A 285,153-nucleotide genomic window follows, 5' to 3' on the forward strand; every position below is an offset into this window, starting at 1 on the left:
TCACCTACTAATCCCCTATACCAATCATTGGCAAAGGAACTGAAATTACAGTGATTGACTCAAATGCATCAAGACATACTCCTGGGGCTAAGAGTAGCCCCTTCCCTGTGTGCATAGTTTGCCTGTGAATACCAACAAAATTTGGGACTTGCTGAAAGAAAGAAGGGTGAGAGGGAAAGGGAACAGGGCAGAATAGATTTGGAGAAGCAGCCACTTGTATCTGATGCACTGAACTTCTCTTCAGCTTGGTTTCTCCAACTACAAACTAGGCATGATGATACCTACTTCATCTATATGAAGAGATACTTTTAGAAATAAGATTTTGCAGGACACTCTCATGAAAATAGTCTAATTACAAAACAGTGAGGTTCCTAGAATAGTCAAATTCATGCAGACGGAAAGAATGGTAGTTTCCAGGGGCTTAATGGGGGAGAAACTGGGGAGTTAGCGTTCAACGGGTATAGAGTTTCAGTTGGAGAAGGTGAAAAAGTTCTGGAGGCGGATGGCGGTGACGGTCGCACAACAATGTGACTGTACTTAATGCCACGGAAAGGTGCACTTAACAAGGGTTAAAATGGTAAGTTCTATGTTGTGTATATTCTATCACACACAAAAAATTAACAAAATAGTGAGGTTATTTAAGACATAGAGCAAAGAAATTGTGCTAAACTTGAAAAATGTACAATATAAATTCATGGTTCTAATAACCATAATGTTGAACTTTTACCTATTTTGATTTGTGGGTGGTAATCATTTCCCAGCCTCAGCTATCACTTCTGTCCAGATCATGTGCCATTCTCTCCTCTTTCCTCATATTCATTGTTATTTTGACTGAGGCGCAGATCAAGAAATTCCGTCTCCGAAAAATGCCCTGCAAGGGAATCCCCTGCCCGGAATGGAATCAACTACGATACCCATTTACTTTCCCCTTGAAGGTTACCTTCCCCTTCCTTCCTTTGTCTTCTGGTCCTTTTCAATACAGCTGTCTCTCCCCACATCCTTGCCCAGAGGCTTTGGGACAAGAAGGCAGAGAGGAAGACTCGGAGCCAGAGAGAAGCCAGAGAGAAGCACAAGCACAAAGCATCGGGAGGTGTTGGCAGCTCTCGCAAACTCTATTTACTGACAACACATGTGTACTAATATTTACTCATTCCTCAGAGGTCTGCAAATGAGGCAAAGCTGCTGTGTAGAGAAATGGCAGCTAGGTATCCAACCCAAACACCCATTCATAGAGGACCAGGTCATTCCCGCTGCAGCTACCAAAGCCCCTGCCCCCAGGTCCAGAGCCCAGAGCTGAGCCATTCTATTACATAAACTTGAAAGCAGAGGTCTTCTATTCATATTTATTTGGGTTTTTTTTGTTTGTTTGTTTTTTTGGTTTTTGGCTGTGCCATGCAGCATGCGGGATCTTAGTTCCCCCTACCAGGGATCGAACCCATGCCCCCTGCAGTGGAAGCACAGGGTCCTAAGCATTGGACCACCAGGGAAGTCCCATCATCTACTCATATTTAACCTACTCACTCTGGACAGTTTTTTCTAAAACATATCATAGATTATAAAGACCTTCAACATGGAACACTCACCACTCCCTTAAATTCATGTCCCAGAGCTTAGTCACACCATCAGAAGGTGTCTCCTTACACGTAATCTTCTGCTGTAAATAAAATGGATTCTAGACAAATGGCCTCCATTGAGTTTTGAGTGATGTGTGCCCTCCAATGCAATTGAATGTTAGCAATCAGTTATAGGTATTTAGCTCCTGATACTAGGCAAGTGCCCCAGGGCTCCCTTCAGGAATGACTGTCTTTTGTTCAGTGATCCTGGTCAGTCACCTTGCAAAACACCCTGCTGGTTACAGGAAAGAGAATCCATTTCCATTCAGCCAGCATTGACTGAGTATGCACAGTGTGCCAGGCAACATAGGACTGAGGATACAGGGATAAATCATCAGCCCCTGCCCTTTGGGAATTCTCAGGTCTGAGGGGAGAAGCAGACATGAAAACAAACAATTACTGTACAATGTGATGTTTTATACCAGCTGCTCTGGGAGCACAGATGAAGGATAATTCGCTGTCTGGGGATTCTCTGGGAAGTCATGGAAGAGTTCACCAGTATCATTGACTGGGGTTTGGAAGAATGAGTACAAGCTTGCTGGAAAGATAAGGCAGGGAAAAGATTTCCAGGCAGAGGGAATAGCATATGCAAAGGCAGAGAGGTGAGGAAAGACAAGTCCTACTGTTTTGGAAACAACTGGCAAGGTAGCAGAGGCTCAGAAATGAGGCTGGTTGAGTAAGGCAGTGGGCAGCTTAATCCCAACCATGACCTCTCCTTGGCCCTGGGAGAGGGGGACAAAGACAGAGCTCTAGCTCTTTTGCTGGTGAATGAGCAATGTTATCTTCCTATATAAAGCTCATGTCCTTATAGATCCTGTTCTGTGGGTGTTCTAGGTATTTTGCAAGATTATAATCTAAGGGGAACTGTCTTCTCAAGGAACAAAGTTCTTTTATATATTTGAAAGGCCCTTGGGCAGGCCATGTGGAATCTTTGGGCTGCTGTGATGACCTCAAATGTGATTATTGCTGAGTGGAACTCTGAAGAGGATAAGCCAAGGCAGCACCCAGCCCTCCTTTGCACCCACTGAGCTTCCTCTCCATCCTTTCAGACCCTTCAGGTGCCCAGGCCGGTGCTCTTCATTCAGTAAACACATGATAATTTTCATCCTCTCCTTAATAAATTAATTAATTAATTTAGTGTTGGTTTGGCTGAGCTTTCTGGAAACTTCCAGAACGAATTCTTTCTTAAGAGCTTATTAAACATGAGCAAAATGAACTGAAATTTCTCAAGGAACTCTGAGAAATGCTGGTCTAACACACAAGTCTTCCAAATGAGCTTTAAACCTTTCAGCCTACTAAAATGTTTACTGGTCTGTAATATACTCCCAGCTCTTCTCAAAGCTCTGCCTCCGATGATGCGAGCCGTAGGCAACTTAAACTAGGACAGGGATACGTTTTCAATTTTTCATAAAGTATTTACTTTTCTAGAATCCAATTTCTTTTTAGGCCTGGTCTTTCATCTTTCTGGTGCTAGACTTAATTTGCAAAACTGCTCCCTTGTCTCACTCCAATCTGGCTGGCTGCCCTTCGCTAAATAAGTGAGTTTGGGATTTACAACAGGAAAACTCCGGGGGCCTAGGCACGGTCAGAGGAGAGAGCCTGCTTATCTTCCTGTGGGGCCCACAGTAGGCACCTGCCCAGGTGCTCAAGGCCCTGCTGCCCTCTTGTGGCAAGCACCGCCGCTTGGCAAACAAAGAAACTCCTCTTGTTTTCAGGTTCACTGGCTGACGAAATGTGCTCTGAAACATTGCTGTGCCCCCCTCCACCCCCCAGCGCCAGCATGTGGGATCTTAGTTCCCCCGACCAGGGATCGAACCCATGCCCCCTGCATTGGAAGCACAGAGTCTTAACCACTGGACCGCCAGGGAAGTCCCAGGACCCGTGTGATTTTAGAACTGGAAGGAACCTTGGCCGAACCCCCTTTTTTTGGTGGTGGTGGTGGTTGTTTTTTGGTGGAGAAGGAGCCTGAGGATAAGAGAGATATGGTCATTTAGCTAAGAACACACCCTGGTTAGAGAAGTGAGCAGGAATGGAACACCCACCCTCATGAGAAGACAGGAAAGCAAAAGGAAATGGCCAGTTGAAATTTAGGAAAACAGAGAATGCTAAAAAGTTGCAGACCAGCTGAGACAGCTGAGCCGGGCGGATCTGGTGGGCTTCCCTCCATCCGTCAGTGACCACTTCTCCCATTTTCTGCATCCCAAGGAAAGCCGCTTTGTAACTGCACACAGGTCTTGGATAAGGACCATCTCTCTGTCTTTTTTGAACACTTTCTTATGCCAAGGACACACCACTCCATTGTAGGAGATCAGGATTTTTGTCCAAGCTTCAACCTTTAGTTACTCATACCACACTCCCACTTTTGGGCCTCAGTTTTCTCCTCTGGAAAATGAGGGAGTTGGGTTGGATGTTTTCTAAAGTTTGCTTTAGCACTGATAGTTTATGATTGTCTGTTTGCCTCTTGGCACACAAATATCTGGCACACAAATATCTGGTTATTAAGACTCGGAGTAACTTGAGGGCAGAGTCTTTTCCTCTTAATATCCCCAAAGCCCAACCCTATACCACTGACATATTAGATGCTCAAAAAGATTTATTAACAATAATTAGCATATTCAGTGCTGACACTGCCAGACACATTACATATGATATTTAGATGTGGTTTTATATTGACGATCGCCACACCTGTGACGTTATAGAGCACACCATTAAGCACAAGTGAAACCATGCACCTCAGATTGGAACTTGAACCCACGTACAGGGACTCGAACCCGGCCAAAACCCTGACTGGGACTCAAACCCATGCGGCCAGGACTCCAACGCGGCCAAAACCCCCAGTCTTCCAACTGAGATCACAAGACTTAATGAAGCTCAGGTTCTTGATGTCTCACCCCAGAAAGAATTCAGTGAGAGACAAAGGTAAGAAGTGGACTTACTTAGAGAGAAACACACTCCACAGAGTGTGGGCCACCTCAGAAGGTAAGAAAGGCACCAGGGTATGGGTTTGTCAGTTTTTATCAGGGTGGGTAATTTCATAGGCTAATGAATGGGAGGAGTATTCCAGCTATTTCAGGAAGGGGCGGGGATTTCCAGGAATTGGGCCACCGCCCACTATTTTTTTTTTTTTTTTTTTTTTGCGGTACGCAGGCCTCTCACTGTTGTGGCCTCTCCCGTTGCAGAGCACAGGCTCCGGACGCGCAGGCTCAGCGGCCATGGCTCACGGGCCCAGCCGCTCCGCGGCATGTGGGATCTTCGCAAACCGGGGCACGAACCCGTGTCCCCTGCATTGGCAGGCCGACTCTCAACCACTGCGCCACCAGGGAAGCCCCCACCGCCCACTTTTTGATCCTTATGGTCAGCCTTGGAACTGTCATGGTGCCTATGGCTGTGTAATTTAGCTTGCTGATGTGTTACAGTGAGCATATACTGAGGCTCAAGGTCTAGTGGAAGTCAACTTGTCTGCCATCTTGGGCCCATTTGGTTCAAATCAGTTTATGTCATGTCCTCGGGCTATGTTGTTCTTTCAAAGGCTGTGTCCTGCCCGCTTCCCTCCCATTTCACAAGGACTCTGGGACAAGATTTTCTATGACTGACTCCTGGTTCCACACTTCCTACCTGTGCATCCTTTCTCTGTGTCTCAATTTCCTCATCTGTAAAACGGGAAGTAAATGGCAGTAAGCACTCAGTAAATGTTCTTATTAGGTAGACATTATTATCTTGATTTTATAGATGAGGAAATTAAAACTGAGAGAGATTAAATAACTTTTCCAAACCGGCATGGCCCAGTGAATGACAGATCTAAGATTAGAAGCAAGATCCAAAGCTCATGGACTCTTAAGCTCTATGCTACATTATTTCCCTACTGTTGAATGACTGACAAATGAATGAAGGAATAAATAAAATCCTTTATTGCTGAAAACAATGCTAATAGTTGGCATTCGACTCTTACATGGGGAGGATACTAATACTCCAGATTGGTCTCTTCCATACTACCTGGGACCAATTAAGAGAGAAGATGAAAACAATTCAAAACAAGAAACAGAGGTAAGTGCCCTCTTCAGCACAGAGGAGAATACAGGTTTCTTCTAAATCAGTGAGGACTTTGTGGCAGTACAAGGGCCAGGCACTGTGGGGATTAGATATTTCCCTGACCTTTCAAAGCTTGCAATCTAGTTGGGGAAACAAACATATGCAAAGTCTGAATTATAATGTCATAATTATTACATCCTAATACAGGGCGATACAGATTATTTATGTTAATTGATTTCAGAAAGGGAACACACAGCACAGGCTTGAGAATTCTGGGAAGACTTCCTGGAAGAGAAACTCAGGCCAAGTCTTGAAGCATGATTAACTTTCTTTGATGTTAGCTCTGATTCTTTTCTCTCCATCTCTGTAGATCTGGTTGGTTGGTCACCAAGGCCTATCGGTTCTTTCCAAATGACTCTCACACCAGTCCTGTACTTTCAAGTCCAGCAGCCATAATCCCAATTCAGTCCCTCATTATTTCCTGCCTGGAAGTACCCTAACAATCTATTAACTTGTCTCTTTGCTGTCAGCCTTTACCTTTTCAGTCCATGTCATCCACCTCTTTCGGATTAGCCTTCCTATTTATGATGTCACTCCTATGATTCATTCATTTCAACTTCCCTTCAACTAATATTTATTGAGCATCTACTGTGTTCCAGGCACCACTTTTCTATGTACTAAGATATTCAGTATCGAACAAGACAGGCAAGGAAGAACCCTGCCCACCATCCACCTGGGACTTCCATACTAGTTTTTAAAAACTCCAGCAGAGACCTGTGGCAAGGCCCACCCTACTTATCTCCCCCTCCCCCTAACCTCCTACCACTTTCCAGCAGGATCTTCAGCTGGGCTCATCCCCCCACCCCACCCCATGCCACATTTTTTCCCAACGCAAGCTTTCTTTATGTCCTTTCTCTTTGAACCTACCTGCCCAAATCCCTCAGGGCCTGGTTCTAGCTCCACATCCTCCCCACCCTTCTCTGTTTCCTCTTATATCACTGTCTGCCTCTCTCACATTCGCATTTCACATGTTCCATTATCTATTTCTATTCATTTCATTTCTATCGATTTCTATTCCATATGGTGGTATTTTTTTCCTCTACTCACCTGACAAGATTCTAACCTTCTGGAGGACTGCAACCCTGTTCTATATTTTTCCATCCTGGCCTCCCCTAGCACCTGGCACATTTTTGTACAAATAATAGTTTTTTCTCTTCCTTATCCTCCTCATCTTTTTTTTTTTCTCCTAACGATAACAACTAACATCTGTAAAGCAGTTTACAAAGTGTTTTCAGGTACATTACATTCCACAAGCTGCACTATACGCCTGTATCAATTATCAATAAATATTTGATGGATTAATAGGGCAAAAGAGGAAGGCATTCCAGGCGAAGGAAATAACACTAGCAAAGGTACAAAGAGAGGAATGATCCTGGCATGAACAGAAGGCAGTGTGGGAACACAACCCTGCTGGAGCGGGAAGAGTGAACACTGTAGAAAATTTGGAAAATGAAGGATAAAGGTAACAAAAACCAACAGAAAAATAAATCCTGCCTTAACACTAACATGGTTAGCAGTGAGGTGTGTTTATTTCTAGCCTTTTTTTTAGAAATATTTTTTTTCTTTTGCTAAAGCTGTAATAAGTGTCCATAAAATTTTGTGTCCTACTTTGTTTCACTTAACATTCTAAGCACAGTTCCCTGATGTGACATAGTCTTCATAAAGCCCATTTGTAGTGAATGCATCTGCATGTACCTATCCATTTCTCTTTTGTTGGACACATGTTTCCCATTTTACGCTATTATAAGAAGCACAGATCTCTTGTGCAAAGAAGACATGGAACAAAACTGGGTCTTTGGTGAAACCTCAAATTATTCTATGAAGGCTCACGTGAGCCTAAAGCATCTCTGGACTTTTTAGTCACCTGAGCCAGTCAGACTGATCTATTATTGCTTAAGCCAATTGGAGCTGCATTTTCTCTGATTTGCAACCCACATTATCCCACCTAACATAAGGGCTCCAATGGCAGGACTGAGCTTGTCTTGCTCACTGTCGTAAACCCACCTGAATCCTCAGTCCAAGGCACAGAGTAGGAGCCTAATAAACATGTGCAGGAAAAAGAATATGAACTCTTGTATGAACTATCCATTCTTTTTTTTTTTTTTGCAGTACGCAGGCCTCTCACTGTTGTGGCCTCTCCCGTTGCGGAGCACAGGCTCCGGACGCGCAGGCCCAGTGGCCATGGCCCACGGGCCCAGCCACTCCGTGGCATGCAGGATCCTCCCAGACCGGGGCACGAACCCACGTCCCCTGCATCGGCAGGCGCACTCCCAACCACTGCGCCACCAGGGAAGCCCTGAACTATCCATTCTTATCCTGACCAGTGATCTAGAAGGATCTTAGTACTTTTATCAATATAAGCTTATCAACAAAAATGTTGCCTCTTCATCATATTTGCCACTAGTAATTCCCCATTTTTTGGCCTTCTTTAGTTCTTCAATTTAGAAAGTTTACACTTTTATGAACTAAAATATTTTCCTTCATGACCTTTATTTTTATTTTTTATTGGGATATAATTGACATATACCTTCATGACCTTTAATACTAAAATTCTAAATGGATCTCCTCTCAGAGTTGATATTCATTTGTATTTTCTTCTAGTTTTTCTACAGTTAAATTGTAGTATTTAATTTCTTTCATTTACCTAGAATTTATTCAGGTGTACTGTTTAAGGTTAGAATTCTTTTTTCTTTTATTTTCTAAATTCTTTTTTTTTTTTTTTTTTTTGCTGTACCTGGGCCTCTCGCTGCTGTGGGCTCTCCCGCTGCGGAGCATAGGCTCCAGACGCGCAGGCTCAGCGGCCATGGCTCACGGGCCCAGCCACTCCGCGGCATGTGGGATCTTCCCGAACCGGGGCACGAACCCGTGTCCCCTGCATTGGCAGGCGGACTCTCAACCACTGAGCCACCAGGGAAGCCCTATTTTCTAAATTCTTAACCAACTGTTCAAACGCCTTTTCCCGCACTGAGTTGCAATGCTTCTTTTATCCTTTTTTTAATGCTTATATAAAATTGAGTCTATTTCTGCCTAGCTATGTAATATTTCACTATTCGCCAAGGCTAATAATCCTCCAATTAAGGGCTGTCTTCAAAATTTTCTTTGCCATCTCCCTTGTTTATTTTTCCAGATGAATTTTTAAAATAATTATATCTAATTCTAAAAGGACTCTTGGAATTTTCACTAAGTACACGAAGCCTAAAAATAAATTAAGGAAGAATTGACATCTTTACGATTTTAAACTTTGCCATCCAGGAAAGTTTTTCTTCATTAAGTTTCCCATATTTTTCAACAAAATGTGGTCATTTTCTTCACAAAGATTACTGACGTTTCAAATAAAGTTTATTTCTAGATATTTTGTATTTGTTATTTTAGATTGTTTTCTAACTGGGATATTACTGGCATATGTAGGGAAACTTGCTAACTTGTCAAGACAGTCCAACTGACACTCTAATTGTCCTTTTGTTTCTTAGCCATCTCCCTGCAGGTACCACCCACAAGTCTGAGTTCTGCCCTCTGGAGCTAGGTGGAGTGAAACTGCACCTCCTTCTACAGGACAGATTTTCATCTCTTGGAGACTGCTATCATGTTTCCATCAGCCTTCTTTTGTCCTGGCTAAATAACCCCGCTGATAGGATGAAAATGTATCTGGGAGTAATTCAAATGACAGTGGTGAGGTGGGTGGATTTGGGGCAGGTTAGGCTAGAGGTGGGGTACCAGTGAGGACTGGCTTCTGTGGTAATCCAGGCTTAAAGAGATGGGCTAAGATGAGGCTGCGAACATGGGGAGGGGCAAGTCTGGGAGATATCTCAAAAGAGGAAACATTAGGACATATTGACAAACTAGATATAAGGAATAAAGAAATGCAAAGAGTCAAAGATGGCTCTAAATCACTGAAGAAAGTGATTCTCTCTACTAAGAGGAAGTATGAGAATTGAAAAGGGAAGGTAGTTTCAAAGGAAGTCAATTTTGGTCCTCCTGACCCTGAGATTACAATATATCCAAGGAGACAGATCTACAGCCTAGTTGTGAGATAATAGAAAACATATGTATTGGTCTGTGTCCTGGGTTCCTGGCACAGGGTTCCTAACACCCTTGTCAATTCCTAAGTGATAAATGCACTAGGATCATCTTTTATTCTAATGAGGGGACTCCGGCCGGGCTCCTGGACGGGGGTTGGTCACCAGAAAGACCAAGCCATGATTAGAAGCTTGGAATTCTCAGCCCTGTCCCCCATTTACCCAGAGAGGAGAGAGGGACTAGAAATGAAGTTCACAATTAATCATGCCTGCATGAGGAAGACTCCATAAAATACCAACAGTATGGGGTTCGGAGAGCTTCCAGGTGGGTGAGCACATCGTTATACTGGGAAGGTGATGCACTCCAACTTCACCGAGACTGAACCTCCTGCACTCGGGACCTTCCCAGGCCTTGCCCTATGGATCTCTTCATCTGGCTGTTCATCTGCATCCTTTATTATATCCTTTAATAAGCTGGTAAAGGTAAGTAGGTGTTTCCCTGAGTTCTGTGAGCCTCTCTAGCAAATTAATCGAACCCAAGGAGGGGGTTGTGGGAACCTCTGGTTTGCAGGCAAGTCAGACAAAAGTCCAGCTAGGGACCTGCTACTTGCAGTTGGCATCTGAGGTTGGGGAGGGACAGTCTCTTGAGACTGAGCCCTTAACCTTATCTCCAGGTAGATGGTGTCAGAATTGAGTTAAATTGTAGGACACCCAGCTGGTGTTGCAGAGAATTGCCTGTTATAGGGGGAAAAACCCCCACATACTTGGTGACCAGAAGTGAAGTGTTCTGTGTATGCAGTAAAGGAGACATACAGGTGAAAAACTGAGTTTTTCCTAAACATCAGTGTTTTTCCAATTTTCCCCCACAATCATATGTTTTACATAGCAGGCCAGTTCAAACGCAAACACATAGAAATAGATATAAAACAGATATAAGTGTCCTCAAACTCCTGCAGACATATGCGAGTTTGGCCTAGAATACCCCCCTGAATTGACAGATTAAGTCAAGAGGACAAATGACTTCCTTCCCCTCAGCTTGTGAGATCCTGTGGTCTAAGACTTGGCGACCAATACCTGGTCAGGAAATTAATTAAGCTACCACCATCTACCCTCAATCCCATGTCCCAGAGGGCTCCAGAGGAAGAGAGATTCCAGAAGAAAGGCCACACACATTTTAGAGTTCAAAGTAGGTCTCACTGCCCACCCACAGAGCACACAGAGTTAGAAATTCCTCACCTTTTAAAAACACATCTCCTTTAGCCTCAGGCTAGATAAGGATTTTCCTTGGAGAAAGAGGGGCTAGAGAATATTTAGGTCTCCAACTTTGAGTTTCAAGGTCATGGGGCTTAGAACTGGGACAGGGAAGATAGGAAACACTTTCTCCTTGCGGAAGTGAGAGTCCTAAATCGAAGCATGGAAAAGAGGCCAAGGGCCCTAGGCTAACATCTGCTGTTGGGTCAGAGCCTGAACAAAACTCAGGCCCAAGCTCCGCAACGCTTGGCAATGAGGAATGAGGGAGCCCACGGGATTAGCAGAGGCCCAACAAAAAACAGCAACACACATTGAAGAGCTGATTAAAGACAAATTTGCTTTTCTACCCCAAGGGATATTACCCTCCTCAGTCAAATTAAGTTGCTTTAAGCCATGTCATGTCAAATCATCTTTACAGAGTACATCTTGGAACATTTCATAATACAAAATTTTTTTAAATAGAGTTGAAAATAAGCCAATCAATTTTTGGCTTTAGATACTTAGTTTTAAAAAAGAGGAAGTGAGAGAGTAGCACTGACATATATACACTACCAAATGTAAAATGGATGGCTAGCGGGAAGCTGCTGCATAGCACAGGGAGATCAGCTCGATGCTTTGTGAAAACCTAGAGGGTGGGATAGGGAGGGTGGGAGGGAGACACAAGAGGGAGGGGATAGGGAGATATATGTATACGTATAGCTGATTTGCTTTGTTGTACAGCAGAAACTAACACACCATTGTAAAGCAATTATATTCCAATAAAGATATTTTTTCAAAAAAGTAAAAAATAAAATAAAATTAAAAACTGAAAAAAAAAAAAAGAGGTCCAATGTACCATTTGGTTGAAATATCATGTCCCTGTCAGGATTTTTTCTACTCAGGGAGGGGACAAATGAAGAGGTGGGAGGACAGAGGCAAGGAGTGCTTCTGCAAGCTTTTCCCATGTTGGGGTGATGCTCCGGGTTTATAGCAGCCTGCTGATGATGGCTGCGTGTCCGGGCAGCTCTCAACACCCAGCTCAAATAAACAGGCCGTCATGGCAAAGGTCCCAGGGAGTCAGACTCAATCTTCCCTCTGCGACATATTCAAGGAGCACAGAGGAGTTGGCTTACAAATGACATAACTCAGGCAATAAACAGGCCACTGAAGTCAGGAGCAGCTTCTCACCACGCCCTTTCTCAGGCCCTGGGCTATTCTCCATCTCTAAGGGAAAAGTTGCCAGGATATAAACTACCTTTCCCTCAGCTACTTTTTCTTCCCATAGACCCTTCTTAGCCCCTGTTCCTTTCAGCAGTGGTACAACTAAACTCGGGGAAATATACACCAGGGGCACTTTTTGGTCCCAGGAATCTCTTAGAGCTCTAGTTTTTTTTTTTTTTTCCGGCCGTGCCACGTGGCTTGTGGGCTCTTAGTTCCCTGACCAGGGATCAAACCCGGGCCTGAGGCAGTGAAAGCGCAGAGTCCTAACCACTGGACCGCCAGGGAACTGCCATTAGAGCTCTAGTTCTAATCTCCAGAACGTTTCCAGACCACCTCATTATCTCCAGATGGAAGCTCTGCTCATCCAACCACATCCTTGAGACCCAGCCCAGAGCCTCCCTCTCCTGTGCGGTGGCTCACTCGCTCCTGTCTCCTTCCAGCCACGCAAGTCAGTCACCTTGGCACCTCAGGTAACCGCACCCTGCTTCCACCCTCTTAATATTCGGAGAACAAGCACAGTCTAGATACACCCAGGCCAAGCAAGACTTCCAGAGAAGGAAGAGAACCCAGGCTGTCAGAAGACAAACCCAGGTCTGGAATGGAAGGAGGTATCCAGTGCATCCTGAAGCCTGGATGTGAATTAGCTGAGAAGCAGACAGGGGAAGAAAAGTCACAAGAGAAAAATTTACATTCTTTTGATTGAAGGAGAAAGGGGACTAGAGAGGAAATGCAGCCAGGGATGACAGGGGTTCCATTTCTAGTTTCTTTGGTACAGGGAAGATTCGTGTAAATTTAGCTATGTCCCCGTTGGGCCCTGCAGTCAACTACATTTTTTGGCAGAAAGAAAAAGATGATCAGTGGATTAATTGAATGATGCCTAGAGATAGCCAAAAACTAAAGCCTCAAACAGCTGCAGTCAGCATTTCCAGAGTACTTTTCATTTCTGCGAAGCACATGGAGTTAGTCATCTCCCTCCAGTGCTGATTGGTAAACCTCTAAGTAATCATAGGACCTCTGTCTGTCAGCAGATCTTTTCCAACTGAGGAAGACACGCAGTGGCCAACCTTAGGGATCCCACAAGGCCACCACCCCAGACAGGGTCAGAGCTCAAGTTAGGGGCTACCTCCTGCAATGCGGACTCAGACTATGGAGCTGAGCTGTTTAACAGAGACAGGCTAACTCCTCTGAATGCCACAAAGTCCCCACATCATCGTGTTGGGGATGTCTCCGTACCTCCCAGATGTGGACAGCAGGGTGCCCACCTGCAAGAGGCACTAAAATTATGCTCTTTCATCCTCCCTGAAAAGTGAAAAGAAACCAGGCCAGGAGCTCAAAGAGACACATTAACATAATTTATTAAATTCACCCCACAAAGAACATGCCACAGGAAAGAATATCAGAACTGGAAGGGCTCATGGAGATTATCTGGTCCAGCCCCCTCGTTTCACAAATGGGAATGGCGAGAACACCAGAACACCAGAACACGATGGACAAAGCCAGCATGGGAGCTCAGACCTGATGCACAGAAACCACAGACTTAAGGCTTCTGGTTTTGAGCCAAGTAGAACTTAAAGACTTAATTTTTATTTTTCATTTTTCTGTGTCCTACGGTACCACATTCTGACGCTTATCTCCTCCTTAAGGCTGCAGGAAGAGCCCTAAAGAAACTCGATGAGTGGCAGGTTCACTCAGAGCCAGGGTAACAAACTGACTGTGGAGCAGAGGGGTGAAGAGGGGTTAAGGAAAGAATTCAATCCCTCCTGATTGCTCTCTTCCCCCAAACAACAGACACCCAGACCCAGATGCTTCAGGGCGAATATATCAATACTTGCCTTCCTGAGGTTTGGAGGAGGAAGGGAAAAGCAGCAGGAAAGAGAGAAAAAGACTATGACATCATTCTGAAATCGACAAGTCCACTGGGAACACTCTTTTCCCTCTGTCAGAGCAAATCCAAACACCGCAAGAGAAGGCTGCAGAACTCTGAACTCTTGGTATTTAATCAGTTGTAAGCAAAAACACCAATAACTTAGCAAAATAAATACCATGAGAGTTTCTTCGCTGAGACTGATGTAACCCAGTGAAAACAGTTTTTAGGCTCTGAGTCGAGAAGAATGAGGTGTATCTTGCTCCGCAACTTAGGGGGAAACCCTAAGAGATTCTGGGAGTCCTCACAACAGACAGAAGTCGCCCGTAACTGTCCGTGGTCTCACAGAACCTTTCTGCTATGAGCTACTCCCTGAAGGACATTCCCCCTCCCCAAAAGACAAGGCCGTCCAGTCAAAGTTGAGGTTCACAGGCCATGACAGGTAGCCCCATTGTCTGTCTGCAGGAGGCCCAGGTCAGCATGGGCTGAGGGTGGAGCAATTAGAAAAACAAACAGTTTGTTGCTAAGAACTGAGCTGTGTTTAAGGAAGGAACTTCATGCCCCGGGGCCACTCTCCAATCACTGCTGACATCTGTGCCTCCAGCCTCTAGGGCTGAGGTAGATCTTGTCACCTCTCCTGACCTGCGGAGGGCCTGGCTTCTGGGGCAGAATAACCGGCCTCGGCTACAAACTCCAGTCTACAACAGAAGGGAGGCTCTGCTACAGAGAAAAATAGTAACTATGGGAATAAGGCTACTGCCCTGGGTCCTGTAGGCAGGATATCGCCGGCCTCCAGAGGCTGCAGTGTCCAGAGGGGGAGCTCATCCCCCGTCCACCCAGCGTAGAGGACTGGCGTTCGGAACCATGAAGGGAGCAGTCGGGAAGTCAAAGTCAGGGCCGGCAGCCTCCAGGGGTGGTGGGCTGCTCCTCAGGCCAGAGGCACCAGCAACAGCAGCATCTTGTCTCCTTCAGCTCATGTTTCCATCACTCGGATGAGAGGCATGGGCTTTGGGCTGGGGGTCTTGGTGATCCTAACGCTGAAAAGAGAGTCGGGAACGCTGAGTGCCCTGTTGTTGCCCACCCTTCACAGAGCCACCCCTCCAGTTTGCCTCTGGATTCTATCCTGCAGGGCCCGCTGATCTCGGTTCTCATGCCTTGAAATAGTAATTGTCAGTGCTAAGAGGTTAGGGGACTGGTACTTTTGTCTGGTGGCAGGGGTGGGGAAAAGAGAAGGTGCAGCTGAACACCTTAGGGGTGGGTATGGCTGTGATTCTTGGTTTTTTTTTCAGTCTTGGACCTTTTTGTGAATCTCTTGGAAACAAAAGGCCCTCTCCCTGGAAATATGCCCTTACTATACATTCACAATTTTTGCATACGACTTTAGGGGCTTCAGGCGCCTCTAGCACTGTTCACGGGCCTCTTTGGGGTTCTGGTATCAGGCTCTACTCTAAGCTGGTTAGACAGTGGCTCAGGTGGAGAATGGGTCAGATTCGAGACTGAGAGAAGGAAGCTGGATTTAGAAGAGCCTCATCCTGGCCTTGGCACTAAAGGTCTCCTTCCCACGGCTCTGTCCCTCTTTCCTTCACTTCCTACCTGGGGCCCACTCCATTCATGCCCACTCACCTGCCCAGGTTCTCAGTCTTGGTCCGGTTCTGGGTGCTGAAGTTGCCATGGGTGATCTGTTTCTCTATCAGGTGTTCCATCCGGTCGTGCATCTCTAAATTCTGTAACACAAGTTATGAGATTAGAATTGGGCTTCCTCTGGTTTGCCCCGTGCCACATTTAACCAGCTCATTCTGGTCTCCACCTCTGTGCGCTGCTGTCACCCCAACCCCTACCGTGTGTGCCACCAGGATGCCCTCTCCCTCCAGTACTTACTTACTCCAGCCTCCTTCCCTGAAGGCGCGTTCTCTCAATAACTGTGCAGCACTGATCCTCTCCTGTAAATCCTCTCTATACATTTCCTGCATATAATTTCCTATAGTCTGCTGAGATATTTACTTATGTTTGTCCATATGCTTTTCTATAAAGTATTCTTAGGTATTTTTTAAATGTATTTTATCTATAAATCTAGACTGCAATCTCCCTGGAGATAAACAACCCTGTCTCCCATTTCTTTTTATCTCCCCCACTAGCTGGGACCCTCACACAATGGCTGCAAAGCAATCTCAGGTAGTCAGTCAATGGACAGGAGGGGCCCTGAGGTATGGTAGAAATCAGACCAAGAACTCATTAGCTAATCGAGCCCATCGCCTTAGCCAAGGAGAAGACTCCACCCGTAGAATGCGTCCTCCTTCAAAGCTCAGCTCCACTGTCAGCTCCTCTGCCAAGCCCATATAGTCAAAATGAAGGGCTGGCCTCCATGCTGCTATGTGGCACAGGGCTTGCACCATGAGGATATATCCTTTCAGAGTGGGGACAGGTCTTACCATTGTTTGCAACTCCCTGAAGAGTCTTAGAAAATGTTCACTCGGCGGAACTGAAGATCATCCAACCACCCCAGCTACTCACTTCCGAGCAGCAGCTAGACAGGATCGAGACCCCCTCCGGAATCTCCCCCTCCCTATGTCCAGTTTTTTCTTCAAGAGTCTGCTCCCTTCCCAGGGCTGCCCAGAACACACACCTCGGCTTCCAGGTAGGCGATCTTCTCCTTGAGCTCCTGGATGGCAGTGTCCTTTGACTGTATCACAGCTTTTGAATTCTGGAGCTGCAAAGTTATGGCAGACACTGAAGCTTGTTCTGAAATGACTCATTACATACTCATCGCACTTCGCCCTGCTGCCGGGGCGGGGGAGCCAGCAGAGACAAAGGGCAGAGTTTTGCACCTCTCACGTGGCTGGCTTAGCTTTTCTATAAAAGCCTTGTTTCAGTGAGTGTTAAACTCTTGATTACCCCAGGTGTGGGGGCAGGGGTTTGAGGGGAACACCACCCTGATAATCCAAAGTAATGGATGATTTCAAAACCCCTTCCATTTGACTTTGGGAAATACAAATTATGTATTGGTTCAAGAGATATTTACTGAGTGCTTACCCTATGACAGGCCCTGTTCTAGAGAATGGGCAACAGCAGTGAACAAGACAGAAAAATCCTAGCCCTCATGGAGCTGACATGCAGCAACTATGCCCTCCCAATTAGGGTATCTTAAATTCTCAAAACGATTCTACGAAATGGCATATTCTGAGTGTGCTACCCTAGCTCAGGCAAGGGAAGGCAGAAAATGTGCATGAGGGGCAAAGGCTGAAAATCTACACACAGATAAGTGAGTTTACTGGGACTTAATTACTCATTTACCAGCACTCTTCAACGTGTGGGCGAGAATAACCTCGTCCTTCTTCTCCCAGGGGAACGCACAAGGCAAATAACCAAACAAGTAGGGGAAAGATGGGAGAAAAGCAAATCCCAATCACCCTAACCTAGTAATCGGTTGCCATAAATGTTTTACGGGACACTTAATGAATATAAGCCAAGATACCCAAGCAAATAAATCAATAAAGGTGTAGACTTGACAGGAAAACAGGGCTAGACAATGTGGAAACTTCCAGAGGGGGTAACCCAGAGCAGGGTAAGATCTAACCCTGCTTACCTGCTCTATCATCTGCCGGACTTTCCGCTGCTGGCTCTTAAGCATGTCATCCAAGTGGTGGATCTTCTGCCGCAACCCAGCCACTTCCTTTTCCAGGTTAGCAGCTCTGGGGATTAAGACCGGAAGGCTGAGACAAGGGGAAAAGATGCTTTCTCCACCCAGTCACAGTAAGGGCCTTGGGCTCAGGGGCTTACGATCAGGCATGATTCCCTCTGCCTGATTCCCCAGTGGTCTGCTATAAGGAGGAGGTGGTGGGACACCTTAGAACAACACATCAGAAGCATCACTAGAGATCATCTAGTCCAAATAAGGGGACTGAGGCTCGGAAAGGTTAGAAAGGATAAGTCATTCCGGATAGTTCTACGGATAAAACTAGAGCCAATAGGTAGATGTTTCAAGGAAGGAGTTCTTGTATTAACACAGGAAAGACTTTTTCAGTATTAAAGTTGTCAGAAAGTGGACTGCCTCATGTGTAATGAACTCCTCCTTCCTGGAAAGATTCAAGTACAAGCTGGGATTATGATACCCTAGACCATCAAGCTTTGGCAGGGATTTTATATCAAGAGGGAGATAAGATTTGAGGACCCTTAAAGCCTCTTCACACAAGTCCATTTCTAAGTCTCCTGATTCCCAGCCACTGCTGCTTCCTTTGCCTCTTCTAAGCAAACTGGGCCAAGATCTCCAAAGGTCAGGCGGCTGGGGAGTCCAGGAGTTCAGAGCGCTGAAGAATTGCTGGTACCCATTACCCTCTGGGTCTGCCTGAGGAAACAGACAAGCGCCCACTGCTAGAAGATGGGCAGTGCTCGGCGTGGGGGACAGTGCAATCTGAGCCTCCAAACTCATCCTTCCTAAGCTTCAAACATTCTAAGTTGTCACCCTCAGCTCTCCAGTGCCCTATTACTCAGTCTCCTTTTATTTAAAAAATCAGCATTCATGATGCATAGCTGTCATTTGCCATCCCCAAGTCTCAGTTTTGGATTATCTGGTCTTTTGTGTTTCTCCTGCTCCTTCCACTCAGTCTCCTGCCCATGAGCACCTCCACCATTGAGGAGGGAGTGCTGAGTAATTTAAAGCAATTCTGGGGCTTCCCTGGTGGCGCAGTGGTTAAGAATCCACCTGCCAATGCAGGGGACACGGGTTCGAGCCCTGGTCCGGGACGATCCCACATGCCATGGAGCAACTAAGCCTGTGCACCACAACTACTGAGCCCGTGCACCACAACTACTGAGCTTGCACTCTAGAGCCCTTGAGCCACAACTACTGAGCCCCCGTGCCTCAACTAATGAAGCCCGTGCGCCTAGAGTCCATGCTCCGCAACAAGAGAAGCCACCACAATGAGAAGCCCGTGCGCCGCAATGAAGAGTAGCCCCCTCTCGCCGCAACTAGAGAAAGCCCGCGCACAGCAACGAAGACCCAATGCAGCCAAAAATAAATAAATAAATGTATATAAAAATTTTTTTAAAAAATCAAGCAATTCTGCTGTGAAGTCTGAAAGAAGGCTACAATAAGATGTCTGCATTTTTCATGTCAGGCAGGCCTAGATCAAGGATATCCCAAAGGAGAGAAAAGGACCCCCCAGAAGACTGAGGGGTCCAAGAAGGCAAGGATTGTGTCGGTTCATCTTGGAATTCCTTAGAAGGCCCTTCAGGTAATGTCTGTTGAACTTAGAAAGGTCCAACTTATACAATGAAGTCCAGACCAATATACTAATGTTAAATTTGACTTACCAGGACTTCCCTGGTGGCGCAGTGGTTAAGAATCCACGTGCCAATGCAGGGAACACAGGTTTGATTCCTGGTCCAGGAAGATCCCACATGCCGCGGAGCAACTGAGCCTGTGCACCACAACTACTGAGCCTGCGCTCTAGAGCCTGTGAGCTGCAACTACTGAGCCCGCCTGCCATAACTGGAGACCATGCTCCGCCACAAGAGAAGCCACCGCAATGAGAAGCCCACGCACTGCAATGACGAGTAGCCCCCGCTCGCCGCAACTAGAGAAAGCCCACGTGCAGCAATGAAGACCCAATGCAGCCAAAAATAAATAACTTTATTTTAAAAAATTTGATTTACCATCTGAGATCTTCTATATTACTTGCCAACAGCGTAAAAAATTTCTAAATTTGTGAAGGTCCAAGAATGGCTCAATCTTTGCCCTGTAGGTTTCATTGGTCTGGGGCCTCTGATCCCCTCTGATCAGAGGGAATTCGCAAAATCCTCTAAGCCTGGAGTAGAAAGGATCTCAGAGATCCCCTAGATGCCACTGCTGACAGGTGGGTCTCAGTTTCTGAGATGGTTCAGATGAAAGAAGTTCAGTAGCTCTCCACGAAGCTGCTCATTTTATTTTCATCAGCACGACTTGTGAGGAAAGTATTCAATTTTACCCTCAGATAGTTTACAGTTGGTTTTTGTCTGGGGGGGAGTAAGCTGTGGTGTAATAACACCTCTTCCACATCCAGTATGACAACCAAGGAATGATGTGCCACAACGGCAGACACTTTACCAGCTCCTGCTTGACCCTGGCTCTAAAACTGTAGAAGCCCTTTCTTCAGGTTATTACTCCCTGGAAAATGAGCTCCTTGGAGATGGGAGCCTCCCCAGCAGTGTCTCCCTGGGCAGGGCCCCACACTGAGCAGAGACATGGTGAGTCAGAGCTGGAAAATCTGACATCAGCACCAGCTTCCTCCCCAGGTCTGTGCCCTCCCTTCCCTGCACCCCAACCTCACAGTGAACCAGAGTCCTTACTTTTCTTGTTCTGCTTGGCAGTCAACCTTCTTGCTCCGAAGTTCCTCCAGAGCTGTCTCCCCTTCCCTGACCTTCACCAGTAAGGCCTGATGCTCCTGGATGGGCCAAAGGGAAGAAAACCTAAGATGAGGAGATGGCGACAGTTCCTGCGTTTGGGGTGAGATGGGCGCTAGGGCTGGCAGTCAGCCCCTGCTGGGCCTGGGACAGCTGCCAAAGAGCAGCAGCCCAAGCTGGTTTGATGGGGCACTCTCCCCTGTCCGGGATAACCCTTCCCACCCCAGCACATAGAAACTTCTCAGCCTCACCCAGCTGCCCAGAGGGAGAGTCCGGCCCTGCATTATCCAGGCCCCCCTGCCAACTATGGCTACCAGTCCCCAAGAAACCAGGCTGAGTGGCTCCTGAAGAACCATCTTCAAAGGCCAAAGGGCAGCTATACAAGAACCCGCCCGAAATGGAAATGGGTTCAACTCTAGTTGTCAAGGGCTAAGTTAGACAGAGAAAGACCTTCCCATTCCTTAAGGGCTGAAAGGTCCTCAAAGGTATTTGCCAAAGGAAGCTATGAAATGTGATTTTCTGGAGCTGCTCAGAGAAGGACAGTCCCTGCGACCACCTCAGTCAATCCCCAGGCGCCTTCCGGCCCAGGAGTCTGAGTGCTGAAGAGCAAGAGTCCAACAGTTACCATCTCCATTCCCAGAAAGCATCTCTGCAGCTCCCCGACTTCCGCCTCCTTCTGTTCCACTCTGTCCTCTGCTCTCTGAAGGGCCACCTGATTCTGTTCTGCTTCTCTCTGGTACCGATTGAGTGTGACCTGTGACACAGGATGGGGATGCGTTAAGCAGGCAGAGGGACAAACATGGATAAAAACCTTAGAAAAAAAAAACCCGGAGGGGGACTGCCCTGGTGGTCCAGTGGCTAAGACTCCGTGTCCTCAATGCAGGGGGCCCGGGTTCAATCCCTGGTCAGGGAACTAGATCCCACATGCTGCAACTAAGCGTTCATATACCGCAACTAAAGATCCCACACGCCACAGCTAAAAATCCCACACGCCGCAACTAAGACCCAGCACAGCCAAATAAATAAATAAATATTAAAAACAAAAAAAACAGGAATCTGGGTGCAGTGATGGGAGGAGGGAGGCAACCCTGATGAGCACACCGCTGTCTCCCACTCACTGTTCCAGGACCACTCAGGAGACTAGCAGATTAACTCCACTTGCAGGGTTAATTGTCACAGAGTTGATCAAGCTCTACTTTAGAGTGACACCTGGAACCCACAAGCACCGGTTTCCAGATGGATGACTTCGTCAACAATCCCCACCAGCCCTCCAGTGCCACCCAAGCGTAACCCAGTGTTTCAGCTTTCCTCCTCGTGCAAACACAAAAAATCCAGGGGAGGAGATCTCCATGTCCTTCCTTCTGTCTCCCACTCTTCCTCGTCCTCACTTCCAGCAATACCGGAAAGGCCAAAATGGCACCCGGAAGGGCTACTAGCACCAGGAAGCATTCGCTCTTTGTCAAGGATGATAAGCCAATTTGGAAAGGAGAGAAGCAGCACTTGTAGTGAAAAAGTAAGAACTTGCCTCCTTTCCTCCCACGTGCATTTTGCCAACTCCAGTCATCCTTCAGGTCTCAGCTTAGACATCCCTTCTTCTAGGGAGCTCTGAGCTTGGGTAAGGAGTCCTTCCCTGTGTGTCCACAGAAGACACAGCCCTTCCCTCTTATAGCACTGAGCAGATTTTGTCCGGTCACTTGTGTGCACCCCCCAGGAGACCATCAACTTCATGATGGCAGAGACCTTGGGCACTGTTACCTTTCCAGAGCTCAGCACAACACCGAGCACACAGCCACCGCTCCCTAACATCATGAATGGAACTGATGGTCATCTAGTCCAACCCTCTCCTTTCACAACTAAATATCAACTGACCTATTCAAGGTTACACAGCCAAAGAATGACAGAACCCGGTTACTTCGTCATCCGTTTCAATGCTTCCCAGATACCCCATATTGACTCCCCAGTCAGTTACTAAAAAAGAATCCAAGTAGCCTCCGGAAAGCCTAACCAGACCTGGTAAAACAGAACACCAGCAACCAGTCTGTCTGGCACCTCCCAAGTCAGAATCAAGGAGGAGAAAGCAAAGCACGGGATGATGTGTGATGGGATGTGTCCATGCTGCACACAGCTCTGTCCAGAGCAAACTCACGGCAAATCCCTCCTAACGGCCAGGAGCCAGTAGAACGGGAAACCATGAGGTTTTCCTCAGGGTAACTGACAACCTTGCCCTTCCTACCCCGCATATTCAGAAAAGGAGACCAGAAAGTCTAATTCACCAGGAGATACAGAGAAAAGCCTTCAAATGTCTCATATTAGCCTGGAACAGGCCAGCCCCATGGGCGGGAATGTAAAAATAAGGCCTCTCGGGCTTCCCTGGTGGCGCAGTGGTGGAGAGTCCGCCTGCCGATGCAGGGGACGCGGGTTCGTGCCCCGGTCCGGGAAGATCCCACATGCTGCGTAGTGGCTGGGCCCGTGAGCCATGGCCGCTGAGCCTGCGCATCCGGAGCCTGTGCTCTGCAACGGGAGGGGTCACAACGGTGAGAGGCCTGCATACCACAAAAAAAAAAATAAGGCCTCTCATTTCTGTACACAAACATTGCACCCAGGTTGATGTGTGCTCGGAGTACAGCATTAACGGGCCACAGATGATCCTCACACCCAGCTGTAGGATCACAAAGGAAAAAAACACACTCCTCTGCCACATCAGTCCCATAGCTCCAGCCAGCTCTGCCCTAAGGGAACCTCTTAATCATAAGAGGGTGTGGTGACCTACCCCAACAGTGGGAGAAACCCAAGGAGCATCTCCTATCGTAGGTGGGTGCTGCATGCCTTGGGGTTAAAGGGCAGCCCCCTGTAAGAAGCCATGGGCGTGTGGTTAACAGCTGTCAGGGGTCTTCTAGCCTTGGGCTTTTACTCAGGACACTTTTGCTCAAGCTTTGAAACCCAGGGCCAGCAGAGCCCCCCGTATGCTGCCAAAACCAACCAGTACTTCACAGTGTCTCTCAATGTAGAAATTTCTTTCTAAAATTCACAGTCTGGTCAGTGCTACAGCCTCGACCTCCCCTTCCTCCTGTTCTACTCCAATAAGGTAAGGAACAGCTGGTCATTGAACCAATTCATTGTCAACCTAATTATACAAATTGTGGAATCTGAAATAGATACAACAAACTCCTTTACTGCACAGCTACTCTGTTCTGAGACAAACTAATTTTAGTATTACCCTAAGCCCAAATTATTTAGGATAAGAAAACCCATGTGTTAAATGGATCACTAAGAAAAATATAGGATATTTTTTATTTCTAAAACCCTTTGAATAATAAATATACTTACATATATTACCTCACTCAATCCATACATCAAACCTGTGAGGTATATTTCATGACCCCTTTGTACAGAAGTTGAAACTGATGGTTAGGGAAGTTAAACTACTCACTCAGGTAAGACTTCGACTACTCTTGAGGCAGTTGATCACTCTCACTGCCCTTCGTCCTCACCCTCAATACACCTCTCAAAATTCCCTCTCTTAGGGAATTCCCTGGCGGTCCAGTGGTTAGGACTCCACGCCTCCACTGCCGGGGGCCCGGGTTCGATCCCTGGTCAGGGAACTAAGGTCCCGCAAGCCGCGTGGTGTGGCCTAAAAAAAAAATTCTCTCTCTTAGTCCATAAAACAGAAGAGTTCAGGCTGGGATTCCTCTTTCCACCAGACCCTGGCAAGCCTGGGCAGGGCAGAATCCTATGATTACATATTTCTGACCTAAAAAGTACTTTATGTGTGGGTGAACAATACCAGATAACAGAAGGTTACTCTCACACAGAGCAGCTAGGAAAACTGCTCTGTTTGCCCAGTGTACCTCATCTTATACCCAAAGAATTGTCTGGAAAGCATGGAAGACGTCACATACTTTTAAAAGTGGGGGGCTTTCTCTATATAGAGATTTTTGTATTTTTTTAATCTTCTACAATAACCTAGTATTACTTTTATAGCAATAATTGAGATACTCACTCAAGATCACAGAGCTCTGGGCAGGAGTAGGGATAAATTGGGAATTTGGGATTAACCGATACTACTACTATATATACTGTAGATAAACAGCAAGGACCTACTGTATAGCCCAGGGAACTATATTCAATACCTTGAAATAACCTATAATGGAAAAGAATCTGAAAAAGAATATATATATGTGTATATAACTGAATCACTTTGCTGTACAACTAAAAACATTGTAAATCAACTATACTTCAATTTCAAAAAAAAGATCACAGAGCTCTGTGTTGTAAAGCCAAGTCTTGATCTAAAGTCCCCTGACTCCATGGGCACAGTTCTTCCTAAGGCCACACCAATTCATCCACTCACCCTGTCCACACTTAAGAGGCACCCACCTGATGCCAAGTGTTGTCCCAGACACTGGGGATGCAGTGGTGAACTGGACAGCAACAGTCCTTGCCTGCATGGTGCCTAGAGCCCAGCAGTCCTTATAGAAAGGACTTCTGAAGTACCTGCTCTCCCAGACCAGCATCACCACTCTGCTCCAGTAGAGCAGAGACTCAAGAGCTAGGCTTAGACAACAAAAACTATAAATATCCAGGAAAGGGCAAAGCAGACAGGAAGTGCTCCAGGCCGCAGAGCCTAGCCTTTCCAGTTGATGGCACTCCAGCCAGGAAGACTTCATCTGCACCTGTATCCAGTGGCCCAACCCTTAGGGCACCTTCTCCCCAGATCCCAAATCTCACCTCAAAATCCACACGGTCTGACTGGTGCTGCCGCTCAGCCTCCTGCAGCTTGACAAGCAAGTCCTGCACGGTCCTCCTCAAGCTCTCGACATCTTCATCTATATAGGTGTCCACCTGCAGCCAGAGGAGGGAAGGGAAGGTGAAGTTACTATGTTTGTGACTTGGTAAGACGAGGTCCCCCCGACAACGCACACTTGTTTGGACCATCTTGCTCAGACCACCCTCACAAAAGAATTCACATCGCACAAGGGGAGAGTTAGTCAGTCATAGGCACTAAGGAGTTCTGAGTTATTCATATGAAAACACTCTCATACCTTAAAGAACTTAACTAGTTTCCAATCACCTGATTATTTTAGGACACACTGTAGTAATCTTTATACGTGTATCAACTGATTAATGAACAGGTATGTTTATGCCGTTCTCACGTGTCTGTCCTGCTTCCATCAGACTAGAGCTCTCTGAGAGCAGGGACCATGTTTCGCTTTGGACTACAGTTCCCCAAGGGCAGGGACTGTGCCACATTCATCATGAGGGGCATGTCCCAAAGGCACGTCTTTTGTGGTTCTCTGCACTTAGCACAAAGATCAGCAGATAAAGGGTTACTGACAGATGGGCAGCTTAAGGCAAAAGCACCCAATAAGTCCAGAAATCTGATTCGATGGAGGAAAAGGTGTCTCACTGAGGTTACTGTGAGCCTCTCCCCCAGGCACACCCAAACTGGCATGTATGCTCTCGCCTCCATCTCTGCTGCACTTCAGTTACCAGCTCCCTTGAGTCTGACAGAAAAGTCCCTCCCGGTCTTGCACAGCGGGGAAATAGCAGCACCTTCAAACCAGAGCACAGAGCTCAGCTGGGAGGAGCGGACAGGGTCCCTGGGTGGCTGTGTTATCACTGAGTCCTGTGGGCCTTGTTTCTCTATCTGGGAAGCAGGGAAAAGACTCCTTACCACGCCCTGCCTTACAGCCTGCCTCAAAACTAAGATAATATCCGGTAGGGCTTGGAGCCTGTGAGAAGAAAGGCTGAACAGATAGTGCCAGGTATTATTATAACTTGTTGCCAACAGCATATTTGCCAAATATGGTGATTCGGGGAAGGGAAACATCCAAACTGCACATCTAAAGTAAGTGGCTAGAATCACAACATTCCAAATCCAGCCGTCAGTAAGTTATCTGGTCAGTTCCCCTATGTCTGCGCCTATGCTGCTGGGCAGGTGAGAACGTTTGAAAAGGCTCCTCCTGGAGCACAACTGTTATGTGTTTATTTCAAATGGCATTCTCATAAGACTCTCTGATGACAAGGAAAAATTTAATGATACAGTATGAAGAGAAAAAAGGGAGTTATAAAACTTTACATGCAGGAGCTAGAGACAACAAACCAGATTTTGACACAGCAACATAGATAGAGCCTAAAAACATGGTGTTGGATAAAAAAAGGAAAAAACAGAAATACAGCACAAGTCCATTATGAAAATTAAAAACGGGCTTCCCTGGTGGTGGAGTGGTTAAGAATCCGCCTGCCAATGCAGGGGACACGGGTTCAATCCCTGGCCCGGGAAGATTCCACATGCCACGGAGCAACTAAGCCCGTGCGCCACAACTACTGAGCCTGCATGCCACAACTACTAAGCCCACGTGCCTAGAGCCCGTGCTCCACAACAAGAGAAGCCACCGCAATGAGAAGCCCGTGCACCGCAACGAAGAGTAGCCCCTGCTCATCGCAACTAGAGAAAGCCCGCACGCAGCAACGAAGACCAAACACAGCCAAAAATAAAAACAAATAAATTAATTAATTAAAAAATCATATTTAATAGGCATATTTAAATCATATATTGAATATGTTAGAGTGAGTACCTTTTGGTGGGGGAGACAAAAAAAAAAAAGTGAAAGCAGTGAGAGGTCTTTATGGGACCAATGATGATAATGAGCCCTGAACTGATGGGAAGGTCTGATTCAGCTCTGCACTTGAGAGCCAAACAAACCTAATCCAAAAATATACCTGCCCAAGCAAAGAAACAAATGCAACGAAATGCTATATACAGTCTAATCTCAATATCATAAATATATATTTGCACTGAAGGAAAAACAAAGGAAATTTCACCAAACTGGTTTTTCTCTGGGTAGAATACAATTGATATTTTTTTCTTCTTTCAACTTTTCTGTGGTTCTGAATTTCCCTAATTTTCTACAATATGTGTGTCTTAAATTATTATGTAATCACAAAATATATAATAACAAATGTCATTTAAAAAAAAGTACAGCCATGTTTATTTGTCAATTATACGTCAATAAAGTTGGGGCGGGGAAAGAAAGTACAGCTATGGAAGGAAATACTTTGTCGTTCAAGAGAATGAGATAGATTTACACATACAAATATGGAAAGAAGGCTATATATACTTTTCAGCTTAAAAAAATAAAAAAGCAAGCAAGAAATAATGTATTTATCACAACTGGAATTGTGAAAAGTATGTGCATATTATATACAGACATTTATCCATGTATGTATAGATGGTGCATGTGTATCTATTAGTGTATATACACAGATACATATGGCTTTTAAATATGGTTGTCTGTGTATAGAAAAACACTCTAGAACTTTAGACTAGAATATTAGAACTAATAGGCTAAATATTAGAATCACATGAAGAGCTTTTAAAAGTCCTGATGCGTAGGCCACACTTCAGACCAGTTAAATTACAGTCTCTAGGGATGGCACGCAGATATTGCGTCCTTTAAAGCTCCCAAGGCCATCCTAATGGGCAATGAAGGCTGAGAAGCACTGCTCTAAAAGGACCCACCCACGGGAATTCCCTGGCGGTCCAGTTAGGACTCTGCGCTTTCACTGCCAAGGGTGTGGGTTCGATCCCTGGTCAGGGAACTAAGACCCCACAAGCCACGTAGCAAGGCCAAAAAAATAAAAATTAAATAAATAAAAGGACCCACCCACTTCAATCTGTTAACCTTAAATACTTTCAAGGAGTGGGATTGGGGAAGGAAAATTTACACTTTATATATTTCTCCTTTGTTTGAATTTTTACAGCAAGTAAATATTACTCTCATATTTAGTGAGAGAGAGAAAGCAATAAACAAAAGGATCAGGAAGGATTATTTCCTGCCTCTTGGCCAAGCAGTAGTTACCACTATTTTCCCTGTTACCTACCTCGGGTGGGCTGCTATGTGGGGTCAGGGGACCTTGACTAAAGCCATTTGGCTTTTCTAGCACCACCTATTCAAAGAAAAATAAAATTGGTAGTGAAAACAATCCCAAGCAATCAACTTTGAAACATTCTTCTCCTTGTTTTTTTTTAATTGAAGTATAGTTGATTTACAATCTTGTGTTAGTTTCAGGTGTACAGCAAAGTGACTCAGTTATACATATATATATCTATTCTTTTTCATATTCTTTTCCCTTATAGATTATTAAAAAATATTGATTATAGTTCCCTGTGTTATACAGTAGGTCCTTGTTGGTTATCTATTTTATATATAGTATTGTGTATATTTTCATCCTAAACTCCTAATTTATCCCTCCTCCCTGCTTTCCCCTTTGGTAACCATAGTTTGTTTTCTATGTCTGTGGGTCTATTTCTGTTTTGTATATAAGTTCATTTGTATCGTTTTTTTTAGTATCATATATTTTTGAAACATTATTCTTCTAAGAGTTCAAATCTTAGATAGAAAGAAAGAGGAGAGAGAGAGAGAGAAGGGGGGAGGAAGAAGAAGAAGAAAAAGAAGGAAGGAAGGAAGGGAGAAAAGAAAAGAAAAAAAGACATCTAGTGCTCTGTGGGAAAATGGAGAAAAGAGGGAGTGGAGAAACATGTGCAGCCTTGAGGGGGAATACTCTATCTAGCCGTGTTGGGAGGAGGAAAGAAACCCCAGGCTAAAACCTTTCAGCAGACTGGAAAATGTGCAGGCACATTCCTCGCAGCCCAGGAAATACAAGCTGCTGTCTGCCATAAACAGTTTCCTTTGCCCCTCGGGGATCCTGACAAAGTCTGACACAACATAAATCAAAAGGGGAAGCGGCATTTGCTGCAGTTCTTTCCAACCCAAAGCCTAATTAGTCATCATACGACTGCCGTTTTGTGTAAACAAGGTGCCTGGACCTCCGGGCTCTGAACACATTAGGTTCTTCAGTCACTAGACAAAGCACCTCCCACCAGCCATATGTGAGCTCAGGCAGTGAAAGTCTTACCTCCAGCCAAAGCAAAATGAATTAAGGAGAATCCACCACACAAGCCTAGCACATGCCCAAGACGAAGGGTAATTTTGCTGGCACTAGCTGCTAGGTCACTCTTCCCCTTAGGAGAATGAGGGCAGGATCTACTGGAGAAGGACCACCGCAACCAAACCAAAAGCAAATGAAGGAGACACAGCTTGGAATCTAAGGGAAGATGAGGGTGAAGTCATGGAAGAGATAGTTCTGCTCTCCTGGGGACATTTCTATCCTCAAATTTTTGAAGAACTGAAAAACAGGATCCCAGGATCATCCACCCCAAGAGGGATTCTCCAACCAGTTTGGTCTAACAAACATTTACTGATGACCTTGTGCATCCCAGACCCTGGGCTGAGGTGTGGGGACACAGAGACGAGGGTCAGGGGGTGAACCCTCACCTGGAGGAGCTTCCTGTCCCAGGGTAGAGATAGCTATAGACACAGACAGTAATAATAGACAAGGACCAAGACTTCCAATTTACACCACAAGCATCACCAAATTAAGCAAGATCAGCTTATGAGAAGTTCGGATTTATAGGTTAATTGTCTCTTTATAAGACTTTGTACTACAAGAAGATTGATCACAGAATCCTTATATATAAGATGGCCTGCCATTAACTTAATAATTTTATTGATATAAATTCAATTTTTGCACATGTTTTAGGAACAGGTGTGCTTGTATGTAGGCTGATTAGTGTGAATACAAGTGTCCATCTGCCGGAGAGCCCTAACAATGTTGTGAGTGCTCAGAGAAGCCAGCATCACTTGTATTCTCGCCTTTCCTGGCAGCGGCATTAGATTCGGCACCCACTGGGTGACTGGTAAATGGTACAACCCCACCTCCTCAGTGGGGACCCAACCATGGACCATTTCCTATTACCTGTATCTCCTGTTGATGGAGAGAATCTCCTGGATTTCTGTCGAGCTTCCTACTTATATCCTCCCGGAGCTTCTGCAGGCAGTTCCTGGCCTGGGAGGAGAGGGCAAGAGGCTTTAGCTTTGGGAAAGAGAGCACACCAACTCACCCACCTTTGTGCCTATCCACAACCCATACTCCTATGAGTCAGGTACTGTTCTAAGTACCGGCTGGGAAAGGAGAGATTCTAGTCAAGTGGGGCTGCAACGCAGTCCCTCCTATACAAGCAACAAGATAATAAAAACCGTGCCCTGGTATATCTAACATTTTAGTTGTGGAGACACACAACCCAAAAGACAAATAAGTAAAACATGTAATATGTCATGGTGACAAGTGCCAAGAAGAAACATGAGCCAGAGTGAGGGTTAAGAAAAGTGGGGAGGGGACTTCCCCGGTGGTCCAGTGGTAAAGAATCCGCCTTCCAATGCAGGGGACACAGGTTTGATCCCTTGTTGGGGAACTAGGATCCCACACGCTGCAGGGCCCATGCGCCTCAACTGGAGAGCCTGCGTGGCACAAACTGCAGAGCCCACATGCTCTGGAGCCCACGCGCCACAACTAGAGAAGAGAAAACCTGCATGCCACAACTAGAGAGAAGCCCACGCGCCGCAACGAAAGATCCCGCGTGCCACAACGAGGGTCCCGTGTGTCGCAACTAAGACCCTACATAGCCAAAAAAATAAACAAAAGATAAATAAATAAATATGTTAAAAAAAAAAAGAAAAGTAAGGAAGCAAGGCTGGCAACTTTAGGTAGGATGACTGGGGGGACAGTGCTAGGTGCATGGTGCTTAATAAGTATTTGTTGATTAATGGATTGGTTGATGAATGGAAGGGTCAGAAATGATATTTACACATGAGGGGGCATGGTGCTTTGGAGATACGAAGGGAGCAGAAGGGAGAAAATCAGAACCTACAAAAGAAGGGAGCCAAATAAATGTGAGGTTCAGAGAAATGACCTAGGTCATTTCCACGAAGGGAAGGGGTGCCCACCTCCTGGATATACTGGACCTCACTCTTCAGCTGGTTAATATTCTTCTCATGGATCATCTTGTCTCCTGACTTCCCCTTCAAGTACACCTGAAATAAGGAAAACAACACTAATTAAGAGACCTCCAATGGAAGCAACCTAAATGTCCATTGACAGATGAATGGATAAAGAAGATGTGGTGTATATATATACACATACACACACACACACACACACACACACACACAAAATACAATATTGCTCAGCCATAAGAATGAAATAATGTCATTTGCAGCAACATGGATGGACCTAGAGATTATCTTACTAAGTGAAGTAAGCCAGACAAAGAAAGACAAATATCATATGATACTGCTTATATGTGGAATTTAGAAAAATAAAATGATACAAATGAATTTATATACAAAACAGAAATAGACCCATAGAAAACAAAATTATGGTTAGCAAAGGGGAAGTGGGGGGGAGGGATAAATCAGGAGGTTGGGATTAACATATATATACTACTATATAAAACAGAAGCCTTCCCTGGTGGCTCAGTGGTTAGGAATTCTCCTGCCAATGCAGGGGACATGAGTTCGACCCCTGGTCGGGAAAGATCCCACATGCCACGGAGCAACTAAGCCTGTGTGCCACAACTGCTGAGCCTGCGCTCTAGAGCCCGCGAGCCACGACTGCTGAGCCCATGTGCAGCAACTACTGAGGCCTGAGTGCCTAGAGCCCGTGCTCCACAACAAGAGAAGCCACTGCAGTGAGAAGCCTGCACACCGGAACGAGGAGTAGCCCCTGCTCACCGCAGCTACAGAAAAGCTGGCACACAGCAACAAAGACCTAACACAGACAAAATACATAAATAAATAACCAACAAGGACCTACTGTATAGCACAGGGAACTATACTCAATACTTTGTAATAACCTATAAGGAGAAAGAATGTGAATCACTTTGCTGTACACCTGAAAGTAACACAACATTGTAAATCAACTCTACTTCAATAAAAAGAAAACTCCAGTTAAATTAACTCCACACAGGCAGCCTCATCCACTGCTGGTGGAAGGGTAAATTGTCACCACCTTTCTGGGTGGCAATTTGGTAATTCCGATCAGAAGACTTAAAACTATATTTAGTCTTTGGGGGCTTCCCTGGTGGCGCAGTGGTAAAGAATCCTCCTGCCAATGCAGGGGACGTGGGTTCGATCCCTGGTCTGGGAAGATCCCGCGTGCCATGGAGCAACTAAGCCCGTGCACCACAACTACTGAGCCTGTACTCTAGAGCTCGTGAGCCACACTACTGAGCCTCTGTGCCATAACTACTGAAGCCCACGTGCCTAGAGACCGTGCTCCGCAACAAGAGAAGCCACCGCAATGAGAAGCCCGCACATGGCAATGAAGAGTAGCCCCTGCTTACCGCAACTAGAGAAAGCCCATGCAGCAACTGAGACCCAACTCAGCCAAAAATAAATATAAATAAAAATTTTAAAATAAACTATATTTACTCTTTAACCTATCAAATCTATTTCTGGAAATTCATCCTAATGAAATAAATTTAGCTAAACTAGCATAAATACTCCCGTACATATATGCAAATTCATGGAAAGGGGGTTGTAAAAGGGGATTTACACATTTTTCTCTGTATACCATGCTTGAATCTTTAACAATTGAGAAAGTAGTTCTTTATCACTTGTATTTTAAAGCACATTCACAAATTAGTAACATATATGCTCGACAAAATATTGTTTATGGCTGCAAAACATGGAAATAGACAAAATGTCCAACAATGGAGGATTAAAGAAATTATGGTATGTGTATACTAGAACACTAAGCACCCATTTATGGATACAAAGATGTTATAAACTACCATTAAAGGTGGGGCAAGCAGGGGACTGCCCTGGTGGTGCAGTGGTTAAAACTCCACGCTCCCAGTGTAGGGAGCCTGTGTTCGACCCCTGGTCAGGGAACTAGATCCCACAGGCATGTCACAACTAAGAGTTTGCATGCCACAACTAAGGAGCCAGTGAGCCACTACTAAGGAGCCTGCCTGCCACAGCTAAGACCTGGTGCAACCAAATAAATAAATAAATATTTAAAAAAAAAAGAAGAAGAAGAAAGAAAACGTAAAAACAGAAGAAAAACCCACAGAATGGGAAAAAATTAAAGATTTTTTTCGAAATCATATATCTGATAAGGGTCTATTATCCAGAATATATGAAAGAACCCTTAAATCTTAACAATTAAAACACAATTGAATTTTTAAATGAGCAAAGGATTTGCATAAATATTTCTCCAAAGGAGATAGATATACAAATGGGCAATAAGCATAAGAAAAGATGTCATCAGGGAAATGCAAATTAAAACCACAAGATATCACTTCACATCCACTAGGATGGATATAATCAAAAAGATGAACAATAACAAGTGTTAATGAGGATGTACAGAAACTGGAACCCTCATACATCACTGATGGGAATATAAAATGGAGCAGATGCTTTGGGAAAAAGTCTGGTAGTTTCTCAAAAGATTAAACATAAATATAGAATTACCATATGAGCTAGCAATTTCACTACTGCTAGGTATATACCAAGAGAACTGAAAACATATGTTCACCCAAAAACCTGTACATGAATATTCAGAGCAGCATTATTCATAAAAGATAGTGGAAACAACCCAAATGTCCGTCAACTGATGAATGGGTAACAAAATGTGGTATATTCATTCAAGGGAACATGATTCAGCCGTTAAAAGCAGTGAGTACTGATGTATGTTACAACGTGGCTGAACCCTGAAAATACTGTGCTAAGTGAAAGAAGCCAGACACAAAAGGCCACATGTTGTGTGATTCTGTTTATATGAGATGTCTAGAAGGGGCAAATCCATAGAGACAGAAGGTAGATTGGTGATTGCCAGGAGCTAGAAGGAGTGACTGAAAATGTTCTGAAATTAGTAGTGGTGGTGGTTGCACAACTCTGTGAATATACTAAAAACCACTGAATTGTACACTTTAACCAAGTCAATTGTATGGTATGTGAAGTACATTTCAAAAAGCTGTTTTTAAAAAAGAAATAACAAAAATTGTTCTAATTTTTAAAAATAAGTTCCATAAACACACTTCCCACCGGTCTCCACAACTTCCAGCAGCTAAACATGGACAGTGGATAAGCACCTAGAAAGGTCATCCCATCCATCCCCATGCCCGGGGCCGGGTTGCACCAAAGTCACTACAGACTGACTGTGGTCTCCTGGTGTTGATTAAGATCCTTCCAGGAGATGGCCAGGAGCTAGCATTGCAGGTCTGGTTCTTCCTAGTCAAGCCACAAGGTCCCTTTGACGAAGTCAGCCGTTCCCTCTCCCATGTCTATAGGAAGAAAGAGAGGAGGGAGAAACAGTGGAGGTGAACTAAGCTTACCTTAATGATCTCTTCATGTCCATCGTTGGACTCCACCAGTTCTGAGGCCAGAGAATGACCAGATGAGCGGCCGGACACCATGGCATAGGTCTTCCTGCCGGCCTACCGGAGAGAGAGAGAAAAGTGGCTCAGAAACCATACGACAAGCACAGAACTTCTGCCCCTCAACCAATGTAGAAGAACTGCTCCTCAAAAGACTTGAAGGGTTAGTCCGATTTTCCCCTCCAAAAATTCATTTCAGAACCTCTACCAGAAGCCACAGGATGAACACAGCAGCAACAAGAACACAGGACGGGGAGAATTAGTTGAAATTGCAGGTTAGTTTTAATTTTAATAGGGGTCTCTCTATCCCCCAAAGCAGTGCACAATGCTGAGGTCAGCTGGGGGTGTCTGAAAGGAGATGCTCCCGGGCAGCAGAGGAGGTGGCTCCAGCCAGCACTGGGACGAGGAGTCGGCAGCAAGGAAGGAGAACTGGCGCAGGGGAGGAGGCCTTGCCCCACCAGAAACCTCAATACCTTCTGGGCTATGCGTTCAAGTTCATCTCCTGTCAGTTCACCCTGGAGAGTCAGCCTGAGAATGTCCACGCTGCCCTAATAATGACAATGACAGCAACAATAACCTCTTACCTTTATAGTCTACTACCAGTACACATGCACTTTTGCCAGCCCTGTGGAGTGGGCCTTATTATCAGCATTTTACAGGCAAGGAAAGCTGAGGTCCGGGGAGGTGACATCAGCTTATCCAAGATCAGTTCACTCTTAGGTGATAAGGATGTCTCCGGGGACTTTGACAGTGCTCTTTACAATGCACGGAGACTACACAGCACCCTGCTCTGTGTGGTTGCAGAGGGGCTACCCTGGTCCTTGGATTACAGGAAGCACATTGCATGCACTCTCCTTTCCCCAACCCTGAAGACAGCATCCCTGGATTGGTCATCCCCAATCCAGAATTTCTGCACCTGACAGCCAACCAGGTAGTTATTGATATATAAGACTAAGATATCCTTCCAGAACCAAACCATAGGAAGGTACATGAATCCAAACCCCTATTTCTATAAGCCACACAGAAATTATCCAAATGAAAGCAGGCAATACAATAGATCAGCCTAACTTCAAAGGGAAAAGCAGATGTTCTTTCATAACTCAAAGAAGTTTTAAAAAACACATTGTGGGGAGGGTGGGAGGGAGGGAGACGCAAGAGGGAAGACATGTGGGAACATATGTATATGTATAACTGATTCACTTTGTTATAAAGCAGAAACTAACACACCATTGTAAAGCAATTATACCCCAATAGAGATGTTAAAAAAAAAAAAAAGACACATTGTGAGCAAGATAGAAAACCCGAGAGGGAAAGCATGCAATAAGAGGGAAAAGTGGGGGGCTGGAGATTTGGAGAGATAATAACATTGAGAGAGAATCAGCAAGGCAGAGTGGACCAAATCCTGCCAATAACCCATGTTATGTGTACAGGTGGACAAGAGGCTTAGCCACTCTGGGCCTCTGGATCTCACTGGAAAAATAACGGTTGGAATAAGTATCTCTAAGGCTCCTTCCAGCCTTGATATTATGGCAGCATAAAAGAGGAGTATATGCCTCTCCCATCCAACGATGGGAAGATGGGTGCTGAACTAGCCAAGATGAAAGTGACCTTGAGGTCATCTGGTCATACCCTGCCATAAGGTCCAGAAGTATAAATGCCATCTTACTCTTAACACATTTTAAGGAACCCTCCTAACCTTCCACATGTCTGCTGGAAAGAAAGAAAGAAGAAAGAATGGACTCTGCCCAGAGAGTTGGGAGAAGCTTTTCTGGGTAGACAATAGTCCTTCCTACACAAGAAAGAGTGAATTGGTGGAGAAGTAATCAGTCTCTGTGGTCAGCTACTTAACTCTCAGTGTTCTCGCTATAAAATGGGAATACCATCCAACTGAGGGCTTTTGGTTGAAGAGTAACTGAAAATGTATGGAGGTTGTTCTCTGCCACATAAGAGGGAGGTACTCAAATATTAGCCTCCTCCCACTTCTCAGAATGAACCCAAATTTAAGAAAAATGGAAGACACTTCCACATGGCCCTTAAGCCTTCCCAATCCTGGCAATGTAGCTAGTTTTACAAAAACACTTAATTCCTACCAAATAAAAGCCAGACCCTTAGTGTGGCATTTAAGGCTCTCCACAGTCTGAGTCAACTCACATCTCCTGCTACTGCTCTTCATTGCCCCTGGTCCAATACGTCCCATGTCCTCCCACTTCTGTAACAATGCTCTCATCATTTCCTTTGCCTTAAATGTTCTTTACAATGACTATACTACCCAAAGCAATGTACAGATTCAATGCAATCCCTATCAAACTACCAATGGCATTTTTCACAGAACTAGAACAAAAAACTTCACAATTTGTATGGAAACACAAAAGATTCCAAATAGCCAAAGCAATCTTGCAAAAGAAAAACGGAGCCAGATGAATCAGGCTCCCTGACTTCAGACTATACTACAAAGCTACAGTAATCAATATGGTATGGTGCTGCTGCAAAAACAGAAATATAGATCAATGGAAAGGATAGAAAGCCCAGAGATAAATACATGCACATATGGTCACCTTATTTTTGAGAAAGGAGGCAAGAATATACAATGGAGAAAAGACAGCCTCTTCAATAAGTGGTGATGGGAAAATTAGAATACTCCCTAACAACATACACAAAAATAAACTCAAAATGGATTTAAGACCTAAATGTAAGGCCAGACACTATAGAACTCTTAGAGGAAAAGATAGGCAGAACACTCTATGACATTATAAATCACAGCAAGATCCTTTTTGACCCACCTCTGAGAGAAGTGGAAATAAAAACAAAAATAAACAAATAGGACCTAATGAAACTTAAAAGCTTTTGCACAGCAAAAGAAATCATAAACAAGACGAAAAGACAGCCCTCAGAATGGGAGAAAATATTTGCAAATGAAGCAACTGACAAAGGATTAATCTCCAAAATTTACAAGCAGCTCATGCAGCTCAATATCAAAAAAACAAACAACCCAATCCAAAAATGGGCAGGAGACCTAAATAGAGATTTCTCCAAAGAAGATACACAGATTGCCAACAAACACATGAAAGAATGCTCAACATCACTAATCATTAGAGGAATGCAAATCAAAACCACAGTGAGGTATCACCTCACACCAGTCAGAAGGGCCATCACCAAAAAATCTACAAACAATAAATGCTGGAGGGCTTCCCTGGTGGCACAGTGGTTGAGAGTCCGCCTGCCGATGCAGGGGACGCGGGTTCGTGCCCCAGTCCGGGAAGATCCCACATGCCACGGAGCGGCTGGGCCCGTGAGCCATGGCCACTGAGCCTGCACGTTCGGAGCCTGTGCTTCGCAACAGGAGGGGCCACAACGCTGAGAGGCCCGTGTACCACAAAAACAACAACAACAACAACAAAAACAATAAATGCTGGAGAGGGTGTGGTGAAAAGGGAACACTCTTGCACTGTGGGTGGGAATATAAATTGGTACAGCCACTATGGAGAACAGTATGGAGGTGCCTTAAAAAACTAAAAATAGAACTACCATACGACCCAGCAATCCCACTACTGGGCATATACCCTGAGAAAACCATAATTCAAAAAGAGTCATGTACCACAATGTTCACTGCAGCTCTATTTACGATAGCCAGGCCATGGAAGCAACCTAAGTGTCCATCGACAGATGAATGGATAAAGAAGATGTGGCACATATATCAAATGGAATATTGCTCAGCCATAAAGAGAAATGAAATTGAGCTATTTGTAGTGAGGTGGATGGACCAAGAGTTGTCATACAGAGTGAAGTAAGTCAGAAAGAAAAAAACAAATACTGTATGCTAACACATACATATGGAATCTAAAAAAAAAAAAAAAGGTTATGAAGAACCTAGGGGAAGGACAGGAATAAAGATGCAGATGTACAGAATGGACTTGAGGACACAGGGAGGGGGAAGGGTAAGCTGGGATGAAGTGAGAGAGTGGCATGGACTTATATATACACTACCAAATGTAAAATAGATAGCCAGTGGGAAGCAGCCACATAGCACAGGGAGATCAGCTCAGTGCTTTGTGACCGCCTAGAGGGGTGGGATAGGGAGGGTGGGAGGGAAACACAAGAGGGAGGAGATATGGGGATATATGTATATGTATAGCTGATTCACTTTGTTATAAAGCAGAAACTAACACACCATTGTAAAGCAATTATACTCCAATAAAGATGTTAAAAAAAAAAGTTCTTTCCTCCCATTTTCACCAGGGGCATCTGCAAGTCCCTCAAGAGCTTGCATTCAATTGCCACATCTTCCATGACACTTCCCTACATCCTGTGGGAAACACATACTCCCTTCCCTGAGCTCCCTCTGTATCACAGGGCCTCTGGTGGCACGTGCCTCTAACTTATTTGTGATCCATGAGGAATTACCCCTTCTAACTGTTAACTCCTTGTTGGCAGCTGTCTGCCACAGCCCCTAACAAAGGTAAGTATTTTCCGAATGCATAGTGAGTGTTCCATGACATCTAGGTCAAAAGAACATTACAAAAGAAAGAAGAAAAAATAATTTCAAAATAGCCAGAGTGGCTGCCAACTCCTTTTCCCCAGGACGCAGGCATGCATTCAGATTAAAACACAATCTCAGGAGTTCCCCGGTGGTCTAGTGGTTAGGATTTGGCGCTTTCACTGCTGTGGCCTGGGTTCAACCATGGTATTCTAATTGGAAGAGCACAGACAACTAGGCTGGATTTGGGCCCTGAGAGGTCATCTCCTCTGTTCATGTCATCAGAATTCCAGTTGCAGACAAGAAAGAGAACAAGTTGAAGAAGTATTCAAGGAAATAATGGCTGAAGCTTCCCAAATTTGGCAAAAGACGAATCTGCAGATTCAAGGAGCTCAGCAAACATGATAAACCCAAAATTCATGCCAAGATATATTGTAATTAAACTTCTGATAACTAAAGACAAAGAAAAAATCTTGAAAGCAGCCAGAGAAAAATGACACCTTACCTACAGGGGGAAAGCACTTTGAATAACAACAGATTTGTCATCGGAAACCATGAAGGCCAGAAGAAAATGGGACACTATTTTTCAAGTGCTGGGGAAAAAAAAAAAACCTCTCAATCAATTTTTTCCCAGGAAAAGTATTCATCAGGAATGAGAGGGAAATCAAGACATTCTCAGGTAAAGGAAAACTAAGAGAATTTCTTACCAGTAGACCTACACTAAAAGAATGGCTTTGAAAGTTCTCTAAACAGAAAGGAAACAATAAAAAAGGAATCTTGGAACATTAGGAAGACAGAAACAACATGGATAGCAAAAACGTGGGTTAATCCAATTGGCTTTCCCTCTCTCCTTAAGTTTTCTAAATTATGTTTGATGATTGAAGCTAAAAATTATAACCCCATCTGATGTTATTCTAAATGCATACACAGGAAATATTTAAATTAATTATAAATGGGAGAGGGTAAAGGAATGTAAAGGAAGGCAAGGTTTCTATACCTCACTTAAACTGGTAATACTAGAGCAATCACTACAAAGTCTATACAAAGAAATAACACTCAGAAACACTATAAATGAATCAAAATTGAATCCTAAAAAGTGTTCAAGTAACCCACAGAAAGGCAGGGAAAAGAAAACAGAGAAATGAAGAACAGAGAGAACAAACAACAAACAAAAATAAAATAGCAGACTTACCATACCAATAATTACACTAAATGTACATGGTCTAAATACATCAATTAAAAAACAGATTGGGGCTTCCCTGGTGGCGCAGTGGTTGGGAGTCTGCCTGCCGATGCAGGGGACACGGGTTTGTGCCCCGGTCCAGGAGGATCCCACGTGCCACGGAGAGGCTGGGCCCGTGGTCCATGGCCGCTGAGCCTGTGCTATGGGAGAGGCCGCAGCAGTGAGAGGCCCATGTACCGCAAAAACAAAAACAAAAACAAAAACAAAAAAAACCAGATTGGCTGGAATTCCCTGGCAGTCCAGTGGTTAGGACTCCACACTTCCACTGCAGGGGGCCTGGATTCAATCCCTGGTTGGGGAACTAAGATCCCACAAGCCACGTGGCCACGGCCAAAATAAATAAATAAATAAAATAAAAAACAGATTGGCAGAATGGATTAAAAAAAAATGACTCATTATATGCTGTCTATAAGAAACATACTTTAAATATAAAAATATAGGCTGGTTGAAGTAAAAGAATGGGAAAAGATATATCATGCAAATATTAATCAAAGGAATGCAGGAGTGCTGTATTAATATCAGATAATTTAAGCTCTCACTACAAGAATTTAGAAAAAGAACCAAACTCAAAGCAATCAGGAGGAAGGAATTAATAAAGATAAGAGCATGAATAAATAAACTTTAACACAGAACAACAATAGAGAAAAATCAATGAAACAAAGAGCAGTTCTTTGAAAAGATCGATGCAAATCATAACCTCTAGCAAGACTGACAAAGAATAAAAGAGAGAGACATAAATACCAATATCAGGAATGAAATAGGATATTTCTACAGATCCTGCACATATTGAAAGTATAAGGTAATACTATGAAAAACTCTATGAACATAAATTCGACAATTTAGACAAAATGAATCAATTCTTCAAAAAATACAAACTACCACAGCTCATCTAATATGACATAGGTAATATGAATAGCCTTATAACTATTAAGGAAATTAAAGTCATAATTTAAAACTTCTCGGGAGTTCCCTGGTGACCTAGGGGTTAGGATTCCAGGCTTTCACTGCCGTGGCCCAGGTTCAATCCCTGGTGGGGGAACTGAGATCTCACAAGTGTGTGGCGAGGCCAAAAAAAAATATTCTCAAGAACTATCCGGGCCCAGATGGCTCCACTGAGAATTCTACCAAATATTTAAAAAATTAACACCAATTCTATTTCTACATAATCTCATCCAGAAAATAAGAGGAGGGAACAAATTCATTTCATCAATCTATTCTTATTGTGTGGCACCAAGACCAGACAAAGACAATTTTAAAAAGAAAAAAACAAATAAACAGACTACAAACCAACATCTCTCATGAATACAGAGATTTTACTCTCTAACATTTTGTTAGAACATGGGTAAAAGACATGAAAAGATATTTCACTGAAGAAGATATACACATGTCAAATAAGCATATAAAATAATGTTCAGCATCATTAGTCATTAGGGAAATGCAAATTAAACCCACAGTGAGATACCACTACACACCTATCAGAATGATTAAAACAAAAAGTACACCAAATGCTGGCAAGAAGGCAGAGAAACTGGATCACTCACACATTGCTTGTGGAAATACAAAGTGACACAACCACTCTGAAAAATAGTTTGTAATTTCTTTAAAAACTAAACATACAACTACCATATGACCCAGCAATTATACTCCTGGGCATTTATCCAAAAGAAATGAAGACTTATGTTCACACAAAAACTTGCACACTAATATTTATAGAAGCTTTATTTGTAATACCTCAAAACTAGAAACAACCCAGATGCCCTTCAGTAGGTGAATGGTTAAACAAACTGTGGTACAGCCATACCATGGAATGCTTACCATTCAGCAATAAAAAGGAACAAATTATTGATGCATGCAACAACAATTTCCAAAGAATTATGCTAAATGAAAGAAGTCAATCACAAAAAGTTACATACTATACGATTCCATTTATGTATTGATAATAGTCTTGAAATGGCAAAATTATACAAATGGAGAACAGATTAGGGGTTGCCAGGAGTTAAGGAGAAGATGGAGATGGGAAGGAAGTGGGTGTGACTCTAAAAGGGCAGCCTGAAGTATCTTTGTGGTGATGGAAATATTCTGTCCCTTGACTGTATTTATGTCACTATCCTGATTGTGACAGTGTACTATGGTTTTGCAATATGTTACCACTGAGGAATGCTAAGTAAAGGGTACAGAGATCTCTATTATTTCTTTTAACTGCATGTGAATCTACAACTGTCTTTTTTTTTTTTAAAGTAATACTTCCAGGGCTTCCCTGGTGGCGCAGTGGTTGAGAGTCCGCCTGCCGATGCAGGGGACGCGGGTTCGTGCCCCGGTCCGGGAGGATCCCACATGCCGTGGAGCGGCTGGGTCCGTAAGCCATGGCCGCTGAGCCTGCGCGTCCGGAGCCTGTGCTCCACAGCGGGAGAGGCCACAGCGGTGAGAGGCCCGCATATCGCAAAAAAAAAAAAAAAAAAAAAAAAAAGAGTAATACTTCCAGAGATAAAAATTAAAGAATATAATGAAAATAGTTACAATCCTGGACTTCCCTGGTGGCACTGTGGTTAAGAATCCGCCTGCCAATACAGGGGACATGGGTTCGATCCCTGGTCCTGGAAGATCCCACAGGCTGTGGAGTAATTAAGCCCGTGTGCCACAACTACTGAGCCTGCGCCCTAGACCCTGTGAGCCACAACTACTGAGCCTGCGCTCTAGAGTCCGCAAGCCACAACTACTGAGCCCGCGAGCCACAGCTACTGAAACCCATGCACCTAAAGCCCATGCACCGCAACAGAGTAGCCCCAGCTCACCGCAACTAGAGAAAGCCTGTGCACAGCAATGAACACAATGCAGCAAAAAATAAATAAAATAAATAAATACATTTATTTAAAAAAATAATTATTATAATCCTACTACTCCAAAATAGTCACTATTAAAATGTTAGTGTATTCCTTATAATTTTTCTATGTATATTTTTGAAAGGCATACTACTATATACAGTTATATACTTGCTTTTTCCCCCTTTAATATTTCATCATGAATTTCCATCACATTAAACATTCTTCAGGGACTTCTCTGGTGGCACAGTGGTTAAGACTCTGCACTCCCAATGCAGGGGGCCTGGGTTCGATCCCTCATCAGGGAACTAGATCCCACATGTATGCTGTAACTAAGTGTTTGAATGCTACAACTAAGGAGCCTGCGTACCATAACTAAGGAGCCCTTGGGCCACAAATAAGTAGCCCACGTGCCACATCTAATGAGCCTGCCTGCCACAACTAAGACCCAGCACAACCAAATAATAAACATTTTAAAAATAAATAAATATTCTTCAAAATTTGCTTTTAATGGCTACTAGTATTCCACGAATAGATCAGACTAATTTATTCAGCCTACCCCCACCCCAGTATAGGTTCCTATCAACTTTTTGCATTTTATTTTTTATATATTTACTTTTTTATTTTAGAAAATATATTTTATTTTGATAGAATGACATGATACACAGCAGTACCTAGATCACCACCAGATTTACTGCCTGGTCCATTACTCCTCAAGCCTAACTTGATTTTCTCTCTTCTTTGCAGAAAAAGAATAGCATTTGGAACAGTTAGACCTTGGCTCAAGCACTGGCTCCAGCTTTTATTTGTTGTGCATATTAATTTTATTCTCCCTCAGCCTTAATTTAGTATTAGGTAAGATGGATAGTACAACATTTAAGTGAGAACACAGTGACTAATACACAGTGAGAACACAGTGACTAATACACAGTGACTAATAGACATACAAAAATGCCAGTTCCTCAAATTTGACATAATGCTCCTCTTTAAAATATTTTCCATAAGCATATTCCATATGCTTATAGGTTAAAGTAATATGCCTTGTCATGGGAAAAGATGCATATTAACTCCTACTTCACACTATATACAAACATTAATTCCAAGTGGATTATAGATGTACATGTGAAAAGCAGAACAATAAAGGTGGTTTTTTTTGTTTTTTTTTTTTCCCCGGTACGCGGTCCTCTCACTGTTGTGGCCTCTCCCGTTGTGGAGCACAGGCTCCGGACGCGCAGGCTCAACGGCCATGGCTCACGGGCCCAGCCGCTCCGCGGCACGTGGGATCTTCCCGGACCAGGGCACGAACCCGCGTCCCCTGCATCAGCAGGTGGACTCTCAACCACTGCGCCACCAGGGAAGCCCCAGTAAAGGTTTTATAGGAGAACACGTTCATGGCCTTGGAAAGGCAAAATTTTTCTTAACCACAGCACAAAAAAAATCCTCCCCATAAAAAACTGATACATTGGACTATATTAAAATTCTGAACTTTTGTTCATCAAAAGACACCACTAAGAGAGTATGACAACCCACAGAGTAGAAGATATTCACTCTATGACTATCTGACAAAGGATATTCAGAATACATTAAGAATTCCTACAAAACAAAAAGACAAAAAAACAATGTGGTATCCTGGACTGAATCCTGGATCAGAAAAAGGACATTAGTGGAAAAGCTGGTGAAATCCAAATAAAGTCTATAATTTAGTTAATAGTATTGTATCAACATTAATGTCTTAGTTATGACAAATGCACCATGGTTATTAAGATGCTAACATTGGGGGAAATTGGGTGAAGAGTATATGAGTATTATCTTTGCAACTTTTCTGTAAATCTAAAATTATTTCAAAATAAAAAGTATAATTAAAGAAAGAAAGTGGAGAGGGAGACAGAGTGGTGCCCAACAGAAAAATGGGCAAAAGACTTCAATAGATACATTACATAAGAGGATATCCAAATGTCCAATAAACATATGAAAAGGGTTCCACCTTATTAGTCATCATCATCAAAGAACTAGAAACTAAAACCATAAGGCGAAACCACAAACTACTCATCAGAATGACTAAAATGAAAAAAAAAAAATACCAAGTTTCCGGGGCTGTGGAAAAATCAGAACGGATGGTGGGTTTGCTCATTATCACAATCACTTTGGAAGTATCTACCAAAGATGAACACATGCGTACCTTATAACACAGCAATTCCACACCTGGTTATCTACTCAACAGAAATGCATACATACTTTCCCCATAAAAAACATATACTAGAATGTTCATAGTAGCATTTTTCATAATAGCCAAAAGCTAGAAATTACCCAAATGTTTTTGGAGTAGAATGGATAAACTGTGATACAGTCATACAACAGAACACTGCACAACAATGAAAAAGAGTGAATATGCAACATGGATGAACTTTACAGAAATGTTAAGCAACAGAAGTCACACACAAAAGTATACTATATGATTCCACTTGTATAAAAAGTATAAAAGCAAGCAAAACTAATACATGCTTCAGAAGTCAGGACAGTGGTTACCCTTGAGGGTGGAGGGTAGGTAATGACTAGAAGGGGACAAGAGGGGGCTTCTTGACGATCTGCTTCTTGATCTGGGTGATGGTTAGAGAAATACATCCAGTTTGTGAAAATTACTTGACTGTACATATATGATATATGCACTTTTATGTATGTATGTTATTGTTTAACATACATAAATGTATGCTTTTTTTAAAAAAAGCAAACAAAAAAATTTAAAACGCCTTATTGTAGCATTAAAGTCCCTGCATGATCAGACCTATCACAGTGTATATCACATAATGTCTTGACTCCCACCAGTACCCCACCTGTACCCTACATTAGCTATCCCAAACGTTCCTGATCCAATTGCAGGAAGGCATCCAAATCCAAATTTCTATTTCTGTTGATGAGTTTTCCAATGCAATACACACTCCCACCTCCCCACAAGTGTACATGTCGTTTTCTCCTCCAGGGATACGCTTCCCTCCCTTGCCTCCTTGGAGAATTCCCAGTCAACCTTGAAGGCTCAGCTCTAAGGGTCCGACCCTAGCACTCCTTAGTCAGAGCCTGCTCCTGCAACCACTGCACCCTACATATCCTACACTGTAACACTGGTCCCCTTCCTTCATAACTACTTATTCATTCATCTCCCCAATAAAATCATAAGCTCTCTGAAGACCTCGATGGCTTATTTAGTACAGTGCCTTGCTTAGAGCGGGCATATCAAAGAATATATGTTGTGTGAATTTCAGGTAATGTGGTCCAGGATTTTCCCAATTCTCTTTCTTTTGAGAACATTAGATTCCTCAGTTTAGAGAGGCGGTAGGGAATACTGGAAAAAAGCAGACATGAAAAGGGGAAAACAAGAAAAAAAAAAAAAGAGCAAAGACCAAGAAAGGCAACACTAAGAAGAAATATAAGTGGCTAATAAATATATGAAAGATGCTCAACCTTACCAGTAATCAAGGAAATGCAAATGAAAATAATAATGAGTTATCATTTGGGGGGAATTTCATTAAATTCTGAGTTAAAAAGTGTAAGATGAGACACATAGAAGTATGCTCACAGCAGCACTGCTTGCAACGGCAAAACACTGGAAACAACCCAAATGGTGCACTGACAAGTAAATGGATGAATGCAATATGGCATATTAGTACAATGAACTACAGCTACACGCTTTGACATGAAGGAATCTCAAAATTAATGTTATATAAAAAAGTAAGCAGTAGAATATAGATACCATGTATACAAAGTTCAAAACATGTCAAACTAAGCAAGATATCACTTGAGCATGCAGTAAAAGCATAATAAAAAGCAAGAAAATAAACACAAAATTCACAAATTCTATGGAGGAAGCAGAGGGGTTATGATCCAGAAAGGACCCCAGGGGGCTTCAAAAGTATGGGTAATGTTCTGTTTCTTAACCTGGTTGTTCAGTACACCAGGACCATTTTATTGCTTTGCTTTAAAACTTCCCATATAGGGACTTCCCTGGTGATCCAGTGGTTTAAGACTCCGTACTTCCACTGCAGGGCGCATGGCACAGTTCGATCCCTGGTCATCAGGGAACTAAGACCCCACAGGCCACACGGTGTGGCCAAAAAAAAAGAAAAAGAAAAAACTTGACATATACACAAGAATCCTTTCTTGCTTTTCAGTAAAGCGAGTGAGTTACTTCATGTGAATCCTACAGAAATATCATTTTTATTTTTTTAAATATTTATTTATTTGGCTGCATGGGGTCGTAGTTGCAGCATGCGGGATCTTCGTTGCAGCATGTGGGCTCTTTGTTGAGGCGCTCAGGCTCTAGAGCACGCAGGCTCAATAGTTGCAGTGCTCAGGCTCTCTAATTGTGGCGTGCAGGCTCAGTAGTTGTGGCGCACCGTCTTAGTTAAGCAGCATGTGAGATCTTAGTTCCCCAACCAGGGATCGAACCCCGGCTCCCTGCGTTGGAAGGCAAATTCTTAACCACTGGACCACCAGGGAAGTCGAGAAATATCATTTTTAGATCAAGTGACTGGCAAATTTTAAAGATACTGATAATACCTAGGGTTGGTGAGGATGCAGGGAAAAAGACTAATCTCCCATGTATATCGTTGGAGATTATAAAAGTATTTTTAGAAACTAATTTGGTGATATTAATAAACAGTTTGCATATTTTATAAACCCTTGGAGTAATTCAACTTTTACGAATATGGCCTATGAAAATCCATGCACATTTGCCCAAAGATATGTGTGTAAAACTGTTGACTGCAATACTCTTTACAATAGTTAAAGACGTGGAAACAGCATAAATATTCTTGAGTAAGTGAGTGTGTGAGTCAGGTATGGTAACATCCACACCATGAAATACTACACTGCTGATAAATAAACCTCTATAAATTGACAGGAAAAGACCTCCAAGACATATTAAGTGAAAAAAAAGCAAGTCACAAATTCATTCATAAAATGTGACTTCTTATTTATTTAAGTACACACATATGTTCATAGTATTGGTAATTGCCGGTTCCTAAATAAAGCAATTACTACATGCTGAGCCCTATTAGGCACTGTTCTAAGTGCTTTACATGTATTAACTCATTTAATCCTCACGACACAACTATATGGTAGGTATAAATTCCCATTTTATAGACAAGAAAACTGAGGCACAGAAGTTAAGTATCTTGCCCAAGGTCATATAACTAGTAAGGAGCAGAGCCAGGATTCAAACCCAGGCCCTGTGGCTCCAGAGTCTGTGCTCCTACCCACCATGCCACGTTGGCAATTCTTGAAAGTAAGCACAACAGAAAAGCACTGAATTCATATACACTAAGCTAGAGAAAGTCAAGGGAGTCAAGGGACTCCTAGATATTTTATCTAAAAGTAATCATATAACATGTGATCCTTTGTGACTGGCTTCCTTCAATTAGCATGTTTTTAAGGTTGATCCATGTTGTAACATGAATCAGTATTTCATTACTTCTTATGGCTGAATAATATTCCATTGTATGGATATATTATGACATGTTCATCGTGAACAAATGTGAGTGGACTTTGGGGTTGTTTCTTCTTTTTTTTTTTTTAACTTTTATTGGAGTATAGTTGATTTACAATGTTGTGTTAGTTTCAGGTGTACAGCAAAGTGAATCAGTTATACATATATGTATATCCACTCGTTTTAGATTCTTTTCCCATGTAGCCCATTACAGAGTATTGAGTAGAGTTCCCTATGCTAGACAGTAGGTCCTTATTAGTGGGTGGTTTCTTCTTTTTGTCTATTGTGCATAATGCTGCTATGAACATTTGTTTACAAGTTTTTATGTGGATTTACACTTTACTTTCTCTTGGAAAGAAATACCTAGGATTGGAATTGCTGGGTGAGAATATTTGCGTTTTAAAAGGGGATTCATCTGGAGTCATTGATGCTTACTCCAAAGGAATGAATGAATTCTAAAATGGTGGAAGCCCTGGCTCTGTGACACCTGGGTGGGGAAGAAACTCCTGGGCAGAGGAACCATTCAAGTTTGGTGACTGCCTGTTCCTTCCACTCATGAGACCTGCCTCAAGCTCAGCCCATAAATTCCTCCTCACTCCACTCCATCTCCCCCATTCATTGCCAAGTTCTCACCTTCAGGAGCACTACAGCTGATGTCTCCAAGCCTGCCAGGAATTTGGGGAATCCTGGGCTCTGTGGGAGGATCTGGGTGAGGAGGCTTACCCAGTCACCAGGCTTTGGGCGCCAAAGTTTGCCCATATTTCTCTCGGGTGGGAATAGTGGGGCGGTGTGTGCACGCAGATGGTTTTGGTTCCACACACGCGTGCTCAGAGCAGGTGGGACAGGTTTCCTCGCTTGCTGGTAATTGTGGTATGTGCCTCTTTGGGTCATGATGCAGAGTCTTGTGAAACACCTTTGTCTCCTAGGGGTGGGGATGTTTAGTTGAGGGAACAGGTATGCGCCAGGGAGGCTGTTGGCCCAGATTTAAGCCTAGCCAGCAGGGGCAGGAAGAGGAGAAGAAAATACAGGGGAAAGAAGAGGAAATGGTCTTCTAGGGCCTGGAGGCAAAGAAGCAAAAATCACAAAGCAAGGTAATCAGAGACTAGAGAGGGGAGAGGGTGCTGGGGACCTGGGAATTCCAGGCTGGCTGGGCACTAGGTGGGTTTCGTGAAGGGAGATTGGCTGAGCAAAAGGGTGTCTTTCTCAGAGTGGAGAGTTCAGGAGACCACCTCCCTCTATGTACACACTCTCACTTCCAGGCCCTGGTGTTTCCCTGTGCTAGGGATCCAGGGAATGAGAAAGGCTGCCCCATTTAGGGTGCCACCCTAAATCCCTTTTTCTCATTTCACCTCCCAGTCATCCTGGTCAGCCCTCTGCATAGAGCTTGTCCAGCCCATGCCTCTGGGCGGGTAGCCAGATAAAAAGCAAATACCTGTTCTGTTGGCTAATCTGGGGAGGAGCAGGACTGATTCTTTGTGCCATCCCCAACAAAGCACCATCTCTGACCTAGAGAGCCCTGCAAAAGGCAGGACCAAGGGTACCTGAGATCTGTGAGCTGAGTGCGTTAGCAGTCTCAGCCAGGAGAGGGTCATCCCCCAACCACTGCATCCGGCCTCTTTGACTTTATTGGGGCTTTCCTCATCCTGACCTCTTGGGAACCATTGTTTCAAGGTGCTGGCTATTCCCATTTCTCAGAAGGGGAAAATTGAGGTGGCTGCTGCTGTAGCAGCTTGAGAGACCATGTACATTCCCGGTGGGAACAGGGAACAGGGTTGAGGGACAAAATGGTGGAAGAGTGGGTTATATAGGGAGAGGATAAATTAAGGATGCTGGTTTGCAGCTCAGGGGCAATCTTCCACTTCCCTTACTTCCTTCTCGGAGTCCCTTGATCCTCACCTGCCATCCAGTCCTCATGGCCCTCATAGCAGCCTGGGGAGTGGGAGCTGGGGAAACGTATTTTCCCATAGATCTTTCCCCTATTCACATGAGCCAGTGATGTGAGAACCTCCGGGGCCTCCCTGATATATCTCCGTATCGCTCCTCCTCAGCGTCTTGATCTCTAAGCCCTCAGCTCTGTGTTGACCCCCTCCCCACTCTGAGGAGTGAGTCACAGCTGCAGATTTGTTTGAACAGAGTGGAGAGGCTGCCTATAATTTGGAGTTGGCTGGGCTTCTCCCCAGGAATGTTTATGAGGTTAGAGACTGCTTACCTTGTGATTAGCTCTGCTCCTTTTTCCTTAGAGAAGATGGCTCCCCTTCCTATCTTGCCGTTCAGAGAGCACCCAGTGGGGACCACCCTGCTAGACATCTTGGGGTATTCCTAAAGCTCCCTGGAGCCTGCTCGCAGCCTCGGGGTCACTCCAGCCCCAGAAAACGACCAACGGCACCAAGCAGAGAGGGGCCTGGGTTTTCCTTCTCGGCTATGGTTTGGGGTCGTGGGGTGAAGTCTGTGGCCTTACAGACCGGATCCTCTGGTCCTAGAGGATGAGGTGCCAGAGAGAACCCTAGATTTAGTCACAGGCTTCTTTTAGACAGTTTGTCTCACCTACTCTCCTCCCTTGCGGTCTTTCCAGAGCTCCTTGGGAAAGTTAATGCTGCCTTACTTTTGTGAAGTGATTTATGGTTTGCAAAGCACTTTCACACTGTTCCTACACATCTACCTACCCTGCCTAAAGTGTAGGCAAGGTAGGTATTATTACCCCCATTTTGTAGATGGAAAATTGCCCGGAGAAATAAAATGATTTGCTCAAGGATTAGTAGGGGTCGGACTCAGATCCCACCTCTAAGTTTAGTACTTTTTCTTTCCTTCTCTTTATTTTATATATTTTATTATAGGAATGTCACACAAATACATTTTTGTCTCTTTCTCATAGAGAAAGAGACTGATGGGATTGGGGGGGTGTTGGAAGAAAACAGGGAGTGACTGCTAATGGGTCAGGATTTCTTTATGGGGTGATGAAAGTATTCTAAAATCAGTTGTGCTGATGACTATACAACTGTGAATATACTAAAAACCAATGAACTGTATACTTTAAATGGGTGATATGTACAGTATGTGAATTATATCTCAATAAAGCTGTTATAAAAAGAAAATGAGGCCTATAGTAAGCGTTCAGTAAATTACAGCTTTAGTTTAAAAAAAAAAGAGTCGGGCTCAGGAAAGACTTGGTCTCAGGAAAGACTTGGTCTGTAACTAAGGCAGCTTCTGAGGTCCTAAAGGAATGACACCTATTCCAGGGTAAAGACAAAGGTTCAGACTGCAACTGATATAAAATTTCAAATCCACTCAGGCATTGAGAGAACCTCTCTGGCCTAGACTGACCAACATAAAAAAATGTAGAGAGGACTGGTGGTGGGTGGGGGAGGGGAGAGCAAATATTCTAAGGAAGGGTAACACTGATAGGATACTTAAAGGGAATCACTTTATCAGAGTCCAGTGCATCATGGGATACCAGCTGCCTTGGCCATGATTTCTGAAAAAGGAGGAGGAGGAAAGGAGCCCAGAGTGGGATGCTAAAATATGAACCCTGACTATATCACTCTAAGACAGTCCTGGCTGAGTTGGGACTAGCGAAGGTTACGCAGGTCTTCACTCTGTGTCTACCTATAGGTTCCTTCTAATCCTCAAGACCCTCCACTGGTAGAGGAAAGGGGAAAGGAACATGTAAGAGCAAACATCAACATAATGAGAAGGAGCAAACCTTGACCAGACCACAGAGTTCCCAGACTCTTTCTCCATCCCTTGACCGGGGGAAGATAAAACACTAGCCAGTAAGTAACAGAAAATAACAACTAACATCTGAGCACCTACCGTGTGCCAGGCATTGTGCTTAATGGTTCATATGCATTCTTCACAACAACCTTATGAGAAGGGTGCAATTATTATCCCCATTTTAAGGAGGAGGAAACTGAGACAAGAGATAAAGTAATTTACCAAAGTGATCTTGGGCAAAGCAAACGCTGAAGCCCTGACTCTAGTCCACTGGGTCAGATTCCCAGAACTAGGCTCTTAACCACAATGTTATTAATAGAATCATAGTTTAGTCAAAAATTGTGATATACCAAAAATGGGCAGAAGACCTAAACAGACATTTCTCCGAAGCAGACATACAGATTACCAACAAACACATGAAAAGATGCTCAACATCACTAATCATTAGAGAAATGCAAATCAAAACCACAATGAGGTATCACCTCACACTGGTCAGAATGGCCATCATCAAAAAATTTATAAACGATAAATGCTGGAGACGGTATGGAGAAAAGGGAACCCTCCTGCACTGTGGGTGGGAATGTAAATTGCTACAGCCACTATGGAGAACAGTATGGAGGTTCCTTAAAAAACTAAAAACAGAGCTACCATATGACCCAGCCAATCACACTACTGGGCATATGCCCTGAGAAAACCGTCATTCAAAAAGATACATGTACCCCAATGTTCATTGCAGCACTATTTACAATAGCCAGGACATGGAAGCAACCTAAATGTCCATTGACAGATGAATGGATAAAGAAGATGTGGCATATATAGAATGGAATATTACTCAGCCATAAAACTGAGTTATTTGTAATGAGGTGGATGGACCTAGAGTCCATACAGAGTGAAGTAAGTCAGAAAGAGAAAAACAAATACCGCATGCTAACGCACATATATGAAATCTAAAATAACGGTACTGATGAACCTAGTGGCAGGGAAGTAATAAAGATGCAGACATAGAGAACAGACTTAAGGACACAGGGGGAAAGGGGAAGCTGGGATGAAGTGAGAGAATAGCATTGACATATATACACTACCAAATGTTAAATAGATAGCTAGTGGGAAGCCGCCGCATAGCACAGGGAGATCAGCTCGGTGCTTTGTGACCAACTAGAGGGGTGGGATAGGGAGAGTGGGAGGGAGACTCAAGAGGGAGGAGATATGGGGATATATGTATATGTATAGCTGATTCACTTTGTTATAAAGCAGAAACTAACACACCATTGTAAAGCAATTATACTCCAATAATGATATAAAAAAAGCTGTGGGGCTTCCCTGGTGGCGCAGTGGTTGAGAGTCTGCCTGCCGATGCAGGGGACACGGGTTCATGCGCCGGTCCGGGAAGACCCCACATGCTGCGGAGCGGCTGGGCCCGTGAGCCATGGCCGCTGAGCCTGCGCGTCCAGAGCCTGTGGTCTGCAACGGGAGAGGCCACAACAGTGAGAGGCCCACATACCGCAAAAAAAAAAAAATTGTGATATAATTTCTTTGGGAAGATGAGAGAAGGAAAAGGGAGCATGTAAGGAGTGGGAGTATAAACCTTCCTATAATTCCTACAATAGGAAGTCAATGATGTCTAAAACTGATAAATCATAAGCATACTATTTAGAAACATGGCAGTAAACACTAGAAAGAGCTAAAAGAGTTAAAAGTGGTAACTTCCATGGGGCAGGCCTTGGGTAGGGAACTGCTTACAATTTTCTTTTAAAGGCCTTTTGATATTAATAGATCTTTTTAAAATCATACACATGTATTCCTTTGATAAAAAATGATTAAAAAGGAAAAAGAAAGAAAATCAGAGATCATGCCAATCAAAGTCTACTGTTGCTCTTGCCACAGTTTCCATCCTCCTCCACTGATAACAGCACTTGGGTTTGGCTTTGGAGAATCTCCCACCTTCACTGGGCAATCCGGTGGGCCTGTCAATCAAGGAACCCCAACATGCCCTGGCCAAGGGGGAGAAGGGGCCAGTGACACCCTCTTGGAATCTTGAGCAGAATGGCAAAAAGACCTAAAACAGCTGGAAACACTTCACCCAGAAGCAGAAGCCCTCCATTAGTACCTTCCACTTACCCAGGCCCCAGGACTCCCTTGGTTCGGACTTTTTAAGCTCTCCCTTAAATCCTCTGTGTTGCCCATTTCCGTCTAATAAATTCCTCTGTTGCTTAAGTTAGCTGGAGCCACTCTCTATTGCTTATAATAAGGGAACTTAAATGGGAATGTCTAAAAAAAATGAGTTTGAGGTTTATCTGTGCTTTTATTTGCCAGTGTAACTCACTACAGTGGTTTGCAAACTTTTTTGACCTAAAAAATACATTTTACATCACAATCAAATAAACACACACACACACATATATATAATATGTATACACAGACATAACTGAAACAAAAGTTTTGCCAAAATGTCTACCCTAACACTCTGAGAGTGTTAATTCTATTTCTTTTTTTTAAGACTTTATTGTTTTTAGAGCAGTTTTAGGTTTACAACAAAATTAGCAGAAAGGTACAGAAATTTCTCATATACATCCCCACACACATGCATAGCCATTATCAATATCATTCACCAGAATGGTACTTTTTAACCAAAGATGAACATACATTGATACATTGTAATTACCCAACATCCACAGATCACCTTAGGGTTCACTCTAACGAAGTGAATGGTGCTGCACGTTCTATGGGTTTGGACAAAGGTATAATGACATATATCCATCGTTATAATATCATACAAAGCATTTTCACTGCCCTAAAAAACTTCTGTATTCTGTATATTCATCTCCCCTCTCCCCCCAGACTCCTGGCATCCATTGATCTCATTACTGTCGCCATAGTTTTACCTTTTCCAGAATGGCATATAGCTGGAATCTCTTTCTTCCTTTTTGAAAAGAGAGTTCAAAGCCTTTATGCCTATAAGACCACTCATGGCCCACCCATGCATGGACTAGACAGGATCTAAAAGGCAAACTCGGGGCTTCCCTGGTGGCGCAGTGGTTGGGAATCTGCCTGCCAATGCAGGGGACACGGGTTCGAGCCCTGGTCTGGGAGGATCCCCCATGCTGCGGAGCAGCTGGGCCCGTGCGCCACAACTGCTGAGCCTGCGCTCTATAGCCCACGCACCTAGAGCCTGTGGTCCAAGATGAGAGAGGCCACCACAATGAGGGGCCTGTGCGTGGCAATGAAGAGTAGCCCCCGCTCATCATAACTAAAAGGAAAGCCCACGCGCAGCAACGAGGACCCAACGCAGCCAAAAATAAAAAATTAAATAAAATTTTTAAAAAAGGCAAACTCTTCTAATACTGCAACTTTTCGTCTAATATTGAGCCCTTCCCACTGGTCCTGCCCAGTAGAGGTACAGGGGGACACCTGTAGGGTATTTATTTATAGGAAGGCCACAAGTTTTGAGCCCCTTGTTACAATGATTCCTGTTGGGTGTGTTGTAAACAGAGGAACCATTTCTTCCGGCTTCCTGCTCTGAGCACATCTATTTCTTTTTTAACGCTGGTTCTGACCCACTAAGTTGATCTCAGTGATTATGCGATTACGATCAGCAGTTTGAAAAAAAAAACACTGGCTCCCTGTACCTGCCACATCTACCTCCAACAATAAAAGCAACCCAGAGAATGCATTAGCCATATTTCCATGTCCATGTGCAGTGCACTGAGGCATATGGCCTGGCTGGTGGAGAAATACCAACACAGTCCAAGGGTCCTGACATTCACTAGGACACACCAGACAGTTAAACTGTCTACGCTGCAGACACCAGAAGAAACATCTGTTCGTTTATTTATTCACTCACTCACTTTACACATGCACTGAGCACTCCTTCAATGGTGTGAATATACAAGAGGTTCCTGGAGACTGTCCAGAGCCATAAATTCTATCTGCAGGATGGCTCAGAGGAGAGGAATCCAGGAAAAAGCTTGTCTCCTGACTGATAAGATTGTTTACAACCTCCTCCCCTTCCTTAAGAGCTCAGGAATGTCTCTTAACACCAGATCTCAGCAATAGTTATGTCATTCCCACCTTTGAAGTCAAATAACTCTCAAGCCCAGCCTAGAAAGAAAGAATAAAAGGGAATTTCTGTCTCCCCCTCATTCTAGAGGTCTCTGATAAGCTTCAAACTAATCTATGGCTGGAGATTGTCTGAATTCCTTGCTATTTTTCAATCCACTATTTTCCCCCGCCAGACAAGCAGCAAAACATCAAGGGATGGAAGAGAGTGTCAATTCATTCTCAACACTGCCAATGCCTTAGACTTAAGACTTTTCTGGATCTCTTTTCTACAGCAAGCAAAAAGAAGTGCAAACACCCCTCTCCTTTATTTTCCTCATACCCCGTTCCCTGCCTCAACCATCCCAAAACAGTGAGCAAGCTCATGGAGTAGGACTTGGGGCTGACACGATAGAGGATGGATTTTTTCTATCTACTGAAGATGAGGCATGGAGGTACTGGGGTTGGGCAGTAGCAAGACCTGAATTGTAATGTGGTGGAAACTCTCACAGCCTGGGCAGAAACAGAGAGGGGACTGTGAACAGAATTAAGTGATCATGTATATCCTAAACTTGAAATGAGAAACTAGTCAACAAATATTCTTTGAAGAGCCATAATTCAGGTGCACATGGGTTAGCTCTATCTCAAGGGCATGCTGAGAGGAAGAGGGGAAGGGAATCAGAATCGGAGTGGAGTGGGGGAAAGGGAGGCATACAAACGCCCCATCACCTTGTCTCTCATTTCACTCCCCCCCACAATAGCTTAGAAATTGATGAAATAATACACACCCATTCTGGGTTAAGTTCCCCAGCAGACCTAGAAACACTCAGCCACAAGTTACCCTCCTCTGCCTCTGGAGAGGAAGAATCATACAGTCTGCTGGGGTGGGGAGGAGACCAGGTACTGGGAGCCAAGGCAGTGAGGGGAGCTGGGCAGATCGGTTAGCACTGGAGCAGACGGGTGAGCACTCCTCTTTCCCCCACTCTCACTCCGTCCAGAAGCTCTCGCGTAAGTCACTTCCCTCCCCTTCTCAGCCCAGGTTCTGGCATCCCCTCCATCCACTTGCCCCGGGCTTGAAGGCTGGAGACGGAAGCAAAACCAACAACACGTCTCAGGAAGCTATCGGTTGGCCGACGGGGGGAGGGGAGCAGGAGACCCTCCATGGGGGGAAAGAGGAGAAATCCTCTTTCAGCAGAGAGGTGACCCCCAAGCAGACAGCCCTATCCCCACCTAGCGAAAGGTAAGAGTCCCTGGCCAATCTCAACGTACCTGGAGTTCTACCGCCCCCACCCTCCAGTCCAAGCCCTAGGATTTCACTCTCTACCCTTTGTCTTGCTACTGCTCACCCAAAGCCCCATGAAGTTCTTTGAAGGGCCCCTGAGGTCACCAGGACCCACAGAAAAGCCTAATCCCCCTCGTTGGGAACCAAAGTTCAAAAGAGCACAGGGATCCCGTCCCTGGAGCTCATTCTCCTACGACGCAATCTAGCAGCGCACAGGACGCCCGAGCAGCGCGCACCTGGAGATCCGCGCTCAGTTCGGGCAGGAGCCGCAGTGTCCTCCCAAAGGGCAGGGACGCCCCTTGTCCTTGAGCCTCAAAACAGTCTTCATCCCGCAACTCCCCAGGATTCCACCTCCCGCCGAGAAGCGGCAGAAAAAGAGAAGCGCCGCGAGGAGCTGACCGCACAGAGCGCTGCACCAGGTGATGTCAGCGAACTCCTCGCTGGGCACTGGAAGGGCGGAATTAGAAACCGAGAATACCGCGCGAGGGGAGGCGGTGCGGACGCTTTTTCTTACCGCGGTTTGCCCCTCCGGTTGCACATCCACCAGTGTACACCAGCTATGCGTCCCGTTCATCTTCTGCTGGGGTCGCAGCTGGGACCCCAACCCTGGGCCCTGCGGTCCGACTTCTCCCAGACTGGCGCGCGCCGAACCTTTCCTTGTATAGGCACGTCACGGGCGGAGGCACGATAGGACACGCCCCTAGGACGCCGTTCGCCAACAAGCGAGCAAAGGGATGCAGTGGGCGTGGCCTAGACGTTTCAGGGCACGCCCATCTGCGCTCTCTCAGATTTACCTAAAGGTGGGGCTTAGGAGCTGCTTTTCTGCTTAACTGAAGTTTTGCCTAGCGTTATGTATGGTTGTACCTTAAACATTAGTCTTGCCCTCTCCTTTCAACTCCAAGACCAGTATTGGTAAGACAGAATCACCCTGCCTGCCCCTAGAGGATGAGGAGTTCGAAAAAAGCTTCCATACATTCTCCTCTCCTTATACATAGGCCAGCCTGTAGGCTTTGTGGAGCTGAGCAAACATTTCCTCCACTGTACAGGCTCCCAAGACCAGCTCACTCAGACTGGCCTAAGCCAGTCTGGCAGGTGCCCTTCCCTGGCAGGAAGCCCAGGCCAAAGGCAAAGCTAGCTTGGCTCTGGGTGGGGCTTGTTTTGCAGACGCTATTATACCAAAGCTGCCCTAATATGGATGGGAGAGGTGGGACACATTGCCTTAAAAGGAATTTGCGTTCTTGAGAAGGGATGAACCTCAACTTCTCCAGTGGCATTTGCTCTCTAAGCCCAGGTTAGCATCTTAAGGGCCTAGAATAGAGGATGGCCAAGCAGGACCTTGGAGCCTCTTCCAGCCCAACTGCTCTCAGCAGGTGGCTTCTCCACTGGGCTATGGTCCACATGGACACAAGACAAGAAGAGGTCTGACCCACTCTTGAGTGGGCAGAACCCCTAAATCTGGCAATAGGCTCTGGTGAACAGCTAGCTCTCTTCAAGGCAACACAAGGGCAGGGATGACAGAAACTTCCCCACCTCTCATGGAGGGACTGGGTCCCATGCCTGGTAAGAATGGATGGGTATCTTTGCGCCTGGGAGGTGCATGCTTGGGCTATCCCTATGCCCCAAAGGAATAAAACCCATTTCTGGTCTGTCTCCTTTAACCCTCAGAGAAGGCATTTACTGGCCTTGCTATTCCCAAAAGTTTCCTCAGGAAAGAATGGAGCTGCTATAAACACTTCTCGGTTCCCTAAGTTCCATCTGATCTGTTGTAAAAGGCCTTTAAAAGTGAGGTGAAGAAAACCCCAGCTTCAGCCTCTAAGCTGTACAGTAAAATGGTTTCTTCATAAAATTTAGACCTCCAAATAAGTCAGGAAAAAGAATGAGAAGACAAGTCAAGGATTTCAGTATAGATATATAATTTTAATATTTAATTTAAAATAAATTCAATGCTGGATTGGATTGGGAGAGAATATATGATTTGCAGAATAAAGGAAATTTTTTTTAATCATGAAATTACAAGTCATTGGTGAGAACAGGCTTCTCCCTCCTCTAGGCTTCTTACAGAGTCTGCTTAGAAAATAAGAGAGGTGAATCATCTCCCTTACCTCCTCCCACCAGAACGTGGCTCTCCCCAAATCCCAAAGGAGGAATAAGTCCACCATTGCCTCTTCCCATTTCTACCAAGAGTCAGCCTCTAGCCCCTCTGTATCAGGTCCAAGCTCCTGAGATAATGAGGGTCCCTCGGTTCCCTACTGAGTTTGGGCACATCTGATCAGAGAAACCACAAGTTAAGGCCCCGGAGACCAAAACCTTTGCTTTTCAAACTTGCGTAGACAGTGGTCAGGGTTCCCAGGTGCAACCATCTTATAAGCACATCCATAGTCACGGAGGGAGAGGAGGAAGGATGGAAACCCTGAGCAGAAGCAGCCCCACCACCTTATCATGGCCCTCCCAAAGTCCCTCTCACAGGGCCTCATAGGCAGGGAAGCCGGTAGGTCTCTCGACCAGTCATTGGGGCAGCAGGGAAGGCAGAAGGCCCCGGTTGGGGAAAGGGTGGTCCTTGGAGAGGTATGAATGTGCAGGTAATAAAAGGCAAGAAGAGCATCCTTATCTCCTCACCCCAGCTAAGGCACTGAGAAGAAAGAAGGAACATAGAAACGGTAAAGATAGGAAGAGAAAGAGAAAGGGTCCCTTGGATCCTGGCCTGGGGAAGACAAAAAATACAGGAATGGAGACAGGTGGGGACTACCACATGGGCCCCATGACTGTGCAAAGAAGAGCCTCTGAGAAGTGGGTAGAGCCACGCCAGCATGTCCATTACCCATAATGTTCCCCTTACAGTGCTCCAGAATGGGAAGGAAATGAGTTGCAGGAGTCAAGGGGGCAGAATCACATAGGGTATTTCCCTGAGCCTGGGGTTAAGGGCTAAAGAAATAAAGCTTTATATACATGGCAATTTCTATCCCTTCCTATCCTGCTCAATCCCTCTCAGCCTATATGCTCACCAACCTACTGCTGTGAGGGAGCAGAAGAGGGGGTCGGCACTTAAGGAGGGGGCTCTGTTGGCTTAAAATGCCCACTCCTCCAGAGGAAAGGGAAAGTCTGTCTACCGGCTTAGCGCTGATGCCTTTTTTATCACCTTCACTCACACCCCTCCCTGTCTTAGGTCTGAATAACTGGGTCCCCCACAGGGATGAGGAATCTGAGGCTGGGCAGAGCAGAGCAGGACTGGCCAGGATAGGCCTCAAGTGTGGTTCATGGGCCCTTGTGGACCATGAGCTAACAGGAGCTAGTCTGCAGGTTGCTCTCCGTAAGCAGTGAGGCGATGGAGGAAGGATCGTAGACGCTGTCAAATTCCTCATCTGAGCTCAGCCCTTCATGTTGGAGAGTTGACTCAGCAGCTGAGCGGGAAGCTTTGCGCCTGAGTCAAAGAGAAATACTGGTCAGGGAAGGAGACAGAAAGATTTAAACAGCCTCCCTTTTCATGCTAAGGAAACTCACAGTTCTCCTAAGGCCTAAAGCCATTCACAAGATTCCCCCACTAATTAGAGATATGGGGAGATGGGGTACAGGATGGGGGCTGAGATACTAAAAGACAGTCACACTGGCTTTCACCCAGGAATGAGTGCCTGCGAAGTCCCTTCTTAGAGATCCTCCTCCCCATCCAGTTCAGGAGAGCCCATTCCCTTATTGCTCTGCTATCCCGATGGAACAGGGGTCAGAAGAGGAGCCCGTACCAGGAGTCCTTCTCCAGGACTTTGATCCGGGCCTGGAGCTGTTCATTGACCTCATGCTGTTCCTCCAGCTCACGCTGGGCCTTCTTCCTCAGGCCATCCAGTCGCTCAATTTCCTCTTCGGCTTCATCCACCTGCCGCTTCAGAGCCTTCACCCTCAGGCTTAGCTACGCAGGATACCAAGTCCCCACATTAGAAAAGGAGCTGCTGCTACCGTGGCCTGGGATCCTCCCCTGCAGCAATCTTGACAAGGTATATACAGTTGCCCCTAGGAAAATGTTGAGACCATGGGCCAGTACCCTAACCTCTTAGGTTTGTCCTGGGGATTAAATAAGTTAATACATCACTTAGAAAGAGAGCCTAGCACATCATAAGTACTCGATACCCATGCTTACTATGACTGCTCTAATCTAGTCCTTTCACTCTAGTCTCTCTGACCTTATAGAAGGAAAGTCTAAGTTTAGAAGACCTATGAGATGGGACCTCTCTTGGCCTTCAAGCAAATGCATAGTATATACTTGCCATATGGTTGCCTGGCCCTAGCTGCCATCCTTACCTGGTCTTTCTGGTCATTCACATGCTGTCGTTCATCATCAATCTGGATGGACAGCTCTTTAACTCTCCGCTCCAGTTTTCGGTTGGTGGACTGCAGAACTGTCTTCTCCCTAAGAGGGTGGGGTAGGGGGATGTCTATGGCTGTTGTCATTTCTAAAGAAACTCCTACTTGGCCCCATACTGCCTCCAAGAACTCCAAGGGCTCAGCCACGAGCCCAACCATTAGACTGAGGAGGATCCAGGGCAGATGCAAAGAACCAGGTAGATAGAGGTCATTCACATTTCAGAATTTCTGCAACTCTCTCTTCTCCCCATCAAGAGAAGAGGTCTCCCAAAAGATCAAGCCAGGTTGGCCATGTCTGAAGCAGAAGATGTAGGGACACCAGAGGAGAAAAGCCCAGAGGGAGAGAGAGAGGATGGGCTCATGTCACCTCTCTTCAGCCTGCAGCCGCTCCTGCAACTCCCGATTCTGGGACTCAAGCTGAGAGAGGCTGGCGCTGGGCTTCTGGAAGCCTTCTGAGCTGGCCAGCCGGCTCTTCAAGTCCTTGTTCTGAGAGGGACAGGAAGCCTCCTTGGTTAGCACTCAACCTGCGATTGCTTCCATGGTCATTTTACCCACCTCCTGAGGCCTATCCCCAAGACCCCCCCCCCCCACCTCACCTGTCTCTCCAAGGAGATTTTGTCACACTCCAGGTCCTGCCGAGCAGCCCTCTCCTGCATGAGCTCTGTCCTCAGCTGGTCCACCTAGTGGGGATGGGCCAGAGGAACCAGACTTAGGGAGGACTGATGATGAACCAGCAAGTTGAACCAAGTGGAGCAGAGTAGCTGGAGGGTGCTCTCTGAATCCCCCAAATTCCCAGGCAACTAAGAAATCACAGCCTACTCAGATGGATGGGGCCCCAGAATTTAAACAGGGCCTCCTCAGTCTCACCAGGGACTAACGTCCCTTCTGAATGCAAGCAGCCCAGACTCAGATCCACAGCCCAGGCCACCAGGATTCCTTCCTCCATTCAAACTCCCGGCTTCTTTCCACCTGAGGAAACCCGCCAACCCCTCCCGAAAGCAGACGAGACCCTGCAGTAGAGCCGGCCACGCACCGATTCTGCAGCCAGAACTCCGTATGTGAAAGATGGGAAGGTAGGGTTGTTTCTGAAAGGGCCAAGAGGTTCTGTCATCGGGGTAGACACGGATAAGGCATAAGGAAGGGGTTACCTGGTCCCGACCACGATTCATCCGTTCCGTCAGCAGCTCCACAGTGCTCCTCTCCTCATCTAACTCCACCTCCAGCCGTGAGACTTTTTCCTGTGGCAGAGGGCCAACAGGTTAATTCTGCCCCAAATGCTGGACACCAGAACGCCAAACTCTGCCCAGGAGCCTCTCAGACACCAGCCTCCACAGGTTCTTCTCTCTCCCACATCCCAGAACCTATTGGTCCCTGCCCCTGCCCAGAGCCACCACGGAGCTAGCGCCCTCTGCTGCCCAAGTGAGGCATCAAGGGAAAAGGGTGGGCCCGCTCTGACCTTGGCGCCTTGGCAGGATGACAAACCCCAGAATCTATTTCTCACTGGTGCAGCCCTATTTCCCAAATGGGAAAATAGAGAGAAACCCAAGTGCCCAGGCCAAGGCTGAGATAAAGAGAGTCAGAAACTGAAGCATCAGGGTACAGATTGGGGAAGCAAATTCAAGTCAGGCAGTACCATGTAGAGGCTAAGACAAGACTGCCTGGATTTAAAAATCAGATCGACTGCTTCCTAGCAAAGGGGCCACGGACAAGTTGCTTGGCCTCTCTGTGTCTCAGTTGTCCTCATCTATAAAATGGGGAAAACAAGCCTACTCATGCCATAAGGTTACTCTCAGGATTAAATAATTCTTAAGTACCTGGCACACAGCACAATATGTAAGTGTTTGCTTGCTGCTGCTGCTGCTCTTATTACTGTTGTTGTTGTTATTGCCAAATATAGCAAACTGAAGACCACTGTTGACTCTAAAGGGGAGAAGCCACTGCTCAGCTCCAGCCAACTGTTGCCATGTGGACAATTCAAGACTCAAAGCCCAGTGTTATTATATTTTCCAAATGTATGAGAAAAGCCAGAAATCCAAAATTTTATGTGACATCTATAAATTTCTAAACAGTGGCAATTAATTCAAAGTTGTTTACAACACTGCAGTCAAACAAAACCCATCAGCTGTCGGCTGCCAGTTTCCTATCCCAGAGGCTGGAGTGTCCTGGCTCTTTTCCCCACATTAGTCCCACCTGTGCCAGGATCCGGACACCCTCACCTTCCCCATCCCACCCACCACCCGTCACCCCCTCACTGTCCTCACCTCAAGGCCCTTGAGCTGACGGCTCCTGTCATCCTGGGAGCGTTTTTTGTTCTCTGCCTCTTGCTCCAGCCCCTGCAGTCGCTGGACCAGCAGCTCTTTGTCCAGCCGGGCAGAGTCCCGCTCAGCCTGGGATGCCTGCAGGCCCTGCCGCAGCCTCTGAGTCTGGTCAGAAGAGAAAAATGCAGCAGCTCAGATAAGGTAAGATGGGGGTTGAAGGGTGGAAGCAGTCCACCCCGTGGGGGAAAATTCTTCAACTCTGACATTCTTTAGAATTGCCAGAGCACGGTGATGATAAAAAGACTTGACTTTTAGCCCATATTCTCTATCGTCTTAAAATTCTCTACGCAAGTTTAAATCACGTGAGGAGCTTCTAGACTACTGATCCTGGATCCAAGCCCCAGGGCTTGTGATTTAAGTGTAACAGGAGGCATCTTGGGTGTTGAGATCTTAAAAATCTCCCCAGGTGACCCTAGTGTGCAGCAGAGTTTGAAAATCACTGCTGTGCAGACAGTGCATCCTCTACTGTCTCTGCCTACAGTGGACAACTCCCCCCACCCTCCCCCACCGAAGTGATTAGACCTAAACCCAGGTCCCAGGATCCCTTGGTCACAGGTTAAGAGGTAATGACCTTCAAACCAAGGACGTTGGGACTACTGCCATTTAGGCTCCTACCTCATCCTGAAGCCGGCTTAGCCCTCCAGCGGTCTTCTCAGCCTCACTGGCCCACTCCTTGGCCTGGCGCTGGGCATCCGCCACCTCCCGCCGGGCCTTTTCCTTGTAATCCTCCAGCTGGGCCTGGAGCTGCTGCAGGGCTTGCTTAGAGTCATTCCCAATCTGCTCCAGCTGAGACACAGAGAAAAGAGATTGTTCAGCACTGCATCTCTTTAACGGATGCCTCTCTCTCTTCTCTGGGCCCAGACTCCCAAGACTCTCCCAGAGCCTCCTTCCTGCCGAAGTAGCCCTCTCTTGCTCTTTCCTGGACCTAGGTCCCTAGTACGGCTGGGAGTAATATATAGATTTCCTGGGTTCAAATCCTGGCTCTACCACTTATTAGCTGTGTGACCACAGGCAAGTTATTTACCCTCTCTGGGTCTCAGTTCCCCATCTGTAAAATGGGATAATAACAGTGCACCTATATCACAAGGTTGTTTTGAGAATTATGTTAATTAATTACGTAAAGTACTTACAATAGTGCCTGATACAAAGTAAACCTTAAATGACCATATTTCAGCAAACCCAAGATACCAATGATTATTACAAAGAAAAAGAAAAATTTGCCAATTGAACTATAACATACCGTCAATTATAAGACACAAATCAATTTCAGAGACGATAAAATGTACATATTAGAACTGATGAAATATTTTAGGTGTTTACCCCGGTTTTATAAATAAGCGATTAGGAGGAGAACCTTACCTGAAAAAAAGCAATTTATCTCCTTTTCTTCCTTTCTCCTTCCCTCCCCCAAATATAAAATTCTACCAATGAAAATTCCTGTTTTTAGGTCTTATAGACATCTAAGGAGGGATTATAGGCCTTTTTCCTTCCCCTAAATATAAAACTCTACCAACGAAGATTCTTATGTTTAGGTCTTACAGACTTCTAAGAGGAACTACAGGAGACATTCTCCAAGGATCAAGATCATAAAGGAATGGGAGGTAGGGGGAGGTCAAGAACACTGAGGGGAAGTAGGAAGGATGCCACACTGCAGATGTAGACTTGGCCTCCCCAACAATGAACTTGAGGAAAGCAAACACCACACGTCGTGACCCCATTCCCTCCCCTGTTCCCCCTGCCCCCCAGGCAAGCTTCTGTATGAGCTGAGCCTCTTCCTGAGCCCAGGCCACCGTGCCCCACCTCCTTGTTCAGCCGGTCCACAGTCCTGTCCAGCAAGCGCTTCTGCTCCTCCAGCTCAGTCTTGCTGCGCCGGAGCACCTCCCGCTGCTTCCCCTCCTCCTCCAGGGCCCGGTTCAGAGCCTGCTGCTCCTGTCCCAGGCGGGCCAACCCCCGCTGGGCCTCTTCCAGCCGTGCCTCCAGTGCCCGCTTGGCTGCTGTCAGGCTCCCCTCCTCTTCCTGAGCTGTGTTCAGGGCCTCCTCTAGCCGCTGTTTCTCTGCCTGGGAGTGGGGAAGGTGAGGGACGCTGGACTGAGGGGATGCAAAGCTTGGGCTCAAGCCATTTGGAGGTGAGTAGGTGGGAGGGAGGAGGAAGAGATGTTTATGAAAAAGGTGGGCAATGAAAACAGGCTCAGAGGAACCAGCAAAGATCAGAGAACATGCGAAGAGTGGGAAATGGACAAAAATACCAGTGCAAAGGCTGAGACGTTCACACTAAAGCACACTCCAGGAAATAAACCCGAGGTTGGCAGAGGACTAGGGAGGCAAACAGAAGCACGCTACAGGCAAAATCAAAGTGATGGCTGAGTATTTAGCCAGGGATGAGAGGAGAGAGGGCCAGGAGGAAGCCAACAATGTCAGCAAAAGCACTGACCTCTAACCGCTGCACCTTGTCCCGAAGCCGAGCCTCCGCCACTTCCCCACCCTCCGCCAAGCCTCGTGCCTCCTTCAGCTGCTGCTCCAGACCCAGGATGCGCCTTCGGAAGTCATCATTTTCCTCCTGGGTCTCCCGAAGCGTCGTCTCCACTGCTGTCCGACGCTGCCCCAGCACTGCCACTTCTGCCTCTGCTGCCATCTGAGCCTGAGGCCGGTTCAGGGAGAGGTGGCTCAGACCCCAGGGCTCAAGGTCATTGGCGACTCCCAGGAAAGCCACCCCAAAGAGAGCTCACACGAACCCAGGTGTGAAAAGGGGTAGTGCCACCAGCCAGAGGCTTCCCTGAGAATCCCACCCCTACAGAGATGCAATGGGTGTCACCAGGTACAACCCAACCTCCCCCCCGCCACATCCTGGCTACTTTTAACCACACACCTAGGACCAAGGTATTTGGTCTATACATACCCATGATAGGTAATTTTCCAAGCCCTCTGGCTCCTCAGCCCTCCAGACCCCTCAGCCTCCACCTCCTAAGCCCTGTGCCCACTCCCCTTGCCTTGGAAGCCTCTTCACAGTCTTGTCTCAGTTGCTGGAGGGTCTTTTGTAGCTGGAGGTTCTGCAGTTCCAGCCCCCGGCCTCGTTCAGCCTCTACCCTCAGCTGCTTCTCCAACTCCCGCTCCCGGTGTCGCCTAGTCACCTCCTGGCTCTGCTTCTCTGCCTGCAGCTCCTTAAGTTCCTCCTGTGTCTGGCGCAGCTCCTAGAAGGGAAGGGAAATGGTGACAGGGCAGAGACAGCCAGCCTGGGATAACAGAAAGTGGAGAAACTGAAACTCTCGTACACTGCTGGTGAGAATGTGAAATGGTATGCCCACTTTGGAAAACAATTTGGCAATGTCTCAGAAAGTTAACCATAAAGTTACCATATGACCCAGCAATTCCACTCCTAGGCATATACCCAAGAGAACTGTATAAACATATGTTCACAAAAAACTTGTAAGTGAATGCTCATAGCAACATTATTCATTACAGCTAAATACAGAAAGGACCCAAATGTCCATCAATTGATGAACAGATAAAAAATGTGGTATATCCATGTAGTGGAATATTATTCAGCCATAAAAAGTAATGAAGCACTGATACTTGCTACAACATGGATAAACCTTGAAAAACATTATGCTAGGTGAAAGAAGCCAGACATGAAAGGCCCCATATTATAGGAGTCCCATTATATGAAATGTCCAGAATAGGCAAATCCATAGAGAGAGAAAGTAGATTAGTGGCTGCCAGGAGTGGGGAGGGTGACCGCTAATGGATGCGGGGTTCTTTTTTGGGGTGATGAAAATGTTCTATAAGTAGATAGTGGTGGTGGTGTTGGTTGTACAACTCTGTGAGTATACAAAACCCCACTAAATTGTATACTTTAAAAGGGTGAATTCTATGGTATGTGAACTAAATCTCCATTAAAAAAAATTACATGGAGTGAGAACAGATGACGGTATGCATAAAACAGGATTGGCTATTTTTTTTAAATGCTGAAAACCAAAATATGTGACACAATAAATATTGGTGCTGCTCTGATTTCTTTTTTAAAAAATCAAAATATGATTTCTCATTCTAATTTATCTATTAGCTACTTCTGAAATTCAGAAAGTATAATTAGGCTGAAAGGTTATATGTATATCGTGAGTCTTCAGTGTAAGACACTAACATACTAATTACAAAGAAAAAGAGGGGACTTCCCTGGTGGTCCAGCAGTTGGGACTCCATGCTTCCACCACAGTGGGTGAGGGTTCGATCCCTGGTCGGGGAAGTAGGATCCCACATGAGGTGCGATGCGGCCAAAAATAAATAAATTTTCAAAATTTTTTAAATAAAGAAAAAAAAGAAAAATAGCACAGTGTATGGTCTACAGTGGACTGGGTTAGTCTATTTTCCTAATATATATCTTATTGATTTACTAAATACTTAATAAAATTAGCTTAATATATAAATGAAACACTAGTTATTACTTTTTTGCTTTTTAGCTTTACCCAGCATAATAAGTCAACTGAGATTGTCCAGAGGAATGTCCAAGTTCACTATATCAGCCAATATATTTAACAGACCTCAGACTATCCTTGATATTTGTTAACTTAAAAACAGTATAGTAAAAATTAGGAGTACTTTTGATTTCACAACCACCAAAGTATGTTTGGTTAACATTTATTATCTTTTTCTCCACCAAATATTTTGCATAAGCTCAGGCTTTTATTTATCTGGAAAATCATCATTCAGAGCTATATTTCTTTGCTCATTTAAAAATATGATTACCTTGATTACAATTAGGTAGTTTTATAGTAAAAGCATGATAAACAAGAATTGATTAATTAATACTTGTTAACTGAGCACCTACTACATATACAGCATAGCAAATGAAAGAATATAAACCCAGAAGGATTCTCAGGAGGCCACAAATGCCAGTTCCCTATAATTAATGAAAATATTTTCTAATTTTCAAATCATCTGAAATAATTCATTGCTTTCTTGTCCTTCATAAACTGATACCAGGAATATGAAGAAATTATTTGTGTTCACTTCAATTTTATGACCTTATTATTCATAAAATATCCATACATGATAAAACATTTAGCTACCTGTGTCTAGATTCTATACTCTCTAAGCAGCCTTCAAATTACAATTTGGCTTCCCATATAGGTCAGCTGGCCATGCCACTGCAAGTGTTCCAGTCCATGTGACAACACTACTCATTGTAAGTTAATAAACTGGCATTCTAACTGTAAATGTTTGTTTCATAAGTGTAGTTAATGAGTCCCCTCTGAGAGACAGAGCAACTTTTGCTATCCTGACCAAATTAGGTTTCCAAGCTTGCAAAAATGACCCTGGAGTTTCACAAATCCACCTCAATGCTGCTACCCATGAGGTCTCTTGGGAGGCAGCCAGCAGCCTCTGGCTATAACCCAACCTGGCCGCGAGAGCCCGTTCCATTAGAAACTTCTATACTGAGTGAGGAGACCAGTCCTGCTAGAGTGTGTGCTGGGAAGAGATAAGGCTGAACAGGCAGGATGAAGCCTGAAAACCAAGCACACGGGAGACAGCCACACAAGTGTGGAGGCCTTCGTGGATAGGTGAGGCAGATGCCCATCACCCCAACCTGCCCTATTGCCCCCCAACTCCCAAGTACCTTCTTGAGCTCCTCCACCTGGCGAGTATCTCCAGCATCAGCCCGGGCCTGCCCTAATTCCCTCTGCAAGACCTCTATCTTCTCCCCAAGTTCCTCTTCCATCTCCTCCTTCTCCATCCGCAGCTGCAGGAGTCTGAGCCCAGAAAGGTGAAACAAAAGGGAAAGGGAACAGGGTGAGGCCGCCTGCCTGGGAGAGGTGAGCAGGACAATGACAATGACAACCACCTCCCTGGAGGCAGGACACTGGGCACCCACCCTCAGGAGGGCGGAAGGTGGGGATGGAGAAGGGCAGTTTGAGAAATGGGAAAGGAAGGAGCACAGCACTGGCAGAAAAGAGGGGGAATATAAGAATCATGTATAAGCATCCTGGGGGGCAATGTCCTTACTCTTGCTTGGTGGCTCTAAGTTCCTCCTTGTTCTTCTGAAACATGCTCTGCCAATGCCCTGTCTCCTCCGAGGTCTCCTCCAGCTCCCTCTGCAGCTCCCGCACCAGGACTAACATCTTCTGCCTCTCAGCCTCCAATGCTGCGTAATCCTAGGGAAGGGGAGAGTCAGGGGCCAGGAGGCTCGGAGGGAAGAGCTCACTCCAAACCAAAGTGTGAGTGTGTAGAAGGGGAGGCTCAGGTCCAGAGGCACCATGCCCACTGCACACCCTGACACCCAGGGTACCTGGTGCAATGCTAGCAGAAGGCTCTCTTCCCAAGACACAGTCTGCCCCTCTGTCATCTACAGGAAGCCTCCCCCAGTTATTTCCCCATGGGACTTTGGTCACACATCCTCACAGGACTTCTGGCCTGCACTCCTTCCCTCTGCTTAGGTTTCCTGAGCAAGGTTTTCATTACATCTCACATGTGTCTTTTAGGGGGAGTTCCAGTTATGACCATGAAAAATTCCCCAAATACCAAGACCTCGAGGCAGCCCCCTTCCCTGGGGGTGCTCTCTTTTCCCAGCCCTGCTCTTGTCACGTGCCTGGGTTGCATCCTGCATGCTCCGGCGAAGCTGCTCTGCGTCCCGCTGGTACTGCTGCCGCACATGCTCTACCTCCTGGTCACGGGAGGCCACCTCCTCCTTCAGGGCGCCCTTCAGTGCTGTCAGCTCCCGCTCCCGCAGCCTCAGCTGCTCCTCTACCCGCTGCTTCGCCTCTAAGACCTCTTCCAGAAGCTCCCGGGTCTCTACCAGGTCCTGGGCAAAGTGAAGGTGGAAGTCAATCAAAAATATTTATTGAGCACCTCCTATCTGTTAGGCATGGTACCAGGTGCTCTCTGCCCTCTAAGATGCCCTGTTAGGATAAAGGAAATCTACCATTCTGGGCTCTAGTGCCACGCCGTCATTGAGTCAGCGTGAAAGCACCCTAAGGGATACCTGTAATCAGCTACCTACTCCCCATACTTTAGGGAAACTGCAGATGAGCAGACTTGAGGATGCTCTAGCTGAAAGGAAGCAGAGGCTAAGGTACCCCAATCCTGCTCCCTACCTTCATTAGCACCTCTTTAGCAGGCTCAGGACCCTGGGCCTGTTTCAGCTTGTCCTGCAGCTCCATCACCTGTGTCTCCAGCCCATGCCGTACCATTTCACCCTGGTCCAGGAGGAGCTTCATGTTCTGGAGCCTAATATTAATTATAGACAACAGTATTGAGCACTACGTGTAAGGCCGTTTTCTAAACACTTTACTTATATTAGTTCCTATAAACCTCCTTCAAGTCTTTGTTCAAATCTTAACAAGGCTTCCCCTGACTACTTTGTTTAATATTGCAACCCAGCCCTCCTGATCTGCTTTAACCTATTCTACTTACCACCTTCTCATATGTAATACGTTTACTTATACAATATGTTAATTGTTTACTGTCTGTGCCCCCTTCCTAGAAGCTATGCTTCATCTTTATGGTTCACTGATGAACCCCAGGAATCTAGATCAGTGCCTACTACACAGTACTCATTGCAAAAACTTCTGCTACGTGAATGATTAAATCCTCACAACAATCCTGTGAGGTAGGTACCATCGTTAATCCCATTTTACAGGGCTTCCCTGTGAATTGGCACAGTGGTTGAGAATCCGCCTGCCAATGCAGGGGACACGGGTTCGAGCCCTGGTCTGCGAAGATCCCACATGCTGCGGAACAACTGGACCCGTGAGCCACAACTACTGGGCCTGCGCGTCTGGAGCCTGTGCTCCGCAACAAGAGAGGCCGCGACAGTGAGAGGCCCGCGCACCGCGATGAAGAGTGGCCCCCGCTCGCCGCAACTAGAGAAAGCCCTTGCAGAGAAATGAAGACCCAACACAGCCAAAAAATAAAAATAAATTGAAAAATAAAAAAAGAAATGTTCAGTTCCATCACATTTTTAAAAAAAAAAATCCCATTTTACAGATTAAGAACCTGATGCACAGAGGCAAATCTAGGGAGCCTAACTCATGTGCTGTCAGCATTACTGATAGAGAAGGTAAAGAGAAAGGTCCTATCTTTAACCTTCTCTGTTGGCCCCTTTCAGCTTCTGGAGATTTCCCTGTCTCCCCCAGCCCTGGGGGAGCCTCTAACTCTGGCTGAGGCCCTCATGCAGCCCTGCAAGCACCATCAGCTGCACTCACTCCTTGGTGCTCTGCTGGGCTTCCCCACTCCTCCTCTCCAGCAGCTCCTGCAGTCGGCTGCACTCTTCTGACTTCTCCTCTAGCTGCCGCTCCAGCCCAACCCGGAATGGCTCTAGCTTCTGCCGTTTCTGGAAAGGGAAAAGAGAGTGAAACAGGTGGAGAGTAGGGAAAGCCTCTCAGAAGGACCAGGAATAATGGGAATACCTAACATCTATTGACACTCACTATATGACAGGCACTGTACTAGGGACCTTATGTATATTATCTGCATTTAATCCTCATAACAAGCCTCGGTACTTGTAATGGTTTAAAATATGTCCACAAATTATTTGACATTTCTTTCAAAAGGTGAAGCCTCTCTCCTTGAGTATAGGCTGGACTTAATATAGGCTCCCTTTGAGTATAGGCTGTCTCTTCTAACAAATAGAAAAAGGGGGAAGTGATGTGTAGCTTCTGAGACTAGGTCAGAAAAAGGCATTGCGGCCTCCTCCTTACCTTCTCTCTTGGATCACTCCCTCCGGGGGACGGTAGCTACCATACTGTGAGGACACTCAAGCAGCTCTATGAAGAGGTCCACATAGCAAGGAACTGAGACCTCCAACTAACAACCACTGAGTAAGCCGTTTTAGAAGTAAATCCTCCAACACCTGTCAAGTCTTCTAATGACTACAGCCCCAGCCAGTACCTTGACTGGAAGCTCATCACAGACCCTGAGCCCCAACTACCCAGTTAAGTGGCTCCCAGATCCTGGGCACTCAGATACTGGGTGATGTTTGTTTTGAGGTAATTTGTTACACAGCAAGAGATAACTAACACAGCACAATTATTATCCTCACATTACAGTTAAGGAAACAAAGGCTTAGAACATTTAAAGAATTTGCCCAAGGTCAGTTACATAGCCAACAAGTAAGAGTACCAGGATTTGAATTCAGTTTGACTCCACAGCCCACCGCTCAACCAGTACACGACACCGCTTTTCAGGAAACAAGGGGAGTTACAATCTAACACTTACTGAGCACCACCTATATACAAGGCAATACTGTGACAGGTGGAAGCAGTATAAAAAAAGAGGAGTACGTAGGCTTGAGCATAAGACTCACCTGAATTTTAACACTCCTCCTCTACAACTTACCACCTTGAGCAATTAACCTTTCTGATCTTCAACTTTCTCATCATACAAGGGTCAAGGATGCCTATTTTACAGGGTCATTGTAATTATTACATATTACTCGGGATAGTACCTACTACAAAAATTAAACTCAATAAATGACAGCTACTATTACTGCCATCATTACTATGATGATGCCAAGAACTGAGGTAAATAATTTACTCAAGATTTATACAGCCACAGCGAGTGGCAGAGCTAGGACAGGAAATTCCAAAGGAAATGGAATTAGAAGTAGTTAGACCCCTGATGAATGTGCTCCTCCTCTCTAAGCTCCAGAGAACCCCAGAAGTCCTTCCTGGGACTAGCACATGCTCTTGTCTCACAGGACACACAAGTGCTCATTCCATTGTTTGGAAGGGCCAGCTCAGGCCAAGGTTCTTTCCCCCTGTGGCCCTTCATCCCTCCTGCACCTCTAATCTCTCCTCACCTTCACTTCTTCATCCAGCTTTTTCTGTAGCTCCTCCACTTTTTGGGTGAGTTCACCCTGCCCTGCCTTAGTGGAACCAGAAGAAACCATCTGCCAGAGACACGGGGGGAAGGAAGCGAGTCCACATCCAGATCCCAAGGCCCACAAGGCCCTAACCCTGCCCCCTGCCCCACCGTGAGAAGGCCACTCACCACCAGAGGCTGCATCTGCTCCAGCAACAAACTGACCTTCCTCCTCACAGAGGTTTCACTTTCTGAGCTTCTGGAGGATAAAAGGACAGATGCAAAGGTTAGGGGAGGAAAGGGGTAGCAGAGATGAGGGAAGGAAAGGCTAAGAGCAAGGAAGATGGGGAACAAAGCTAGAAGGAAAAGAAGGGAGGTGTGTGACTCTGCTATTGGGAGGGTCCCCACTCACCCGTCTCTCAGGATGCCGTAGATGGTGGCCTTCACGTGGTCCACACTGCCTGGTGGGACTGCCTCCTGCTGGTCTCGGAGAAGGTCTGGAGTTGATTTGAACTATAAAAAAAGTAAACCCAGAGCAATAGGAAGACTACAAAGGTTACGCCAGAAGCGTGTGTGGGGTTCAGATGGAAGAGACGTGGCAGTTGGGAGACGAGGCCCTTCAAGCACGACGAACAAGCCTGAAGTGGGGTAAAGAGGCAACACCTCTGAGGCCGGAGCAACAGGCCAGGAAGGGGTCCAAGCAGGGTACACCTCTCACTATCGCTGCAAACCAGATTTTGCTCGACACACAGATCTCGACCAGTTGTGAGCTGTGTCACAGGTTATTTGTCACTAATGGCAGTTAATGTACTAGAATTTGTGAATGATTTACTTTTAGAATGGGCTTAACTTTGTCTCAGAGTAAAGTCACTCCCCCACGCGCTCGCATTCCTGAGTGGGAGACAAAGCGGGGAGTTTTGGCAAGAGCACCAGGGAGCCACTCATATCTTCCAAGCCTGCCTCACATTTGCTGCAGACCTAGCAAACGCTGGTGACTGAGGCACAGTTAATGGTCGGGCAATGACAAGTAACTCTCCATGCTTGTGAATGGTGATTTCACAGTTACTTCCACTTCCTTCAGCATTTTGCCCATGGAAGTGTCTTGTACATGTGAATACCATCTATTAAGTAGATGGATAAAGGGGAGGACAAAAAGTAGACTTTCTGCCATAGGTCATTTGAACCAACATGGAGACCCAAGTAGGTCAGGGCTGATGAGAAGGGGCCAGGGCTTGGAAGCCACAGAGGGGTGAGGTCTGACCTGTAGCATGGGAGGGTCCTGTGCTCTCCCCCGTGGCTCCTCAAAACTCTGAAGGACCCAGTCCTGGGTCTGACGGGAACGGCTAAAGCCACCAAGACAGCTCTGGGCTGACTGTTTCATGCTGCCCGTGTGCTGGTCATGCTTTGTGCTAGGGGTCCAGCGGTTGGGGGACCAGCGCTCCCGTTCCTCAACGGTGTCCCGTGGGAGCCGGCTGTCCAGGCTCTGGCTCCGCTTGCGCTGTTCAGGGGGCAGCATCCGCGTGCGGCGGCCAGTCCGGCCCCGGGCCTGGCCCCCATGGTGACTGTCAAACTTGTTGATGAGGGAGTCCACCGAAGACAGGGGGGCAGTGTCAATGGTGCTGTCCAGGTAAGCTCCTTGGTGGGCTAGCTCCAGCAGGCTGGTGCTCCTGTTGCTTGGACCCATAGGGGCAGGGCCTGCCAGTGAGGCCTGGGACTGGGAGCGCAGTAGCCTTCCATTCCAGTGGGCCCCGGGCTCCTCATCAGATGTGCTTCCCTGCGAGCGGTCAGGAAACTCCTTGGCCTGAGAGTAGGGGCTCTCGGGAAGTTCCGAGTCAGAGCTCAGAGCTCCTGGGGCCCCTCGGTTGTTGGCCCCCTTGATCTGGACTCCAAAGGAGTCGCCACCTTTCTCCCCACTGTTGAGCACCACAAAGGGTTGCCCAGCGATGCCCTGCACACGCACGGCAACCCCATAGGTATTGGCTCTTGCATCCTTAGCTGGGCGTCGTCCACCACGACGTAGGGTGCCCATCTCTGCATCACACACTGGCTCTGTGATGAAGCGAATCTGGACTCCATGGTCTACAGGGCCCCGGGGCTCGGCCATGGTGGACACCTGCTCCATGGGTAGGAGGGGTCCTAGAAGATGAAGAGTTTAAGCTGAGAGACTACAAGTAGAAACCCAGAAACCTCCACTTGCCCAGCTTTTGTGAGGGTGATTGCCCTGCCAATCCCTTCTACACAAAATAGTGGTTCTCATACTTTACCTGAGCAGCAGAGTCACCTGAAGGACGAGTTAAAACAGACTGCTGGACCCTGCCCCCAGAGTATCAGATTCAGCAGGTAGCCCCAAACTGAGGATTTACAGTTCTAACAAGTTCCCAGGTGATGTGATGCTACTGGTCCAGATTCCACATTCTGAGACCCACTGACCCAGAAGAATCCATTTCCTCTAATACAGTCCTGGGCAGCTTGGTTTTGTCAAGAGTTTAAAGATTTTTCTTGATCTTCACACGTACACCTATAGCACTACCATGTGCTTCTCCTACCCCCAGGGAAGGCAGAACCCAAGCCCCACCTGCAGACACCTCCAACCCAATGGAGAATAGGGGCCTCCAATCCCAGAGCTCATTTCAAATACAGAAGACCCCAAGATATGTCATCCCGTTTCTGGGAGGATACTCAAAGAAACCAATAGCAGTGATGCATCAGCGTTGGGGGAACTGAGGGCTGGGGACAGGGATGGGAGAATGACTGGCTTTCTATTATATATCTTTTTGTCCCTTTTGAATCTGGAACCATGTACTACCTATTCAAGAAAAGATTTAAGTAACATTTAAGGGTACCAGTCCAGGAATTAGTTCCCTGGCGGTCCAGTGGTTGGAACTTGGTGCTCTCACTGCTGAGGCCTGGCTTCCATCCCTGGTCAGGGAACTGAGATCCCACAAGCTTCATGGTGCAGCCAAAAAAAAAAAGAGTATCAGGCCCCAGGACAGGCAGACTTGTCCCATCTGAGAGCCAGAGCCAAGACCACCTACAGGCCAGCTCCCTGGGTCTACATTGCCTAAGCTCAGAGTCAGCAAATGGAATGTGTTCCAGGTATTGCTTATTGCTCTGGCTCCAGGAACTTGCAGGGAGAGGTTCTCCTCTAAGCAAATAAAAATCCAGCTTCCCCACCCCTTCTGCTAACCTCCACCAGGGCCTAGCACCAAACTGGAGGAGGAGCCTCTGATGTACCAGAGACACAAACATACCCAACTCAACCTCCCAGTGGAGCTCTGGGCCAAGGAAACTTGGCAAGGCCCCTTTCAGGGATTGTAGAAGTGCCAGGAAGCTCAGGAACCCAGGAGGGGTGGGGACGGGAGGGGCGGAGCTCCAGGTGAGAAAGGAATTGGAAGAAGAGCATTCCTAGTAGCATTCCCAACCCCTCCCCTACAGGGGAAGATACAGGGGGGGAGGAACACCTTATCAGCAATGGTTCTTCACCTTTTCTGGTGTCTGAGAAAATGATGAAAGCAATGCACCCTTCCCCCAGGAGACAGCCCACCCAAACTTTTACCACAGAATCTCAAGAGGTCCTTAAGGCCCACCCATGAACCCAAGGACCCGATCCTTCCACTATGCGGACATCGGGGAGGACTTTAACCAACCACTGACTCAGATACCCCAGAAAGCAATATTTTTAGTTGGCAGAGCCCTATGTTGGAATTCAAGTAAGAAATGGGACCAGAAAAGAAGCTACAAGGCAAAGGCGTAAGTTCTCCAAGCCACTCATCCAATAGAAAAGGCACTGGACTATAGTCAGGATCTGGCTTGGAATCCCAGCTTCTGCCCTTCACTTGATGTATATAACCTTGGGCAAATCACAACTTTTCCCAGCCTGTTTCCTCATCTGTAAAATGGGTATAATAATACCTCATGAGGTAATTACCTGTGAGAATTAGATAATAACAACTATGTGGGTATACACAACTGTAAAAATGTATCATGTTATACACTTAAGATTTTTGCACTTTATTTACTTAGGTTCTACTTCAATAAAAAGAGGGGAAATGTCAAGATATTAAACATGAATGCACCTAGCAGCATAAGCCTGTCACAAAGCTGACAACAAATGTTATCCTGCACATATGCTGCTCCTTCCAACAGGACCTTCCTGGCTTCCCCTGGTTTACAGAAGGATGCCACTTCCTAGAGAAGCCTTCCTTGACCATTCCTTCCCACAAACTAGATCAGATTCACGTTATACACTCCATAGTTGGCCTTCAGTGAGTGTGCCTCAGTTTAGTTATATATTTATCAGAATGATGATTTGTTTCCTATCTGTCTCCTCCACTAGGTTATAAGCTCCTGGAGGGAAAAAAGACATTGTTCTCAGCTGACTCCTGTGTCCCCAGGGCCTGGCAGATGGTAGATGTCAATATATATCTATTAAAAGTTGTATCCCAGGGCTTCCCTGGTGGCGCAGTGGTTGAGAGTCCGCCTGCCGATGCAGGGGACACGGGTTCGTCCCTGGTCCGGGAGGATCCCACATGCCTCAGAGCGGCTGGGCCCGTGAGCCATGGCCGCTGAGCCTGAGCGTCCGGAGCCTGTGCTCCGCAATGGGAGAGGCCACAGCAGCGAGAGGCCCGCGTACCGCAAAAAAACAAACAAAAAGAAGTTGTATCCCAAACCAAGGCAGACTCAACACAGCAGTGGGGAGATTTCCCAAGGATCGTGCACAGCCATTTCTTGTTTGTCCTAGTAACAGGACCTCTTCCTGGCCTGGACTCCCTGTCCTATTCAGGCATAATTTTGGAACCAGATGTGCCTAGAAGTCACATGATTTATTCATGATGCAGCTCTACCCTGACAGTACATCTACTGATCTTCCAGATCCAGGTCAAGAAGTTCCCAGCCTAGTCCCAGAGAGTGCATAGCCCTTGCCTGCCCAAGAGCACCAAGCTGCTCAGAGGCGGCACCAAGTGTACCCTGAGGTCCCAGTGACTCCCTAACCTCAACCCCCTTCAGTCCCAGGACATGTGGGTCAAGGGCCAGGAGGGCTAAAGGGATCTTTGGGGTGGGTCAGAAAGCAGGGCTCTAAATGATTCAACATGGAAAACCCGAAACCTATCCGCCTTCAGTTACAGAGGACAGAGGGGCGGGGCCCGGTGAGCAAGGCAGCTCCAAGGCCTTTTGTAAGCCCCAGAGGCAGGTAAATAGTGATCTAGTGCCAGGCAACAGGGAGCCCAGAGCCTCTCCTCTCACCAGATGCCTGACCCTGCTTTTCCCACCAACTGTACTCTGGGAAGAGACTAGGCCACAAGTTAATTCAGCTTCATCTTTCTGCCTCTGTCATTCCTGCCTGTAAGGAGAGGGAGAACACAGCACTTGTATCAGGCAGCCACTTCTCCCTGAGTTACTCATTAGCCTGCCCTGCCCCAATTCCATCACCTCTGGCCCAACCATAAGCAGCTGGCTTCCAACTAGGAGTGACAGGGTCTCTGGACTCCTGGCAGGAAGTGGGGGTGGGGTGGCTCCAGGTGTGCCCAGGAAGAACTGGTATACATAGGGCCTGGCAATATGCTAGATGCTATATAATTGGCAGATGCAGAAAATGGATGAATTAGAGGTACAGAGATTAGACTCCCCTCGGAGGAAACAAGGAAAGCAAATGGTGAAAACAGAAAAGGACAGTTCAATGACCTTGCTCTTTCGGCTCCTATTTTCTCATAAAGAGTTAGCAAGATAAGGTTGCCCAAGGATCCAGAAAGAACCCCCCATGTGGGCTTCCCTGGTGGCGCAGTGGTTGAGAGTCCGCCTGCCGATGCAGGGGACACGGGTTCGTGCCCCGATCCGGGAAGATCCCACATGCCGTGGAGCGGCTAGGCCCGTGAGCCATGGCCGCTGAGCCTGCACGTCCGGAGCCTGTGCTCCGCAACGGGAGAGGCCACAACAGTGAGAGGCCCGCGTACTGCAAAAAAAAAAAAAAAAAAGAACCCCCCCGCCATGTGTACTCCTGGCTCAGTCCACTGGAAAAGTCAAACCTGAGCACCAGACTAGAGCTGCTTGGCCAGTGGGGAAAAAAACACAATGAGGAACTGGGCCCCTGCAAACTGGCTGGACTGGTTTGAGAGGCAAGGGAAAGGGGAGGGCCGGGGAGACTCCACTGGCAGCTTGTGAAGCAGACCAGAGAAATTCCACACCACAGAGGAGGCAGAGGGGCAAAACCATGGGCAGGGACTCCGTCCAGCTTAGATGCCAAGGCCAAGGCTCTGAAGGAAGAGGCAGAAGGTGGGGAGGGAACAGGCAGGAACAGATACACAGTGTGCCTGGTGACTGACAGACAGGCCAGTGTGTAACAGAAGACTTTGTCTCCCTCTACCCCTCCCTCTAAAGTTCCCAAGGTTGCATTCCAGATCCCACACTTAACCTGGGCCACCTCCCTGGCCCTCAGTTCTCCCCTTCCCTGGCGTGAAGAAAGCAGCAGCCCTACCCCCTCCTCACCTCCCACATGGGTGATGGCATGCAGGTCAGCCTGGGGAAAGCAGGAAGGGTTCTAGGAAGCCAGAATCCTCTTAGGGTCAGGCAAATCTCTGGATTAGCAGTCCCCTAGAGCCAGCCCCCCATTCCCGAATATCCAGGATGAAAAAAGAGGTAGAGAGGCATGTGCAGGCAGCCTGTCGACAACATAGCGGTTGCTAATTATTTCCCAATTACAACAACTCTCCTCAGGCAGGGCATCAAAGGGGCCAAGCTAAGGCTGGCTCTGATTCCCTCACCTGCCTAAGGCAAGGGAATCTGCCTCAGAAATTTTGTCTCAGCCCTGACGTGCACCTCTCATCCAGCTTGGAGACTCAGAGGTGCTGAATCTCCTAGTCCTGTGGTCTCCTGAGGAGTCCTGCTTATTTCCTGCACCAGTGCCTATGGCTAGTCTGACAGCCATCATGGTCCAGCTGTCAGGGATGCCTGGTAGGGTTTAAGGAAATAATGGGGAATTTCTGAGAGGCATCAAGGAAATTGGTTAGGCTCCCAAACCTCACCCAATGGCCCCACCTAGAACCACAGAAGTATGTATGCTTGGGGGGAGGGCTTGACATTAGCCCCCAGAAAGAGGCCTCATTAGAAAGAAGTATTTCTACACATTTTGTGGGCCTAGGGATCTAGGCTTACTCAAATCCCTCTCTTGTAGAGCACTCTCTCAAGAGAAAGAAGGAAATATGCTCCCTGGCAAGAAAGCAAAGGAGGACAAAAACTGAAAGACTTAGTTTCACACCTAGCAAAGAGATGGGGGTGCCCTCTCGCTCTACCTCTCAGTGTCTATTAATTGCACCTGTCTTGCCCTATAGATGAATGGTTAGAGAAAGATTCCACCTCAAAGCCAGAGGGAGGTATCAGCACCGGCTCAGACTGGCAGTCGGGTAAAGAACCTCAGGGAAACAGCACCTTTCCACGCCCTTTCCTTTACGTGTCTGAACCTCAGGCAGCAGTTCCCTTTGCCCAACTGAGACTGACTCCTTCCCCCCACCATTCCGGTCTCCAAGAGAAACTCTGCCCCGGGGACTGGCGTCTGACCTCCAGAGATATATGGGCCCTGAAACGCTTCCATGCCCTGGGAATAGCCTTAGCCTCAGGTGCCCCTCACCTGGCACCTTCCCAGGCACCTGCGTGTGGCATCTTAGAGTAGGAGCCAGCTCTTAATCACTACTCCCACCCTAACTTGACCTCCCCTCCTCCTCTCGCCAACTCAGCACCTGTGCCCTGGGTATCTCTGATCGCCTGGACTCCCGCCCCTCAGGGGTACACCTGAGGGCTCGCCTGCCTCTCAGGTGCCCTTGCGCCCGCCCGGTTCACTCACCCCAGCCGGGCTCGGCGTTCCCGGGCTCGGGCTCGGGCTCGGGTAGAGCTGCACGCGCGGCTCCCGGGCCCTCCCCCTCTGTCCCTCGGCGCTCCCTCCTTCTTTCTCCCCCTCCCACCAACCTGTTACTCCCCTCCGGAGCTCCACCTCCATTGGCCGTCACCACCCGCCCCGCCTTACCCTTCCTCGGTTGGTCCGTTTCCCGCGAGGGGCGGGGCCACCGCCGCAGGGACCCGGACCCGGGGTCGCTAGCCCGGGTGGGCGGGAGGGGCCGGTCGGGTCACGTGGGCCGGCGAGCGGTGGAGTGCGGGGGCGGGGGTGGGGCTGCGAGGGGCATCGGGAGGCCATTTTGGGGACTTAGTGGTTGGCCGCCCTTGACGGCCCCCGCCCGGCCCCTGGACCAGGATCCTCCAGCCAGAGCATCTTCTCTCCTCAGCTGCAGAAGAGTCCCCCGCCTGCCGGCTTCTCGACGGGAATCTCTGTCCAGACTCCTTTCTGCTCTTCACCTACCTCCGCATAAGCCAGAATACTCTTCCGTCGCATTCTGCGGAAAATATCTTCCCGGTCCCCCGACGTCAGCACCTCCTCCACTTCAGCTCCGTCTCCCTTTTCCCCAACCTGAGCTGGATTCCAATCTTGGATTCTCCACCCCTGTCTCCTGGCCTCCACAAATCATTCAGCCTGGCACCTTTTTCTCGGTAGTATGTATCAATTTCCAAATCATATAATTTAATCTAAAATTCATAGTCGTCGTTTGTCTCTTGCCCTACGCTAAGTTCTACCAGGGCAAAGAGCTCTTGTTTTTTTCTCTGGTTTATCCCAAACGCCTGCAAAGGGATCGGCATATGTTAGGCGCTTAATAAATATTTGTTGAATGAATGAATGGGAAGGGGCGGGGTGAGTTTACAGGGAACGGGAATGACTCATTCTAAACAGAAGGAGGTCTCAACCCCAGATTACAAATCCATTTTGGGGTTTAGCCTTTCAAGAAGTGGGGAAATTGATCCCAGTGCCCTGAACAGTAAAGTCAGGGGTGCTCAGCAAACTGCAGGCACTCTGCTAATCTACTAGGTGTAAACAGCGGTAAAGCTGACTTCCTAGATTTTAATCGTTGAGGTATGTAAAAAAGAGATTGACTTAGTTTACGTTGTTGGGTTCTGATGTTCTCATTTATTCAACAGATATTTATTGTGTACCTATTTAGGGTTGAAGAGGACTCTTACATGCTGCTGACAGTCTAGTGCTTTCTCGTGAGCTCATTTCCTTCCCCTCCCCCCAAACTTCGAAGGCTAGATGTAGGTCCTGGAGATTAAAGTCCACCTCCCAGTTCCTAGGCTGGGACGCAAAGTCTCAGCATTCCAAGGGAAGCTTTATGTAGGGATCTGAGCCATCAAACCTGCCCATGCCCCAGGGAGGAACAGCGGGCGGTGGAGTGAGGAACAGGGGGGATCGGAAAAGGAAATGTCTCTCCAGGACTACGTTATCTCCAGCCCACTGGGGTGGTTTTTGAAGAGTTTTTTTTTTCTTTTGAAATTTGAGATTGTTTAATTGACCCAAATATTGGAAAAGTGGAAACTCCTAAACTCTCCTAAGTTAACACCTCAATAATTAGTATATTTCGTGTATTTGTAGTAAATACAAAGTTAGAGTGGCAAAGGAGACACCCCACCCCTGCACTATGAACACAGATTACAAGAAAAAACCAGGAGACTTCTGAGTCACAGTCATCATCATCTGTCCCTCGAGGAAGTACTCAATCTGAGAGAGACACTATCATCAGGTACAGATGGCAAAGATGACACCAATGCCTTTTCCAGAGTTTGTGGTCTGTCTCCTTAAGAAATGTAACAATTTGGCAAAATTGACCAGTTTATAAATATAGCAAAGATAGAAAATTAGAGCGAAATATAGTATCCAGAAAGAAGAAATGAATTACATTGATATGTACTCAAGAGAGTAATTTTACTTTTGTGAAATGGTGTAGGAGAGAATGTTCTAAGTAAATTGGAGACAGCTTCATTGAAAGCAGTGAATTTGGAGCCAAATTCTTATCCTGCAATTCTTTCCTGAGTTCTCCAAGACTATCACCACTACCACTAAAAACTCTACTGAAATCGTCTCAGAGATCACCTATTATTCTGTGGCCAGTTCCTAAATGGAGCAGCAGGAAGCTACACAGGAAGAGTAATTAAAGATAAACAAATAACTGAAAGGGGGTGATGCCACTGGCTGAGAGTGAAAGGACAGGAGACAGAAGAGATTTGGGGATAGCCTGGAAGAGGAAGAATAAAATAAATTAACTTTGGAACTTGCCATCTTGGAGAAGTAGGTGGGACACACACGCGCGCGCACACACACACACACACACACACACACACACACAAGTCTAGCAAACAACTGGAAATGAAGCATAGAAGAGAAGCTAGGGCTAGAGACAGATCTAAGAATCATCCCCACAGAAGTGGAAGTTTCTAAAGAGGACCAAAGAACAAACCTTGAAAAGTATGGGACAGAGGAAGAAAAACAAAAGCCAGTGATGGAGTAGTCAGAGAGGTAGATGAAAAAGTCCATAGAAGGGACGTGTTCAAGTAGAAGAGACTGGAATTTGGCATTTAGAAGTTATGGTTGATCTTCCAGATGTCAGTTTCAACAGCGTGGCAGACCCTTAGGTCAAACTGCAGTAACAGGAGTATACCAAGAAAAGAGGAGAAAAGGTACCTTGACTTAAAGAAAAACAGGGTGAAAGAAAGGGGAAGTTGTATGTTGGTTTGGTTTTGTTTTCAGGAAAGAGAGACTTGGTTGTATTTTGAGGATAAGCGAGAAGAGTGAGCAAGATTCAAGAAGTACGAGAGAGAGAGAGAGAGAGAGAGAGAGAGTGCGAGCGAGCGAGCGAGCACTCAAAGCCTGACACAGAAGAAAAGGTAAATTTTGTGTTCTAGAACTTAAATTGGAAGACCAGGTATGAAGGAGTGGGGAGTTGAGAAAGTTGAGTCAGGTAACTTTAGTTCACCAGATAGGTGGACCTGCCAAAAATAAGAGTGATTCTGAGGGCCGGAGACTGTGTAAACAAGTTTTGAAGCTGTTGGAATTACCTATGAGCCTAAAGAAGGATATGAAAAGTGCCCAATGAATGGCACAAATGAAATAGTACTGAAAAGTCTTCCTTCCAACTAGAATGGGGTGGTATCTAATGTGGACCTTGAAAAAACAGGTAGGTGAAGGGGAGAGGTGGGGGGAAGGGCCTTGGGGCAGGAAAGCACAATGTTTATTTTGGAACTAGAAGGAGATCCTACAGGCTGAGCACAGGGACAGGTGAGGATTGAGAAATAGACTGGAAAGGTAGATTCTGGGATAAATTTTACAAGGCCTTGAATATCAGGATAAGGAATGTGGACTTTATTGGTAGGTCATAGAGAGCTATTGAAGGTTTTTGAACAAGAAAGTGGCAGTACTTCAGAAGGTTAATCTAGGTTGGGATGATAAATGCAATGGCAAGGCTTGATTGAGGTGGCAAGTCCTACGCTAGAGTGGTGACCAAGGGAGGGAAAAGAAAGGGACCAGTCACCCTGATGTCCTTTTAGCACATTACTCACCATTTCTTTACAAATTCCATTACAAATACTCTGCTCTTCAACAGCAGTAACAACCTGTAATTATACTAATGCTTGGGGCTTTTCCTGGTTGAGTAAAATTTTTATTATGGGTGTTGTTAGGGAAGATAATAAGAAATGGTCACGTTATATACTCGCTTGATATACTCTTCCAATCTTTGGGTTCAGGATCTCTAAGTCCCCAAATGATCTTTCATTTTTTCTGACCCACGTCCTCCACTCTTTCCACAAGAGACTTTATGAGTGAACATCACTGAGGTAGAGCACTGAGTCAGGAGTTGAGACCTATATTCTAATTTTACTTCTGAGAAAGCTGTAATCCTAGCCAAGTTTCCTAAAATCTCTGGAACTCAGTTTCTTCTGAGAAATTAAGGAGATGATGGGAATTCCCTGGCAGTCTAGTGGTTAGGACTCTGCACTTTCACTGCTGAGGGCCTGAGTTCGATTCCTGGTCAGGGAACTAAGATCCCACAAGCCACGCAATGTGGCCAAAACTAAAAATTAAAAAAAAAAAGATGATTGCAGATTCCATAATTATATTGTTTCCTTTGGCTTCTTTGGGGACAGAAGTCACGTTCTGTCTTCCAGCTCCTCTTTTTATTATCAGTTAGAAACATGAGTAAGTGTAACCATATCTGACACAAGATAACTATTTGGGACAAAGAATTCCAAGCAACATTTTCAGCCTAATCAGAGTCACTCCTGACAAGGGAAAGACTCCTCTCCCAGCTCCTCAGGTGACCCTGTACCCTTTAACCCTTTGATAGATCCCAGCTGCCCCACCTCTAATGCTCTGAGCAACTAAATTCCATCATGTTCAGTCTCCAGCATACATTCAAAATATGAGTGTTATTTAAAAGGAAAAAAGAGCAAGAAGGCTACATACTTCCAATTCCAGTGGTAATTAAAAGGGACAGATTCCTTCTGAATAATTTCTTTTCCCGAGTTGGTAAATTGCCATTCTGAGGAGACAGCCAGCTTTCCTCCACACAGCCAAACAAGAGCTGATTGTACCTCACACCCCACTTTCCTTTCCTCATTCGTGAAGGAGGCAGAAACTAGGCAGCTTAAACCTATGCACACATTCCCGAAGCCCCACATTCTCTCACAGTCCATTGTGGCAAAGAATTTCAGCAGAGTCCCACTCTGATTTACTTAGGTTCTTTATCTGACTGTTTCTCAAAGTTCATGTTTCAAATACAGAGGCAAGATGATATATGGAAATAGCACTGGACTCGAAGAGAAAATACCTGATATGGCAGCCACAGAGATATGTAGCTCAGCTCTCCCTTTAAGAAGGACTCTGGGGACTTCCCTGGTGGCTCAGTGGTTGAGAATCTGCCTGCCAGTGCAGGGAACACAGGTTTGAGCCCTGGTCCGGGAAGATCCCACACGCTACGGAGCGACTAAGCCCGTGCGCCACAACTACTGAGCCCGCGTGCCACAACTAGAAACCCACGTGCCTAGAGCCCATGCTCTACAAGAGAAGCCACTGCAATGAGAAGCCCACACACCACAACGAAGAGTAGCCCCCGCTCACAGCAACTAGGGAAAGCCCGTGGGCAGCTGCGAAGACCCAACACAGCCAAAAATAAATTAATTAATTAAAAAAAAAAAAGACACTGGCATTCAACTGCCAGAGTGCTGTTAGCTGTCAGCCTCCAGCTACATCACCTTTGGGATTTGTTACAGTGTTAGAGACCCCACTCTCACTGAGGCCCCACTCTCACTGAGCAGCTATCAGCCTATGACTAGGCACCATGTGGACATTAGGGCTTGGCCATTTCTGCCCACTGTTGGACTCCTCTAGAGGACCCTGTTTGCTCTGGAACTTTTCACTGGGTCAGCTGCAACTTGGGAGGATCTGTCTGCATCATGACTTGAGATTCTCCTTGCCCAATTTTGTATTACTATCCAAACGCTTTACTTACCCATTCCTGCTTCCTTCCCCTTGATCTTTCATAGGCATTGCTACCCAATAAATCTCTTGCACTCCTAATTTTGTCTCAGCATCTGCTTGCCAGACCACCTGAACTGACTCAGTTGGTTCCAGGAGTGGTCTGAGAAGGCTGGCAGTAAGATGGGGTTTGGGAACTGCATTACTCACTGCCTGGCTGGCAATAAGAACCCCTCCTGGATAGTATGTGGGGTACAGATAGTCACTGGGACAAGGTGATGGCGCATTTGCTAAAACTTTCACTGATGGTGAAGTGGGAAAATATTCCTATGGTGCAACAATTCGGACATATGTGGTAGGTGGAGGGATAGCAGCGGATACAAGGACAATGGAATTAGCTGACTTATTAAGTTGCATTGAGTCCTGCCAAGAGATAATGAAAAGCTGAGAGCAGTTACCAAACATTGAAAATTGACTGTGAAGGCCAGAGAGCTTCTTTGATGGGTTACAAAGAGGCCCTTATAACAATGGGAGAGGGGGAAAAAAAAAGCTGAAGACCAAACTCAAGACTTGAGAGTTCCAGGAGGCAGACCTGTAATCAAGGTCAGGATCCTGGTTAGGAAAACCCAGGACCCTGACACATGGAATGGAGGTATCTAGGTGGTGCCCCCAAAGATTTTGGCTCCCTACACTCTTCTGAGCACCTTAGAGCCTTAGAAGGGGGCCCACCCTTTCCTGTTAGGAGCTAGCACTCCCTCCATGTGTGAAGACACTGCAGAGGGCTCTCCCCCTCAGAATTTGCTTCCACCTCCTCTCCTGACTGCCAGGATCTTAATTAGGGTTAAGTGACAGCATAGTCCAGTAAGAACATGCTGGTCTTGATAAGGGAAGAAAAGGACATACCCCAAAGTAGCTGCAAGAACTGACCAATATGAACTGGTAAGAGTTGGGGAGTATCTATGGGGTTGAGTTTTTTTTTTTTTGGCCTCGTTGGGTCCTCCTTGCTGCGTTCAGGCTTTCTCTAGTTGCGGCGAGCGGGGGCTACTCTTTGTGGCAGCGTGCAGGCTTCTCATTGCAGTGGCTTCTCTCGTTGCGGAGCACGGGCTGTAGGCGCGCGGGCTTCAGTAGTTGTGGCGTGTGGGCTCAGTAGTTGTGACTCGTGGGCTCTAGAGCACAGGCTCAGTAATTGTGGTGCACGGGCTTAGTTGCTCCGCGGCATGTGGGATTTTCCTGGACCAGGGCTCAAACCCGTGTCCCCTGCATTGGTAGGCGAATTCTTAACCACTGTGCCACCAGGGAAGCCCCTGGGATTGGGTTTTTGATGATGCTTAATCAAGGGGCTGAAATACAAGACTGAATAAGGAAGAGTTTATTGACTGGGATCCCCTCCCCTGGAATAGAATTTAACTTCCTTGTAAGGACCTGCCTGTGTGGCTCCTAGAAACCTGGAGGATGTGATAACTTTTGCTGAGTGAAGTTCAATTGCCTGAATTGCCACAGCAGTTGGGAGGGAGAAAGGATTAAATGGCTCAGTGAAGTGGCCATGCTAGAGTCAATTATAAGAGGCCAGAAACCCTACCAAAGGATGTTCCATGGAAGGTCTAGAACAACCCCATTTACCAGTGCCATCAGGAATGTGCTGGTAAGAGGAGTACCAGCATTACTAAGAAGCTCAGTGTTGGCTTTCTTCTGCAAGCCAGAGCTAACAAGAGGAGATGCTGTCACAGTTTGGCTCTTCTATAGCAACAGCGATAGAGGCCAAGTGGCAGCATTTAACTGCCAGAAGCCTGGGGGTTATTAATGATCCTAATGACTGGCAAGGTCAGAGGGACAGCCCAGGAGCTTGACACAAAGAGTTGTGTAGATGAGTGATAGAACATGGCATCCCTAGGGGCAAAATAGATGGGCAGTCAAAACAAGGGTATTGCTGCATATATGAAAAGAAAGCAAAAATAGATGAGCAGAAACCTCAGGATGGAGGTCCCAGTAAAAAATCATGGTCCCTTGTCTAGTTCCCCAACCTCAGTCAGTTTCCAGACCAAGATTTCTTTGATTAAAGAGGTGGCCATGTCTCCAAGACTGGCAACAGCACAGTAAGTATATACTGTAGTCTTTCCAAAAAGGGACTTAGGACTATTTCCTCAAGTAACTGTAGATATAGGAGAGAACACCCAGGCATTTTGAGGACTGTTGGACACAGAATCTAAGTTGACATTGACACCTGGAGACCCAAAGTGTCATTCTCACCCCTCTGTTGGAGTGGGAGCCTGTGAGAGTCGGGTGATAAGTAGAGTCCTAGCCAAAGTCCAGCTTCCAGTGGTTCCACCCTACCTAGTCAGAAGCAATCTGTACTGTGTGGACATCCTGCACAACATCCCTCTGGTCCGTTACATTGATGACATCATGTTGATCAGTCAGGATGAGCAACAGGAGCTAGCACACTAAAAGCCTAGGTAAGACACACACTGGGCTTCCCTGGTGGCGCAGTGGTTGAGAATCTGCCTGCTTAATGCAGGGGACACGGGTTTGGGCCCTGGTCTGGGAGGATCCCACATGCTGCGGAGCAACTAGGCCCGTGAGCCACAACTACTGAGCCTGAGCGTCTGGAGCCTGTGCTCCACAACAAGAGAGGCCACGATAGTGAGAGGCCTGTGCACCGCGATGAAGAGTGGCCCCCACTTGCCACAACTAGAGAAAGCCCTCGCACAGAAACGAAGACCCAACACAGCCAAAAATTTAAAAAAATAATAATAAAAGTAAAATTCAATTGTATATTAAGTGAAACTTTAAAAAAAAAAAAAAAAAAGACACACACACTCCAGAGTGTGGAAGATAATCCCTACAGAAGTTCTTTTTTTTTTTTCACACAGAAAACATATAGTTTATTTTAAATTTAGGCAGGTCTCAGATGTGAACTCAAAAGAATAGTTAGATCCAAACTCTGTTTGCTTGCTGTAAAGATTTTTTTAGAGCAATTACCGAAGTCAATTTGTCTTTTAGAAACTTCTGCATATCAACCAAGAGTGCATTACATTGTCTACAGAGAGGATTGGAATCTTCTCTCTCTTTTTAAAATTTATTTATTTATTTATTTTATTTATTTATTTTTGGCTGCATTGGGTCTTCATTACTGTGCGCGGGCTTTCTTTAGTTGCATCGAGCAGGGGCTAATCTTCGTTGCGGTGCACGGGCTTCTCATTGCAGTGGCTTCTCTTGTTGCGGAGCATGGGCTCTAGGCACATGGACTTCAGTAGTTGTGGCACAGTAGTTGTGGCTTGCAGGCTCTAGAGCGCAGGCTCTGTAGTTGTGGCACCCGGGCTCAGTAGTTGTGGCTCGTGGTCTCTAGAGCACAGGGTCAGTAGTTGTGGCACACGGGCTTAGATGCTCTGCGGCATGTGGGATCTTCCCAGACCAGGGATTGAACCCATGTCCCCTGCATTGGCAGGCGGATTCTTAACCACTGTGCCACCAGGGAAGTCCTGGAATCTTCTCTTTTAAGGAAGGCCCTTAGGTGGAGTTTTTCTTCTTTTTTAAATTTTATTTATTTATTTTGTTTTTGCCTCCTTTGGGTCTTAGTTTCGGCATACGGGATCTTTCGTTACAGTGCGGGGTCTTCATTGGCGCATGGACTTCTCTTTAGTTGTGGCGTGCAGGCTCCAGTGTGCATGGGCTCAGTAGTTTGCGGTGCGCGGGCTTAGTTGCCCTGCGGCATGTAGGATCTTAGTTCCCCAACCTGGGATCGAACCGGCGTCCCCTGCATTGGAAGCCGGATTCTTAAACACTGGACCACGAGGGAAGTCCCGAGGTCGAGCTTTTAAAACAATTTTTCTCCATTTTGAACAGGATGCATGATTTAGCAAAAGGCTTCAACAAACACTTTTGTAGGAAGCACCTTCCAGTGCCTGCCCCCTGCCCCTCCTTCTCTCTCTCCCTGCTGCAGGCCTGGGCACCCAGAAATTCTTACATCAGTAAATTACATCAGTTAGTCTTACATCAGTAAGACTAAAGTCAAGTCTTATATCAGTAAAGTCTTTCTTACATCAGTAAAGTTCTTAAGAGTCCAGTGTTTAAGAGACATGCCAGGACATCCCTTCCAAAATAAAAGACAAACTACTTCATCTTCCATCCTTTACCACAAAGAAAGGATCACAGACCTGGGAGGCCTCTTCAGCTTGTGAAGGCAATACTTTCCACACTAGGAATACTGCTCTGGCCCACATACTAGGTGACAAAAAAAACGTGCCAGCGCTGAGTGGGGCCTGGAGCAGGAAAGGAGTAGCCCCACAGTCTTAGCTTGTGCTGTTACAACAAAATGCCACATATCAGGTAGGTAAAAAACAACAAACATTTATTTCTCATGGTTCTGGAGGCTGGGAAGTACAGCATCTTGGTATTTGGTAAGGGCTTCCTGGTTCTTAGATGTTTGTCTTTTCACTGTGTCCTCACATGGCAGAAGCAGGGAGGGGTCTCTCTTGGACCTCTTTAATAAGGACACTAATCCCATTCATGAGGGCTCTCTCTGAGGACCTAATCACCTCACAGAGGCTCCACCTCCTAACACCATCATATTGGGCATTAGGATTTCAACATATGAATTTTGGAGGGACACAAGCATTCAGACAATAGCACCTACTTACCATCATTCTCAGTGGCCCACTGGGGACTTTGTGCTTCCTGTTCCTGCAACTCTGGGCTCTGCAGGGTTTGAAGTTCTAATCCCCCAAAGGATATATTCTTTCCACAAGGGTAACACTGAGTTTCATGCAGTGGCTGCCACCTGGGCACTTTGGACTCCTTGTATACAGAGAGCAGCAGGCAAGAAATTACCATGTGGTCAAGGGTCATTGGCTCTGATCAGGGAAGAGGTAGACTTCCTTCAGTTACCCAGTTGGGGCAGGGAGGAATGTGTGCCGTGACCCACCTGGGCACCTCTTGGTACTCCCTTGCCTAGTTGTGACCATGAATGGACAAGTGTAGCAACCCTGACCTAAGAAGTTACCTCTGACCCTTCAGGAATTAGTGTTTGGGCTGCACCACTGGATAAGCCACTGAGACCAGTAGAGGTGAAGGCCGAGGGCAAAGGGGATTTAGAATGGAGGAAGGAAACAATGAGCACCAGTTGCAGCCCTGAGACCAACTGCAGCAATGGAGCTGTACATTATTCCACTAACCTCCCTCAACTGAGTTTCTCCTGAGAAGAGGTCCAGGGAACACTTACTCAATATGTATGGAGAAGTGAATCCACGTGACACAAGGTGTGGACTGTAGCAGCTGTGGAGGTGCCCCACTTGGATCCCCTTCAGAAAACTATTTCTGTTCACCTACCAGAATGCAGTGATCTCACAGCTTCCAGTTGCAACACCTTCAGGATTCACTATTATATTCCAGTTGAGACCATACTTTCCCCAGACAGCCCCCAGCCAATGACTGAGCCTGATGTGGGTACCAGGACTGGCCATTTCTGCTCGTCTAACTGGCTATCTTTTTCCCAGATCTCCGTGTTGGGCTGGCTGAGACCGTCAGAGCTGCATCATGACTTGGGGCTCTCCACGCCCAATCCTGCTTCCTCTCTCTTTATCTTTTACAGGTGTTACCCCCAATAAACTTCTTATATTGTTAAGTTTGTCTCAGCAGCTGTTTCCCAAAAGACCCAAACCAACACACCCAGGCAGTAAAATAATATTAACCAGAAAAATGAAAACTACGTATATATGTAACACATACTATAATTACAAAGATTTTTTACGTTTACATAGATGAGACCTGGAAGAAGACATAGAAAAATAAAACTAGTTGATCTATTAGAGTAAAAGGATTGTGAGTGAAATTTTTTTTTACCTGTCCTTTACTGTTAACATTGTTTATACATTACACAAAAATAAGGAGAAAATAAGGATATTGGTTCTGAATCTACCTTCTGCCTCTATGGGAAATTGACAACTGAGTTTTAATTTCCTTGTCTGTAATATAAGGATAATAATTGTGAAAATAAAATGAGATTAGGATTATGATCTCATTTTGCTATTGTACAACACTATGAAGTTGCAAAGTATTGTTTTTATTGTAGGCTGGGGTCTCAGATATAAGGAAGTTCGTCAATCAATAAATGTTTGTTGAGCATCTGCTATGCATCAGGTACCATTTGTATTAGTTTTCTATGGCTGCTGTAACAAATTAGTGCAAATTTAGTGGCTTAAAACAGCACAAATTTATCACCTTACAGTTCTGGAGATCAGAAATCCTAAAATCAGTTGTCACAGGGCTGCGTTCCTTCTAGAGGCTAGGAGAGACTCTATTCCCCTGTCTTTTCCAGCTTCTAGAAGCTGTCTACATTCCTTGGCTCGTGGCCCCTTCCTCCATCTTCAAAGCCAGCAGCACAGCATCTTCCAATCTCTCTCCCACTTTCTGACTGCTGTTGCTGTTGTCATATCTCCTTCTCTGACACTGATCCTCCTTCCCTCTTATAAAGACCCTCGTGATTACGTTGGGCCCACCTGGATAATCCAGGCTACTCTCCCCACTTTTAAGTCCCCATCCTTAACTTAATCAGATCTGCAAAGTCCCTTTTATGACATGAGGTAACATATTCAGGAGTTCCTAGAATTAGGAGGTGGCCGTTTGGGGGAAGCCATTATTCTACATTATTGTGGTAATAGTGTGATGAACACAGGAGGTGAGATCCCTGCTCCCATGGAGATTCTCTTCCAGTGTAGGAGAGACAGAAAATAAACAGGTAAATTAATTGATAAAATGCTAATAAGTGCTATGAAGTCAATTTTATTTATTTTATTTGTTTATTTATTTTTGGCTGTGTTGGGTCTTCGTTGCTGTGTGTGGGCTTTCTCTAGTTGCGGCGAGCAGGGGCTTCTCTTGTTGCAGAGCACAGGCTCTAGGTGCATGGGCTTCAGTAGTTGCAGCATGCGGACTCAGTAGTTGCGTCACACAGGCCCTAGAGTATGTGGGCTTCAGTAGTTATGGCGCGCAGGCTCAGTAGTTGTGGTGCAGGCTCTAGAGCACAGGCTCAGTAGTTGTGGCACATGGGCTTAGTTGCTCCGTGGCATGTGGGATGTTCCCGGACCAGGGATCGAACCCGTGTCCCCTGCATTGGCAGGTGGATTCTTAACCACTGCATCACCAGGGAAGTCCCCTGAAGTCAATTTTAAAAGGGCATCATGATGGTGACAAGGTTTGGAGAGTGGTCTGACCAAGAGAACTCCCTCTGAGGAACTGGCTTTGGAGCTAAAGCCTGAAGGACTATAAGGCAATTACTAGCACACTTGGCTCTGTTCCCCTTGGAGTCCTTTGGATATTTTTGGTGAATTTGGGGCCTGTTAGTTCAGGAAGTGTGTTGGCTTTTACCATCCTCACTTATGAATGAGCTTTATTAAGCAGACCAGTTCCAACTCACAAAGTAAATATGGATTTGTGACCCCCCCCCCATCCAGGGATTTTATTCTCTAGGCTTTCTGAATTTCAAGTCAAGATCAAGAACCAACCCTTTCTCTTTAGGATTAAGAACAGCACCCAGCACTTTTCCATGCATATTGTCCGGCATAAAAGCCCTAAGGCTGCAATGTGATGGCAGAGCCCAAAGTGGGAGTAATTTCAGTCCTTACCCAATTAAATTTCATTCCTTTGGAAATGATTTTCAAAACCGCTTCAGAAAAGTTTAAAGTAAACCGGCCTCAGCTAGGATTTGGTTCACCACTGAGTCCTGGGGGCAGGGAAACCAGGTCCCAGATCCCTCTATTCGGTAAGTTGTACTGGTGTCTCTCAAGTTCTGTAGTGTATCAGGAGGATGAAGAAATGGGACCCTTGGCACCAGCAGAATGGCAGAGCAACTGGCTTCCCTAGGAAAAAGCCATCTTTCTCTCCAGGCTGTGAAAGGGAGGGTTTTCTATAGATTGAAGGTTACAAGGAGACCATGGCCTCAAGGAGAGCTAAATAAAGAATTATAAAAAGTTTATAAAAGGAACACAACATTCTCACCCCAGCTAACCAAAGACTTTTTCCTCTTCAGTTTTCATCCAAGGAGAGGGAGTGGCTAGTTTATCCTGAGATGTGGCTGGAAATCTTACAATGACCCTCTTTGTATCTCATCTCCGTGGGTTGACCTTTGTTTTCCCCCAAATAATTATTTTATTTCAAAATAAATTTTTCTTTGATTGTAAAGATAAATTAGATAAATTTATATATGCAATTGAAAAAATTAAAAATATATAAATATATATATATAAACGTGTATATGTGTGTGTATGTGTGTGTGTGTATATATATATATATGTATATATTCCAAACTCTGTGATCAAAAAAAATTTACATGTAAGATTCTGTTTTCCCTCTTTGTGCAGTGAACTCATGAATGGGGAAGATGGTGGCTTTGGGATCCGCCTGGTGGCAGCTGTGCAACCTTCCAAGAGGAAGGCGACCGCCTGCACCATCTTTGCACAGCTGCCGGCGTACAGGCCCCTGATTCTCGAAGGAGGGTCTGCAGCGCCTCGAAGGGGTTTAAGACGTTCACCGGTGTGTTATTTTTGAATAAAGCTTGAGAGCTCTGGAAGCCCAGCAGGGGCAGTGCCCCTTCACAGAGATTCAGGGATAGCCTGGTGGCTGAAGGCCTAAAGTTTGGAATTTTCCTCTTGGAGAAGTGCTGTTGGGATAGCTGCGATGCCCAGGTAATGGTTCCTGCCACTTCATCAACAAGCTGTGACAAGAAGTGGAGAGTGACAAGAAGTGGAGAGTAGCGTGCCTTCTACCTGGGTACTGTGAATTTTGCTGACACAGAGGATGTTCTCTACCTGGTGTTGGACAGATCCTTGGAACTTCACGTCTTTCCTGCATTAACCCGCGTGAGCAGCTGTCAATCTCCTGGGGTGGAGGGAGGGGACTGCCTAGAAATTTGGGGACCAAAATCAATTAGGTGGCCTTTACTTCGTCTTACCCAAAGGATTCCAATAAAGTATTTTAAAGCAACTAAAAAGTAGATTGGTCTCAGTGAAAACAAGATGGTACAGAAAGGTGTAGGGACATGAAAGGTTAACCACCAGTGAATGAGCATCACAGTTGACGTCTAGCTGTACCTCTTTGCAGCCACATACAAAAAGTAGATTCGCCACATATTGACACCAATGTTAAGGATTTCTAGATTGATTGTGGTAGTATTCTTATATTTGAGGTTTTTATTACGCCATTAACACAGACATCCAATTTGCCTTTTGATCAATTGGTGAAAACATAGGTTGTCCAGATATATTTTAAAAGAATATACTGGTGGTTGCCAGGGGCAGGGAATGAGGAAATGAAGAGTTACTGTTCAATGGGTATAGTTTCCATTTTAGAATGAAAAGTGTTCACAGGGATGGATGGTGGTGATGGTTGCTCAATGTGATGAATGTGTTTGTTACCACTGAACCTTATGCTTAAAAGTGGTAAAGATGGGGAGGGGGATAAATTGGAAGATTAGGATTGACACATACATGCTACTACATATAAAAAAGGTAACTAATAAGGAGCTATTGTATAGCACAGGGGATTCTACTGAATACTCTGTAATGGCCTATATGGGAAAAGAATTTAACAAAAAAGAGTGGATATATGTATAGCTGATTCACTTTGCTGTATACCTGAAACTAACACGACATTGTAAATCAACGATACCCCAATAAAAATTTTTTTTTAATGGTAAAAAAAAAAAAAAGATTCTGTTTTCCTTTTTCTAAACAGCTTGATTGAGGTATAATTGACATACAGTGAACTGCACACACGTAAATATATAATTTGATAGTTTTGACACACACACGTATATATATATGTATGTGTATATATATATATATATACATCTGTGAAATCCTCACCAAAATACCCATACACCAGAAATTGGGGGGAATGGGATGGGGTGGGGGTAGCTATGTTCTCTCCGGGTTTTAACCTCTTGTTATCAGCTCACAAGTTTGTGCTCTGAGTAATAAGACATGAATCATTCATAAAAAAATGTTTTCTATAAAAGTGGGCAGACAGAAAAACAACTTCCCACCCACTTGGCAGATGATTTAGGTTCATTAACCTAAATCATGTCACTGCACTGTCAGCTCCATTTCTTCATTGTGTATGGGACTCGGCTGGAATGCAAGGGCTGGGAAAAGTGCCCAGCTGGTGTCCCAGGCCAGCTCTTGGCTGCCCTGCATGGGAGCAGGAGGGGAGTTTTGCCCTCAGTTCCCTGCCAGACCCGCCTTCCTGCCGTCCACCTTCACTAGGTACCTTATTATTCAGCCTAGGGCGTCAGGCATGAGTTCCTTCTTCCCCTCTGGCTCCTCAGTTTTCCCTATGATCTCAGAGGAAGAGATATTTATTTATCCTTCATTCTAAAACCAGCCTCTCCTCTTAGTGTCTAGACTTAAAAATTCCTGTTCCTCTCCACTATTCATCAATATTTATTGACTACCTACCAGGTACCAGACACTGTTCTAGGCTCCCGGAATATAACAGAAGTCAAAACAGACAGAAATTCCTGCCTTCGTGAGCTTCATCCTAAGTAAAGCAGGGAAACTAAAAGCTAGAATCTTACTTCCACCAATCTCCCTTTCCTCTTTATCATCTTCAATAATTCCCTCCCTGAGTTACTTTCCTTATGCCCTGAAAATGTATAAGAGAAACTTATCCTCATCCTTTTGCAACTTGAAGCTGCTCTCCTATTTCTTTCCTTTCTATTTACGATGTCTGAGTCAAGCAGTTTATCACACGAGGGTTCCAAGTCCTCTCGTCCCTCCTCTGCACGTGAGCTGAGAAACTGAAGACCTTGTCTCAGTCCTCCCTTTACTGAGTGGCTCTTCTTCCTCTGCTTCCTGGTTTTCCACACTCTTTTCTCCTTGGGTTCCTACACCACTGCTCTGTCCATGGTCTTCCATAGCTCCAGCCCCTCCCCTGCCTCCTTCATGGGAACTTCTTCCCCTGTTTCCTAACTGTGGACAAGGTTCTTTCCTCTGCCCCCTACTCTTCTCCCTCACTCTCATGCTTTCTACTGCCACCTCCAAAAGCAGACATCTCTCCAAGCTCCATTTTAAACACTGACCTCTCATTAGTATATGAAATCTGTATTTCTAAATTTTTCCAGGACTTCTGCACTTGTGCAACTCACCTTTACTTAGGACACATACAAACCAGGTGCACGAAGTTCCCCAGTACCCCAGCTCTGCTTCCCAACTTCCCTGCCTCTACTAATCGTAGTCCTCATTCTCTCCAATATCAGGAGCACCTCCTTTCTTTTTTTCTTTTTTTTTTTTTTTTTTTTGCGGTACACAGGCCTCTCACTGTTGTGGCCTCTCCCGTTGCGGAGCACAGGCTCCGGACGCGCAGGCTCACATGTCGGATCCTGGGCAGACCGGGGCACGAACCCGTGTCCCCTGCATCGGCAGGCGGACTCTCAACCACTGCGCCACCAGGGAAGCCCGCACCTCCTTTCTTAGAGTTGTACCAGAGACTAGCTACTAAGAAAACCAGCCAGCTACTCTGATTGAGGGGATAAACAAACAAATAATTATATAACTAAACAAATAAGGCAAATTTATGGGACTATGTGGGGGTTAATCCCTACCTTTGGCAAAGAAGGTAGAAAACAGTCTTTGATTTCAGAGGAAGACTTAAGCATTGCTAGGTTGTCAGAGGTTAAGTCAGAGGGCACAGAAGGAATGCGCAGGGCAGTGGAGTGAATGTAGGGGAAGTGGAGGGTGCCTGAGAGACTCAGAAAAGGGGGATTGGAAGCAGGAGGAGAGTGGGGATAAGGATCTAGAGTCAGCTATTTGCTGATTCTGTATCCTGGGCATGGCTAGTTCAGATAGGGTTTTGCTCCCGTTAGTGAATTGATGTGGAATGATAATGACAAAAAGCAGGAAACTCAATTGTCACAGTCAAGAGGAGGCTAAGAAGACATTACTAATAAATATTATATGGTATGCTGGAATAGAAAAAGGTTATGAGACTAAAAACTAAGGAAATCTGAAGAAAGTATGGACTTTAGTTAATAGTAATGTGTCAATATTGGCTCATTAATTGTGATAAATATACCATGTTAATGTAATATTTTAATATATAGTAGGGAAAACTGGGTATAGGGTATCTGAGAACCCTCTCTGCTTACTATCTTTGCAACTATTCTGTGAATCTAAAATTATTCCTAAATCATTTATTAAAAAATAAAAGCAGTAAACTCTAATGAATTCTTGATTTTGAAACTTTGGCTCCCTAAGCTCACAGGGAAGACCTATCACTGGGAGGATTCCTGCTGGAGGAGCCTGGTATGGACACTATTATTATTCCCCAAACCGAGAAACACTTGTGTTATCTTTGATGTCTTCCTCTCCCAGGCCCTTTATATCTAAGCTATCATGAAGTGATATTGATTTAATTTTTTTTTTTTTTGGCCACACTGCGCAACTTGCAGGATCTTAGTTCCCCGACCAGGGATCGAACCCAGGCCCCTGCAGTGAAAGCGCCAAGTCCTAACCACTGGATCGCCAGGGAATTCCCTGATTGAAATTTAAAATACCTCTCATCTAGAAGTTTCAGTGTATAACATGAAAAGCTTTGTTCCTGTATTGGAAATAAAGCAATGCTGCAAATAAAATCAAAAGACTCATAAGTCAGGGATAATACTTATAATTCATACAATAAGCAAAGGGTTAATTTCTTTCATTTATATAAAGAAGTACTAAAGACAGCCTAATAGGAAAATGAACAAAGGATAGCAACAGGAAATTCAAAAACAGAGAAAAAATGATTAATAAATAAACATACAGAAAAAATGTTCAACTTCACACATGATTAAATACATGCAAATTAAAACAACTACAAAATATCTTTTTTGCTGATCAGACTGGCAAATTCTTTTTAAGTTTGGAAACTTATGGAATTGGCAAGCTGTATTTGAGAACAGGCATTCTCAAACTTTCTTGGTATGAGTGAAAATCAGTACAAACTTTTTAGAGAGCAACAAGGCAATAATGATCATTATTTGAAATACAAATATCCTTTGATGTAGCAGCAATTCTACTGCTAGTATACTGTATGAATATAATTTGAAGATATGCCAAAGCGTTTGTGTATGTATAACAAGGATGGTCTTTTCAGTATAATTTCTAAAAATTCATGAAGTAATGTCCAGCAATAGGAGGCTTGAAAAATAAATCATGATACACCTATACTATGGATGTTAAAAGGAGGAAAGTAGACTTCTATATGTCAATATGAAAATATCTCCAAAGATATAATACTGAGTTTTTAAAAAAGGAAAAGATAAGAAAAAAGGAAGAGCATTTATAATATCTCATTTATGAAATAAAATATGCCTACACAAACATATACAGGACCAGTTACATAATTTGTAGCCTAGTGCAAAATGAAAATGATGTGTGGTCCCTTGTTCAAAAGTTAAGAATTTCGAGGGGTGAGGGGGAAGGTATGGCATTAACAGGTACATACTACTATATATAAAATAAATAAGCAACAAGGGTTTACTGTATAGCACAGGGAACTATATTTGATATCTTATAATAACCTATAATGGAAAATAATCTGAAAAAAACATATATATATATAACCGAATCACTTCACTGTACATCTGAAACTAACAATATTGTAAATCAACTATACTTCAATTTAAAAAAAAGTTAGGAATAATTCAGGACAGTAACAACAGCAGAGCATTAAACCAAGCTTGGGGCCCTTCTGAATGTTGTCTCTGTGGGACTGGACAGGTCACATGACCAAGAAGCTGGCCCTCTATGTATGGTTCAACCTCATGATTTACAGTTTCTATATTTGTCAATTTTGCCTACTTGCTAAAATTTATCTGCAACCCCCCAATCAGTAATCATAAGGCTTTCATGGTCATTCACAGATGTGTTCAGAGCAGCAAAAAATTTGAGTCATGGGATAGTGACGTTACCAACTGAGGTCCAACAGGGCAACGCTCTACCTCCTTGTTTCAGCTCTCATCCGGTAAACAAGTGTCCTATTCATGGTCTGTTTAGTGCTATGTGTTTTGCTTTTGTGTGTATGCTTTTTGTTGGTGATTTCGCTGTTTACAATGGCCCCCAACTGCAGTGCTGAAGTGCTTCCCAGGTGCAAGAAGGCTGGGATGTGCCCTACAGAGGAAAAGGGTGTTAGATAAGCTTCTTGCAGGCATGATTTAGAGTGCTGTTTGTCATGAGTTCAATGTTAATGAATCAACAATAGATATTAAATAAGGTGTCTTTAAACAGAAACACACACAAGGTTATGAATTTATCAGTTGAAAATGCTCTGATCAGAGGCTTGCAAGCACCTACCCAGTCTACTGTCTGGCATGCCTTCTCACTCCCCACCTCATCTGTAACCCTGACCATGCCAGTTTCTGCCTCCATATTTTTGCCTGGATCCGGGCCACACCTCTGCATCTTCCCAAATCCTGTCCATTATTTGGCTTCACTATTTTAGTGAAACCCTTCTTAATTTCTTTTCTCCTATGACTTTCCCCATTTCTGAATTGTTATGGAGTTAAACCACAAAAGGAGTGTTTCATTTACAGGTTATCTATAAGTCTCTTAAGCATTTACTATATGCCAGACACTATTCTAATCACTTTACAAATATTACTTCATTTAATCTTCATGATGATCTTATAAAGTAGGTGGTATTATCACCCTCGTTTTAAGCGTGGAAATCAGAGCACAGAGAAGTTAAGTAAGTTGCTCAAGGTCACACAGTAAGTAGCAGAGGCAGAATTCACACCCAGACAGTCAGACTCTAGAGTCTTGCTCTTAACCATATAAAATTCTGTCTGCTGATTGCGCAAATGGATAAATTATATGATGAGCTCCTTGAGGGAGGGGACTATATCTTCCATTTCTTCTCTTGAGAGCCCCATAACATGATTAAGAAAGTCTTATCAACTGCCTAGAGTTTTTTGGCCCTTATTTTTATGGGAGGCTGACACTCCTAGCTCTGGGGATGGACTTGGTACTGGGAAGTCAGGCTAAGCATGGTTCCCTTATTTGGTAGCTGCCTTCCTCCTCCTTGAATACCCCATCTTTCTCCCATGGGTCGGCTGAGCTAAGCCCTTTGTTGACTTGAGCCCTCCACGTGGGACTTCCTATTAACTGCTTGCCAAGAGCAGTGGGTCATGTGGCCACAAGAGGGCGAGATGGATGTCGGCTCCATGGGTAAGACTCAGGGTTATAGGAGAGTAAAAGGCAGGATTTCATTTATCCATCTGGTATCCCGCCCCTTCACTCTGTAGTCTACCCACATTGGGTCCTTCCAAAATGCATGGGGAAATGCACAGTTTGGGTTTTTGTTTTGTTTTTGTTTGTTTGTTTGTTTGTTTTTCCGGCCTCACCATGCGACTTGCGGGATCTTAATTCTCCGACCAGGGATCGAACCCCGGCAGTGAAAGCGTGGAGTCCTAACCACTAAACTGTCAGGGAATTCCCAGAAATGCACAGTTTTAAGATTCATGGGGGCCCGGGTCTGAATCTTGGCTCTACCGCTTACTGTGTCACCTTAAACAAGTTACTGAAGCTTTCTGAACTACAGTCAGGCCTCTGAATGCGCTTATGTTATTGCTAATATGCTAATATGGTAATGGCTAAGAGTGGGTACTGGGACTTCCCTGGTGGCGCCTGCCAATGCAGGGGACATGGGTTCGAGCCCTGGTCTGGGAAGATCCCACATGCCGCGGAGCAACTAAGCCCGTGCGCCACAACTACTGAGCCTGCACTCTAGAGTCCGCAAGCCACAACTACTGAACCCCTGAGCTCCGCAACAAGAGGAGCCACCGTAACGAGAAGCCTGCGCACCACAACGAAGAGTAGCCCCCGCTCGCCACAACTAGAGAAAGCCTGTGCGCAGCAACAGAGACCCAACGCAGCCAAAAATAAATAAGTAAATAAATTTATACAAAATAGGCAAGACAGGCCATGTAGGGTGGCTCCATCCCATTAGGGACTCAGGCTGCTTCTATATTTCTATCCTGCTCTCCTTAGCTCACAGCTTCCATCCTCAAGGTTGCCTCCTGGTAGCAAGATTTGCAGCTGCAGATACCACATCCATATTCTAAGCAGCAGAAATGAGGCTGAGGCAAAGGTAGAAAGGGAGACCTCTCAGCGAAGTCAGCCACCTTTAAAGGTCTTTTCCAAGAAATTCCATCACATCTCATGGCTCCTCCTAGCGACAACGGTCTAAGAGATGTCGTTTCTCAGCTAGGCCCATTGCCACTTTCAATAACATAAGGGCTCTGTTAGTAAGGAAGGATGAAATATTGGGTGCTGAGTAGGCAACTAGCAGTCTCCTCTCTAGGCATTGAGATGTCACATCCAGTCCAAGACACCAACATTTCAGAGTCCTCTCATTTGACAGTCTTTCTGAGATCTAACTTTCGTTTCTTCCGTTTTTGTGTCAACTTCTTGTCCTATCTTCCTCAAACCCTTTATTCTTAGACAGAGGGCAGACAAGAAGGAGCTTAAATGGTCCAAAGGTTCATCCTTGAATTGTCCAAAGGTCGAAAACCATTCATTCACTCACTTTACAAATCTTCACTGAGTACCAACTCTTTATCAGAAACCATAGGAGGCACTTGAGATACATAAATTAGAACACATGTTCTTGGGCCTCATTTAGCTTATAGTCTAAGATGGGGAGAAATACATTTTTTAGAGCGATAGCTATTTTTTACCAAACAATTATGATTTTCCTGAAGGAAGGGGTGCATCACCAGGCTGAAGAGAATCAAGGAAGGTTTCACAGATGAAGTAACATTAAACTGAGAGCTGAAGGACAGGTGGGAGTGGGCCCAGGGAGGCTGCACGTCCAAGGCAAGGAGGTATGTTAGTGCATGGAGTGTGCCAGGAATAGAGGAAGTCGGTAAGGCTGGGCACAGAATGCCCAGAGCACAGTGCCAGGAGATGAGGCCTAAGAGGTAGGAAGGGACTGGAATGTGAATGCCCTCGTGGGATTTTTATGACAAAAGTTAACTCAGGCTTGTGAGTGACAGGGAAACTACTGAAGCATAACACAGTGAGACTCACATGTTAGATGGGGCTGAGGTGGGTAAAGATAGATGTAGGGGCCTCTGTTAGGAGGCTATTTTGATAGTTTAAGAAATAACGAACTAAGTAAGGCATGGCAGGGAGAATGGAAAGAAAAGTTCGAGTGTGAGAGAAATGAGCCTAGCAAATAAAGACAACATTTTTCCTTCTGACCTTAGCAGCCAAATCCTTCTGAATTGTAACTAATGCCAGTAGCCGTCAGTGGTCTCCAGCCTGGACGAAAGTAGGATGGATACATTCCCCATAGCTCACCCTCATCCTGGGGGCTCAGTCCTCTCTCTCCGTTTCAAACTTCAAGTTGTGTTTCCAGGTGTGTGAGCTACATGTGCCAGAGTCTTCTAGTGCTCACCAACATCTGCCTTCTCCCCTTTTCCCTTTGCATACAGCTAGACCACATTCCCAACCTCCACTACGGTTAGACATGACCATGAGACTAAGTTCTAGCAGAAGGTACACGGAGGGAAGGAATGTACACTAGTGCTTCTCATAACATATGTGGCAAAAAAGACAAGATTTTTTTCTTTCTAATCCATTGTGGATCAGAACTTTTGAAAAAATATACTAGCAATAAGTTAATGGAAAAATGAAATTAAAAAATGAAGATATAGGGCTTCCCTGGTGGCGCAGTGGTTGAGAGTCCGCCTGCCGATGCAGGGGACACGGGTTCGTGCCCCGGTCCGGGAAGATCCCACATACCGTGGAGCGGCTGGGCCCGTGAGCCATGGCCGCTGAGCCTGCGCTTCCGGAACCTGTGCTCCGCAACAGGAGAGGCTACAACAGTGAGAGGCCCGCGTACCGCAAAAAAAAAAAAACCGAAGATATAAATTAAGCCCCAATTTTTTATTAAATTCAGCAGACATAAAATTACTCTATCAAAATTGCTATAAAATTTTCTAAAGGCTCACTCTCCATTTCCGTACTTATCTTGTCAGGCATCAGTAACAAACTGTTTGCAAACTGACACCCATCAGTGGAGCCCACTAAGGGGGATGAACCCTCCGTCAAGGCCCATAAAACCTCCCATGTGTCTCCTCCATGCCTTCTGCAGGCCGTCAGTAACCTGGGTTCCTAAACGGCTACATGGAGGAGGGCTGCTCTGCCACCCTAGAAGCAAGAAATAAACTACTGTATGGGAGCCATTTTCCTTATTTGGATCTGTTATAGCACTTATCCTAATAAATACAACATGCTTCTACTATTTATTTCATGAGAGAAATTCTGTTCAGAAAGAAATTCTCAGTAAATCTTTGTAGTGGGAGGTTAAGAACAAGCTGTTAGGATAGAATGTGGTACAGCCTCTGGAAGCCCATGGAACAGTGGTCAAAGTTAGGAAAAATGTTTTAGGTTGTGGAGGTCCCTTAATACTAAAGTATTTCTGTAGCTGGTCCTCATGCTGCAGGATCTCATTTCAGGATAAAATTCCATTTGGGAAAAAGCTGAAGGGTTTCTCTTAAATTAAAATATTAAAATGGTGTAGTAGAAAGATGTACATGGAGCTGCCTTGTATTATGTGGTATCTATCTATTCAAAAAATGCTTGCTGATTCTGACTCTGAATGCCCAAGCCTTTCCAGGGGCAGGGCCTCCCTCAGGCCAGGCCTGGGATGAGGGGGGGGGGTCTTTTCTATAACAGAAACATCTTTTCTAGGCTAAGATACTCCCTCACTTGTTTTGTGTGGGTGTTGATTATGTCTTGACAGCAGGAAGTCCTTCTTGAATTATAACTTACTTTCTTCCTTCTGCAGTGGCAGGATCTCTCCTTGTTCTCAGTGGAGGTAGAAAGAGTGTTGGCAACTGGCAGAGTTGTCTATGTCAGAGACGTAAACAGAAAGATGAGTACACAGACGGTCGTAAATCCACTTTCTCAGAAGTACAAGGGAAGAGCCCATATGCCTGGGTTGGCTGTTCCTTCAAACAAGAGAACTGATCCTCCAAAGAAAGTGTGCAGTTAAGGAAACTGCCAGCTTTCAGCAGCCTGAAGGTTTATTTAATTAGGTAATTCATTTATTTATTTACTTCCACTGACACTGAATAATTAACTTGCCTCACTGCCCTACTGCCAAGAGGCAGCAGCAATCCACCTAAGAGAGGCACAGCTATGGGCAGGTACCTGGGTTCTTCTGACATATTTCACATCACTAGAGGAGGATGCTATGTAAACAGCTGCACCATTTTCTCCTCTACAGAACATGAAAGGGGATTGTTTTCCTCCCAAAAGAAGATAATACGTACTTTTGTATAGAAGCTTTCTATAAGAAGAGTTAACTGAAGACCATGCTGAAGTAAAAAGCATTTTAATTTAATCCTGATACAAGGTCAAGCTTTTCTGACTTTTAAAATGAAGAACTTGGGGCTTCCCTGGTGGCGCAGTGGTTGAGAATCTGCCTGCTAATGCAGGGGACACGGGCTTGAGCCCTGGTCTGGAAGGCTCCCACATGCCGCAGAGCAACTAGGCCCGTGAGCCACAACTACTGAGCCTGCGCATCTGGAGCCTGTGCTCCACAACAAGAGAGACCGCGATAGTGAGAGGCCCGCACACCGCGATGAAGAGTGGCCCCCGCTTGCCACAACTAGAGAAAGCCCTCACACAGAAACAAAGACCCAACACAGCAAAAGTAAATAAGTAATAAACTCCTACCCCCAACATCTTCTTAAAAAATGAAGAACTTGAACCACAGAAGTGCATAACTATAGCACAGATTTTGTTTGTTTGTTTGTTTTTGTCGGCTGCTCTGTGCAGCTTATGGAATGGGATCTCAGTTCCAACACCAGGGATTGAACCCAGGCCATGACAGTGAAAGCCCAGAATCCTAACCACTAGGCCACCAGGGAACTCCCTACAGCACAAAATTTTAAACCATTTAAATTCTATGTTGTAATAAACTAGATCATGAAGGAGAGACAAGAAAGAAGAAAGGGGAAAGCAAGAAAAAAAAATTCAGATAATAAGAGACTGATAAGTGGTGATAAGAGGAAGGAGGGGGTGGGAGGCAGATGCTTTTTCCAGAGCCAGAGAGGGAAGAGGAAGGCAGAAACAAGAAAGTGAAGGGAGACGTGGGGAGAAGTAAACTTAGTGAGCAGAAGTCTTGTGCCAGGTGCTTTACGTCCATCATTTCACATTTGCTCAATTCATCATCTAGTTAAGGTTTAAATCAGGGGAGTGATATGATCAGATGGGCATTTTTATTTGATTTTTAAATTTTTTATTTTTTTTTGCAGTACGTGGGCCTCTCACTGTTGTGGCCTCTCCTGTTGTAGAGCACAGGCTCCGGACGCACAGGCTCAGCGGCCGTGGCTCACGGGCCTAGCCGCTCCGCGGCATGTGGGATCTTCCCAGACCGGGGCACGAACCCGTGTCCCCTGCATCGGCAGGCAGACTCTCAACCACTGTGCCACCAGGGAAGCACCTGGATGGGCATTTTTAAAAGATCACTCTAGCTGCAGAGAGGGCCATGGGCGGATGCAGGTAGACAATTTTGGATGCTGTTACGGAAGTCAAGGAGAGAGATGATGCTGGCTTGGATTAGAGTGGTGGCAGGAAGAATGCAGAGGAGCAGAGAGAAGTATGGGATTTTTAGGCGGAAGAACTGAAGGAACTGAGCCCTTTTTATATGTTCTCGTTGTACCTTATACTTCTCTCATCATTGCCTTTATTCCATCTTATTGAAATTACCTTTTTACTCATCTGTACTTCCCTCTAGACCTGCACTGCCCAATACGGTAATCACTAGTGGCATTTGAGCAGCTGAAATGTGTCTAGTGCAATGTGAGATGTGCTCTAAGCGTAAAATACACACTGAATTAGAACAACAATTCAAAATAAACAATGTAAAATATTGTATTAATAACTCCTATATTAATTACATATTAAAATTATAGTTTAGCTATATTTGGTGGAAATAAAATATCTTATTAAAATTAATTTCATTGATTTCTCTTAAATGTCTTAATATGGCTACTAGAAAATTTTAAATTACATACGGGGCTCACATTATATTCCTATTGAACAACACTATTAGACAATACTAGAACTGAGGTATCTCCAAGGCCTAGCACTTAATAAATATGCGTTGAATGAATAAATGTATTTGGCCAAGGCACATTCAAATTCTGACTGCAGGTATGTATTAACGCTGACGGCTCTCAGCTTCAGTGTTGGTTGATACTGTTGACACTGTTGGCTAAAAAAGAATGTATTTTCTAAACCAGTTAGACCCAACATTGCCTAGAATGTGGCTAAAAATTTTAGAACACTTCTGCAATTCATCTACTTGTCTTGGATATCTGTCTCCTTAAAAACGTAGTTCACTTTCAGCTCAGTCAGTCACTCGGGAAACCAAGTGGCGCAGACATGACTCCATAATTGAGGACCATCTTCAAGCGTGCATCCTAAAAGCAATGACTAAAACATGAAACATAATACCAACACATCACAATCTGTGAAGCTCTTCTGAAGCTGTGACTTCATTTTCCCCCAGTAGTTCAGCACCTTGCCAAATCTGTGCTTCTACTGAGCTCAGGTGCCTGAGCCAAAGGAAATAAGCACGGTGTCCAGCTGACTCCGTGGTCACAGCCAGTTCACGTGGAACTCTTACATGTCTTTGAACACATCAGCACTACTCTTGTTTTATTCTCCTGCAGCTTTACATGCACTGTGCTCAGCTGTCACGTCACATCAATCAGAAAGAACAATTTTATGAGCCAGTAGGGGTCTGGCATGTTGTATCTCTCAGAACCCTTTTAATTAATTCACTAAAGTCTTTAATCTAAGGAAACAGCTTGGTAAATCTCTTCAACAAGTTTCCACTGCTTAGCAGTCTGACAGCATTAAAATAAACTAGATCTCCATGTTCTGCTTTAACCTTTTCCAAACATGCTTACCACTGAATATGGTTAAGGGCAGAAACACAAAAGAAAATTCAGTCTTAATTCCTCCATCGAATCATGTGACTTGCAGAGCTCCCAGCCCACACTCTCCTAATGAATGATGTAATGGAAGCTGGGGCCCACTAATCACTTTTGACATGAATAACTTGAATAACATGTAGAAACCTTTTTTTCCCCCTGATTTGTGTCAAGTAAGCTTAGCTTTTCCATATTTAAGCAACTTCTCAAGCTCCACACTGACAAGAGGTTAGGGCCTACTAGTTAAGTAAGTACACTTTTTTTCCCCCGAAAATCTTAAGTGATCCACATTCCAAGGTCAAGAGAGCCTGCGTCTGGTAAAAGGGCTGTAGGATAGACACCTCCACACTAAGCTTCATTGGTGAAATGAAGTCATTGTGCTACAGGGTATCCTGGTATTTTCCTTATGTGCATAATAAGGAACATGCCATGTTCATTCATTTAACCAATATTTATTGAGTGTTTGCCATGAGCAAAGCACTTTGGAGGATATCAAGGTAAATAATACTAATGGCTATCATTTAATAGTCCCTATTAAATCCTAGATCCTTTAAAATACACAACACTGCAAGGAGATCGACTCCATTTCACTGCAGAATAAAATAGGGTCTCTACATATGAGGAGTTTACATTTCACAAAGATTTCTAGTATATAGCATGGTACAGACTATACGTATACATAAATGCTGTTTCTGATGAAATTGACAGGTATGTCAGATTGTTTAATCTGTAATACCCAACAGTATTCTGAGCTAAGCACTCCTCGAATGTTTGTTGACAGTACCAACGGGGAAAGAGAGAGACATTCTACCCACACTAAGAACAGCATGGCAAAAGACACTTAAAATGCATGTAGCAATAAAGCAATATTTCCTAAATCTGAATAAGGAGAAACTAGGTAAATTACCTACCCATCAAGAGTTTTCAAAAATAATCCGAATTAAACCTGGGCTGAGTTAGGTATAATCTTACCCACTTTTAGACGGGACATCTATTAGAATGAAGTAAAACAAAACCTCAAAGTCATAACCCATGGAAATTGTTCATTACTTACCAGGGTGATGGTTTGGGGAGTCGGCCTCCACTGGCAAAATTACTATCACATCAAAATCTTATTCTATGTATCTGGTGAGGGTAGAGGACACAGCCTTGGAGACTGATCTTGGGACCTTTCAAAATGTAATTTACATCTAAATTAATTTGAGAGAGAAAGGAAGTAAGAAAAACTCTTTTTTTATATCGCATTTTAATTTTTCCTCCAGGTCACCTCTTCTTCTGCACTCTTAATATGGCTCCCTTCACGCAGTCTGAGGCCAAGAGAGCATCATGACAAAAAGAAATGATCAATAAAAAAGACGGTTCTTGACAACCCAAGCCGACTCTAGGGTTCGGGAGACCAAGGCCCCATCCTCAACTCCCCGGCAGCCAGCGCCCCCTCCCGGGCGGCGGGTGCGCAGCAAAGGAGCGCAGGCGGCCTCTGTCCTTTGCAGGACTTCAGGGCTTTCTTCCCACCCCCGCCTCCGGGTCCCTCCTGCCCCGTCCTGCCCCCGCCGCTGGCGCTTCCGCGTCCGCGTGCCGCCCAGCCCCGGGCGTTCGCCGCACCAGCTGCACCGGCCGGCGCTGCCCACCCACCCACACGTCAAACGCCCTCTTTTCCCCTGAAAAGTTTCAACACTATAGGGACTATTTTCTTCTAATGTAACCTTCCACCAAAGTGGAGGGAAAAGTTGGAGGCCGGAGAAGGGCTGGGACGCTGCGGGGGTCCTGGATTTTAAAAAAGAGGTCACTCTTCCGTGAAAATGAATAATTGCGCCTCCAAGCCAGAGCTTGGTTTGTTAGGTCAATTGTAAAAGGTGCACGATGATGCTAAATATTTAAGATGAGTTTTTTTTTTTATTAATATATAGTAAAATAGATTGCACTAGACAAATGGTTCTTGTCTTCGGACCTTGCAGTTCTTTCTATTGATTCTCATCTGTCCCCTTCCTTCCCGCCCCCTCCCAAATCCTTATGTTCAGCTATAGACAAAACAAGATCCCCTGGGAATGACTTCTTAAATCCTAGAGACAAAAGTCAAACCTAGAAACTGCTCTTCTGGGAAGTTGGCTGAATTCTGTCCATATTCTGGATGGGTAAACTCACCTGCAGAAATATTTAATGATTAGGAAAACCCAATAGGCCTGTATTTTTCAGATTATGAGTGGCAAAATCAGTTTGGCAAGGAGTATTAGGGAGGGAGGAAGGGAGGAAGAAAGAAAGGGAAGAAGGGACAAGGGAAGAAAGGAAGGAAAAGAAAGGAAGGAACCGGCATAAAACAATAGAAAAACATTACATAACTAAGGATCAATATTCTTTCATGGGAGCTTCCCTGGTGTCACAGTGGTTAAGACTCTGCCTGCCAATGCAGGGAACACGGGTTTGAGCCCTGGTCCAGGAAGATCCCACATGCGGTGGAGCCTGCGTGACTAGAGCCCGTGAGCCACAACTACTGAGCCTGTGCTCTAGAGCCCACGAACCACAACTACTGAGCCTGCGTGCTACAACTACTGAAGCCCGCGCGCCTAGAGCCTGTGCTCCACAACAAGAGAAGCCACCACAGTGAGAAGCCTGCGCACCTCAAGGAAGAGTAGGCCCCGCTCGCTGCAACTAGAGAAAGCCTGCGTGCAGCAATGAAGACCCAACACAGCCAAAAGTAAAATAAAGAAATTTATAAAAATTATATATATATTCTTTCGTGAAACCAGTATTAAGAAAGAATACTGTCTGTGTGCATGTACCGAGTCTAGATGTAGAATATATTTCTTACTGTGTGTTATGGTCAAAAAATGTTTGAAAACCACTGCACTAGACAATGGGATTATTTTAGGAGGCTTTGATTAGAAAGGTTTGAAAAGTCATCTAATTTATTCCTCTATACTTAGACAGTATTTTATTTAAAGAATAGGCCAGAATTAATTATCCTTCTTGCCTATCATCTTCCCATCTCAACATATGCTATTAATGGTTTGTGAATAATTTGTTTCTTGAAAACTATTATTTCAGTAAAGAAAGCTATAGCTTAAAATATGAAGGCAATTCTGCCAAGCTCCTCTTTTCTCTATGGCTCCTCTATTACCCTGTGACCCCAGGGCCATGGACACATTCCACATGTGTCTGAAAGCACTGTCTGCAGTGCAGTCCTGGAAGCTTGGGTTGCTGGAATATCATGTACTCAAGTACTCCTGTGGATCTATTTTATTTTTATGTTTACTTTAAAATAAACATTTAAAAATAAAATAAAATAAACATTTTTCTCTTTTCCCTAATTATTTATTAAAAATTTTTTATCATCCTATTTAGGTCATATGAAAGCCTGAAGTGATTGAATTTGACTTTGTCCCTTCTCAGTAGGGGAAGCTCTCTTTTGTGCTAATCAGGGCTGTGGTCTGTGACTGAATTTTCCATCTTTGCCCCCATTACACACACTCACTTCATTCCTGCCATTTTCATTTGTTCAGCAGTTGGATCAGAAGGCCCACGTGAATATGCAGGTGAAGGTGCTGATGGTAGGGAAACACTTTTCATTGTCAATAGTGGGCCACTGGCCCAGTAATAACAACAATAAAATAATAATAAAAAGAATTATTATTAACACTTATATTTATCAACATTTATTTATCAAAACTTTTCTGTGCTAAGCAAATTACATGCATTAGGTCAGTGAATTCTCCTAATAACCCTACCTCATAGTTGAAGAAACTGAGCTTAGACAAGGGTAAGTAATGTGCTAGTTAGTGCCTGGCAGGACTCTTTACCCACTGCCCGTCTCTCCTTTCATTTTGTTTCACTGACTCCCTGAATATTGGATCTGAGTGTTTTCCTCCAAAGACCTCTTGCCTAAAAGGCGATTGTGATATCAATGAGATAGTTTATGTTCCTTGAAGTCATGCCTTGTTAACTGGCATCTGAAGTGCACCAGACACACTCCACAGATCTTGTTTACCAGGCAAGGGGGGGGGGGTCATTGCAAACGTGGATGGAGGAAGGGGAGCCCCTGGGTAAATTGTTTACAAAGCTGTGCACAGATATGCTTTGGGAGAGAAGAAGAGCAAACACTGCGAACTTACTTAACTGGTTGTTATTTCCTCTACATGTTCATCATGGGTCAGGGTTGCTATTCAGCTAGTTGTTCAACATTCTGAGTATCAACCCTGGCAGTAAACCTTGGCATTTGACCTGTCGGGGTCATGGGGCATGACCCATGTCGGGGTTGGAGCTCTATGAAGGAGAGGAACAGCGGATGGGAAGAATTTTAGTGCAATTAGAAAAGTAATCTTTTTTTTTCTCTCTTTTTTTTTTTTATTCAGTACGCGGGCCTCTCACTGTTGTGGCCTCTCCCACTGCGGAGCACAGGCTCCGGACGCGCAGGTCCAGCAGCCATGGCTTACGGGCCCAACCGCTCCGCGGCACGTGGGATCTTGCTGGACCGGGGCACGAACCCGCATCCCCTGCATCGGCAGGCAGACTCTCAACCACTGCGCAACAAGGGAAGCCCAGAAAAGTACTCTTTTGAAAAATAGCATGCTTTCCTTTTTCCCTTTCTCAGAAAATGACTTTATCCTTAGTTGGCCCTTGGCATCCATCCGCCCCGGGGGGAAATAAGGATTTGTTACAGAAGGAATGGGGAAAAAATAGTGAGATATTTGGCTTCTGACATTCAACATAGGATTTTATAGCAAGACAAGAACTTTCTAAGCCAGGTTAGTGGCTTGAAAGAGGATTTCCTAAATTCCCTTTAAAAAAAAATTCCTGTACCTCCCTGAAGAGCCCAGTTTGGGGAACTTAACCCAGGGAGTTCTCCCAAAGGGTATGACTGCCAGGTCATGTTGCCTGTGCTCAGTGGTAGAAGGAGATGAAGGCAGGCAAGCCTGTGTTTTGGGCCCTGGGGGGATTCTGGGAAGAAGAAGGGGAATCGAGAAATAGGGGGAAGGGGAAAACTGTCAGATGTGTGTCCCAATTTCTCCTCTCCAGGCTTCTGTGTAGAGATGACAGAGGTGTATCGTATATTTGGAGGGAATAACAGGGACTGATCCTATTTGGGCCCCTGTGAGGAGGCCCAGAACGCTGTATTCTCCTCTGTCACACCAGGTAAAGGTGTAGTCAGGCAGGAGGCCTTGAGGTGTAGCTTTCTTGGGAAAGCCACAGTGAGAGCCATAGTGGCTGAATGTCTGACTGAGGAGCTGGCTGGAGGGGTGACCTTAAGGGGCAAGGTGACACTGCAGTGAAGACTGCAAAGGGAACACCCCCCTCTGCCACACTGGGGCCACGGCCAGATGAGCCTCATAGACAAATGGGAGAAGGACCCATAGAGTCAGAGAGCTGAGGGGGAGTAGAGGAAGAGCCACAAGGCCTGAGCACTCTAAGGGAGGCCAGGTCCCTTATATCCACATGGTCTTGAACCACAAATTTCAGCTGCAAACACCAGCAGGGCAAGCAGTGGCCAGGTGGAGAGGCACATTGCCCCAAAGGCCAGAGGAGTCAAAGAACACTTGGGGGATCTCTGGATTCTCTCCTTTGTCATGTGTTTGCATAAGCTATGCTGTCCCCTGATATACTTGGAGAAAAGCTGGGGAAGAGGGTGAAAGTCTGAGAATGCTGAGAAAACTGAGTGTTATCTTCATCAACAGAATGAGTGTTACCTAAAGGAATCATTTAAATTATTTGATGAGACTTTACTTTCTCTTTTGCTTTTCATTAAATTATTTTAATAATTGTGAAATACTTAAGAACCACAAGAAGTAAGAAGTCATATAAGGAACCTATGTACCTACCACTCAGGACAAAAAATAAAACATTACAAATACAGTTAAAATTTCCAGTGTATCACTCCACAAATGCCACTTTTATTAGGTTGAACAATATGAAATTGCCAATATTTGATTGTTTTGTACCTACCAAAAAACCCCAGTAATGTTATATGTTTCAACCTGATATTTATCCTTTATGGATTTGATCAGTACCTTGATCATTCTGTTGCCCACTTAGAATGTTTTTCTTCCTTTCTCTTACTTATCCACATCCTACCTGTGCTTCAAGACAAGATCTGAGCCCTACTCCTTTCAAGAAGTTTTCACTGAAGACTTGAGCCTGCATAGAGCTTTCCTTTTTCTTTCTAGAAAGTACTGTCTCACACAGCATAATTTTATATGTCATATTCTTTCATTGTCTGGATCACATGAATTAGCACTTGGCGATATTATGTTACCTGTTATGCTGTTTTCTTAATTAACGTGTAGAAGAAATAAAAGGATTTGACTCAATGTTGGTGGATTAAAGACAATATACAGCTTATTTCTTGGAAGTTATTAGTTCCAGTAATTTTATAAAAGATGCTTGAGCCCAACACCCAAACTATTTAGGAGAGATACCTTAAGGGGAGAATCTGGAAAAGAATCAGAATAGGGATCCTATCATCCATGAGTGTAGTCCAGTTTTATCATGTCCCATAAAATACTTATAGTATGCTATAGGATATCTTAAGAACTAATAATAGGGATGTCCCTGGTGGTCCAGTGGCTAAGACTCCACGTTCCCAATGCAAGGGGCCCAGGTTCAATCCCTGGTCAGGGAACTAGATCCCACATGCTGCAACTAAGAGTTTGCATGCCACAACTGAGACCCGGTGCAGCCAAATAAATAAAAAACATAAATATTTTTAAAGAAGAACTAATAATAAAAGCCACTATTTATGGAGTAACTAATATAAGCCAGGTGCCCTCCTAGGTATTTTATATACTATCATATCTATTATACAATAACCCTGCAATGTAGGTAATATCAAGCTCTATCCAGTTAACCATAATGATTCCCATTCTTAGCCATAAAAGTGGTCTGGGGGGAGCTTCCCTGGTGGCGCAGTGGTTGAGAGTCCGCCTGCCGATGCAGGGTACACAGGTTCGTGCCCCGGTCCTGGAGGATCCCACATGCTGCGGAGCGGCTGGGCCCGTGAGCCGAGCTTGCACGTCCAGAGCCTGTGCTCCGCAATGTGAGAGGCCACAACAGTGAGAGGCCCACATACCGCAAAAAAAAAAAAAGTGTTCTGGAGTAATTTCTTTCTTTTTTTTAAATCCAATCTTTATACCAATGTATTTATCAGTATAGTTAGGCCATGCTGAATTAACAAATTAATCCTGGAATCTCAATGACTTAGCACAATAAAGGTTTTTTGTTGTTGTTCTGGTTAAGTCCAATGTATTTTGGGAAACTCACTAGTTCAGCTCTCCTCCCTGGGGTGACTCAGGGATCTAGGTTGTTTCCATCTTGTGGTCCTACCGTTTCTCTAAATGGGAAGAGAAGAGCCACATCAACCTTTAAGTGCTTTAAGTGGGCTGGGAGTCACCAATCACACTCATATTCCCATTTGTCAGGACTCAATCTTGAAGCCCTACCTCAAGGCTGGGAAATGCAGAGAGTACATGAATATTCAATGAGTCACAGCCAATGAATCAGGTAAATGGGGCCAGGCGTCCCATGAGGGTCACTATATTTGCAGTGTTGGAGAATCAGAGATAACTTCCTCAATTCCAAAGGTATCAATTCAACTGGCTGAGGTAGCTAGACTATCTGATAATCTTTCAGGTCTTAGAGGTTATTGGACTTTCACAGATATTGAATAACATTTTGGGCAAAGGTAAAGGAAGAAATAAAATTATAATAGTAACAATAGTAATTAATAATAATAAGCCACTTGTCAGAATGAGAAGAATCTCTAGTTCTTTGGGCACACATGTTCATATGATTATTGAGAGGCTATCATTTCTTTGGGAACACAGGAAGTGAAGCATCTTGTCCAATGAGCCCAGGCCTGAGGTTCTCTCCCTGGGGTTCATGCACTGGCACATGAATGGGCTTTAAGCCTGAAAGTGTTTGCAAAATTTTGTGTATATGCACAAATGTGCATCTTTCTGGGGCAGATTATCCATAGCTTTCATAGAGATTTTCAAGGGGTTCATAATGCGGAAAAGGTTAAGATTCACTTCTCTAGACTAGGAATAAGTTCTCTGAATAGGAGAAGCAGAGATCAGAGGCTGCCAGGAAGCAGGTGCATAGGAAAGAGGAAACTCATATTCGCACTTGACTCATAGTACTTACACACCAATGCATTTACACTCAAACCTAGAAGCGAGAATTATTTCCTGGATGAATGAAGGTTAAATCATTTTCCTCCTATTAAATGATTTTAAATTGGTGAATCTTGGCACTCTCACATTTTCAGATTTTATTACCTTTACGTTTCAGGCAATAGAAACGGCATTAAAAAATGAATCCTTGGCTATCACAGGAGATGGCCTCCTTGCTACCTCTAACTCTTACTGTACATACTCAACAATAAGAAGAGACCCAAAAGGATCTGACCACTTAACTACACCAGAAAATTTTTTAATTTAATTCTGGAGGATACCTCAGTCTCCTCATCTGTAAAACAATGATATTAATCCTCACGTCCTTCAAAAGAATGACTCGTTGTTTAATGTCCACAGTTGTGTTATGGAAATTATTAATGACTACAGTAAAATACAAACACCGCTAAATTAGAATAAGAATGTATCCTAGACAAAAAAAAATTTTCAATCTCTTATAATGAACAAGCCACATAAACAAGTGTGTCCATAAAATAATCCAATTCATTTTTCCATGAAGTTTTATGGAATCAGTTTAATTACTTGATAATCATACCTGCTCAACTCCAGAGCAACAACCTAGATGAAACAAGTATAGGTTTGCTTCTGAGTATCTCTTAAATAATATTAATTTAATTCAAAGTTTAACTAAATTATTATCTTCCATGAAATCATATAGCAACTCACTGAGAAGTCTTGATGACAGATGAGATTGCTGCTCATGCATTTCTTGAAAAATATATTTTGAAGACAGAGACCTTCAATTGCTTCTTGCTGAAAGCTAATGAGGAATTCTTCTTTGAGAAACCCAGGCTGAAAACTTCCTCCAGCTATTTCTCACCTCCCTAGAATTTTCTGATCCCCTAGGAGAGCCTCAGCTCCTCTAAACATAAGGAGTTAACAAACAATATTCTTAAATACAATCTACAACAGCCTCCAAGTTCCCCATTTTTTATTTGACACTGGTCAAACATAGATCTTCACTTGTCCTTTATTTCACAATGATTTCCCTGCAAGCTAGGCATTTCCATGTCTCCTTCCCACTCCACATGTTGACTTCTTTAGACTCCCGGGCTCAGTGCAATCAGTTGTCAATCTTTTTGAGCTGGGAGATGCTCAGGTGGTGAAAATGTTTCCACTGTTTTTCTAGCTTTTCCAAAATGAGTAGCTCCCTTTGAGCTCTTGGTTTTGATGACCCTAAGTGTGTTCTGTAAGAGCGGGATGCTCATTTTTAAGGAAACCTGGCATTGGCCCCCACGAAGGAGTCAGAGATTGGGTCTGTACATTAACAAAGTGACAGCAGAGGAGCACCCATGGCTCACTACTTCAGAAGACATGTTGAAATCATTTGTGTCTCTGCCTTGACACTCTCCAAGTTACAGGTGGTTCCAATTTTCAGCTCGTGGCAGAAACCATAAGCCAAGGAAGCAAATAAGTGTTTCTATAAACTGTTGAAAAGAAACACTCTCCTGCTACCTAACTGTGAAATGCCCAACTTGGGACTTCCATTAACTTTTGACCTTCTTTCTTAGAAACCCATATGGAGAGGATTCAGTTTTTCTAAGTTGGCTACCGAAGACTTGGGTAGCTTTTTAGCAGCAGTATTAGGGTCCCAATTTCTTCAATATACCACACTGGATTGGCTTTCAGACCCCAGCCCAATATGTTATAGAGGTACATGTGAATTGATTTCTAGGGATTTAATCCAGGTTATTTGTTCTGCTGCTTTGGTTCTCCCATCATCATCAAGATGGTTCAAATACAGGAGACCACAAGTATCAGTTCTATTATTTCACTCTAGAAACTTGTGTGTTAGCAGATGACAACAAAATGTTCCAAGACTGTCCAAATGAATACAGGCTCTCCCTCTTCAGCTAGGAGGATACGTTTCTGGAAATGGGAACGCTAGCTATAAAGCCTTTTTTGAGATGCTCTGGTGTTGCAGGGTGGTAGAGTTTTCTTCAAATGCTCTGAACTTATAGATGTCTCTGCCCCTGATTTCTTCCAGCTATCAGTCATTCAACTGTTGATCAATCTTCCCAGGCTGTGGCACAGTTAGGATACCTTTTACAGTGTCAAAGAACTTATTCCATTCCCTGATTATCTGTTGATCTTTACCCTTGTTTCCTGAATTCTTTCCTCAAAGATGACTCCAATCCCTGCAAAACTCCCATTTTAACATTCAGCAGGATATCCTTCCTTTATTTTTTTGTGGCAGGCATAGCACCATCACTCACACACATTTTGTTAGCCATTATGGGTCAAAACTGTCTCCCAGGGCACAAACTCAACTACAGAAAAATAGGTCACAGAGAAGTAAACAACATATTGCAGAACTCACTCAGCAGCTCCACAGCTCCCACCGTGGTCCAGGCCACCATCATCTCTCACCTGAAAATTGCAATAGCTTGCTAACCTTGCCCCTACCAGTTATTCTCTCCAAGCGGCCAGAGTGTTCCTTTAAAGATGTTTCTCAGGTCATGCCACTCGTTGGCTCAAAATCCTCCAGGGACTTCACTTTCACTAACAGTAAAACCTGAACTTGGCTTCACCTTCTTCAGGTCTGTGCTCAAATGTCACCTTAATGACAAAGCCTTCTCCAACCACCCTCTACCCCTGTACCACACTCCCAATTCCCTGTCCTGCCCTTTTCCCCATCACAGCACCTATCACCATATCACATATTATATATTCATTTATTTGTGTGGCAGATTGTATTCTCCAAGATGACCACAACAAGATTTCACATTCCACATACTTTTCTTACAATGTGATGTTTCTACTACTCCCTTTGAGAGATGTTTCCCATCCCTCTTGAATCGAAGTGGGCCTGTAACTGTTGTGGAAGCGATGCTATGTGACATCTGAGGCTAGGTCACAAAAAGCCAGACAACTTCTGCCTGGTCCTCTTGGGGCACTAAATCTTGGAACTCAGTCACTATAATATGAGGAAGCCTAGGCCACATGGAGAGGCCAACAGCTCACTGTTTTGACCAACAGCCCCAGCTTCAGTCCAAGCCAACAGTCATCATCAACTTCTAGACTTTTGAGGAAGCTTTTGAGATGACTTCAGCCTGAGCCACTGCATGAGACTCCAAGTGAGAACTGTTTAGCTTAGTCTAATCACCTCCCAGAACCGTGAGAGATAATAATAAAATTGTTGTGCTAACCCACCAAGTTTTGGGACCATTTGTTATTCTGTAATAGATATTGGAACAATTTATGTGTATATTGTATGTCTCTCCTCACTAGAGTATAAGTTTCATGAATTCAGGGACTTTGTTTTCTTTGTCGTTGCATTCCCAGCATCTAGAACAGTGCCTGGCATATAGCAAGTATTCAATAAATATTTGTCGAATAAATGAATACATGCATGATGCATTTTCAGTATGCTATGCTAATGGTGATTGGTCAGTGGTAGATGGTACAATCTGCTGGGCTAGAGCTCATTGGCAGAGAGCATAAGCTGGCACTTAGAGCATGCCAAAATATTTTTCACCAAGAATATTTCAGAGGCAAATGACATTATAATGAATTGAATTATTGCAGGAAAGCATAAAATAGGATTAGAGCTTCATGCAGAATGTCTTTTGATGATTGATTCCATAATCCCAGCATGGGCTTTTCCAGATCAGGTCTGGAACGGTTTCAGAAGAATTTTCAGAAGGCTCAGTGGTTCTTCCAATTCAAGTAATAAAGTTCTTCCTAAGAATGACTAGTTGAAATCCTTCTCGTGTTTTTGAGATGTATGAAATGGGATGATGAAAATGGGTGGTGGTGTGTGCATGCCCACGGGTGCACAATTTGGAATGCTTACCTCCACTGCCTATTTTCATTGTCTGGTGGTTTGGAGTGTGTACCTAGAGAAGGAATAAATGTGGTTGTGCATCTCCCCAGTCTTGCACCAAGTACCTTGATTTAGCATTTGGTTTGGAGCAAATATTTGCGTATTGCTTAAAGAGCAACAATATCCTCAAATATCTAAGGAAAATACTAAAATTTTATCATCACTTCAGGAGGTAATAAAGGAAAAAATTTCTTAGTTACTTGGAAAAGAGGTTAGTTTTTGTTTGAGGAAAAATAACAGGAGGATAGTCTTTAATGGACAGAGCAATTTCTTTGGGCCAGTCCGCCTCAGCCTTGATTGGAGCAAAAAGCACAATTGTGGAGTCTACAGTTTCTTTGAATTGAAGATCTCTGCTGAGTCTATTCATCTCAAAAAAGTTTCCATACATGAACTACCTTAATAAGCAATCATGGGTGACTTCCTTCCAGAATTCAGAAGGGTTCAGGGTAAAAATGGCTTTTAAAAGTTCTTCACTTAAAGCTACCTGACCGAATGTCTCTTGAAGAAGAACGAGTGCCATTTTGATGCCTTTGTTCCAATATCAGTCGTTGGTGCCATTGGGCCTCACCATCTGGCCTGTGGCATAAGGTTCCCCTTTTCATTAGGTATAAGCCTTGAGTGGAAAGTGTGGAGATTCCCAAAATTTCCTTGGAAAGTCCAGGGAAGTATTTTCTTTGGAAATCCCATCTTTCTCACCAAAATTTAAATATTGCTTCTGGGCTAATTATTTTTCATTTCATTTTTTAAAAAATTTTATTTATTTATTTATTTATTTGCAGGCCCAGACAAACTTGACTAGAAAAGAAGCCCGGGCAGGGGTTAGGATGAGCACAGCACATGACGTGCCACGCGCTCCAACCAATTGAAAAACCACGAAAGGGGGAGGGCGGAAGTGACGAGCCGTATCCCTCCGCGGGGCGAGAGGGTCGGTGGGGGGAGTCGGCGTCTCTCTCCCCCGCGCCAGCTCCCGTACACGGAGCCGCATTCCTTGGCCCCCCCGCCCCCCTCCCTCGGGGCCCCCCCGCCCCCCTCGGGAAAAAAATCCACCCCAAATCACTCGAACCCGAGGGAGGTTTCCTTTCACCCTCGGGAGACGCGCTTTCAACGGTTCCCTCTTCTTCGTCTCCCCCCAAGCCCCCGTCCCCTCCCCTGCTCCCACCCCCTTCTCCCGGCGCCGGGTGCAAGGTCCCTTTAAGGCGACGGCGCCTTCCTCGGGTCAGACTACCGGCGGCGACGACCACGGGAGGTGAGTGAGCGAGCGAGCTTTCTCTCTCCCCACCCCCCTTCTCCCGGGGGTTCCGTTATCTTTTCGCTCGGCGAGGCGTTCCGAAGCGAGACAATGAGAGGGGGATGGGGCGGGAGCGCGAGGGGTGGGGGCGGGGGCCCGGTGGCGCGCGCCCCCGCCCCCCTCGAGTGGCGGCGCGGCCCGCGGCGGCGGGCGTGGGGTGCGGCGCGCGAGCGCGTGTGTGAGTGCGTGCGCCCTGGGAGCCGCGCGGCGGGCCGGGCAGGCCCTTGTCTGCCTGCCGGCCGCCCCCGGCGCCTGCAGCGGCGCGCGCGCGCGCACTCGCGGTCCACGGCCCCGCACACACCCGACGTCCACACGCACACCCGGCGCGAGGCGTCTCGGAGGAGTGGGCGGGCGCGGGCGCGGGCGGCGGCCCGCTGGGGAAGAGGCGGGGGCGCGGGCGGCGGCGAGACGGCGGGGCGCGGCGGGAGGGGAGGGCGAGGCCGCGCTGGGGAGGTGGGCGGGAGGGGCCGTGGGCCGACGTCCCCCGGGGGTGGGGATGGTGCTCGGCCGTCCCCGCGCCACCCCCGCCGGGGAACGAGTGGGGCGCTCTTTTTGAGCGCGAGGAGGAGAATGAGTGATTGCTTAGTCTCTCCCTTGTGTTATGTAATCCCCGCTCGGTCGTATAGTACACCCGAAGCCTTAGTGCACCGCGGTTTACAGTCTCCTCCCCCGGCTCTAAAATTTTGGGGTGGCGCCGTGATTTATAAAATGGGATGTGGCGGAAAAAGCTTTATTTTCGTATGGTTATATCCTGCCGCGGTGGGCGCCATGTTTATCCCAGGGACTATTTTCTCTAGATTCTTAGCACCTTCTGAAAAGGAGTGATGTTGATCCACCTGCTTTCTCTCCATTCTGCGAGTTTTCCTGATTTCCTCTTCTGTCAGACGCGGGATTCTCTCAAATTGTTAATAATACTGGACGTTTCTCTCATTGTCTTGGATATTTTCAGCTCAGAAAAAGGTAGAGCTGGAAAGAGTAAGTCGTTTAGCCCAGATCTCTTTTTCGAGATGGAAATTGAGATACAGGTGTCCTATCGGAACAGCCGTCGTTCTGTTGCAGACTGTGGCCCAGCCCTCTACACTCTTTTAGAGACCTCCCACCGCAGCTCAAAACCCCACAGAAGTACAATTTCACTTTCAAAGGAATTTTCCCATCTAGATGAAGGGAAACGGCGGGGCCGGGGGGGGGGGACTGCTTCTTGGCGAACGACATTGAATTTTGAGACCCCTTGCTTTTGGAACTGGGAATTGGACTTTGAACTACTTAGCACAATTGTTCTTAACTTCGGGGTGCATAAAAAGTACCTTGCAGATCGCTAAAAGTGCGGTTTGGGGGGGCCTCATCCCCAAGCTTTTTTGGATGGGATGGGGAGAGGGGTATCATCTCTACATTTTTAATCTGCAATCCTTCAGCTGAGACTGATTAGGGTAACCACCATATTGAGTTTTTGATCCAGCATGAAGGTGCGCAGACTATAATCTTCGAACAATTAAGTGGCAATCTGTGCCCTTGATTTCCTTCCCCTTTCATATATTACGGTTATAACGTACCAGCTATGCTGATGTATCTCAAACTAAAGGAACTAACAGAATGAAGACTCTTGGGATGAACAGAATTTTGTTAGTTTCCACCCCCACCTTGAACCAGTGGCATAATCTAGAAAAGCAGTTCCCAGAATGTGGTCTGCTGACCCCTGGGAATCCCCTCTGGCCCATTCAGGAGAGCTTCGAGGTCATAACTGTTTTCAAAATAATACTGAGACACTGTTTATCTTTTTCACTGACATTTGCACTTATGATCCAAAAGCAACACTTGATAAAACTACTGCAGGAAACTCTATACTTACTTGAGAATGTCCTTGATGAAGCAGTAAAAATAATTAGTTTTATTAAATTTCAGCTCTTTAGTACATGTCTTTTTAATTTATAAGAGTCTATGACCAAATGGGAAGTGTGCTTGAAGCACTTAACACCGCCTGCTGAGGTAGATCTTTGTTATAAGGAAAGGCACTTCAGAGATTTAGTTGTGAGTTACTTGTTTCCTGGAACAGCATTGTTACTTGAAAGAACGACTGATAAACTACAGTTTTTGACACTTGAGTGTTTGTGGATGTTTTCTTGAAAAAAGTGTGAGCTTGTCACTTCAAGGAAAACGATAGTATTTGTTCCCAGTGATAAAAATTTGAGAGTGAAAATTAGAATTTTTAAAAAGTTGATACCTCAACCGTAACAACTTCCTGGTACTTGAAAGACTTTTCTTATAATGTCAGTTTTAATGACTGTGGTTTTTTTTATATTGTATGATGAAATGTGTCAATAGTTGGAAGATAGGCATAGTTCAGTAAATCTGTATTTTCCAAATGACCATTGCATGAAGTCACCATGAGTAAGAAATCATTTCAAAATTTAAGGTACATCAATGGATTTTAACATAACATTCATTGATAGGGTTTCAGGTTCCAAGATGCAGTTATCCTTTAAGAAACTATCATTTGTCTAGTTTTAGTACTATATCAATATACAAACTATCTGAAAAGGTTTTTAGAATACTTTTCCCTTTTTCTATCTGTGTGACAGCAGATCTTTGTTATATACTTAACCAGAACAACATAGAACCACAGACTGAATGCAGAAGCAGTTATGAGAATCAAACTCTTAACCTAGACATGAAAGATTTGCAAAAATGTAAAACAACGTTATTTCACTCTTTGGGGGAAAAATAGTAATTTTTAATTGAAAATGTTATTTAAGTTAACATGTAATGGGTTTGTTTTTGAATATACTGATAAGTATTTACATTTTTTATGATTTAATTTCTAATGTAAATATCAAAAGGTAAAGTCCACATAAAAAAAAGCTCTTTGGGATCCTTAATAATTTTAAGAGTGTAAGGGGGTCCCAAGACCAAAAACTGGGTCTGTCCTGTCCTTCTCCTTAAATCATCCAAATCTGTCTCCCTATAGAAACTTCCGGAGAATTCAGAAATGTTGGAGTTAATAATGGAAGAGGCAATGACTTGGGGAAGAATTCCAGAGCAAAAAAAGCTTAGTAAATGTCCCAGCCAGGATTCAAACCAGCTGTAACCTAGGGCAAGTTACTTGAACTCTCTAAACTTCGTTTTGACCTTATCTGTAAAATGTATTACTTAGGGTATATAGTGAGAATTAATTGTGATAATGTAAAGTGCATAATGCCTGTTATTAGATCATAGTAAAATAAAATGTATTCCAGATAATGTTTCAGTCTTTATTCTCCATATATGTCTTTTTGTTGAAAGTGGAGATTTCTGATTTAAATTACAAACCCTAGAGCTGGTGGTGTCTTTGTCATAATATCAGTATGGTAAGACTTTGATAGATTCTTTGGCAATCTGGTTTGTGATAATAAGCCATATCCACAAAAACGTATTTTTACATGTAACTCCAGAGGAGGAGAAAGGACTAATGTTTTACTAGTATTTGGCAGAGTTAAATGAAATTGAGTAGAAATGGAATTTAGACAACATACAACTGTCAGTGAAGAAGAACTTTTCTTGGGAGAAGAACTGAATATTGTACCCTTTAAAAATAGGAAACTTAGGGCTTCCCTGGTGGCGCAGTGGTTGAGAGTCCACCTGCCGGTGCAGGGGACATGGGTTCGTGCCCCGGTCCAGGAGGATCCCACATGCCGCGGAGCGGCTGGGCCTGTGAGCCATGGCCGCTGAGCCTGTGCATCCGGAGCCTGTGCTCCGCAACGGGAGAGGCCACAACAGTGAGAGGCCCACGTACCGCGGAAAAAAAAAAAAAAAGGAAACTTAACTGCTCACTTCAGTTGTTGTTTTAGTAAAGAACCCATAGTGAATATATTTGGGTTCTTCTTGATAGGAGATTTGCTGCCAGATAAGTGGAAAGTATTTTATGTTTGAGAATATTAGGCAGATTATTAAGACTATTTAAGAACCCATTGTGAATATTATATGTGAGGTTCTACAGCAGTTACTGTGAGGGACAAAATGGGCCATACGGAAGACTGGGTAAATAAATGCTTCTTATTACAAGTTTAACAATAATTAGTTTTATAGCCATACTAAGTATTCAGCCCTGTAGGTTTTCTGGAATTAATCCCTTTTAAAGTCAAAAACTGAAGTAACTTGAATACAGATTTTTTTGAGGATTATTATTGTTTATTTCTAACTCAGGAGCAAGAGAGTGGTATTCTTAAATTTGTTGTTTAAGACATTTTTTCTGTTCCAAATGTTCTTTTTATCTTGATTTATGTATGAGTGGGTATGCGCTAGCAGTGAATTGAAAATGTTAGATACTGAATTCTTCATTCCTGGAGTTTACTTTAGAGCTATAAAAGAACCAGACAAATTAAAGGAATTCAATGCTTCAAGAGCCAAATCTGTCTGGAGAGTTTTGGTAGAAAACATGTTTTCCTAATCTTATTTGAGGTGAAGATAGGTAGACATTTCTGCCCATTAAATACTTCAGAGGTAGATTGACAGTTGTAACTGAGGGATTCTTTTTGCTGCTTTTAAATAAGATTGTATAAAGAGTCTCTTTGTATCTTGCTTTTCAGTTATGTAGGCTTTTACTGACTAGCTGATTTTATAGGACCTGAGTATAAGGTAGACTACCATATTTGCCAGCATTTAAGATACAATTCAGTCCTCGCTAGAAAGGTATGTATCTGGTACACCCATATTATGGATGGAAAGATGAATGCCAAAGACTTAAAGACTGTGGGAATCACTAATAGTCCCGTGTGAGTTGCAGTGTTGAGTAAAACCTACTGAGTGCACGAAAATCACGTTACCAGTGTAATTACTGCTACAAAATACAGAAACCAGATAGGTTACCAAGATGTCAGATAATCATGATGCGTTGATTAATGGAAGACGGCAGTGTTCATCTCATCTTACAGTACCTCCTTGGTAACCTGTATAACTCAACTTCGATTTATTTTTTTCTAACATTTAATTATGGTGCAACATCTTTAGAAATGTGTATATATAATCTATGTGAAAATTGCTCCTAGAAATGAGAATAAGTTAACAGAAAATTCAACCCATGAGGCTACCAGTTTGATTTAGTAAATGGCAAAAAGAAAATGGCAGAATATAGTAGAACAAAATATCACAACCACGATATGAGTAGGTAGTTATTCCCCATTACTTTTTTTCTTTTCTTTTTTAAATTTCAGCTTTATTGAGGTGTAATTGACGTATAAAATTGTATGATGTTAAACTGTACATCATGGTGATTTCATATACATAAATATTGTGAAAGGATTCCCCCCCATTCAGTTAATTAACACATCCATCACCTCACATATTTATCTTGTGTGTATGTGAACATTCTACTCTTTTAGCAAATATCAATTATAGTGTTATCAACTATAGCCACCATATTTTATGTTAGATTCCCAGACCTTGTTCCTCTGATCCCCCCAACTTTTTATTTTAAGAAAATTTCATGCGTGTAAAAAAGGTGAAAGAATACTACAAGGAGTATCTACAATGAACCCACCACCTAGACACAACGATTTTTTTTTCATAAATTTATCCATTTATTTATTTTTGGCTGCGTTGGGTCTTCATTGCTGCGTGCGGGCTTTCTCTAGTTGTGGTGAGCGGGAGCTACTCTTCACTGCGGAGCGGGGGCGTCTCTTGTTGTGGAGCACAGGCTCTAGGCGCACGGGCTTCAGTACTTAGGGCTCGTAGGCTCTAGAGCACAGGCTCAGTAGTTGTAGTACACAGGCTTAGTTGCTCCGCGGCATGTGGGATCTTTCCGGACCAGGGCTCGAGCCCACATCCCCTGGATTGGCAGGCGGATTCTTAACCACAGCCCCACCAGGGAAGTCCCGACACAACCATTTTTCATGTTGGCATATTTGATGTCTGTAAGAAAACGCCAAAATATATATTTGCTGAACCACCTGAAAGTCACAGTCATGATACTTCCACTGAACATTTCATGCATTTGCTAAGAATAAATACGTTCTCCTACATAACTCTAATACCACTATTCTTTCTAAGAAAATTAAAAATAATTTCCAAATATCGTCTTGTATCTAGTCTATATTCAAATGTTCCGGTTCTCCCCAATATGTCATTTATAGCTTTTTTATGAACCAGAATCCAGTAAAGGTTTACATGTTGCATTTTGTTACATCGCTTTAGTTTCTTTCAGTCTGGTTTAGTCTTCTCACTCTGTGTGTGGGCATGCATGTATATATACATGTGTGTGTGAGATTGACATTTTTAAACTGTGTTAGTAGTTTTATAAAATATTCCATATTCTGCACTTGTCTTATTTCCTTTTAAAATGTCCCACTTTTTGGATTTATCTCATTATTTCCTTGAGGTGCTACTTAACTTATTCCTCTACTGCTGTATTTCCTAAAAACTGTAAGTTAAATTTAAGTGCTTGGTTTGATTCAGGTTAAACATTATTGTCAATAGCTTTTGTTTGTTTACAAAAGAATAAGCCACAGACCAAACAGCTGATGACAGAGTTTGTATTATTGGCTAACATTTTTCTGTTTAAACTTATTACTGTCATAACTTTTGGCTTTGAGACATAGAGCTACTTCCGTAATTTTAAGTTTAAGCATAACAATAGGACTTTGAGAAGGACCACAGAAAGAAGTTTGCATCGTGTCATTTTGGTTCACTGCCCTCTGAGAAAATGATTGGAAAGTTGAAGAGGCAATAAGAGCTGATATATTTAGCAAAAGCAACCCACAGAGGAATAGTAAAGGGGTGAAAACCAGAAATTTTAGAAATGGAGATTTTGGGACTTTGGGAAATTATTTTCACCAAGATTATTTACCAGTTAATACTGATAGTAACCATAAATTTACAGAACTAACATCATAATGCTAAAGTTTTATAAGGAGAAATTACGTACCTAGGCAGGAACAAGTTTCACAGGTAGATCATTATAGGGTGAAACAAACTAGATGTATATGAGTTTTATAAAAATGTTTTTACTGTGTTAAGATGTAACCCTTTGAACAATTCATAGGGATCTTGTTCTCATCTTTTCTGTTGCAGAGAGGATAAATTATTTTAAAAAGAAATGAGAAAATTAACATAACATTGTAAGTCAACTATATTTCAATTTAAAAAAAAAGAAATGAGAGTTCTTTATGCATAGAACGTGGGATGATTTTTTAAAAAATTTTCCCCTTCAGAACATGGATTCAGTTTGATCAGGGTTTCTCAATCTTGGCACTATTAACATTTTGTGCCAGATATGTCCCCGTCTGTCTCGTGCATTGTAGGATGTTTAGTAGCACCCCTGGCCACTTGCCACTAGATAGATGCCAGTAGCACCCTTCCCCAACCCCACCCCTAGTTATGACTACCAAAAATGTCTCTAGACATTGCCATATGTCTTCTGGGGGCAGATTATTCCTGTTTGAGTATTACTGAGTTGGATAAAAGCCACTGGCATATGTGGATTGCTTAATGATCTAGGTTTCCCTTTATATAACCTATGTACAGACTTTGAACACAGTTCCCTTCTGCAGATATGCTGCACAGCTTGGACTGTGCTTAGTATATGTTGGAGAACACTGGAATATGATGACATTTTTTAGCTCTATTGGAAATTTTATTGAAGCTAGAAATGAGCTCTTCATTTGTAAGGTGTAGGTCTTTTGCTTTATCTCATCCCCCTCCCATCTCCCAGTTTGCTTGGAAAAGAACCTTATTAGCTGTGTGTTATGGGTAAAGTTTTTGTTAGGAGTAGTTGATAAATTTGATATTTTTGAGGTGATCTGTTTATATCTTGGCATTCAAGAAAAGACAGTCTTTAAAAAAATAGTTACTGGGGACTATATTCAATATTTTGTAATAACCTGTAAGGGAAAAGAATCTGAAAAAGAATATATATATATATTATACATATGTATATTACATCCATATATATTTTATATATATGTATGTATAACTGAATCACTTTACTGACACAACATTGTAAATCAGTTGTACTTCAGTTTAATAAATAAGAAAGACATGGTTCCTGTCCTCTCAAATATTTCAGTCTAGTAGTTAAGGGAAGAATGTTGAATTGAGTATCTTATATGTTAGTTAAATATGAATGTTCCTGTTGTTTCAGAGTATCAGCTGAGGGCCCCAAACTAAGAGTCATAGGAGCTAAGCAACCCCACATTATAAAGTATGTTACGGTGACTTCCCTGCCAGTCCAGTGGTTAAGACTCCATGCTTCCAATGCAGGGGGCGTGGATTCGATCCCTGGTCAGGGAACTAAGATCTTGCATGCCCTGTGGCATGGCAATAAATAGATAGATAGTAAGTTACAAGACTATCTCTGCAGGACTTGTAAATTGGGTAAGTCAGAAGCTACTTAGGCTAGTGTTTGGAAAATTCGCCATTTCTTTGGAAGTTAAACATACACTTATCCTGTGGCCCAGAAATTCCTCTCCTAGTTATTTATCCAAAATAATGAAAACATATGCACATACAAAGACTTGTGCCCAAATGTTCATAGCAGGTTTATTCATAATAGCTGAAAAATTGAAAACAACTATCTGTCAACATGTGGATGGATAGTTTATCCATAAATGGAGCACTACTCAGTAATAAAAAATGAACAAACTACTGAAAAATGCAACAAAACATAGATGATTATGTTAAGGTAATGAAGGCAGCCTCAAAAAAAGTTACTTGCTAAAGGGCTTGGTTAAACTACATGCTGTGTCCTCTTTGTTAATCTTTGATCTTAAAAAAATTTTTTTAACTATATGTAAATTCTGCATATAGAATTTATAGGGAAAGGTTGGAAAAAGAGTGGAAGTAATGAGAATTAGTTAGTAAAGTTTAAAAGATTGAAACATCTCCAGTAAGAATCTCAGGAGAAAATAGAAGTTTGTTTTAAGTTTCTAAGACAAGTCTTACTTGTAGATTTGGAATTTTTCTGCCAAATGACATAGAAGCGAAATTGAAGGTAGCTGACTAATAGTTGGGGGTTGATATGGAGATAATTTTATGTTTAAAATGAGCAGAGGGACATCCCTGTGGTCCAGTGGTTAAGAGTCCGCCTTCCAATGCATGGGACGTGGGTTCGATCCCTGGTCCGGGAACTAAGATCCCACATGCTGCAGAGCAGCTAAGCCTGTGCACTCTAGAGCCTGCGTGCATCACAGCTAGAGAGCCCTTGTGCCTCAACTACTGAGCCCACACACTCTAGAGCCCTCACGCCGCAACTAGAGAGAAGCCCACGCGCTGCAACGAAAGATCCCGCGTGCTGCAACTAAGACCCGACGCAGCCAAATAATTTTTTTTTTTTTTTTTTAATGAGCAGAGAAGTCACTAGCATCTAGACTGCGATCTTGGAATATCATTCCACACTGAAAGGAATCAGGGCTCCTTAGAGAAATGGCTGATTCTAGGTCTGGGGCAAGAATGTATGAGATGAGCCTGAAACTTACAGCCAGGATTTTATCAAACACAAGGGTTGTGTCAGAAGGACTCAGGAGCTAACTGAGAAGTTCCCAGTAGCCAAAATAGGACACTTTGAGTATCAATAAGGATAACTGCAGTGGATCAAAACATATCAAATATGTTTAAATTGATGTGTCATATGATGTGATATAATGATAGTTTAAGAACAAGCTTATTGGACTTCCCTGGTGGCGCAGTGGTTAAGAATCCGCCTGCCAATGCAGGGGACACGGGTTCGAGCCCTGGTCCAGGAGGATCCCACATGCCACGGAGCAACTAAGCCCGTCTGCCACAACTGCTGAGCCTGCGCTCTAGAGTCCACGAGCCACAACTACTGAGCCTGCATGCCACAGCTGCTGAAGCCTGTGCATCCAGAGCCTGTGCTCTGCAACAAGAGAAGCCACCGCAAAAAGTCCATGCACCGCAACGAAGAGTAGCCCCGGCTCACCGCAACTAGAGAAAGCCTGCGTGTAGCAACAAAGACCCAACATAGCCAAAAATAAAATTAATTAATTAATTTTTTAAAAAAGAACAAGCTCATTGGTCACTTTGAGGAAGTGCTAGTAAAACAGATCATTATTTTGAAAACTGGTAAATAAAGGGAAAGAAGCAAGATGGAAAGAGTCGAGACTTTTACTATATGAACTGCACCACTGGGTAACCAAATAGTAGATATGTTTTGTTTTTTTTTTTAAATCAAGGTGTTTCAGTTAATAAATGAAAAGGGAATGATAGATTTAGAATGACTAGATCAAGGCATTGAGCCTGGATAGAAGGATTCCTGTTGGAAGAAAATCCTGCCCTTGTGAGTAGTCTTGGGGGAAAAAAATGTTAAACCTGTATCTAATCATGTCTGTAGATCCAGCTATCAATTTCAGGATATACAGAGGCCAGAGGCATATATTAAATGCCATGTGTATGTAATCAACAATATCCAGACTGTAGAAATTGCAAGAGGTGACCTGGTTCTTCAACAGATAAATTACAAGGTGGGGGGAAAAAGATGAAGGAAGATCTATAAATTAAAAGAGACCTGGGCTTCCCTGGTGGTGCAGTGGTTGAGAGTCCACCTGCCAATGCAGGGAACACAGGTTCATGCCCCGGTCCGGGAAGATCCCACATGCCACGGAGCGGCTGGGCCCGTGAGCCATGGCCACTGAGCCTGCGCATCTGGAGCCTGTGCTCCACAACGGGACAGGCCACAACAGTGAGAGGCCCGCGTACCGCAAAAAAAAAAAAAAAAAAAAGAGACCTAAGAAACTTACCAAATAATCATAATATGTGGACCTTATTTGAATCTGAACCAAACAAACTTTAAGAAATATGTTATTTAAGACATCGAAGCAACCTAAATGTCTATCAACAGAGGAATGGGTAAAGAAGATGTGGTAAATATATACAATGGAATATTACTCAGCCATAAAAAAGAATGAAATAATGCCATTTGCACCAACATGCATGGACCTAGAGATTATCATACTAAGTGAAGTAAGTCAGAGAAAGACAAATATGTGATATCACTTATTTGTGGAATCTAAAAAAGGATACAAATGAACTTACTTACAAAACAGAAGTGGACTCACAGACTTCAAGAACAAATTTATGGTTACCAAAGGGGAAAGGTAGGGGGAGGGATAAATTAGGAGTTTGGGATTAACATATACACACTACTATATATAAAACAGATAATCAACAAAGACCTACTATATAGCACAGGAAACTCTACTCAGTATTCTGTAATAACCTATATGGGAAAAGAATCTGAAAAAAAATGGATATATGAATATGTATAACTGAACCACTGCTGTACACCTGAAACTAACACAGTATTGTATATTAGCTATATTCCAATATAAAATAAATTTTAAAAGAAATGCGGCGTTTGAGAGAATTTGAGATTTCAGTGTTGACTAGATATTTGATATTGAGACTATAAATCTTTTAGGCATATTAATGGTACTATGATTTATTTATTTATTTTAAAATTTGGCCATGCAGCTTGCGGGATCTCAGTTCCCCAACCAGGGATCAGACCCAGCCCCAGCAGTGAAAGCGCTGCGTCCTAACCACTGGCTGACCAAGGAATTCTCTATGATTTTTCTTTTTTTTGGTACATGATCTTTTCAAGTCCTTATCTTTTAGAGCTACATAATAAAATATTTATAAATATGATATTAGAGATTAGTTTCAAAATAATATGAAGAAGAGAGGGCATAGATGAAACAAGATTGGTTGATAATTTTTGAAGCTGGGTGATGGATACATGTCTACTCTTTTTTTTTTTTTTTTTTTTTTTGCGGTATGCGGGCCTCTCACTGTTGTGGCCTTTGCCGCGGCGGAGCACAGGCTCTGGACGCGCAAGCTCAGTGGCCATGGCTCACGGGCCCAGCCACTTCGCGGCATGCAGGATCTTCCCGGACCGGGGCACGAACCCGTGTCCCCTGCATCGGCAGGTGGACTCTCAACCACTGCGCCACCTGGGAATCCCCATGTCTACTCTTGTATATAATTTTTTTTTTTTGGCCCCAATCAAGGATCAAACCCAGGCCCCCTGAAGTGGAAGCATGGAGTCCTAACCACTGGACTGCCAGGGAATTACCTACTCTTGTATATAATTAAAATTGATATCTCATTTTAGGAATAGCAGAAAAGGAATCACTACAGTCTTGATTCAGAGATTCATAGTTGTAATATGATGAAAGTTTGCCCCTTTACTTGGTTACAGTATATGATTCTCAAATTTACTACCTGTGCAAGTTTTCCTCTTGATGTAGCATGGTGTTCCCTATGTGCTGGCTTTTAATTTCTGGAATTCAGGTTTTTACCTGGCACTTTTTCAGAAGAAATGAAAATGTCCCAAAACTGAGTAAGGATTGAAGTTCAATGTAAGGTTTTTGGTTTTGTTATTTATTTATTTGGCTGCATCTGGTCTTAGTTGCGGTTCATGGGATCTTTCCTTGTGGCCTGCAAGTTTCTGTCTAGTTGTGGTGTGCGGGCTCTAGAGTGTGCAGCCTCAGTAGTTGTGGTGCATGGGCTGTAGAGCATGAGGGCTTAGTAGTTGCAGCTGAGGGCTTAGTTGCCTTGTGGCATGTGGGATCTTAGTACCCTAACCAGGAATCGAACCTGCGTCCCCTACATTGGAAGGTGGATTCTTTTTTTTTTTTAATAAATTTATTTATTTTATTCATTTTATTTTTGGCTGTGTTGGGTCTTCGTTGCTGCGTGCAGGCTTTCTCTAGTTGCTGTGAGCAGGAGCTACTCTTCATTGCAGTGCGTGGGCTCCTCATTGCGGTGGCTTCCTTGTTGCGGAGCACGGGCTTTAGGTACACGGGCTTCAGTAGTTGTGGCACGTGGGCTCAGTAGTTGTGGCTCATGGGTTCTAGAGCGCAGGCTCAGTAGTTGAGGCGCACAGGCTTAGTTGATCCGCGGCATGTGGGATCTTCCTGGACCAGGACTCGAACCCGTGTCCCCTGCATTGGCAGGCGGATTCTTAACCACTGGACCACCAGGGAAGTCACTGTTTTTGCATGTGAGATGTATTCCAAGCCTATGAGTACATTTATCCTTTATAGCAAAATAATACGGTAGAGAGGGGAAAATTCCAGATTTTTCTTTTTCTTGTGAGAAATTAAGTTGAAGGTTTGGTGTAGAAAGAAGTTAAACATGAGTAGACTGATAGTTGGGGAAGATTTACCTATTTAGTAATTCCTGTCTTCTTTGATCAAATATAGTTGAAAGGTGGTTATAGGCCATGGATCACTTGGAATACCGCAGAGAAAGATGGTGTTCCTTGAGCATCGTGGTAGAGATATTAAATATAGCATTTCATTATATTAATGAAGATTCCTTTTTGACAGCTGGAAAACTACTGAAGGGTGCTAAATTTGCATTTTTTAATTTTAAAGTTTATAAGGAATTTAATTCAGGTTGATACCTCTATTGTGGTATGGCCCATCTTTTCAACAGAGTTAATTTTTTGACCCTGAGCTATAGGTGCTGAAATGAAAGGAATGATCACATTCTGCGATAGAAGAGGCTAGATCAGAAATAAGGACTGTTTGGAAAACTTGGTTTCAGTGTCTTTCAGAGATGTTTTGCTGTGAGTCATAAAATATGCTCAGTCAGCAGATTTATTATTTTCCGAGTTGTCAGACCTTGTTGGTTAACTGTCTTCTCCATTGTAAAAACCTTGAAAAATATTTTCTAAGTGTAATTTTCTTTCCATTTTGAATCTTTTAATTTACATTGGTTGTCTTGGCAGAGCTTATATCTGAGGAGTTATTTTTCTTTCTCACTTGGTCAAAAGTAGTTAGGACATAAACATTCTTCTTTGCCATCGTTTCACATCTGCCTTTTCCACTCTGTTTCTTAGAATACCTTGTTCATGGTAGGAATAATATAATTTGACTCCCGTCAGATGGAAGAATCTTTCATTATTTTTATTAGTCTTCATTGTTTGACAGGATAAGACGTGAACTCAGTCTTTTATGATACTATAAATAGTTGAGGTAAAAGACCAGCCTGTGGATGTGCTATTAAAATATCCATAAGCATGACACTGAAAACCACAATTTGCATTCAGATAGCTCTGCTTATTCCCAAGGAAAGTTTTCTACAGATTGCTCAGCGTATGTATGGAGAGTTTTCTTGCAGCTGGTCACAGCTAAAAGAAGGTCCTTGAAAACCGTCTGTAGAGGTTATCCACAGTTTATATTCATTCTGCTGGATGTTTGATAGTATGCATTAATTGTCTGTTGGCTGTGGGCTCTAAGAAAGTTACACAGCAAACAAAGAACAATAGTATAAAATTAAGCAGTTAGAAAAGAGTTGTTTAGAATGTTACCTCTTTCAGTGGAACTAGACTGGAAAATACAAAAGTGTGTTGTGTAGTCTTGACTCAAAGAATGCCTTTGATATGGATTTGGCTTCTTTTTAATTCGATTTCTGGCTAGCATTGTCTTTTGTATATGTAAATTAAATACAAAACTAAGAAAATTTAAGTTGACACTTTAGAGCTTTTTCTTACCCTGCTCATACCTTCTTTCCTTTGTGATTTTGGTTTGGGAACACAGAAATAATTAAAATAGAATATTAGAGACCAGTTAGAATCAAATGAAGCACTTTACCCATTAAAACTGTGGGCACATCTTCTTTATCCATTCATCCGATGATGGGCACTTAGGTTGTTTCCATCTCTGGGCTATTGTAAATAGAGCTGCAATGAACATTTTGGTACATGACTCTATTTGATTTATGGTTTTCTCAGGGTATATGCCCAGTAGTGGGATTGCTGGGTCATATGGTAGTTCTTTTTGTAGTTTTTTAAGGAACCTCCATACTGTTCTCCATAGTGGCTGTACCAATTCACATTCCCACCAGCAGTGCAGGAGTGTTCCCTTTTCTCCACACCCTCTCCAGCATTTATTGTTTCTAGATTTTTTGATGATGGCCATTCTGACTGGTGTGAGATGATATCTCATTGTAGTTCTGATATACAATGGAATATTACTCAGCCATAAAAAGAAACGAAATTGAGCTATTTGTAATGAGGTGGATAGACCTAGAGTCTGTCATACAGAGTGAAGTAAGTCAGAAAGAGAAAGACAAATACTGTATGCTAACACATATATATGGAATTTAAGGGGAAAAAATGTCATGAAGAATCTAGGGGTAAGACAGGAATAAAGACACAGACCTACTGGAGAACGGACTTGAGGATATGGGGAGGGGGAGGGGGAGCTGTGACAAAGCGAGAGAGTGGCATGGACATATATACACTACCAAACGTAAGGTAGATAGCTAGTGGGAAGCAGCCGCATAGCACAGGCATATCAGCTTGGTGCTTTGTGACCGCCTGGAGGGGTAGGATAGGGAGGGTGGGAGGGAGGGAGATGCAAGAGGGAAGAGATATGGGAACATATGTATATGTATAACTGATTCACTTTGTTATAAAGCAGAAACTAACACACCACTGTAAAGCAATTATACCCCAATAAAGATGTTAAAAAAAAAAACAAAAAAAACTGGGCACTTGACTAGCCAACTTACTGCGGCATTGCTGGAATATTTTAAATTTTCAAGGGGACAACGCCATCTGTTGGGCATCTTGCAAAGTAATACTATCAAATTATAGGGACCTAACTATTTAAACACAAAGGTTAGGTTGGTTGTTTTGTTTTGGTTTTGCTTTCGGGGTGTGGTGAAAAAATTTCTGCGATACTAAGGGCACCGAGAGTCCTTGCCTTAAAAGTTTTGTTTGAACATTGAGCAGTAATGCTACTTCCATTCCAAGACAAAGAAATTGACTTTTAGTCAACTAATACTGGAGAGCAGCATAGTAATAATAACTCTTTATTTGTATTATAAAGATGAATGTAACTTAAGCAGTGTTTTCAAATTAAAGCCTGACTCCCAAAATCATGGTGGAGTTTAAGGTAGTAGCAGGGTTGGAATTAGATTGTGACAAGTGAGGTTCTCACTTAAGTGCAAAAAAGCTCAGTAATCAAGATAAAATACTATTTTAATGTTATCATTTTTATGCTATTATTTTTATTTTATTTACATTTAAATTTCACCAAACACAGAGCTCAAGTATATCCTGGCCCTTTGTTCAGATTCTTGAAATAAAGATAAATGGACAGACAGCTTTAAGGATGCAATGTATTTTACATTGCACAATATATTAAATGATTGGAGAAAATTTAGAGGGTGGTATAACTATATACCTTTATACATTTAGTAGCACAAATATAGGGACAAGCCATGCAATTGAGGAAAAACCCGTTAAGGACTGAACAGAGAGGTCTTGGTTGCTGACAGAATCTCCCCTTGACTTCAGACTTGAGACAAACCAAGGAGTCTATCAGTATACAAAAACCACTGAGTTCAGAACAGTAACAACAGGATAGATATTAAGGAACTGGCTCTTGCCAATTAGGATTGTGGGGGCCAGTCTGAAGCAAGCAGGGTTGGCTGGAGGCTGGAAATGTTGCAGCTCAAGTCCAGAATCAGTAGAACAGCAGTCTAGAGACAGAATGGTTAGCGCTTTCTTCAAAAATTCCCGGTTTTCCAAACAAGTTCCTAGGGTACTTTCCTCAAACAGCAAATGTATCATTTTTGAAAGCTCAATATTAATGCAAAAAATTTCATAATGAGCAAAATATCAATTTTAAATAAAGCAGGATCTGACCCTCCACTTGCATGATTCGCCTCACCCTAATCCCAGCCCTGGGTATTATAGATTAAATTTTCATAACCCTAATTATTAAATAATTTGCTGTGGACTCTTCCACATTAATTTTTTTTTTTTCAAGAATAAAAGTTATACTTCTGGAACCTTGGAAATGGGGGGAGGTTAGGGGAAATGGTAGAGGGAGCACAAGGGAATAGGTTACCAATAGATTCAGGAATCTGATTCCATATTTTATATAAAACTATTTCTCCCATTCTGAGGTCAATATCTTATTCAATCTTCTTTTTCTTATAGCATGGCGGACACCGACCTCTTTATGGAATGTGAGGAGGAGGAGTTGGAGCCATGGCAGAAAATCAGTGATGTCATTGAGGATTCTGTAGTTGAGGATTATAATTCAGTGGATAAAACTACTACAGGTAACAAAAGTTCTTTTGCTCTTAGATCATTGTTATATTGACTGAATTGAATGGCATTTTTGTTAAGAAAGTGTGAGGTGCAAGAAGACTTCAAGAATCCAGGGTTGCTTCACTGTGGCACTGGTGCTACCTTTTTCCGCTATGCTCTGGTCTGTAAGTGCTTTGGTTTCCTTGTACATAAAGCTAGAAACACATTTAATAAATTGAAAACATTGAGAATTGGATTAACCAATGTTTATCAAACACATAAGCAATCCTCTTACCAAATGATGTATGAACAAGAATGCAAAGGTGTGTGTCAGTGCTCATTTATATACCCAGTCAAAAACAGGTTCCCATAGTCTTGGGGGATTTTTTGTTTGTTTTACTTGAACTTGGTTTCCTTTGTGAGCTGAGCAGAATTCGCTTCGTGTCTGCCTCCATGGACAGTTTACAAACTTAGGCTTGTTAGCTTCTCTTTCAAAAAGGTGATGTTGCAGGGTCAAATTCTAGATTGCCCTGAATTCAGAAACTGAGTGGTAGTTCTTTTCCCCTCTAAATTGTATCTGTTGCTCTTTTAATTTTTTTATCTTTCCTGCCTTGAGAACTGAAGATGGCATTGGTTTGGGCTGAAACAGGACAGTTCAGGGTCTTGTGGACGGCTTACTAATGCATGGTTATGAATACCAGTAGTGGAGATAATAAGCCTTCGAGTTCTAGAGGTTTGCGTGTGCTATATAAGCAAAACAGTAAAATCCGGGTTCAGTGAGCTCATAATCTAACTTAATTTACCAGGAAATGTGAGGCTAAGAAGAAGGCATTGTGTCTAATTTGTGGTGTGAGGGACACATAGGAGAAATCAGATGAACAGTTGGATTTACGAATAAAGCAGGAAAGTTTTTGGCTATAGAGACCCACAGTAAGATGAAAAGGGAAGATTAGAACAGTATCCTTTAGTGTCATCTGTCCCTGTCTCCAAGTGACTGTGCCTCCCCTTCCCCACAGTTTCTGTGAGCCAGCAGCCTGTCTCGGCTCCAGTGCCCATCGCTGCCCATGCTTCTGTTGCTGGGCACCTCTCTACATCCACCACCGTTAGTAGCAGCGGGGCACAGAACAGCGACAGTACAAAGAAGACTCTTGTCACACTAATTGCCAACAACAATGGTAAGTGGGATTATTGGGAAATTCTTCCTGGGCTAGAGGGGTGAGAGACTAAAAAAGGTCTTAGGAACAGCTGTACCTGTTCAGTTTTAGGTACTGATGTGGTTCTGCTGGTGTTGGAGTGAGTTTAGTCCTGATTCTCTGTTACGGAAGTAAGTGGTGCTGTTCCTTCTGATTTAGTGCTGAATCGATGCTAGTGTTTCAAGTCAGAGGACAGCTGAGTCTTTTTGCTGATAATTTCTAGGAAAAAAAATGTAAACCCCAAATTCCTAACTATTAAAGAGATGTGTGGGGGGCTTGTTTGATTGTTTATGTTTTTTAATTAGAAGAGCCCCACTAGTCTGCTAAGAATTCTCCGAGGGCAGCTTTGTTCCATATTTTCTTCGGCAGATTCATTTGGTTATTGGTTCCTGGGTATGAAAAATAGGATAGGGTTGTTGTCTACCTGAAGAAATGGTGAAAGAGAAGTGTTTTTTAGTGAGTTTATTGACTAGAGAAGTTATATAGTATTGGTTTCTGTTTCATTTCTGATGACTGTTTCTACATTCTGAAAGTGAGTTACTGGCAAGTTATGTCTCAAGATCCATGTGTAGAATAAGCACCTTCATAGAATCATTGCATTGCTATAAAGGACTTATTTAATTCCTTTAGCTTTATTAATACAAGAATAATATATGCATTGTAGAAAAAGTGGACAGTAAAAAAAAAAAACAAAACAATTTTTAACTGTAATCTCACTACCTGGAGATAACTGTTTGTAACTTACTCTGTACATATATGTACTTTTATGTACATTTATATGCTATGTGCAGTGATTCACTTTTTATAAAAATAGATCCATACAGATTGTACTTGCTTTTTTCCCTCAATATGTAGTGAATATCTTCTCATTTTAATAAATCTTTTTGTAACATTTTGATGACTATTTCCCGTTGTTTGGCTAACTGTTATTAGCAATAGGTTGTAAAGCTGTGTACTACTACTTTAAAGGGCTATTGTGAACATCTCTGTCTCTCTTGTCTCTCTTGTCTTTTCTCACATCCATAGTTCTGAGAATACATTTCTAAATGTCAAATTGTTGGATCAAAGGTTATCACAATTTTTAAGGATTTTGATCAATATTTTTCCTGGATTGGCCATCTAGAAATGTTGTATCCATTTACATTTCCATTAGAGGTGCACCTGGTGTTCTTAGTGTTGGATATAACCATTTACCTCCCTTATTGTTGGACATTTACTACAATCCCATTTTTTTGTGATTACAAACAGTGCTGCGGTGAACATTCTCAGACATTGTATCTGTGCCCACTGTGTAAGCATATCTGTAATGTAAAGTGAGATTGCTGGGTCAGGCATTTAAAATTTGTTAGCGTCAAATTGCCATAATAGATTGCTCTACATAAGTGGATACTGAAAAAATAAAATTTTTTAAATTTATTTATTTTGGCTGTGCTGGGTCTTTGTTGCAGCTCACAGGCTCTTCGATGCAGTATGCGGGCTTAATTGCAGTATGTGGGAAGTTGTGGTGCACGGGCTCCCTAGTTGCAACGCGCAGGCTCTAGAGCACGTGGCCTCAGTAGTTGCATTGTGCAGGCCTAGTTGCAGTATGTGGGATCTTAGTTCCCCGACCAGAGACTGAACCCAGGCCCCCTGCATTGGGAGCTCAGAGTCTTAACCACTGGACTACCAGGGAAGTCCCTGAAAAAATAATTTTCACATGAAAAATCCTTAGAATTTTTTTAAACCTATAGTGACCCTCATATATATAAAGATGAGGAACCTCTATCTAGGGATTTTCTCATTTTTACAGATGCAGAAACCAAGGCGTGGAGAGTCTAAATAATGTACTTAAGGTCAAATAGTAAGCGACTAAACTGGATTTGAATTATTTAGACTGCAAAACTTGTGGCCTTCCCACTGTATTATACTACTTTCCTATGTTTCTCTTAATATAAGCTGTCGAAGTGCTATTAGCCACCAGTTTGGCTGAATTTTTCTTTGATCCCAGCATTCCAAGGCCCATGATGAGCATCTCATGGCACACTGATGTGACCTACTCTGTTTGAATGGACCCTTGATTCCTGTGGCCTGTGTACCAAAATTTTTTGAAATATGAAAATGGATTTTATTTACTTTAGAAAGCCCTAGTATTCAAATTAAAATGTTAACCTGTGTTCATGGTTTAAAAAAAAAGTGGGGGGCTTCCCTGGTGGCGCAGTGGTTGAGAGTCTGCCTGCCGATGCAGGGGACACGGGTTCGTGCCCCGGTCCGGGAAGATCCCACATGCCGCGAAGCAGCTAGGCTCGTGAGCCATGGCCGCTGAGCCTGCACGTCCAGAGCCTGTGCTCCACAATGGGAGAGGCCACAATAGTGAGAGGCCCGCATACCGGAAAAAAAAAAAAAAAAAAAACTGGTAACCACAGTTACGTATGTCTTGTGTGTTCATCCAAAAATTCTTTCATGCTGGGAGTTCCCTGGTGGTCCAGTGGTTAGGACTCCGTGCTTTCATTGCCGAGGACCTGGGTTCAATTCCTGGTTGGGGAACTAAGATCCTATAGGCCATGCAGTGTGGCCAAAAAAAAGGGGGGGCTCAAAACTTCTTTTATGCGTAGATAAGCACACAATTGTGTGACTTTCTAAAATCAGATACTCTTGAAGTGCCAGCGTTATTCATTATAGCCCGGAATTGGAAACAACCTAAGATGTTGAATGAATAAGCAAAATGTGGGACTTCCCTGGTGGCGCAGTAGTTAAGAATCTGCCTGCCAATGCAGGGGACACGGGTTTGATCCCTGGTCCGGGAAGATCCCACATGCCATGGAGCAACTAAGCCTGTACGCCACAACTACTGAGCCTGCGCTCTAGATCCCAAGAGCCACAACTACTGAGCCTGAGTGCCAGAACTACTGAAGCCCGTGCACCCAGAGCCCGTGCTCTGCAACAAGAGAAGCCACCGCAATGAGAAACCCACGCACTGCAACGAAGAGTAGCCCCCACTCGCCGCAACTAAAGAAAGCCCGCACGCAGCAACGAAGACCCAACACAGCCAAAAATAGATAGATAGATAGGTAGATAGATAGATAGATAGATATCAAAAAGGTCACATATATGACCCCATTGTTATGAAATGCCCATAATAGACAAATCTGTAGAGACAGAAAGTTAGATTGTTCGTTGCCAGGGCTGGGGGGAGGAGAATGGGGAATAACTGCTAATGGGTGTAAGGTTTCTTTTTGAGGTGCTGAAAATGTTCTGGAATTAAATAATGGTGATGATTGCACAAACCTTGTGAATATACTAAAAGCCTCTAAATTGTACACTTTAAATGGGTGATAAAATATGTATGGTATGTGAATTATATCTCAATAAGGCTTTTTTCTTTAACAGAGTGTTAGGAATAAAATTTTAGAACATTTTTACTATTTTTGCTGTTCTTCAGAATCCACCACTCAGCATTTAGAAATTATTCCTATAGTTCTGACTGATCATATGTTTGCATTGGAAAGGAACATTATGAAGTGAAATGAACCACTGCTTAATTCTGAGCTGTGAATGATATGAATTTAATGTTATACATTTTTTACTGTAATTATGATTTTCAATTCCTGTTTGGCCCATTTCAACTCCATTTAGCCCTCTTATCTCTGGGGTTTAAGGCTGTGTAAGTGAACTTAAAAGAATGAAGAAAAAAAAATCAAGACCTTCAGATTTGTAAAACAAACAGAACATGTTGCGAGAGAAGCTGCTAAATCTTCTATTATTTAATCAGTTTATGGCTGAGGTACCTAGTTTATTGGAGAACAAACTTACAGGTAGGGGATTGATCAGATAATTCTTTTAAAGGCTTTTTTTTTTTTTTTTTTTTTTTGTGGTACGCGGGCCTCTCTCCGTTGTGGCCTCTCCCGTTGCGGAACACAGGCTCCGGACGCGCAGGCTCAGCGGCCATGGCTCATGGACCCAGCCGCTCCGCGGCATGTGGGATCTTCCCGGACTGGGGCACAAACCCGTGTCCCCTGCATCGGCAGGCGGTCTCTCAACCACTGCGCCACCAGGGAAGCCCGTTTTTAAAGGCTTTTTTAAGTCTCAGGGTTCTAACTTCCTCCTTCATTCTCTGGAAATAGAACTTCATAAGACCTTTGAATTGTCAGAATTTCTTTTAGGAAAGACTTAATAAGAATGCAGAAATCATTAAAAACAACTCATTTGTTAGAATTGGAATTATTATAATTCATTAGAATTATAAGAATGAATTTATAGAATACATTAAATAAATATTTACTGTGTGACTTTAATTTACCCAGTGTGACTTGCCGTATGCTGGTTTTTGCTTTCAATTGAATTGTAAACCTAGTCTAGGCTTAGAAACCTACTTTTTTGTTTGCACTTTATTTTTGGAAAGGTCCTAACAATCCACCAAAATTCAAACATGACCCTGATGTCAGAGAGAATATTTGCAGAAAATGCTTGTGTTAACATTCTTTATAGTAGTAGAGTATGTGTAGATTTCATGGGAACAAGGCCTGTCTTTTGAGACTTGCTAATGCTGGTTGATTTCACATAAATGCAAAAAATTTTCCATCCTTCCCTTCCTATATTTAGTTGAGATGTTGAGTCAGTGATTATCTTAAGAATTCTTAGGCTTAGATAAATAACAGATAATTTATTTTCTTTTACCCTAGCAGTTAAAATAGTGAATAGAAAATACATGTTTTTGCTTAGTCAATATTTTCAACCGTAAATTGCAGAGGAGTAAAAAAGAGATGGATGGGGAACCTATAGATTAAAAGAGATTGAAGAGGTATGTCATCAGTTATACTTTATGAACCCTTTTGTAACATAATTCAAACAAAAAAATGTAATTGTCAATTTGAATTCTAACTGGGTATTTGATATTAAAGAATTGTTCATTCATTCATTTATTGCCGCACAGTGCGGCATGTGGGATCTTAGTTCCCCCACCAGGGATGGAACCCGTGCCCCCTGCGGTGGAAATGCAGAGTCCTAACCACTGGACTGCCAAGGAAGCTCCCAAGAATTGTTGTATATATTTAAATTTATTGAGGTATAATTGACAAATAAAATTGTAAGATATTTAATGTGTACATTGTGGTGATTTGGTATATGTATGCATTGTGCAAGGATTCCCACTATCTAGTTAATTAACACATCCATCACCTCACATATTTATCCTCTTTTGGGGGTAGGGATAGGGGGTAGTGAGAACATTTAAGTTCTGTTCTCTCAGCAAACTTCAATTATATCATACAGTATTATCCACTATAGTTACAGAATTATTATAATATTTTTTTAGGAGTGATAATGGTGTTGATATTTCCTCTTTTTTAAAGTCCTTATCTTTTAGAGACTATATGCTGAAATATTTATAGATGAAGTGATACGATCTGAAGCTTGTATCAACATAATATGGGAGCTGGTAAGAGAATGGGAAGTATAGATGAAACAAGATTGACCTTAAGTTGATAATTATTGAAGCTGGTATAGGTACATAGAGATTTATTATAGTGTTCTATTTTTATATGTATTTGAACATCTCCATAATAAAATACTTAAGTTAAAAATGTAGAGAGAGAGAGTCAATAAATTGCCAGTGTAATTAGCATAGCTAGAATTTGGAATTTTTTATCTGTCAGCATCTATAATTACTAGTCTGCTGGCCCAGTAACTATGAGGGTCTAGTCCACTGATGGACTCTCAGTTTCTGGGAGAACATGGGACAATTCAAGGTTGGCCCATTAATAGCCACCTGTATACCCACTTTGATGGTCTAGCTCTGTAGCTAACTGTAGTGACACCATTTGTCAAGTGGAACTTAAAGCTTCAGGGGAGTCCATCCCATTCTGGTGATTTGAGGTAAAAAAGTTGCAGTATTTTGCTTGAATCTTTGATTTAGGTATTGGGTTGGCCAAAAAGTTCCTTTGGTTTTAAAATAAAAATAAAAGACACATTTTTCATTTTCACCAAGAACATTATTGAACAACGTATTCACCATTTTGTTCCACTACCTTCTGCCATTTTTCAGGCAACTTCATAATTCCATCTTCCCAAAACTTTTTATCTTTTTGAGCAAAGAACTGTTCCAGGTACCTTTTACAGTCTTCCAGGGAATTGAAATTTTTTCCATTAAGAGAATTTTGTAAAGACTGAAATAAATGGAAATCCGAAGGTGCAATGTCTGGTGAATACAGTGGATGAATCACAACTCCCCAGCCAAGCTGTAACAGTTTTTGCCTGGTCATCAAAGAAACATGCAGTCTTGTGTTATCCTGATGGAAGACTATGCATTTTCTGTTGACTAATTCTGGACACTTTTTGTCGAGTGCTGCTTTCATTTGGTCTAATTGGGAGCAGTACTTGTTGGAATTAATCGTTTGGATTTCCAGAAGGAGCTCATAACAGAGGACTCCCTTCCAATCCCACCATATACACAACATCACCTTCTTGGGATGAAGACCGGCCTTTGCTGTGGTTGGTGCTGGTTCATTTTGCTTGCCCCACGATCTCTTCCGTTCCACATTATTGTACAATATCCACTTTTCATCGCCCATCACAATTTTTCCGTTTTAAAAATGGAATATTTTTGTTGCATTTAAGTAGAGAATCGCATGCAGAAATAAGGTCAAGAATGTTTTTTTCACCTAACTTATGTGGAACCCAAACATCAAAGCGATTAACATTACCAAGCTGGTGCAAGTGATTTTCAGTGCTTGATTTAGATATTTTGAGTATGTCGGCTATCTCCCGCGTGATATAATGGTGATTGTTCTCAGCTAATGTCTGGATTTGATCGCCGTCAACTTCAACTGGGCTACCCAGCCGTGGAGCGTTGTCCAGCGAGAAATCTCCAGCACGAAACTTCACGAACCAATTTTGACAACGTTTGATCAGTCACGGCACCTTCTCCATACACTGCACAAATCTTTTTTTGCATATCAGCGTTTTTACCTTTCTTGAAATAATAAAGCATAATATTGCCAAAAATGTAAATTTTTTTCTTCCATCTTCAGTATTAAAATGGCTACACAAAAAGTCAACAATCTTGATAAGTTTTTTTTAAATGCACGCTATGGCAGCTGTCCCAATACAATCTAACAAAATTGTTTTGAATGAAGTTAAAGACAACTAAGTGCTACTAGAGCCATCTTACAGAAAAAAAGAACGTGCTTTTTGGCAAAGCCAATGTTTTGGCTCTCTGAAATAGAATTTCTGTTTTGGAGTATTCTTTGTAAATCAGGAAACTTAGTGTAAATGATTTTTTAGCCAATTGTAGCAAATACAGGACTTAAAAACATTACAAAATTACTTTCAACACACATGAAAAAGAATTTAAAATATTTCAAAAAAATTAGCCAGTTTTTTAATATTTATGATATTTGTTACTATTTATTAATGAATGAATCTTCTTAAGTCATCAGTTTTACTTGGTGTTGATTAGTTTTGGCCAGGTCTTTTCTTTATCAGTTCTGATGACATAAAGAAGGTAGCCTGTCAGTCTCTGTGTTCCCATACCTATTAAAGACAATGGATGTTTAGAGAAGAATCTGTTGCATTTCTGAGATTTGATGCACTAGGAAGAGATCCCATTTTTTAGATTCTGTGTACTTGCTGAATTAATGTTTGTAGATGAATATTCCTCTTTTTAAAATATAAGGTGGATTAGCTAACAACAAATTACATTCTGATAAAATAGGTTTTTACCTAGTTAAAATGTGGGGAAGGAACTTATATCTTACTTTGTTTTGCTGATTTGGTATGGGGAGATTATTTGTGGTCACTTAAATCATCAGAGTCAAAGTGATAGCCATGTAGAAGTCTTACTGTGTGTGTTACGACATCCCTAGTTACGCTATATGGGGGAGATTTTAGTGAACTTTCCCTTTCTGTGTATTTTTCTGTTAGTTGTAGCTTTGGGTGAAGCTTAAATATTTGGTAAGTTTGCTGACATTAAACCTGAGGTGAGTGACAGTCTTGGATATCTTGATATATGGGAACACCATTTATCTAAGACCCATTGTGTTGCTTATAATGGTGGGTTTATTTTCTCTTACATTGTTTTTTTTTTCCTCTTCCCTTTAGCTGGCAATTCTTTGGTCCAACAAGGTGGACAGCCGCTCATCCTAACCCAGAATCCAACCTCAGGTCTGGGTACAATGGTTACTCAACCAGTATTGAGGCCTGTCCAGGTCATGCAGAATGCCAATCATGTGACTAGTTCCCCTGTGGCCTCACAACCAATATTCATCACTACACAGGTAAATAGGACTCTGAATTCTACTGAATTCAGACATGGTAGAGGAGAGAAAGACTATGGGAACCTTTGAAGGCTCTGACTTAAGTCTTTATCATCATTAGAAATGGTTCTAAGTCCTGTCTTTTGATTTGGCTTTCTCATTTGCTAGTTTTTAATTTGATACTGACTTTAGTAGAAAGCCCAACATAGTGTACAGCTGGGTAATCTCCTCTTTATACCCCTGGAGAGCTATTAAGTAATTTGATTGAGGTCTAGGCAGGAAAGAGTGGGAAGCTTGCATTAGGAAGCCTTAACACTTGGTCCTCAAGTGTTCTCACCCTTTGCTTGGGGTATTTTTCTTAAAATGGGGTGAGTTAGTTGACTTCTGGAAATATACATGCAAGATTGGTGAAGTGCCGGGAGATCTTTGGAAGAGAAGGAAGATGACTTATTTGATATAAATGTGAATTGGAGTTGAAAGCCTAATGCTGGTGTGGAATGTAAAGGCAAATGCTTTTTTCTGCCTTGTCTAACAAATTTCCCAGAGGTGTATGGCCTTTGAAGTGGACTTTGGGAACAGTTTCGTACAATTGTTTGTATGTTGAATCACTCCAGTGAATACTGTTAGTGTCATTTTTTTGCATTCTATGCCTTTAGCAATTGAGGGGCCAGTTTGTGGATGAGTTTTTTTTTGCTTTTTGTGTTTTTTTTGCGGTATGCGGGCCTCTCACTGTTGTGGCCTCTCCAGTTGAGGAGCACAGGCTCCGGATGCGCAGGCTCAGCGGCCATGGCTCACGGGCCTAGCTGCTCTGCGGCATGTGGGATCTTCCCGGACTGGGGCACGAACCCGTGTCCCCTGCATCAGCAGGCGGACTCTCAACCACCGTGCCACCAGGGAAGCCCCTGTGGATGAGCTTTTTAAGCTGAGGTTCTCTTACGATAAGAAGTAGGTTTTCATTTTTGTTCATATGTACCAAAGCTCATTCTCCAGTTTTAATATTTGCCACTCACAAGTTTGCCAGAAGTCCAAAATTTCTCCGTCTCAGTCATTTAAAAGCTCTAGTTCTAGAGAGAGAATCATTAGGTAAGGGTGTGGGCATTTTTTTGGATATAGGTCTTAATGCAGTCTCTGCTAGTGTTAGCTGATCTCCATGTTAAAGATCATTTTGCTTTTTAATGCAGGGATTTCCTGTAAGAAATGTCCGGCCTGTACAAAATGCAATGAATCAGGTTGGGATTGTGCTGAACGTACAGCAAGGCCAAACAGTTAGACCAATTACACTAGTCCCAGGTAAGGAAAAATGTCTACCCATTTGGAATAAACCAGCATCCAGAAGACTTGTTTTTGTTGTCTCAAAATATTCAAGGTCATTTAAAAAGTGTATTTAAGGGAAATCTAAAACTACAAAAATCATATTGGTTTAAGCCCCATTTTTAAAAAACTCTAACCTTTGGCCAGGGTGGTGGTTTTATTTTTTAACCTTTTACCACCCTTCATAAGGCAGTAAAACAGGGTTTATATAGTTATTTTTCTGTTTCTGCTGTTTTATTCAGCTATTAAGTTTGTTATCCTGAAGAACTATTATTAATGCAAACTCCCAAATTCTGTGTTCCTTATAAGTCTACTCACTTACATGGTGGGATTATAAAATTATTTTGCTTTACTTTTATAGCATAGATTTGGAATATAAATTAAACAAATGGCATATCCTTTGAGGATAAATATTGACAATGGCTAGTTTTTTTTTTTTTTAAGAAACCAAATTGAAAGATAATTTTTAAAAATCTTGTAATTTTCCCCCAGTTCCATATTTAGTGTCTATAAGTTTACTACAATTCAGGCCAAAAAAGGGTATCTTAATTTAGTTGTAGTAAAGGTATCTCTGTCGCTTGTCTTCCTAAGTTTTTGTTGTTGTTCTCAGAGCCCATAAGGGTTTTTGGCCTTCAGTCTCATGAGCCTATCCTATCTAGTTCTGATATTTCTTAAATGTTTGTCAGTGAAATTGTCTATAGTTGAGCCAGGAGACTCACCTTTGGGACATCCTAGTAGAATGGCATAGTCTGTCTTCTATTTGAGTTTGTATAAGAGAATGAAAGACTCCTTTAGTATTCTGGGAAAGATCACTTTTTTCAGAGCCAGCTCTGCCCTTTGGCCTATATATACCCATACTGCTTCCCACTCTATACCTATTATTCTCTTCCAATAACAGAGGTCAAGCTACTCATGATTGTATTCTTGGAATAGAAAAGGCAGTGTGGTAAGGTGTTTTGGGAGGAGTTGATGGGACTCTTCTTTCACTTTAATGTTTTCAGGGCTGATTACTAAGGCTAACTTGTTTTATCAGTTTGTGATACCTGTTGTCTTAGACATTAGAATCTATGCTTCCCTTGGGAACCTGACAGTCACCAATCAGTTTGGGGAGATAATCTTTTCCTATTCCAGTATTTCCAGTAAAGACATGGGGAATGTATTATAGGTGAGCTCGTTGACCAAGATTTGGTATTTTTGTCTCTCTTTTGAAGCCCCAGGTACCCAGTTTGTTAAGCCGACAGTTGGAGTCCCACAAGTGTTCTCTCAGATGACCCCTGTGAGGCCAGGCTCCACAATGCCTGTGCGGCCCACCACCAACACCTTCACCACCGTCATCCCAGCCACTCTCACCATTCGAAGCACCGTCCCACAGTCCCAATCCCAGCAGACCAAGTCCACTCCCAGCACTTCTACCACTCCCACTGCCACACAGCCGACCTCATTGGGGCACCTTGCTGTTCAACCTCCAGGCCAATCCAACCAGACTCAGAATCCCAAACTAGGTGAGGCTTGGGAAGAGGAGATGACAGAGCTGGGATGGGTGGTGGGTGGAGAACAGATGATTATCACTTGGCCAACAAAGCTCCCTCCTTCCCCTCTCCACCTGCAGTGAGCATTGCCAGCTTTGTCACTGTGAAGCGACCTGGGGTTACAGGTGAAAATAGCAATGAAGTGGCCAAACTGGTGAATACCCTTAACACCATCCCTTCCCTGGGCCAGAGTCCTGGGCCAATGGTGGTATCCAACAACAGCTCTGCGCATGGCTCTCAGAGAACCAGCGGGCCTGAGTCTTCAATGAAAGGTACGATAACCAGAAAGACTCTGGGCAGCCAGTCATTCAAAAACATTAATAAAGTATTTGTTGTATCAGAACTCTATACTATGAAATAGAGAAATAAAATAAGGTATAGTTGCTATAGTGTGTTCTCACAGAAACTTTAATGTAGTAAAGAGGATCGCCACTTGTGAAAAGTGTAACTGAATCGGCCAGAAGGAGTTTTGTGTTAATTGTTCTTTGGAGATTAGTAAAATGGATTGGTTGATCAGAGATCAGTGGGATAATCAAAAGATAGTTCATGGAGGAGGTGGATTTCTGAACAAGATTTTATTTTATTTTTTAATTTAATTTATTTATTTTTGGCCGCATTAGGTCTTCATTGCTGCACGCGGGCTTTCACTAGCTGCGGCGAGTGGGGGCTATCTTCATTGCGGTACACAGGCTTCTCATTGCAGTGGTTTCTCTTGTTGCGGAGCACGGGCTCTAGGCTCATGGGCTTCAGTAGTTGTGGCTTGCGGGCTCTAGAGCGCAGGCTCAGTAGTTGTGGCGCACAGGCTTAGTTGCTCTGCGGCATGTGGGATCTTCCCAGACCAGGGATCGAACCCATGTCCCCTGCATTGGCAGGCAGATTCTTAACCACTGCACCACCAGGGAAGTCCCTGAACAAGATTTTAAAGTTGATATTTAGTAGAGAGGTTTTCAGATGTAGAAGGATATGAGCATAAGGATTTTCAACGGTCTGGAGCAGGGCTTGACAGACTTTTTCTGTAAAGGACCAGATAGTAAATACTTTAGGTTTTATGTACAATATAGTCTCTGTCACAACTACTTAACTCTGCCATTGTGGTACAAAAGCAGCCACAGACAATATGTAAATAATTGAGCTTGACTCTACTCCACTAAAACTATTTATGGATTCTGAATTTTGAGTTTAATTTTCATGTGTCAGAAGATCATTTCTTTTGCTTTTATTTCAACCCTTTAAAAATACGAAAACCTTTAACAAATGGTGTTGAGAAAACTGGATATCCCCATGCAAAAAAAATGAAGTTGGACCCTTTACCATACACCATATTACAAAAACTAACTCAGTGAACTAAAGACCTAAACAAAAGAACTAAAACCATAAAACTCTTAGAAGAAAGCATAGGGGAAAAGCTTTATGACACTGGGTTTGGCAGTGCTTTCTTGCATATGATACCAAAAGCATAAGCAACAAAAGGAAAAATAAATAAATGGGACTACATCAAAATTTAAAACTTTACGGCATCAAAGGGTTAGCGTTAGGGAGAGTGAAAAGGCAACCCACTAAATGGGAGAAAATTTTTTAAGAGTACTTTAAATCATATATCTGATAAGGGCTTAATATCCAGAATATATAAAGAACTTCTACAGCTCAACCAACAACAAAAGAACAAACAATCCAATTAAAAAATGGGCCAAGGAGCTGAATAGAGATTTCTCGAGGTACACAGATGGCCATTAAACACCCAAAAAGATGCTAAACCTCACTCACTAATCATTACGGAAATGCACATCAAAATTACAATAAGATACCGCTTCACACCCATTAGGATAGCTCTTATCCAAAAAACAGAAAATAATAAGTGTTGGTGAGGATGCAGAGAAATTGGAACCCTCGTACGTTGCGGGTGGGAATGTAAAATGGGGTGATGGTCCCTCAAAAAATGACACATGAAATTACCATATGTTCTAGCATTCCACTTTGGAGTATATACCGAGAAGAATTGAAAGCAGGGACCCAAACAGATATTTGTACCCCCATGTTCACAGCAACATTTCACAATAGCCTAAAGGTAGAAGCATCCCAGATGTCCATCAGCTGATGAATGGATAAACAAAATATGGTATATACATACAATGGTATATTGTTCAGCCTTAAAAAGGAAAGAAATTCTGACACATGCTACAACACTGATTAACGACATTATGTTAAGTGAAATAAGCCAGATACAAGAGGACAAATACTCTATGAATCCACTTATATGAGGTACCTAGAGTAGTCAGACTCACAGAGACAAGAGAGAATGGCGATTGCTAGGGTCTAGGAGGAGGGGGCAATGGGGAATTATTTAATGGGTGTAGAGTTTCAAGTTTTGCAAGATGAAAAGAGTTTTGGAGATTGCACAAAAATGTGAATGTTCTTAACTGAACTGAACACTTAAAAATGGTTAAGAGGAAACTTTATGTTAAGTATCTGTTACCACAATTAAAGAAAATCTTATATAACCACCACCACAACAAAAAATGTAAACGCTGTTCTTAGTTCATGAGGCAAACAGAAACTGGCAGCTGGCTGGATTTGGTCTACTAGCTGTGATTTGCTGACCCCTGGCCTACAGTTAGAAGAATGGTAGAAGGAATGTGCCTCATAGCAGTTTCTCTTGCTCGCTTACCAACCTTAATATACCCTTCAGGAAGTGTTTAACCTTTTTCCAAAAGGCCAGTAGTCTTTTTCCAGTATCATCTTATTAATCTTATTGATGTTCTCACTTCCAGTGACCTCTTCCATCCCAGTGTTTGACCTCCAGGATGGTGGACGGAAGATATGTCCACGGTGTAATGCTCAATTCCGTGTTACTGAAGCTTTGAGAGGTCACATGTGTGTAAGTGATCACCTGTGATGGAGATTCAGCTTAAATGGCTACCACTCACTGTATACCTCCTATAGTGTAGTGTTGGGAGCTTGTGAAGCAAGGACTCTGAAATGGCTTGGAAGCTTTTTAAAGGGTTACTCTCTTTTGGCCTGTTTTAGAATGAACTCAGAAATGTGATAGGATATATTTAAAGACCCTCAAATAGGTCAGAACATATGCGACCTTAATTCCTTAGTTCGTAGATTTTGAACTGCACAGGAAGACAGGCCAACTTGGCCTCAGTCCATTTTCTATTTATTGTGTCATTGGATGAATCAGGAGCTATTAACCAATTTCTAATTCTAGTCTTTTCATTTTTTGGTATTAGTCCAGATGCAAAGGTTGAGACTTCTTCCTACCAGGGAGCTCAGAGCCAGGTTATGCTAGTGAGTGGTTAAAGGATCTAAGACAGGAAGAAGTACAAAGTATGGTGTTTGGAGTGGCATATGGCTGTAAATACACACACACACACACACATACACACACACACACACGAAAAAGAGTGAAACCTGGAAGCATTTTAGAAAACTGCAGGGTGAAAGCTGGTTGAGAATACCTAGAACCAAACACTTACAGAGAAATGTTAGTGAAGTTGAGGAGTTAGCACATCTCAGCCCCCAGGAGAACCAGGATGATCAGATGTCTTCTTTCTTTATAGTACTGTTGCCCAGAAATGGTTGAATACCAGAAGAAAGGAAAGTCTCTGGATTCAGAACCCAGTGTCCCATCAGCAGCAAAGCCCCCATCCCCTGAGAAAACAACTCCTGTTGCTTCCACTCCCTCTTCTACACCTATTCCTGCTCTGTCACCACCTACCAAAGTACCAGAGCCAAATGAGAATGTGGGTGATGGCGTCCAGACCAAGCTCATTATGCTAGTAGATGACTTCTACTATGGACGGGATGGTGGCAAAGTAGCCCAGCTCACAAACTTCCCTAAGGTCGCCACATCTTTCCGATGCCCACATTGTACCAAAAGGCTAAAAAACAACATTCGGTGAGTGTTGAAGAGCCTTGGAGCTCACCTTGGACAAGTGAAGTCTGAAAGCTTCTTACATGTTTAAGTCTTTCTGTTTGGAGAATGGCCCTAATTATTATCCTTTCTTGCTAAGGATTATCATTAAATCAATAACTAGTACTATAGAAGGAGATATTGTGGTAATAAATAAAAGATAACTTTGGGTAGAGTGAGACCAGTGCATCTCCTTCCCCAGAAAAGTTTCGAGATCTCTCTTAATTTCTGGGCTCAGAAGATGTCCCAAAAAGAGGAAGTTGGGTGGGAGGGTGGAGGGGGAAACATGTAATGTCTGTTCTGTGATTTCGCTGGTACATTTTTCCAAGGCTTCTGATTTTTTATGTTGTCTGTACTTTTCCTTTGTGCCGTGCTACAGATTTATGAACCATATGAAACATCACGTAGAACTTGATCAGCAGAACGGTGAGGTGGATGGTCATACTATCTGCCAGCACTGTTATCGTCAGTTTTCCACTCCCTTCCAGCTCCAGTGCCACTTGGAAAATGTTCATAGTCCCTATGAATCAACTAGTAAGTTTGGAAATTCTTAAACTCTAGGGGTATACTTCATTTTTCATTCAGTGAATGGCACTGGTGGGAGCCCATTATGTGTATTTATATGTGGATAACAGTGTCGAGGAAGTTCTTTGCATATTCGTAGTCAGTTTCTTACTTCACTTACCCTATTATCTTACAAGCCTGACTTCTATTCTGTTCAAGCATGAGTCGAGTTCAGTGCTTGATTCTAAATTAAGGGGCTTTCTTTCAGGACCACTGTAGAGAGGTATATGTAAAGAGTTTATTACCTAGATCCTTTTATAGAAGAAGCAGGCATCTGTATTTGGGTCTCCATTTTAGTTAGTACCCTCATAGGTTTTATGAAGGATAAAAGATAATGTTATAGAATACTTCACCATTAAGACAGTGCTTTCATGAGATATAAGATGAGTTGGAGTGTTAGCTACACTGTACATCTTACAGATGAGAAACACAGGCTGAATACAAGCCCAGAAACATTTAGTCATTTGCTTTAGAGCAAACACTTCTAATAAGGTGAAATTGTGAGGATTTGAGTCCAGTCTTCTAGAATATTTCTTTTGTCCTTTAAGGGATTTCTAGTTTGTTTTTTTTTTTTTTTTGGATTTCTAGTTTTGTTGAAGAGACAAAAATTATTTAACTATAGGAAAATGTGAGAACAAGACAATATATTTGCTGTAAACATATGCATTGTATGATACCAGTGATAGGTGAAATAGTTCAGAGAAGGGAAAAGATCCTTGTGGATTTCACAGAAAGTAATGCGTAAACTTTTAGGGTCTTTAAATACAAGAAGGATTTAGATGGATGGAAAGTAGTAAGAAAAGATTTTAGGTGATAGGAAACACATAAAGACAGAAATTTTTGCTGCAAATTAAAAATCTTGACTAAAGATGGATTAAATGTTAAGGACATCTATTATTATATGATTTAACTGAAAAGACTCAAGGTGGAGTAAGCTTCAAGCCCAGAATGCGAGTCTTCTACTTTTCAACAGTTCTCTTGTCTCTGGCTCATAGCAGGATGGTTGCGTTAGTCTCAGGAATACAGGCAGATGTAAAATTTTGCAGATGAAGAAGAGACCGTATCTTTCTGTGTCTTTTCTAAGTCTGTTTCTTACAAGACAGAATTGTTTTCCCTTTATATCTCTTAGCCTTGGCCATATTGTCAAGGGAAATGGGATTGCCATGAGTGGCTCAGACTAGCGCTGGTCCACAGAAATATAATGAGTTACATATGTAATTTTAAATTTTTAGTAGTCATTTGAAATAAAGATGTTTTAAAGGCGAAAGTAATTTTAATATTGTATTTTATTTAACTCAAAATAGCCAAAATAAAATCATCTCGGCATGTAATCAGAACTTTAAAATTAATGAAATATTTACCATTCTTTTTTTTTTCTTTTCTTTTTAAATCTGGTGTGTATTATTACACCACAGCAAATCTCAGTTTGGGCTCACCACATTTCATGTCTTCACTAGCCACATGTTACTGGTGGTTACCATATTAGACCGTGGAACTTTGGGCTAATCATTTGTGAGTAGAGTAGATACTGGAATCAAACATCAGAACACTACAGTATAGTGGCAGAGTAGCCAACTTGGTCTAGGTTAGGACCCAAAATTCTTCACTGTCAGTCATGGGAAGCCCAAATAACTCATCTGAATCCCCAGTGAAAACATCTACTTTTATACAGAATCTGGTGGGGTGTGTTTTTGTTATTCCACTTATATATGTACTGTACATAAAAAGATAAATTTTTCCTAATGGGAAACAGTGCAGCACCTCATCAGTCTTTTTCTCTTGGCTTACCACTCTTTTATCCTTGACTATTAATTTTTGAGTATCTTATGACTTAAAATTTACACTGATGAAAAACCTGAGAAATTGTTGATCCAAACAGGTAAATACCGTTTCTGTACTTTAGTATATATCAATCTTATTTTTGGATTCTTTTGTAATTCCCCTTTTTTTTTTTAAATAACTCCCTTTTTTTTGCATCCATGGCAGATCCTTCATTGAAAGTAGCTTATTTTTTTTGTGTTAATATTTTGAGACCAATTGTTTTCTTTTTAGTTTTGAAAATTTCTTTTCCTTTTATTTTCTGAAGTGTTTTTAAACTAAATTATAGACATAATGATATTTCACTCTTAAATACTTCATTATGTATCTCTGAAAAGTAAGGACATTTTAAAATACATAGCCATAGTATGTTTGTCAAGACATAACAGAATTCATCGTAAATGTTTAATATTATGTATCTTCATTTTCAAGTTTCCTGAATTGTCTCCAAAACATCAATGGATTATTATATTTAATTATGGTAACAGTATAATTTTTAATAGCATTATGTTTTTCTTCACACTTGTTTAAAGACTAGACTAAGGAAGAGGTAGGGTTGAGGGAAGGATGCTTCAGGGTGATTAATTGTGTTCAGGTGTCAGGAGGGTTCTATGGAAAAAGACTGAAGAAAGGGAGAACCACTTGCTTGATAAAGTCATGGGATACGTGGAATGATGAGATCGGATGAGCCTTAGAAAAGGCATGAGGAATCTGTCCTTCCAAATTTGGAAAACAGGAAGCAAAAGCTGTAGTAGTTCATGCCTGTTTTCTCAAGGCAGGAGACTATGGTAGGTGTTAGGGAGATGAGAGTGATAGTGCTGGGAGGGACAGTGTTAGGTTGCCACTTTGGAAAATCAGTTAATTCTTCCTCTTAAATCTTTTTTGACATCAACTCCAATAGGTGTGAAAGGTTACTAGAGATCTCTTAAATCCACTGATGCCTTTGGTTCCTTTCTCACTGATTTTCTTTGTATGAGATAATATATATAAATCTTAGCATGGTGTTTATGCATTAAAAATTGCTTAATAAATGTTGTTATAGTTGATGTGTGAGACCTATAAGAATAGAGCGGATGTATAGGTTGTAGGAAAAGCCTTTGAGGGTAAAAGAGATCGCCCAGGGAAAACATAGAGAATAAGAAAAGCCTGGACAGAAGGTTGGGAAACACCAATGCTTAAAAGTGTTCTAGAAAAGAAAAAAAGATTAACAAATTGAATTGAGAAGTAAGGGGGAAGAAAACAGGAGAAAATATTGTCATGCCACTAGTTACTGTTTCCCAAACATGACATGCAATACCATGCCTTTGCTCATGTTCTTCTCTCATCTCCTCTGTCTGGCAAACCACTCTTTCAAGGTTCAGCTCGTATATCAGCTTTTCCTCATTCTAGGCAGAATTTTTAATTTCTTTATCTTGTTCTTGTTCTTTATCTTATCTTGTATCTAATGTACCTCTAGGAAGTGGTCCTAAATGGGTTGCAGACACCTTTGAGAATAAACACAAAACTTCCCAGAAAAATACACATTTTACTCTTTTGCAGATAATTTCAGGGGCTACCTGGGTTCCCTGAGACCTCTTCCCTGGACCCCAGATTCAGACCCCTGGTTTTGTTTTTTATTTCAGCTTCACTCATTTGGGGGTACGGGGCAGGGGTTGGACATTGTCCAATAAATAAGCGCTTAGAGCTTCAAATTTACAATTTTCATGTTTGCAAAAACTTGAAAATAATTTCAGTAATGGTAATAAAAATGCAAATAACTATCATTATTTTGCCTGTATAATTCAAAATATGTAACAAAACTTTTGCCAAAAATTTAGAACTGCAGCCTTATAAAAGCTTGATAAAATGGCTAATTTTAAAGTTTAATTATCTCAAATTAGTTAATACTGAAATAACACAGTAACTCATAAGTCAAGAAGTTCTGTTCATATTGTCAGTCTTTTAAGGACAAATCCTTCTTTGTCCTCATTTAGTAAACGTTCAATAAATGTTGAATTATTCATAGGAGATAATCATTGTCTATCCTTGAGCAGAGGGATGAAGTAATGTAGTATTTTAAAAGAATTCATTTGGCAATGGTATATAAAGAATAGATACTGTATTGGAGAGATAAGGAGGTATTAGAAGCCAGCTGATCAGCAGTAGGAAATCATATGGGCTTCTACCAAGTTTCTGCCTGTGAGAATGCAGAAGTGACAATTCCTTGATGCATTTTGAAATAATGGTGACAGACACGGGTTTGGAGTCAGATAATGCCTAGGTTTTGAGTTCAGGAGGAGGTGAGATGTGAGAAGGGAAATGATGGGAAGCAGGAGGATGCTGAATTAAGTTAGAGTAGATGGTAGAATATTATGTTTCGTAAAGAGTTCAAAATCTAGAATGGAACTTTGGTAAAGAAGTCTGAGCTAGAGACAGAAGGATAGTTTTAATCAGCAGCACAAATGTTGAGACAGAACCATTTTAAAGAAAGACTAGAAGAGACTTCATAATTTACTGACTATTGAACATGAAGATATAGGAGTCAGAGAAAAAGATTATGAGTCAGCAGGACTTTGGTCTTATTTTCAGGTGGATTTATTGATTATTTTTCTTCTTACAGCCAAGTGCAAGATCTGTGAGTGGGCGTTTGAGAGTGAGCCACTGTTTCTCCAGCATATGAAGGATACTCATAAGCCTGGAGAGATGCCTTATGTTTGCCAGGTATTGCCTTTTTCTCCAGGGAGATTTAGCCATTTTGCTCTCAGGCTAAATACAAAGAATCCACTAATGAACATTGCCCAGTACCTACTGCACACACTCAGTTTTAGGAACACTGAGGAAATACAGAAGAAATAGTGAACACGGGTTCTATTTTCAGGGCTTCCCATGCAGGAGAAAAACATAAAGGAATATCTGCATGTACCCAGCCGAGGAACCCAGTCTGGGAACATATATATACCTGTACTAAGGGAGTGTCTGTCTCCTGAATGTGCCCTTTGGAGATAGAAAAAAAACCTCTACTCCTCTTTGTCAGAATATGGACTGTTCTCAGACTTTCCTGTCTTTCCCATTTTTATCTTATTTCACGGCTGAATTTATCACCAACATAGCCCTGCAATAAACGTCAGAAAAATAATCTGATTTCTATACATTTAGGAAAAATTTTTTTTCGTATCTTAACATTTTTGTTGCTACCTCTTTTTTAAGGCCTCAGTTGTCCACTTCACTCTTAGCTTATTTTCCTTCTTATGTGACTCAGGTGTGTCAGTATCGCTCCTCACTCTACTCTGAGGTAGATGTCCATTTTCGGATGATCCATGAGGATACTCGGCACCTGCTCTGCCCTTATTGCTTGAAGGTCTTCAAAAATGGCAATGCATTCCAACAGCATTACATGAGGCACCAGGTACCAGGCACCAAGCAATTTCCGTGTTCTTATTTTTTAATTATGGATACAGGGGCCAGGACTGAGCTAAGCAAATAATTTTGGTAGAGAAGATACCATGTGTTTGAAAAATTTATTGAATTCCAGTGATGTGTGCCAGGCACTGGGCTAGATGCTAGAGATTTAGTGGTTAAACAGGACAATTAAACAGTACAATAAAGCAAGAAGAATGTTGTGTTAGGGGAAATACAAGATGTAAAAAAGAATGTACCTATTCTGGGAGCCTAGTAAGGCTTTTAGGAAAGGGGGTGTTCAAGACCTGAAGGATGAGTAAGGATGAGCCAGATGAAGTGGGATAGAAGGACAGAATGCTCTCAAAGACAGGGAAATTCAAGGAATTGAAGTTCAGTGTGGTTGGCGTGTGTAGGGTACAGGAGGAGGTTGGAAGTTAGGGAACAGATCATGGAGAATCTTGTAAGCCATATAAAAGGAATTTCAACTTTTATTATAATAAGTTGTTGGGAAGCCATTAAAGAGATTTTTAGTCCTGGAGTGATGTGTTCAAATTTGCTTTTAGTTATGATTGCACTGGCTGCTCTAAGGAGAATGAATTGAAGGAGGTTGAGACTAGAGTTAGGGAGACAAGCCAGAGGCTTTTTCAGTAGTTGAGATGAGAGATGATAGTGGCTACGGGCTTTTGAAATGAGGACAAAGAGGATAGAGTTGAGAGATATTGAGAAGATAAGTGATATCTATGATTTAGAAATGGATTTAGGTGAAGGTAGTGAGAGAGTAGTTAAGGATAGTGCCCAGGATTCTGTCTTCGGTAATTGGATGAATGGTGGGACTGTTTATTGAGATAGGAACACTGGAGAAAGTAATTTTTGAGGGGAGGATTATAAGTTTGGATATTCTTTTTTATTACTATTATTTTTTAAATTTTTGGCCATGCCATGTGGCACACGGGATCTTATTCGTTCCTGACCAGGGATCAGACCCACACTCCCTGCAATGGAAGCATGGAGTCTTAACCACTGGACCACCAGGGAAGTCCCAAGTTTGGATATTCTTGACTTAGCAGTATCTATGGACATCAAGTATAACTGACTATTAAATAGGTAGTTGGATATACAGGTCTGAGGCCTGGGAGAAAAACCTGGATTGTGAAAGGTACTTAGGAATCATCATTATATAAATAAGTGGATTTTAAACTTGTAAGTGCTATGCTGCACCCCCATCCCCCACCCCCCAAATTGAGAATAAGGTGAAGGCTTAGGACCATTGAAGTCTCTATCCACAAGGCCAGGACCATAGTCCTGGAAGGAAAACAAGAAGAGTCTTGGTGTCAAGGAAGCTGAGGGGACAAAAGTATTTTGAAGAAAAGAGTGTGGTCAAGTGTTGCAGGAAGGTATCAACAAGGTAGAAACTTTAGAGGCCAGCATTTAATTTAGCCGTTTTGTTGGTTAGCAAGGTGGAAGTCAAATTTCAGTGGGACAGATGATGAGAGGTAAGGAAATGGAGACAACTTATTTAAAGAAATTTGTTTATGAAAAAAATAAATTAATTAAAAAATAAATTTGTTAGGGCTTCCCCTGTGGCACAGTGGTTGAGAATCCACCTGCCAATGCAGGGGACACGGGTTTGAGCCGTGGTCCGGGAAGATCCCACATGCCGTGGAGCAACTAAGCCCATGAGCCACAACTACTGAGCTCGAGTGCTGTAACTACTGAAGCCGCCCGCATGCCTAGAGCCCGTGCTCCACAATAAGAGAAGCCACCACAATGAGAAGCCTGCGCACCACAACGAAGAGTAGCCCCCGCTCGCCACAATTAGAGAAAGCCCGTGCACAGCAATGAAGACCCAACACAGCCAGAAAAATAAATAAAATAAAAAATAAAAATAAGTAAATTTGTTTATGAAGGGGAGGACCAAGGGTGGTAGATCCAGGAAAAGGGGTAGCAAGGGAGAATTTGTTGTTGCTTTTGTGTTTTGTTTTTAAGATGGAATAGGTATGCCTTTGTTTTAAAATACTGCAGGAAAGGAGCCACTGGAGGAGAAGAGTGAAGGTACATAGGGAACAGAAGAGAGAACAAGATGGGTGGGTGTACCTGTGCATAACATCCACATGTGTGCACACGTGCCCTCACTCTTACTTGTAAGCAGGCACTTCTTAGGCTCACAGTAGTGACTGCTGATAATCCACCACTAATGCATTTCCATATAGTAGCGTGGAAATTATCACCTGTGACTCAGCTGAGGTTACAGAGAGAGCCTTGCTATCCTAGGGAAGAAAATCATAGACATGTCGTATTTCAATACTGGGCAGATTGAATCCTCAAAATGGCCTTGGAGGGAGGCATATCTGTATGCATTGATGTGTTAAGAGGAAAAAAACAGCACTGTGTAGAAAGGACTATCATTTTTGTTAAAGAAAGAGAAAGGAAAACAGGTGGTGATTGGAGATGTATGTGTTTGCTATATGGTTATATGCATAGACTATCTGTGAAAGAATACCCAAGAAACTTGGTAACAAGTTGTTTCTATGGAGAGGGACTGAGGGTTGGAGTTGAAGGCAAGCTTACCACATGAAGGAGTACAGAATAAAAATATGATTTTTTTGTTTACCACGTACATATTTATTGTATTTTTTAAAAAATAAGAATATCCAGAAGTAGTAGCACTGTCCATCCACACTGTAAAGATAAAGTAGTAGGGGCAAGTGAAGCGTAAGCCACTCAGCCAAATTGTTAAAGCAAGTCAGCGGGAGGTGGTTTGAGGACCTAGTTATTCTGACTTTGAGTCTGCCTTTCTCTGGGAGCATGGGAGGTGATGATTCTCACCACCCAATAATAGGTTTGTAACTTTACTTCAAAATAAATAAAGTTATATAAAAAGATAAAAAAATACTAGGTTTGGTGTTAGGTTGTGTATTTCTCTTTTTTCCTCTGTTAAATTACCAACAGAAGGGTGGGAAGAATACGATTGGCAATGATGTACCTTCTCCTCAGGGAAGAAAATTCATTGGGAACCTTTAAAGGATTCTCTCTTTTTATTCCCCCTTCAGAAGAGGAATGTTTATCATTGCAACAAATGCCGGCTGCAGTTTCTCTTTGCCAAGGACAAAATTGAACACAAGCTTCAGCACCATAAAACCTTCCGTAAACCCAAGCAGCTGGAAGGTTTGAAACCAGGCACCAAGGTAAAGGGTTTGTTGACATTCCCTTTACAGATCCAAGAAGGGGAGGAATAGAGATTTTCCGTGTTCTGAGGTTTAACGTGGGTAGTGTCTAATTTTCCCTTCCCTTGACTCACAGGTGACAATCCGGGCTTCCCGAGGGCAGCCACGCACTGTTCCTGTACCCTCCAGTGATGTCCCTCCCAGCACCTTGCAGGAGGCAGCACCACTGGCCTCCTCAGCGGACCCTCTGCCCGTCTTCCTTTATCCCCCTGTCCAGCGCAACGTCCAGAAGAGAGCTGTTAGGAAAATGTCAGTGCCTTCTTCTGGAGGCTGGGGGCCGGGTGGGCACAGTTATTCCTGATAGCTAGTGTAATCTGGTAGCCTTTTAGGTAGTATCTGTTGTCTAAATCGCCTACAATTTAGGAACCCCTGAGGCAGTAATAAGAATTTTCCTTGTTTCTTGACAGGAGTGTCATGGGCCGGCAGACATGTCTGGAGTGCAGCTTTGAGATCCCAGATTTCCCTAACCATTTCCCTACTTATGTTCACTGCTCTCTATGTCGCTATAGTACCTGCTGTTCTCGAGCTTATGCCAACCACATGATCAAGTAAGTCAGGATTAAACCAATGTTCCTATCTGGGATTTCAGGTTCTCCAGAACTCAGTGCATTCCCTCCCCTGCTTCTGGGGTTTCCTTCTTCAACTTTTAGAGCTGTTTGCCCACCTGTCCTAGCAGGTAAGAGGCCAGACCCGGCTTCATTTGGCTTTGATGGTCTGTGCTCTGATTTTGTAGGACCTTGCTACCCAAAACGTGGTCCAAGGACCAGCAGCACTCATTTGGAGCGTCTTAGAAATGTAGCATCTGACCCTGGTCACCACCACGCCACCCCCAACCAGAATGTGCCTTTTAATAGATTTCCCCCCACCCCCATGATTCGTTTGCATATTAATAGGAAATATTAATGTGATAGGAAAACAGGCTTGGGTTGAGGTTAGGATTGAGTGAAGAGGCATATCTTTTGTTGGGGCATTGTCAGTCGCTGGTGATCTCTAGTTTAGCAAGCAGAACCACGTAACTCATACTACTTTTTGTTTGTCTTCCTCAGCAATCATGTTCCACGGAAGAGCCCCAAGTATTTGGCTTTGTTTAAAAATTCTGTGAGGTAACAAAAAACTTATTGATGGTCTGTTAATTTATCAAGTTTTTACATTAAATCCCTTTTAATATTTTGGGGGGTGGATATATGAATTAATTTGACAGAGAGGAGAAAGGAGGGACACTCTTTTTCTTTATTAAGCCTCAAAGTTTAACTCTCTCTAGTGTCACTGCTACATTTGTCTTATATACTCTTGACTCTCTTTCTTAGTGGAATCAAGCTGGCCTGCACTTCATGTACCTTTGTTACTTCTGTTGGAGATGCCATGGCTAAGCATTTGGTATTCAACCCCTCTCACAGATCCAGTAGCATCCTGCCACGGGGTAAGTAGGAGAGATGGGGATTAGGGAAAAAAGCTAAGGATACAGGTCATACCATGAGTCTGGTGCATCTCTACCTGGCCTGACCCATTCACTGTTTAGATACACTTCACCAAATTGGAAGCATTCTAACCTGAAATTTATATAAGACTGGGAAGACAGTAGGTTTGCTTTTTTGATTGAAATCTAAAGAACTCTTTGGAGGGTTTGTTTCTTCACTGAGCTAACACTTTTTTATTGTCTTTATTTCCCATAGGACTCACTTGGATATCTCACTCAAGGTAACAGAAACTCGCTTGATGGTTTAATTTCTATTATATAGTATGTTTGGTCTTTATTATTACTACTACTACTACTATTATTTCATTTTTCTAGTTTAACTGAGCTTTTTCCTCCTCTCGTTGCTAACCTTTTAGGCATGGCCAGACTCGTGACCGAGTGCACGACCGGAACTTGAAGAATTTGTACCCTCCTCCTTCCTTCCCCTCTATTAAAGCTGCCACTGTGAAATCTGCGGGGGCCACCCCAGCTGAGCCTGAAGAGCTACCAGCTCCCATGGCCCAGGCACTCCCGTCACCAGCCTCAACTGCAACCCCACCACCAACCCCCACTCATCCCCAGCCTTTAGCCCTTCCACCCTTGGCTACGGAGGGGGCGGAATGTCTGAATGTCGATGACCAGGATGAAGGGAGCCCAGTCACCCAGGAGCCTGAGCCAGCATCAGGGGGTGGTAGTAGCAGTGTGATTGGCAAGAAGGAGCAGCTTTCTGTGAAGAAGCTTCGAGTGGTACTGTTTGCCCTGTGCTGCAATACGGAACAGGCAGCTGAACACTTCCGAAACCCCCAACGACGCATCCGGCGTTGGCTTCGGCGCTTCCAGGCCTCACAGGGGGAGAATCTGGAGGGCAAATATCTGAGCTTAGAGGCAGAAGAGAAACTGGCTGAGTGGGTGCTGACCCAACGTGAGCAACAGCTACCTGTAAATGAGGAGACCTTGTTCCAGAAGGCCACCAAAATAGGACGTTCTTTGGAGGGGGGGTTTAAGATCTCTTATGAGTGGGCTGTGCGTTTCATGCTACGTCACCACCTGACTCCCCACGCTCGGCGAGCTGTGGCCCACACTCTACCTAAGGATGTGGCAGAGAATGCAGGACTCTTCATTGAATTTGTACAACGGCAGATTCACAACCAGGACTTACCCTTGTCTATGATTGTGGCTATTGATGAGATCTCCTTGTTCCTGGATACGGAGGTACTGAGCAGTGACGACCGAAAGGAAAATGCCCTGCAGACAGTGGGCACAGGGGAGCCTTGGTGTGATGTGGTGCTGGCCATTCTGGCAGATGGCACTGTCCTCCCTACCCTGGTTTTCTACCGAGGACAGATGGATCAGCCTGCTAATGTGCCAGACTCTATCTTGCTAGAGGCGAAGGAGAGTGGCTACAGTGACGATGAGATCATGGAGCTGTGGTCAACCCGAGTGTGGCAGAAGCACACAGCTTGCCAGCACAGCAAAGGCATGCTTGTGATGGACTGTCATCGCACTCACCTGTCAGAAGAGGTGCTGGCCATGCTTAGTGCCTCTAGCACTTTGCCTGCAGTTGTCCCAGCAGGCTGTAGCTCCAAAATCCAGCCATTAGATGTATGCATCAAACGAACTGTCAAGAACTTCCTGCACAAAAAGTGGAAGGAGCAGGCTCGGGAAATGGCAGATAGTGCTTGTGATTCTGATGTCCTGCTTCAGCTGCTTCTGGTCTGGCTGGCTGAGGTGCTTGGTGTCATTGGGGACTGTCCAGAGCTAGTTCAGCGGTCCTTCCTTGTGGCCAGCGTTCTGCCTGGCCCTGATGGCAACATTAACTCACCTACAAGAAATGCTGACATGCAGGAGGAGCTAATTGCCTCCCTAGAGGAGCAACTGAAGCTGAGTGGGGAACAGTCTGAGGAGGCCTCAGCTTCCACTCCCCGACCCAGGTCATCTCCTGAAGAGACAGTTGAGCCTGAAAGCCTTCACCAGCTCTTTGAGGGTGAAAGTGAGACCGAGTCCTTCTATGGCTTTGAAGAAGCTGACCTAGATCTGATGGAGATTTAAGTGTTGGGGTCATGAGGGGGTGTGGAGTGGGGGTGGGAAAGTGTTAGGGAGGGTAGAGGTAAAGGGGGGTATACCAGGTGGGGGTATTTGGGTTATATTTTTTAATTTTATGCCACCACTCCCCCCTGATGTTGACTTATACATCCTTGTGGATTTGTGGATTATTAGGAAAACCGATAGTGATCACGTCTGAGCCGATGAGCTGGTCCTGGCCCTGTTGGTCATTCACTTCTGCTAAAAACAGGTTTTTGTGACTTTTTTTTAAATTTAAATCACTGTGCTTGGTATTTTTCTGACAAAATCAAGAAAAAGGAAAAAAAAAATCTTTCGTGGGCGAATGTTAAATCTTTTGTTTCCCCTTTTACCTCAACTGTATCATAGTACATCTGGGTTTTGTTTGTTTTACTGTGTGGCCAGTGTCTTTGGGCATGATGCTATCCAACCATTGTCAATGTGAGAACATTTCTGAAGATGGGAAAGACAAAAATTGTAGCTCACAAACTGGTTTATTATATATATATATGGATAAAAAAGTTTTTTCATTGTGGTCTTAACACTTTTATATAAAAATGAAAATGGAAAAAAAATCCCACTGAACTCTCTCTTCCTTCTCCTTTCTTTCCTTCCCTCTCCAGAGATGTTGGTTTCTACAGCAACTCTAAATATAAAATTGTGGCTTTAAAAATGCATGAAACCACCTTTAATCGTCCAGAATGATGAGTAGATTTTTTCCCTCACCACCCTCCCTCCGACAAAAACACAACAAAACCAATATTCTTTGCACCTGTGATCCTTGGCCCCCTTCCCCATTCTCACACCGTCACTCTGGACAAAGGATCATACATGGGTCATTAGCAAGCAAGAGGTACTGAGGTGATCACACAGAACCTTAGGGTGGAAGCCATTCCCAGTGTATGGGTCTTCATCCTGCAATCCATGGGGGCAGTCCCTGCTTTGTTGAACTTCCTCCTGTTAAGTGGACAGCATACCTGTTCAAGGGATCACATGTCCGCCAGCCAGCAGCTAATTGTGCAAGAAGTTGTATTGAACTTTAAAAAGACCACTTGTTGAAATTCTGCTTACCCTGTGGCTTTCCCCTATTTCTTTTAATGCTTAGAGAAGAATCTGACATGAAGAAACACATAGGGGTGTGCACAAAGAAAAAGACATGAATCTTTATTTTTCACTGCCAGCTTCAAGGAAAGAAAATTTTTTCTACAATTTGCATGAGGGATTTTTTTTTTAATTGTATGTACTCAATGGCTATAAACTGAAACGTACTGTAACACACAGAGAAAAGGAGCAAAAATCCAGGTCCACCTTTCCCACAACTATACTATACTTCTGTCCATCCTGAGGCTTTCTGCAACGTTTCCCTCCTGTGAGCCGAGGAGGCAACCTGCACAGGCTTGTAAATGGTTCATCTTTAAAATGTACATAAGTGGAACATTTAAAAAAAATGAGGGGAAATGGATTTATAAACAATGTGGTTTTTTTCTAGGTTACCCTATTTGAGCAGGCTTTCACAGACTGGGAGATGCTCAAGATGTGATGGGCCTGGTGGTACAGGTGTGACATTTGTTACCACCTGTTTCTCCTCATCCGTTTTTTTTTTGTGTTTTTTAACTCCCAGCACACTATAATATAGTGAACTGGAGTAGTCCCCTCCATAAACAGCTTGGCCAGCTTTGTGAACCCATGGCATCTGAAAACTGAACTGAGGATCCACCTGGGCTTCTCTTCCCCAGCTTTTTGCCTGATGCCATTTTGACAGAATATGGACTTTTGAGTCAAAACTTTGCCTTTCAGAAAGTTCAAGAACTATGGTCAACGCTATCTGCAGTGACTTAATCCTTCTCTTTGGTAGTCTCCGCAGCAGCCCCAGATTTAGCAGAGCTGGGTTCCTGGCCTCTGCACACTGTATGACTTTCTCAATGGGTAATTTTTTTAAGGCCATAATACCAACAGTGGATCAGCTGGGTTTTGGCCAGGAAGTTACCTTTGTGGATTCTGCCCGCATGGCTTCGTAGTATAGGAAGTTTTTTTTGTTTTGTTTTTTATAATTCAGTTTAATCAATAAACAAGTATTTATTGACTACTTTGTGTTGAGACTGAATGTGTGGAAGATTCAAATTGAAAGCTGACAGTTTTCTTTGGCTTGAATTTACTAGTTGTAATCATGGGTAATACAAGTGGAGGGGTTTTAATTTCTCTCTCAGCTCTCACCTCACTGAATTTCTATACAGGCATACCTTGGAGATACTGTGGGTTGGGGTCCAGACCACTGCAGTGAAGCAACTATCATAGCAAAGCGAGTCACAGTCTTTTTGGTTTTCCAGTGCATGTAAGTTTATACTATAGTATATTAAATGTGCAATAACACTATGTATGTCTAAAAAATGATATACCTTAATTTAAAAATGCTTTATTGCCAAAAATGCTGACCACCCTGAGCCTTCAGCAAGTTGTCATCTTTTTTTGCAGTAGTAACGTCAAAGATCACTGATCACCATATCAAATAAAATAATGAAAAAGTTTGAAATATTGCAAGAATCACCAAATGTGACATAGACACAAAGTAAGCAAATGCTACTGGAAAAATGGCACCAAGACTTTCTCAATGCAGGGTGGACACAGACCTTCAGTTTGTAAAACAACAATGCAGTATCTGCAAAGCATAAAAAACAAGATATGCCTGTAATAGTTTTGGGGTTTACTGCCTATACTAGTTTCTCAAAAAGAGGTTTAGAGAGGATATGCATCAGAATCACCCAGGGTGTTTTTTAAAATTCGGGTTTAACGCCATCCTGGTGATGGAACTGGCTAATAACCCCAACTGATTTGACTCACCACTACACCCAGGACTTAGTGAACACAATACTTGTAAGAGGTCTTCTGACAGTGCTAGAAATTAGAACACTTAGCTTAAATGTCGAAATTACTTAGTATTCCCCATGAAGGGTGAGGAGGTTGGACGGGTGTGGGATCAAGGCTGTTAGTTCCAGTTTGGGAGTAACCTTATACAGCTCTACGAGATGTTACATTTCCATCTTTGAAATGATGTTTTAACTAAAATCACATATAGAGCCAACATTAACCCGAAAGTCTGTATTTTAGACTAGTGCATGGGTGAAAACATTGAAGAAAAATGTTAAAAGCTAATTATGTTACCACACAAAGATTAAGTCTGACTTCTGTACAAAGCAGCCTTCCGTACAGACCCAGATGAAGACAGTAATGGGTCTTTGGTATTATCATGCAGACCGTTCTATATATATGCTACCAGAACCAAGAACCAAAGGGTTCTCTGACCAGGGAGGGAGATGGCACACAGCAGTACTTAGCAGTTTCACTCTTGGTGTGACCTAGTCAAACAGTACAACCACTCAGCAAGTGTTTCAAAGGATTTATTTTACAAAAGAATAGTACCTTTGAACCAGCCAAGTTCAAAGTTAGAAGAAGGGTACAACTTCAGTTCTGGATAATGCCTCTGTATTTCATTCAAAGCCACTAAAAAGGAAGAGATCATAATAAAATGGTGAAGCCATAGAGTGAGGAATCAATTCGTAAAAGCAGCTCTATCCTCAGCCCAAACCCTTGCCACCCAGAGAATTTTTTGGTTGAGACCTCCGGAAAAACAAAGCTTACTGCAACCAAGGGATCTCCCAACTATCTCTTCTACTGTAATTTTAATTTCAATCACCTGATCATGTGGGCAATATCCCAGCTGGTCTCTGCAGACAGGGGTCCCTCTATTTCAACACCTTTTTCAGTTACAGTGGCGATTTGAAACTGAAAGAAAGCAGAGATCTCAATGAAAATGCCAACCCTTATGTGAAAGAAGTCCCTGGTCAAAGGTCAAGTGGAGGGTCTTTCCCAAAGGTGAAAACAGGAGACACAGAAATGGGGCACTCTGCTTCAAAGTTTAGAGACTCGGGGATTGCAAAGCCTGCCAATTAGCTCCGCATCACTTATTATTCACACTTCTCACCCGGTTATAAGAACGGGCATCTCGATAGTACAGCACTCGCATGCAGCGTTCCACTAGCTCTTGGGCCTCAGTCTGGCTCAGCACTGGCTTCTTCTCCAGAACTTCTCGCAGCAGAGGCTAGGGATATCGGGGGTGGGGGTGGGGGGGAACATGGGAGATATCACGAGCTGAATACCAGGCGATTTGTCGCAAATCCACAGTGTGAAAAGAATCATAAATGAGTGAAAAGGCGACATTCCACCTACTGCCTCAGCAAAATGAACTCTGCTTACTTGTGCTAAGACCCACTTGAAGGGGAAATTCTAGGGTGTCCTCTCTTAGCACATGTATACTGACTCCCTCCAGGACATACCCCACCGTGTCATTATGGCCTCTGGACCAAAAAGAAAACCATCCGCCCAGCAGTACAGATCCTAGCCTGTTCCTCATGTCAGAATTTCAAGGGTAGAACAAGCAGACAACCACTAACCCCCCCTGCCTTCTGTCTTCTATCCCTCATCCCTCAATTGGCTACTTACCTGAGCCAAGTATGCACCATAACCGGTGGCCACCGAAGGGGCTTCATAGGCTACACCAAGCATGTCCACGTAACCCAGGAAGCTAACAGGACACAATAGGTCATCTTAGGTTTCTGTATCTTAGCTGTAGGAAGGGACCATGGGGTCTGAGGTAGAAGTGGGAGTCACTCAGGGGGAAGAGACAGACATACACGGGCACTACAGATTGGGTAGTCAAGGAAATGAGTTATTTGTATTCAAGTCAACCTCTCTCCATCAGCATAGCCTCCAATGACCATGGTGTTCCACAGGGGGTTCATCTTGGAGCGCCGGCTGTACGTAGCCCTGGTCAGCCATGAATGAATAGCTTTAGGGCTATAGCTGTGTCCATCTCCCAACAGTTCCTCATCGATCCTTAAAAAGAATTGGTTGTGAAAAAAGGAAGACAACGGAAGTCGGGGTTTCCATCCACCCCCAAAAGATGTTACCACAATCTTCCCCATTTAAACTAAAATAAACTAAAATAAACTACTTATTTGCAAACATTCTCAAATCTTCCACGCCAAGTCTCCCTGTCCTCTGCTGCAGCTTCAAGTTTCTCCACCCTAGAACTTCTTGAGGGGATAAAAAACAGTGTATTCCCCTCCCCACTTGGAAACTACTCTTATTCTCGAGATGACTTACACCATTTGGCCGAGAACTTGCTTCAAATATTGGAAATCAGCGTAGTCTCCGGAAGCACCCAGCATGGTGCTGTTGTTGACTCGCATAATGCGAGAGATGTTGCGGAAACGAGCCAAGGAGCCGTAGGAGCCCAGCATGTCTGCTGCAATCACCACTCCGCCCTCAAACTTGACGCCCAGGACCGAGGTCCCGGTCACCATGGGGTTCCTGGAGAGAGAGGGTGGTCTGGAGAGGAGCGGCGCGGGGGGAGAGCCTGAGCCCGCTTCCCGCGTTGTGGGTTCCGCCTCTGACTTTCAACGGCTCCTTTCATTCTCCGGGACCCTCCTCCCCGAGCTCCCCCGCCGTTAGCGCGCCCCGGGGTGCCCCCTTCGCCTTCCCCGGCTCCCAGAACCTGCCGGCCGCACCAGGCCCCACGGTCCCTCCCCCTGCGCAGGCTAAGGCGCCGAGAGCTTACTGGGTGCGTGTAATCGGACCCCCGTAGAGCGCGGACGCCGGATCCACAGAGGAACCAGGAGTGGGCGGGATGCGGTAAAACTGCCCAGGGGCCGGTCCGCACCGCGACTCCAAAAGCGCTTCCATCTTAGTCACGGTAGCACGGGAAACGAAAGCGTTGGTGCCGACGGAAGCGGAAGTGATCCTTCAGTGCCACACCTTTCTTGTTCCTGCAAGCTACTTCCAGCTGCCATGTTGATAGGGTCAGTGCAGACCGTACCAGTGTCCCGGGTGGCGACCAAAACCCAGAGATGTGGAGTTGCCAGACGTCGTATCACATCGCGGTAGAGTCTGGACTAGAACAGTATTCTGACGCACAAATTCAAGGAAGGGGTGGGTGGTGTGGGAGATGGGTATGGGTCGTGGGTGGATGGGAGGGCGGGGCACTTCAAGACGCTGACGCTGAGCGAGGAAGCAGAAATTCTCCTTTCCGTTTTGGATCCTTATGAAAAACAAAAAACCCACACGAAACTAACAGTGAACCCAGGATCATGTGGCATATTCGACCCATTTTATATATAAGAAACCGAGACTTGTGTAGTGATTTACCCGATTACACAGCAAGTAGTAGAAGATCTGAGTCTTCAAACTCAATTAAAATAGGAATCATACAATTGCGCGTACCTTGGGGTGTATGATATCTCAGATGGATCACTCACTCTGTAGGACCTTGTACAAATCTCTGAAAGTTTCCTAATTGTCAAAGGCTCTTACCTGCCTCTTAAACATCAGAAAAATTCCATTGACTGTGGGAGTGTAACTAAATTACAGGCGTTCCCTTCTCAATGTGGTTCTGTAGCAAGGGCTGGAAGCAGTGTCTAGAATCAAACACTAAACCTAAAACCACTACTTTGCCACAACTCCCTTCACAACTAGATTCAAAATTTTTCACTCAGCAGGAAACCAAATCAGTTCTGTTTTTTAAAATTCCCTGAGTTAATTTGAACCAAAGCAATGCAAAAAATTTTAGCCTAATTGAAATAAAATATTTTATTAGGTCATGAAACCTTGGAAAGGGAAGGGTCAAGATCTTGTGTCAGAGGCACCCAAATGATGCTCTTTGTATCACCTTTGGGACTTGAAAACTAGATAGTAGATTTTTTCTTCAAAGTAATAGCCACGTTCTCGCAAACCCCATATTCCAGGTGACTCTTGGACCTCTCTGAGGCTTACCTGGACAAATAGCAGGTGTCGTTTGTGATGACAAAAGGCTTACTGGGATTCCTCCAAAACTGCTTGAATACTTCACTTTCATAGCTACCAGAGTCCTCTTCATATGAACTTTAAAGCAATTAGCCATCAATTAATTGGCTATATCCTTGTTTAGAAGTGGCCTGAGGTGGCTTGCTGGTTTCTGGTCTCACTCCTTTCAAGGTCCCTAGATTAAGGCTCTGGTAGGGCCAGTACCAGTTCCAGAGATCAGGCAGGTGGTCAAATTCCACAGAGTCTAAAAGAAGAAAAGTGAAAGGATCTAGAATCATTCAGCCTGGGAGTAGGATGACAGGGAAAGCAAACCACTAACATTTGATGATACAATATTCAGAGGAAGGTGACCAGCATGTCTTTTGTGCTAAGATGAAAACAAGACATAAGTTAAACTGAAGGGGAAACTTAAACTTAAAGGGAAACTTATAAGAAGTTTCTTCTCTTTTTAAAGCATTTTTAAGTTTGCCCAGTTTTCTATGGTTGGCTATTACTTCGAGTTTAATTAGTATTTAGCTCTCACCAGTGTTCGAGCTTTTAAGTCAATAATCATCAGACTGGTTTTGTATCATGTCAGGGTATCTCTGGTTATGGGGAATGTCTTGAAATTCTCAGAAAAGAATAACACTAGACTAAATTGGAATTAATAATCACCATCATCACCACCTCACAAACATTTTCACTGCTCCATATTTTAGAAGTGGTATTTGAAACTTCAACTCCAAAAGAGTTAAGGATCATTTTTGACCTGCTCAGGGCCTGGCTCCAGGGGGCTGTAACAGAAATATGAGAAAGAAAATGTGTCTAGCTTGTCCATGGCTGCACTACCCTGTGGGTATGCCCTGAGGATTTTTGTAATTTTACATCCTCTATAATTCAGTTCTGCAATATCTCTCTTGCAGGATGTGTCACACTTGTCTAAAGACTGACTTGCTAAAGCAAAAGTTCCACAAAAGCAGAAACAGATTGTCTTTCAACAGTATCCCTTGATGCACAGAAGATTCAGATTCAGATGTGGTCCTGTTTATCTTTTTTTGTTGCCCATACTTTTGATATCATATCCATACTTTTGATGTCATATCCAAGAAATCATTACCAAATGCAATGTTAAGAAGCGTTTCCACTATGTTTTCCTCTAAGAGTTTTGTACTTTTAGTCCTTATGTTTAGATCTCTTAGCCATTTTGAGTTAAATTTTGTCTATGGTGTAAGGTAAGTGTCTAACTTCATTCTTATACACGTAGGTATCCAGTTTTCTCAACATCGTTTGTTGAAAAGACTGTCTTTTCCTCATTGAATGGTCTTGGCACCCTTGTTGAAATCATTGATCATATGTGAGGTTTATTTCTGGGTTCTCTATTTTATTCCACATAGTCTATATGTCTGTCTTTATGACAGCACCACACTGTTTTGATTACTGTAGCTTTGTAGTAAGTTTTGAAATCAGACTGTACAAGACATTATTCTTCTTTTTCAAGATTGTTTTGTTAAAGATATCTTTAAATTTTATATTTTATGGCATTTTTTTCCTTTTGGTATAGAATTCTAGGTGGACAGTTATTTTCTTTTGGAACTTTAAATATGTTATTTCATTTTCTTCTGGCTTCCATTGTTTTTGTTGAGAAGTCATCTGTTAGTCATACTGTTGTTTCTTTGAAGATAATGGGGCTTTTTTCTTCTGACTTCTTTTAAGATACCCAACAGTGTCTCTGATGTTCAACAGTGTTACTAGGATATGCCTAGCCATGGTTTTATTTGTACCTATCCTGCTTGAGTTTGCTGAGCTTCTTGAATCTGTGGTTTGATCTCTTTCATCAGTTTTGGAAAATTCTCAGCCATTATCTCTTTAAATATTGCTTTTTCCCAATGTTCTCTCCTCTTTTTTAAGATTCCAGTTAAACATGTGCTAGATATTTGAGCATGTCTCCTATGCTTCTTACTTTCTTTTTGTTTTCCATTCTTTTTTATCTCTGTGTTTCAGTTTGGATGTTTTCTACTGACCTATCTTCCAGTTCTCTAATTCTGTGCCCAATCTGCTGTTAAACCCTTACATTTCAGATTTTGGCTTTTTGTTTGTTTTTCAGTTCTAGAATGTCCATTTGAGTTTTTTGGGGTTTTTTTTGTGGTATGTGGGCCTCTCACTGTTGTGGCCTCTCCCGTTGCGGAGCACAGGCTCTGGACACGCAGGCTTAGTGGCCATGGCTCACAGGCCCAGCCGCTCCGCAGCATGTGGGATCTTCCTGGACCAGGGCACGAACCCATGTCTCCTGCATCAGCAGGCAGACTGTCAACCACTGTGCCACCAGGGAAGCCCCATTTGAGTTTTCTATAGATTCCAATTTTCTGTTAAAATTCATTTTCATTTATATGTCCATAATTTTTGCTATTTTCTTTAACATGTTAATCATTGTTATTTTTAAATTCTTGTATGCTAATTTTAGTATCTGGATCATCTATGAGTCTTTTTATATTTTTTTTCTTTTCATTTTGGTCATATTTTTTTTTCTCTTTACAAGTCTCATGCTTTTTTATTGTTTGCCAGAAATTATGAATAACTACAGAAGGCTCCATATCATGTTCTCTTCCACCAGAGAGGGTTCTCACTTTTTCCTATTAGGCAGATAGGGTGAGGGACTGATTCACCTCAATCCAGTCAAGGATTAGGCTGTCTCAGGGTTGGGTTGCTGTTTCAGTCTGGTTCATCCATATTCTTCAGGCATGTTCCTCACAATCTTTTGACTGAAAGCTGGGCAGGTATTCATCTCCTTAGCTCTGAAGTGCTGAAGAAGATTGAGCCAGCTCTGCAGGCTCCTGTTCCAGGGAGTCTCAAAATCTGGCAAATATCTTGAGGAGGAGACCAGTTGAGTAGTTGAAGCTCTTCTCCTTTCCCTGCCTCAGCAGGTCTTCACTTCCTAATCAATAATGCCAGACTGTGGGAGGTTCATTGTGCCTTTTAGAAGCTTTTAACCCAACTCTCCAGCCTCATGAACATTCCAGGAGTTCCGCAAATTTTCCATAGATAAAACTAGCCATCATTAGAGGCCCTTTAAAATTTTAACTCGTCACTCCAGCATTGCATGACCATCAAAGTCTTTGGTGATTTCTTTTCCCCAAGCAGAGGCATTCTGTCTAGGTTAGGCCTTATCTTCAGCCTGTGCTCAGCTCACTTCAGAAACATTCTCCTGTCTCTGGAATTTTACTTGATCTAGTCCTCATTCCTTTGACATCCCCTTGTTGCCTTTAAAAAACATGGTTTTTGTAGTTTTTCTAGCTTCTTATTGCAGGAGGAAGACTGACCTGCCATGACCTACAGCTTACCTGTATTGGTTTATTGGTGTATTGGTGTATTGGTTTCCTGTGGATGCTATAGCAAATAACCACAATCTTAGTGGCTTAAAACAACAGAAATGTATTCTCTCACAATTCTAGAGGCCAGAATCTGAAAGCAAGGCAACATCAGGGCCACACTCCCTCTGGAGGGTCTGGAGGGGGATTCATTCCTTGCCTCTTCTAGCTTCTGGCATTATTTGGTGTTCTTTGGCATGTGGGTACATAACTCCAATCTCTCTCCATCTTCTTCTCACCTTCTCCTCTTGGTCAAATCCCCCTCTGCTTTTCTCTTATAAGGACACTGTGGTTACATTTAGGGCCCACCCACGTAATGCATTATAGTCTCTTCATTTAAAGATCCTTAGTTTAATCACATCTGGAGGAGAAAAAAAAAACCCCTTTTTCCAAATAAAAACCTTTTTTCTTATTTTTCAAAAAAGGTAACATTCACAGGTTCCAGGGATTAGGCTGTGGATATATCTTGAGAAGCCATTATCAGCCTACCACATCTGGAATCAGAAGTCCATGATTTGTTTTTTTTTACCTTTATAACTGAAAAATAAAACACACATATAGAAAATCACACAAAACAAATACATGACTTGAATTACTTTAAGGCCAACACCCTTGAAACTACCATCTAAATCAAGAAATGGAACTTCTCCAGCTAGCCCAGTTCCAATCACAATTGTTTCCCTCTTCAAGAAAACAGCCACTATCCTGACTTTTATGATAATTATCCCCTTGGATTTCTTTATAGTTTCATCATCCAAGTGTGCTTCCCTGAACACTATACTTCAGATTTCCCATTTATTTGATTTTATGTGTATTTTGAGTTTTTTAATCTACAGATTTCCTCCTCTAGCCCTTTCTTTCCATAACAGTGTATCTGTTAAAGACCCCAGGATGTTTGATCTGTATACCCTGCTTTCTGCCCACAGTCTGGGTTTTGCTGATTGCATACTAATAGTTTAGTTCAACATGTTCTTCAGTCCTCTGCAGTTCCTGCACGTGGACAGCTCAATCCAGAGGTCTGTTCAGACTCAGGTTTGATGCCTTTGGCAAGACGGTAAGTGGTGGTGTGTTTTTTCACCAGGAGGCCCATTGTGTCTGGTTGTCTCTTTTTCTTGTGATGTTAGCAATTGCTTCTGTTCAGTTAATTCATTTGGTATTGCACAATAATGATATTCTAATTCTATAACTTTGTTTTCATTCATTAACGTGAATATTTCCATAAGGGGACACTTTTCTCATCTACTTTTTTGGTTACCCAGTGTTAAGCTCATATAAGAAATGTCAGATAAATGCTTTATTCTTTCTCTTTAAAGACTTTTAAAATGATTTTGCCCCATCATTATCTAAATGTGACCAGTTAGCATTTTTTGTATTTTTATGAACTCATAGATTTAAACATTCATTCTGATGCTCAAATTATTCCAGATTTGGCCAGTGAAAGCCTTTTCAAACTGGCTTCTAACAACATTGTAAATGAACTATACTCCAATAAAAATCAATTTTAAAGAGAACTGGCTTCTGGGTCCTTTTAACATGTCCCCATCATTATTTGAGCACATCGTTACTTTTTGGCAAAACAGGATGTTCCAGGCTCATACTTTCTCTGCACCAGCCCTGGAATCAGTCATTTCTCCGAAGGGCCTTGATTCCTTTTAGTAGAAACTGGTATTTATTCCTTTTTTTGGTTTTTTATTTGTTTGTTTGTTTTTGGCCGAGCAGCTTGTGGGATTTTAGTTCCCCAACCAGGAATCGAACTCGGGCCCTTGGCAGTGAGAGCACAGAGTTCTAACTGCTGGACTGCCGGGGAATTCCTGAGACTGGTATTTAGAAACCAAGATTTAGTCCCTAGGTGAGCTCATTACTGAGATATTGCTGTCCCCAATACTTCTCAGTGGAGAGAGCTATGCACATACATTTACATCAATATTTATTTCTATATCTATCTACTTATTAGTAGATAGTAGATAACTTATTAGTTATCTATCTATCCACTGAAAACTACAACTTTACACCAGTATCTCCAATTTCAATTCAACACTACTGGACATAACATATTCTAACTTTCTCCCTTTCCATATTTGTTATTCCCTTTTCTGAAAGTGAAAGTGAGAAACCTGGCTCCCATTATCCTCTCTATATATGTAAATCAATTCCCTTATGCATAACCAATCTCCCATCACTGCCACCAACTCCATCCCTTCACCAATGCCCTCCTCACTCTGCTCCAGCTCCAACATCCTACTGCACCATCCCCTCATGAAGATTTTCTCTGTACCCGACTCAGGCTCCCATACCTTACTATGGACCATCTCTCCAAGTACACACCCCCTTTATCCTACTGTGGCTCCAGCAACCTACATCAGGTCACTGTCGCTGCCACCTCCCTGCTTAGACGTCTTCCTCACATCTCATGCTGGGCCACTGTGGCTCTGCACCATTTTCTGCTTCACACCTTTGCCTCCCTTGCTTGGTCCCACTTAATGGCTTTGGACTAAATTGTTCACAAAAGGAAGGGTTAGAGGAAAAGGAAAACATACAGATATATTTATTCTTAGTTCTACAAGTTATACATATATTTATATCTCTATCTATCTATCTCTGGCTTACCACCAATCCTTATGTTGATGTTGCTCTAATCATTTTGTTTGTAAAGTTTTTTTCTAGATCCTTCAGGGAGGGCTCGTGGAATCTACATTCTCTTAATTATTGAATACTGGTAACAGTTGTGTATGCCCTTCAAACTTCCAAGTCAATTTTTTAAAAATTTTATTTTATTATTATTTTTTAATACAGCAGGTTCTTATTAGTTATCTGTTTTATACATATTAGTGTATACATGTCAATCCCAATATCCCAATTCATCCCACCCCAACACCCCCACCACCCCTGGCTTTACCCCCTTGGTGTCCATACATTTGGTCTCTACATCTGTGTCTCCATTTCTGCCTTGCAAACTGGTTCATCTGTACCATTTTTTCTAGATTCCACATATATGCGTTAATATACGATATTTGTTTTTCTCTTTCTGACTTAACTTCAGTCTGTATGACAGTCTCTAGGTCCATCCATGTCTCTACAAATGACCCAATTTCTTTCCTTTTTTGGCTGAGTAACATTCCATTGTATATATGTACCACATCTCCTTTATCCATTCGTCTGTCGATGGGCATTTAGGTTGCTTGCATGATCTGGCTATTGTAAATAGTGCTGCAATGAACATTGGAGTGCATGTGTCTTTTTGAATTATGGTTTTCTCTGGGTACATACCCAGTAGTGGGATTGCTGGGTCATATGGTAATTCTATTTTTAGTTTTTTAAGGAACCTCCATAGTGGCTGTATCAATTTACATTCCCACCAACGGTGCAAGAGGATTCCCTTTTCTCCGCACCCCAAGTCAATTTTGCTGGGTATAAAACCCTTAGCCTTGGGACTTCCCTGGCGGTCCAGTGGTTAAGACTCCATGCTTCCACTGCAGGGGGCACAGGTTCAATCCATGGTCAGGAGGTCCCTCATGCCTTGTGGTGTGGCCAAAAAACAAACAAAAAAAAACCCTTAGCTTACATTTTTTTGCCTTAAGTATATCTTAGTTATGTTACCCTAATTTCTCTGACATAAATTGTTCCTGTCAGTCTAATGACAATATAATTTTCCCCCTTTTCTAGGTCACTTGCTCTTTTTGCCTACATGATGAAATAATAATTTTTTCCTTAAAGTTCAATAATTTTACTAGAACAGGACTATGTTGGTCATTCTGAGTTGATAATCTTATATATGCAGTGTGTTATTTCAATATGTAGTGGTTTAATTTTTTTTCCTTGATTTTAGCTTTTAGTATGTATTCTCTATATCCCTTCATTTATTTTCAACTTAAAAAAATTTTACTTTCTGTTTCTCTTAAGGCATTATCTATTATATTTACTTAGTCTTATATTCCTTTTAATTTAGTCTTCATTTCTGAAGAGATTTTTTTCCTTTCTTAAAAATATTTATTTTGGGCTGCGTCGTGTCTTAGTTGTGGTGTTCAGGCTCTTCATACGGCACACGGGCTTCTTGGGCTTCTATCTAGTTGTGGTGCACAGGCTCAGTAGTTGCAGCGTGCAGGCTTAGTTGCTCCACAGCATGTGGGATCTTACTTACCCAACCAGAGATTGAACCCGCATCCCCTGCATTGGAAGGGGGATTCTAAACTACTGGACCACCAGGGAAGTCCCAGATTTTTTCTTTTATTTCCAGTTCTTTCCCGAGTTTAGTCACCTAATAGCTGCATTTTCAAATTCTGACTTCTGTTGTTCTTTTATTTCTTACATTATTTTCACAGTATCTTTCAGCTCATTTTGAAATGGTGGATTACGGTCTGTTTTGCTCGTGGACATGACTGTCTGGCGTGATTTCATTGTCAGTAGAGATGTTATTCTGCTTCTTATTCTCTTTATTTTTGTAATAACTGTGTGGGATTTGCCCTCGATCCTTTGACCCTCTTTTCTTTTGGAAACATTTGTTTTCCTGAACTTTTAGGAGGCAAGGTTCAGGATAGCTTTTCTAACTTCACAGAGCTCCCTCTGCTGTTCTTTTTGTGTAATTTTCAAAAACATGACCAGTTGCTCTCTCAAGATTTCCTAGCTTTGTTCTTCTTTTCCACTTTCATCCAGAGCTTCCTTCTCTTCGTGTGGCTCTGTTGTCCTGTTTTAATTAATTTTTATTCTACTTCCATCATTTTCTCCTCAGTGTGGAACCCTGTTCTAGCAGGAGCCTTGCTGGTCAGTTGGAGAGTTCCTGGGACTTAGACTACTCCAGCCTCTTCAGACCTTACCATGGACTCCTTGCATGTGTCAGCTATTGGACTGGGCAAAGCCCTGCTCTGTTTGAACTGCTGTTTTCAAATTACCCTGTTGTCCTTTCCTGTGAATATCTGTTGGCTTTTTTGGGGTCTGCTGTTCTCAGGTGTGTCAGAGGCCCCAGTGTTTCACTCTACTCTCTCCCACACAAATGCTGACACCACGCCGGTCTTTTAACTGTTGGTGGTTTGTCCCCACTCACTTGTTTTTGGATTCATGGGGATACCTTGTCATGTCATTTTGTAATTGTTGGAAATGCTGTTGATGGGATTTTGGCTTTGCTGTCTAGTTGTTCTGTTTTTATGAGAGAATTGGGTGAGATTCTAAAACTATGTAATCATCGTTGTTCCAGAATCCTGTACTTTGTTTTTATGATGTACAAATACAGAAAAGTGTACAGTAGAAAACAAACTCACCCATTAGTGAATTTTAGTGTACGTAAGTTATACATCAATAAAGTTGATTTTAGATGTTAAAAACAAAATTTAAGGGCTTCCCTGGTGGTGCAGTGGTTGAGAGTCCGCCTGCCGATGCAGGGGACACGGGTTCGTGCCCCGGTCCGGGAAGATCCCACATGCCACGGAGTGGCTGGGTGGAAATACATGGAAATACATCTACCAAATTGCTAACATTGTTTACCTGGGGCCAGTGGAGAAGGAGATTATTAATTTTGGAAAGACATATTTGTATCATTTGACATTTACTTTATCTTTGAAGAAAAAATATTTCCCTAAAATGAACTATTATTAAACTACCCTTTAACATTTTTTGTAAAGCTGATTTCATGGTGCCAAACTCTTTTAGCTTTTGCTTATCTGTAAAACTTGAGCTTGCCTTCAAATCTGAATGAAAGCCTTTGGGTAGTGTATTCTTGGTTGTAGGTTTTTTCCTTTTCATCACTTTAATTATATCATGCCCCTCCCTTCTGGCCTGCAGAGTTTCTGCTGAAAAGTCAGCTGATAGCCTTATGGGATTTCCCTTGTATATAACTTGTTGTTTTTCCCTTACTGTTTTTTTAAATTAATTAATTTATTATTTTTATTTGTTAAAATATATTTATTTATTTGGGGGCTGCATTGGGTCTTCGTTGCTGTGCGCAGGCTTTCTCTAACTGCGGCGAGCAGGAGCTACTCTTCATTGCAGTGTGCAGGCTTCTCATTGCTCTGGCTTCTCTGTTGCAGAGCACGGGCTATAGGCGCGTGGGCTTCAGTAGTTGTGGCTCACAGGCTCTAGAGCACAAGCTCAGTAGTTGTGACGCACAGGCTTAGTTGCTCCACGGCATGTGGGATCTTCCTGGACCAGGGCTCGAACCCGTGTCCCCTGCATTGGCAGGCGGATTCGTAACCACTGCACCACCAGGGAAGTCCTCCTGTGCTGTTTTTAATATTCCTTCTTTATCTTTAATTTTGGCTATTTTAATTACAGTGTGTCTTGGTGTGGTCCTCTTTGGGTTGATCTTATTTGGGATTCTCTGTGCTTCCTGGACCTGGATGTCTGTTTCCTTTCCCAAGTTAGGGAAGTTTTCAGCTATTATGTCTTCAGATATGTTCCCTGTACGTTTCTCTCTCTCTTCTCCTTCTGGGACTTTTATAATGTGAATGTTAGTATGCTTGATGTTTTCCCAGAGGTCTCTTAAACTGTCTTCATTTTTGAAAATTCTGTTTTCTTTTTTCTGATCAGCTTGAATGATTTCCACTACTCTATCTTCCAGTTTGCTGATCTGTTCCTCTATGTCATTTAATCTACCATTGATTCCTTCTAGTGTTATTTTTTATTTCAGTTATTGTATTCTTCAGCTCTGTTTGGTTCTTCTTTATATCTTCTAACTCTTTGTTAAAAACTTCTAACTTCTCACTCTGTTCATCCATTCTTCTCCTGAGTTCTTTGAGAATCTTTATGAGTATTGCCTTAAACTCTTTATTGGTAGATTGCTTATCTCCACTTAACTTAGTTTTTCTTCTGGCGTTTCTTCTTATTCCTTCATTTGGAACATATTCCATTGTTGCCTCATGTTACCTAACTTGCTGTTTTTATTTCTATGTGTTTGGTAGGTTGTTTATGTTTCCCAATCTTGAAGAAGTGACCTTATGTAGGAAATCTCCTTTGGGGCCCAGCAGCACACTCCACTCTGGTCACCAGAGCTATATGCTTTAGGGTTGCTCTCTACATGTGCTGCGTGGGTCCTTCTGTTGTGTCTGGCTGACTACTTTGGGTGCATTGGTAGACATGGCTGGTCCCTGGTCTGGTTGGTTGCCAGGCCCTGCCTTGTGTGGAGGCTGCCAACTGATGGTGGTTGGGGCCGGGTCCTGGCTGTAGCTGGCTACGTGGCCAGGGGAATCCCAGTCCTGGTGCCAGCCCACAGGTGGGTGGAACCAGGTCCTGGTGTGATTGGCTACAGGCCCAGGGGTTTCAGAGCTAGTGTCAGACTGCTGATGCGCTGGACCGTAGCCTGGAGGGAGGTTCAGGGACTGTTGTCAGCCTGCTGGTGGGAAGGGCCAATTCCTGACATGGCTGGCTGCAGGGTCTGGAGTGACCTGGAGCTGGTGATGGCCTGCTGGTGGGTGAGGCCAGGTTCCAGGGCTGGGTCTGATGGCTAACTGCAAGGGGCCCAGGGCTAATGCAGGTACACTAGTGGGAAGGTCTGGGTCCTGGGCCCCCTGATATGTGGGGCCATGTCCCCAGGCAGCTGGGGACTCAGGGGGTCCTAGCGCAACTAGCCTGCTGGTGAGTGGGACTGTGTCCTCATTCAGCTAACTGCTTGGCCTAGGACATCCCAGGATGGGTGCCAACTGGCTGGTGGGCAGGGCCAGGGCCGGCACTAATAAGGTGGAGGGAAGATTCTAAAATGGTCCTTACCACCACCAGTGTCCTTGTGGTGGGATGCACTCCCAAAACCAGCTGCTGCCAGCATCTATGTCCCCAGGGTGAATTTCAGTTGCATCCTGCCTCTCTGGGAGGCTCTCTGAGATCAGCAAGTGGGTCTGACCCTCTCAAATCACTGCTTCTACCCTGGGTCTCGGAGTATGTGAGATTTTGTGTGTGCCCTTTAAGAGTGGGGTCTATTTCCTACATCCCTCTGGCTCTCCCAAAAGCAAGCCCTGCTGGTCTTCAAAGCCAAATGTTCTGGGGACTTGTCTTCCTGATGCAGGACCCCCTGGCCTGGGGAGTCCGACGTGGGGCCTGGACCCCTTGCTTCTTAGGGAAAACCTCTGCAATTATAATTATCCTCCTGTTTGTGGGTTGCCCACCCAGGGGTATGGGCCTTGACTATACCCCCATCTCCACCTCTCTACCCCTCCTGTCTCTTTGTGGTTCCTTCCTTATATTTTTAGCTGTAGAAGATCTTTTCTGCTAGTCCTGAGGTCACTTTCATGGATAGTTGCTCTGTAAATGTTGCAGTTTTGATGTGCTTGTGGGAGGAGGTGAGCTCAGGGTCTTCGTACTCTGCCATCCTGGCCACATCCCCCATTGGGGTTCTTAATGGAAACTAATCAGTTGAGAAGGATTGACATTTTTATGTTAAATTTTCCCTTCTAGAAATACAGTTTACCTTTCCGTAGGCATTTCTTGATCTTTAAAGTAAGATTTCATCTTTTTCCTTATATAGACCATGGACTTTAAGTTTAATACTTTTTACTAATTTTGTCAACATTAATTCACTATATCAATAAAGTAAGGGAGAGAACCCATAAGATTGCATCAATAGATACCCCCAAAGTAGCACTGTGTGAAAATCAGCCGCCATTCCTAATAAAACTCTATGCAAAATAGGAATAGAAATAGAAATCGTAAACATAACAGTGTCTATTTGCCAAAAACCAGCAACAAACACATTAACTGCTGAAGTATTCAAATTAAGAACTAGACCAGGGGACTTCCCTGGCAGTCCAGTGGTTAAGATTCCATACTTCTACTGCAGGGGGCGCCGGTTTAATCCCTGGTCTGGGAACTAAGATCCCAAATGCTGCAGGGCGTGGCAAAAAAAAAAAAAACTAAAGAGGGAAGTCTACTGTTAGCATAAATCTTCAACGTTAATTTGAAGATTTTACCTGATTTATTTATTCATTCAACAAATGTTTATTGAGTGTTTGCTATGAACTGTTTTAGGCAAACAGTCTATAGAGTAGTGAATAAAATTCTTGCCTTTGTGGAGCTTATAGCTGAAGCAATGAGACAATAAAGTGGAAAGAGTGGCATAAATATTTGAAAATAAGAGATAAAATTATTTATACTTTCAAATATGATTGTACTTCTAGAAATCCTAATCAGTTAAAAACTATAAAAATTTATAAGAGAATTTAATAAAGTAACTGATAAAAATAAAGGTATACAAGCTTTTGAGAGTAGCAATGACCAGTGAAATAGACATGATTAAAATATCCCACTTATTGAAGTATTTTTTATTCATACTCATAGATTCACTGTATTTAAGAGTCCTAAATTTAAAAGAGCAAGCAGATGTTCACAACACATGCTCTCCCCAAACCACCCGGCCTGACCCATCCCATTCAGAGCACCCCTCATGCTGTGAAAGCTCATCTCCTGGAGTGCCCAGAAGAAAAGCCAACTATTTGCACATCCAGTTCTATTGCCTCTGTTCTTTGTGTTGGGGGGCCCATAGCTTGTGTATTAAATTAAGACTATGCAGACTATGACCTGCTGAATGAAGAGGCACAAGTCACCCACATAGGTTAACAGGTAGCTCCTTCAGCATCTGTGCTCACAGTTTGGGGAAGTAAAACCCTGGGGTCGTTTTGATTGAAGGCACGGTCTCAGTCCACTCACACAAAGGGAGTCGCAAGACATTACTTACAGTTCCCAGAAACGGACGGGCGGGGGGACAGGGGCATGCGCAATGAACCAGGGAAAGGTCAGTTCTCTGTCCCACATCACAAACAAGCAAGACATAGAGAGCAAGGTAGCAAGCAAGGGGCAGAGGTCACCAACTTTGTGGGCCTCAACTCTAAGGGGTTATTTTAAAAGATTCCCACCAACTAGAGTAATGAAAATAAAAACAAAAATAAACAAATAGGACCTAATTAAACTTAAAGGCTTTTGCACAGCAAAGGAAACCATAAACAAAATGAAAAGACAACCCACAGAATGGGAGAAAATATTTGCAAATGAAGCAACCAGCAAGAGATTAATCTCCAAAATATACAAACAGCTCATGCAGCTTAACATCAAAAAAACAAACAACACAATCAAAAAATGGGCAGAAGATCTAAATAGACATTTCTCCAATGAAAACACAGATGGCCAAGAGGCACATGAAAAGATGCTCAACATCACTAATTATCAGAGAAATGCAAATCCAAACTGACTGGTATCACCTCACACCAGTCAGAATGGCCATTGCCAAAAAATCTGCAAACAATGAATGCTGGAGAGTGTGTGGAGAAAAGAGTGCCCTCCTACACTGTTGGTTGGAAGGTAAATTGGTACAGCCACTATAGAGAACAGTGTGGAGGTTCCTTAAAAAACTAAAAATAGAGCTACCATATGATCCAGCAATCCCACTCCTGGGCATATATCCGGAGAAAACCATAATTCAAAAAGATATATGTGCCCCAATGTTCATTGCAGCATTATTTACAATAGCCAGAACATGGAAGCCACTTAAATGTCCATCGATGGAGGAATGGATAAAGAAGATGTGGTATATATATATATATATATATATATATATATATATATATATATATAGTGGAATATTACTCAGCCACAAAAAGGAAAGAAATAATGCCATTTGCAGCGACATGGATGGACCTAGAGATTGTCATACAGAGTGAAGTAAGTCTGACAGAGAAAGACAAATATCATATGATATCACTTATATGTGGAATCTAAAAAAATGGTACAAATGAACCTATTTACAAAATATAGTAACAGATGTAGAAAATAAACTTACTGTTACCAAGGGGGTAAAGGGTGGGGGAGGGATAAATTGGGAGATTGGGATTGACATATACACACTACTATATATAAAATAGATAACTACAGCAATAAGAACATACTGTTTAGCACAGGGAACTCTACTCAATACTCTGAAATGACCTATATGGGAATAGAATCTAAAAGAGTGGATATATGTATATGTATAACTGATTCAGTTTGCTGTACAGCAGAAACTAACACAGCATTGTAAATCAACTATACCCCAATAAAAATTAATTTAAAAGAATAAAAAACTGAAAAATAAAAATAAAAGGTTTGGGACTTCCCTGGTGGCACAGTTGTTAGGAATCCGCCTGCCAATGCAGGGGACACGGGTTTAAGCCCTGGCCCAGGAAGATCCCACATGCCGTGGAGCAGCTAAGCCCGTGCGCCACAACTACCGAGCCTGCACTCTAAAGCCCATGAGCCACAATTACTGAGCCCGTGTGCCACAACTACTGAAGCCCACCCACCTAGAGCCTGTGCTCCACAACAAGAGAAGCCACCGCAATGAGAAGCCCGCACACCGCAACGAAGAATAGCCTCATAAATAAAACAGAGGGAGAGAGGGAGGGAGGAAGGAAAAAGAAAAGAATAGGAATTGAGAAAGAAGAAAAAATTGTGGAGAGGCAAAATGATTGCCTATATAGAAAATCGAAGAGAGTAAAGGGACATGCTCTTAAAATGTAATGAAATATAGAATGCCATTCAGAAGAGCATAAAAATATTGAGGAATAGAATTATTATGAGAACTAAATGAAAATTAAAGTAAAACATAAATCCAGACAAAATGATATAATGAGAGGCCTATAAGGAAATATTTATAGACAAAAGATTTTTTCAGTATATAAATCTCTGAGTTTGTTACCTTTTGTCAAAAGTTAAAGATAAAAATATCCTTTCTCGGGCTTCCCTGGTGGCACAGTGGTTGAGAGTCAGCGTGCCGATGCAGGGGACACGGGGTCGTGCCCCGGTCCGGGAAGATCCCACATGCCGCAGAGCGGCTGGGCCCGTGAGCCACGGCCGCTGAGCCTGCGCAACCGGAACCTGTGCTCCGCAACGGGAGAGGCCACAACAAACAAACAAACAAACAAACAAATATATATATATATCCTTTCTCCAAATCCCAGCCAGCAATAGCTGTAATAGCTCTTTTACAATTTTTGCGTCTCTGACAAGGTGGAGTGTGATATCTCATTGTTACTTTAAATTGCATTTCCTGGACTAATGGTGAATTTAAGCATCTTTTCATTATTTCTTGGCAGAAAATTTTCTCCTCTCTGCATTGTTTATTCATATTGTTTGTTCATTCTTATATTGAATTAATTTATAAGAGCTTTTGATATATTATGGATATTAATCCATTGTCTGCTTGGAGTATTCTTTCTTTCTTTCTGGCCACGCCGTGTGGCTTGCAGGATCTTAGTTCCCAACCATGGATTGAACCCGGCCCTGACAGTGAAACCGCTGAGTCCTAACCACTGGACTGCCAGGGAATTCCCTGTTTATCCTTTCTTTAGGATCATTTTATCCAATTAAAAAAGAAACAAAACACCAGGACTTCCCTGGTGGCGCAGTGGTTAAGAATCCGCCTGCCAATGCAGGGGAAACAGGTTCGAGCCCCGGTCCGGGAATATCCCACATGCTGCGGAGCAACTAAGCCCGTGTGCCACAACTACTGAAGCCCATGCGCCTAGAGCCCGTGCTCTGCAACAAGAAGCCACAGCAATGAGAAGCCTGCACACCACAACAAAGAGTAGCCCCCACTCACCGCAACTAGAGAAGCCCACACAGCAATGAAGACCCAACGCAGCCAAAAATAAATAAATAAATGATTTTAAAAAAACTTTAAAAAAGCCCACCAAATCATATTGGGATTCTAATTGAATCTAATTGAAATTACATTAAATATATACATTAATTTTGGGAGAATATTTTATGATAGTAAATAAATTCCTAAAACATGATTCAAACCGGTAAAGGAAATGATTAATAAATTTGATATCAAAATTTAAAAAAAATTTATGACCCAAGATACTATTACAAAGTAAAATATAAGTGACAGGGAAACAAATACACTCTAATTCGGAACACTTTTACATATCAATAGGAAAAACATAACCAATCCTAAGAAAATGAGGAAATAATATAAATAACAATGTATAGGAAAGACATCCAAATGATAAATTAAAATATAAAAGATCCTCACTTAACAAAACACAAGTTAAAATATGGAGATACTATTTTTTCACCAGTAAGATTATCAGAAATGAATTATTTGGCAATATCAACTGTTGGAGAAGGTATGGGGGAAGGTACTTTTATAGACTGCTGATGGGAGTGTACGTTGAAGCAGGCACTTTGAAAACAACTTGATAGCATCTAATAAAATTGAAAACTATACATGCTAACTGACTGTATGACCTATAGACAATCACACATATGCACAAGGAAACAGATTCAAGGATGTTTATTGAAGCATTATTTGTAATAGCAAAGAATTGGAAACCATCTAAATGCCCATCAAAGGGGAAATGAATAAATTAAATACAATGTATTTATTACAAATAAACACTACAAGGTGGCTAAAGAGAAAGAACCTAACATATAACACATTGTTGTGTGAAAAGGGCAAACCACAGAATGATATGAATGATGTGATACCATTTGTGTTAATTTAAACACACGAAATACACTAGGCATGTATATATAATGGGCTAATGGGCTCATGATGGCGGTTGAAAGTGACTGTTACATAATCTTATTTATAATGACACTCCAGGGCAAAATTCAAGGAATATCTGAAAAATGTCCAAGCAATAAAAGATTTGGAAATTCCCTGGTGGTCCAGTGGTTAGGACTCCATGCTTCCACTACAGGGGGCAAGGGTTCAATCCCTGGTGGGGAATTAAGATCACACAAGCCACGTGGCACAGTCAAACACAAAAACAAACAAACAAACAAAAAAGATCAAGAAAATCTGCCAATCAAAATGGAATTAAAGCAGAAAGTATGCTTTGCTGGAGTGAGGGGAATAACTTGGTCCCTGGAGAGGAAAATAGAGTTGGAAGAAGTTATAATGAGATTTTTGCTTTACTGTAATTTTTAAAAAAGAATATGTATAATTATTGCTTCTGTAATTAATTTTTAAGGTGTACATAAGACTTTTGGTTTTAAGATGGTAAAGCAAGAATGTCTTATCCTAAAAATCTTAGAATTTGGAGGCAACGGCTACCTTGAAAGTCTGGGCTGAGATGGACATGCTGAAAATTCTGATTTAAATATAAACAGCATCACCAGGGATCACTAGATATTTGAGGAAAGACTCCAACATGAAAGAGAAAGAAACCCCCTCCTCAATCAAACAGAAAAATATATCTCACCATTCCTACGTATATATACTCAAGAGAAATGAAAACATATGTCCATAGGAAAACTAGTTCACAGATGTTCATAGTAGCATTATTCATAATCGCTAAAAAGTGGAAACAACCCATATGTCAATCAACTGATGAAAGGATAAACAAAATGTGGTATAGCCAAACAATGGAATATTATTTGGCCATGAAATATAATGAAGTACTAATGCATGCTACAATGTGGATGGACCTTGAAATCATCATGCAAAGTGAAATAATCCAGACAAAGAAGGCCACATATTATATGGTTCCATTTATATAAAATGTCCAGAAAAAACAAATCTATAGATGAGTGGTTGCCTAGGGCTGGGGGTGGAGAATGGAAAGTGGCTGCTAATGAATATCATTTTCTTTTTGAGATTATGAAAATATTCTAAAATTAAATTGTGTTGATGATTGCATCACCTGTGAATATATTAAAAACCACTGAACTGTACACTTTATTTCTTTCTTTCTTTCAGATTTAAGGCTTTTATTTTTTCACACCCACGCAAGCCTGGGCAGTTGACCCATCCTGCCCCCAAGCCCCCTACCCTTCATAATGAGAAGAAATATTTACTTTCACTCCACAGCTCAGGGAGTACCTAAGCTTTGGCAGCGGCCTTGTAATGGGTCAGAGTGCGGGCGGAAGGGTCAGTGGTGCTAGTCTACCTGGGCATCCAGTAATGAGGCAGCCAGTCCGCGCACCTCGGATAGTGGCATTCAAAGATCTGATGGTAGTAATAGCCTTCTTTCGTTTTGGGAGTACTGACGGGAAATTTTGGGCTGCGCTTGCCATCGCTGCATCATCAACCTGATGGTCAATGTATTCCTGTTAAATCCTAAACCAGGAATTCTTAACTGAGGTTATTCCATCACTGAAGGCTTCTTTTTGTCACCAGAGGATCTCTTTAGGTATCAGACTGGAGTCCTCAAACGTCTCTCTCAGGAGATGTTTTTCTATCCCGTTCTTGGGGATTCCCATATCTGGTGGCAGAGACAAGTAATAGGAAGAAAATCGATGATCCAGGAAGCGGACTCTCAGTTCAAGGCCATGGGCAGCAGTAGTTCGATCTGCTCAGAGAACATCAAACAAATAGAGTTCCTTCAGAAGCCGCTCACTCTCCTCCTCGGCCTTCTCAGGGGAAGGAGCCTTGTGAAAATATATGTAACCCTGTGTAAGTTCATCTGAACCTTCTCCAGAGAAGATCACCACGCTATCCGTGTTCTTCGGAATGTACTTTGAAATTAAGTACCTACTGAAGCATGGACTGTTGTAATACCATAATATCAAGGAAATAGCAAGGAAATGTAGTATTTCCTTGATGTAATATAAAGGAAAATAGGACTTCATCCAGGACCTGAATGCCTTCCTCAGAGTTAAAGAGGACTTCATGGTGTTCGCTCGCAATGATTTGCCACCTTTCTAGCAGCTAGTAAATCGGGACTATCTTCCATGCCAATCGCAAATGTCTGGAGAGGATACTGTACTTGGGCCTCTTTTAGCTGCTTCAACAGGATGGCAGCAACCAAACTGGAAACCAAGCCACCTGATAAAAGGCAGCCAATCCTTCTGTCCATTATCAAACGTTTCTTAATGGCATTGTCAAAAAGGATTCGTAGGTTGTTCTTCACAGTTTCTATCTCAAAACCTGGGAAGAGTTTCTCCACGCTGTCACACAGGGCATGCAGAGGCTCATCTCTACAGCGATGATATTTAACCATTTCCACTGATGCTACTTTGCCATTTGGCTTTAAATCCAAAACTTCATAGTGTCCTGGGAGAAAAAGCTCCACTTTTTTAAAAGGAGTCATAGAGTGCTTCAAGGTAATGAGACCTTTAGCTTCTGAACACATGGCCAAAAGTCCATCTTCTGTCCCGGCTTTAAACAAAGGTCTGACTCCATAGGTATCTCTGCCCAAGAACACTTTCTTATTGACAGTATCCAGTAAAATAAATGCAAATACCCCATCCGACATACAAACTGTTTGCTCAATTCCTCATTTGTCATAAAGATGAAAGATTATCTCACCATCCACGTTGGTCTGGTATTCAAATTCAAAATGGTGTTGCAGCTCCTTGTGGTTGTAGATTTCACTGTTGTAACAGAGCCACAAGTAAGGATATTACTTCACTCAAATTGGCTGCATTCCAAACAGCTGGTCAACCACCACAAACCGGTGAAATTCAAAGCAGCAGTTGGTGTATCCACTGACATTCTCAAAAAGAAATGCATCTAGACCTCTGTGTGCAATCTTCATAGCACTCAGACACTGAACAGAAAGGCAGTCGTCGCTGCCAAAGAGGGCCCAAATGCCACACATGGTGCAATGGAGCTACGGGCTCTCTCCAAGTGACTTATTCAAATACGATCACAGAAATTCTGGGCTCCATTGGGGTGGGCGGGTGTGAGGTGAGCAGGCTGCGACTTGCGGGCTCTGTACACTTTAAATGGATTAATTTTATGGTATGTGAATTACATCTCAATAAAGCTGTTTTATAAAGTCATCTAAAAAGAAGCAAAGATTTTGGAGAGCAAAGGGGAAAACTTCAGCCCTCCTCCTTTCTTTTTTTTTTTTTTTTAACATCTTTATTGGAGTATAATTGCTTTACAATGGTGGGTTAGTTTCTGCTTTATAACAAAGTGAATCAGTTATACATATACATATGTTCCCATATCTCTTCCCTCTTGCGTCTCCCTCCCTCCCACCCTCCCTATCCCACCCCTCTAGGTGGTCACAAAGCACCAAGATGATCTCCCTGTGCTATGCGGCTGCTTCCCACTAGCTATTTTACGTTTGGTAATGTATATATGTCCATGCCACTCTCTCGCTTTGTCACAGCTTACCCTACCCCCTCCCCATATCCTCAAGTCCATTCTCTAGTAGGTCTGTGTCTTTATTCCTGTCTTACCCCTAGGTTCTTCATGACATTTTTATCCCTTAAATTCCATATATATGTGTTAGCATACAGTATTTGTCTTTCTCTTTCTGACTTACTTCACTCTGTATGACAGACTCTAGGTCCATCCACCTCATTACAAATAGCTCAATTTCGTTTCTTTTCATGGCTGAGTAATATTCCATTGTATATATGTGCCACATCTTCTTTATCCATTCATCTGATGATGGACACTTAGATTGTTTCCATCTCCTGGCTATTGTAAATAGAGCTGCAATGAACATTTTGGTACATGACTATTTTTGAATTATGGTTTTCTCAGGGTATATGTCCAGTAGTGGGATTGCTGGGTCATATGGTAGTTCTATTTGTAGTTTTTTAAAGAACCTCCATACTGTTCTCCATAGTGGCTGTACCAATTCACATTCCCACCAGCAGTGCAAGAGGGTTCCCTTTTCTCCACACCCTCTCCAGCATTTATTGTTTCTAGATATTTGATGATGGCTATTCTGACTGGTGTGAGATGATATCTCATTGTAGTTTTGATTTGGATTTCTCTAATGATTAATGATGTTGAGCATTCTTTCATGTGTTTGTTGGCAGTCTGTATATCTTCTTTGGAGAAATGTCTATTTAGGTCTTCTGCCCATTTTTGGATTGGGTTGTTTGTTTTTTTTTACTGATCTGCATGAGCTGCTTGTAAATTTTGGAGATTAATCCTTTGTCAGTTGCTTCATTTGCAAATATTTTCTCCCATTCTGAGGGTTGTCTTTTTGTCTTGTTTATGGTTTCCTTTGCTGTACAAAAGTTTTGAAGTTTCATTAGGTCCCATTTGTTTATTTTTGTTTTTATTTCCATTTCTCTAGGAGGTGGGTCAAAAAGGATCTTGCTGTGATTTATGTCATAGAGTGTTCTGCCTATGTTTTCCTCTAAGAGTTTGATAGTTTCTGGCCTTACATTTAGGGCTTTAATCCATTTTGAGCTTATTTTTCTGTATGGTGTTAGGGAGTGTTCTAATCTCATACTTTTACATGTACCTGTCCAGTTTTCCCAGCACCACTTATTGAAGAGGCTGTCCTTTCTCCACTGTACATTCCTGCCTCCTTTATCAAAGATAAGGTGACCATATGCGTGTGGGTTTATCTCTGGGCTTTCTATCCTGGTCCATTGATCTTTCTGTTTTTGTGCCAGTACCATACTGTCTTGATTACTGTAGCTTTGTAGTATAGTCTGAAGTCAGGGAGCCTGATTCCTCCAGCTCCGTTTTTCGTTCTCAAGATTGCTTTGGCTATTCAGGGTCTTTTGTGTTTCCATACAAATTGTGAAATTTTTTGTTCTAGTTCTGTGAAAAATGCCAGTGGTAGTTTGATAGGGATTGCATTGAATCTGGAGATTGCTTTGGGTAGTAGAGTCATTTTCACAATGTTGATTCTTCCAATCCAAGAACATGGTATATCTCTCCATCTATTTGTATCATCTTTAATTTCTTTCATCAGTGTCTTATAATTTTCTGCATACAGGTCTTTTGTCTCCCTAGGTAGGTTTATTCCTAGATATTTTATTCTTTTTGTTGCAATGGTAAATGGGAGTGTTTTCTTGATTTCACTTTCAGATTTTTCATCATTAGTGTATAGGAATGCCAGAGATTTCTGTGCATTAATTTTGTATCCTGCTACTTTACCAAATTCATTGATTAGTTCTCGTAGTTTTCTGGTAGTTTTAGGATTCTCTATGTATAGTATCATGTCATCTGCAAACAGTGACAGCTTTACTTCTTTTCTGACTTGGATTCCTTTTATTTCCTTTTCTTCTCTGATTGCTGTGGCTAAAACTTCCAAAACTATGTTGAATAAGAGTGGTGAGAGTGGGCAACCTTGTCTTGTTCCTGATCTTAGTGGAAATGCTTTCAGTTTTTTACCATTGAGGATGATGTTGGCTGTGGGTTTGTCATGTATGGCCTTTATTGTGTTGAGGAAATTTCCCTCTATGCCTACTTTCTGCAGGGTTTTTATCATAAATGGGTGCTGAATTTTGTCGAAAGCTTTCTCTGCATCTATTGAGATGATCATATGGTTTTTCTCCTTCAATTTGTTAATATGGTGTATCACGTTGATTGATTTGCGTATATTGAAGAATCCTTGCATTCCTGGAATAAACCCCACTTGATCATGGTTTATGATCCTTTTAATGTGCTGTTGGATTCTGTTTGCTAGTATTTTGTTGAGGATTTTTGCATCTATGTTCATCAGTGATATTGGCCTGTAGTTTTCTTTCCTTGTGACATCCTTGTCTGGTTTTGGTAACAGGGTGATGGTGGCCTCGTAGAATGAATTTGAGGGTGTTCCTCCCTCTGTTATATTTTGGAAGAGTTTGAGAAGGATAGATGTTAGCTCTTCTCTAAATGTTTGATAGACTTCACCTGTGAAGCCATCTGGTCCTGGGTTTTTGTTTGTTGGAAGATTTTTAATCACAGTTTCAATTTCATTACTTGTGAATGGTCTGTTCATATTTTCTGTTTCTTCCTGGTTCAGTCTTGGGAGGCTATACCTTTCTAAGAGTTTTCCATTTCTTCCAGGTTGTCCATTTTATTGGCATAGAGTTGATTGTAGTAGTTTCTTAGGATGCTTTGTATTTCTGCGGAGTCTGTTGTAACTTCTCCTTTTTCATTTCTAATTTTATTGATTTGAGTCCTCTCCCTCTTTTTTTGATGAGTCTGACTAATGGTTTATCAATTTTGTTTATCTTCTCAAAGAACCAGCTTTTAGTTTTATTGATCTTTGCTATTGTTTTCTTTGTTTCTATTTCATTTATTTCTGCTCTGATCTTTATGATTTCTTTCCTTCTGCTAACTTTGGGTTTTGTTTGTTCTTCTCTCTCTAGTTCCTTTAGGCATAAGTTTAGATTGTTTACCTGAGATTTTTCTTGTCTCTTGAGGTAGGCTTGTATAGCTATAAACTTCCCTCTTAGAACTGCTTTTGCTGCATCCCATAGGTTTTGGATCGTCGTGTTTTCATTGTCATTTGTCTCTAGGTATTTTTTGATTTCCTCTTTGATTTCTTCAGTGATCTCTTGGTTGTTTAGTAACGTATTATTTAGCCTCAATGTGTTTGTGTTTTTTACGTTTTTTTCCCTGTAATTCATTTATAATCTCATAGCATTGTGGTCAGAAAAGCTGCTTGATATGATTTCAATTTTCTTAAATTTACTGAGGCTTGATTTGTGACCCAAGATGGATCTATCCTGGAGAATGTTCCATGTGCACTTGAGAAGAAAGTGTAATCTGCTGTTTTTGGATGGAATATCCTATAAATATCAATTAAATCTATCTGGTCTATTGTGTCATTTAAGCTTCTGTTTCCTTATTTATTTTCATTTTGGAGGATCTCTCCATTGGTGTAAGTGAGGTGTTAAAGTCCTCCACTATTATTGTGTTACTGTCGATTTCCTCTTTTAGAGCTGTTAGCAATTGCTCTATGTATTGAGGTGCTCCTATGTTGGGTGCATATATATTTATAATTGTTATATCTTCTTGGATTGATCCCTTGATCATTTTGTAGTGTCCTTCCTTGTCTCTTGTAACAGTCTTTATTTTAAAGTGTATTTTATCTGATATGAGTATAGCTACTCCAGCTTTCTTTTGATTTCCATTTGCATGGAATATCTTTTTCCATCCCCTCACTTTCAGTCTGTATGTGTCCCTAGGTCTGAAGTGGGTCTCTTGTAGACAGCATATATATGGGTCTTGTTTTTGTATCCATTCAGAAAGCCTGTGTCTTTTGGTTGGAGTATTTTCTTCTCTTGTGTTTCCCACTTCGAGAAGTTCCTTTAACATTTGTTGTAGAGCTGGTTTGGTGGTGCTGAATTCTCTTAGCTTTTGCTTGTCTGTTTGATTTCTCCATCGAATCTAAATGAGATCCTTGCCGGGTAGAGTAATCTTGGTTGTAGGTTCTTCCCTTTCATCACTTAAGTATATCATGCCACTCCCTTCTGGCTTATAGAGTTTCTGCTGAGAAATCAGCTGTTAACCTTATGGGAGTTCCCTTGTATATTATTTTCCATTTTTCCTTTGCTGCTTTCAATAATTTTTCTTTGTCTTTAATTTCTGCCAATTTGATTACATGCCGATGCGTCTTGGTGTGTTTCTCCTTGGGTTTATCCTGTATGGGACTCACTGCGCTTCCTGGACTTGGGTGGCTATTTCCTTTCCCATGTTAAGGAAGTTTTCGACTATAATCTCTTCAAATATTTTCTCTGGTCCTTTCTCTCTCTGTTCTCCTTCTATGACCCCTATAATGCGAATGTTGTTGCATTTAATGTTGTCCCAGAGGTCTCTTAGGCTGTCTTCATTTCTTTTCATTCTTTTTTCTTTATTCTGTTCCGTAGCAGTGAATTCCACCATTCTGTCTACCAGATCGCTTATCTGTTCTTCTGCCTCAGTTATTCTGCTATTGATTCCTTCTAGTGTAGTTTTCATTTCAGTTATTGTATTGTTTATCTCTGTTTGTTTTTTCTTTAATTCTTCTAGGTCTTTGTTAAACATTTCTTGCATCTTCTCAATCTTTGCCTCCTTTCTTTTTCCGAGGTCCTGGATCATCTTCACTATCATTATTCTGAATTCTTTTTCTGGAAGGTTTCCTATCTTCACTTCATTTAGTTGTTTTTCTGGGCTTTTATCTTGTTCCTTCATCTGGTACATAAGCCCTCTACCTTTTCATCTTGTCTGTCTTTCTGTGAATGTGGTTTTTGTTCCACAGGCTGCAGGATTGTAGTTCTTCTTGCTTCTGCTGTCTGCCCTCTGGTGGATGAAGCTATCTAAGAGGCTTGTGTAAGCTTCCTGATGGGAGGGACTGGTGGTGTGTAGAGCTGACTGTTGCTCTGGTGGGCAGAGCTCACTAGAGCTCTGATCTGCCTGACTGTTGATGGGTGGGGCTGGGTTCCCTCCCTGTTGGTTGTTTTGCCTGAGGCAACCCAACACTGGAGTCTACCTGGGCTCTTTGGTGGGGCTAATGACAGACTCTGGGAAGGCTCACGCCAAGGAGTACTTCCCAGGACTTCTGCTGCCAGTGTCATTGGCCCCACGGTGTCAGCTCTGTATTTCTTAAAAGTCTCTTGTTTGCGTCCCTTAGAGCATCCTGTCACTTTCAAGATCACGGTCCCACTTAACTTTCTCTGCCTTTCTGGATCTCCCAGAGAGTACCTGCAGGTCCCCAAGTTGTAGCTAGTAGTGTTTCGGAACCTCAGGGAATACAGCCTTTCTCTGGGGGCCGCTGAAGAGCCCCTCTGCTGAGAGTACCACAGGTCTTCCTGGGACACCTCCATCCTCTCTACACAGCCATCTGTAAGCTTGGCCCAGGAGAACGCGTAGGGAACTTGCGGGTCTCAGCCGGCAGTGCAAGGCAAGTCCACATCCTCCAAAGAGGCCACCTTCACCTCCCGGGCAGGGGGCGCCACGCTGCAGGCGCAGCTCAGGAGCAGGAGCTAGAGGCCGCGCGCCATGGCTGAGGGCTGCCCGCCCGGGACCGTGGTGCGTGCCTCCACTTGTAGTTGTGCCCCACCGGCGCTTCTTTGTGCTTTTTTTTTTTTTTTTTTTTTTTGGCTGTACGCGGGCCTCTCACCGCCGCAGCCCCTCCCGCCGCAGAGCACGGGATTCCCCCCAGACCGGGGCACGAACCCACGTCCCCCGCATCGGCAGGCGGACCCCCAACCACTGCGCCACCAGGGAAGCCCTCTTTGTGCTTTTGATTTGCATTTCCCTGGTGATGAGTGATGCTGAGCACCTTTTCATGTGCCTGTTGGCCATCTGTATGTCTTCTTTGGAAAAATGTCTATTCAGATTCTTTGCCCATTTATTAATGAGATTGTTTGGGTTTTTGCAGTTAAGTTGTATGAGCTCTTTATAAATTTTGGACATTAACCTCTTATCAGATAGATGATTTACAAGTATCTTCTCCCATTCCGTAGGTTACCTTTTCATTTTGATGGTTTCTTTCTCTGTGCAATAGTTCATTTCTTCTTACTGCTGCATCTACCATGGTGTGGATGCACCACAGTTTATTCAATCACATACTGCCGAACATCTGGATTGTTTCTGACTAGTTTTTGGCTATTACAAATAAAACTGGTATAAACATTCCTGTACTGTTCTCATTTTCACAACTGAGCCTGAGGCTGTCACTGGTATTTATGACTTTCCTCTGTTGCTTCTCATTCCTTTGTCTTAATAATAGCTAACATTTATAGAGTGTTTACTACATGCCAGACCCTGTTCTATGTGTTTTATAAGTGTTAATTCTCAAAATAACCGTTTGAGATATGAACTATTATTATCCCCATGTTACAGGTGTGGAAACTAAAGTAGACACAGGTACACAGCCAGCATGTGTTAGCACTCAGATTTAAATCCATGTAGTCTGGTACCCGAGCTCAGGCTCTAAACCACTATGTTATACAGGCAGGACTTAAGATGGTTGGGTTCTTTTCTCATGGAGTGACTTAAACCTTCACTCCTGGAGGATAACTAGCTGTTATCTTGCTTCTGCTGGTTTAGTCTTCTGTTAACTTTAACCATTGGACATGATGGTATATGATATCCCTGGGGTGCCGCTGGGTTGCACACATCCTCCTCTCTGACCCTGCTGTGTAACAGTAACCTTATTTTCTCTAAATCATCAGTATCAATCATCCCAGCTAACGTCTTATTCCCCTTCTTTGCCTGTTTACTCAATGGCTTAAAAAGCCCCAAATGGCCAGGTTTCTGTCTCACGTTCCAGTGCAATGGGCCTATTGGTGTCTCCTCTTTGTGGAAGCAAACCTCCTTGGGATACCAAACCTCTAAACCAGCAAAGCCCAGAGTCATGGGGCTACACGCAAAAATGTTGTGGGTTATTAGGTGTAGTAGTTAGAGGCCCCACTCCCACCTCTATCTCCCTCTTCCTGGGGCCACCATGTATCCTGGCTAAGAAAGAAATGGTACCATAGAATTGCTGCTGGTTCAGAGCATACACTGCACTCTACTCTGGGGTCAGCACTCCATTCTCAGAGGGTTTTGCCATAACTCAGTCTCTACAAAGCCAACTCCTTCTGAGGGATGGAGTACATAAGACTCATGACTCCCATGGGCCTTCCAGGGTAAAGAACATGGACTCTGGAGCCAAACTGTTTGGATTCATATATTGGCCTCACCACTCACTTACCTACTGTGACTTTGAGCCATTTATAAAACTTCTCTGTAACTCAGTTTCCTTATCTGTAAAATGGAGATAATAATGGTATTTAGCTTAATATGGTTTCTGTGAAGATTAGATGAGCTAATGAAATGGAGGAGGACACTATGGTCCTTCCCCACCATGTCCTCCGCCTGCCTCTTGTCTGTGGAAAATCTTTAGCCAAAGAATAAGTTTAATCAGAGAAGTGAGAAAATGCAGAAGCAAAGAAAAGCAGTCAAACAGGACAAAACAATAATAGTTTAGTCTGTAAGCAAAGTCAAGGACCTTTAGTTCCTTCTCAAAGGCTGTAGATAACATTCAGAGCCATATCCTGTGAGCTGTCTTTTAGATACTGAAACCCCCAGCAGGTGGAAGAAGTTAACTACATGATGACCAGACTGTAGCCTTGACATAAGATGCCACAGTTCCAAGAATTGGCCTCAAGGAAATGGGAACAAACCAACCCTGGAATTGAAGATTAACTGTACTTAAGACAATCTAGGGACTTCCCTGGTGGTCCATTGGGTAAAGACTCCACTCTCCCAATGCAGGGAGCCCAGGTTCGATCCCTGGTCCGGGAACTAGATCCCGCATGCATGCTGCAACGAAGATCCCACGTGCTGTAACTAAGACCAGGCACAGCCACAACAATAAATAAATATATTTTTTTAAATCAAGACGACGCTTGTCAGACCACCGCATGACCAATTTCAAGATGACTGTCAGAGCTGACTGTGCTGTTTCTGCATGTAGCCCCTCCCTACATCTATAAAAGCTCTTGCCCACTGATTGTCAGTGGGCGTGGAGGGGAGGGGAGGGGAGGGGAGGGGGCGGGGAGGGGGAGGGGGAATCCGCCCTACCCCCCACCCCCCGCCCCCGGTTTCCAGCTTCCAAAATAAAGCAAACTTTCCTTTCCACCAACTTGCCTCTTTATGGACTTTTGAGCACTGAGCAGCTGGACCCCACTTTTGGTTACACTAATACTTGCAGAGCACTTCGCGTGCTAGACACCGTCAACACTCTTTCACTGTACAGTGAGATCTTGGTCAGAAGCCACGCGTGTGGGGAGCCACGATAGCGTATGAGGCATCTGGAATGTCCACAGATGGTAGGGGGTGGGCAGATGTATGGGAGTAGGGAAAATAAATCCAAGGCTTAAAAATGCATAATTGCCTTCTAGAGAGAACAAATTTCTGCCCCTTCCTTGTTGGAGGAGAGCTAACATAAGCACCCTTCATCAAGTAGGTGGGCTGAATTGGTAGCTTTTGTGGGCCAAGCTGACCTTCAGCAGTAGCCCCCACTAGGTCTGACTTGGTAAGGGGCGGTCCATCCTGTGAAGGCCACATACAGCCTGTGTCCTTGCCACCACAGCTGTTTGGTTCATAGAATGTCTCAGGGAGAAACAGAATGACGCCCATAAAGCGGGTTCACCTTACCCATCTGACCACCAGGAGCAGCCTCTAGGGAGACGACCCTGTGGTGAGTGGCTCTACTAGACACAAATGTTCTTGTGTTCTGGGGCCCTCCTAAGAGGTCCATTCACAAGACTTCTTCCCAAACCTCTTTTCCCCAACCCTCTGATTTTGTTCCATCTACGTTTGTCCACCCAGCCAAATCACTGACCTTGCACATGAATCAGTATAGATCCTCTGTGTCTTCTCCCAAAAGAGCCAATGATGTATTCTACTTGAAATTTTACCCATTGGAGGATTTTCTTTCTCCATTAACTTCCAGGATCATCTCTCAGAAGGGTTTTACTATTTTTTTTCAATGAAGAGGCATTTGTTAATTATGTACAATTTAAGAAAAAGACCACTGAGTCTCTAGATTTGAAAGTAAATATCTTATAAAATTCCAGGGAATTCCTTGGCGGTCGGTGGTTGTCTCCGCACTTCCACTGCCGGGGATCCGGGTCCCATCCTTAGTCGGGGAAATAAGATCCCGCAAGCCACGTGGCTCAGCCAAAATAAATAAATGAATAAATAAATAAATAAAGCTCCATCCAAAAAAAAATTCCATGCTAAAAACTTCTGCTTTCCTAAGGGTTAAAACATTTTTAAATTGTGGTAAAAAACCTATAACATTAAATTTACTGTCTTAACCATTTTTAAATGTACAGTTCAATAGTGCTAAGTATATTCACGTTGTTGTGCAATAGATCTCTAGAACTTTTTCTCAGAAGCACTTTGTTACCGCAATAATAACAGGAACACTTAGTGCATGGACTATTCAAAGAGTTTTACATACATTACGTTATTTAATTTTTAAACCAACCTACGAGGTTAGGTATTTTTATTATCTCTCTTTTAGAGATAAGGAAACAGAGGTTCAGAGGGATTAAAACACTTGCCCAGGGCTTCCCTGGTGGCGCAGTGGTTGAGAGTCCACCTGCCGATGCAGGGGACGCGGGTTCGCGCCCACGTCCGGGAGGATCCCACATGCGGCGGAGCGGCTGGGCCCGTGAGCCATGGCCGCTGAGCCTGCGCGTCCGGAGCCTGTGCTCCGCAACAGGAGAGGCCACAACAGTGAGAAGCCCGCGTACCACAAAAAAACAAAACAAAAAAAAACACTTGCCCAAATTCATATAGCTAGGAACTAGTGGAACCAGAATTCAAATACAGGCAGTCTGGTTCTAGAATTCTTGCTATTAATCTTTTTTTTTTTTAACTGTGGTGGGTTTTTTTAACCATTTTAAAAAATTGAAGTATAGTTAATTTACAATGTTGTGTTAGTTTCAGGTATACAACAAAGTGATTCAGTTTTACATATAAATAAATAAATAAATATATATATATATTCTTTTTCAGATTCTTTTCCATTATAGGTTATTACAAGATATTGAATACAGTTCCCTGTGCTCTACAGTAGTACCTTGTTTATCTATTTAGAATTCTTGCTGTTAATCTCTTAATAATAAGCCACTTCTGGCTGGTGATGGTGTATGGTGCAGAGCCAGTCTCCTGCAATCCAAGTTGGAATTTTTTTTGTAATATTTATTTATTTATTTGTCTGTGTTGGGTCATAGTTGTGGCACACAGCATCTTCGTTGTGGCACGTGGGCTTCTCTCTAGTTGTGGCGCTCGGGCTCTAGAGCCACGGGCTCAGTAGTTGCGGCGCACGGGCTTAGTTGCCCCGCAGCATGTGGGATCTTAGTTCCCCGACCAGGGATTGAACCCGTGTCCCCTGCATCGGAAGGCAGATTCTTAACCACTGGACCACCAGGGAGGTCCCCTGGAATTATTTTTTTGTTTCCAGTGTCTTCATGCCTAACTTCTCCTGAAGCCACTGGAGTGGACTGAGGGAGGAGAGGTTATTTAGCAAGATATGGCAAGCTAGAAGGCACACCAGGGCATTCTGTGGCTCCTTTCTGCCTTTAGGATACTATCAGGCTCCAGCCAGCTCTATTTGAAGACGAGGAGCACCAGGGCTTGTGAGACCTTGGGCTGGCTGGGTGGATCAGATAATCCTCAGTTCATAAGGGGCTTGGCCCTATGTTTGGTTTCTACTGAGATCCAGAAACTCACAAGAAGCTATTTATCAAGAGAAGAACTGTTACTTGCTGAAGTTGGCTGGACCTCACCACCGCTTTGGGCCACCCTGGGGACTCTCCTTCTGGGACTTGCTTGCCACAGTCTCTAAGATCACCCCAGTACGTCAAGCACCACTGGATCCCCTGAGTCATAAGGCCCCAGTGACAGATGTGCCTGAACTGCAGCCAGGAGCAGCCGGAGAGCTTTCCTCGTCTGAGACCCCATTCTCAGAACGCAGCTTCTACCTCTCAAATTTCAAGTGCAGCCCTGGCTCCACCAGCATCATGGGACCCTAGGAGCTTCTGTAGCATGCTACCTACCCAAACACTTGCGTGCCCCCCCGCATCAACCAAAGCCCACTCCCCACTGTCCCTATTTCTCTGTGTCATTGTCCTCCTTCGGCACAGCTGGCTGTCCAAGACCGAGTCACATGCTTGCTACCAGCTGCAAGGGGACCTGGGACAGTGAGTATCTGGCCTTTTGGTTCCTGAAGTGGTTGGTGGGTTCTGTCTCCCACCAAACTTAAAAAGAGATGTATGTGCTGGCCAGACCCAAACAATAAAACACAAAAACAACCTATCCCAAGGAGCTGTGAAGATTATATGATTTACTACATTATTATAGCGTAGGAGTCACAGACACAGAGTCTAACGCCAACTGCCTGGGTTCACTTCCTGGGCTCTGCCGCTCACTAGCTGTATGACTTTGTCAAGTTACTTCCCTTTGGTATATGTAACTCCCTTATCTGTCAAGTGGACATGAGAGTGCTCATTTCACAGGGCTGTTATGAGGATTAAACACACAGAGCAGGGCTTCTCTGGTGGCACAGTGGTTAAGAATCCACCTGCCAATGCAGGGGACACGGGTTCAAGCCCTGGTCCGGGAAAATCCCACATGCCGGGGAGCAACTGAGTCCCCGAGCCACAACTACTGAAGCCCGTGCACCTAGAGCCGGTGCTCGGCAACAAAGAGAAGCTACCTCAGTGAGAAGCCTGCACACAGCAACGAAGACCCAATGCAGCCCAAAATAAATAAATTTTTAAAAATAAATAAATAAAACACACACAGAGCATGTAAAGAGCTTAGAGAAGTACCTGGCACAGGTAAGCTTTTATATGAGACGTGTGGTTCACGTCTCTTTGTTTGTCTTTAAGTCCTTAAAACAGCACCAAGGGCTTATTAAGCATTTAATAAGTGATGGCTGTTGTTGTTATTATCATTATTACCTGTGTCTTGCCTACTTGTCCAGGTATGTCTCTAGACTACATCCTGAAAGTGGAATTCCTAGGTAAAATGGTACACACAGTTTAACTTTTGATAGGTAGTGACAAATTGCATTTTGTTAATCAGGCACCAGCTGGTACTCTCACCAATCCTGAATGAGCATGCCCTTTTCCTCCTGTCTCACCAATACTGGATTTTAACTTTTAAAAGTTTTGCTCTTCTAATAAGAAACTGTGTTATTGTATTCTTTCATTATTTCAATTTTTAAATTATGTATGTATTTCAAGCTTACTATAAAACTTTTAAAACTCCATAACTGGCAGTCCAGTGGTTAAGACTTGGCACTTTCACTGCCAAGGGTGCAGGTTCAATCCCTGGTCGGGAAACTAAGACCCCACAAGCTGTGTGATGCAGCCAAATAAAAAAAATTTTAATTAAAAAAATAAAAATAGGGACTTCTTTGGTGGCACAGTGGTTGAGAATCCGCCTGCCAGTGCTGGGGACTGGAGTTCAAGCCCTGGTTCGGGAAGATGCCACATGCCGTGGAGCAACTAAGCCCGTGAACCACAACTACTGAGCCCACGTGCCACAACTACTGAAGCCCGCACGCCTAAAGCCCGTGCTCCGCAACAAGAGAAGCCACCGCAATGAGAAGCCCACGCACCACAATGAAGAGTGGCCCCCGCTCGCCACAACTAGAGAAAGCCTGCACACAGAAATGAAGACCCAATGCAGCCAAAAATAAATAAATAAATACATAAATTTATTTTAAAAAATTAAAAAACGTAATTGATATATAATGTAAAAATAAAAATTGCTCCCTATAATCCAATTCCTCAGAGGTAACCACTGTCAGTTACATTTGGTATGTTTGGTATAATAAAGGATGATTTATCTCTACAAATCCTTTTTTATGAACATATAAATACACATAGATATAACTTAAACATATATAATTTAAACTAGTTTAATATAAATTAAATTAATTTAAACAATTAATTAAATGGTTTAATTTAATATATAGTTTTAATTAAATAAGATTATACTATTTTTTGTTTTTTACCCCTTGACCATATTCCTTGGATATCCTTCCATATCAGTATATACAAAACTGTACATTATGACTGCTTGGTGTTCCATATTATTGATGTTACATAACGTATTTAACCATTTCCCCTACTGATTGTTTCCAACTTCTTGCTATTACAAACAATGTTGCAATGAACATTCTATTCACATATTTGTGTCCTTGTCTATATTGCATACTTGTCTTTCCACAGAGCAGATCATTAAAATGGATTTCCCTGTAAAATGTTGCTAGGTATTGCTAAATTGCCTTCTTAAAATGTTCACCATTTTATACTCTTGCCAATAAAATATAAGCATGACCTTTTCCCCACACTCCTTCCAACCTGAATATTATCAGCCTTTTTATTTTTGAAAGTCATGTCATATTGTGGTTTTAACAAGCATTTCTCTGATTACTAATGAGATTGGGTAACTCTTCTTATGTTTATAAAGCCATTTATCTTTCATTTTCATATTCTTGGCACATTTTTCTGTTGCACTGTCTTTTTCCAATTGATTTGTTGGAGATTTTGGATCTTGAGAGCAATCATTGTTTTTCAGTTTAAACTTTGCCTTTTAAACTTTGGTTGACTTTTGACAAGCTGAGATAGGAACTCTCACAGTATTCATTTCCCAAATAGCAATTATTAGTATTTCTACACATGCCTGTGACCCTGGGGAGATCCTAGTGGAAACAGCAGGTTAGATATGGTGTATAGAAGACAGAGAATCCAGGATATGCATGGAGACTTTTTCCCGGGCCTCCCTCTGATTCCAAGTAGAACTGAGGACATCTCTTCAAACCTTGGGACTCCTGTCTTTCTGGGGCACTGGGAGAAGTATCCCCTACTTTCTTCCCAGTCAGCTTCTTGGTGCCGAGGTGAGAAAGCAGAGGCCCTGGGCTCCCAAGGGAAGGAGAGGATTTGTTCCTGCCTGCCCTGAGTCTTCGTAGAGAAACTGTGACTCAGGAATATGACTCCAGGGACCAAAGGTCCTACCAGCCTCAAACGGAAGGGCTTTTATTTTCCTTTGGATATTTTATTTACAGTACTGTAACGTGTCCAAAATGAAGGCTTGATTAGGGGGGTTGATGGCTTAATTTGGGCCATTAACCAAGAATGATGCAATTGTTTCTTCCCAGGCTCTTAACTGAAAGGGTGCAAGCCAAGTGGGTCTCTGTAAAGGTGGAGATGATTGCATTAAAGCAATGGCTTTATGGCTCTTGTCTCAGCTCTTCTGGAGCCAGTCCTGGCACGGGAGGAAGGCTGTAGGGGAGGGCGGAGTGTGATGGCAAACTTTCACCTGTGTCTCTATAACCGACATTACCTTTTCTAGACTACATAACTGGTTTTCAAACCCACTTCACCTTTTCTTCTTGTAGATTAGATGTATTACAAGACACATAATATCTGTTCTAGTCAGACTCTTCATTTAAACAGAAAATCAAGTCTTCAGTAGGCAGAGGTTAAAGAGATTAGGTTATAGAGATTTAAGAGATTTATATTTTTAAGCATTTTTTAAATTTATTTTATTTATTTATTTTTGGCTGCGTTGGGTCTTCATTGCTGCATGGGGGCTTTCTCTAGTTGCGGCGAGCGGGCGCTACTCTTTGTTGTGGTGCACGGGCTTCTCATTGCGGTGGCTTCTCTTGTTGCAGAGCACAGGCTCTAGGCTCGCGGGCTTCAGTAGTTGTGGCACGTGGGCTCAGTAGTTGTGGTGCATGGACTTAGTTGCTCCGCAGCGTGTGGGATCTTCCCGGACCAGGCTCGAACCTGTGGCCCCTGCATTGGCAGGTGGATTCTCAACCACTGTGCCACCCAGGAAGCCCCTAAGAGAGTTATTGAGAAAGTCAACGGACAGTTATGGACCGTCTAGATCTTGATGCAAATAAACTGTAAAATGAAAACTTACGAGACAATGGGGGAAATTTGAACACTGATTTAATATTTGGTAATAGTAAAGGTGTATTAATTTGTTTACCTGTGATTATGGTATTGTGGTTTTTAAAAAAGAATTCTTATCTTGAAGGGATGCATACTGAAATATTAATTCAAGAAATAATATAATGTCTAGAGTTTGCTGCAAAAAAAATCCAAGGTAGAGGGAGGCTTGGAGGTATAGTCGAAACAAGATGGGTTATGAGCTGATCTTTATTGAAGGTGTATGGTGTACCTGTGGGTTCGTTATACTATTCAGTCTACTTTTGTATTTATTGAAATTTTCCGGAATGAGAGAGAGAGAGGAGATCTCTCTATCTCACTTTCTATTCTTGTCTTCTCTCTCAAGAGATAGGGATAAAATAGTTAAGGTAAAAGTTGCTTTTAAAGCACTTTCTTTCCCCTCTTTAGCATCTCCCTTGCTCTTGCCGGTAGACCAGTAGCCACTCCTCAGCACTGCCCACTGGGAGGCATGCATCTGACCACACTGCTAAAATCCTAGCGGCTTAACACCCCAGGGGTAATCCCTGCAGCTCAGAGGTGAGAAGAGGCCATCACATAACAGAAAGACATAAACTGCTGGTGGTGAAGTTTCAGGCATCAGCAGCAGGCCAGAAGGGAGGATATTTCTGAGTGGATTCGAGGTGGGGAGGAAGCTCTCTCAAATTATACCCTTTGTGGAAAGCCCTGGCAGAGGGCATTGTTGTTTTTTCTTTATTTCTCTTCTCTGAGCTTCGTTGCTGCTCTGAGCAACAGGCTCTGAATTCAGCATTGTTCAGAGATGGGGAGGTGCTGTGAGATGAGCGTGGGCAGCTGGATGAATTAGTAAAACTTTGTTTCCTTAAGGTGAGATGAAGAAAAAAGCTACTTGCCTCTCCAGGTGTGCTGTGGGCCGTGCCTGAGCCATTTGCTTGCTAGAGTGCAGTGCCCAGCCTGGCACCAGTGACGCCTGGTAACAGGTTCTCAGTAAACGCTACTCTCTTCCTCTGAGGGCATGGAGTTGGTCTATTAAAACAAGGAGAAATGAGCAGGCCAGGGCTCAGAAATCCTGAGCAGGCCAAAACTTCAACTTGTCCAGCCAGTTCTGCTTCAGGCCGCCGCAGGCTGCTACCTTACGTGCTACAGGCATTTTCGTATACGTTTGTGTGTTCCTGGGTTCTTAGTTTGTTTATGCTGTTCGTTTGCACACAAACCTGTACCTGTATATACCAGACAACCCTTTCGAATGTTGTACTCTCGGTCACCCTTGCATTATCTTCCTTCCTTCTTAGCACTTATATGAAATAATCTTATTTATTTATACATTTACTTGATTATTGGCTGTCTCCCTTAGAATGTCATCTCTTTGATGGCAGAAACTTTGTCTTGTTCACCACTTTGTCTACCAAAACAGGGCTCCAGAAATGTTTGTGGAGATTGAATGAATGAATGACCATGCACATGTGTGTCTTCAAAGGAGAGGGCAGAGAGGTTGGTGGGACAGCTGCTGGGTGAAGGACCCAGGGCCAGTCCTTCTCCCTAGCATGGGCTCCCACTGTGGCCCTGACTGCACTGCACTGATCTTCCATCCTGTTTTCTTTTCTTCCTCTCTTCCTTCCTTCTTTCTTTCCTTCCTTCCTTTCTTTCTTTCCCTCTCTCTCTCTCTCTCTCAATATATATATGTTTTGTTTTGTTTTAATACCTTTATTTGGGGTTTGGTTACAGAAGTAATATATGCTTTTTTTTTTTTTTTTTTTTTTTTTGGCCATACCACACAACTTGTGGGATCTTAGTTCCCTGACCAGGGCTTGAACCCCGGGCCACTGCAGTGAAAGCGCAGAGTCCTAACCACTGGACCACCAGGGAATTCCCCATGCTTTTTATCTTTTAAAATCCAGAAGCATATAAAGAAAAAATGGGAAATCATCACCTTCCTTCCATTGCGTCTCTCCAGAGGTAACCACGGCTGTTACTTAGATGTATATGCTCCCAGTCTTTCCCAGAGCATGGGGGGGGGGTCTCCACCACTCCCCCTATCAAGACCGCACAGCTCCAAGCTGTAGACATCTGCTTCCTCACTCCTCTCCCCCTTTCCGAGAAAAAGTCTCTCTGTTCTGAGGTTTCCAAGAAACAAAACATCAGAGCTTTCCACATTCCTTCTGTTCTTCTGCTCCCCACCCTCCTCCTCCTGAAACCAAACGAAGCAAAACAAAACACAAAAACGCCAAGGATTGATTAGAAAAACTGTGAGCTCCAGAGTCAGGCGGACCTGGGTGGAAATCCTGCTCTGCCATCTGTCAGAAGCCTTGGCCCTCTCTGAGCCTCAGTTTCTTCGTGAGTGAAAGGAGGGTGCTTTACTTACAAGACTGGGTGGTGTCAAGGGTTAAACTGGGTGCTGCAGGCAAGGGCTAGTGCACGGGAGGTGGTTTCACAAGTTAACTTTCCTTTCTCCCCATTATCACTCTGGAGCAGACTTACTGCTTCCTTGTCATTTTTGTTTTGCTAGAGATGAAGAACACCAAGTTTTTTTTTTCTTTCTCTCTTGCTTTTTTTTTTCTTTTTTTTGACACATCAAGTTATTCTTAGAGACTCTGACTTCATCATCTCCTCTACTTTCCCTTTGCTGGGTTTAGTCCTTCTTCCCTCACTTCCCCATTTCCCCATCAGTGATTTCAGGGCCTGTTTAAAGAGGCTGAGGGTGGAAGAAAAGGAGGGAACCGTAAGCGCCCTGCGCCCTCCCTGTGCAGCTGAGGCTCCAGAACCCACCGTGGCCTTGAGAACCCATTTCCTGTTTGTGGAGGCCCAGCCAAAGTTCAGGCAGCAGTTACATAATCGCCTGGCTGTCCAACTGTCAACTCGATAACCTATCCCCTCTAATATTTACTGTGCTTCTCTAGGGCTTGAAAGGAGCAGAAGGAACGTGGGCCACACCCACCCTGCCAGCCTTCCCAAGCACCTTGCTTCAGGCTGGGGGATGCCCGGTGTCGGGGCGCCGTGCAGGGCCTCCCTGGTTAGCAGATCTGAGCTGAAGTCCAACTCGCCCAACTCTAGTTGGCCTCTGGCTAGGGAAGGGCAGCCCTGAAATTCCTGAGAAGCAGCATTAGGGATGCTCAGGAGATCCCATGCTGATGGGGGTACCATTCACGGTGGAAGCCCAAGCCCTGTTCATGTCAAAAGAAGCAAGTATACCATGGGCGCTTCTCAGTCATCTGCCTGAACCCTGACCTTGGACTCCCTCCACCTGCAGCCTGGATTGGGACAGCCTTCCCCAAGCACGCTGCAGGCTCTGGAGTAAGAATTCTGGAAGAAAGCCACAGCAGGAGGTTAGGGGTGCCAAAGAGGAGCCGCAGAGACCTGTCAGATCAGAGCCACAGGGCATGAAAGAACTTGCAGTCAGTGACAGAGTCTGCAACAGCTCTGAAATAACAACTTCTTTGGACTTAAGAACTTTTTTTTTTTTAATTTTTTTTTTAAATTTTTTTTTGGCTGCATTGGGTCTTCGTTGCTGCGCGCAGGCTTTCTCTAGTTGTGTCGATGGGCTTCTCATTGCACTGGCCTCTCCTGCCGCGGAGCATGGGCTCCAGGCACGCCGGCTTCAGCAGCTGTGGTGCATAGGCTCAGTAGCTGTGGCCTGTGGGCCCCAGAGCACAGGCTCAGCAGCTGTAGTGCCCGGGCTTAGTTGCTCTGCAGCATGTGGGATCTTCCCGGACCAGGGATCGAACCCGTGTCCCCCGCATTGGCAGGCGGATTCCCAACCACTGCACCACCAGGAAAGCCCTGGACTTAAGAACTTTTGATAAGACAGTGGGGATGGGGTTTCTTTCTCTTTCAGATCTTGCATGTTGGGCTACCTGAAGCCAAAAAGCAGAAGAGTAGAGAGGAGGTAGGTGATGGAGACCTCAGGAGGAGGAGGGCCAGAGGGATTAGGTAGGGTGATTGGAGACAGGCAAAGAAGCAGCCCTCAGGGGCCACCCCTGTGGGGCAGCTGCACCCACAAGGCTCACTCTGATAGCTGCCTGGCTGACAGTACAATGGCTAGGGTGTAGAAGAAGGAAAGAGCCAGGAGGGGTTGAGTGACACTGGGGATGAGGGGATAAGGGAGGACCCCTGCCCTGGGCAGCCACAGGGCATCTTCCTTTGTGGGCAAATGATCCCTCATCCATGGGAACCAGGAGGACAGAAACCCATCACACTGAAGCCCAGGTTTGCTCTCCTACCCTCCACTCTGGTTTGGAAACCTCGTGGCTCTTTTCTACAGGCGATCTCATGCCCAAAGTTTGTTCCTTTCACTATCCAATAAAAACTCCACCCCAGAGCTTTCATCCAAGGAAATGAAAGTGGCTTCTGTGGACCAGAGCCAGCAGGCTCCTAGCAGAGTGGGGCAGGGGTTACCCTGGTCAGGTGGCCAACTTTGAGGAAAGAGGGGACCCTCGGCTTCAAGACGGAGAGCAATTTGTGTGGGTCCCCTTGTCCAGCTCTCTAAACCCTCACTCCCTGGATGACGGTAGCCCCAGAGAAAGTTAAAGGGATCAGGCCTCAACCCTGCCTCAGCTCTTCAGCAAGTAGCTGTCATTTGCCTGAGAGGCTGGGACACTATATGAGCAGGCTGAGCAGTCATGGAATCCTCCAGGTGGAGGACTCTTTCCTGGATAGATGGAGAACCTGAGTTTTATGGCTTGTCAGGGTCAGCTAGGGACAGCGGCATCAGGCTGGGCTACCCTTGGGCCCTGCTACCCTGCCCTGGGGAGCTATTGAGGCACCAGGCTGGGAGAAGAGGGGGAGGCACTGCACTTTCACCTTCTGAGGTTTATAAGGGTAGTAGAGGGTAATAATGGCACTGCCAACTTTCCTTCCACTTCAAAGCTCAAAAGGATGGGTCTGGAGAAAGTGGAACCTGGACACACGACCCTGCCCTGGCAGGAAGACATGGATGAGCAGTCCTTGGGGAACATGGTTGTCTGGAATAAGAAAGCAGTCTTAGGAGAAGGCTGACCCTGGCTGTGGTTGCAGGAGCAAATGGGCCCACAGCCCTCGGTGCCCCTAAATGCCAAGAGACAGGTCCAAGTACAGAGATGAGCATTTAGAGACCCAGGAACTTGGCACATACACGCTCACGCAAACACACACACACACACACACACACACACAGGCACACATGCACATGCCCTCACAGGCATAAATATTCTGGCAGGCACGCACTCAGGAACACACCGACATGCACAGGCACACATACATACACAAGCACAGGTTTTTACACACAAGCACCCTCACACAGGCACACAGACACAGATACACACTCATGCAGGCACATGCATAAAAGTACACACACAGGAAACACCCAGGTACACAGGAGCAAGCACACACAAACGCACATGCCCAGGCACCCACTCCACTAAAGAGAAACGTGCGCAGGCACAGCATATATCTGCACGTGCACAGGCTCCTGCGCACACACACTTGTACACACATACAAGCACACAGCCAGTAACTCAAACACAACCGCCCAGGCCATTTGAGAGCGCCCTGCGCAGGAGCTATCCATCATCCACTCCGGGCGGCGGCCGGGCCCTCCCCCTTCCCCGCCCACCCCCAGTTGGTGGTATAAATTCCGTCCCTTTGCCCCTTCCCCGCATAGCCTGCCTCGGACACCAGCACAGCCCTCTGTCTCTGCGCACTCCTGGCAGACCCGTCGGGAGCAAAGCGCACCAGCAAGCAGCATGGGTAAGGAGGGGGGCTTCTGACAACCGTCGCTGACCACCAATGGCCCGCCCCGCAGAAAGTGACAGAAAACCTGGAGGGGGAGCTGGTTAGGAGAGGGAGCGCCAGGCTCCGCTCCACCGGCCCCGCCCCACCCCCACCCCTGCATTTCCCAGCTTAGCCGAAGTGCTGGAGGCGTCTGGGAAGGAAGGCAGAGGGACTGCTGGGAAGGGTGACTTTGGGCTCCCCCCCACCCCGCCGCTCCCCAGCTGCAGCCTGCGGCCAGGGAGCCTTTCTGCAGCTGAGAAAATAAGGATAGGGGTACTTAGGAGGAGCTCTATCTCTCTGTTGCCATAGGAGACAGACAACCCTGATTTCAGCCCTAAGCCAACTTCTTACTGCAGGGAGTAGGGAACCCAGGCCTCTGTGACCAGGTTGCTCTTTAGCTACCCTGCCCCACCAATCACTTTGGGAGGGAAATCAGGGAGCCCCCCTCTCTCGCGGTGGGAGAGGGGCTGTTTCAGTGCGTCCCACCCTCTCAGTCCGCCAAGTCCTCCAACTCCCCCATCCATGGACTCCTGGATATCAGGCTGAGGAAGAGTCTGCGTCTGGCTGGGAGTACTGAGGTCCTTGCCCCCTGTGGATCTGGGTCTTTTCTGGCAGAATGCCCAACAAACCAGCCTGGCCTTGGGAAAACCCAATGAGCTTTCCCTGGGCTCATCTCAACCGCAAAGGTGTTCAGAGATCTTGCTTGAGATGCTTAAGACAGGGGGAATGTTCCCCCAGAAAGAGGACTGATGCTCAGTGGGGCCCGAGTGGCACGCAGGGCCTGACCCTGACTCTCAGAAATGCTGTGCGGGATGCGGCAGTTAGGGTCTGGGACGGGGAGATGGTGCTGAGGGGCAGTACCTCCTTCACACGCCTCTTTCATACCTTTACTTCTCTCTCAGTCTCTGGTTTTGCAGATTTTGCATCTCTGTCTTGATGTCTCGGAGTTTTGAATCTCCTTCCCCTCCGCCTCACCTCCTGTACCAAACCCTGACACAGCTTGGTCGTATAGCAGAACAAGTCTCCTTAATTCCTTTGGACTGGACCTCACCGTGTCCCATCCCAGCCCCAGCCCTCTCTCTGGGCACCAGGCACTGCCTGGGATTTCTGGCACAGCGCTACTCATATTTATACAACACCTCTCACTTAATAAAAGTACTTCTGAATACTTTGTCTTATTTGGCCTTCATAGCCACTTAGAGAAGAAGGTAAGATATTATTACCCCTTTTAGGTGAACAAAGGGGAGAAAATGGAGAGAGTAGATGTCACACCTGGACCTTGACACCACGCTTCTGGACTCAAAAATGCTGTTGCTGCCTCTCAGCCTCCTAAGTCACTTGGCCGCTGCAAGTAGGGGGACCTGGCTCCCTGGCTGAGTGCCTGAGCCCAGACACCAGTGGAGGCTCGATTCTGGGCCAGTAGCCGGACTGGCCATGGGACCAGGCAGGGAGGCAGTGTCAAGTCCTGTGAACTCCACTCCAGGATTTCTTTTGGCCTACAGCTCCCTCTGTTTATTCCTCAGCCTTTCCTCCTGCTTAGGCCACAAATCCTGATGCTTAACGCCTGGTGGCAGCCCTCCTTCTCAGCGACTGACTTTGGTTCCTGACTTTGGTCCCGTACATCCACGTACTGGCTTCTCTTGCCAGACTTCAGGGGACAAGGAGGGCCACTTCCTACAGCTCTGGTGGGTGGGCCTCTGAGCTTTCCAGGGTTGGGCCAAACAACTTGCTTTACAGATAGAGTAAGTGAATGGGGCCCACCCAGGGGTAGAAACTGGTCTAAGGACATTCAGTTAGTATCCGTCCTGCAGCCTTGAACTTCAGCCTCCTCTCCCTTACCAGACCCTTGGTTATATAACCCAGGCTCTGGCCAGCAGCCTGGGGTCAGGACCCAGAGGGGAGGGAAGCAGGAAGTGTTCCAGCTCCTGGTTTAGATACCTTTCAGTGAAAGGAGCTGAACAGGCACCACCGTCACTCCCTGATGGCTATTCCTGAAGAACAGCCAGGGTTTACGGGCTCCTACCAGGCAAGTACAGAGCTGCACACTTGACTGCAGCTTCTTGTTTCTTTCTCATACAAGCCCATGTGGTCTTCTTATTACCTTCTTTTTACAGATGATGTGGAAACTGAGGCCAGGGGGGTTAGGTGATTTGCCTAAGCTCCCGTGGCTAGTCAGTGACCAGCTGGGATTGGGGCCCAAGTCAATGTCATAACCACTGCACCACACCGCCTCCCCTGCACTCACCCTTCTCCTGCCTCCCCTGGGTCCTGCTCAAGGGTCTGTGCACCTTCAGGTCATAGCTCTGCAGCTCTTCCCGCCATACCCACATACTCATCAGGGTTTTGAGGGTCTGGAGGGGACCTGAGACAGTGCCCCTGCCTTGGCCAGTGGCGGCCGGGGGTTTGGGGGGCTCGGGTTGCAGCATGTGAGGAAGGAGCCTTCATCCTCCAGAGCGCGGTGCAGCCAGCATGCCCCATTGTTTCCACAGCTACGAAATGTGGGAAGTGTGGACCTGGCTACCCTTCACCTCTGGAAGCCATGAAAGGTAAGTGTGGGAAGACTGAGAGCCAGCACCCCCAGGAGTAGGCAAGCCAGTGCCTGCTACCGATTCCACTGCTGACACACACCCTGCCTTGCCCCGGCCCTCGTCCCCACCCTGCCCACCCCACCACCTGCTTTCCACCCTCTAGGACCCAGGGAGGAGATTGTCTACCTGCCCTGTATCTACCGAAACACGAACACTGAGGCCCCGGATTATCTGGCCACTGTGGACGTTGACCCCAAGTCTCCCCAGTACTGCCAGGTGAGGTGGGGCTTGGGCACCAGAGGACCCTCAGACCCCTCCTCTAGCCCTGGCCCTGGCAGTGCCCTTTCCCTGCTCCATCTTTCTTCACCCTCCCTGGGGATGGTTGTTCAGGCTGTTCACTGCACAAGGGCACCCCCCCCCACCCATGGGCGAGGGCAGTGCTGAAAATGAAGTCTGTGCTGTGCTACCAGGATGAAATGGGTCCAGAGGGCCCCTTCTCCGTAAGCGTGCAGAAGCGTGGTCTGGGTGAGCACCACCCCTGCCCGCTCTCCTATCCTAGGTCATCCACCGGCTGCCCATGCCCCACCTGAAGGATGAGCTGCATCACTCAGGATGGAACACCTGCAGCAGCTGCTTCGGGGACAGCACCAAGTCGCGCACCAAGCTGCTGCTGCCCAGTCTCATCTCCTCCCGAATTTATGTGGTGGATGTGGGCACCGAGCCCCGTGCTCCGAGGCTGCACAAGGCACGTCTTCTGCCCTAGCCGGCTCTGGGCCCCTAATGTGCCCGCCACCCAGGGCAGCCTGTGGGCAAGGAAGCCGCCCCTAAAGCAGCTCCCTCCAGCTCTTGTGCAGGGTTGGGGCTCAACAGCAGCGAGTGGGGCTAGACTTTGGAGGAGAGTTACCAGGTGTGCTGGGTCATCATCACCCAGGGGCACCACAGGGGAGGAAGGAGGCTCTCGTTTTTCACTCCGAGCTGGAGAAGGAGCCATTTCTGCCCCAGCCAGTTAGAAGCCCAGGGCTCTCCTTAGGCGGGAGCCTCTGATCCTTCCTTTCAACACTTTGTTGAGTGCCTTCTTTGTGCCAGGCACTCACTGCTGGACGCTGGTGATACAAAGTTGATACTGGCGTCCTCCCAGCCTAGGAGGAGCTTATGGTCTCAAAGGGCTGTGAGTGCCCTCAAGACAGGCAGGGTGAGAGAAGTCCATGTTTTCTGCTGGGGAGTTATCAGTCTCTGTGACGCCCCTGCTGCTCTGCAGACTCAGTCTTTGCCATATTCCTGCAGGGAAAATTGTGTCTATGTTTCAGAGGAAAAGAGGGTAGGGTCAGTAGATAGAAGTGTGGGAGGGGAGGAGTGAGGAGTAGGGACTCCTGGCTCTGTAAGATTCTGATGCCATTCCTTACCCTTTCCAGGTTGTTGAGCCCAAGGACATCCATGCCAAGTGTGACCTGGGCTACCTCCACACCACCCACTGCCTGGCCAGTGGGGACGTGATGATCAGTTCCTTGGGAGACCCCAAGGGCAATGGCAAAGGTACCTGCCAGCATTGTAGGCACATCTGTGAGGGAAGCAGATCCCAAACTGAGGGAGGGATGGAATGACCTTCCAGGGAGAACCAGAGGGCAGGGTCTCATCCAATATTTAAACTATAGTCAAGTAACTTCAGTTGTTTCAATTATTTTTATGAAGGTGAACCTTAAATGATGAATTCACTTACAAGTTATAGTCAGAACTGTCTGCCGTGGGAAACGTGAGCAAGTACAGACATGGCCCCAGAAAACACATGCATTTAATATCGGCCTTCGTGAGTTCATGAGCAAATCTCACAGTCCTTGAGATCCTTAATTGTCACAGCTACTTTCTCATTTATGGTATGATCAGAGCTTTCACATAAAATGTCTACTATGTGCCAGACACAACCTATGAGATAGATGCTACTGTGATCCCTGTGTTACAGATTAGGAAGCTGGGGCACAGACTGGCTAAGTAATTTACCCAAAGTCAGCCAGCTGTTAAGTCACAGAGCTGGAACTCAAACCCAGCAACATGGCTCCAGAATCTATGTCCTAATCACCATGCTGTGCTGCTTCTCTCCCAGCCTTATGTATTTCACCAGAACTCCCCATCCAAGGGCTTGGAGTGAAGTATCAGTTAAGGTCATCCAGTTAAGGTGACTGCATTAGACTCTATTTAAGTGCTTTTTCCAGGAGATGGGATGCATGACATTCCTAGATTTAAGAACACTTAGGAGTAGACATCTGTTTACATTTGCAAAGAAGTGGCAAGGTGTCATGACATATTCAGCTGGGGAAAAACATAGTGGGCATTCAAGTGGAATTACAGATAAATATAATTTTCTCTCTAAAAAAAAATGGAGTGAGTGAGCAGAATGGAGTCTAGACTCTGGCAGGAACTCTACCCTGAAAGTAGGAGGCTAGGCAAAGGAAGCACAGGGTATAGAGTCCCAGAAGATCTTGGCTCAAGGGAGGAAAAATTTACCCTGTGGTCTGGGAGAGGGATGAACTTGATGGGAGGTAGGGGCATCAGAGTAAGTCCCCACTTCTTACCCGGCCCTCTGGGTGGGACCCTTTGGACAGGTATCCAAATTCAGCTCCTGAATTTAAGGATCAGGCAAACTCAGTGGGAGGAGGGGCACCAGGCAATGGGCTTGGAGCCTCTTGGACAGGCCTTGGGGGTGAGGGCTGGGTGCGGGTCGCACCTCCACCAACTCTACCTACCACCCTACTTCCTTCCCTGCTCAGGGGGTTTTGTGCTGCTGGATGGAGAGACATTTGAGGTGAAGGGCACGTGGGAGCGGCCTGGAGGTGCCGCGCCTATGGGCTATGACTTCTGGTACCAGCCTCGACACAATGTCATGGTCAGCACTGAATGGGCAGCTCCCAACGTCTTACGAGATGGCTTCAACCCCGCTGATGTTGAGGCGGGTGAGAATCCCCCACTCCCCGTGGGCTGGCAGGAGCCTGGTCACACGAACCCCTGCTCTCTATTCCAAACCCCTACTCTCCAGCCCTCTTACTTCCCTCTTGTGGACCCCAGACTCTTGCGGTGATGATACAGGATGTGCTGAGTGCTCTGACTACTCAAGTGTCCTTCTGATAATCCAGCCCATCTTTCAACCTTCTCCCCTGTGCTGTGCCCCAGCCTTGGCCCATGCCCTCCCGCCCTGATCCTGATTCCATCTTCCGGCTGCATCCCCACCCCAGGGCTGTATGGGAACCACTTACATGTGTGGGACTGGCAGCGCCATGAGATGGTGCAGACCCTGACTCTACAGGACGGCCTCATCCCCCTGGAGGTCCGCTTCCTGCACAACCCGGCCGCTGATCAGGGCTTCGTGGGCTGTGCCCTCAGCTCCAACATCCAGCGCTTCTATAAGAATGAGGTGACGTGCACTCTAGCCCTCTCCTCCTGGCAGTCCTGTCAGCACTCTGCCCAGCTTCCATAGCCATGACGCTCCCTTCTCCCTAGGAGTGACCCAGGCCTCCTCTGCCTGGCTCCACCAACCCAGACTTCCCAGGAATAAAAAACAAGGCCACCTGCCCTGCCTGCCTCCTCTCAGTCCTAGGCTAATTTCTCCCTAAGCCCTAACTGGCTATATTTATTTATTCATTCATTCAAAAAATATTTAGTGAGTCAGGCACTGTGTTAGGTGCTGGGAATACAGCGGTGAAGCAGACATGATCCCTGCCTCAAGGGGTTTGCATGGGGGTTAGACCCTAGTGGCAAGAAGGCCCTGCATCTACTCTCTCCCTGTAGACAATATGCCTTGGGGAGACCCAGATCTGACACTCATTGCCCAGCTCTGACAGGCTCACCTCTCTGCCTCTTGACCCCAACGCAGGGAGGTACTTGGTCAGTGGAGAAGGTGATCCAGGTGCCCCCCAAGAAAGTGAAGGGCTGGATGCTGCCTGAAATGCCAGGTGAGTGCTCAGGGGAGTGTGGGAATCGGAAGGTTGATTCTCAGGCTGGGGAACAAGAATCTTAAGGTGCCTCTGAACTGCAACCCCCCACCCAGGCCTGATCACTGACATCCTGCTGTCCCTGGACGACCGCTTCCTCTACTTCAGCAACTGGCTGCATGGGGATCTGCGGCAGTATGACATCTCTGACCCGCAGAGGCCCCGCCTCACGGGACAGGTGGGTCCTAGCAGGATGGAGAGGAAAGGAGGGAGGAGGTAGAAGTCTGGGCATGAGGTGGAGGGTATGAACTGGCTGGGGCATGATAAGGGAGGTGCAGGAAAAGCAAAGATGGGGGCTGAGGGATGGTTCAGGCCAGGACCACGGGGAATCGTGGCTAGACGCGGGGAACGTGAGGGAGTGGGGCTCTCTTCCTGCAATGTCCTAACCTCCCACCACTGTCCTCCTTTATGCTGTGCACCTCCCCACCCAGCTCTTCCTCGGGGGCAGCATTGTTAAGGGAGGCCCCGTGCAGGTGCTGGAGGACCAGGAGCTAAAATCCCAGCCAGAGCCCCTGGTGGTCAAGGTGAGGATCTCTCCGCGTGCTCGTGGGCCCCTCAGATCTGTGCTGGAGAAGTATGGGGGAGGGGGCTGGGCAGCGGCTGAGCATGTCCTTGGGGTTTGGGTGGTGCCACTGATTCCCGCCTAGGATCTGTATGTAACCCTGGGGTCTGACCCCTGGTTTTCCTAAGGGGAAACAAGTGGCCGGAGGCCCTCAGATGATCCAGCTTAGCCTGGATGGGAAGCGTCTGTACGTCACCACGTCGCTGTACAGTGCCTGGGACAAGCAGTTTTACCCTGATCTCATCAGGTAAGAAGTGGACAGCCTGGGCTCCCCTCCCAGCCCTCCCCTCCCAGAGGGGTTTGGCTTTCTGAAGACTCCTTGGCTCCGCTTCCAGACTCTGCGGCCTCCTGGGGAACCCCTCTCCCTGCCCTCACACTTACCTAATTCTTGGGGGAAGGGGACGGGCCCCCTCTGACCTCTTTCTTCTCCCTCCTGTTTCTACCAGGGAAGGCTCTGTGATGTTGCAGATCGATGTAGACACAGTAAAGGGAGGGCTGAAGTTGAACCCCAACTTCCTGGTAGACTTTGGGAAGGAGCCCCTCGGCCCAGCCCTGGCCCATGAGCTCCGCTACCCTGGGGGCGACTGCAGCTCTGACATCTGGCTCTGAAGTCCACTCCTTCTATAGCCCCACTCCACACCCTGCGCCCTCACTTCTGGAGGGAACCGGCTTCGCTCTGCTCTCTCAGTCCCCGACCCTCGGCAGCTTGTCCTCCCAAAGCCAAACTCAGGCTGTTGAAACGAATTGAGCCGTGTCTCTAGCTACCCACCACTGCTGCGAGCTGCTCACTGAGCTCTTGGAAATTATTTCACTAAGAAATAAACTGGTGAACCTTTTCCTGAGATCCCCTTGTCTTTGGGGGCACCGGGCCTATGACTCCTCCTCTGCCGACCCTCTGTATCTTGCACGGGAAAGTCCTGAAGAGGACCAGGGTGTGGGATGGTTATGATGACTAGTTCATACCAGTGATCACAGCACGATGCTAAGGGCGCCAGAATCTCACTTTTATGGCCAGACAGAACCTGAAGATTATGGAGGTGGTCGTCACAAGGAAAGCTGATAGGAAGGAAGCTGTCAATCAGTGTTCCTAAACTTTTTTTTTGTTTTTTAATTCGTGCTTTCTTTTAATGAACCTAAAATCTCACCCACCACCCCCAGGAGGATGTAATGTGCCCCCTCACACACAGGAGAAACCTTAGACCCCTGACGTAGATGATGCCATCAGTTGAACACACTGTTCTGAGGAGGTTAGGTGTGTCACCTCCTACCTGGAAGACAGGAACACGATGGGGCAGGAGGGCTGGGAACGTCAAGGTAACCAACCCAACACACTAGGCCCTGGCGTTCTTGTTTCCTCACCTGGACAGTGTTTTAGAACCTTGCCCAAATCAGAGATGCCTCCTTTCTCTGCAGTAAGTCTTTAGTTGTTTATAAGAGGAATGGGATGGAAGTTTCAGGAACCTAAGAGACAGCAGCCAAGCAGTAATTCTAAGATAATTTTTTTTAATTTTTATTTATTTATTTTTGGCTGCGTTGGGTCTTCGTCGCTGCACGCGGGCTTTCTCTAGTCGCGGTGAGCAGGGGCTACTCTTCGCTGCCATGCGCAGGCTTCTCATTGCGGTGGCTTCTCTTGTTTCGGAGCGTGGGCTCTAGGCGCACGGGCTCCAGTAGTTGTGGCATGTGGGCTCAGTAGTTGTGGCTCGCGGGCCTTAGAGCACAGGCTCCATAGTTGTGGAGCACGGGCTTAGTTGCTCCATGGCATGTGGGATCTTCCCGGACCAGGGCTTGAACCCATGTCCCCTGCATTGGCAGGCAGATTCTTAACCACTGCCCCACCAGGGAAGCCCCCAAGCAGTAATTCTATTGACTTCTTTACTCTCTACCCAAGACAGTACCAAGTAACATTCAGGTATTAATCTACATTCTTTTCAGTCTTCCGCAAAGGTGTCTTTGTTTTAAACACTGGAGTAGTCTAAGACCCCCGAGATGGCCAGGCCTCCCCCAAGAATGTATTACACTTTCTTTCCCTTTGAGGTCTTTAAACATGCTCCCTGAAACATCTACCTCAACTCGAGTCCAATTCCCTCCTGCTGCCTTACCTGCCATCTGGGCCAGGTTGCCATTTCCCTGGGAAAGCCCTTCTTCCCTGACAGCTCCAGGTTAGGGGCCTCCTGCACTTTACCTCAGCATGAACATATGTCACATTATATTGAAAATCCCTGCTTCCTCCCAATACCCAGCTTGGATAGTAGCACATAGTGTGCCTTAATGAATAAGTGACTATAAAAGATGATTAAATTACAGGGAGCCTTGGGATTTACTGGGTCTTAACAGAAGTCTATCCTAGGTTTCTACCCTGTCCTTTTCAATAACCAAACTTCTTCAGAAAGAATTTGCCTTGGGACAAGCAAATAGTTGATGAGGAAAAGTCCTTTACAAAATTTCAGCTAGTAGACAGGAATGCATGGTCCTGGTGAGTCACCACGCCAGCACCCCAGGTGGTTAGGCCCCGGGGATCCGGCCCTGTGTGGAGGGGTAGGCATTAGCTCCCCCAATGTGTGAGAGCCTGTGGGAGCTGGATTCCATGTTCTGTCATTCCCCGGGACATCAACCACTGCCCCTAAATCGATGCCCACAACCCCAAAGCCCCCCCAACCTGACGCAAACACAAAACGAAAAAAACAACCAACCAACCAAACAACAAAGAATTTCAGCTAGTAAATTCAGAAGGAGTGACAGAATTTGGATAGTACCAATTTGTAACCTCTAATGACAATTGGATCCAGGCAATGATCATCAGTGGCTGCTAAAACCATTCAATGAAAGACTGAAATGGTGCTTCATAATGGATAGATCAGGCGACCAAACCTGAATACACTATTCAATCTTTACGTCACGAAAAGAGTTCCTCCTGTGACGTAATAGGAAGTACACAGCACCGCCTATGAAGTATTCTTGCCAAAAAGCCAAAATTAATCTGATGAAGCCTGCAGAGCTCACAATCAGTTTACAGGAAATACAGGAGACAGAAGAACAAGTTTTAAAATCCTAAAAACACTATAAAGGTGAAATCATAAAAATGCAGAATGTGGGAAATTCTATAGAGCAAATGACCGGTTTCCTCAACAAATAAATTGAGAGAGAGAGAGAGAGCGTATAGATTAGAAAGATTTAAGAAACATCAACCAAAACCAAATGCAATGCAATGTGTGGACCTTGCTGATACTGATTTGAACATATCGACAGAAGAGTAGCCCCCACTCGTCGCAACTAGAGAAAGCCCATGCACAGCAACAAAGACCCAATGCAGTCAAAAACAAATAAATAAATAAATTTTAAAAATATGTATTAGTAGGCAATGTATAATAGCACCTAAGAACAAATTCTGAATCCAGGCAGCCCAGTTCAGATCCTAACTCCATCACTAACTGTGTAAACTTGGGCAAATTATTAATCTCTCAATGCCTCAGTCTCCTTATCTGTAAAATGGGGATAATCTATCAGATGATTATCCTATCTGATAGAGTTGCTACAAGATAAAAATGTAACATATGCGAGGCCCTTAGAACAATCCTCAGCACGTGTTAAGCTCTATATAAATATTTGCTGTTATGATGATGCTTATCAGGCAATTTTTATTGTTACTTCTCAGGGCAAGGACCATTGTACGTTATTCACCTTTGTATCCCCAGCTCTTAGCATAACACCTGGTGTAAATGAATGGTCAGTTGCCTGTTTTTCCCATCTCTAACCTCCCCAGCCTCCCCACTCAACCTCACCTTTCTACAGTGCTGTCAAAATAATCTCCCTTACATAGCTATGACACTTTTTCTCCCTTTGCTAAAGCTTCCACTTATTCTCTGCCACCTGCAAATTCCTAAGCCAGCATAATTTAGCCCAAATTCTTTTTCCAGTTAAAGTGCTCTATATTCCCCTTCATACCAAACAGTGGTGTTTGGGGTATCTTTCCATCAGTCTATACCCATATTTGTATCTGAGCACCTGCAAATCTATGCAGTCTAGAGCAGTGTTCAAGAGAATGGGCTCTGGGACTTCCCTCGTGGTGCAGCTGTTAAGAATCCACCTGCCAATGCAGGGGACACGGGTTCAAGCCCTGGTCCGGGAAGATCCCACATCCCACGGAACAACTAAGCCCGTGTGCCACAACTACTGAGCCTGCGCTCTAGAGCCCACGAGCCACAACTACTGAGGCCACGTGCTGCAATTACTGAAGCCCGTGCCCCTAAAGCCCGTGCTCTGCAACAAGAGAAGCCAGCACAATAAGAAGCCTGCGCACCACAACAAAGAGTAGCCCCCGCTCAACGCAACTAGAGAAAGCCCGCGCACAGCAGCTCGCAGCAAAGAAGACCCAACACAGCCAAAGATAAATAAATAAAGTAAATAAATTTATTTTAAAAAAAGAGAGAGAGAATGGGCTCCGAAGGCAGACTGTCTGACTTTGGATCCTGATTCCAGCACTAATTAACAGTGTAACTGTGGACAAGTCCCTTCACCTCTCCAAATCTGTTTCCTTGTCTATAAAATGGAGGCAATAATGGTTCCTACTTCAAACCGAGGTGTTTAGCATTTGGTCTGGTATCTGGCACACAGTTAACAAATAAATTTTAGCTGTTATTAGAAAACCTTCCTGCCAGTATATCCTTATTTCCCCAACTCTGCGATCCTCTGGGTTCCCCCGCTACCCACAGAAGCTGGTAGTAGGGAAATGGAAGCTGCAAAGGGCGATGGTCATGAAATCAGGCAACACTGCTGTCCTCTTTACAAAAGCACAATGACGATGAGACTGGAGAACTATAAGTCAGGACTATAAATATACTGATAGTTTTGGGTGTAACATATCTGCTGTGCAAAACAAAATACTGTACTCCATTCAAAGGGTGGTTACCCTTGAGTCTGTGACCTCTGAAATTAGATGCACCGCGTGGTCTGTTCCTGCATTTTTCATGGCAGAGGGTTCATTGCTTTCATCTGATTCATGACCTTAAAAAGCCTTAACTGAGAGAGTGAAGAACCCTTGACCTTTCAGTACAATGTTCTCTGAGGAGAAAAAATTCATGTGGGCATCCAGCACCCCCCTGGGGAAGTTAGTCAGAATTCCAGTGTTCACTGACTGCAGAACTTTGGGGATGCAAAGGCATTAGCAACTCTTTGGAAGGAGATAAAGTACACTCGGGAAACCTAGGAACACTACGGGCACTTTAGCTTAACGTGGTACAGCTACTGAGGTTTGGCGGCCTCCATCAATGAGGAATGTGAGCCTGTGTTTGCAGGTTTCTTGTGAGTGTCTTCATGCGTGTTGGCTGGTGAGGGCTGGGGGGAATGGTTCAACTTGCTTTTCATCAAAAGGGGATAATGTGAGCTTACAGCGAACTTCCATCACTACTACCTATAATTTTCTAGTTATTTTATCATCCGTTGAATCTTTTCTTCCTGTAGCTCTGACGACCGAAGGCAAAACTGAAACACGGAAGGAGAAAGCAAAAGCAAAGAAAGCTCCAGAAGGAGGCGAGCACCCGGTCTTTCGTCCTGCGGTTCCTTTAAGAGAAGAACCTCTTGGGACCGGCAGTCCCAACCGACCCCAGTTTTAACCGAAACCTAACCCGGACTTCCCCCTCTTGACTCAAATAAGACCAACTTTGGATTTTCCCTCCCCTATTGACCAATCAGATTCTGTTACCAGGCAGACTTTAGCTGCCGCCGGTGCGAGCCCGGCGCCTTCTGTCTCCGGGTGGCAGCAACAACCAATGGTAGAACAGGCCGTCCGAGTATCTAGGCAGATCGGGGCTGTTCCAGCCATTCAGAAAAAAGAAAATAAAGCAACGCACGAGCCCGCTGGGCCAGGACCGTGGGGCTGGGCTGGAGTGAAGGTGGCTGCGAGGTAGTTTCTCTTTCTCCCTTACCTTTATTGTTGCTTGTGTTGGAAGGCGACTATTCAAAGGTAGGGAGGGCGCAATATGAGTTGGGAGGAGAGCAGAAAAAGATTTTGGCTGTATTTTCAACTGCTTCTTCACCCATGTGCACGTGCCCCGAATCTGGGACCCCATTCCCCCAACCGGGTTTCCTACGCCCAGCCCAGGAGTTCCGCTACCCTGAACCCCTCACTTTGCAGCAACGCGGGATTGAATGGAGGGGGAAGGGAGGGAGGTGGGGGCGCGCATCAGGATGGGATGTTGAGGGAGATGACGTAGGGGCCGGCGACGTGGGGAGGGGGAGCTGCGGGGGAAGCCGTGGCGAGATTAAGTAATGAGAACTTGGGCCCAGTTTTTTCCAAGCCTGGAAGGGCAGAAAATGTTCGTATCCTTTCTGACCTCCCAGGCAAATTCAGTGGTGAGGAGCATATTAGAGAATTAAACAACTTTGTCTTGTGGTTGTTATTGTTGTTTTTGAGGGGAAGGAGGGCAGTATGGGGTCAGAGGCAGAAATGAAATTTTCTTTCTAACGTGGATTCCCAATCGCCCCTATCTCTTCCTTTACAGTTTTCCACATTTAGGAGACTGCAGAAAGGTGGGGCAGATAGAATGGAGATGGCAAAGATCTCTGGGTATATATGGCCCTGGAGAAGTAATGGAATAATTTCTAATTTTTGGAGAAGGCGAGTTTTAGAAAAAGACCACTGGGGAAATTTGGAGGCTTTCTTTCTGTTTTTCTATCTTCCTGGATAGAGAGATGAGGAGTGCCCTGGGGCCTTGGGGCGGGGTGGGGGGGAGTTAAATCTTCTTGTCCTGTCTTCTCCCAACTCCAGCCCTCATGCCGGGATGGCAGAAGATGAACCTGATGCTAAGAGCCCAAAGACTGGGGGAAGGGCCCCCTCAGGTAGTGCTGAGGCAGGGGAACCCACCACCCTCCTTCAGAGGCTCCGAGGTACCATTTCGTAAGTACTCATCACCACCTCTAAACCTCGTTCCGGACCTGGGGATAGATCCCTGTAGCACTTCACTTCCTCTGTAGATGATCTCCCCCTCCCAAGCAAGTGCATCTGACCAGGGGAGATTCTTCATCATGGTAGCAGTACTTGAGCACCTGCTAGGCTTTTCAGACCTCGTCCTCTCCCTGGCAGTCAGACATAGGGATGGGGAAAAATCTTGTGTATGACCTCCAACTTTCTCCTCTTCTCCACAGCAAGGCCGTGCAGAACAAAGTAGAGGGAATCCTGGTGAGTATTCTGGGGAAGAGGGCAACAGGGAGACAGAATTGGTGGGAGATGAGGATGGTGAGGATATGGGTAAGAAAGGTTTATGCGAGTCAGTGTTGTCTACCCTGTCAGAAGATAATTGGCCTTGCAACTTGCTATCACTTTGACCTGGAGCATCTCACTTCACCTCTGTGACCTCTTGTGTAGAAGCCCAATAGAAATAAAATCAGAGGTGGTCCCCTCCGCTCCCCTTCTCACCTTGGTAGCCCCTAAGGGCTCCTCAGGGCAGAGTGAACGCACAGCCTCAAATCATTTCTAAGGTCCTTTGTCAGCCTGCCAGTCACTACGTCAGCTGAACTTTTTAGTGAGGATCAGAGGGTCCTACCTTGGGTCCTTCTTGGCCTTATTATTTCTCCTGCCTCTGTTCCTCCCTACCTCAGCAAGATGTACAGAAATTCTCAGACAACGACAAGCTGTATCTCTACCTTCAGCTCCCCTCAGGGCCCAGTACTGGAGACAAAAGGTAGGTTTGGTGCTAGAATTTTAGATATCAGAGGTTCTGATTCTTTTTTTTTTTTTTTTTTGCGGTACGCGAGCCTCTCACTGTTGCGGCCTCTCCCGTTGCGGAGCACAGGCTCCTGACGCGCAGGCTCAGCGGCCATGGCTCACGGGCCCAGCCGCTCCGCGGCATGTGGGATCTTCCCGGACCGGGGCACGAACCCGTGTCCCCTGCATCTGCAGGCGGACTCTCAACCACTGCGCCACCAGGGAAGCCCAGAGGTTCTGATTCTTAAAGAAAGGCTCCCTAAAAAGGGGCAGGGTGAATAGGAATCCTCATAACAGTATCCTTAGTGGGGAAGAAAAGTCCCTCACCTGCCTTGGTTTACCAGGGAAAGGTGGATTCTGGATGAACTGATTCAGTCCAGCACTACTGAGGTGATAATCTGGATAGAACCAGGGCAACTGTTGGGATGTTAGTAATACTTGTCTCTTTTACTTCTCTTGCAGCTCAGAGCCAAGTACACTCAGCAATGAGGAGTACATGTATGCTTATAGGTGGATCCGCAACCACCTAGAAGAGCATACTGACACCTGCCTGCCAAAACAAAGTGTTTATGATGCCTATCGGTGGGTGGATGGGGGGTGGGTGGGATGGTGGGCACAGGACTACCCCCTCATCCCTGAAGAGCTCCCTGCCTTGATAGAGCCTGACTTCTTAAAGGGTTTCCCAACCTTCATCCCCAGGGACCCTCTGAACCCACTCCCAAACCTCCTTCTCTGAGTATCTTCCCACTCTGTCCCCCACGCACTCAGGAAGTACTGTGAGAGTCTCGCCTGTTGCCGCCCACTCAGCACAGCCAACTTTGGCAAAATCATCAGAGAGATCTTCCCTGACATCAAAGCCCGAAGGCTTGGTGGCCGGGGCCAGTCCAAGTATCCTTGACTGGAGAGGTTGTGCTAGAGGACCTGGGGAGGAAAACTTAGTATGTGAAGGGACAGGACTGGAAACAGCCCAACCTTTCTAAGGGGCTTGGAGACCCCCATGTGTTGGTTGCCCCTTAACTTAAACGTCAGATATTGTTACAGTGGCATACGAAGGAAGACCTTGGTGTCTATGCCGCCCTTGCCCGGACTTGACCTAAAGGGCTCTGAGAGTGTAAGTAACAACCCTCCAACTGCACTCTTCTCTCCAAGGTAGAAGTCAGAGGACTTTGGGAGATGTTTTGAGGCCTGACACAGCCTAGGTCATTCTGCACACAGTTTCTGGGTATATAGGACATGCCCTTCTGCCTACCCTACAGCTGAGGCAGAGGAGGGAGAGAATTTGTGGGTTTCTGGGATGGGTTGATAGAGGCTACTCCCATCCCTAGTCTGGTCTTACTTATGGTCAACACTGTGTCTGAGAGGGGTGGAGGGTCCTTTGTTCAGAGTGTGATTGGGCGTGTCCTTCCCCACTGCAGCCAGAAATGGGCCCAGAAGTAACCCCAGCACCTCGAGATGAACTGGTTGAAGCAGCCTGTGCCTTGACCTGTGACTGGGCAGAGCGAATCCTGAAACGGTCCTTCAGTTCCATCGTTGAGGTCGCCCGCTTCCTGCTACAGCAGCATCTCATCTCTGCCCGATCTGCACACGCCAATGTGCTCAAGGCTATGGGGCTTGCTGGTGAGTGGACCCCCTCTTATGTTCTGAGAAACCCTCAGCCACTTTCAACCTCAAAGGCCCTCCCACATCCTAGGATAGAGACACCTTGGATTTGCCTTCTATTCCTAGAGAGCCTTCTAGGACATACCTTAGACCACCTTCTTTCCCCTGCCTCTACCAGTCAGTCAATCAGAATCGCCTCCCTCCTCCATTCTGTTTCCTCCTCACCTTGTTACCTTTTCTGGCACCTCTGCAGAAGAGGATGAACATGCCCCTCGGGAACGGTCATCTAAATCCAAGAATGGTGTAGAGAATCTGGAGGGCGGAGCCCATAAGAGACCAGAGAGACAGGCCCAGGTGAGGAAGTTGATGCCCTTGACCTGGCTCCCCTGGGTTGGGGGTTTAGTATATCCTTCACCCAGTGGGTCCAGTACTTTCTCACCTCCTGTGTCTGTACTTCCTCCGCTGTCCAGTCTTCCCACTTTTTGTGTTCTTCTCTTTACTTTTTAGCCTCCTAAGGAGCTGGACCCCCGGGCTGGGGCTGGCCTCCCAGCACGCGGAGAGCGAAAGAAGAGTGTAGTGGAGAGCCCAGCGCCAGCAGCCAATAACCCACAGGTTAATGCCCTAGTGGCCCGGCTGCCTCTGCTTCTCCCTCGGGCCCCTCGCTCGCTTATTCCACCAATCCGAGTCTCTCCACCCGTCCTGGCCCCCAAGCTTTCTTCAAGCACTCTGAAAATGGCTACACTGCCTCTGCCCCCTAGAGCTGGGGGACCCCAAGCAGCTGTGCCCATCATTAACATGATCTTACCAACTGTTCCTGCTTTGCCTGGACCTGGACCTGGGCCTGGGCCTGGGCAAGCTCCACCTGGGGGGCTCACTCAGCCGAGGGGCACAGAGAACAGGGAAGTGGGCATAGGTGGTGACCCGGGACCCCATGACAAGGGTGTGAAGAGGACAGCTGAAGTACCTGTGAGTGAGGCCAGTGGGCAGGACCCACCAGCTAAAGCAACGAAGCAGGATATAGAGGATACAGGAAGTGATGCCAAAAGAAAACGGGGGCGCCCTCGAAAAAAATCAGGTGGAAGTAGGGAAAGGAATTCTACCCCTGACAAGTCAGCAGCTGCTGTGGACTCTGCCCAGTCCTCAAGGTTACCACTGGAGACGTGGGCCTCTGGAGGGCAAGGCAACTCAGCTGGAGGGTCAGAGAGGCCAGGGCCAATGGGAGAGGCTGAGAAGGAGATGCTTGCCCAAGGTCAGGCGGATGGTGCTGTTTCCAGAGGAGGAAGGGGCCCCAGTTCCCGGCATGCCAAAGAAGCAGAAGATAAAATTCCTCCTGTCACCCCGAAAGTGAGTGTCATCAAGGGCAGTAGAAGCCAAAAGGAGGCTCTTCATTTGGTCAAGGGAGAGGTAGACACTGCAGCACAGGGTAATAAAGACTTAAAGGGGCATGTGCTTCAAAGCTCCTTACCCCATGAGTGAAAAGACCCCAAAGCAACACCCCCATGATAGGTATGTGGGGAAGAGTGCTACGTTAACTCTACCTGTCTGCCTAGTAGAGGCCCTTCTTTGCACTTGCTTCTCACTTGGCTCTTCATTCTCTTCTGTATAGACAGCTGAGGCACCCTGTCTTGCATAGTGCCTGGTTCTTGCCTCTTACCTTTCCAGCTCAATACCCTTGGCTTTAGAGTCACTAATAAATCTGTACTGACCATCTTACCTGGATCCCTGTGCTATCCTGTGGAAATATAGGGATGGAGTATGATGAATGTATAGGTTAGGCATCTTTCCATTTTAAATCATAGAAAACCTAACTCAAACTGGCTTAAAAATAAAAATGTATTGGCTCATGTGACTGGAAAGTCCAGAGGTAGTGCTGGCTCCAGGTAAAGCTGATCCAGTGGCTCAGTATGTCTCTAAATCCGTGATTGATTTTCTTCCCCTGCTGTTCTACCTTCTGTAGGATCAAGCCTGGTCCACCTCATGGCTGCCAGCACTCCTAGGATTACACGTTTTCCTCATTTATGTCCAGCCAGAAAGAGAGGGCATCTTTGTGCCAGGAATCGTAGCAAAAGCCCTAAGATTCACTCTGGTTAGGCCAGCCTGGGTCACATGCCTGCCCCTAACCAATCACTGTGGCCAGGAGTTTGGTAAATGCTAGTTTGCTTATTTATTCTACATCATGGACTGTACCTTTTGAAAAATGGGCAGGATCAGCCTCCTTAGAATCACATAGATCCCTAAATGGAAACTGGGAGTGGGGAGTTCCTGGGGAGACAGCTGACACCTAGCCACTGCTATGAAGTACCTGTGGTTTTAGCTTGCTAGGCTGAGGCCAGCTGTACCTGCTTCCTCTTTTCCAAATAGTCTTGCATTTTCCTTACTGCAGCTATAATCTCTTTCCTCTTGTTCCAGTCTCAGAAGGAATGAGAGGGAAATCATTCTTCTTTAGGGACTATCTCTTTATTCTCGTTTAGATGACAGTCCCCTTTCTTTACATCTCAGAGATGGATATCCTTCCTTTTCCTGTTTCCAAATTTTAGGTTTCTCCTCATTCCTGCTTCCCTGTCCCCCACCCTACTGCCTCTTTCACCATGTAGAGTGAAAGATTTACTCCCTAGTCGTTTTATTAAATTCATTCTGTATCCACCAGGTGTCAGTCTCTTGTCATGTACGTGTCAGGACTTAGCCAGGATTGTGGGGCTTAGGCTATGTGTATGGAAGGGGGTAGCTGCACATATCAGGGAGCACCAGTAGGAAGGGAATCCAGGTATGTATTTGGAAAAAGCAGTAAACCAGCTGAAATTACTTGAGGACCTACTGTGTCTTCTGCATAGGGTAGCTTCTGTCAGGGATTCTCAGTTTTCTTTCAGGGAGCCTTCATTCATTTGTTCATTTATTTCCACAATTGCAGATTTTTAAAAATTATAATATGTAATGTTTGATATCTATAAAGAATATATTTAAAATGGATAAATTATGAAGCATAATAATTAAATGACCCATCACCCAATTTGTACATTAAAACATTAGAAATACCATTGAATTTCTTGTGTTCTTACCCTGTCCTGTCCTTCTACTTCTCCCTAGAGGTAACCACTATCCTTAATTTCGTGTTTATTAATTACCTGCCATATATATATATATATATATATATATATATATATCTTTCCATATATGTATATATTCTTTAAAAATGTATTGTTCAGTTTTGCTTTTTAGCTTTACAAAATTTTATTCCCTAATACTCCCCTGTGGTTTGCTTGTTTATTTCACTTAACATTATTTCTAAGATTCATCCATGTTGTTGTAGATAGCTATTATTTGTTCATTTTTATCCATGTAATATTTCAAGTGCATAAACCACAATTTACCCATCCACCTATCAGTGGACATTTGGGTTGTTCCCAGTTTTTTGCTGTTACAAATGATGCTGCTACTAACATTCTTGTACAGGTTAGTGCCTTTGTCTTTATTTTTTTTTGTTTATTTATTTTTTGGCCATGTTGGGTCTTCATTGCTGCGTGCAGGCTTCCTCTAGTTGTGGTGAGCAGGGGCTACTCTTCGTTGCAGTGCACGGGCTTCTCATTGCGGTGGCGTTGAGGAGCATGGGCTCTAGGCACGCGGGCTTCAGTAGTTGTGGCACACGGCCTCAGTAGTTGTGGCTCACGGGCTCTAGAGCACAGTCTCAGTAGTTGTGGCGCACGGGCTTAGTTGCTCCGTGGCAAGTGGGATCTTCCTGGACCAGGGGTCAAACCTGTGTCCCCTGCATTGGCAGGCAGATTCTTAACCACTGTGCCACCAGGGAAGTCCCAGTGCCTTTGTTTTTAGTAAGATTTCTAAGATGGTTCCTTTGGTCTGTACACCCTCTGAGTTGGAGACTGTTCCCTCTTGTCTCATTCTCTAGAAGGGTTTACATCAGATTGAAATGAACTGTCCCTTGAAATTTTGATAAAACTTACTTGGTAAGCCCTCTGAACCTGGCATTTCTTTGTGGGAAATATTTTAACTATTGATTTAATTTCTTTAATAATTATAGGCTATTTGGGCTTTCTATTTCTTCTTGAGTCAATTTAGGTAAAATGTTTTTCTAGAATTTTGAGCGTTTTATGTCATTTTTTTTTAATGAAATTTATTCCATGTTCCTTTTTGCCTCTGCTCCCTGGGTAGTTGTGTCCTCCTTTTCATTTCTTCTGTTTACTTGCATCTTCTTTTTTCCCCCCTTGGCCAACTACACCAGACATTTATTTTACTTGTCTGATTTTAGCTGCCACTTTGGGCTTTGTTGATCCTCTGCCTTATATATTTGTTTTCCACTTCATTAATTATGAATCTTATCTATAGTATTTCCTTCTGCTTTCTTTAGATTTAATGTTAGGTTCTTTTACAACATCTTAATTTTAATCTTAATTTTTATCTAATTAATTTTCAAGCTGTCTTTTTTCTATTATAAATTTTGAAAGACCCACTTCCCTATATTCTCCAAATTTTTCTGTTTAAAGTATTTAAATTATTACTTAGTTCTAAGAATATTTAAATTACCTTTATGACTTTTTTGATTCATGATTTAGAAAAGTTTTATAAATTTCCAAAATCTGGATATTTAAAATTTTATCTTTTTGATACTGATTTTCAGTTTAATCACTTGTGCTTAGAAAATGTGGTCTCTATGATACCAATTCTTTGACGTTTGTTGGGAGTGTTATTTTATATTCTGTAACTTATCTTGGATGTCTAAATCTGTTGTTTTGTTTTCTGCTGACTCCTGCCCATGGCAGTTTATTTCCTTGTATATTTTGTATTTTAGTATTTTGAGGTCCTATTTTGAGCTCTTAATCTTAGATTAAGATTCCTTAATCTAAGGGAATCCAGTAGGCCTAAATTGGGTGTACTTTCCTCCAGAGAGGATATGCATTTGGTTCTGCCAGGAGACAAAGGGTGCTCCTTACCTGGGACTGTGTTAGCCCCTTCAAGAGTCCCAATTTGGGCTTCCCTGGTGGTGCAGTGGTTAAGAATTTGCCTGCCAATGCAGGGGACACGGGTTCGAGCCCTGGTCCGGGAAGATCCCACATGCTGCGGAACAACTAAGCCCGCAAGCCACAACTACTGAGCCTGCATGCCACAGCTACTGAAGCCCGCGCGCCTAGAGCCCGAGCTCCACAACAAGAGAAGCTATAAGAAGCCTGCACACCACAACAAAGAGTAGCCCCTACTTGCCGCAACTACAGAAAGCCCACACGCAGCAACGGAGACCCAACGCAGCCAAAAATAAAATAAAATAAAATCTATCTTTAAAAAAGAAAAAAGGGTCCCCATTTAATTCAGGAGTCCCAGGTTTTCTCCCCTGCTTTGGCCAGGTCCAGGGCTTAGCCTCTGTTCACAATAATGATACTGGCATTTGTCCCCAGGGCAAGCCAGCTTCTCCTACTGCACGTTACTCATCCTTCATAAGGTTTCAGCTCAATGTTATTTTTCCATCCTCTAGTGATCTCTTCTACTTTCTGATGAGGACAGCGATGTGCTAAACATTATGTTTGCTGGAATTTATCCAGGATCCAGTTGTATTCTAATGGGAGAGCCCTTTTTCTTCTCCGTGCTGCCAGAAGTAGGAGTCCATTACTGTGGTTTTGACATTTCCCTTCTTGTTTTTTAAGACCTAGGCACTTGTTGGAAGCTAGTTGACTTAGGCACTGTCTTCAAGTCAATAGTGATGATAGCACAGTGTGAGTTATGTTAGCAGTAAGCACAGAGAGCTATGAGAGCCCAGAGGAATAGCATATAGATCAGAAATGACTTCCTAGTAAAGGTGGGTAGGACAAGTCTAATTCATAAAGCAAGGACAGAACAACAGAAGACATGGTAAAAAGAACTAAATCATGATCCTCATTCTGCTGCATAAGAGGTGTAAATTCAAAGAGATTGAGTAATTTGGGAAGCCTTCATGGAAAAGGTAGGCTTGAGTTAAGCCTTTAAGGTAAGTAGAGCTTAAATAGATAAAAAAGAGGAGGGCATTCCAGGAAAAGCACGGGTTTGGGGATAAGGGACGTGAGCAAAGACATGGCAGTACAACCCAGTAAAGACACCTGGCAGAAGGGATGTGTGTGAACAAGAGTGAGAAACTGGAAGAAGAACACACAACCATTGAATGAATGGTTGAAAGTTACCCATTGATTGAATGAATGAATGAATGAAAGGTATGAAGTTTGCATTAGAGGATGGAGGAACTGAAGTCAAATAGAACCAGCCAGGCAGCTGTTGCCATTATCCACGTGGGTGGAGATGAGGGACTGGACCAGGCTGCTGACATGTTAGAGATCATAGGCATATGGAAAAATAAACCACTGGTGCTAGAATAGATAGAAGCATCCAAGGAAATATTGCCCTCACCATGACTGGGTTTGGGGATGTATCCATTCACTTTGGGAGTCAAGACCACTGGGTGATTTTGAGATTATATGAATATTAGGGGGCTTTTAAGTAGCCTATTTTAAATCTTTACCCTATTTTAAAAATCTAACATGAAACAAGTTAATCTGTAGTTCAAGCAATCTTCAGTTTATTAGATGAAGTGTTAAACTAAGGTTTGGGGGACTGCCTACTGCTTCCTCCCTACCATTCCCTATTCTCTCCCCAATACCCTGTTCCCCACTCCCATTGTTGTCTTTTTTCATTTTAGCCGTATCGTAAATTGTTAGAGGTAATTTATAGTTTACTAAAATTTGAAATAATCTTTTGCTATTAAACCAAGTCAAACTCAATATGTTTAGTCTATGGCCTCAAATAAATGAATTTATTGTTTATTTTTGTGGGTAACAATCAATTTTCTTAATAAAATCAAAGCAAATACCACATGCTAAATGGAGGAATTAATGTCATATATTTGTCTAAGTATTTTGTCTCATGTTGTGGTTCATCAGTAGGCCTAAGTCCTTTGTCTAGGATCATCCTGGCTGGCTGCACCCTATGAGGTAAAGCTAATCTGAACATATATATATAAAAAATGCAGTATTTTTTTAACATTTTTATTGGGGTATAATTGCTTTACAATGGTGTGCTAGCTTCCGCTTTATAACAAAGTGAATCAGCTATACATATACACATGTTCCCATATCTCTTCCCTCTTGCGTCTCCCTCCTTCCCACCCTGCAGTATTTCTTAAGAAATATTCATGAAGAAGCATTTGCTTACTGGAAAGAGCATGAATTCAGTTCAAAGCTTTACCAGTTTCCATATGATTTTGAACACTTAGTCCAGTTTTTTCAAACAGGAATCAAAAATAGATCGCAACTCATTAGTGGGTTGTGAAACTGATTTAGCAGGGTGCAAAACAGTGTTTTTAAAAAGTGAAATAAAATAGAATAGAAAATATCAACATGCATTGACTATAGTAAGGGTAAGTATTGTTTCATGAAACCTTTATTTCAGTGAAGACATGTGTATGTGCTCTTCAGTGGTCCTGATTATAAAATCTATTTCTTACTGTGGGTTGAAGTAAAACAGTTTCAAAAAACAATGACTTAACCATTCTGAAGCTCAGTCTCCATAAAATAAAATCTCTTTCACAGGGTTGTAAGGAATAAATGAGGTAACGTTTGTATTCATACACAGTAGGAGCCTACAAGCAATAACTGCTAGTAGCTTCTTTTTCTTTTCTCTGAAAAAAAGCCCATAATACCTATGGTTCGGGAGAAAAATTACTCTTTATAATTTCTTTAACCATAGGGGTGTTTAAAATATAACTGGAGCTGTATTATGACCTGGGTCCTCTAGTTTTACCAACTTTTGATGAAGAAGCCAACTTCTTTCCCCAGTTTGATGACATTTAAATAAATAAATGACATTACTTGACGCTGTTGGTACTTTCCTGTTCTCACACCCCAAGGTGCCACATGCGTACATGCTTTCGCACCAAAGTAAGAGGCTTCACGTGCATACAGGACAGTATGGGGTTCCTATAGAGTCGCCATGTACATGGGTCATCCATGTACAACCATCTATACCTGTAGCAGCTCCCTGGGACCTAAGATAGAGGTAAGTGGTGTTTTTTTCTATCGAAAGAGAATCTAAAAAATAGTTTCAGTGTGGTGAGAATATTATAAATGTTATGCTTTTAAATTAAATATGGGAAACAGAATAGCATTCAGTTTTATAATCTGACAAGGAGACAGGAGAAAAGAAAAGCAAACAGGAAGGGAAGGGAATAATTTAGTCAAAACATTTGTTTGTAAATATTTTATTAATTCATTTAAGAAAGATACTATTTTCCCAGAACAACTACGACAACAAACAATCAGACAATTGGCCCTGTTCTGCATTTTTGGAAATCTAATGCTTGACTGGATTCTCGTATCTGCTTCTGCATTCAATCTGTTGCTGTATCAACAAACATAAACATTTTTTCCTGTGGTAGAGACTAAGGATACAGCTAGGATACAAAGATAAATCCTCTCCTGCCTTGAGGAGCTCAGACTAGAGGAGGTTGGAGACCCAGAAATAGAGAGAAACAAAGAAAATTCCAAAAGAAGGCAGAAAGACAAAGTCATAAAGAGATGCACAGAAATTTACACATAAGAGCCCTTAGAGCTATGAACACAGAAAACTTGAAACAAAATCTTCTACCTAATAATACTGTGTGAGTGTGTGTATATGGGGTGGGGGTGGGTCTCAGTTAATAAAGGACTTATAACTGCTGTAGCTACAAAAAGTTCCTACTTAGTTTGAACAGAGATGTTACTGGAAAATAAAAAACTTCCTACTATAAAAAGTAAGCTTGTCACATCTCTTTTTACAGTGTTTCAAAAAGCCGTCTTACAGCCTTTGGGATCCCTATCCCTTGAGGGGATGGATGTGTGACATTTTAAACTCTAGGGTAAACCAGGGTCATCACCTCTCCATACTTGCCAGACAGCCGACTGGGAGCTGGCCAAGAGCTGCTTGGCCTGACAGATGGACTGGTGATTCCCCACGCCAGACGAGCGGTGACAAATTTAAACTATCTTTGGCACTCTTGGCCTCTTTGTCTGCTCATCTTTCCTTACTGTACTCCTGATTTAACCTAGCTTATCAACTTGCCCTCCCATGATATGAGCAAATTCCCTTCAGGATGCTCTCTCCTCTTTTTTCTTTGGCTGGATCATTTCTAGCAACTCTTCTTTGAGCTGGCTCACAGTATTTCTGAGAAACCTTTCACTCATTCATTCATTCATCATATGCAGAGTGGCCTTCTGTATTAACAATATGTTCCTTCAGCAATCAGGTACCCCATTTGTTCTACTTTTGTACATACTGCACGTTTTACATAGATATTTTCAAGCTATTAATCTTTATTCTGCCTCCCGAACACTGAAGCAGTGATCCTCTTTCCTTTTGTCATGTATCCTATATTATTGTCCCAATAATAGTAATATAGTACTATGTATAGTAGTAACCTGTACTCTCTTTTAATCCTCACAAAATCCTGTAAAGTGTTAATATTCTCGGATCCACTTTGCAGACACAGAAACGGAGGTTCACAGAGGTTAAATCAGTCTTTCCAAATCAAACAGCCTTTAAGTGGCAGGGAAGGTGGCATCCAGGATCTGGGCTCAAACAACTAGCCCCAATGTAGAATATTAAGTAAGGCCCTGTGAGGGTTGGGACAGAGGTTCTGACGTAAAGTGTTCCTAGTCAATAAAGCTATCTGATAAATACACAAAAGCAACACCAGAAGTCCATTTGCGGGGCGTATTTTTTATTTGTTTAGTTTTATATGGTTTTGTTTCGTTTGGAAGGAGTGATTATGCCCTCCAAGCTTTTTTCATTTCACTCACCTCTCCCGACCTGGCCCTGTCCAGCCCCTCCCTGGCTGGATCGAGGTCCGGAGGCTGGAGGCCGAAGGCTGCCCAGGCAGGTGGTGACCTCGGAGGCAGAACCGCCACCTCGAGTCGCGCCGCTAACGGCGAAAGACTGACGCTTTTGGACCGCGCCATTCCCCCCAAGCGATAAGGGGCGTAATCTTGGCATCGTCCTTAAAGATGAGTAGGAAAAGGATAGTGAAGGTGACTATTTTCCCCGCCTGCCCTTTGTCTTTCTGCTGTCCAGCTGGATCCCCAGCGTCCATCCCCTGACCTGATTTACTTAAGGAAGTCGTGTGGAATAACGGAGGGGGAAAGCCATTGATTGCAATTACGGTAACTCGGTTGCTAAGCCGAACGGGCTCATTTACATATAATTTGCATGTTCCTGTGCTTTCTGAAGTACGCGATAAGTCTGCACTCCTCTAACAGGGCACCCACGCCCGCCTGCCACACTGCCGCTCTCTGCTCTAGCCCGGGAGCCCCTTCCCCTTATCCAGCAAATTTTACTTCCCTTTCGGCTTCCTTAGCCTCGCGAACACCGCCTCTTAAGTCCGCCTCCCACAGGTTGGCCCCTCCTCCCACCCGTAAGCTCCTCTCTCCGTCTTCTCCTCCCTCCCCAGCTGCCAAATATCTCTTCCCCGCCCCCTTCTCTATTTCTGAACAGGCATGTTCCAGGCAGCTCACCCGACTCCCTACATTACTATGGGATCAGTAGGGTCCTGAGCGTCGGAGAAGCAAGAAAGCATAGTCCACGAAGAAGGGCCTGAACTCAGAAGAAAATCGAGATCTGCTGGGGATTTTTCTTTTTTTTTTTGGTCTTGGTTGTGCGAGGGAGGAAGAAAAAGTTGTGAGGCCCGGTCGAAAGTGAGGCAGCGCGAAGGCCCCCTCAGGCGGCGCCGAGGGCAGCCCCGGCAGCCGGGGCCTGGTGCAGCCGCCGCGGCCGCTGTCAGGGAAGCGCAGGCGGCCAATGGAACCCGGGAGCCGCCACTGCTGCTGAGGCGGCGGTGTCGGCAGCCCGACCCCGACCGCCCGCACCCCCTCCGCCGGGGTCCCCCGGAGGTGAGCTCCTCCTACCCCGTGAGTGCCCCCTGCCCTGTGTGTGAAGGGGTCCCTCTCCCACCCTGTCCCGCACAGCGTCCCCCGCCCCCACACCTGGGTTTGACTACAAAACTGCCCTCCCGGTGGCAGCTGCACCCTGGGTTCCTTCTCCACCCTTTCTTCCCAAGCCTGGGGTCCTCCTCTGCTTTTTGGCTTCCTCTTCTGTTTAGCTCCGCCCTCTGCCCGGGGATTCCCCCCTCCCTCACTCTTATCCCTGTTGCCGCCGTCCCGAATTATTTTAAGTCGTCAACCCTTTCCACATCACGACGCCTTTTATAATGTCCATCCATGCTGTCTTTCCTCGTTGTCTGTGCTCCAGCCCCGAATCTTTCCATGGCCTCTGCCTTTACCCCTTTTCCTATTTTGTCCCTTTCCTCCGATGTCTCTATGCCACCCCAGCACTGGGTTCCCTTTTCCCTGATCTAAAGATTGTGGCCCTCTCTTCCTCTGCTGCTTCTGATTCCGTTACCCCACTGCCACCCACCCACCCAGCTCCTGGCTTCCAAGAATTGTCTGTTCCCTTCTCCTGAAGGGATCTAGGCTCTCCCCATCATTCCCAAAGTACTACTTACATTCTCCTTTGACCTTAAGCCTTACCCTTCTTCTCTGGAGTGCTTTATGATTCCTGTAACTTTCTTTAACTTCCCTCTACCCTTCCTCAATTCCCCCAACCTCTGGAGGTTTGTTTCTGTAGAGGAGAGATCTGACAGTGCCCCTTCCCATTCAGGATTTCCAACTTCAACACCTCCCTCGAGTTTCAAGGGTTTTGCTGATCCTTGTGACACTTGGTTCTGTTTTCCCTATGGTCTTTACGTGTTCTCTGTCATACTCTTTACCTTTACATACCACTTATTTCTGGATCAGCTAAACCTTGAGCTAAGAAGAAAATGTGTTGGGAGGAAGGGGAGCCTCAGCTGTCTCAGGCTTTTCTCTGGACAGTAGGGTGTTTCTGAAGGATGGAGCAAGTTTAAAAGAAGTTCCTATCAGATTACACTTCGTTGGAGGAACGAACAGTCCTGCATGGAAACTGAATGAGGTTGTGAGAAATTTTGTTTTGGATTATTTAATTTTAGGCTTGTCTTAAAGGGATCACAAATTGAGTCTCCTCCCACTCCTAAGAGGAATCAGTTTACTGTCTGTGGCTTCGCTAGAATGGTTTTGGTTGATTCCTTAAGAGTTTAGGCCTGGAGTGGGGTTGGTCAGGGGGTAACTGGGAAAAGGAACATGAGACAATGGAAAGAGCTTGTATATTCAGAATCAGGACTCCTGAGTTCAGCATGTGACTTCTTCACTTGACCTTTAGAATGACTTTTTTTGGGAAAATGGTCCACTGTATAGGCATCAGTGCAGTAATAGGCTTATAGCAGGATGTGGGTTGGGGGAAAAAATTAGACTTATTTGTTTACAAAACATTCTGGGTTCCTCAGACACAAGGTATTTATGAGTAGTGATTTAGTTGTTCTGAGAATTTCCTTTCATTCTGGTCTCTCTGTTGGGCCTTTCTAGTCTTACAACCATGGGAGTAAATCAGTTTGAAAGACAAGCTCCAGGCCAGCTTCTTTCATCTGCCTTGCTTTTCTCCCCCACTGCTGTAAGTTGCTGACCACCTTTGCTGTTCCTCTTGTACTTGAGCCATAACTCCAGATTCTGTAGATGGAAAGTATGTTTGTGGGAAAGTCCTTTGAAGAAACTGGATGGAAAAGAAAACTTGGAGTGAGTTAGGCCTTAGGAAACTAGTTGCTTCCTTGTGTGCCATGTCTCTTGGCCTGCGATAGCGAAGAGAGCATATGAAGTTCCATTCATCTTCCTACTCTACGCCTGTTTGAAAGTCATCATGCTGCCTCATCCCACTTCTCCCTTTGTCTCCCTCCTCGTTAGCCGGTGTCCAATCTCATAATTCGCCTTTTTAGGAGCAGCTTCACTCCTTGGAAGCACCCCCAAAGAGAAGTCATATTTCCCCTAGTTTCCCTGCTTCCTTCTCAGCGCTGGGTCCACACTGCACAAGAACATGTTTGTTGAATGCCATCTAAAGCAGCAAATTGAGATTCTTTGATTTGGGGAAGAAGTTTGAGTGGGACCTCTCAGTAACTGGCATGAGACAAGAGAGGGCCTAGTTCAAGTGCATTTGGAGCTTGCAGCAGGAAGGAACAATTCAGAGAGAGGTGAGTGTACAGGTTGCTTTCTTTGCCATCTGTCTGTTACAGCAGGGGCTCCCAGAGCTGGCTTGGGCTGTCTGGCTGGAATCTGCTTATACCAGCTCTATAGTCCTGAACAGAATTCTCAGCCTGATTCAATATTGACTTAACTACCCAGAGACCACTGCTCTCCCTACCCTCCTGTTGGTAGCTTGAGAATGCCCTCTCCCCTGATGCCACCCTGCCTTGGGGCCTTGGGTAAGTGTTTACCTGGTTCCTGGTAGGGCTTGAGCCTGTTTGACTGCTCGGCTCTTTGTTTCTACAGGGAGAAGGTTGTACTCAATCTCCGTGTTTACCGTTAAGGTTAAGGGGGAAAGATGAGCTCAGACCTCCTTAAAGAAAGGTTTGAGTTAAAACTTGAGACGTGAAGAGGAAATTCTCAACCACAGAACAGGCAGCTTAGGATGATTAGGAGTCTCTTTAGAAGAGCAACTTCTTTTAAAAATTACTACTAAAGGGCTTCCCTGGTGGCGGCAATGGTTGAGAGTCCGCCTGCCGATGCAGGGGACGCGGGTTCGTGCCCCGGTCTGGGAGGATCCCACATGCCCCAGAGCGGCTGGGCCCGTGAGCCACGGCCGCTGGGCCTGCGCATCCGGAGCCTGTGATCCACAACGGGAGAGGCCACAACAGTGAGAGGCCCGCAGACCGCAAAAAAAAAAAAAAAAAAATTACTACTAAAGGCATACATGCATTTGAACAAATCCAATTGTACTTAAAGAGTTTATAATGAAAATCAATACTCCCTTTCCCTTCATCCCTACTCCTAGAGTTAATGTCTTAATTATTTCAGTGTTTCTCTCTGACAGTTATTGCCATAGCCTTAGATAAAATGCTTGTGCCTTTGTTTCTTAGTTTATTAATTGTTACAAAAGAAGATTGCACTTTAGAAGATTCACACCTCTTGCTTATATATTGTCATTTTTATTTCTACCGGAAGCCTGTGTAACTTTTTTTTTTTTTGGCTGCGTTGGGTCTTTGTTGCTGCACTCAGGCTTTCTCTAGTTGCAGTGAGTGGGGGCTACTCTTGCGGTGCGCAGGCTTCTCATCACGGTGGCTTCTCTTGTTGCAGAGCACGGGCTCTAGGCGTGCGGGCTTCAGTAGTTGTGGCACTTAGGCTCAGTAAGTAGTTGTGGTTCATGGGCTCTAGAGTGCAGGCTCAGTAGTTGTGGTGCACAGGCATAGTTGCTCCGCGGCATGTGGGATCTTCCCGGACCAGGGCTCGAACCAGTGCCCCTGCATTGGCAGGCGGATTCTTAACCACTGCACCACCGGGGAAGTCCCCTGTGTAACTTTAAATAACATATTTGAATCTTCTGTTCTTTCCATTAACTTTTAGTAACCTCTCTTAACTCTACCTTGTAGGATGAAGATATTGGCTCCACTACTCTTTTTTCCAATTCACATGATCCATCTCAAAGGGGTCTTTTTTTTTTTTTTTCCAAAGGGATCTTTTAAAAGGAAGTGGAAAATTGAGCTCACCTATCCGCTTGGAGGCAGAGTACTAAATTAGATGATCTCTTAAGGGTCATTCTATGAAAATACAGAAACATATAAAAATGTGAGGATTGGGGCTTCCCTGGTGGCGCAGTGGTTGAGAGTCCGCCTGCGGATGCAGGGGACATGGGTTCGAGCCCCGGTCCGGGAGGATCCCACATGCCGCGGAGCGGCTGGGCCCGTGAGCCATGGCCGCTGAGCCTGCGCGTCCGGAGCCTGTGCTCCGCAACGGGAGAGGCCACAACAGTGAGAGGCCCGCGTACCACAAAAAAAAAAAAAAAAAAAGTGAGGATTGATCTGAAGCAATTGTATTTATCTAGTTCATGGAAAAAGATTTTAAGAAGGGAGTGGTGATTAACTGAGTGAGGAAATTGATTTGGGGCTCCTTATATCCTGTGCTACCAGAGAACAATCCACCAAGTCCTTTAACGGAGGCCATGGAGGGTTGTTTGCCTAGAATCTTTTGAGGTGATGAGAGGCGGGAAGCCATGTTAAGTGATAGCATTCCCTCCCCCCGGAGTCTTCTGCAGACATTTACTTAAATGCTCAGTCACAGAACACATGCATATGTACCCTCTCTATCCTGTTTCACTGCTGCTGTTCTCTGCTTTGCCCTGAACAACCCTCTGATGCTCAGCTGAAGATTCCCTGCATTGCCCAGACATAACGTGTGGAGCCAGTCGGTTTTCAACATGCCCCCCACACCCCCCAACACACACCCCTTTCCTAGAAGCCAGCTGCTAGTCTGGGGCGGGTTGGCCTCTTCAGTTCCCTTCCAGTCTCCCTGGAAGGCCAGTTTAGGCTCCCAGTGTGAAAAGTGGAGCCTCAGTTGTCTGAATGTCCTTGAGAGCCGTAGGAGTCATTTGATCCTAGAGGTCTGGATTTCCTTCTCTTGTGTTTTTCTTGTTCTCTGACTTATAAGGGGAAAGGTGGTGAATACAGAAACTGTTTCTTCCTTTTTCACTTTCTAGTCCTTTCACTCTCTTTAGAATAGTTACTTATCAAAGCTATATTTTCTTTGCATTTGAAAATGAATGAATTGATGTTGAGGACCATCTCTGGATTTAGGTTTGGGAGAATCCATTTCTTATTTCTTATTGCCTAAATTGCTAAATTTCCTTCAACTCCTCCTTTTCCCCATGACTTGCTTCAGATGCAGGCAGTTCCTGAGGCTCAGAAAGGCCAGGAGGGAGGCCTAGCTCCAGTTTGGTAGTTTCTAGTGGCAGAGCTGCCTATACCCGAGAGGAGTTTGGTTTTCCTCCTTCTCTTGACATTGTCTGTTCCCTGGATAGTAGAGGCTGCCAAATTGGGGACCTGTTCTATTCAGCGGGAAGTCCCCTGAATACTGTGATGTGGGATTTCTAACTGAGCCCTGGAATAAAAGAAATGATGGTCTCCTTTCCTTCCTTCCTGGTGCCAGTAATAATCCCAATTGTGACCATTTCCAAATCTTTTGTGTTTCCTAGTGAAGTCTGAGATGCTGTTTGTGGAGGATGTCTGAACTTCATTTCCCTTGCAACTTTTGAAAAGTGGATTTTTAGGAGCTTTTGGTGACTTGGAAGTCTCTGGAGTAGAGGAAAAGAGAAAAATGTGCCAAGCATAGAGAGATTGAGAAAAAAGAGTTGGTTGTATAAAGTGATTGAGGCTGTTGTGTGAGTTTCTAAGCAGACCTAAAAGGTAGTGGTCCCGGTTGAATTTGAGTGACCCTCTGGTGCAGAGTGTCCTACAAAGGTGCGGCAGGGAATGACTAAAGCTTCCTTCTTATTATTCCTGTGCAACCCATAGTTGCGAGTAGAGACAGATCCGCACAGGCAGCCATGCTGGTTCTACTGCTCAGAGGGCACTGCCTAATTTGGGAGAGAGCATAGTGAAAGAGTTGCCACCTTTTTGCTGATCCCAAGCTCAAAACTGCATCAGAGAAATTACATTTGGGGATGAACTTCTTGCTTGACAGAGTTAGGAGAAAGATAAACCAAAGTAGTCATTTTTGATGCTTTCTGAGAACTTGAGTTCCCCATCTGTCTTCCTGCAAAACTTTAGTGGTTGACTGCTGGGAGTCAGGGAGCTGTACTATATAATGTTGGGCAAATGAAGGTAACCTTGAGTCTTAACATTTCAGAGGTGCAAGAAGAGGCACTGGAAGAGTGGCAGTGGAAACATGGGCTTTGCAGAGTGACTAGAGAATCTGTATCTTGAGCCTTCTTCCACTTACCCAAAGTATATGCAACCAGGTTCACTAGTGTCAAAGCTGATGTCACTATCAGTTGGAAATTACCTGCATTCCAGCTCCACAGTTGCTTCTGCCTTTCTCTTGCTCATGCTCTTGAGTGTGTCTTAGATTCCCTCTATTTGTATTTTTGTGAAAAGGCCTCTGAGTCCATTGCTGACTACAGCCAGACTCCGGAGCTGGGTTGATCTGACATTAACAGTGTGCCTCTCCCAGTCCTTGCTTTGAAGTTTCCTCCTCTTCTGCACTGATTCTCCTGATTTGGATTTGGTGAGGCTCTGAAGAATCATTCTAGAACGGCAATGGCTTTTATCAACAGTGTTCTCTCGCTGACTTCCCTTCTGAGAGTCCCTCCAGAGAGGGATTCTTGGTTATGTGATTCCTGCCCCTCCCTGTTCTTTGGACTTTCTAGACACATGAGTCCCAGCCTGATATCTTTTTGCCTTCTCACAGCCTCTTCAGTTCTTGGGGTGTATGTATGAGAATGGGGAAAGTAGTGTTGGGATAATTGTTTTGGAAGAGTCTCAAGTAACGAGTATTAACTGCAATTCACTTTCCTTATAAACAACGTGTGTGTGCACACGCATTGTTTACTAACCTTTTAGGTGATTAGGATTCAACTAGCATTTGTTAAGTACTGCTGTGCACCAGGGACTCTGTTAGATCCCTTTACACACATAAAGTTATTTATTCTACACAGCAACAATAAGAAGTAGATATGTTTTTCCCATTTTGCAATTGAGGAAACTGAAACTTAGAAGATAATGTGGTTTGTATAAGTTTACACATCTCATAATGGCAGAGCCAGGATTTAGAGCCTCAGCCTATTTGACTCCAAGTTCAGGAGTTTTTCCACTCTCCTGCAGCTGCCACTGCACTTGAGAAAGGGAGAATGATGTCATGAAGTCAGACGAACAGAGAAACGGCACAGTTCAGCAGGGATGATGGTTGTTTTAGAGCTTTTTCTTCTCAGTGAAGCCTGGTATGGTATTTCTTGGGAACTTTGAGTCTAAAAGGGAAGGTAAGAAATTATCTGTAACTAGAAAAATACATGAAGATTTTAACACTAAATAAAGGTGAGATGTTCAGAACCAGTGTATGGAGTGTTATATGAGTAAGAAAATACAGTTCAAAGAGGAAAAGGAAAAGGTTATTGGCAGGCATTTAAAGGGAGATATGGAGATAGAAAAGCATTTGAAGAGTTGGGGACAAGGGAATTAAAACCAGAATTGCTTCCCAGTCTACCTGAAGAATTTGTAAACCTATATGAACAAAACACATATAAAGCAGCATTCTGCAAATACAAGTTAAGAATAAAGGCTAAGCTGAGTAACTAAGTGCAGAAGGAATGAAGAGTAATGTAGCAATCAGAAGTGGAGGGAGGTAGTCAGGGAAAGCTTCCTGGGAGGAGAGGACTTTTCATCTGATTTTGAATGAGTCCAGGAAGACATAAAGAGAGGAGGTGCCAGGGAAGGTTTCATGGCGAAGGGAAGACCTGAGGATGGCACCACTAACCAGTGTGTGTACGTGTCTCCCTTTCTGTTCCTTTCTCCCTCCCTCCTTCCTTCCGTAGCCTGGAAGCTCGAAGTCTGGCTGTGGCCATGGGGGACACGGTAGTGGAGCCTGCCCCGCTGAAGCCAACTTCTGAGCCCACTCCTGGCCCATCAGGGAACAATGGGGGCTCCTTGCTAAGTGTCATCACGGAGGGGGTCGGGGAACTATCAGTGATTGACCCTGAGGTGGCCCAGAAGGCCTGCCAGGAGGTGCTGGAGAAAGTCAAGCTTTTGCATGGAGGCGTGGCCATCTCTAGCAGAGGCACCCCACTGGAGTTGGTCAATGGGGATGGTGTGGACAGTGAGATCCGTTGCCTGGACGATCCACCCTCTCAGATAAGGGAGGAGGAAGATGAGATGGGGGCCACAGTGGCCTCGGGCACAGCCAAGGGAGCAAGAAGGCGGCGGCAGAACAACTCAGCTAAACAGTCTTGGCTGCTGAGGCTGTTTGAGTCGAAACTATTTGACATCTCCATGGCCATTTCATACCTGTATAACTCCAAGGAGCCTGGAGTGCAAGCGTACATCGGCAACCGGCTCTTCTGCTTTCGTAATGAGGACGTGGACTTCTATTTGCCCCAGTTGCTTAACATGTACATTCACATGGATGAGGACGTGGGTGATGCCATCAAGCCCTACATCGTCCACCGTTGCCGCCAGAGCATTAACTTTTCTCTCCAGTGTGCCCTGTTGCTGGGGGCCTACTCTTCAGACATGCACATTTCCACTCAACGACACTCCCGCGGGACCAAGCTCCGGAAGCTAATCCTCTCAGATGAGCTGAAGCCAGCTCACCGAAAGAGGGAGCTGCCCTCCTTGAGCCCAGCCCCTGACACAGGGCTGTCTCCCTCTAAAAGGACTCACCAGCGCTCTAAGTCAGATGCCACCGCCAGCATAAGTCTCAGCAGCAACCTGAAACGAACAGCCAGCAATCCTAAAGTGGAGAATGAGGATGAGGTAAAATTCCCGGGAGGGACAGGGGTAAGCAAGGTGGCATGGAGCCAGGATGTCTGACATAGGGTTCCTCTGTCCTTTTCTCTCCGTTCCTCTGTTTCATTTCACTGATAAAAGCATGGAATGTTAGAATGGAAAAAGACCTTAGAATTCATGTATTCCAGCTGCCTCATTTTACAAAGGAAGAACTTGGAGACCCAGAGAGATAAAGTGACTTTCCTCAGGTCATATAGCTAACAGCAAGGCTGACACTCCTGACTCTGTCCAATGTGTTTTTACTAAACTGCACTTCCATTCTCTTACTGAGAACTGTGGCAGAGACCCTCCCCAGCCTGACTTGAAACCTGGGATATCTACCAGGACCTCTTAGAGCAGCAACCATGGGGGAGGAGAAGGGACCCTGTGTGTGAATTTTGTGTGTGCTGCGGGAGGGGAGATGTTAAGTAGAACCTCAGCTTCATTCTCCTAGCCACTCCTCCTCATAATCCCTCTCCCCCACTCCCTGAAGACCCTGCTGTTTGTTGACAGAAGGGTGAGGTTCATTCCCTATCATTGAGGCATCTGCAGAATGCCCTCCCACCCGCCTTTCCTTGGGGGAAAAGATGTCTTGTCTTTTTCCCATATCATTTGGGAGAAGCACAAAAGGAAGAGGGAAGCAGTCCTGGTAATAGAGTAAATCTTGGGCATACCCAGTGTCTAGTCAAGGACCTGAAACCTAAAGAAGAGAAAGCAGCAGTCAGGGTATCCCATTTAGGATATAGAGCAGGGATGAGATAAGCACATGAGTAGGTTATACCCACCTTTCATTCCATATCTGGACAGATAGCAGGGGAAGTTGCCCAGTGGACAACCAGTAGTATCAGTGACCTGATGTCCCAGCCAGACAATGGTGCCCCAGTCCCCACCCCCGACTCACCACCAGCCACGCTCCCATCCTGGCTGCCAGCCTAGCCTAGAAAAGAAGGGAGAAAAGAACGAGGAATTTGCGTTGTTGGAAAATGCATATGGTTGTGCTGGCATCTGCCTCTGTGGGGCACATAACCCACCCACGTTTTTGATACAATGGGACTTCTTTCAACTAGAGAGAGGTCAGAGTGACTAGGGAAGGGAAAAGACAAGAGCAGGGGAGACTACAGAGCCTGGTCTCTCTGGAAATTCGGTATTTTATTATGAGAATAATAGTGAAGCTAAAGGAACTAACATTTATTGAGCACTTACTACGCGCCAAGCATCACGTCAAATACTTTACACTTAATCCTCACAACAACCCTAAGAGACAGGTATTATTTTACTATTGAGGAAACAGCTTAGAGCGGTTAGATGATTTGCCCCAGGTCTCTCAACCAGTGCATATCAGACCAGGCCTCAGCTGTCAGAGTCCATATGGGGAAGAACAGCCTAGGCCTTAGCCATGAAGGTTTCCACATCCATGCACAGGCAGAGCCCAAGTGTTCTCAGAACCAGAAGAGACCATTTTCATTTCTGGTTGAGCTTGGCAGGGCAGCCCAGGGTCATGAAGGGAGGCTGTTGCACAGCAAGAAGAATCATCCAGAGCCGGTGGGACTAAGGTCGTGAAGTGTTTGGGAGCTCCTCCTCTTGGGGCATCAGAGGGAGCCTGTATCAGTATGAGTGGGAGCAGCTGCAAGTGAATCCCTTGGTGCCTCTTGGCTTTTCTCTGCAGGCATTTTGTAATTCTCATCTTAGGACCAGAAAAACTGAGGCCTCTGGCTTTTCTTACTCTGTGTTGGTCCTCAGTCCCTCTTTCTTGCATCTAACTCCTGCCTAGGATGGGATTTGGGGTGATGCTGAGACACAGTTATTCTGTGAGTGCTTAAATCCTCTAGGTTGGCTTCTCCAGCTGCCATTCTTCCCAACCTGGCTCCTTTATCTTGGGTCAGTAGATCCAGGAAAGGAAGGAGATACCACGTCCCCAGGCACTCCCATGTTATCTGATGCTGGCAGAAAGAGACATCTGAATCCACTGTGTCTCCTCAGGAAATGTGAGAGTGAGAGTCACCAGGAGTCTAAGCATTGGAGTCTTCAGCACAGAGGTCTCTCCAAACCCCTTTGGCATTTTGAGGATACATCTTTCAAGGCCTTTGTCTCCCAAATACCAAGGGAATTGTTTTTCTTTCTTTCTAATACTCCTTCTCCCCATCATGCAACATTTATTCACTCAACATACAGCTCTTGAGCTTGTATACTGTGTGGAGCCCTGCACTAGAGGCAGTGGAGGATGTAGGATAAAATGCTGTCTTTCACTCCAGGAACTTACAAGGGAGTATGGAGATCGCATTAACTAGGAAATTGTTTACTTTGTGGCTCTTGATTTTGTATCCTGAAACTTCACTGAATTTATTAGTTCTAACAGTTTCTTGGTGGAGCTTGTGACTCTCTTGAAATGTTGATTCCTGCATATGAGGAGGAAGTATACAGCTTCCTAAAACAAAACATAATTATCTCAGGTCTGAGCAGAGACTCCAGAAGGAGAGACACACCGCTCCCCATCTCTTGCTTTCCTGTGGGTTCGGAGTTTAATCCTACTCTCCTGCCACCCGTAGGGAAGCTCAGGAGGGTGAAGAGAGGCCTCAAAGAAAAGGCCCAGGTGCTCATACAAGTCTCTTCCTGCCTGGGGTATCCCTACAGAGTTCTTCTCTGCCCAGATCTCACAGAAGGTTGTTTTCTTTTAATGAGGAATCCTTTACACTCTCCCCTGCATTCAGAGAGCTCTAGCACTGATTCCTTCCATCCCCCACCATTCTCCACCCTTCCAAGCCCACTCCTTCAAAGCAGTTTCTATCAGCCTAGTCAGGGAACTCTGTTCAGGCAGTTTTGCAGTTGTAACCAAATGGTAAATATTCTGGCATAGGGTTGGGGGTGCAGGGGGCAGTAATTTAGCTGCTAGCCCCGCACCCCACATAATGACACTTGTAGATCAGCTTTGTCTTCTCAGGGCTATAACCTTTGTACAGAGAAATATGCTGCGTATCACACTGTAAGCCCCAGCAGGCCTTTCAGCCTAATAGAGTATGATGTCAGCTTCTTGGCCTCAAGCTTTTCTCCTTGGAGCTGACTCAGTTTGAGTGACTCAAGCCTACAGAGTAGGAGAGAGGAGCAGGTCATGATATAACTCCCTTCCCCCAAGGCTGTTAATGAGTCAGGACCGTCCTGTCTGTAGGAGAGTCAGCTGGAGCGTGGCTCATGGAACCAATATCCTGCCTGCTGTTCCTTCCCCACCCAGCTCATGAGTAAAAGTTGAACCAGTAAGTCACCATAGCCTCTAGCATCCTCGCCTCAATTCTCCCTCCCACCCCTGCCCAAAGCAGTTGTTGCCTTGGGAGAGTGTTCAGCTTGGCTTCTGCCTCAAAGTGCCCCTCTCCCTAGGTTCTTCAAAGAAAGACCTGACTAGAGGACCTCCAGCTAGAATAGAACTTAAACCGTGGAATTGAATTAAGTAGTTGCTTGAAACGCGGATTGCAGAGTAGCTCAGTGACCACTGCCCTCCTGCCCTGGGAGTTCCTTGGACTTTGTCTCTCAAGTCCAGGCTGCACATTTGTGTACACGTATTGCCCCTTCTTCCTGCTCTGGGAGACCTTCGTGGACAACGCAGGATGGGCCTGTGCACGAGCTGCAGCAGAGCCGCTGAATGAGCTTCAGTACCAGCCCTTTCCCCTGTTTTGCTTACAGACACCAGTAAGACATAGGAATGGGGTGAGGTTTTAGCTAAATCCCCTGGGCTGGGACTAGGACAGCTGCTGCTGCTCAGCTACTCAGCTTTCTCAGACGGATTCAGCTGGTACCTGGCTCCCCAACTTATGTCAAAAAAATTGTAATTTATTGAGTATCATGTGAAATACCCTGATAGGAAGCCTACAGAAGTTTGGTAGGTAAGAAAGTTATTCATCCTTAACTCCCAGCAGCATCTAGCCCAGAAGTTTCATGCTCATGGGTCCATGGTATCCCTTGTCACATGATTGAAGGTTGGGATTAGGTTTCCCAGGGTGATGATGAGGCTGATTAGAGAGGAGATGTACCTGGCACTGAAAGTTTAGCTCTTCTGCTTCCTCCTTGACGTTTCCAAGAAGCTGGAGGAACATGGGATTTCCAGCGTGGGGGCCATGAAGCTTGTTAAATTCAGTCTCTCGATGGTGGTCTCCATGGAGAAGGGGTTGGTTGAGAGCATGTGAGTGGATGAAGAGAAAGCAGGGAAGCTTGGCAGCGCGGTTACCTCCCTGAGGGATCCAGCTTTAGGATTTGTCCCAGAAGGAAGACTTGTGCAGGCAAGAATAGAAGGGAAGAAAGTGAAAAGCAGAGGACAGTGTCTCTTCACCCCTCCTGACCTCAAGGTTTGCACTAGCTTTCCAGCATCTTCCACAAGTGTCAAGATTCTGGGCAAGTGGCATTTGTGGGTTGACTTTCTTTCATTAAAGCGGAAAGGTAGAGAGCTACACAAGAGAAGCAGTTATGATCCAAGTTGGAGCTAAATTCTTTGCCTTTGTCTCTCTCCCTTCCCTCCCCGCCCCCTCCTTCTCCCCTTGCCCTCCGGCCCTTTCCCAGGAGCTCTCCTCCAGCACCGAGAGTATTGATATTTCATTCAGTTCCGTAAGTGGGGCCAGGCTGGGACTGGGTGGCAGGCTCCCCCCATGGCCGCATTTCCTCTCCGTCCCCAGGTCTTCTGAGTCCCCAGGCCAAGGCTGGAGTTAAAAGGTGCCTTTTCTTCCTGGGACATCAGCTCCTCCCTCCCAGACCTGGAGGAGCCCCCTGCTGTTTATTGCCAGTGCTCTGAGCCCAGGCTGAGTGGGGCTCAGCTGATCCTTCTCCCAGAGACAGCTGGGATGCAGTGCAACTCAGCCCCCAGCTCCTGGGTCTCTAGAGCAAACAGCTGGGAGAGAGGTAGAATTTATCCCTGGATTGGAGCCAAAAACTGCTTGGCAGGAAACCCTGAGGATCCTGTTTCTCCCACCCAGAACCCTTTCCCCATGGCTTGTGCCATCAGACCATCAAATACTTATTCAGTGTCTTCCAAATGCTAGGCCCTGTGCTGGGTGAGCTGACCCGAAAAGCAAACAGGATTTGGCCTGAAGGAAAGTTTTGCCTCCCCACAGCCAGTTTTCTTTTCAACTTCAACCACATTTCTTCCAGGTCTGAGTTCTTCCCTTTCCCAGCTCACTGCCCACGATGTTCCTTAATCCTCATTCTCCTTTCTTGTTCCCTCTGAACTAACCCCTGACCCTCTGGTCCCACAGGGTCTCGGACCTTGTTGCTGGGCAGAGACGTGAGAGGAAATGCTGGACCCTCTGGGAGTTTGGATGATTTTTTTACACTTTATTTTTGATTTGTCTACCCAATCAGTTTGTTCTGTGCTGATCCCCTTTCAGTCATGATTGTGGCAGTGCCTCTCTCTCAAGGCCTGGGGTCATATTTCCAACATGCTGATGTGACTTAGGGGCCCCTGACCCAAATGCTGAATTGAGGATGGGAAGGAATTCTGTTGTTTCTAATCTGAGATAACTATGAATTGTTTGGGGTGGAGGGTCCTTGGGACCATGACCATTTGCCACCTGAGTGGATGGATTAGGAGATAAGGATGAACGAAGGAGTGAGTCTCCAAATTTCCTTTTCCTTTCTTTCTCTTTCTCTATTAAGCCCCTGGGATATTTCCAGGGACCACAGAGGTCTAGTTCTATTGTCTTCCTGTCTTTATCTCTGTTCAACCCTGCCTCCCAAAGCATTCCTGACTGATTCAGACACCCTGTTTTTCATTATTGTATGGGGACCTGAGCCAGCCCCCTGTGGGGTAGAGGCTGAGAGATGAGCTGTCCCTTTGAACCCTGGCTCTGTGCACATGCAGAGGTGGGCATGGTACTGCCCAGCTTTCAAAAGAAGTTCTTTTTTGCAGTGTGAGGGAGTGAGGGTAGAAATTCTCACTCAGGAAACTAAGCAAGACACACAGAGAGGGAGAGAAGCCTGGTGAGTGAAATACTACTCTTTCTATAAGTGGATGAGATAACCGTTCTTATCTAGGTGAGGAGAGATGGAACGGGGTGGCTATCCTGATAAAATGCCCCTTACGGTAGAAGGACTTAGGGTGGGAAAAGAGCCCTTCTTCCTGTCTAGCTGAGTCCATCTTTTTCCCCATCCCCACCTTACTCCCCAGACTGACTTTGCCCTTTCTGAGAATGAAGTGTCCAACGTGAGCAGCCAGTTTCACAGGAGGGAGCTAATATGGGGAGCCTAGTCCCTGAGCGGTAGGGGAAGAGGATCCAAGGAGGATTCACTGAAAGACAGGTCTTCAGGGCCATCATCAGGGGCTGAAAGGAGCTATTGTTTTCTCCACCCACCTGCCCACCCGTACCTCCCTCCATCTGCTTTTCCTTTCCCCATTGATCATTCCCTCATTAGTGCAAAGTCAGCTCATCCTTCCCTCATCCCCTGCATGTGCATTGACCCTTTGTGAGAGATTGTGGGGTGGACAGGGGGATGCCGTTGAAAGTATCAAAAGTCACTTATGGATTGAGTCCTCCTTTGAAAGGGGAAATACTGACTCGCTGTTCCCCTCCTTAGCCTTGTGGGCCCTGGCGGAGACCCAGCCCAAGCATCCAGGTGGGGAGAGGGACAGCCTCATTCTTGAGATGGGTGAAGCACTTCAGGTGTAAGCAGCATTTCTCTCTGGGTCCCTGGCTAACCTCTCTGGATGTCATCCCCCCACCCATCTTGAAGCCTTGGGACAGTTGCTCAGAAACTCAAGTCCAAGAGAAGAGGGGTGCACCTGGTGACCTGGATTCACACATCACCCCCTTACCCTCAAGAACTAGCCTGTGGAGAAGGACTGTGCTGGCTTTTCCACCTGTTCCCAATTCAAGTTGACAGGGGTGGGTGGGATCTCCTACAAGGGCCTAACGGTAGCTCCTTCCCTGGAGTTCTAGAGACACTGAGACTCCTGCCCTGCATGGCCAGGAGTGACTGGGCCACTTTTTTCTATGGTTTCTTCACCATCTTTTACTTCACCCCAACCCCCTGTAGCCCGTCAGACTGGCTCCCGAGCGAGAATTCATCAAGTCCCTGATGGCGATTGGCAAGCGGCTGGCCACGCTCCCCACCAAGGAACAGAAAACACAGCGGCTGATCTCAGAGCTCTCCCTGCTGAACCATAAGCTCCCTGCCCGAGTCTGGCTGCCCACTGCTGCCTTTGACCACCACGTGGTCCGCGTGCCCCACACCCAGGCTGTTGTCCTCAACTCTAAGGACAAGGTAGGTGGGCTCTGGCCCAAACCATACCCCTCATCTGACTCTACTCCTGTCGTTGTCCAGGGTGTGTGTATGTGCCCAGGGGTGCCCCACCAGCATCCTAGACTCCCTCCGTAGCCCACGTGCACGTGTCAGCCTTGACTTCACCTGAGTACTGTTGTGATTCCGAGGGCCCTCCTGTCCCCCTTCTTGGGCTTTGTTTTTCTGGATCAAAGAGGCCTGATCTTTTCAGCTTGCCTCTTGCCATGTCTCAGGAGAGAGCTGCTCTCCTCCCCTCCTCACAGTCCTTTTGGTAGCTTTTCTCCAGCCCTTCTATAACTCTTAGGCTTTCCAGGTACAGCAACAATGAGAGTAGAGAAATCTTTGTTTCTAAGACCTTTTCTGATCACAGTGGGCAGGGAGAAGGAGAGAATTAGCTAAATTAGTCTGCTGGTTGAAATGAGCACTAATGGTTCAGATTTTTTTCCCAGAAGACGTATTGAAGATTAGAATCCTGCTTGGAATGGTGCCCAACTTTTTCCCAGTCTTTTTGTCTGTTTTTAGGACAAGCCCACAGAGGCATTCAGGCCTCTCTGAATGGGTGGTAATTGATGGTTTGGAATGGTTTTGCCAGGGTGCTTCAGCTATACATTTTGAAGCTCAGCTGAAACATTTTAAAGACCTGTGTACTCTCTCAGCCAAATTCTTTTTTTTTTTTTAAGACAGTGATGTTAACAGTTTTATTTTAAAGTATCAATATTTGCATGACACTAGAAAGTATATACTTTGGCAACTAACTTCCCATGAAAAACTTTAGCTGTCAACTTAAAACTGAGGGGATACATGATTTTTCAAAATACTTTTAGGAAGTACATAAGCAGAATAGTGTGTGGACCACTGCTTTACGAGACTGTGTCCTGATCAGTTTGGAGGACACCTCTTGTAGTAGAACCACCTGGGGAAGGTGGATGCCTTTTTAAAAATGCAGATTCCTGGGCTCCAGCCCCAGACTGAGTTACTAGATTTGGGTTGGGCCCCAAGTAAGTCAGTTTTCAACATGCACCCCAGGTGGTTCTCATGCAAACCAACACTTCAGGGGAAAAAACTAGTATTTTACAGTAGTTCAGCCATGGCTGAAGAGGGAAACACCTCAGGTATGTTTTTAATTAAGGAGAGAACTGAAAGACGCTAAGAATTGGAGCTCACAAAGTAGCAGCACCCATAGGATAAGTTCCTGCCCTAAATATGGCATTCCTGGTGTCAGGGGACTGATGGACTCAGGTTGGAGCAGTAGTGGGCAGCAGGAAGAACCGTGTTAGCAGAGTTGAGGTTTGGGGGGAACAGTGGTGGAGGTAAGCTGCAAATACTGTTCTCACTTACCCGCAGGCTCCCTACCTGATCTATGTGGAAGTCCTCGAATGTGAAAACTTCGACACCACCAACGTCCCCGCCCGGATCCCGGAGAACCGAATTCGTAGCACCCGGTCTGTAGAGAACCTGCCCGAATGCGGCATCACCCACGAGCAGCGGGCAGGCAGCTTCAGCACTGTGCCCAACTATGACAACGATGATGAGGCCTGGTCGGTGGATGACATAGGCGAGCTGCAGGTGGAGGTGAGGGAGCTCCAAGGGCACAGCACCTATTCTGGAACTTTCAATGTATTTGAGACAACACAACACACCCTGAGGCAGGCTGAAGCAAGTACCCAAATGAGTGCCATAGGTAGTGACAGGTGTGAGAGGGGACAGCTCTGAACAGCTCTGGTCTGGAACAGATTCAGGTGGAGCTCATTTTCCTGCAAGAAGAATTTAGGCTTACTGTAAGAAGGAACTTCTAAGCCCAGGGGAGTGTGAAAATTTTAATCAAAATATACATTGAACACCTGTGATATAAAGTTGTCTTAGGAACGCAGAGAAGAATCATTCATACATTCATTCATTCAAGAAATGTTTATGGAGGGCCTTTGTGCCAGCCCTGAGTGCTGTGTGCTAGTAAACAAGGCTTGGCCCCTGCCTGCAAGGGGCTTATGACCTAACAGGAGAGAGAACAAGGCCAGTCAGCAGGTAGATGTAGTGTGGTGTGATCCAGGTTGTGCTGGAGAGGATGGGGTATCATGGGAGCACCTGAGAGTGGAGGTAGCACTTATTCCAGACTTGGGATTGGACACGCCCCGAAAGATTTCTTGGAGGAAATAATATCTCAGCTGAGGCCTGAAGGTAGGTAGGAATTAGTTGTACCGAGTATTCCAGGCAGAGGAGGCAGCAAGTGCAAAGACTGGAAGACATGAGAGAGCTTGGCCCATTTTAAGAATAGAAAGAAATTTTGTGTGGCTGTGATGTGTGGTCATGAGATGAGGAGGTGGTGAAGAATGAGACTGGAGAGGCCGTCATGGGCCAGATTGTAAGAAGGATCCTGTAAGCTGTGGAAAGAAACTTGGATTTCGTTCTGGGGTTGTAGGGATCCAGAGCAGGATTTTATTAGAGCTGTAGCACAGCCGGATTTCACTTTGTGGAAAGGCAGACTCTCCACTTGAGCTTACAGTCCAAATGGGGAGACTGGATGCAGACATTTAAGAAAAAAATCTATGTATAAGATACACAACAAGGCAGTGTGCAGTAAGTGATCAATGGGGTTAAGGAGAAATGCACTTGTACAAAGGAAAGAGTAAAGAAGGGACTTGATATGGACCTTGGGGTCTGGTAGAATATTTTATAGTTAGAGAGAGATGGGGAGATAAGACTGAATGACTTAGGTTGAAGAAATTGCTCAAAGGAACCTAGCGTGGAGAGGGTCTTTTCTGGACCCTAAGGGAGAATGCATCCCTGGCCTTGGGGAGCTCTCAATATAAGGCTGAAAGTTCAGCTTTCTGTGATGGTCATGGCAGTGGTTTGCAAACTTGAGTGCGTTAGAAGTCTTCCGGAGAACTTGTTAGAAATTCAGACTTCCAGATCCCATTCCCAGAAATTCTAATTCAGATTGATGGTGGGATTTGGGAATCTACGTTTTAGCAGCATTCCAGGTAATTCTGATGGAGGTAGTTGACACATTGAAAAACACTGCTAGAGGATCTGTGTGGGGGGGGGCCTAGGCAGTTTGGGGTCCAAGTGGTCAGGATGGTGCATAACCAGGGGAGGCTTTTTGGAGCAGGGTTTGGAAGGGAGGGCTGATCGTGTCTTGGAGATGGCAGCACGCAGGGTGATCTGAGGAGGAGGTGAAAGAGGCAACCCCTGTGCTCAGCGCTTCTGACCTGCAGTCCCCTGCTCTCCCCAGCTCCCTGAAGTGCACACCAACAGCTGTGACAACATCTCCCAGTTCTCCGTGGACAGCATCACCAGCCAGGAGAGCAAGGAGCCTGTGTTCATTGCAGCAGGCGACATCCGGTATGGCCAGACCATGTTGCCCGTCATTTTTCATCCCTCTCTTAGGCACTGCCTTCCTCTTTGTCCCCTTCCTCTCTGTCAGCCTGTATCTTTCCCTCTTCTCTCTCCTTACTCTGTCCATGTCCTGAGACCACCAAACTTGAGGCATTGAAGGTGTGGGTTGAGAAATTACTGAGCTACTACAGAAAGAAGTTACATTTTAAAAGGACTCCAAAGGAATGAAAGCACCAGAGGAAGGAATTACAACAGCGTTTCCCAGAGTGGGTCTGAGGACACACGTGTCAGAATCCAGGGAGAGGGAGGAGATCTTGTTGGAAATGCAGATGCGGGAGCCACACCTGTTCTGAATGCAGAATGTTGGTAGGAGAATGGGCAGGGCCTGGTAATCTGCATTGAACATGATTACAAACCACCAGGTTAGCAAGAAGATATCAGTGGTGTGTTTCCTTCCATGAGTCTCTCTCAGCCCAGGTTTCTATCTCTGTGTGCCCAGAATCAAGGAAACAGTGCAGGAAATGCTGGCATAGACAGGGACATGAGGATCTGGGGTATCTCCTCCAAGCAAATGATATAGTTTCTTCCTGCTAGACGGCGCCTTTCGGAGCAGCTGGCTCACACCCCCACAGCCTTCAAACGAGACCCAGAAGACCCTTCTGCAGTTGCTCTCAAAGAGCCCTGGCAGGAGAAAGTGCGGTGAGTTGGGTGGGGTCCACCATCCATACTGTCTCTCAGCCCAACACCCGCTGGCAAAATCCATCAGGCCCCCAGGCGGCAGTCTGAGTCCTTACCTTGTGAGGAGTTTGATTTGGATTTTTTTTTTTTTTTTTTTTTTTTGCGATATGCGGGCCTCTCACTGCTGTGGCCTCTCCCGTTGCGGAGCACAGGCTCCGGACGTGCAGGCCCAGCGGCCATGGCTCACGGAGCCAGCCGCTCCGCGGCATGTGGGATCTTCCCAGGCCGGGGCACGAACCCATGTGCCCTGCATCGGCAGGCGGACTCTCAACCACTGCGCCACCAGGGAAGCCCTGATTTGGATTTTTGATAGAAGCCGTGTCTCTGTCCTCAACCTGGCATCACCCTTTGACACCTTTTTGCTTTTCTTCACAGGCGCATTAGAGAGGGCTCCCCCTATGGCCATCTCCCCAACTGGCGGCTCCTGTCAGTCATTGTCAAGTGTGGGGATGACCTTCGGCAGGAGCTGCTGGCCTTCCAGGTGTTGAAGCAACTGCAGGTAAGAGAAGGGAGGGAGAAAGAAGGGAAACTCAGCCCACGTGCAGCCCACCTGAGGTGATCACGCAGGTCCTTCTGCAGGGAGCTCCACTGGAGACCATCTTCCTGCCCAGGTCTGAGTTAGATTTACGTTAAACTAAGCTGGTGCTCCTACCAGGAAGTACAGCCCCGGGAGCAGCTCCACAGCGACCTCTTGTGGCCCTTTTGTGACTGGCACCTGTTCTAATCACTGATGGGAACTCCCAACTGATTTGCAGCAAGTGGGTTGCAGTGGGCTGAGATGTCAATCCCTGACCCCCAGGTTAGTTGCTTACAAGCAACTTCACCTGTTTAATCAGTTCTTTATATAAATATTTTCATTTTCTGGAGAAACTTTCTCTGACCCTAAATCCTTTTTGGTCTTTATCCCTGTTCTTTCAACTTGGGTTAATGGATCCCACTGACCCAGCTTGGGAGGTGACAGCGAGGTTTCCTATTCTCCCTCCCTTTTTTGGATATCTCTCTGTGAGATACCTTTTCCTACATGCCACCCTGTGTCTTGTCACACCCTGGACTTCCTTTCAAAACTTCCTGGTTCTGGGCTTCCCTGGTGGCGCAGTGGTTGAGAGTCCGCCTGCCGATGCAGGGGACACGGGTTCGTGCCCCGGTCCGGGAAGATCCCACATGCCGCGGAGCGGCTGGGCCCATGAGCCATGGCCGCTGAGCCTGCGCGTCCGGAGCCTGTGCTCCACAACGGGAGAGGCCACAACAGTGAGAGGCCCGCGTAACACACACACACACACAAAAAAACTTCCTGGTTCTCAGTGGGATCAGGGGGTTTTACTCACTTGGTGGCCTAGAATTCAAGGCCACTAAAGATGGGAACTGTCCAAGGTTGGGGACAGAGGGGATTTTAGCCTCCTACCCCCATTTAGAGAGAGTCACAATGCCTCTGTGTTTCCTCACAGTCCATTTGGGAACAGGAGCGAGTCCCCCTGTGGATCAAGCCATACAAGATTCTTGTGATTTCGGCCGACAGTGGCATGATTGAACCAGTGGTCAATGCTGTGTCTATCCACCAGGTGAAGAAACAGTCACAGCTCTCCTTGCTCGATTACTTCCTGCAGGAGCATGGCAGTTACACTACTGAGGCATTCCTCAGTGCCCAGCGCAATTTTGTGCAGAGTTGTGCTGGCTACTGCTTGGTCTGCTACCTGCTGCAAGTCAAGGACAGGTAGGTGAATTCCTGTCCCTTGTCCTAACCTTTTCTTCAGGGTTCCCTCTGTCCCTTCATTTATTCGTCATGACCTTCCATTGCCAAAATGTAAAGATGAAACAAACAACATATTTTAAGCAGAGACAGACACGTTCATGTGCCATTAAGGCTAGGAGGCAGACTGACAAGTACCAGGGTAAGGGCCAAAGAAGTGAAGGATTTATGGGAGGAGCAAGGGTTTGAGCAAGCAGGGTTTTGAAGGACGAATGAGAATGAGGACAGAGAAAGCTGTGGGGGAAGGATGTCCCAGGCAGAGGAGACCGCTCGAGGTGATTAAAGCTTGGGCCACACTGCATGGCACAGTAGTAGCAGTGACGTCAGATAAGTTGAGGCCAGATTAGTGGGGCCTTCATTATGAGGCTGAGGAGTTTTATTCTGCAGGCAGAGGGAATGCCATGATCCAGTCTGTGTTGAGTGAATGTGCCCTTTGGCACTGTGGATGAGGTTGGATGTAAGTGGGCCTTTGCAGTGAAGCTAGAGGTAGTGAGGCCTGGCCTGAGGGCAGTGGTGGTGACTGATGGCAGAAAGGAGCAGATGGATGTGAGACACATGGTGGACACAGAGTTGAAACTCCCAGCCCTAAATGCTCCTCCTTGTTCCAACATATGATTTCCAAAACTCTTACATATCTGTTGTTTTGCCCAGAGCTGTCGTTTCTCTCGATATCATGTGACCTTTATGAAGCTCAGCTTCGCATGTAGATGAACAACATACCGTATAAAGATAATTACACCCTTGAGGCTCTGCCTTTTAAGACAGTCTCCAGACAGTGACTCAGGGTCAATACCTAGAATGCTCCTGTGAGTTGTGCCTCTCCGAGGGCATAGGGCAGCTGTCCTGGGAAAGCACTAATTCAGTGGCCTGTGCTTCCAGTGACACGGCAGCACCTTAAGATCAGCTAAACAGAAACGCTTATCAGAAATCTAGCATCTATTAAGTGCCTGTGATGGCCTAACATTCTTTTTTTTTTTAATTGAAGTATAGTTGATTTGCAATATTATGTTAGTTTCAGGTGTATAGCAAAGTGATTCAGGTATACACACACACACACACACACACACACACACACACACACACACACATATTCTTTTTCAGATTCTTTTCCATTATAGGTTTATACAAGATATTGACTACACTTCCCTGTGCTATACAGTAAATCCTTGTTGTTTATTTTATTATTATTATTTTTTAATTAATTTATTTTATTATTTAGCTGCATTGGATCCTCATTGCTGCGTGCGGGCTTTCTTTTAGTTGCAGCGAGCAGGGGCTACTCTTCACTGCAGTGTGTGGGCTTCTCAATGCAGTGGCTTCTCTTGTTGCAGAGCATGGGCTCTAGGTGCGTGGGCTTCAGTAGTTGTGGCACGGGGGCTCAGTAGTTGTGGCAGGCAGGCTCTAGAGCACAGACTCAGTAGTTGTGGCACACGGGCTTAGTTGCTTCCGCGGCATGTGGGATCTTCCCGGACCAGGGCTCGAACACGTATCCCCTGCATTGGCAGGTGGATTTTTTTTTTTTTTTTTGCGGTACGCGGGCCTCTCACTGTTGTGGCCTCTCCCGTTGCGGAGCACAGGCTCCGGACGCGCAGGCTCAGTGGCCATGGCTCACGGGCCCAGCCGCTCCACGGCATGTGGGATCTTCCCGGACCAGGGCACGAACCTGTGTCCCCTGCATCGGCAGGCGGACTCTCAACCACTGCACCACCAGGAAGCCCGGCAGGCGGATTCTTAACCACTGCACCATCAGGGAAGCCCCTGTTTGTTTTATGTATGGTAGTGTGTATCTGTTAATCCCATACTCCTAATTTATTGCCCCCTTCCCCTTTGGTAATCATAAATTTGTTTTCTGTGTCTGTGAGTCTGTTTCTGTTTTGTGAATAAGTTCATTTGTATTAGTTTTTTAGATTCCACATAGAAGTGATACCACATAATATTTGTCTTTCTGACTGACTTCATTTAGTATGATGATCTCTAGGTCCATCCCTGTTGCGGCAGATGGCATTATTTCATTCTTTTTTGTGGCTGAGTAATATTCCTGTGTGTGTGTGTGTGTGTGTGTGTGTGTGTGTGTGTGTGTGTACACATACACACCACATCGTAAATAATGCTGCAGTGAACATTGAGGTGCATGTATCTTTTCTTTTTATTTATTTATTTATTTATTTATTTATTTATTTTTGGCTGCGTTGGGCCTTCGTTGCTGAGCATGGGCTTTCTCTAGTTGCTGCAAGCGAGGGCTACTCTTTGTTGCGGTGCATGGGCTTCTCACTGCGGTGGCTTCTCTTGTTGTGGAGCATGGGGTCTAGGCATGTGAGTTTAAGTAGTTGTGGCTCACCACCTCTAGAGCTCAGGCTCAGTAGTTGTGGCGCACGGGCTTAGTTGCTCCGCGGCATGTGGGATCTTCCCGGACTAGGGCTTGAACCCGTGTCCCGTGCATTGGCAGCCAGATTCTTAACCACTGCACAACCAGGGAAGTCCAGTGCATGTATCTTTTCTAATTAGAGTTTTTGTCTTTTCCAGATACAGCCCAGGAGGGGGATTGCTGGATCATATGATAACTCTAATTTTAGGGTTTTTTTTTTATAGTTTTATTTTATTTTATTATTTACTTATTTTTGGCTGTGTTGGGTCTTCTTTGCTGCACACGGGCTTTCTCTAGTTGTGGTGAGTGGGGGCTGCTCTTCGCTGCGGTGCACGTGCTTCTCATTGTGGTGGCTTCTCTTTGTTGTGGAACACGGCCTCTAGGGTGTGCGGACTTCAGTAGTTGTGGCACACAGGCTCAGTAGTTGTGGCGTGCAGGGTCAGTAGTTGTGGCGCACAGGCTTAGTTGCTCTGCGGCCTGTGGGATCTTCCTGGACCAGGGATTGAACCCGTGTCCCCTGCTTTGGCAGGCAGATTCTTAACCACTGTGCCACCAGGGAAGTCCTAATTTTAGTTTTTTAAGGAGCCTCCATACTGTTTTCCATAGTGGCTCCACCAGTTTACATTCCCTTTTCTCCACACCCTCTCCAGCATTTATTATTTGTAGACTTTTTGATGATGGCCATTCTGACTGGTATGAGGTGTTACCTCATTTTGGTTTTGATTTGCATTTCTCTAATAATTAGCAGTGTTGAGCATCTTTTCACAGGCCTGTTTGGCCTGACATTCTTATGTTGAAACCAGATGAAAATGCTGTCAGACAGGTGTTTCCTCAGGGGGGAAATAAGGGTCAGGGAACTTTCAGAACCTGTGCTCCTTCCACCCTGCCAGCCTTACAGATAAAGCCAGCAGAGGCTTTGCATTTGAGGACTGAGGGAAACGTCATTATTTATAAGGAATCTGGTTGCAAGCTTTAGACTGTCCCTAAAGAGTCAGCATTTGGAACCCAGGGCCCAGAAAGCCTGGAGCCTGAACCCTTGGGTTGAGTAAGTGGAGGCAGAGAAGCAGGTGCTAGTCAGGCCTCTGGGCTTTTCCTTAGGAGACTAATATATTTGGAAGATGGGAGTCCCCTTTAAAAGGGGGAGAGGGGGACAGGCAGCTGGTAAACCTTTCATAACTCAAAAAAGAGTAGATGTAGTCAAGTAATGAATGGACTCATCCACTGGAGAGAAGTGGCAGCAGTGAAGGGGGCCCCAAGCTGGAAGCAGTTGCAGTTCTCCTTAACTGCTTCAGAATGAGTCCCCCGTAGCTTTGCGGCTGGAGCTAACTCCACCTAAGGAGAGAGAGAAACTGCCTCTCACTGGCCTGGGACCTTGGACAAGTCAGTCAGTTTTCCTCTCAGGGCCTCTGTTTTCTCACCTCTCACCTGTAAAATAAGAATCTGGACTAGGACATCTAGAACTTTCTGGCTTTCAAGATTGTGTGTGTTGCTAAATTTGTCATGCTTTCCCAGAGGGGGAAGGACTCAGGTGGGACTGGGTTCTCCCTCTGTCCCGTCTTTTGGCCAGTCAGACCAACCCCAGAGAAGGTGGCTTCAGACCGTGAGCTCTTAGCCTAACAAAGCCTCTGTTGACACTGAGGAGGTCCGTTATGGGCCAGGCCTCACATGCTTTGCATGTTAATTGTTCCTCTTTCGACTGGCCATTCATGTGGGAATCACAGAGACCTAGGATTTATCTGCCTTTAACTGTTCTTCCAGCAGCTAGCCTGTAGGAATTGCCTCCTGAGAATTTTTTTACATAAGTGGTTTTACCAGATAGTTAAAACTGAAGCCCCAGACTATTTCACATTTAAACTTCACTCAGCCTGGATCTCTGCTCCCTTCCGGTGGGGTGGGGCTTCTGATCTGCAATGGGCCGATAGGAATTACAAACAGAACACAGGTAACTAGGTTGTGACTGGAGGCCTCCCCCTAAGCCAAGTGCTTGGCCTCTGTAAAGGCTGGTTGGAGGGCACAGGCCTTCTTTCCTAGCTTCCCAGTTCTCTGCTAGATTGGGATTGGCTTGGGTGCTTAGAATCACAATTACTGGGAAATTTGGATAATCTTAACCTATTTGATTAAGCTGTTAATGATAGCGAATGAGACCCCACAGCCTTTGTTAGCAGTTTACTTTTCTGATTTCCTTTCTTCTCACTGCTAGCTTTGGCTTCTAGAGGGTTGGACCCAGAGTTATAGGCAGCAGGAAACATGGCAGGGCCCTTGCCTGGTGTCATGTGGCCAGTGTGTTGCAGCTTGAAGCTCCCACCTCAGTGGGACTTACTACTGCCTCTTCCTCTCCTCTGCCCCCTCCTCAGACACAATGGGAATATCCTGTTGGACGCAGAAGGCCACATCATCCACATCGACTTTGGCTTCATCCTGTCCAGCTCACCCCGAAACCTGGGCTTTGAGACATCAGCCTTTAAGCTGACCACAGAGTTTGTAGACGTGAGTCAGGAAGGAGAGGTGTCTCACTGTGTTCTTTCTGTCGTGGGATGGGGAGCTGATGGGCTCCCCACAAATGGGGACAAACAGAACAGAAATGGCAATAAGTCAGGGTGAGGTTGGATGTCCTGGGAGGCTTCCTGCTTGATAAGAGTTGGGGAAGTAACGGAGTTTGGCACGTTTGCCCAAGGGAGGAAGTTCTGACACTGAGCCCCTTTGCGCACACAGCTCTCTCCTCTCCTCCCAGGTGATGGGCGGCCTGGATGGCGACATGTTCAACTACTACAAGATGCTGATGCTGCAGGGGCTGATTGCTGCTCGGAAACACATGGATAAGGTGGTGCAGATCGTGGAGATCATGCAGCAAGGTGGGGCTAGGGAGAAGCCAGGCGTTTGGCGATAGGGCGGTACCCATAGTGCCCTGCGAGTCCCACTTACGTTGGGGCCCTGGGGCATGGAACCTCCAGAAAGTTGATTACACCTCAAGACTGGGGGCGGGGCCTCCCAGAGCGTTTCCGGCTCTGATCCGGTGCCCTGTTTCACCTTCGGCACATTCCTCCTGATTCCTGACAGACCTAGTCCTGGGGGTGGGAGGGCGAGGCAGCAGAAACTACCTCCTAGGTGCATTCAGGGAAAGAACAGTCCCATCTCCAGCCTCCTGGTCCCTTCTCATCTCCCCACCCCTTGCTTAACTTTCATCACTCGGCTCTTCACCAACTCAGGTGTTTGCAGTCATTGGCCTTTGACCTCTGATTGCCCTCTCCTCAGACCTCTTCCCTGTCCCGACACTCAGCCCTTCTGCTCTGAGCCGAGACGGGTTCCTCTCTCATCTTTATCTACTTTCACTGCTGTTTCCTCACGGCCTTGCCATCTAGTCTTTTGTCCAGGATCCCTGGGCCCTCGTCCCCATTCCCTCAAGGCTGTGGTGTCCACCCGGTCTGAGCTGCCAGTATCCTCCTCCCCATCCCTGCCCCCACCCCACAGGCTGTCGCTGTTGCTCAGGAGCATCCCCGTCTGGCCCCGTGATGACGGTGGCCCAGGTCATCTGTGAGTGTCAGACGTAGCATAGGCAGAGGCCTGCAAGCAGATAAGTGCCCAGTTCAGGGCCCATTCCCTAGACGCTTCCCAGCCTGCCCTCTGGGTCCTAAGTCTGCTCCCTCCGCCCTTACTGGGGGAGATGTGTTGACCCTCTACCCTCGTGCCCTCACCTAGAGGGGCTTAGGATTGTGGGATAAAGAAGGGCCTCCTGCCAATTCTCCCTTCTCTGCCCAAGCAGAACTGCATCCACACTGTCAGGGATCTCTCTGAGGTGGGAGGGAAGGGGCACCTTAGATAGCCCGGCTCTGCACTGGCTGTGGTGGATGTTAGCACTGCCGCTCCCTCGTTTCCATCCGTGACCCTCTTCCCTTGCTGCTGCCCCCAGGTTCTCAGCTTCCTTGCTTCCATGGCTCCAGTACCATCCGCAACCTCAAGGAGAGGTTCCACATGAGCATGACTGAGGAGCAGCTCCAGCTGCTGGTGGAACAGATGGTGGACGGCAGCATGCGGTCTATCACCACCAAACTCTACGATGGCTTCCAGTACCTCACCAACGGCATCATGTGACATCCTCCTTCTCAGGCCCCGGAGCAGTGGGGGATTCAGGGGACCCTCCCTGGGAAGGCCCTTATCAGAGAAACCCTAAACCAGGAAGCCCCACCCACCCAGCCATCCACCAAGGGAAATGGAAGGCAAGAAATACAGAGGATCATGTGGTAACTGTAGAGCTTGCCGGGGGGTTGGGAGAACCAGCCGTGGGGTCCAAACTTGCTGGGGCTTCCCTGCCACCCCCCACCAGCTGTGTCAGTATTACCACCTGACAGACTCCAGGGCTCACTGCTCTCCAGAGAACAGAAGTGATAAATGTGAGGGACACTGGGGCCTTTCTTCTCCTCACTAGGGTTCGAGAGGTTCTTTCCGCAGGCCATCCTCTTAATGTGTCCTGGGTCCCAGGAAGGAGAAAAGAGTAGGTTCTTGGTACTAAGGACTTGATCCTGTGGTTGGCCTTTGGCCATGCTGCTGCCCAACTCTGTCACCTCCCAGGGACTGACCCCTAGCCCGAGTTCCCCTTGGTAGGTGGGCTTTGGCATAGGGTCCTGCACTTGCTGAGGTTCCCCATCCCAGGAGTGAGGAAGGGAAGAATCACAGCCCCTCCAGTCTGAGGGTATTGGCCTAGCTGTGGGGAATTCCTTGCCCTTATCCTTTCCCCACACCCAGGGAAATAGCTCTCAATTTTTTATTTTTAATTTTTGTTTGAAATAAAGTCCTTAGTTAGCCATCTGTGTCATTTCTGAGTTGTATTTTTTTTCAGGGGTAGGGAGTGAACAGATGCCTCTGTCCAGGATACAAAAGGCACCACACAGAACGAAGTGGAGGAAGATTGCTTTTTCCCTGCCTGTCTCAGTCAATACCACCACTTCCCTGAAGAAGGGCCTTCCCAGCTTTGTCACTCACCCCCTCCCAGACACGTCCACATTGTCTAAGTAAGTCACATAAAAAGAGGAGCTTGAATGGGGATTAAACCACGAGCAGTTTTAATGGTCTGGTTTTCTCCTTCCCCTTTCCCCCACTGTTAGTATTATTATTACTACAAGAATAAAGGATTCCTGAGAGCCTGTCCCCTCCTCTCCCTGGGACCCCCCCCCTAGACAGGACTCGTCTCCACCAACCTCCCCCCACCCCGCCCCGGATTTCTGGGGAAAAAAAAAAAGATAAGTGAAAGGCACTGCAGGGGTGGAGGGCTTGAGTGCCAGGGAGTCTCAGGGGGGGCACTAGGGCAAGGCCAGGGCTGCCATCTGTGCCCACAGGGGTTGAGGAGAGTGCCCCTGACCACCCCAGCATTGGGCCTTCCCGTCCTCCCACCACCACCCCCCGTCCCACATGGGGGGGGGGGGCTGCAACAAGAAAATAATTAGTGTTGGGCTCAGAAAGAAGGAATGGAGGACCCACTCTACTAGGACCCAAGGGCCAAACCCAAGGCAGGAACCTCAACTACCATTCTCAAAAGCTTGTCCTTGGGGGTTAGCGGGACAGGAGTTGAACAAAACATGAATTCTAATGGAACTCCCCAGCCCAGGGACCAGGCAGCAGCAGTGACCCAGGCTCCCAAGGAAGAGGGAGGGGCTAGTGAGTCCAGGCCTGGGCCCTAGTTGTCCCCACTGCCCCCTTGCCGAGCCCTGATGAACGCCATGCCGTGTGTGCGGAAATGGGTCTTGAGGTTGAGAGGGCTGTCGCAGCTCTTGCCACAGACCTTACATGTCAGTGGGCCTCCAGAAGCTGGCAAGGGTGAATCTCCCCCCTCTGGGTCAGACCTGGAAGGAGGGGCAGTTTCTTCCTCCCCATCCCCCAGGCCCAGGGCACTGGCACTCCCCACACCCCGTTTCTTCTTGTGGCTGATGAAACGGTGCCGGCTCAGGGAGCCAGGGGAGGCGAAACACAAGCCGCAGTCGAGGCACTGCTGGGCACCGCCATCCACCCTCAACCCCGCCATGAGGCTCTGCTCCGCTGAGCTGCTGCTCCGGTAGCGCAGGGGGCCGTGGCCTCCCGCCCCGGGGCCGCCCCTGGGGGACTTGGCTGGAGGTGTCGTGCTGTCAGGCTCCTCACTGCAAGAGTCAGAGGACTGGCGGCGTTTCCGTCCCGGCCCCTGGAGAAGAGAGTGAAGAAACCGGGCCTCCCGTCACCCCCCACCGTCCCTGGCACCCCTGCCCAGCTTCCTGAGGCCTCGGCTATAACCGCGCAGGCTCCTGCTCCCACAGCCCTCATGCAGCAGGGTGGGCCTCTGCCTACCTGGGCTCTGGCACCAGGGCCCCGAGCCAGGGCGTTCCCCCGGCCAGGGGACTGGGCCCCGAGCGGCAAGCCGTGCCGGACCTGGACGTGTTTCTCCAGGATCAGGCGGCTGCTGAAGGTGCGTTTTCCCTCTGTGCAATACCTAAAGGGGAGAGCGGGCAGGGTGGGCTCCAGCGCCACAGCCCAAAGACCAAGGCTCGTGGCTTGAGCAGAGGGAGGCCTCAACCGTCAGTCCACTCAGACCTAAGAGGCAGGTGGGAAGGTACTTTGGGGAACCAGGGTTGGGGGCACCCTGCCGGACAGAAAAGAGGAAGGGGGCCAGGGGGTAAGGGTTACCTGCATGGGTAAACTCGCTTGATACCCTCGTGATTGACCCTGACGTGGCGCCTCAGGCTGGGGGCGGAGCAGAAGGAGCGCTCACACAGGCGGCAGGGAAACTTCTTCACTGACTAGGAGAGCAGGGGTTGGGGGTCTCAGCCAGGCTCCATGCAGCACCCGATCTCCACTGCCACACAGGTCAATCCCAATGCTGCCCCTCCAGCCCATCTTGCTCCCCAGGGGCACCCCACTCACCTTGCCATGCTCCTTCTTCATGTGACCCACATACTCGTCACGCTCAGGGAACCAGGAGTGACAAAGGCCACAGGTCCAGCCTCCAGGGCCCCCACCCCCGCCCTTGACGCCTTTGCTCCCCAGTTCTCGCCGGGGCCGTTTGGTTGGGCGAGGAGGCTCAGGGGAGCTGGGCAGTTCTTCCTCTTCTGAGGATGAAGAAGACTCCTCAGTAGGGGCAGCTGCTCCTCCCCGAGACACAGCCAGCTCCTCAGGCTCAGTCTTGGGGGTCAGAAGGGCACCCCCGGCCCCTTTCCCAGGAGTCTCCTCCCCCGAGCGCCCAGACTGATGTGTGTTCTGTGAGAAGGAGACAAGGGGGGATGGCTGGTGTGGGGGAGGACCTGGCTTTGCCAGAGTCCTGGCTCTTCCCCTGCTCCCACTTCCGGAGGGGTCCCCGGTCAACACAGCTGGGCAACCCCGCCTCCATCCCTCGACCCCTGTACCTTGAGATGTTCCAGCATGGTCCTTTTTTGGGCAAAAAGCAGAGGACAAGATGGGCACTTAAAGACGCTGACACGCTGGGGCAGCAAGTGCTGGTCGAAGTGCGAGGAGAGGAGGGGTTTGTGAGTGAAGACTGTGTCACACATGGCGCACTTGTAGATCATCCTGGGCGGGTGGAGAAGACAGTGCAGACGTCCTGCCCCATCGAGGCCCAACCCCCTCCACCCGCCCCTCCTCACGCTCCCTCCCCAGGTCTCACTTGGCCTGCTGCGTGTGGAAGCTAGGATGCTGGGTGTAGAGGTGGGCGTGGGCGCTGGGTGCAGACTTGAAGGCCATGGGGCAGATGGGGCACTTGTGGAAAACCTCGCAGTGTGACGTCTGGATGTGGGACTTGATGGAGTTCACACCCCCAAACACCACTGCACAGCTGGGGCACCTTGGGGAGTAAGTAGGAGGCACCGTGGTGAGCTGCGGGCATCTCCACGGCCACCTCCAACCCCACACTCATTCACAGGGGCTGGGTGGACTCTAAGGAGTTAATCAGCGGTGGAACCCAGGCAACTGGAGGACAGAGGGAGCTGCAGCACCCAGTTCCCCAAGGGAGGCCTGCGGGGCAGAGAGGCAGAGCTGATGCTCTGGAGGGGGCCCCGCCTGCTCCCTCTCCGTGGGGAACGAAGGGAAGGCAGAGAGCGCCCTGGCTGCGTTTGCTAACACACTGGGGCTGAGTGATTCAACAGGAGAGATGGGGCTCACCTCTGTGAGGCCATCTGAAAGGCTGGTCCCAGGAGCCACGAGACCACCAAGTACAGGAGGAAAAGTGTTGAGGGACTATGGGGAGGAGAGATGGGAGGCACCTGTATCCTACGCGGCGAGAGAAATGCAGACAGGCCTCCCGGAGGTGGGTCTGAAAATTGGCTTGGAGAAAGTTGCCTCCACACTCAGGGCAGACGTGGGGAGGTCGGTTCTTATGCATGCGCTGGTGGGCGCTGAAGCTGCAGCGATTGGGGAGCATCATGGGGCAAGTTGGGCACACCTGTCGAGGAGTTGAAACCAGGTGAGTCTGTGAGGAGTGGCCTGTCCCCCATTCCTTCTGCTAACCAAGCCCCCACACCTTCCTAGATCCTGTCCCCATGGCATCTGGCTGTCCCCGTCCCAGGGAGGGGCTGGGAAAAGTAACTCACGTTGCTGGTGGCGCCAGGGGCGGGTGGCCCGAGCTGCTGGAAGTGGGCAGCCATGCCGGCCTTGTCCCGGCACTGCTCCTTGCACTCCAGGCAGCGGAAGCAGGTGTAAGCAGAGGTGGCAGGGGCGGCAGGTGGCTCGGCTGAGAGTGGCAGCACAGGGGCCTCAGCGGCAACTGCAGTTACGGCGGAGGAGGTGACGGCCCCGTCACCCTTGCCCAAGGCAGGCAAGGCTGGAGGTCCGAGGGCAGGTGGGACAGCCAGCAGGGGCGTGATGTCCGGCTGCCCCACCATCTGGTCCAGGGCCACCGGCCTCATGACCAGGTGTGAGCACTGCATGACGAGCCCCTTGTCCTTGTGCTCACGGGCATGCAGCAGCAGGCTGCACTTGTTGAAGAAGACTAGGCGGCGGGCACAGTGGTTGCAGGTGACCTCGATGCGCATGCTCCGGCGGTCATAGTGTCGCGCCAGGCTCTTCTCCAACGAGAAGGCGTCCCCACACTCGAGGCAGCGGTAGCCCGTGGGCGGCAGGGCCAGCCCGGCCTCAGCCGGTGGACTCAGGTTTGGCCGGTAGGCAGGCAGCAGGTTCTTGCTGTTGAGGATCTTGTTGAAGGCCTCCACCAGGCTGGACTGGGTCCGTGAGATCACCGTGCCACCCCCTGCCCCCGGCCCGGTGGCCGGCTTAGAGGGCTGCACCATCACCACCGAGGCACCGTTCACCTTCTGCCCCCCGGCCCCCAGCCCTGCCCTCCCCTCAGCCTTGGGCAACGCTTGGGGCACCAGACCCAGCACATTCTTAGCCATCGTCTTAGGGCTGGGGGCAGTGCCTCCAGGCAGAACCACGGCTTTGCGGGCCACACTGGCTGCCATCAGCATGGCAGTGCTTGCGTTCTGGATGGTGGCCACGGGCAGCACGGTGCCCTTTAGCCTTGTGCCATCACCCAGCTGGACACTCACCACCTTTGGACCCTCAGGGGTTGGGGTTGCGGGGGACAGCTTGAGGAGGCTAGCCTCTGCCAGGAAGCCCCCTTCAGGCAAGGGGGCAGGGGGATCAGGGTCTGAGGGGACCCGGGTTACAGTCCTTGTGATATTCCCGCAGGATGTTTTAATGGTCTTAATCCGTACCTTGAGGGGCCTAGAGGAGCTGGAGGAGGCAGGGGAGTCATTGCTGTCCTCATCTGCAGCCTCGGCTCCACTAGAGGGACTCTGGGGACTTCCCGGGGGAGACTTGTCCACTGGTCCCTCATCCTCTTCTTCCTTTAGGGGCTGAGAGCTGGGCACTTTAGGGGAGGCAAGAGGGCTCTGGTGCCCTGGAGACTTCTTGAAGAAGGACACCCCTGCAACCCGGGAAGGGGAGACACTGGCAGGGACGACTGTGGCCTCAGGGCTAGAGCCTGAGCCTGGGAGGCTCTGGGGATGAAGAGGGCTGCAGCTTTCCTGCTTCAAGGCCCCCAGCAGTGGGGGAGAACCAGGGGGCAGCAGGGCTGGGCCATTCTCCCGGGCCAGCTCAAAGGGAGAGGAGAAAGGAGGTGGGGTCATGGCCCCTTCCCGAGGTGGGGAGGGTGCAGAGGGAGGAAGGGGATCAGGGTGCTCCCCTGGCTCAGGCCCAAAATGAGCAAAGAGGTCCAGGGGAGCTTTGCCTTCCATGGATTTTTCTTTCCAGGTACCCCCACTGGGAGGAGCTGGAGAGTGTGGGGTTCCTGGAAGGGATGGCTCAGGGCCCCCAAAACCATTTTGCATCAGACGAGGTCCCACAGACCCCTCCTTAGTCACTCCCCCAGCCCGGGCCCCTTCCCCTCCTGAACTCCCAGCCAGGGACTCCGACTGCTCAGGACACACAGTGTTCTTGACAATGACGCTGACTGCTGAGACGTCTGGCGGTGGTATGCCATGGTCAGAGGCCTGGGCGGGCAAGCCAGGGCCATCCCCGGCAGCTGCTGCTGTTGCTTCTCCAGATTCACCTCCTATAATGGGTTCTGGCTTCCCTGGGCCTCCTGGCCCCTCATTTTCTTCTGGCCCAGAGTGTATGGCTTCATTTGCATCAATGTCGGGGATGTCAAAGGCAGCAAGGAGGTCATCAAAATCAGGGGTCTTCATGTCCCCCATGGCAACAGGTCCCAGACCTGAGGAAAACAGGAAAAAGAGAGACAAACTGAGACCTCTGGAAGCAGGAACGCTGGACCTCCTCCCTCAAGACCTCCAAATTCATCCGCTCTCAGAACTCACACACACTCTGACTTGGGTACACCTCCACCATAGTGCAAATCCTAGAGAGCTGGTGGAGGCACCTGTTTTACCAAACCCTAAAATTGAAAGAAATGTAGTATGCACTTTCCAGGGAGGACACCAAAATCCAGAGAAAGCAAAGGAAAAGAGACTTCTCAGAAATACAGACAAAAGGGACTTCCCTGGTGGTCCAGTGGTAAAGAATCCACCTTCCAACGCAGGGGACGCGGGTTTGATCCCTGGTCAGGGAACTAAGATCCCACATGCCGTGGGGGCAACTAAGCCCGCACGCCACAAATACTGAGCTTGTACGCCTCAACTAGAGAGCCTGCAGGCCGCAAACTGCAGAGCCCACGTTTTCTGGAACCCGCGCACCACAACTACAGAGCCCACACACCCTGGAGCCTGCGTGCCACAACGAGAGAAGCCCACACACTGCAACAAAAGATACATGCCTCAACGAAGATCCCACATGCCGCAACTAAGACCTGACGCAGCCAAAAATAAATAAAATAAATAAATCTTAAAAAAAAATACAGATAAGAGACAAGGGAGTAGAGACTGAGGGAGTTCAGTGAGCATCTTAGTTGAAACCACTTCAACCCCTCCTGTGCCCAGCACAGGATCAATTAGTCAATACTACTATTAAGGAGGAGGATGTACGTGATGCTCTAAGTTTAAGGGCTCATTCATGGCAGCATGGGATCCATTCATATTCTTCATGGATCTTCTGGGGGTCCACAGAGATCTGAAAGGCCATGTGTACAAAGGGGCATGTGACTTAAGACAAGATGTAAGAACTGATTCTAGTTCCAGCCTTATCAATGGCCTGCTGTACAAGCAAGTTACTCTACCGCCTTACTTTTGCTGTCTGAAAGAGCGGACAAGTAATCTATATATCATAGGGTTGTTCTGAGCATGACATGAATCACAAACATGAGAGCCAGAACCCAGAGTACGATTTATTATTACAGCTAGGACAACAAGGATATGCCAGGCCGAAGAGAAGCTGGGAGGGAATAAGCACTGGAAATCTAGGGCTGGGGTCAGAGACAAGAGTCAGGGGTCATGTAAGCTCAAGTCTGGGCCACTTGGGGTCATTACTAGCACCTGGAGATCTAGCTTGGTTAACAGGGCGAAGTGGGCTCAGGGAAGTTACCCAAGAGACCAAGATGGAAAGAATAAGACACAGGAACAGAAAGAGACAAAGAGAAGAAACGGGAAAACCATAACAGCAGTCTGGTCACAAGGGCCCCAGCCGAGGCCTCTCCTGTCACAAACACCTGCTGCTCGCTCACCTACCTTCCCAAGAGTGCCTGGCCCCCTCCTAGCCAACCCCTCCTCCTTCCCTCCCTCCCTCCTTCCCCATCTTGCTCTCTCAGGGCTGAAACTCCAGGGCATGAGCTTATCCAGCACAGCTGCCTCAACCGGGAAAAGCCAGGCCCCTCACCCCTGTCATTTCTGCTCTGAGCTCCTCACCCCAGTTTATCCCCAACTCACACTCCTCACCCTTTTCATTTTCCCTTGGCAACAGTGGCCCAGGAAGTCTCACCCAACCCCCATTTGTCCCAGTACAAAAAAAAAAAAAAGGTCCCACAAGACTTATGTGGCACTAAACCAACAAGAAGGCCAGCCTAGAGCTTGTGGGGGACCCAGGTGTGTTCCTTACCCATTTCTCCCCACAAGTGTTTCTATAACTAGGAAGAAGCAACTGAAAAAGTCTCTTTCCCTCCACATTCCCTGCCCTCAAGGCAAGCCATTTCCCAGGGCCAATTCTCTCACCTCTTTCCAGCCTTTAGACTGTAACTGGAGATAGTCCCAGCAGGTGGCAGCTGGCATTGCTGGGACCAAGATGGGGGTGGAGGGAGAGGGTACCAACTAGAGGAAGAACGAAAGGGGAGTGCTCCTCTCATCCCCCTCTACTTAATTTACAGGATCTGGGTTTAAACAAAGCCCTCCACCCCTTGCCTCTGCCCAGCTGGATCGCTAGGGCCCTCCCCTGGCCGGCTCCCTCCCGACCGCGAGAGACCAGAGCTACCCTCCGCTCAGGCCCTCAGAAAAGTGGGCTGGTGGAGCACAGATCAGTGGGGACTATGAGCAAACATCTGCAAACTTGCCTCCCCCAAGCAACTCCCCCTTTGGCGTCCAAGTGACTTAGAGGTCATCGGAGAGCCAGGAGCAGACAGTAGATCAAGAAGCGCAGCTCAAGGCCGAAGAGGCTTCCCCGCCCCACGGCTCAGGCCTTTCTGCGGCTGCTGCGCCCTGTCTCTTGGGCTCCAGCCCCCCTCCTTCCCTCTGTTCTTCCCCAAAAGCCAAAGGAAGGGGCTGAACAGGAAGAGGGTGAACTGGCCTGGGTCGGGTGGGGGCTCCGCGTCCCTTTCCCTGGCCCGGGGCCTGCTGCGCACAGGAGGGCGAGGGGCCGGCGGCCGGGGGCGATTAGGCTGCCGCCAAGCTGGGCAGCGGCCGGAATTAAGCCCCTGCCATCTGCCGAGGACCGGCGCGGGGAGCATGTCCAGGGTTGCGGAAAGGGGGCGGGGTGTACATGGGAGAAGCCAGAGGGGAAACTGAGGCGCGCCGCGCTTTTCTAGCTCTCACCAGCGTGCTAAGGGAAGGACGGGCCTTGGCCAGGCCAGGCCCTCGGGGAGCTGCCGCGCAGCACCTCCCGGCCCAAGACTACACCGGAGCAGGGAAGGTGTGGAAAGAGAGTAGTGGGGAGGGGACAGTTTTGCCAGACTCGCAGCTCTCCAGCCGGGGTCCGTCCCAACTCCGACCTCCTCCCCTCCCTCCCTGCGCAGCCTCCTCCCCCCGAGGGCTCCCGAGGCTCTCTCGAGACTGGGGAGGAATCGGAAGGCACGCCGCGGCCTGGGGCACGAGCCTGGGTCCCGTCCGGGCCCGGACGCTGACCCGTGCCCAGTCGGGGTGCAGGCTCCGCTCCGGCCTGGCCCAGTTCCCCCGCCCCCACCCCCGGACACGGACACCATTTTAGGTCGCGACATCCCGCAGCTTCCAGTCCCCGGGCCGCGCTTCGGACGCCTCTCGGGCTGGGGGCGCCAGGAGTTGGGGACCCCGACGCCCCTCCACGTTTACCCTGCTAGGGGCTGTGCTTTCAACAGGCTAGGAGTTTCGCCCACGTGCCCCAAGGAATGGGGGCGACGTCGGGGCCCCGGTAGAAGCCATCCCGGGGGGCGGCGCGGAGAGGGGGTAGTTGACCAAGTGGGGGAGGGGTGGGGGTATTTACCCGCCCCCCCAGGGGGCGGGGCCAAAGGCGGGTATTTACCCCAGGCACGCTTACTTGTTCCGCTCCCAGTGCGGGCCGAGACCCGGCGGTCTCTTCCCTGCTCCAGTCGCTGCCGCCGCCGCCGCCGCCGCCCTCCCCACGACCGCCGCTACTTCCTGCTTCTCTCCCGTTCAGCCTCCCCCTCCCTCAGCTCCCTTCGCGTTCCAGGTCTGGGCTGCCCGCTTTCGCACTCGCCATTGGCCAATACCCCCGTCGTTCAGTACTGCGCCCCGCCCAGCTCCGTACTGGGTTGGCCTTAAGTACTGCCGCTCGGAAACAGCTAGGCACAGGCTTCCCAGCCTCATTGGGCAAGAAGCCTAGTCCTTCTGGAGAAGCTTCTTCCCATTGGTTGCGCCGGGGCCCACTGCCCCATCTGTGCATCTCAAAAATGATTGGCCTCCGCCACTGTCGTTTAAAAAGAAGCCAGTCTGATTCCCTGTTTTCCTACAGGAGGATGTGACTATCCCAGGTGTGTCTCCGCCCCCTCACTCCCTATTGGCCGCGATCCCTGAAGCCTGCAGTTCACTTATGCAAATTTAGAGAACTCTCTGCTTCTATTTGTTGGGCAGGTTGAGGAGAACCGCGTTGGCCCCGAGTGGAGCCCGGATGTGTTGATCCGTTTGCGGTGTTTTCTCAAGCTAAACCCTAATGTCAGTCATGCCGTGCAGCAGTCACAGAATGGGACGTCACCGAAAGCACCACGTCATCTGGTTGACCATTTCCTCGTGGTTTTCCCACTGTCTAAATCGTCATATAATCTGAATGGATGGGGTCCTCGCACGGGTTAGCTCCTGGGCGATGGCGTCACCCACTGCTCCTCCCTCTGCAGGAGGGCTTGTAGCGGGGGCGGGATTTGGAGTGTGGAAGGCAGCGGCACCTGAAGCCTGGGACGGGCTTGCAGACCGGAAGTAGGGGAGAGGTGACGTTAGCGTGCTGGCGTGGCCTGGGCTATTTCCAAAGGGATCTTAAAGCGGCATTGTGGAACGCTTCCTAAGCACGGGGATGGGGGAGGGGGAAACCCGCCCCGTGTCCATTACCCATTTAAGAGTTCTCCTTTCCCCGCCCCCAGCACGGGGGGAGGGGGTGGAGTCGAGGCCGGTTTTCCCGCGCTTTGTTGCCCCGCCCCCTGGAGGCGGGGGAAGGGGAGGGGATGCTAGGAAATTGAGTTACCTTGATACTCTAATGCGCAAGCGCTTGCAGAGTTCGTCTGCAAATCCATCGTGCCAGCTCTTGCACACCCTAGCCGGCCGGCGAGCCTGCACATCCTGCCTTGCACACAGCCGGTGACAACCTGGATGTTGTTATTAAGGTGGATCTGTTACCCTGTCCAGGACCCCTGGACCCCGGACACTCTGGCGCGCCCTGAGAGTTTACGTGGGTAATAGCGACTGTATTGAGGTGTGAATCAGAACCTCTGGATGGGAATGTTGGGGCCACCACTTACCACATGGTTCCATCGGGCAAGTCGTTCAACCTCCCCGAACCAGTTTTTTCATGGATACAATTGGGATCATAATGCCCACCAGACATGATTGTGAGGATTTCAAGCGTTTAGAATGTAAAAGTGCTTTGTAAAGCGATGGGCAAATGGGATTAGTGCCCCCCTTTCCGGCGCCGTCTTTCTCAAGGTTGCCTGCAATTGCTCCAGCTCAGGGCGCCTCGTCCACCTCTAAACAACTAACTAGAATCGCATACTGGATGTAGCCAACCGGCATTCCATTCTCATCTCCTTCTCTGAGTCTTCCTGTATGGAGCCATAATTACTACTCATATACACGCACTATGTGTGGGACCTATTATGAGAATTTATGTATAGTAACTCATTTAATCGTTACCAAAACCCTGTGAGGGAAGTGCTATTATTAACTCCATTTTACTGAGCAGGAAACTGGCACAGACAGGTTCGGTTAGGTCACTTGCCCAAGGTCGAAGGCAGTGAAGTTGAAATTCTTAAGAGTGCAGACAGCTAAACACTTTTTCACATATTCCCTTGCCAGGAGGGTTCTGGATAGGTTTGTTCTTCAATTAGATACACTAATTGTATTTAAGAAATATTTTAGTTCAACTAATACTTCTTGAGCACCGTCTATAAGACACTGTTGTGGGCACTGGGGATACAGCAGTGAACAGAACAGACAAGAATCCCTGTCCTTATGATACATACATTCCTGTGGACAAGACCATAAATATGATAAGTGAAAAATATACAGAACCATGTAAGAAATTGCCCAGGAGAAAAATAAAGCAGGGCTATCAAGCCATGAAAAGACATGGAAGAACTTTAAATGCACATTGCTAAGTGAAAGAAGCTAATCTGAAAGGGCTATATACTGTATGATTCCAACTATGTGACATTCTGGAAAAGGCAAAACTATGGAAACAATAAAAAGACCAGTAGTTGCTAAGGTTTTGGGTGGAGCGAGGGATGAATGGGTGGAGTATAGGGGATTTTTAGTGTAGTAAAACTATTCTTGGGACTTCCCTGGTGGTGCAGTGGTTAAGAATCCACCTGCCAATGCAGGGTACACGGGTTCCATCCCTGGTCCAGGAAGATACCACATGCCACGGAGCAACTAAGCCCACGTGCCACAACTACTGGGCCCGCGCACCTAGAGCCCGTGGTCCACAACAAGAGTAACCACTGCAGTGAGAAGCCCGCGCACCGCAATGAAGAGTAGCCCCCGCTCATAACTAGAAAAAGCGTGCAGCAGCAAAAACCCAAGGCAGCCAAAAATAAATTAATTAAAAAAAAAAACTATTCTTTATGACACTGTAATAGTTGTTACATGACATTATACATTTGTCAAAAGCCCTAACGTAAGATATGGACTTTAGTTAATAATATACCAATATTGATTCATTAATTGTAACAAAAGTACCACTAATACAAGATGTTAATAACAGGAGAAACTAGGGGAAAGGAAGCATATGGAAACTCTCTGTAATTTCTGCTCAACTTTTCTATAACCTAAAACTGCTCTAAGAAATAAAGCCTATTAATTTTTTTTAAATGTGAAAAAGCAAAGCAGGGAAGGCGGACAAGACATGTGAGGAGGGATGCAATTTTAGATAGGGTAGACAGTGAAGGCCTTTCTGAGAAGGTGGCATTTAAGTAAAGGCTGAAAAGTTGTGAATGAGCCATGCAGGTATCTGGAACAAGAACATACCAGGAAGAGGGAACAACTACAAGGTTTTGAGGTGGGAGCGTTTTCCAAAGAGGTAAGGGGGTGGGAGGAGTGGATCAGATCATGGGATGCTTTGGGGGTTAATGGAAGGACTTTGGCTTTCTCTCAAAGTAAGACGGGAAGGTGACAAATAACATGGTGGCCTGACTTACCCTTTTTTTAAATAAATAAATAAATAAATAAATTTATTTATTTTTGGCTGTGTTGGGTCTTCGTTGCTTTGCATGGGCTCTCTCTAGTTGTGGCGAGTGGGGGCTACTCTTCATTGCGGTGC

The 285,153-nt window shown here is 45.1% G+C and overlaps 8 protein-coding genes and 2 pseudogenes across 32 annotated transcripts; 4 read left to right on the forward strand and 6 right to left on the reverse strand.

The window, feature by feature from the left end:
- Positions 1–14,587: 14,587 nt before the first annotated feature.
- On the reverse strand, positions 14,588–58,399 carry TUFT1 (tuftelin 1). 4 transcript variants are annotated; one of them, XM_070044406.1, is made up of 14 exons: positions 58,250–58,399; positions 34,651–34,752; positions 32,127–32,166; positions 31,259–31,345; positions 30,231–30,320; positions 28,296–28,361; positions 25,140–25,253; positions 22,781–22,922; positions 21,037–21,164; positions 20,358–20,452; positions 17,617–17,722; positions 16,657–16,740; positions 15,657–15,757; positions 14,588–15,070 (listed from the first exon to the last, which is right to left on the reverse strand). In XM_070044406.1, exons 1-14 carry the CDS (start codon positions 58,273–58,275, stop codon positions 15,007–15,009), a joined length of 1,245 nt encoding a protein of 414 aa, XP_069900507.1. In that variant the 5' UTR covers positions 58,276–58,399; the 3' UTR covers positions 14,588–15,006. The 4 variants fall into 4 exon arrangements, with proteins under 4 accessions (XP_069900507.1, XP_069900508.1, XP_030702222.1 ...); XM_070044407.1 differs by lacking the exons at positions 22,781–22,922; positions 32,127–32,166 and adding an exon at positions 35,166–35,240 and having other exon boundaries at positions 21,037–21,165; XM_030846362.3 differs by lacking the exons at positions 22,781–22,922; positions 32,127–32,166 and having other exon boundaries at positions 21,037–21,165.
- On the reverse strand, positions 55,825–55,947 carry LOC115847045 (small nucleolar RNA SNORA11; annotated as a pseudogene).
- A 1,238-nt stretch (positions 58,400–59,637) lies between the features above and the next one.
- Positions 59,638–110,875, reverse strand: CGN (cingulin). 4 transcript variants are annotated; one of them, XM_060299406.2, is made up of 21 exons: positions 110,574–110,875; positions 75,457–76,308; positions 74,608–74,708; positions 74,385–74,454; positions 74,194–74,283; positions 72,599–72,726; positions 71,489–71,621; positions 70,984–71,196; positions 70,401–70,549; positions 70,015–70,147; positions 67,391–67,591; positions 66,835–67,041; positions 66,204–66,461; positions 65,019–65,189; positions 64,347–64,508; positions 63,234–63,323; positions 62,682–62,765; positions 62,453–62,571; positions 62,023–62,131; positions 61,470–61,633; positions 59,638–61,153 (listed from the first exon to the last, which is right to left on the reverse strand). In XM_060299406.2, the coding sequence occupies exons 2-21, from the start codon at positions 76,297–76,299 to the stop codon at positions 61,012–61,014; spliced, it is 3,567 nt and encodes a 1,188-aa protein (XP_060155389.1). In that variant the 5' UTR covers positions 76,300–76,308; positions 110,574–110,875; the 3' UTR covers positions 59,638–61,011. The 4 variants fall into 4 exon arrangements, with proteins under 4 accessions (XP_060155389.1, XP_060155380.1, XP_030702215.1 ...); XM_060299397.2 differs by having other exon boundaries at positions 75,457–76,331; XM_030846355.3 differs by lacking the exon at positions 110,574–110,875 and adding an exon at positions 82,030–82,140 and having other exon boundaries at positions 75,457–76,331.
- An 11,637-nt stretch (positions 110,876–122,512) lies between these two features.
- Positions 122,513–170,609, forward strand: POGZ (pogo transposable element derived with ZNF domain). 7 transcript variants are annotated; one of them, XM_060299425.1, is made up of 20 exons: positions 123,312–123,788; positions 125,776–125,901; positions 139,753–139,877; positions 140,862–141,020; positions 149,112–149,287; positions 150,448–150,556; positions 151,789–152,079; positions 152,160–152,378; positions 154,875–154,981; positions 155,670–156,007; positions 156,402–156,556; positions 161,004–161,104; positions 161,643–161,789; positions 164,833–164,967; positions 165,083–165,255; positions 165,414–165,554; positions 166,053–166,109; positions 166,314–166,426; positions 166,680–166,704; positions 166,840–170,609. In XM_060299425.1, the coding sequence occupies exons 3-20, from the start codon at positions 139,754–139,756 to the stop codon at positions 168,509–168,511; spliced, it is 4,242 nt and encodes a 1,413-aa protein (XP_060155408.1). In that variant the 5' UTR covers positions 123,312–123,788; positions 125,776–125,901; position 139,753; the 3' UTR covers positions 168,512–170,609. The 7 variants fall into 7 exon arrangements, with proteins under 7 accessions (XP_030702324.1, XP_030702321.1, XP_030702323.1 ...); XM_060299436.1 differs by having other exon boundaries at positions 123,312–123,773; XM_030846461.3 differs by lacking the exons at positions 123,312–123,788; positions 125,776–125,901 and adding an exon at positions 122,514–122,771 and having other exon boundaries at positions 152,187–152,378.
- A 1,293-nt stretch (positions 170,610–171,902) lies between these two features.
- Positions 171,903–174,297, reverse strand: PSMB4 (proteasome 20S subunit beta 4). Its single transcript, XM_030846465.3, has 7 exons — positions 174,138–174,297; positions 173,684–173,890; positions 173,267–173,413; positions 173,021–173,102; positions 172,503–172,619; positions 172,215–172,303; positions 171,903–172,021 (listed from the first exon to the last, which is right to left on the reverse strand). The coding sequence occupies exons 1-7, from the start codon at positions 174,260–174,262 to the stop codon at positions 172,009–172,011; spliced, it is 780 nt and encodes a 259-aa protein (XP_030702325.1). The 5' UTR covers positions 174,263–174,297; the 3' UTR covers positions 171,903–172,008.
- A 19,201-nt stretch (positions 174,298–193,498) lies between these two features.
- LOC115846941 (asparagine synthetase [glutamine-hydrolyzing]-like) lies at positions 193,499–195,218 on the reverse strand (annotated as a pseudogene).
- A 19,337-nt stretch (positions 195,219–214,555) lies between these two features.
- On the forward strand, positions 214,556–224,347 carry SELENBP1 (selenium binding protein 1). Of its 2 annotated transcripts, XM_030846273.3 has the most exons (13): positions 214,556–214,621; positions 216,374–216,459; positions 218,973–219,029; positions 219,175–219,287; positions 219,571–219,756; positions 220,424–220,544; positions 221,774–221,956; positions 222,236–222,414; positions 222,874–222,952; positions 223,048–223,169; positions 223,423–223,515; positions 223,682–223,800; positions 224,000–224,347. In XM_030846273.3, the coding sequence occupies exons 1-13, from the start codon at positions 214,578–214,580 to the stop codon at positions 224,160–224,162; spliced, it is 1,545 nt and encodes a 514-aa protein (XP_030702133.2). In that variant the 5' UTR covers positions 214,556–214,577; the 3' UTR covers positions 224,163–224,347. The 2 variants fall into 2 exon arrangements, with proteins under 2 accessions (XP_030702133.2, XP_030702135.1); XM_030846275.2 differs by lacking the exons at positions 214,556–214,621; positions 216,374–216,459 and adding an exon at positions 218,031–218,168.
- Positions 224,348–229,318: 4,971 nt separating this feature from the next.
- On the forward strand, positions 229,319–235,353 carry RFX5 (regulatory factor X5). 4 transcript variants are annotated; one of them, XM_030846269.3, is made up of 10 exons: positions 229,319–229,452; positions 230,317–230,445; positions 230,694–230,727; positions 231,147–231,229; positions 231,715–231,834; positions 232,021–232,140; positions 232,282–232,363; positions 232,668–232,869; positions 233,105–233,205; positions 233,359–235,353. In XM_030846269.3, the coding sequence occupies exons 1-10, from the start codon at positions 229,319–229,321 to the stop codon at positions 234,325–234,327; spliced, it is 1,974 nt and encodes a 657-aa protein (XP_030702129.3). In that variant the 3' UTR covers positions 234,328–235,353. The 4 variants fall into 4 exon arrangements, with proteins under 4 accessions (XP_030702129.3, XP_030702131.2, XP_060155451.1 ...); XM_030846271.2 differs by having other exon boundaries at positions 229,415–229,512; XM_060299468.1 differs by lacking the exon at positions 229,319–229,452 and adding an exon at positions 229,799–229,901.
- Positions 235,354–243,601: 8,248 nt separating this feature from the next.
- Positions 243,602–272,455, forward strand: PI4KB (phosphatidylinositol 4-kinase beta). Of its 7 annotated transcripts, XM_030846258.3 has the most exons (13): positions 243,603–243,740; positions 245,690–245,941; positions 251,269–252,205; positions 256,760–256,804; positions 259,226–259,453; positions 260,816–261,043; positions 262,701–262,810; positions 263,399–263,503; positions 263,918–264,041; positions 264,988–265,253; positions 270,009–270,141; positions 270,386–270,506; positions 271,562–272,455. In XM_030846258.3, exons 3-13 carry the CDS (start codon positions 251,297–251,299, stop codon positions 271,741–271,743), a joined length of 2,451 nt encoding a protein of 816 aa, XP_030702118.1. In that variant the 5' UTR covers positions 243,603–243,740; positions 245,690–245,941; positions 251,269–251,296; the 3' UTR covers positions 271,744–272,455. The 7 variants fall into 7 exon arrangements, with proteins under 7 accessions (XP_030702117.1, XP_030702118.1, XP_030702127.1 ...); XM_030846257.3 differs by lacking the exon at positions 245,690–245,941 and having other exon boundaries at positions 243,602–243,740; XM_030846262.3 differs by lacking the exon at positions 245,690–245,941 and having other exon boundaries at positions 243,637–243,758.
- Positions 272,456–272,688: 233 nt separating this feature from the next.
- Positions 272,689–281,841, reverse strand: ZNF687 (zinc finger protein 687). 3 transcript variants are annotated; one of them, XM_030846248.2, is made up of 9 exons: positions 281,710–281,841; positions 276,195–278,314; positions 275,868–276,046; positions 275,273–275,449; positions 275,016–275,178; positions 274,537–274,869; positions 274,300–274,412; positions 273,964–274,105; positions 272,689–273,820 (listed from the first exon to the last, which is right to left on the reverse strand). In XM_030846248.2, the coding sequence occupies exons 2-9, from the start codon at positions 278,295–278,297 to the stop codon at positions 273,323–273,325; spliced, it is 3,708 nt and encodes a 1,235-aa protein (XP_030702108.1). In that variant the 5' UTR covers positions 278,298–278,314; positions 281,710–281,841; the 3' UTR covers positions 272,689–273,322. The 3 variants fall into 3 exon arrangements, with proteins under 3 accessions (XP_030702108.1, XP_030702110.1, XP_030702111.1); XM_030846250.3 differs by having other exon boundaries at positions 281,695–281,781; XM_030846251.3 differs by lacking the exon at positions 281,710–281,841 and adding an exon at positions 280,200–281,182.
- Between the last annotated feature and the right edge of the window lie 3,312 nt (positions 281,842–285,153).

This window comes from Globicephala melas, chromosome 1 (assembly GCF_963455315.2).
Source record: "Globicephala melas chromosome 1, mGloMel1.2, whole genome shotgun sequence".
In the NCBI taxonomy this organism is placed as follows: Eukaryota; Metazoa; Chordata; class Mammalia; order Artiodactyla; family Delphinidae; genus Globicephala; species Globicephala melas.

Bases quoted from the DNA above. Each gene is read 5' to 3' on its own strand.
- TUFT1 (XM_070044406.1), bottom strand. From the start codon at position 58,275: ATGTGCAACCGGAGGGGCAAACCGCG. The intron at 31,346-32,126 runs GTAGGTCCTTGT...TCCTTATTTCAG, and splicing joins ATAGTTCCCTGTGCTATACA to GTGTACTTGAAGGGGAAGTC. The intron at 20,453-21,036 runs GTAACTGTTGGA...TGGCCCATCCAG, and splicing joins GCTTTCTGGGAATGGAGATG to GAGCATCAGGCCTTACTGGT.
- CGN (XM_060299397.2), bottom strand. From the start codon at position 76,317: ATGGAGCAGGTGTCCACCATGGCCGAGCCCCGGGGCCCTGTAGACCAT. The intron at 70,148-70,400 runs GTAAGGACATTG...TTCTGGGCTCAG, and splicing joins CTTAGAGCCACCAAGCAAGA to ACTCCTGCAGCTGCGGATGG. The intron at 67,592-70,014 runs GTACTTGGGAGT...CTTCCCTTCTAG, and splicing joins AGGTGGAGGAGCTCAAGAAG to GAGCTGCGCCAGACACAGGA.
- POGZ (XM_030846460.3), top strand. From the start codon at position 139,754: ATGGCGGACACCGACCTCTTTATGGAATGTGAGGAGGAGGAGTTGGAG. The intron at 161,790-164,832 runs GTACCAGGCACC...TTCCCCCTTCAG, and splicing joins AGCATTACATGAGGCACCAG to AAGAGGAATGTTTATCATTG. The intron at 165,256-165,413 runs GTCAGTGCCTTC...GTTTCTTGACAG, and splicing joins AAGAGAGCTGTTAGGAAAAT to GAGTGTCATGGGCCGGCAGA.
- PSMB4 (XM_030846465.3), bottom strand. From the start codon at position 174,262: ATGGAAGCGCTTTTGGAGTCGCGGTGCGGACCGGCCCCTGGGCAGTTT. The intron at 173,414-173,683 runs GTAAGTCATCTC...ATTCTTTTTAAG, and splicing joins CAAGTTCTCGGCCAAATGGT to GATCGATGAGGAACTGTTGG. The intron at 172,620-173,020 runs GTAAGTAGCCAA...CGATATCCCTAG, and splicing joins ATGGTGCATACTTGGCTCAG to CCTCTGCTGCGAGAAGTTCT.
- SELENBP1 (XM_030846273.3), top strand. From the start codon at position 214,578: ATGTTGGGCTACCTGAAGCCAAAAAGCAGAAGAGTAGAGAGGAG. The intron at 220,545-221,773 runs GTACCTGCCAGC...TTCCCTGCTCAG, and splicing joins CCCCAAGGGCAATGGCAAAG to GGGGTTTTGTGCTGCTGGAT. The intron at 221,957-222,235 runs GTGAGAATCCCC...TCCCCACCCCAG, and splicing joins CCCCGCTGATGTTGAGGCGG to GGCTGTATGGGAACCACTTA.
- RFX5 (XM_030846269.3), top strand. From the start codon at position 229,319: ATGGTAGAACAGGCCGTCCGAGTATCTAGGCAGATCGGGGCTGTTCCA. The intron at 232,870-233,104 runs GTGAGTGGACCC...GCACCTCTGCAG, and splicing joins CAAGGCTATGGGGCTTGCTG to AAGAGGATGAACATGCCCCT. The intron at 233,206-233,358 runs GTGAGGAAGTTG...TTTACTTTTTAG, and splicing joins GACCAGAGAGACAGGCCCAG to CCTCCTAAGGAGCTGGACCC.
- PI4KB (XM_060299506.2), top strand. The intron at 252,206-256,759 runs GTAAAATTCCCG...GCCCTTTCCCAG, and splicing joins AAGTGGAGAATGAGGATGAG to GAGCTCTCCTCCAGCACCGA. The intron at 270,507-271,561 runs GTGGGGCTAGGG...TGCTGCCCCCAG, and splicing joins CGTGGAGATCATGCAGCAAG to GTTCTCAGCTTCCTTGCTTC.
- ZNF687 (XM_030846248.2), bottom strand. From the start codon at position 278,297: ATGGGGGACATGAAGACCCCTGATTTTGATGACCTCCTTGCTGCCTTT. The intron at 274,870-275,015 runs GTACAGGGGTCG...TCCTTCTCACAG, and splicing joins CCATGCTGGAACATCTCAAG to AACACACATCAGTCTGGGCG. The intron at 274,413-274,536 runs GTGAGTGGGGTG...CTGCTCTCCTAG, and splicing joins TGAAGAAGGAGCATGGCAAG to TCAGTGAAGAAGTTTCCCTG.